The 288,358-nt window shown below is 36.4% G+C and overlaps 13 protein-coding genes and 2 long non-coding RNA genes across 27 annotated transcripts in view; 8 read left to right on the top strand and 7 right to left on the bottom strand.

Annotated features, from left to right (window-relative positions):
* Positions 1-64,534: 64,534 nt before the first annotated feature.
* Positions 64,535-65,179, bottom strand: LOC128219498 (homeobox-like protein HDP1). The gene has a single exon (XM_052927305.1). It carries the CDS (start codon positions 65,177-65,179, stop codon positions 64,535-64,537), a length of 645 nt encoding a protein of 214 aa, XP_052783265.1.
* A 919-nt stretch (positions 65,180-66,098) lies between these two features.
* LOC128220577 (BTB/POZ domain-containing protein KCTD12-like) lies at positions 66,099-73,473 on the top strand. Of its 2 annotated transcripts, none has more exons than XM_052929023.1 (2): positions 66,099-66,285; positions 72,042-73,473. In XM_052929023.1, the coding sequence occupies exons 1-2, from the start codon at positions 66,271-66,273 to the stop codon at positions 72,942-72,944; spliced, it is 918 nt and encodes a 305-aa protein (XP_052784983.1). In that variant the 5' UTR covers positions 66,099-66,270; the 3' UTR covers positions 72,945-73,473. The 2 variants fall into 2 exon arrangements, with proteins under 2 accessions (XP_052784983.1, XP_052784984.1); XM_052929024.1 differs by lacking the exon at positions 66,099-66,285 and adding an exon at positions 68,729-68,794.
* A 4,648-nt stretch (positions 73,474-78,121) lies between these two features.
* Positions 78,122-84,414, bottom strand: LOC128220379 (uncharacterized). 2 transcript variants are annotated; one of them, XR_008258765.1, is made up of 5 exons: positions 84,276-84,414; positions 83,101-83,177; positions 82,686-82,767; positions 81,777-81,907; positions 78,122-80,697 (listed from the first exon to the last, which is right to left on the bottom strand). It is a non-coding gene; the product is annotated as an uncharacterized LOC128220379 (long non-coding RNA). The 2 variants fall into 2 exon arrangements; XR_008258764.1 differs by having other exon boundaries at positions 84,269-84,405.
* Positions 84,415-84,458: 44 nt separating this feature from the next.
* LOC128220380 (uncharacterized) lies at positions 84,459-93,611 on the top strand. Its single transcript, XR_008258766.1, has 4 exons — positions 84,459-84,535; positions 90,954-91,036; positions 91,365-91,488; positions 93,078-93,611. It is a non-coding gene; the product is annotated as an uncharacterized LOC128220380 (long non-coding RNA).
* Positions 93,612-98,394: 4,783 nt separating this feature from the next.
* On the bottom strand, positions 98,395-124,493 carry LOC128219497 (mucin-2-like). The gene is made up of 20 exons (XM_052927304.1): positions 119,312-124,493; positions 116,976-117,218; positions 116,386-116,517; positions 115,765-115,899; positions 115,178-115,304; positions 114,662-114,788; positions 113,440-113,523; positions 112,476-112,841; positions 111,811-111,957; positions 110,910-111,104; positions 108,577-108,678; positions 108,317-108,462; positions 107,707-108,016; positions 101,876-102,049; positions 101,365-101,536; positions 100,720-100,907; positions 100,188-100,457; positions 99,936-100,044; positions 99,128-99,251; positions 98,395-98,783 (listed from the first exon to the last, which is right to left on the bottom strand). Exons 1-20 carry the CDS (start codon positions 124,491-124,493, stop codon positions 98,639-98,641), a joined length of 8,478 nt encoding a protein of 2,825 aa, XP_052783264.1. The 3' UTR covers positions 98,395-98,638.
* On the top strand, positions 102,645-106,183 carry LOC128219873 (uncharacterized). The gene is made up of 2 exons (XM_052928008.1): positions 102,645-102,825; positions 103,497-106,183. Exons 1-2 carry the CDS (start codon positions 102,811-102,813, stop codon positions 105,195-105,197), a joined length of 1,716 nt encoding a protein of 571 aa, XP_052783968.1. The 5' UTR covers positions 102,645-102,810; the 3' UTR covers positions 105,198-106,183.
* A 7,727-nt stretch (positions 124,494-132,220) lies between the features above and the next one.
* Positions 132,221-140,260, bottom strand: LOC128218824 (chromatin complexes subunit BAP18-like). 3 transcript variants are annotated; one of them, XM_052926542.1, is made up of 6 exons: positions 140,105-140,260; positions 139,336-139,430; positions 137,469-137,570; positions 135,726-135,889; positions 134,618-134,719; positions 132,221-133,612 (listed from the first exon to the last, which is right to left on the bottom strand). In XM_052926542.1, exons 1-6 carry the CDS (start codon positions 140,120-140,122, stop codon positions 133,590-133,592), a joined length of 504 nt encoding a protein of 167 aa, XP_052782502.1. In that variant the 5' UTR covers positions 140,123-140,260; the 3' UTR covers positions 132,221-133,589. The 3 variants fall into 3 exon arrangements, with proteins under 3 accessions (XP_052782502.1, XP_052782503.1, XP_052782505.1); XM_052926543.1 differs by having other exon boundaries at positions 134,624-134,719; XM_052926545.1 differs by lacking the exon at positions 137,469-137,570.
* Positions 140,261-142,739: 2,479 nt separating this feature from the next.
* LOC128219588 (transcriptional coactivator YAP1-like) lies at positions 142,740-180,821 on the bottom strand. 3 transcript variants are annotated; one of them, XM_052927416.1, is made up of 8 exons: positions 180,200-180,820; positions 171,735-171,870; positions 169,982-170,087; positions 169,372-169,574; positions 156,389-156,527; positions 154,669-154,755; positions 150,047-150,141; positions 142,740-149,198 (listed from the first exon to the last, which is right to left on the bottom strand). In XM_052927416.1, exons 1-8 carry the CDS (start codon positions 180,643-180,645, stop codon positions 149,112-149,114), a joined length of 1,299 nt encoding a protein of 432 aa, XP_052783376.1. In that variant the 5' UTR covers positions 180,646-180,820; the 3' UTR covers positions 142,740-149,111. The 3 variants fall into 3 exon arrangements, with proteins under 3 accessions (XP_052783376.1, XP_052783377.1, XP_052783378.1); XM_052927417.1 differs by having other exon boundaries at positions 169,387-169,574; positions 180,200-180,819; XM_052927418.1 differs by lacking the exon at positions 154,669-154,755 and having other exon boundaries at positions 180,200-180,821.
* A 4,379-nt stretch (positions 180,822-185,200) lies between these two features.
* Positions 185,201-237,726, bottom strand: LOC128219778 (protein ECT2-like). 5 transcript variants are annotated; one of them, XM_052927768.1, is made up of 22 exons: positions 237,648-237,703; positions 233,888-233,968; positions 230,928-231,001; positions 230,208-230,387; positions 228,247-228,336; positions 227,142-227,249; positions 210,837-210,938; positions 210,294-210,393; positions 209,580-209,692; positions 208,944-209,006; positions 207,352-207,577; positions 206,468-206,568; positions 205,133-205,321; positions 204,578-204,688; positions 204,133-204,229; positions 203,082-203,163; positions 202,672-202,750; positions 201,760-201,879; positions 191,715-192,005; positions 191,270-191,358; positions 190,148-190,313; positions 185,201-189,297 (listed from the first exon to the last, which is right to left on the bottom strand). In XM_052927768.1, exons 1-22 carry the CDS (start codon positions 237,685-237,687, stop codon positions 189,214-189,216), a joined length of 2,586 nt encoding a protein of 861 aa, XP_052783728.1. In that variant the 5' UTR covers positions 237,688-237,703; the 3' UTR covers positions 185,201-189,213. The 5 variants fall into 5 exon arrangements, with proteins under 5 accessions (XP_052783728.1, XP_052783729.1, XP_052783730.1 ...); XM_052927769.1 differs by lacking the exon at positions 233,888-233,968 and having other exon boundaries at positions 237,648-237,726; XM_052927770.1 differs by lacking the exons at positions 230,208-230,387; positions 230,928-231,001; positions 233,888-233,968; positions 237,648-237,703 and adding an exon at positions 229,529-229,638.
* Positions 193,255-197,047, top strand: LOC128219779 (uncharacterized). The gene is made up of 2 exons (XM_052927773.1): positions 193,255-193,390; positions 195,334-197,047. The coding sequence occupies exon 2, from the start codon at positions 195,345-195,347 to the stop codon at positions 195,948-195,950; it is 606 nt and encodes a 201-aa protein (XP_052783733.1). The 5' UTR covers positions 193,255-193,390; positions 195,334-195,344; the 3' UTR covers positions 195,951-197,047.
* Positions 237,727-237,877: 151 nt separating the features above from the next.
* On the top strand, positions 237,878-244,251 carry LOC128220626 (putative lipoyltransferase 2, mitochondrial). Of its 2 annotated transcripts, none has more exons than XM_052929101.1 (3): positions 237,878-238,013; positions 238,845-239,326; positions 239,696-244,251. In XM_052929101.1, the coding sequence occupies exons 2-3, from the start codon at positions 238,867-238,869 to the stop codon at positions 240,049-240,051; spliced, it is 816 nt and encodes a 271-aa protein (XP_052785061.1). In that variant the 5' UTR covers positions 237,878-238,013; positions 238,845-238,866; the 3' UTR covers positions 240,052-244,251. The 2 variants fall into 2 exon arrangements, with proteins under 2 accessions (XP_052785061.1, XP_052785062.1); XM_052929102.1 differs by lacking the exon at positions 237,878-238,013 and adding an exon at positions 238,176-238,270.
* A 4,190-nt stretch (positions 244,252-248,441) lies between these two features.
* On the bottom strand, positions 248,442-255,528 carry LOC128220341 (cilia- and flagella-associated protein 300-like). Its single transcript, XM_052928698.1, has 7 exons — positions 255,425-255,528; positions 253,966-254,047; positions 252,953-253,025; positions 251,358-251,521; positions 250,492-250,664; positions 249,794-249,860; positions 248,442-249,214 (listed from the first exon to the last, which is right to left on the bottom strand). Exons 1-7 carry the CDS (start codon positions 255,520-255,522, stop codon positions 249,083-249,085), a joined length of 789 nt encoding a protein of 262 aa, XP_052784658.1. The 5' UTR covers positions 255,523-255,528; the 3' UTR covers positions 248,442-249,082.
* A 1,210-nt stretch (positions 255,529-256,738) lies between these two features.
* LOC128220238 (monocarboxylate transporter 12-like) lies at positions 256,739-272,111 on the top strand. 2 transcript variants are annotated; one of them, XM_052928544.1, is made up of 9 exons: positions 256,739-256,756; positions 257,445-257,545; positions 267,046-267,122; positions 267,572-267,865; positions 268,264-268,407; positions 268,864-269,607; positions 270,903-271,124; positions 271,517-271,642; positions 271,880-272,111. In XM_052928544.1, the coding sequence occupies exons 4-9, from the start codon at positions 267,595-267,597 to the stop codon at positions 272,008-272,010; spliced, it is 1,638 nt and encodes a 545-aa protein (XP_052784504.1). In that variant the 5' UTR covers positions 256,739-256,756; positions 257,445-257,545; positions 267,046-267,122; positions 267,572-267,594; the 3' UTR covers positions 272,011-272,111. The 2 variants fall into 2 exon arrangements, with proteins under 2 accessions (XP_052784504.1, XP_052784505.1); XM_052928545.1 differs by lacking the exons at positions 256,739-256,756; positions 257,445-257,545 and adding an exon at positions 262,581-262,688.
* Positions 272,112-275,571: 3,460 nt separating this feature from the next.
* LOC128220239 (monocarboxylate transporter 12-B-like) lies at positions 275,572-282,695 on the top strand. The gene is made up of 7 exons (XM_052928546.1): positions 275,572-275,635; positions 277,347-277,640; positions 278,114-278,257; positions 278,723-279,463; positions 281,358-281,579; positions 281,912-282,037; positions 282,271-282,695. The coding sequence occupies exons 2-7, from the start codon at positions 277,370-277,372 to the stop codon at positions 282,393-282,395; spliced, it is 1,629 nt and encodes a 542-aa protein (XP_052784506.1). The 5' UTR covers positions 275,572-275,635; positions 277,347-277,369; the 3' UTR covers positions 282,396-282,695.
* A 3,927-nt stretch (positions 282,696-286,622) lies between these two features.
* LOC128219496 (monocarboxylate transporter 12-like) overlaps positions 286,623-288,358 on the top strand; it is a 9,334-nt gene continuing 7,598 nt past the window's right edge. The window contains exon 1 of the mRNA XM_052927303.1: positions 286,623-287,081. Coding sequence (XP_052783263.1) covers positions 286,623-287,081 — 459 coding nt within the window. The remainder of the gene's footprint in view (positions 287,082-288,358) is intronic.

Here is a 288,358-nt window from a genome sequence, read left to right as displayed (position 1 = left end):
ACGTACCAAAGAGTAGTGATAAGAACTATACGTACCAAAGAGTAGTTATAAGAACCATACGTACCAAAGAGTAGTGATAAGAACCATACGTACCAAAGAGTAGTTATAAGAACTATACGTACCAAAGAGTAGTGATAAGAACCATACGTACCAAAGAGTAGTGATAAGAACCATACGTACCAAAGAGTAGTTAAAAGAACCATACGTACCAAAGAGTAGTTAAAAGAACCATACGTACCAAAGAGTAGTTAAAAGAACCATTCGTACCAAAGAGTAGTTATAAGAACCATACGTACCAAAGAGTAGTTAAAAGAACCATACGTACCAAAGAGTAGTGATAAGAACTATACGTACCAAAGAGTAGTTAAAAGAACCATACGTACCAAAGAGTAGTGATAAGAACCATACGTACCAAAGAGTAGTTAAAAGAACCATACGTACCAAAGAGTAGTGATAAGAACTATACGTACCAAAGAGTAGTTATAAGAACCATACGTACCAAAGAGTAGTTAAAAGAACCATACGTACCAAAGAGTAGTGAAAAGAACCATACGTACCAAAGAGTAGTTATAAGAACCATACGTACCAAAGAGTAGTTTTAAGAACCATGCGTACCAAAGAGTAGTTAAAAGAACCATTCGTACCAAGTGTAGTTATAAGAACCATACGTACCAAAGAGTAGTTAAAAGAACCATACGTACCAAAGAGTAGTTATAAGAACCATACGTACCAAAGAGTAGTTATAAGAACTATACGTACCAAAGAGTAGTGATAAGAACCATACGTACCAAAGAGTAGTTATAAGAACCATACGTACCAAAGAGTAGTTAAAAGAACCATACGTACCAAAGAGAAGTTAAAAGAACCATACGTACCAAAGAGTAGTTATAAGAACCATACGTACCAAAGAGTAGTTAAAAGAACCATACGTACCAAAGAGTAGTGATAAGAACCATACGTACCAAAGAGTAGTGATAAGAACCATACGTACCAAAGAGTAGTTAAAAGAACCATACGTACCAAAGAGTAGTTATAAGAACCATACGTACCAAAGAGTAGTTATAAGAACCATACGTACCAAAGAGTAGTTAAAAGAACCATACGTACCAAAGAGTAGTTATAAGAACCATACGTACCAAAGAGTAGTTATAAGAACCATACGTACCAAAGAGTAGTTAAAAGAACCATACGTACCAAAGAGTAGTTATAAGAACCATGCGTACCAAAGAGTAGTTAAAAGAACCATACGAACCAAAGAGTAGTTATAAGAACTATACGTACCAAAGAGTAGTTATAAGAACCATACGTACCAAAGAGTAATGATAAGAACTATACGTACCAAAGAGTAGTGATAAGAACTATACGTACCAAAGAGTAGTGATAAGAACCATACGTACCAAAGAGTAGTGATAAGATCCATACGTACCAAAAAGTAGTGATAAGAACTATTCGTACCAAAGAGTAGTTATAAGAACTATACGTACCAAAGAGTAGTTTTAAGAACCATGCGTACCAAAGAGTAGTTAAAAGAACCATTCGTACCAAAGAGTAGTGATAAGAACTATACGTACCAAAGAGTAGTTATAAGAACCATACGTACCAAAGAGTAGTGATAAGAACTATACGTACCAAAGAGTAGTTATAAGAACCATACGTACCAAAGAGTAGTTATAAGAACCATACGTACCAAAGAGTAGTTATAAGAACCATACGTACCAAAGAGTAGTGATAAGAACCATACGTACCAAAGAGTAGTGATAAGAACTATACGTACCAAAGAGTAGTTATAAGAACCATACGTACCAAAGAGTAGTGATAAGAACCATACGTACCAAAGAGTAGTTATAAGAACTATACGTACCAAAGAGTAGTGATAAGAACCATACGTACCAAAGAGTAGTGATAAGAACCATACGTACCAAAGAGTAGTTAAAAGAACCATACGTACCAAAGAGTAGTTAAAAGAACCATACGTACCAAAGAGTAGTTAAAAGAACCATACGTACCAAAGAGTAGTTATAAGAACCATACGTACCAAAGAGTAGTTAAAAGAACCATACGTACCAAAGAGTAGTGATAAGAACTATACGTACCAAAGAGTAGTTAAAAGAACCATACGTACCAAAGAGTAGTGATAAGAACCATACGTACCAAAGAGTAGTTAAAAGAACCATACGTACCAAAGAGTAGTGATAAGAACTATACGTATCAAAGAGTAGTTATATGAACCATACGTACCAAAGAGTAGTTAAAAGAACCATACGTACCAAAGAGTAGTGAAAAGAACCATACGTACCAAAGAGTAGTTATAAGAACCATACGTACCAAAGAGTAGTTTTAAGAACCATGCGTACCAAAGAGTAGTTAAAAGAACCATTCGCACCAAGTGTAGTTATAAGAACCATACGTACCAAAGAGTAGTTAAAAGAACCATACGTACCAAAGAGTAGTTATAAGAACCATACGTACCAAAGAGTAGTTATAAGAACCATACGTACCAAAGAGTAGTGATAAGAACCATACGTACCAAAGAGTAGTTATAAGAACCATACGTACCAAAGAGTAGTTAAAAGAACCATACGTACCAAAGAGAAGTTAAAAGAACCATACGTACCAAAGAGTAGTTATAAGAACCATACGTACCAAAGAGTAGTTAAAAGAACCATACGTACCAAAGAGTAGTGATAAGAACCATACGTACCAAATAGTAGTGATAAGAACCATACGTACCAAAGAGTAGTTAAAAGAACCATACGTACCAAAGAGTAGTTATAAGAACCATACGTACCAAAGAGTAGTTATAAGAACCATACGTACCAAAGAGTAGTTAAAAGAACCATACGTACCAAAGAGTAGTTATAAGAACCATACGTACCAAAGAGTAGTTATAAGAACCATACGTACCAAAGAGTAGTTAAAAGAACCATACGTACCAAAGAGTAGTTATAAGAACCATGCGTACCAAAGAGTAGTTAAAAGAACCATACGAACCAAAGAGTAGTTATAAGAACCATACGTACCAAAGAGTAGTTATAAGAACCATACGTACCAAAGAGTAGTGATAAGAACTATACGTACCAAAGAGTAGTGATAAGAACTATACGTACCAAAGAGTAGTGATAAGAACCATACGTACCAAAGAGTAGTGATAAGAACCATACGTACCAAAAAGTAGTGATAAGAACTATACGTACCAAAGAGTAGTTATAAGAACTATACGTACCAAAGAGTAGTTTTAAGAACCATGCGTACCAAAGAGTAGTTAAAAGAACCATTCGTACCAAAGAGTAGTGATAAGAACCATACGTACCAAAGAGTAGTTATAAGAACCATACGTACCAAAGAGTAGTTATAAGAACCATACGTACCAAAGAGTAGTGATAAGAACCATACGTACCAAAGAGTAGTTATAAGAACCATACGTACCAAAGAGTAGTTAAAAGAACCATACGTACCAAAGAGTAGTGATAAGAACTATACGTATCAAAGAGTAGTTATAAGAACCATACGTACCAAAGAGTAGTTAAAAGAACCATACGTACCAAAGAGTAGTGAAAAGAACCATACGTACCAAAGAGTAGTTATAAGAACCATACCTACCAAAGAGTAGTTTTAAGAACCATGCGTACCAAAGAGTAGTTAAAAGAACCATTCGTACCAAGTGTAGTTATAAGAACCATACGTACCAAAGAGTAGTTAAAAGAACCATACGTACCAAAGAGTAGTTATAAGAACCATACGTACCAAAGAGTAGTTATAAGAACCATACGTACCAAAGAGTAGTGATAAGAACCATATGTACCAAAGAGTAGTTATAAGAACCATACGTACCAAAGAGTAGTTAAAAGAACCATACGTACCAAAGAGAAGTTAAAAGAACCATACGTACCAAAGAGTAGTTATAAGAACCATACGTACCAAAGAGTAGTTAAAAGAACCATACGTACCAAAGAGTAGTGATAAGAACCATACGTACCAAATAGTAGTGATAAGAACCATACGTACCAAAGAGTAGTTATAAGAACCATACGTACCAAAGAGTAGTTATAAGAACCATACGTACCAAATAGTAGTGATAAGAACTATACGTACCAAAGAGTAGTTATAAGAACCATACGTACCAAAGAGTAGTTATAAGAACCATACGTACCAAAGAGTAGTGATAAGAACCATACGTACCAAAGAGTAGTGATAAGAACCATACGTACCAAATAGTAGTGATAAGAACCATACGTACCAAAGAGTAGTTAAAAGAACCATACGTACCAAAGATTAGTTAAAAGAACCATACGTACCAAAGAGTAGTGATAAGAACTATACGTACCAAAGAGTAGTTATAAGAACCATACGTACCAAAGAGTAGTGATAAGAACCATACGTACCAAAGAGTAGTTATAAGAACCATACGTACCAAAGAGTAGTTATAAGAACCATACGTACCAAAGAGTAGTTATAAGAACCATACGTACCAAAGAGTAGTGATAAGAACCATACGTACCAAAGAGTAGTGATAAGAACTATACGTACCAAAGAGTAGTTATAAGAACCATACGTACCAAAGAGTAGTGATAAGAACCATACGTACCAAAGAGTAGTTATAAGAACTATACGTACCAAAGAGTAGTGATAAGAACCATACGTACCAAAGAGTAGTGATAAGAACCATACGTACCAAAGAGTAGTTAAAAGAACCATACGTACCAAAGAGTAGTTAAAAGAACCATACGTACCAAAGAGTAGTTAAAAGAACAATTCGTACCAAAGAGTAGTTATAAGAACCATACGTACCAAAGAGTAGTTAAAAGAACCATACGTACCAAAGAGTAGTGATAAGAACTATACGTACCAAAGAGTAGTTATAAGAACTATACGTACCAAAGAGTAGTGATAAGAATCATACGTACCAAAGAGTAGTTAAAAGAACCATTCGTACCAAAGAGTAGTTAAAAGAACCATACGTACCAAAGAGTAGTTATAAGAACCATACGTACCAAAGAGTAGTTATAAGAACCATACGTACCAAAGAGTAGTTAAAAGAACCATACGTACCAAAGAGTAGTCATAAGAACCATTCGTACCAAAGAGTAGTGATAATAACAATTCGTATCAAAGATTAGTTATTAGAACCATACGTACCAAAGAGTAGTTAAAAGAACCATACGTACCAAAGAGTAGTCATAAGAACCATTCGTACCAAAGAGTAGTGATAATAACAATTCGTATCAAAGAGTAGTTATAAGAACCATACGTACCAAAGAGTAGTTATAAGAACCATACGTACCAAAGAGTAGTGATAATAACAATTCGTATCAAAGAGTAGTTATAATAACAATTCGTATCAAAGAGTAGTTATAAGAACCATACGTACCAAAGAGTAGTGATAATAACAATTCGTATCAAAGAGTAGTTATAAGAACCATCCGTACCAAATAGTAGTTATAAGAACTATACGTTAGTAAGTAGATGTATGTACACTTTTATGAAAAGGTTGTCGACAATTCCACATTGGCAAAAGGCATCCTGGCTATAAATGTTTGCCAAGAAACTAAAAGTTAAAAGTGATACTATTATTCAAACTTTAAAATTATGTATAACAAACATTAATTTGACTGATAAACCTTTAAAAACTTACTAAAGAATGTGTTTATGGAAAATATTAATTACTGATAACAAGATTGTAACCGTGTATTTAATAGCAGAAATCGCAAAAATATTAAATGATTGGTGAATACTAAAAGGTTTACTGTGATCTACTATCGTCTCATAATGTAGAAATACCGTGTTTTATGCTCACATCTTTCAAATTAAACTCGGTATCCACTATTAGAACCATAGTTTTCGTCATTTATTCATCCTTTTTGGAATTTAAAACAATATTATTAATTGTGGTGAATCTTATTTGGGAGTAAGAGTACATCTTTAAATTACCAATAAAATAGAGCATGCCTGTGTTAGTCAAAGCTTTCAAATCATGTTACAACATGTGCATGGTCTTCCCCGGAAAAACATATTTCCAGCGCAAATGATGTTGGGATAGTTAGTGTTCAGGGGGTGTGGGTACTGGGGTGGGGGGTTACTGGGCGGGGGTGTGACTGGGGGTGCCCCAGTCACCGTTATGGGCATTTTAAGGCGTTGATACTGTTAATGGCGTGTTCTAGTGTTATCTAATTATTATTGTTATTAGTCCTAAATAATGAATTTTCACCCATTCATGTCGCATAATGTGAGTAAATAAACAACGATATTCAGAATTGGTATTTGTAATTTAGTACATATTGTGTTCATTTCTTTAAAAAGCCTCGTTGCTGTCAAATATGTATTCTTCTTTTCTCATTTCGTGTTATCAACAACTGATTTCTTTGAAGATAAATTTGGAAAAAAAACTATTTACCATTCGAACGAAATGTGGAAATCTTCATGATCCTAACATTCTCATCAAATTGCGTTCAGGAAACTTGGAAACGGAAAAGGAAAAGTATCTAGTATTTAATTAAGGTACCGGGTGCTTATTAGGAGCCGAGTTTTAAACCGCAGTTCATTAGTGGCATTGCTAATAGCCGGAACATCGCGGTACACCAACGAGAAAATTACACGTTACCATGGCTATACAAAGAGAAAAGTTGCATTGGTGTGTTATTTGCGGGTAATGAGGTAGGCCTAAATATTTTGTAAATATTTGAGAAAATGATAGAAATAAAACTAATGATGTTAATTTTCGCTTTTTGTCTGGATGAAACGCTTATTCAAAAATGAAAAGCGAAATACACAATCGTTTGCACCTAATTTTAAGATGTCCATTAAACAATTAAGTGGGTTTTTTTGCCTGGTGATCCCGTATTGTTTTTTGTATAATTTGGAAGGGATTGGTTTATAGAAACAATATGTTAAACGAATATAGAAAAAAAATTGTTACAGGCAAGCTTGATTAGTCTTCAAAGAATGCAACAACATTTCGCGTCCGAATTCAGTCGAAATCCAGAACAAGAACACAAACTGCAATAACTTTGTCTATGATGTTCTTTCGGACATATATCTTACATATTTGTTATCTTGAAGCAATACCCTTACGAAATTAACCAGAAACATAGGTCACCAGGCATAATATTTTAGCATTCTTATCAAAGACCTGATCATCTGAAAAGTTAAATTAAATGGTGTTTCTGCCTTTTGATGCTATGAATGTAGGTTTTTGAAAAATCCATTAATAATAGGCCCGCAAATAAAAAAATGCTGGTGCCATAAATTAATCACCCTGTCCGTCTGTCTTCTCGTCTGTCTGTTCGCCCATCAACATATGTATGTGTTTTGTTTTGTAAATTACTTGTGAGTCGTTCCGGATATCGAGTTCACTTTCTTAAATGTCTCACAGTAACAATCAGCCATGTTGTGACAAGTTATGCAAACAATGTTTAAATAGTGTTATTTATAGTTACAGCTCTTTGTATATTTCAAAAAAAAATAAAACATTTTCGTTAACAACTTAAACACCGTTGAAGATATTGAGTTCAAACTTTATTTGCTTGCCCAGAGTGATAAAACACTATTTTGTGACAAATTACCGTCCTTTGGTCTGTCTGTCCGTCCGTCTGTCTGTTTGTCCGTCCGTCCATATTTATCATAGTGATTTTGTTAATAACATTTTTATCATGTTGTTTTTGTTAATACCATATTTATCATGTTGATTTTGTTAATAACGTATTTATCATGTTGATTTTGTTAATACCATATTTATCATGTTGATTTTGTTAAAAACATATTCATCATGTTGATTTTGTTAATACCATATTTATCATGTTGATTTTGTTAATAACATAATTATCATGTTGATTTTGTTAAAAACACATTATCATGTTGATTTTGTTAATAACATATTTATCATGTTGATTTTGTTAAAAACACATTCATCATGTTGACTTTGTTAATAACATTTTTATCATGTTGTTTTTGTTAATACCATATTTATCATGTTGATTTTGTTAATAACGTATTTATCATGTTGATTTTGTTAATAACATATTTATCATGTTGATTTTGTTAAAAACATATTTATCATGTTGATTTTGTTAAAAACATATTTATCATGTTGATTTTGTTAATAACATATTTATCATGTTGATTTTGTTAATAACGTATTTATCATGTTGATTTTGTTAATAACGTATTTATCATGTTGATTTTGTTAATAACGTATTTATCATGTTGATTTTGTTAATAACACATTATCATGATGATTTTGTTAATAACATATTTATCATGTTGATTTTGTTAAAAACACATTATCATGATGATTTTGTTAATAACATATTTATCATGTTGATTTTGTTAAAAACACATTATCATGTTGATTTTGTTAATAACATATTTATCATGTTGATTTTGTTAATAACGTATCAACCCCGTTGTATGCTTAAAAATTATGAAAATGTTTTGTTTCGTTAATACTTTATAATCAGCTCAAGATATTAAGTTAATGCTTTCTTTACTTGCTCACAGTAATAATATGTTTTTTCGTTACAAGTTATATACCTTATGCTTAAATATTTTCCTATTTATGGCCCTTTGTATACTTTTTGGAAATTTTGAGATTTTTTATTGTTTTGTTTATAACTTGAATACCGTTCAAGATATTAGGTTCAGACTTTCTGTACTGGCTCACAGTAATAATATGCTTTTTGTGACATGTCATGTATTTCAGTAGTGTCAGATGTATGGCCCATGTTTACTTGAAAGCTGAACTGTAGATATTGGGTATATCATTCAAGTATGTGCCATCTCTACGTGAATTAAGGTAACATGAATACCTTCCTAAATGTACATGTTGATAACGATTGGCAGATAGATTCTTGGTTATTTACATCATAACTTGTCTTCAAAGTACATCCCCCCCCCCCTTCAAGTATGCTATTATTCGTGGCCCTTATCCACTGGCACCGGATTTTCAAACTCAAATTACTATTTTTTTTAAATAAAAAAATATTATAATTTCAAACTAAAAATTACAATGCCAGAAATGTGAAACATTACTGAAAATATATGTATTTCTCATAAATATGCATTATGTACTCTCTATATTTTTCAATATTTTTTCACATGTCTGGCATTGCAATTTTAAGTTTGAAATTATATTATTTATTTTATTTTTTTTAAAGAATAATTTGAGTTTGAAAATCCGGTGCTAGTAACCTTATCACTCCTATTTTGGTGTTAGTGTAGAAAAGAAATATATGACTTTTAACAAAACAAAAACAGAATATGTTTTATTTTGTTATTGACAAACAGTTATTTGTTCGATGCGAAATTGTGTGTATGGATTGTCCTGAAATTGTGCCATGGTTTGATGAAAAAACATCAAAATTGCGTTGTGAGTAAATTCAATGAAAATTTCATGGTTTTCATCATATTATTTCAATCAATGTATAAATTATACTCCATTTACCCCCAAAATATGTTATCCATGACTGTGAGGGCTTTTTTATATGGAAGATAAAAAAGATATGATTTATGCTATTAAATACCTGCTAACATTTCAATGGGATTGAACTTCACTTCGGGAAAGAATTAGGCATTTCACATCTCTGATATTCAGTCAAAGATAGATTTTCCGTCATCCTTTTGTCGCCCATTTCAAATAATTCAAAAGAAACCCGTTATAAAAATTAATATATTTCTCTGGCATTATGAATTAACTTCAATAGCCGAAGAACTTGGCGAAACGCTTTCATAAATGCGAAAATGTCATGTATTTATTGTCCTTTTTAAGACATCTATGAATAAAATACGGCGATTTGTGTTAGATAATGTGGCTTCTAAATCATTTTTATGGCAATTTGCATATTTCGATTAAAGACGTTATGCACATGTTAAGAACATAAATGGTACCCATGATAGCAATTTCGTTAAATGATTAAAGCAGATAGATATATAAAAAAAACAACAGTAGACATCGTGAAAACAAATTCATTTATACTTTTGCTTAATGCATATTTTTTCAATTTTTCACAAAAAACTATTTTTCTAAATTTTGCATGCGGTGTGATATTATGTTATCCAAAAACTATAAAAAAAAAACGCAGTTGGGCACATCTGATGTTTTTGAGTTTTAAGGGGGTTGGGGATTTAACACATAATAATCTTTAAGCTCTTATTTTACTGTTTGCCTATATTTTTGTCGCATTATTTCTAGCTTTTGTTGGCCAAGCTTGTTCAACTCTTAATCCTAAAGTAATCAGAAAATCAAGCAAAGTTAATACAACAAGGTTTGCTCATAAAAGCCTTTTAAGTGCTAGGTCATTTGCATTGAAGTGAGAATGCGGGGTCACATCCTAATCCAAAAACGTGAAGGAATTTTCACTTTAGGTCCCAATCGTCACTTTGGGTCAATTCTTGAAGCGTTCGGTCAAATTTGGTTATTGCCCAAAAGAAACCATATTAACCTAAAGTGGCGAAATGACCGACAAGTGGAGACAAGGTTAATATTAAGAGAGTTCGTTGACGTTAAAATAATGGAAAGTGATTTAATTGCATTTTGCATGCGAGCTTTTAATCAGCACGATTGGATGATTTCGAAACTCTGACAGCTTTATTTGTTACCCAAAACAACAACAACAACAACAATAATAATAATAATAATAATAATAATAATAATAATAATAATTATAATGATAATAAATAAATAATAATAATAATAATAATAATAATAATAATAAATATAATAATGGTAATAATAATCATGATCATAAATACTACTACTACTACTACTACTACTACTACTACTACTGCTGCTGCTGCTGCTGCTGCTGCTACTACTACTACTACTACTACTACTACTACTACTACTAATAATAATAATAATAATAATAAAGATAAAAATAATACGTCTCCAAATAATACGTAAAATATTTATCATAAGGTTATTCCTGTATGTACATTTATTTTGCATTTTATTATTTCAAATTAATATTAAGTTTCATTTTATTCAAGCCGGAACTTTTTGAGGATTCATTTTGTTACCGTTGACAACGGTTAAATACCAAAACACCCTAAAATTAAATTTTGAATTATTTACTTAAATTGCAATATATGTATAAGTATGTTTTATTAGTATGATAGCCACAGTGATAAACTATTTTGTGATTATCACCGAGTTTGTTTCGTGTTTTTTTACGTTTAAAGGCATACATGTACCTTCAATTTAAAATGAAACTACATGTATATTATGATTGCTTTATTTAATGTTTATGCATATTGACTCATACACATGTAATGTAAAACCAATTAAATGGTTCATATACATGCGGATCATAAAACTGTTTATGTATATATGTTTTCCTTAGTAACGGTGAAAAATGTCCTGAACAGAAACCAATTATAAGAAATTAAAAAAAAAATGGCGCATGATGGTTACCCAGTTCATAGTGATTAGTACAAATACATACATCGACGCTACTTTCAAAAAACATATTGCCGTATAAAAATGATACATGTCGCTGTTGTGCTATATTTCCTTTCGATTTCTATCTCGCAGTACAGTGTAGCCAGCTTTTAACATACACACACTAAAATAATCGTAAACTATTCTAGACTTCTGCAGATGATGGAATTACGCCTAACAAGTATGCTCGCCAGGGTACACGGTCTACATCAGAACTTTACCTGGCGTGTAACACACGTAAAACACTGAAACAACAGTTGCCCAAGAGCTCAGCGTTTTACAAGGTAGCATAAGTTGTTTGCCTTTACAAAATGTGTACAAATAGTGCCCCTGCTTTCAGTTTTCATCAGTTCTGAGCCTGGCGTGTAGCACACATAAACCACTTTAACACCAGTCGCTCAAGAGAGAAGCCTTTTGAAAGGTAGCATAAGCTGTGTGTCCTTTACAAATTGTCTTCAAATCGTACCCATGCGACCAGATTACATCAGAACTTAACATGGCGTCTAACACACGTAAAACGCTTAAACAACAGTAGCCCAATAGCCAAGCCTTTTGAAAGGTAGCATAGTGTGTTTGTTCTTTATAAAACGTGTTCAAATCGTGCCCCTGCGGTCAGATTCAGAGACTCATAGTTCACATACATTTATAATTCCATATAAATAAATCCCGTATCTCACATCACAGCCTCATCAGCTCCAACTCCCGACACTGATATACAACTATAAACATCACAAACATAAATGCCATTTCTATTTCTCCCTTTCTATGTTTCTATCTTACTTTCCCTCTTCAATGACATTTCAAATCCCTCCATTCTTTGAGACCGCGAGATTCAATGCTGTATTCTCCATTCTTCTTACAAAGCCTATTCTATAGCTAGAAATACCTTTAAACAAACTGCATGCAAAAGCCCTTTTCATGATGCAGTCACAGAAAAGGATTTCCCACAAAAGGTATTCAGTTAACTTTATAGAATTAAGCTTATTGAAACCTGCGTTTGAGCTTATTTTCATAGAAATATAATGAAAAAAGCAAATCTCGCCTTTGAAATCGTTGAATTGTTTGTTAACTATTCAGTTATCATTCTGGTTACTTTTGTAGGTGAATTATTGAAATGAGAATAACTGATTCTCATGATTTCAAGTATTCAATTAATGACATCCTATGCATACTACTTCATATTATATAAAATACACAATAACGGAGCTTATGGTATCAGAAAACAACACCTGGGGCTGTGATTACAAACAGTTTGAAAGTCTGAAAGTAGACTCAGAACTAGAAATGATGTAACAATATGGTAAAATATATAGAGGGTAATTGTTTCTTTCAGTGTGAGATCGTTATATATTCACCGGGAAAGCACCAAAATGTATAGTTATTATTTACTTTTGGTGTTAACGAAGTAAAATATATTACCATCTTACACTGGTGTTCCAGTTTATAGTGTGTATATTTAGCATGTGAAGGTCTCGTGATTAGTACAGATACATACAACGACGCTTTTTTAAAAAAAAATACTGGCATTTACATCGTAGAAAAACCCTGTAAATTTCGCATTGAATTTTTCTCAAAGATTGCGAAAGTTAATATGTTCTAAGCGATTCGATACATCAGTAAGTTAGATTCAATGCGTTGTCCACAACGTTATCAGTTTTAAGTTTTTAACAATTTTCTTTTTTTCATCTTTCTTTCTTGCAATGGTATCATCTGGTGTCTAGTACCTTTGAATTCAAATTAAAACTTTCAAAAAACATAAACCCCATTCCTAGACTGAACAATAAAGCCTTTTTTTTCGAAATAGATAGTGCAACTACTCAGCTATATTTATTTGAATAAGTACGATACGTGCTTTGATTAAATGGCCCCATACCTCGTATACACATTAATGTTTACATTTCTTGCTCTGCTTTACAGAAAGATACACTAATGCTTAGTTCCCAGGTCTAAACTCAGCCTTAAAACCGTTTTTTTTTAAAAAATGCGATTTCTTGTTAATTCATTTACTAACAAAATAATTTTAAATTATTCTGAGCTGCATGCTAATGTTATTATAGTTAACCGTAGTCACGACAGTATATTGAGTTGGAAATAATTTCTTTGAATCATGACCTCATCTGGACTGAATTTCGCTTACTGTGATCTGATCGCATGTATAACCTTTTATGTATATGTTGTATCTACAATGTATGTAATTGAGTATGACTGTTTTATTGCTTTCCACTCATGTTTGTTATTACTTTCTTCAATAAAGCCATTGAATTGAGAGAGAGAGAGCGAATGGGGGAGGGAGGGGGGGGGAGAGAGAGATTCAGCAATGGCTAGTGATATAAAAAACATATACATGTAAACAACGACAAAATTGAACTTCATAATGATTGAACTACATACATAGTCAGATAAAATATATGGATTGTAACAAATTCTTAAATTGATATTTTATTGAAAAATGCAGATATCTAAAAAGAAATTGCAACAGTCTGTGTTTTATGAATTTAATAAATTTAAGAGACTTATAGTATCTTGACCTTAGTTTAGTTTCTATAGCTTTTTTAACCAGCATGGACCAAAGTTATTGTGAAGAAAGTTTGTTTAACTTGTTTTTAGCAAACATTGCCTCAAATCAACGCATTTGATAAATAATTTTATATCAAGACATGTGCAAACTTAGAATAAATACATTTCAATCTGCATGATATCATAGCCCTGGCATTACGTTAGCAAATTATAATGCTACTCTCAAAACACATTATTGTAGGAAAAAAGGGTAAAGTCATGACATTTTCAGAGTATTTTCACCTCGCCACCCCGCCGTTTTTCCATTAAGCCTTTTCTAAATGGACTTATTCTTCTCCGCGATCGATTCTCAAAAGTGGGCGTAACACGGAAAACTCATCACCGCTCGGTTGTATTCTTACGCCGAAACGTTAATTGATATTTTGAAGTTCAATATATGTCTGCCATAAAGGAATATTGTTCCGAGCACGGGGAAAAAATCATCTTAAATTAATAATATTTCAACGCTCTATTGCTGTACTGGGTTTTAGGGCTCAGGGGTTAAGAGGTTGGATGAATGTACAGCCCATTTTGAAGGTTATTAGGGGAGTAATTAAAATTGCACAGAAAATATTGTACTGTCATCTTCAAGTTTAAATATTTTAGAAGAGTTTGTAATAGTTTTTTTTCGAATTTTTGCAGTGGAAAATTTGGGCCAACAGTGGCGTAATGTAGAAGCACGATTTTGAAGTGTTTTGAGTAGTCGGCCCAAATTTTTGAAGATGAGGAACCCACTAAAGAAAACAAAGTCGAGAAAAAACACTGCCGAGCAGTGTGTGCACCTGGATCGAAATCTTAAGTTGATATTAGAAGCATGTTCAAGTATTAATGCACACCATGTGCAACTTAACTTTTTTTATTCTTGCGTTTTTCGTTAGTAAAAAAACAATTATAGAGGTTATTCCTCACAGATTTGGACTTTTTATAACATATTTCTTACCTGTTTTATATCATAAAATTCATCAATTTGATTCATAATCAATATTGATTGATTAATTGATTGATTGATTGATTGATTGATTGATTGATTGATTGATTGATTGATTGATTGATTGATTGATTGATTGATTGAGTGAGTGATTGAGTGATTTATTTATTTTAGTAAGTGTTGTTATGGAATCCCCGACCCCATTCCACACATGTTACGGGGATGTCATTGACTTCAAAAAGAGCAAAAATATGCGCGTCCAACTTTCATCAATAAGTATTTTTTTGTTGTTATGTTTTTTTCCTATAGATGAAATAACTTTCGATGAAACAGATGACAGGCATAAAGCAGAAACAAACAAACAAATACAGGCAATATTCAGTCTCTGAAGTTCTCTCACGTACTTTTTGACTATTCACAAGAAGGCGTGAATGTGAAACTGTCTTTAGTCTGGACATAACTGCTCGTTAGATTTGCAATACGTAAACAATCGCGGCGATTTTTTTTAATTTCAGTAAATATCTATTTCCTTTATTTTTTTGCAAATCGCTGTACACAAAAGACTTAACTTCAAACAATCAAAAATTGTATTTACATAAAACTCTTTCGCCAAAAAATGGGGATGAATTGTTTACCTGAGGTACATCAAGGAAATAAATAGTTATTTATTTAAAATTTAAAATTGAAATAGTTTTCAAACATTTAAAATATACATCTAGCGTGTCAAGTCAATCCTGGGACAAAAGATTCTCACGAAAGTTGTCATTTAACTGACACAACATCAAACAACGATAATTACAGTACGTTTTGTTTGTATTTGACGTTTTGACAACATAAATTGGAACTGCAAACATCACACAAGCCCCCCAATCATCCCAGCCATTCATTTGGTTCCATTTCCTGTAAATGTAAAACCTATTGTGAATTTTTGTGGCCCACTAGCTGATCAAGGAGCCGCCCCCGCCCCCCCAAAAAAAAAAATCGTCCAAGTTTACTCCTTCTTTCAATGTAGGTGAACAAAAGAAATAAAATACACCAAAAATGCACCATATCGGACTAGAAATTGTTTACCCCCCCCCCCCCACGCCAACACTTTCAACCAAATAAATTTGGGTTCTGAGGGAAGGGCGCATGTCAAAAGGTTACGCCACTAACTTACACCCCCTCTAACGTCAAATCCTGGACCAGCCCCTGTGACGTACTGTTGCCCAACAGTCCGTCATGTTTTCATCATCTGTATATAATTGTCTCTATTTTCCTTTTCATATATACAATTTATCTTTCCTCATACGTATATAGTTGCATTTCGTTTGTCATAACTTTCTTCACTTATATCTATATAGGTAAGGTGACATCTATATAAAGGAACTTCTCTTTTGTTATATATATTTATAGCTTTCTAGGACCTCATTATTCCCCGATCATATTCTTTACTGGTCTGGGAAACATGGGATTCTATTCTTCACAGATTTAAACTGTGACAAATATGACCAAAATGGTGGTAAACAAGAGAATCACACTCTTCACAGACATTTCAGTTTGATAAATTTGATAATAAAAATGTAATATAAGAAAAGACATAACAAATATAAAAATAAAAAAATAATGAAAATAGTGTGATAAAGGTAATAATAAAATTAACAACAACAACAACAACAACAACAACAACAACAACAACAACAACATCAATGACAATAAGTAGTGGTGGTAGTAGTAGTATGAGGAGGATCAGCAGCTGGCGGTGGTGGTGGTGATGGTTATGGCAGCAGCAGCAGCAGCAATAGTATCAGTCGTAATAAAGGTAGTAGTATATCGGGCTGGTTCGAGAAAAGTTTGCTCCCCGAATATTGAAGTGAAATAATACACGACTAAACTGAGGTTAATATGCTGGTTGAAAAGAACATATTTTTTTAATATGTTTGTATTGTTACTTTCTTTTTCTCTGTTTCGAACATGAATATTCTAACAACAACACCACCACCAATTTTTAAAGCTATTTTCTTCTCTTTATTCATCTTGGTCGGATTGTTTCCCCGAGGGTGAATTGTTACGCTATCGTTAATACTCGACCATATCAGGCAAGCTTGGAGCGGAACTATCTTTAAGCCAAAGCTCTGCCGGCGCTGCGGCATCCTAGCACTAAATATAGCCGTTGAAAGCGTTGGAAATACTTTTTTCAGTACATCTGGCTGTGCCAACACAATTCATAACAACAACCACAATGCAATCTACCACTACTAGGCATACGCATACTATTACGGTGCCAACAATACTCAATCTTGTTCCTACTTATACCAGTTATATCCGTACAGCAACAACATTAAAATCAACAACAACATATTCAGAACAACTATCTCTACAGCAACCGCCAATACTCCTTCAACTGCAGCCAAATCGAGAACTAACAGCAGCAGCAACAACAAAACAACAACAACATCAACATAATCAACCAGTATATAGACGCATACATGTGTATCAACAAAATATATCTGCAAAACTGACAATAGCTATATATGACAAATGTGACTCAGTTGTAAAAAAACTTTTTTGTTAAATAAAATCGTGATTTTTACCCTGTTAGGAATGTGATTTCATGATATATAAAAAAAAACGATCACAAATTTCCCAATAGCTGTGACATATATGTTCGAATTGTGTGGCAAATGAATCTTATGTTTCCGCGCTGTGAGCAAAAGGATTCCATTTGCCCCAGGTATTGGTACATCTTTATTATTTTCTAGATATAGGTACCTCTCTTTTATTGTCTAGATATAGCTAACCCTCTATCATTTTCTAGATATAGTTAACGCTCTATTATTCTCTAGATATAGTTTTTTTCTATTATTGTCTAGATATGGTTAACTCTCTATTATTATCTAGATATAGTTAATTCTTTTTTTCTAGATATTGTTAACTCTTTATTATTGTTTTTTACACACAGTTAACTCTCTATTATTATCTAGATATAATTAACTCTCTATTATTGTATAGATATAGTTAACTCTCTATTATTTTCTAGATATAGTTAGCTCTATACTATTGTCTAGATAAAGCTAACTCTCTATAATTCCTAGATATAATTAACTCTCTTTTATTTTCTAGATATAATCAACTCTCTATTATTGTCTAAATATAGTTAACTCTCTATTATTGCCTAGATAAAGTTAACTCTTTATTATTGTCTAAATATAGTTAATTTTCTATCAATGTATAGATATTGTTAACTCTCTATTATTGTCCTAGATATAGTTAACTCTCTATATAAGTACCTCACTTTTGCTATCTCCATAAAGGTACCTAGCTTGCTTTGTCATCCATATATAAGTACCCCACTTTTGCTATCTCTATATAGGGACCTCTCTTTCCTTTGTCATCCATATATAAGTACCCCACTTTTGCTATCTCCATAAAGGAACCTCTCTTTCCTTTGTCATCCATATATAAGTACCCCACTTTTGCTATCTCTATATAGGGACCTCTCTTTCCTTTGTCATCCATATATAAGTACCCCACTTTTGCTATCTCTATATAGGGACCTCTCTTTCCTTTGTCATCCATATATAAGTACCCCACTTTTGCTATCTCTATATAGGAACCTCTCTTTCCTTTGTCATCCATATATAAGTACCCCACTTTTGCTATCTCTATATAGGGACCTCTCTTTCCTTTGTCATCCATATATAAGTACCCCACTTTTGCTATCTCTATATAGGGACCTCTCTTTCCTTTGTCATCCATATATAAGTACCCCACTTTTGCTATCTCTATAAAGGGACCTCTCTTTCCTTTGTCATCCATATATAAGTACCCCACTTTTGCTATCTCTATATAGGGACCTCTCTTTCCTTTGTCATCCATATATAAGTACCCCACTTTTGCTATCTCTATAAAGGAACCTCTCTTTCCTTTGTCATCCATATATAAATACCCCACTTTTGCTATCTCCATAAAGGAACCTCTCTTTCCTTTGTCATCCATATATAAGTACCCCACTTTTGCTATCTCTATAAAGGGACCTCTCTTTCCTTTGTCATCCATATATAAGTACCCCACTTTTGCTATCTCTATAAAGGAACCTCTCTTTCCTTTGTCATCCATATATAAGTACCCCACTTTTGCTATCTCTATAAAGGAACCTCTCTTTCCTTTGTCATCCATATATAAGTACCCCACTTTTGCTATCTCTATATAGGGACCTCTCTTTCCTTTGTCATCCATATATAAGTACCCCACTTTTGCTATCTCTATAAAGGAACCTCTCTTTCCTTTGTCATCCATATATAAGTACCCCACTTTTGCTATCTCTATAAAGGAACCTCTCTTTCCTTTGTCATCCATATATAAGTACCTCACTTTTGCTATCTCTATATAGGGACCTCTCTTTCCTTTGTCATCCATATATAAGTACTCCACTTTTGCTATCTCTATATAGGGACCTCTCTTTCCTTTGTCATCCATATATAAGTACCCCACTTTTGCTATCTCTATATAGGAACCTCTCTTTCCTTTGTCATCTATATATAAGTACCCCACTTTTGCTATCTCTATATAGGGACCTCTCTTTCCTTTGTCATCCATATATAAGTACTCCACTTTTGCTATCTCTATATAGGAACCTCTCTTTCCTTTGTCATCCATATATAAGTACCCCACCTTTGCTATCTCTATGTAGGAACCTCTCTTTCCTTTGTCATCCATATATAAGTACCCCACTTTTGCTATCTCTATAAAGGAACCTCTCTTTCCTTTGTCATCCATATATAAGTACCTCACTTTTGCTATCTCTATAAAGGAACCTCTCTTTCCTTTGTCATCCATATATAAGTACCTCACTTTTGCTATCTCTATATAGGGACCTCTCTTTCCTTTGTCATCCATATATAAGTACTCCACTTTTGCTATCTCTATATAGGGACCTCTCTTTCCTTTGTCATCCATATATAAGTACTCCACTTTTGCTATCTCTATATAGGAACCTCTCTTTCCTTTGTCATCCATATATAAGTACCCCACTTTTGCTATCTCTATAAAGGAACCTCTCTTTCCTTTGTCATCCATATATAAGTACCCCACTTTTGCTATCTCTATAAAGGAACCTCTCTTTCCTTTGTCATCCATATATAAGTACCTCACTTTTGCTATCTCTATATAGGGACCTCTCTTTCCTTTGTCATCCATATATAAGTACTCCACTTTTGCTATCTCTATATAGGGACCTCTCTTTCCTTTGTCATCCATATATAAGTACCCCACTTTTGCTATCTCTATATAGGGACCTCTCTTTCCTTTGTCATCCATATATAAGTACCCCACTTTTGCTATCTCTATAAAGGAACCTCTCTTTCCTTTGTCATCCATATATAAGTACCCCACTTTTGCTATCTCTATATAGGGACCTCTCTTTCCTTTGTCATCCATATATAAGTACCCCACTTTTGCTATCTCTATATAGGGACCTCTCTTTCCTTTGTCATCCATATATAAGTACCCCACTTTTGCTATCTCTATATAGGGACCTCTCTTTCCTTTGTCATCCATATATAAGTACTCCACTTTTGCTATCTCTATATAGGGACCTCTCTTTCCTTTGTCATCCATATATAAGTACTCCACTTTTGCTATCTCTATATAGGGACCTCTCTTTCCTTTGTCATCCATATATAAGTACCCCACTTTTGCTATCTCTATATAGGGACCTCTCTTTCCTTTGTCATCCATATATAGATATATCTGTTTTGTTATCTATATGTAGGTATCTTTTTGTCATATATGTATTTATAGGTACCTCTCTTTCTTTGATCATCCATATATAGGTTTATCTGTTTTTTGTGTCATGTATATATTGGCACCTCCCTTTTATATAAAGCTGGAGGTAAATTTTAACACCAACAACAATACTGTTTGGAAACAATATATTTTAAGAACCAAAAAGGCAATTGCAAAGAAGGCTATTAAAGCCATACTCACGTTTAAATTTAATTACTTATCATCTGCCAAGTTCGTTCATGTGGTTTATAGATATGAATGCCGGTCTTAGAAGTGCAATCACACTCATCTTCCGTTGAAACTATCATATGTTTAACCTTTCCGTGACTGTGAGAGTGGTCTAGTGGTAAGATACCCGCCTCTCAACCGAGTGGACGAAAGCTCGACCACAACCAAAGCAACATTTGGCTTCTCCAAAACGCTATACCCAGTAAACGGACTCGAATGTGGTTTCCATCTATACTATAGTTGTCTTCGTATTCCTGCGAATATAATATAGTATCAGCTAAGCAAACCTTACTGTGATCATTTTCAAAACTCGCTATGTCGAGCTCTGTTATCTCGATTTTCTGGTTAGGTCAAGTTCTTTCGAATGTGTTCGGTTTAATTAGCAATGCTTTGTATTTCGGTTATATCGAATGCTTGTTATCTCAAAGTATTTTCCGAGATCCCAACTACCTCGAAAAAAAGCGAGTTTAGACTGTATGAGTATGCTACAAAATGTGCTATTGAGTACCATGTCCACTACAGCCAGTTCCCCCAAGTTTTGTAAAAGGAGATTCATCCAATCGACGAGATATGTTTGCCTGAAGACGGTTGTAAGCTTGTGATGGGAGTAATTACTAGTTCCATCGTGGGCCAACAATGCCCGAGACAGGCAACACAACAGCTCCATTGAAACCTACACGATGTAATCTTGTTTGGGCCAAGTGATGGGGCTAAATTAGGCACCAACAAGATATGGGAGTAGATTCCAGGCACCGGGAAGAGGAACTCTCGATGCGGTATTATTAGAAGAAAACGTAAATAGTTGCCATTTTTCAAGTTACTCATTTTCAATGCTTCTCGTTGCTATGACAATTTATAAGAAAATACTTAGTGGCAACATATACTCTGCACTGTAAATATATGGTTGTAGTTATTGTTTTTTTCCTTCTATTATGTATATAAAAGAAATATATATTTACTTTCAAATGTATCATGATTTAAATGATTTTGACAAGTTTACTGTCAATTTGATATGAATTGTTGACTTTTAACCAGATAGCTCACATGAGTTGCAAAAGTATTAAATTGTGAACATTCTTCCAGGAAGATATATACAGAATTTATCATTCTAGCTGTCCAGTTTAGAGCAAAGGTTTTGCTATGTTACGTGTCGGTAAACTATCAACCATCTTAAACTATCATTAACATGAACAAACCTTAAAGATGCACTCTCACAGATTTACAGTTTTTACTCTTTTTTTAATTAATGTCTTTGGATCAGCTGATTTTGACAGCATTGCCTTCAATTGAGTCATATACGATAAATAGATAATAGAACATGACTCAATTATTTGGAAAAGTGCCGAAAAAAGTTTTTTTTTTGTCTTAAAGCGTACGTAAAGCTTTAAGCGAAAAAAAACATCAATTTTAGAATGTAAATATGAAAAACTGCTAGCCGATCTGTTGTGAGCGGTCTTATATCACTGGTTTCCAGATATCAACGGTCAATCTATGAGGATACAGCTCTAATACAGTTATCAAAGACAGAAAGGTATGACTGACTCCTGTTTAATTCTGAAAATGTTTGGCATACTTTTTGAAACGTGGTGGCTAGAAAACGCAATAAGTCTTGAAGCATTGGAACTATTTTTTATCACATAGTCCATGTCAATAAATACCAACCCGCAGATTTAGACCCCATCTGTGACGTCACTCGGTACAAGCGCGCAATAATTAATTTCACTTCCGCTCAAGTAGTTCCCGACTTCTGCTAAATTGAATTCATATTTAATATCGCCTTGATTTGAATGGAACTCATGCAGCGCTTGGATGGATAAGAATATAAAAAATCATAATCCTCCGTAGACCACCATAGACGGGTAGAGCGATTTGAATAGAAAGTGAAAACAGTTAATGAAAATTCACTGGACCAGTCCATATATTTGATTATGCTTTCTGTTGATTAATTCCAAGATTTGTTCTGCCAAGATGAGTTACATGTTCATACTTAAACACCCTCGACGGTCGGTCAGTCTTCCGCCAGGAGTCATGGATATAAGCTGCCTAATACACGTGAGAACTAGACTCTAACCCTAACTCCTGCATTAAGCCGCACCAAAGACCGAAAGGCACACAGCCTTAGTACTTTTAGCGCTGTACGTCTGTCCATCCGCCAGATCGTTGGTAGGCTTTTTAAGGAATTTCACGAAACATCGGTAAATCGTTCACGAAATCTAAAAATTAATGCCAGATTTTAATGTTTTGACTCATATCAATGTATGCCCTTATTTTCCCTTTGCCCAGTCTTAAATTGTTAAGCGTTGAAATGATTTTTTAATTATTTTTATACAGATAGCATCCAAGCTTTGCCCATGCTCTTCCAAATCTGGCCTTCATGCATCAGTTACTAGCTAAAACATAACGTCTCTCATTGGTATGGCGTATTTCATGCTCTCACTTGAAAGGCCTTAGCCAAGAGGTGCAGTCGAAACTCGCTATGTCGAATATGCTATCTCGATTTTCTGGTTATGTCGAACTTTCTTCGAATGTATTTGGTTAAGTTAGCCATGTTTTGTATTTCGGTTTTATCGAATTTTTGTTGTCTCGAAGTATTTCCCGAAGTCCCAACTACTTTGACATAGCGAGTTTTGACTGTAGTTGGAAATACATGTACAGGGGTTCTTACAGTTGGTAATTGTCAATCATGTTAAATAGCCGGGGTTCTGTATTGAATATAAGGGTTTCATGCCTAAAGCCGGGTAAAGGGGCTTTGATTCCCTTTGAAATTGTTTCCAAAGTATCTGATACTCACTTCAAGGAATTCTCTACTGTTTTTTTGTATGCAAATGTCCGAGCATAATCAAATAGTTACAACTGTACAATGGACTTTGAAGGTGTAAGCTCTCAATCCTGATGAAAGGATTAATCCAGAAATTTATGGAAATAACTTTATATTGACCAAAGTAAATTTGACGTAGTTCCCCTTTGTATTCTGGAAACGCATTCGACGTAGTTCCCCTTTGTATTCTGGATACGCATTTGACGTAGTTCCCCTTTGTATTCTGGATACGCATTTGACGTAGTTCCCCTTTGTATTCTGGATACGCATTTGACGTAGTTCCCCTTTGTATTCTGGATACACATTTGACGTAGTTCCCCTTTGTATTCTGGATACACATTTGACGTAGTTCCCCTTTGTATTCTGGATACACATTTGACGTAGTTCCCCTTTGTATTCTGGATACACATTTGACGTAGTTCCCCTTTGTATTCTGGAAACGCATTCGACGTAGTTCCCCTTTGTATTCTGGATACACATTTGACGTAGTTCCCCTTTGTATTCTGGATACGCATTTGACGTAGTTCCCCTTTGTATTCTGGATACACATTTGACGTAGTTCCCCTTTGTATTCTGGATACGCATTTGACGTAGTTCCCCTTTGTATTCTGGATACGCATTTGACGTAGTTCCCCTTTGTATTCTGGATACACATTTGACGTAGTTCCCCTTTGTATTCTGGATACGCATTTGACGTAGTTAGTTTAAACTTAATTCATTTTACAACGATTGGGAATAAGTTTTATTAACTTATACTACGTATATCTTGTTGGCACGATATTGTACGAGATTGTGGTCTTGTGCTGTTGGGAAAACCGGAGAACACTTGTCAGGCTTGGTGACCACCAACCAAACTCACATTAGTTATTTTTCAGCTATTTGAGATGACCTTTTAGTGTTTTAGCCTTTACATCATGCATATACATTAGATTGCATCCCACCTTTGTGTTCTGTATACACCGGTTGGTTCCAGGCGAGTAGTACAAAAAAAATCAGAACATGCCAGCCAAAGTTGCCGTATGCGTATTTGACGAAATACTCCTTAAAACTGTCCATTTTCTAGTACTGAATAAAGCACCTCAGAACGTCCAGAATGCACCAGATTGCAGCCTGGTTTTCAAAATTTTCCAAGGGGGCATGCTCCACCCCCACCCCCAGCACAATTATGAATCCAAATGAATAAAGGGTTAGCTACGCCCCTAGGTGTTGTTATCCATTGAATACATATGTTTATGAAGGTACCCTAATGTCTTCATGATATATGTCTTGATGCTGTTACCGTTTCTATTATGGGAACAGCTTTCGGTGTTGTGAGCCATTGCGTCCTTGACAAAGTTTTTGGTGTAGTTATCCTTTGTTTTATTGATACTTTTCGTATAAAGTAAGCCTTTCACATGTCTTCGCCATACAGTTAATATAAGGACAGTATATTATTTGAAAACAGTCTGCGGGAAGTATGATTATATCTCAATACGAAAAAAAGAATATACAATTACAGATTATAACAACATTGTGCGTTTTACGTCGGTTGTCGTCGCCAATTTCTTTGTAAGCACTAACAAGAACACTCCAATAATTTACCTTATTTACATAAACTTTGCTCAGAATGATGCCTTTTATCAATCTCGGACATTAGGTCAAATACTAGGAAAGGATAATTGATACTCTTGAATAATCTTGGTGAACGAGTTTTTCTCTTTTTGCTCAATTGCATATATGAAAATGAGTTTTAACGATTATAAAAACAAATTGTTTCAAGGTCAAATGTTCATGTGACCTGGTCAGGGGTTATTATCTATCTAATGTATGTTTAGTGCGTTAATCATTACGGGTCTTATGGTACGCAACTATGTAAAATATTAGAAACAAATCAATATTCAATGTTAGGGCCACATTTTCCAACTATTTTTAATCAAACTTAGTCGGAATGCGTCATCCAAATTGGTCGGAATGTGTTCTAACCCGCTAATCCTAGACCTAGACCCAGTTCTTTGGTAAGTAGCACCAGCTAGAAATCCTCTTCCGAATCGGTCCAAAGTATGCCCATGGTGTCGGAAAATGACACTCAGATAAATATAACGGGATTGAGAGTTTTTTTCACGGGGTTGTAAACAAACTGAGTGATATTTATATATAGGTTTCTTGAGAATATACTTCAAATTCATTTTCAACAAAACTGCATGGCTAATGCTTTAAATAGATTGCATAAAAATGTACTGTATGTCAACTACCCAACTGCACATTAGTGCGGGTGGTAGAACGATATTGTTGTCCGTCTCTAAAACCAAAGCAGCATGGTTTGAACCCCACCAAGGTCACTTTTTCCACGGTCTCTCTAAATGGACACCAGTTAAGATTTGTACCAACACGGACTCGAGAGTGATTCTGTCAGTTGCTATCACCTTTCGTGACGATCGAGCTAAAATAAAGCAGCGAAATTTTGTTTTTTGTCTGTTCAAAAATGTATTGCCTTTTTTGTTTTTTTTTTGTTTTTTTTTTCTGAAAATTGCTAAATTGGGGAAAAGTCAGGGTCCGTCGCGTGTACCGGCTACGACAAAGAAGAGTAGAAAAAGGTCCCGGCTATTACTGAAGCGAAAAATACTAGTTTACTACAACTTGTAAAAAAATAATTTTGTTAATCGAATATTCGATCGAAAGAATGACCGAATATTCGAATATCAATTTTGCATTTATTATTATTATTTATTATTATTGTTGTTGTTGCTGCTGCTGCTGCTGCTGGTGTTGCCGCTGGTGTTTTGTTGTTGTTGTAGAAGTAGTAAGGCACAACGTCTTCTTTGGTATTATAACATTTGCATTTCTTTTTCTGTCGGATAAAATGAACAAATATAGAAAATTTGCGGTTAAAGGGAGGCAATAACAATAAGACTAGAACTAGTCGGTGCTTCAAGGTTGTAAGAGTTATGAACCATTTCCGAAACGCTATTTAAAACTAGAAAATTCACTGTAATCAGATACTATAGTACTGCCTCTATTTGTGTTATCAAAACGGTTAATGTTTTTAGTGTAAAGTTTATTAAAGGGACACCATTCCGCCCCGAAAAGTGTAAAGGCGACGCGACTTCTTCATAACATATCTTATTGATATGCAAACGCTCTAAGAACATTTACACACTGACACTGACCTCTAAGTGTGACCTTTGAGATATGAGCACGAATAAGATGCAGGTCACACCTTCCCAAGTTTTATTGAAATCCCTTTATCAAAAACAAATTTTATACTGGGAAAAGGTTGAAACGAACGGATGCACGGACTTACGGACGAACGGATGCACGGGCACACGGACGGACGGACCTTGGGGAACATAAAACTATGCCCAAGATCGATTCGAAGACATTAGTAATCGATGTGATCAATCTTCAATGGCTATTTATTGTATTCACTGCGACCTATAAATTATGTATTACTGTTAATTATACTAAATAGTAAAATCACTTTTAGCATATAATAACTTCTCCTTAAAAATATCTTCAAAGAGCAAAACATACTGAGAATAAACTTGTCAAGCCTACTTGGATCAATTTGAACGTTTTTCCTACAAGCGTACACTGACTATGTCACCGTCTATAAAAATACGCATTGCAGTATCATTGTATCACAAGTATTCACCGAGTTCACAGTATGTCAATTTTACACATCACTCAACACCATGTCGCGGAAAGGCCTGACGACAAAATATAGGTATGTACAACATCAGGGCAGCAACTGCAACATCTCCTTCAGTCTTTGTCCACTCAGCAACGCACATGTCGTGAATGTCGTGCATGTTTAATTTAATAATAGTTTATTGCATGTATGTTGACAATGAAGCAATACAAAAAAATCATATATATATACCTTATTTAAAACAAATGAGTGATTATCTGACATGCAAAGGGATCGGGCCACGAGTTATACCAACATCAGTTACAGCCCTCTCCCAATGTCGTGCATGTTTTGCTCAGACCAAAAAGAACGTAACTTCGTTCCTTATACCCCCAGACGAAGACCATGAAGACCGCACTACGTCCTGGCAATTTCGACGAACGCAGCAAGGACGCGGTCAAATTTTTTTCGACTCAAGTCCATACTACGTACTTACTGCGTTCCTTCCAGGTATTCACTGCGTCTCACACGTCCTCATTACGATCTTATGACTAGAATTTATTTGTAAATGTGATGGAGATGGAATATCCGTGTTCTATTTATAACTGGCATATTTTTTATTCATATCTAGAGTTGGTAAAAAAATGAAGTTATAGGGGAGTTGAATCCCGTATTTATGCATGACTGTATAAGGACGTGGTAAGAACCTGATACAGACGTGTCTAAGACGTGTTAAGCACCGAAATAACGTATTAACAACCGAATGAGGTCTCCTACAACGTGGAAAGACATACCATAGTTGTAGTAACTCCATTGGCGTAGCAAGAACGCAATGACAAACTATTGTCAACGAGATGAGAACGCCATTCAATATTTCCCGTCCAGTACCACGCTTGCACTATTAAGTTCCTACTAGGTCACTACGTCCATGCCGTCGTTAATACGTTCTTATTAAGTTCTTTCTACGTCCTGATTCGACCACGTCCCCACTACGTTTTTCCAACATGTTCAATGACCGCTCACGTCCATGAAGACCATACCACGTCCATATCGGTGTCTACTGCGTTGTTTTTTTTACGTTGACCAAGTTCTGACTGCGTCCTGCCAGATTTTTGAGGTCGAAGAGGGAACGTGGCCAATTGTGATGGGGGCAATAGACTTAGCCCATTCGGTCCTCCGCCTTCGTACTTGAATGTGGTGAATGTCATGAATGTCGTTTATGTCACAAACGTCATGAATGTCATAAATGTGGTGAATGTCATTAATGTGGAGGGTTCATGAAATTTCGCGAATGTCATGAATGTAGTGAATGTGGCGAATGCCATGAATTTGGTGAATGTCGCGAATGTCATGAATGTGGCGAATGTCATGAATGTGGTAAATGTGATGAATGTCATTAATATGGCAAATGTCATGAATGTGGTGAATGTCGCGAATGTCATGAATTTCATCAATGTGGCTAATGTCATGAATGTGGTGAATGTCGCAAATGTCATGAATGTGGCGAATGTGGCGAATGCCATGAATTTGATGAATGTGGTGACTGCCACTAATGTCATGAATGTCACGAATGTCGTGAATGTCGCGAATGTCATGAGTGTCATGAACGTGGCGAATGTAGTGAATGTGGCGAATGCCATGAATTTGGTGAATGTGGTGACTGCCGCGAATGTCATGAATGTCACAAATGTCGTGAATGTCGCGAATGTCATGAGTGTCATGAATGTCATCAATGTCGCGAATGTAGTGAATGTGGCGAATGCCATGAATTTGGTGAATGTGGTGACTGCCGCGAATGTCATGAATGACACCAATGTCGTGAATGTCGCGAATGTCATAAATGTCATCAAGGTGGCGAATGTAGTGAATGTGGCGAATGCCATGAATTTGGTTAATGTGGTGACTGCCGAGAATGTCATGAATGTCACGTATGTCTTGAATGTCGCGAATGTCATGAATGTCATCAATGTGGCAAATGTGGCGAATGTAGTGAATGTGGCGAATGCCATGAATTTGGTGAATGTGGTGACTGCCGCGAATGTCATGAATGTCACAAATGTCGTGAATGTCGCGAATGTCATGAGTGTCATGAATGTCATCAATGTCGCGAATGTAGTGAATGTGGCGAATGCCATGAATTTGGTGAATGTGGTGACTGCCGCGAATGTCATGAATGTCACCAATGTCGTGAATGTCGCGAATGTCATGAGTGTCATGAATGTCATCAAGGTGGCGAATGTAGTGAATGTGGCGAATGCCATGAATTTGGTGAATGTGGTGACTGCCGCGAATGTCATGAATGTCACGTATGTCTTGAATGTCGCGAATGTCATGAATGTCATCAATGTGGCGAATGTAGTGAATGTGGCGAATGCCATGAATTTGGTGAATGTGGTGACTGCCGCGAATGTCATGAATGTCACGTATGTCGTGAATGTCGCGAATGTCATGAACGTTATAATGTCATCAATATGGTGAATGACAACAATGTCGCGAATGTCATAAATTTGGCGGATGTCATCAATGTAGCGAATGTCATCAATGTGGCGAATGTAGTGAATGTGGCGAATGTCATGAGTGTCATCAATGTCATCAATGTGGCGAATGTCAACAATGTCGCGAATGCCATTAATGTGGCGAATGTCATCAATGTGGCGAATGTAGTGAATGTGGCGAATGTCATGAAAGTCGCGAAGGTCATGAATGTCATCAATATGGCGAATGTAATGAATGTTGTGAATGTAGTGAATGTGGCGATTGTCATGAATGTGGCGAATGTCGTGAATGTCGCGAAGGTCATGAATGTCATCAATATGGCGAATGTAATGAATGTGGTGAATGTCATGAATGTTGCGAATGTAGTGAATGTCGCGAATGTCATGAAAGTCGCGAAGGTCATGAATGTCATCAATATGGCGAATGTAATGAATGTTGTGAATGTAGTGAATGTGGCGATTGTCATGAATGTGGCGAATGTCATGAATGTGGTGAATGTCGCGAATGTCATGAACGTCATCAATATGGCGAATGTAATGAATGTTGTGAATGTAGTGAATGTGGCGATTGTCATGAATGTGGCGAATGTCATGAATGTGGTGAATGTCGCGAATGTCATGAACGTCATCAATATGGCGAATGTAATGAATGTGGTGAATGTAGTGAATGTGGCGAATGTCATGAATGTGGTGAATGTCGCGAATGTCATGAACGTCATCAATATGGCGAATGTAATGAATGTGGTGAATGTCATGAATGTTGCGAATGTAGTGAATGTCGCGAATGTCATGAAAGTCGCGAAGGTCATGAATGTCATCAATATGGCGAATGTAATGAATGTTGTGAATGTAGTGAATGTGGCGAATGTCATGAATGTGGCGAATGTCATGAATGTCGTGAATGTCGCGAATGTCATGAACGTCATCAATATGGCGAATGTAATGAATGTGGCGAATGTCATGAATGTTGCGAATGTAGTGAATGTCGCGAATGTCATGAAAGTCGCGAATGTCATGAATGTCATCAATATGGCGAATGTAATGAATGTTGTGAATGTAGTGAATGTGGCGATTGTCATGAATGTGGCGAATGTCATGAATGTGGTGAATGTCGCGAATGTCATGAACGTCATCAATATGGCGAATGTAATGAATGTGGTGAATGTAGTGAATGTGGCGAATGTCATGAATGTTGCGAATGTAGTGAATGTGGCGAATGTCATGAATTTGGTGAATGTCATGAATGTGGTGACTGTCATGAATGTGGTGACTGTCGCGAATGTCGGGAATGTCACGAATGTGGTAAATGTTGCGAATGTCATGAATGCCATTGATGTTGTGAATGTCGTGAATGTCATCTTATGTCGTGAATGTCACTAATGTGGTGAATTTGGCGAATGTCGTGATTATGGTAAATGTCGCGAATGTCATGAATGTGATAAATGTCATGAATGTGGCGAATTTGGAGAGGTCATAAATGTGACAAATTTGGAGAGGTCATGAATGTGGTGAATTTCGGGAATGTCATGAATGTCATCAATGTGGCGAATGTAGTGAATGTGGCGAATGTCATTAATGTGGCGAATGTGGCGAATGTCATTAATGTGGCGAATGTCATAATGTGGTGAATGTCGCGAATGTCATGAATGTGATCAATTTGGCGAATGTGGTGAATGTAGTGAATATGGCGAATGTCATGAATGTGGCGAATGTAATGAATGTGGTGAATGTTATGAATGTCATCAATATGGCGAATGTAATGAATGTGGTGAATGTAGTGAATGTGGCGAATGTCATGAATGTGGCGAATGTAGTGAATGTGGCGAATGTCATGAATTTGGTGAATGTCATGAATATGGTGACTGTCATGAATTTGGTGACTGTCGCGAATGTTGTGAATGTCACGAATGTCATGAATGTTGCGAATGTAGTGAATGTGGCGAATGTCATGAGTGTCACGAATGTCATAAATGTCGCGAATGTGGTGAATTTGGCGAATGTCGTGGTTATGGTGAATGTCGCGAATGTTATAAATGTCATTAATGTGGTGAATTTGGAGAGGTCATGAATGTGGCGAATTTGGAGAGGTCATGAATGTTGCGATTTGGAGAGGTCATGAATGTGGTGAATTTCGGGAATGTCATGAATGTAATGAATGTTGCGAATGTCATAAATGTAGTGAATGTTGCGATATTCATAAATGTAGTGAATGTCACGAATGTCATGAATATAGTGAAGATCGCGAATGTCGTGAATGCTGCGAATGTCGCGAATGTTGCGAATGTTGCTTATGTCTTGATTGTCGTAAATGTGAAAAACTTGAATGTTTAGAATGTCGCGACTGCCACGGTTGTTGTGAATATCGCGAATGCACGGATCATATAAGTGTCGCGAATATCGTGAATGTTGTGAATATTGTGAATGTCGCTCAGAGTTTATTTAACGAATGTCGCGAATGTCGTTTTACCTGTATTTGAATGTTGAATTTCGAAAGTCGTCTGTTCAGCCATCTCAACACAGCTATACTATCATTTTTCTCAGATAGTATAATGATTAAAATGATACGACGGTTCAACCACAAAGAAATCGATCAATTTGATAATGAAATTAAATTAATAATACTGTTTAATGAATGTGTTTTATATATATATACATGATAAAGAGCATTGCATCTTTTTTGAGTTTGAATTGCAATAGTATATTTAAAAAACACTCTTTGTGCGTAGCTATTTCCATAAACTCAGGAAACTCTAAAGCATGAACGTGAAATTAGCGGACTAGCGGGTGAAGATAGCGGCCTAGCGACCTTGAGGCCTAGCGGCGTGAAATGAGCCGCCTAGCGGACTAGTGGCGTGAAGTTAGCGGCCTATCGGCGTGAAGTTGGTGGCCTGGCGGCTTAGCGGCCTAGCGGCCTAAAAATTATTATATTTCAAAGCATTTTTATGCGTTTTCTTGGAAAACCATAATAAATAAATGTTTTTTGTATGCACAACTTAACAACATAGTTAATACCGCCAGTGTTGCCGAGCATGCCCTGGTTCTGCTGGTTTACAACAGCAGTTCGCCGGGATATAACATGAAATGCAATTTTTGATTTTGTACACTATCATCCAGATACAGCAGAACTGCGATGCCTCGAGGACGCCGGGTCCGAGCTAAATCTCGAGGGAACCGATGTTTCGAACGACCCAAGTTTCACAGCCCCAGTCTGTTATGAAATTCTTTCAGTGTATTTAAAGTTTGAAGTCGTCAAACCGAATGTTTACTTCGACACCGATTATGTATTGCTTTGTGGAAAACGCTCATAAGTTCAAAGACTGTTACCAAATGTAAAAATGTAAAAGAAAAACCAATAAATGAATAAATATTAAAGATTATTTTTTTACAAAAAGCACATTTTCTATGTATTGGCTGTCAGTCTTAATTAACTGCTTAATCGTTTTTAATCGATTCAGGTTAGAGACTACTCAATAATTTTCCTATATATTCTATAGTTAATTGACCAGTTTGCAGTGGAAATTATACTAATTTCTAGAGTTTTTTTTACCCCAACACTATATAGGAAGAAAGTTCCACTTGTGCACTAAACGTTAAAGAACGTTTGAAAAAAAAATATATTTCTTATAAGAAAAATGAAATTGGTTGAACGTAACGTCTATGTATTCGAGAAAGTGACCACATCCGGCGCATGAGCACAGACAGTGCGGTGAAAATGTAAACAAAAAACAGTAGATCAAAACGATCCAGCATGATCAGCAAGTGTTTTTCGAAGTTGTCGAAGGGTAAGCCTACTTTATCCACTTATTTTTGTTCGCCTACTTTATCAATTCCTGAATAATTATTTGTTTCTATTTCTGTTGCTACCAAGGCAAGTACAACCGTTTCTGTTCACTTTTTAATATCATGTCGACATGAAACATGACTTATCTTTACTTAAAACATGTTTATGACGTCATCCAATGTTCTTTTTGTACTCTACAAGTCGAACCCCCGTTGGCTCGAACTCCCAGGGACCGGCGAAAATACCTCGAGCCTCGGAATATTCAAGCCAAGCGGGATTGTATAAAGAAATCGGTCATTTACATCTAGTTCAAACCAACGAGAAATTTGAACCAAGCGAGTTCGAGCCAACGGAGTTCGACTGTATAGGTTATTGGTCGAATGGACAGTCATTGTTCTAATAATGGACAGTCATTGTTCTAATAATGGATAGTCAGTAGAATGAGTAGTATGGTAGAATCAAGACGTGTGTTGACAAACTTGTTTGTTTTTTCTTGTATTGTGTAAAACTTTGCACTTATTTGAAGAAGGAAAACACTTTAAAACCCTTCTTTTATTAAGGTTCAATAAATAATTATAAAATGTTAATTTAAACAAAAAACTCCGATTTTTAAGTTGTAACAACGCAATGCCCAATGAAGATGTGAGGGATGTTTGCACAGCCGTAAAGGCAAAGGAAAATGTTTATTAGTTGTATGTCCCTTAAAGAGTAGAAAACAACAATCTAAAACTTATAAAGTGTTCGTATAAAGTGAATAAGGCAGATTCGAAACACAGTTTGCACTTGTTATATATATGTAGCAGTTGAATTTTAATTAATAGTAAGATGACATAAAATAAAATTTCCACTACGCTCTCTCCGCCCATTCTTAATCATAAGATTTTAATTCAGGTCATCCAACTGACTTACAATACAACCTCATTGGCTGACACATTTTCACAAATCTGACGCAGGGATCGTGTATCGGATAAGTGGCATTGGGCGGATCTTTAAACACCCGCAAAAGTTCTTAATGATTAACCCTAGCAAATTCATTGGCTGTACATATACTTATGTTATATTCTAAAAGTGATTGTTTTAAATAAAAAACAAAAAAGAACTTGCAATTTATATGTACATGTGAATGAGCACAAAATTATTTTGATTTGCCTGAGACATTTACATGTACATGATTAGTATCCTTTCAAATGTTGTGACAGTGTCCAATAAATTAACAATAGCGCCATGAAATTCATGATATGGGCCATGTTGTTTACATGTTATAAGTAAGTAAAACGCCTCAAACTGTCCATTATGTCAGCCCTTACATAATCAGATTTCCTGCAAAGTAATGTAGCTAACTACGAGGAATACGTCACTATTCAGTAAACACACATTTAGAAACATATGACCGTTAAAATTTGACACACTCATGATTACACATGAAACACACGAAAACTTGCCGGTGTAACGTTGTAAAGTGACCCCCATAGAATAATGACCCCCCGGTCATTATTTTATATAAAATAATGACCATTTTCTATAAAATACTGACTCCCCTTATAAAATAATGACCCCCCGATTTTATCTGTAAAATATTGACCCCCCCCCCCCCACTTAGCCTGTTACTAACATATCTATATCAATTCAAGTCACTGTCGTGTTTCTATGGCTTTTATATTTGTTGTTGTTGTTTTTGCTTCTGGAGCCGCTGCATGTTACTGCTGCAGAAGCTGCTGTGTCTACATCTATTGAAATGAAATATAAAATTGCTTCCATTTGAATTTCATTTAAATTATCATCAATGTAATACAATATACATAAGTCGCTTTAACGTAGCTGTATATGATTCAACTTCAAAGACAACATTGTTCTACTTCATCTGACGTTAGATAGCCTTTGTTCATACCGTGGAGGCATTGCTTAAAACGAATGTGTTAAAAATGCAAGGCTTTGAGGAGCTATTTAAGCAGTCACTGTTCGTGCCATGACTTACATCAAAGTCCATGATGTCACTGAGCGGTGTTTTTTATGTTTTATGCAGACTGCATCATTTCTAAAAATAGTTCCTTTGATTTACCTCAGAAAAGCCGCTCGTTCAACATCAAAGAAAACGACAGCGACACCGAAAGCAGTTCTACGTAAACGCGTGTATATATAAAGGTCTGTGGTAAGCAGTCAGTCCAACCTTGCAGCATGGACGAGAAAGATTACACAGATGTTGTAGAGTTTGTAAAAAATGGGAAGTATCCCGTTTCTGTAAAAGACAAGAACAAAAAGAGGAATTTTCGTAGAAAGTGCAAACCTTTTATTTTTGATGACGGGTTGTATTATAAGAAAACCAGCTCATCAAAACGTTTGCAAGTTGTTAAGAAAGGGAAGACAGATGACATCATTCAGAGCATGCATGCATCAGATCACGGAGGACATTTGGGAGTTTCAAAAACGTAAGTTTGATATAATGATTTCATTATCATGACCAAAAAGGAACTTGTGATTCCTGTGAGCCTGTGTTAGATATGACATTTAAGATTATTTAAATTAGTACGAAAGCTGAATAACAAAAGCGTCAAAACGTGACTGAACTCGTAATAACGAGATAAATATCTCGTAAAAACGACTAAGTATCTCGTTATAACGAGACAACTATCTTGTTATTAGACTTGTACGGATTATGACGGACACGGACACTGAGAGCGAACAACCGACAGGCAGGGGATACTCTCAAAGTTATTTCATGCTTTAAAACAGTCATGTATGTATAAATAAGGCGTATCAGATGAGTCGTTTTACAAACTAACATTAAGCTCTAGATCTTTGTATCAGTTATGATTAATTTTCGATTATAATAACTGTAAATATATTGTGAGAACAGTCCGAACGCAATATTTTGGTTTTCGCTGACAAAACCATTATACTGAAAAAGGTAAAGAATATATAACGGTACTTGATTTTAAAGTTTATAATATAGGTGAACAGGTCTTTGGATCATTCCATTATTAGATAAAACTGAAATAAAGTGTTTTGTCTATATATTGTCCGCTTTTCATGCCAATAGTAAATGATACTGGTTTATTTTGATATGCAGTGTGCAATATTAAAGTATAGTCCGTTTAAAAAAGCTGATTATGAGATACGAGTTTATTGTCAATAAATAGGGGTGTAATGATCGGATGACTCCAGGTAAATGTTATTGTTTTGATAAGTATTTTATTTACTTGATGCATTAGCATATTCACTTTAATTTAATTGTCCTCTAAAATGCTCTGTACTTAATGAAATTACAGATATTAATTTCTCATATAGAGTCGCTGGCCCAGTGGTATCGTTCAGATCTATGACGATAGCGGTTGTGGGTTCGAACCTCAAGTGAGGAAGTTTTTTTTATGCCCCCCCCCCCCCCCACAAAGTGGGAGGCATATAGTGATTGCACTGTCTGTCCGTTCGTCCGTTCGTTCGTTCGTCCGTCCGTCCGTCCCGTTTCGTGTCTTCGTCATAACTTCTTAACTGTTGAATGGATTCGAATCAAACTTCACAGAATTGTAAAGCACCATGAGAAGGTGTGTCGCGTCCAACTCTCAGTTCCCCAGGTCCAAGGTCAAGGTCACACTTAAAGGTCAAAGTTCAAATCTTTCGTGTCTTGGCCATAACTTCTTTACTATTGAATGGATTTGAATCAAACTTCACAGAATTGTAAAGCACCATGAGACGGTGTGTCGCATCCAACTCTCGGGTCCCCCAGGTCCAAGGTCAAGGTCACACTTAAAGGTCAAAGTTCAATTTTTTCGTGTCTCAGCCATAACTTCTTTACTATTGAATGGATTTGAATCAAACTTCACAGAATTGCAAATTTTGAGTTCAAACATTTCAAGGTCAAGGTCATCCTTCAAGGTCAAAGGTCAAATTAAGGTCAATGTGCTAGGGGGGCATTTGTCTCTTACAGTGACAGCTCTTGTTATTTCATTTTTGGAAAGAATTACATAGTTTGTATTTAGTAATGTTATGTAAAAATCTAAATCACGAGAACCTCACTTATCTCGATTTTGCATGTATAATTCAAATAAGGTCCGAGTACACATAATAAGTAGACAGTATCCTCCAAGTAAACTATAAGAATGCCAGGAAAGTATTTGAATTCCGCCGAAAAGGAAAAGGTTGTATCTGTGCACTTATGAGGATCGAACCCATGATCATAACATGTGTAGTGTTCCGCATTCTTCCATTATACCACTACGCCACAGTCATTGAAAGTTGCTTATGTAAACTCAAAACTAATTCTAATAATTCTATCGTCATTTAGAACATTTAGAACAACATGTATTGGATTTCAACTTGTCTCAGGTGCATCCATGGCTAGCTTTATTTTTAGTAATGATACTACAGTGAAACTTGTAATAGGTGACTTTCCGTGAGACCTTAACAAAAAGGTCACGTATGACTGGGAGTCTTTTAATTCAGGTCCACTAACGTCAAGTGTTTCAATTTATTATTTGTTCTTGTAAATCCTGATGCCTGTCTTTTTCTTGGATTATGGTATTTAAATTGATATAAGATATTCCCTATTTAGAATATGTATACGTATTTGCATTATTATTTGTCTAATTCCTTTTTACTTGTTTTGCAAGCCATTTTGTCTGCCGTGATATCATATTACTGCACATCGGTTGAGTTTTCAAATCCCGCGTTTATTCATCGGGTAATGGATAGGTTTATATGAGATTATATTTCCATCATATTTTATTATTGTTTGGTAATACTAAAAGGAGCAGGGATTTTGAAATTTCGAAATTTTAATTAGGTTGGTAGCTCCAATTCGATTTTCTCACAAGAAAAGTTGTTCGTACGGATTATATAAAATGAACTCGTGCATCCACAGATCGTCCAATTTTGGACATATTAGAAGTTATGGTTAAATTGACTTAACTCAGATAATAAAAGAGAAAAATAAACATTTTTGCCATAGCACACAGTAAAGTTAACACGCTGGTAAGAAATCCAAGATCCGAAGCGCTATATGTTAATGACTGAAAAATGCATGAAATTCGTTTAATTAAGCCATATTATCATCACGGGGTGCAAACATTACGGTCGTTTGTGGCGTCAGACAGGGAGTCTTTTAATTCAGTCAGTGACTTTATATAGATTTTTTTACGTCAGGCGGTCGTAAACAGGGTCGTATACGGCAGGAAGTTGTCTAAATCAGTGAGTCGCTAAGGCAAGGTTGACTGTATTTTGGTAACTTATCTGGACTAATAGTTATGTTTGCTTTGTTTCAGATGGGAAAAGATTTCGACTAGGTTTTACTGGAAAGGATGTTTCGAAGATGTACACACGTTTATACAGAACTGCGACAACTGTCAAAGAAAGGTGAACCTGAAGAAAGCAAAGAAGCCACTGCGACCTATCACAGTTCCCGCCGAGGCTTTCAAGCAAGTGGGCATGGACCTTATAGGTCCTCTAGAAACCTCTTATCAGGGTAAGTTTTGTCTGTCGGTTTGTTGGGCTGCTTTGGTAGACCCTGGTGACTTTGACTCGTAGACAATATATGTCGGGGCATTGTGGTGCCGCATAGCGGTGTTGCTGCATAAAGATGGTCAAACAAAATTATGCGGCGATTTTCAACGCATGCAGAGGGCATGTTTAGGCGGCAGAAAGGCCCCCTTTCGCCGCATAAAGAAACCCATTAAAACATAAACGATAATTACTAGTTACTTCTATGAAGTTTCAACCAGACCAGGATCTAGTTTTATGTACTCACTCTCTCTTCCTCTGAAAAAGTCTTAAGTTCCGAAGGTCATTCCATCTTAAGTGGGGGCATATTTTATTCACTATACATTATATAGGGAAAAAAATTGTGAACGCAACTTCTCCTACACCGCTTGGTGGATTTTGTTCAAACTTTCACAGATGATCAACCTTAATGTGTAGATGATCGTAAAGACAGGAATTTTGGCTGTGATTGGTTTTAGCAAAATTATGGCCTTTTGATGTTTTATTCACTATACATTATATATGGAAAAAAAATTGTGAACGCAACTCCTCCTACACCGCTTGGGGGATTTTGTTCAAACTTTCACAGATGATCAACCTTAATATGTTGATGATCGTACAGACAGGAATTTTTGCTGCGTTTAGTCTTAGCAGAATTATGGCCCTTTGTTGTTTTATTCACTATACATTATATAAGGAAATATTTGTGAAGTAATAATTTTGGTATTAATATACTTATTAATTTCATATTTGAACACAACAAAGCTTTGAACTGGACCTTCAAAAAATTAATATGAAGATAACCTTGGCCTCTGAATGACCTTGACCTTCAAATTTAAAGCCTCATAAGGCCTTTGTGTTTGGAGTGGCTGCCACTATTTTTGTGACTAAAGTATACTAAAGAAATTATATATTTTTCAAGTTAAATTATATAAGAAATAACTGTTTTCTTAAAGCTTTTTAACAGATTTGTATATCCAATAAGCATTATAAGGAAAACAAAATATTTTATTACCTCCCTTAATTCTTTTTACTATATGTTTACATGTAGGATAATTAAAAGTGAGTGTTTCTTTACGTTTTATTGTTGACATTCCCTATTTAGACAAATGTTAAACCCATTTTTAACATAAAAATAAAAGCCTTATGGGACTTTAAAGTTTGAAATTTCCCAAAAGTGACTAAAACTTTGCTATTTATTTATTAGTTTTCTTCATGCTTGAGCACAACAACCTTTTTAAGACAAACTTAATATGCGCTAAAGATCAAATGATATAACATGTTACTAAGCATCATGTAGGGGTGCACCAGTGTCCTATGGACACATATCTAGTTGTTTTATGCGTGGCATGTCGCCGCATAAAGGTGGTCACCCTCTATATGCGTTGAAAATCACCGCATAAACGAGTCCGACCACCTTTATGCGGCAACACCGCTATGCGGCACCACAGGGCATAATAATGTTATGACCCCCGTAATAATACTATGACTGGGGGTCATAATACTATGACCGGGGGTCATAATACTATGACCGGGGGTCATAATACTGTGACCGGGGGTCATAATACTATGACCGGGGGGTCATAATACTGTGACCGGGGGTCATAATATTACGACTCCTCCACACATAGGAAAATGAGTCTCACACAAACCACTATATGAGGGTTATTTTCTGTGTGAGGCAGAGTCATAATATTGTGCCCCCGGTCATAAACTGTGACTGGGGGTCATAATTTTACATCTCCCCTACACATAGAAAACGCCCTTCACATAGTACCAACGGTTGCACTGCTCATTTTTAGTCACTATTATGCATAAAAGTAATGATGCGACTCATATTTCTATAAGGATCAGTTTGCTAAGTTACAATATACTTATATTGATAAAATCACCATGTCCAGTCTTCACGTGGTTTGACGGTGAAGTTAATGCTAAATGATGGTGGAAAACAACCTACTGGGTATTTCACCTCTGTACCACCGTACTCATTTGAAACGTTGTAATACATTGTAGTCAGTTTAACTTGAGATTTTTAGTTACTGGAGCGGTAGAGACGTATCGGTAATGCACCTGTTGAGTGGTGGTAAACTGAAATAGATTTTACGCAGTTTACGATTAGTTACAAGCAAAGCGACCGCCCATGTGAAACAGGGCCATGTGCGAAAGCAACTGCATTTCTTTTTAAGCACTGTAAATATATGTCGTATTTTTACGGGAAAACCATAGTTTATTAAATTAAATTTTGATAGTTCTGTATTTTTACGGGAAAACCATAGTTTATTAAATTAAATTTTGATAGTTCTGTAACTTAAACGCCGTCGACGGTTGCCAGCTGATATGTCAATGTACCAGCTGTTTATGACCTGTCAGTCAAATATGATCAGGCTTATTAGTCCCCTACGAGGACTATAGGAATGCCCTCCGTCAGTCTGTCCGTCCGTCCGTCTGTCCGTCCGTCCGTCCGAAAATCTGGATCCCGCGATATCTTCAAAATACTTAAAAAAAATTCATGAAACTTGGAATAGTGATAAAGGGCAATATGGAGATTATGCACGTCTTTTTATTTATTTATTTTTTTCGTTTTTGCGTCCGTCTGTCTGTCTGCTTTAAAAAACATTCAACACATCTTTAACCTAACTGGATTCCACTATATCTCCAAAAGTACATTGAATTTTTTTATGGAACTCCCCTACCGGTGTAACCGAGATAGGATTGCCCTCCGTCCGTCTGTCCCGTCTGTCCGTCCGTCCAAATTTTGTTTCCGGGCTATTTCTTGAAGACTATTGGCCAGATTTCAATTATTTTTTTTAAGAGTTATAGCATTTGACTAGCAATTTGCAATTTTCAAGCGAAATGAATGGGGGATTTTTTTCTTAAAGTAGTTTGTATAGAACATATCAACTGTAAACTTGAGAAAGATATTATTAAGAAACAGAGTAGTGCTTTTTTATTTTCCTTCCATTTTTGTCGAGCCCACCTTCGGTGAACTCGACCCTTAGTCGCCAGGTTTTGATGTTCGCTATATGTGCGTGCATGTGTCCGTCCTGATTTTTACGGACCATAACTCCAATTTGAATGAAAATGGAGGAATTTCTGTAAAAACTTCACACAAGTGATCACCTCCATGAGTTCTAGTTCTGCGCGCATGAACTGGGTTTATGGGTCAAAGGTAAAGGTCTTCTTAGAGATCACTGATAAATGCTTGTGCAGGGCATATCTGGTAACTGCATGAAGAGATTTTTTTTACTATAACTTCACACAAATGTTAACTACCATGAGATCTAGTGTCGCACGCATCAACCAGGTCTCCAGTTAAAGGTAAAGATAACAGAGGTCATTAGAAGTGCTTTTCTAGAGGATATCCTATATGCATGAGGGAATTTTTATGCAACATCTTAAAACTGCGATGCTGGCCCGTAGACATGCAGAATGAAATTCTAGTTTCTATGCAAACTCAAACTTGAAAAGAAACATCTATCGGCTGGGGATATACTAGTATTGTCTTTGACAATGCATCGTTGATTAAAATAAGTATTGTAAAATGCTTACATTTATACATTTCAGGAAACAAGTACATTGTCGTTATAACAGAATATTTGACAAAATGGGTAGAGGCAGAAGGGATTCCAGACAAGTCATCTGAAACTGTACTATCAGTATTCACAAAGTTTGTCACGACACATGGTTGCCCCAGCGTATTAATAACGGATCAGGGGAGAGAATTCTGCAACGACTTGAATGAAAAGTTTTGCAAGCAGTTTGGGATAGAACATAGAATTGCATCAGCATATCACCCACAAACAGGAGGACATACTGAAAGATTTAACAGGACTTTGTGCGATATGCTTGTGCACAGTGTAGATTTGTCGCAGAAAAATTGGGACATTAAGTTACCATACGTACTGTTTGCCTATAGAACGTCTAAACATGAGTCGACGAAACAAACACCATTCTATCTTGTGTTTGGAAGGCACGCACGCTTACCAATAGAACTAGACTTAGCAATGCAATCGGATGATAACCAAGACTCTGAATTGTCACTAAAGGAAAGAATAGACTCGTTCATTAAACTGTCGTGCAACAGAAAAGAAGCATCGTCCAATATTAAAACGGCACAATCGAAGCAGAAGAAATATTACGATTCTTCACTACCTAAAGACGATACAGCAGGTTTTGAAGTCGGCGACCAAGTCCTTCTTCATAACACCAGAAAATTGACGAGAAAAGGAGGGAAATTGGGTCTAAAATGGAAAGGACCATTCAAAATAACAAAAGTAACTGGAAAAGGCACTTATTTCCTAGAAGGAATGAAAACAAGTGTAAGTGGGAACAGACTGAATCGCTATAGGCAGAGTAATGACGATGCTGCTACAGATAACACAGAAAAGCGACCAACTGAAGGTCCAAAAGATGACCACAGTCTAATAAACAAAGAAACAGGAACCCAAGCAAACGAGAAAGCGTTTGAAAGACCTGCAAAAAGAAACGATAAATCTGACGACTGCAATCTCCCTCCAAAAAAGAGAAGAGTATCGCGAGAAGATGTTGCAACACAACCTACCAATTCTACAGAATCTACTAATCAAGAACCCCAACCATTTCAATTCAGACCATCTAATCAAGAATGGCAGGAACAAATCTCGAGTGTATTTAAGTCGGCAGTCAAAAACACGTATGCATCCGGTCCAGACAAATATATACGACGAGACGCCAAACCTACTAAAACTGTAAACATGCGTGGGGATGGCAATTGTTTGTTTAGAACATTCAGTTATTTAGTTTTTGGCGTACAAACACACCATAGCTTGATAAGGCAAGCGATTGTTGACTTCATGAAAGAAAACGAAACTCTAATGAAAGGCATTACACGTGATTCGGTTTCCAGATATCTAGACACGTCAATGATGGCCTCCGAAAACACTTGGGGAACAGAAGTGGAGATATTTGCTTTTGCAACTCTCACCAGAAGCGTTGTGTATGTTTATTCACAGTATGGCAGTAAGGAACAGTGGCGTTGGTTAGAATACAAACCGTTAGGCCTCATTGGTGGTAATTTAAGGGGTCGAGCAGTGTACATTCAGAATTCCAGCGACCATTTTGTCCCGGTGCTAGAGGTAGATGGCGAAGAGTTCTCAAGAAAGCCATACAAACGAATTCGGAACCACATTCCAGAAAGATACCACGCCCTTATAAGTGATGACATATTAGATGCTGCTTTAGTGAATTGTTACGCAGACGAAGCCTTGCTATTAAAACTTGACAAAAGTGTAAAGACTGTATATGTGAAGGCTTTTACTAACACGCCTTACAATGTAGAAGGGCTGCGTGGGTTATCTGACGAGGTGGATGCAAATATTTTCAATATAGTATGTGACTGGAGCGATGTCGAAAACATACTTAATTGATAAGTGACACGTGCAAGAATAAATCAACAACTCAGTGGAGAACGATACAATTTATGCTAAATTTGGTTTAACATATTGCATCTGATGAGCATAACAATGCGTGCTAAATATACCTTGTGTGATTTACTAACTAAAATAATAGCTTAAGATATAAACATATGTGACATGTAGTTTTACCAAAGCACAGGTCAACACCCTGGGACGTTTTGTTGGATTCGCCTCTATATTCCATACAGTTTTAAATAAAAAGTCCTTTCGTTTATGAAATTGTCCTTATTATATACCGAACAACACTCCCGAACCACGGATATAGGATCTCACATGAGTTGTCATATGATATAAGATTTTATTAAACGAGCTCAAGAAAATGTTACATAGCGAGCCTCGGGCGAGCTTTATAACATTTTCTTGAACGAGTTTAATAAAATATTATATTTTTTGACAACGAATGTGAGATTCGTTTTATCACATGACTTAAAACATAAAAATAAAACATATAAAATAAACCCTTTTTAACGCTATGAGTACGCACGCTTTTCACGCCTTTTTTCTATATGGAATGTATTGGCGGAAATGAGTCACGTCAAAGTTATATTACACGTGTTAAATATAAAGAAATTCGTAATGATTATATTACATGAAAAACAAGCGATGTCATGTGATAAAATCAGATCTAGCAAATTCAACGATAATGCTACCAAGACCCGTATCTATATTCACACAAAAGTAAAAACACTCTAGAGGCCACATTTTTATATGAATCTTTATAAAATTTGGTCAGAATGCTAGTTAATTCGAGTGAGTTTAAAACTGAGTCATATTAGGTCAAAATTAGAAGTATGTCCGTCCGTCTGTCCGTTTGTCCGTCCGTCCGTCTGTCTGTCTGTCTTCCGGTAATGTCAAACACCCCCGGGGACGTAGACATGGTTGCGCGTCAAAATCGCAAGAAGGTTTAAAGAGTAGTTTAAAAAGATTTAAAAGAATGTTTAAAAGGGTTAACTAGAAATACATTCTGCATGCCCACGGGCAGATGTCGAGCCCGCTTTGTAGGTTTAAATTTTCACAGAAAGATTCATAATGGACATTTGTGAAGATGAAAGAATGATAATGACCTTGACCTTTGATATTGTGACCCCAAAAACAATAGGGGTCATTTACTCAATATGGGTGATCATCCTATCAGGTTTGGCAGCTGAAGGTTGAACAATAATTAAGTTATTGAGCGGAAACCGTTTTCAGTTTTAAGGTCTATGTAACCTTGAACTTGTTATTTGACATTTGACCTCTAAGTGTGACCTTGACCTTTGCCACAGAGACATAATTTTTTCGCGCGACACACCGCCTTGCCATGGAGAACATTTATGCCAAATTATATTAAAATCCCTCCATCCATATAGAAGTTATGCTCCGGACACGGATTTTGCGCCGACTCCAAGTGTGACCTTGACCTTTGACGAGCGGATCTGGGTGGTGTGCGCGACACGTCTTCTAATTAAGGTTAAAATATATCTCAAGTTAATGTTAAATTCCTTCAAAAAATGAGCGAGATATTTCGTCACGCAATCTGATTGGCACATACGAAATAAACAAGTCTCCGTGACGTCATATGGGCTGGCCACCGCTCTTCCGAATAACGGACGCGATCGTCGTGTTAATAAGATGCAATCGATTTTCTTAGAAGATAATCCAATAAATCGACTATTATTCTTTTGATATAAGTAGAAATAATATAAATGATAATATAAATATAAGAAATGAACGCCTTCTCGCTATAGTTCAACGGGTATATGAATACAACAAGTAGCGTGCATAGTTAACGTAAACCCCTTCGGGGTTTACGAACTATGCACGAGACTTGTTGTATTCATATAATCGTGAACCGACGCGAGAAGGCGTTCATTTCTTAAATATAGCTGCACTGAACTGCTCAGGGGTAGGGAGGAGGGCAACAGTAAGTGGTAGGTTGTTCCAATGGTACACAGTCCTGGGGAAGAAAGAACATTTATGATAATAAGAGGTTGCTGTAATTAACCTGTAACTCAGATCTTTTGCATGAATTGCTTATCCTTTTTGTGCTAAATGATTTCTAAAACCACTTTTCGAATGGTCATGAAAAGAAAAAAGGGATAATATTTTTAAGTCATTCATCATTGCTAGTTCCATTAATCTGTGTGGGACGTTTAATCACTATACAACTTTGATGACTACGAAAATGATTCAAATCACTAACAAACACTTGTCACTTACAGTGCACTTACAGTGATTCTGCTTGTATAATTAATAATTATTTAATTTCAATCGCAGAGAGGTTTATATAGTTGACTCCTAATCCAGTTGCACAGATTCGATTCTTAGGCGAGGAAGCTATCGAAGTATGTTACATCAGATCAGGATTAGACGAGTTCTGGTAAGAAGTCCAACGATACTAGATTGAAATCCAGCCACCCTCGCCCCCTGAAAACTAGCTAGTTCTGTGATTATAAATATTTTTGATTGTTGATATTCAAACAGGCCGTAAATTACAACAAGTAGTTGCGTATTTTGTTGATGGAACGTTCCTATGCAGTCCATCGCCTATGTTTTAAATGATAAACTGAGCAGCGCACAGTTTGTATGCCTGTCACCCATACACGACCCTGGTAGGCGTCGAACTCACAACGGTGAGGGGCAAGTGATTCTCGGTCGGAGACTTTAACCATTTTTTCTTTCCACACAAATAGGCATCGGTAGTGGTAATCCCTGAAGCTTGGATCAATTCCATCTAACTGCGGTCAAAAAAAAACGTGCAGTATGGACGCATGCACGGACGGGTGCCATCTCTCCTCCGATGTCTATGGATGAAGATAATTATGTTGTGCAAGTGTACCTTAGATAGGTTAGGTCAAGGTTTGGATTGGGGGGGGGGGTCCTTATTCTATAGGGGGTCACATTTCTACGTGAGGGGTCATTTTTCTACGTGTGAGGAGTCATAATATAATGACCCCCCAGTCATAATATAATGACCCCCCGGTCAATATTTTATATAAAATAATGACCGGGGGTCATTATTTTATATAAAATAATGACCGGGGGGTCATTATTCTATGGGGGTCACTTTACAACGTTACACCCGCTTTGTAGGTTTAAATTTTCACAGAAAGATTCATAATGGACATTTGTGAAGATGAAAGAATGATAATGACCTTGACCTTTGATATTGTGACCCCAAAAACAATAGGGGTCATTTACTCAATATGGGTGATCATCCTATCAGGTTTGGCAGCTGAAGGTTGAACAATAATTAAGTTATTGAGCGGAAACCGTTTTCAGTTTTAAGGTCTATGTAACCTTGAACTTGTTATTTGACATTTGACCTCTAAGTGTGACCTTGACCTTTGCCACAGAGACATAATTTTTTCGCGCGACACACCGCCTTGCCATGGAGAACATTTATGCCAAATTATATTAAAATCCCTCCATCCATATAGAAGTTATGCTCCGGACACGGATTTTGCGCCGACTCCAAGTGTGACCTTGACCTTTGACGAGCGGATCTGGGTGGTGTGCGCGACACGTCTTCTAATTAAGGTTAAAATATATCTCAAGTTAATGTTAAATTCCTTCAAAAAATGAGCGAGATATTTCGTCACGCAATCTGATTGGCACATACGAAATAAACAAGTCTCCGTGACGTCATATGGGCTGGCCACCGCTCTTCCGAATAACGGACGCGATCGTCGTGTTAATAAGATGCAATCGATTTTCTTAGAAGATAATCCAATAAATCGACTATTATTCTTTTGATATAAGTAGAAATAATATAAATGATAATATAAATATAAGAAATGAACGCCTTCTCGCTATAGTTCAACGGGTATATGAATACAACAAGTAGCGTGCATAGTTAACGTAAACCCCTTCGGGGTTTACGAACTATGCACGAGACTTGTTGTATTCATATAATCGTGAACCGACGCGAGAAGGCGTTCATTTCTTAAATATAGCTGCACTGAACTGCTCAGGGGTAGGGAGGAGGGCAACAGTAAGTGGTAGGTTGTTCCAATGGTACACAGTCCTGGGGAAGAAAGAACATTTATGATAATAAGAGGTTGCTGTAATTAACCTGTAACTCAGATCTTTTGCATGAATTGCTTATCCTTTTTGTGCTAAATGATTTCTAAAACCACTTTTCGAATGGTCATGAAAAGAAAAAAGGGATAATATTTTTAAGTCATTCATCATTGCTAGTTCCATTAATCTGTGTGGGACGTTTAATCACTATACAACTTTGATGACTACGAAAATGATTCAAATCACTAACAAACACTTGTCACTTACAGTGCACTTACAGTGATTCTGCTTGTATAATTAATAATTATTTAATTTCAATCGCAGAGAGGTTTATATAGTTGACTCCTAATCCAGTTGCACAGATTCGATTCTTAGGCGAGGAAGCTATCGAAGTATGTTACATCAGATCAGGATTAGACGAGTTCTGGTAAGAAGTCCAACGATACTAGATTGAAATCCAGCCACCCTCGCCCCCTGAAAACTAGCTAGTTCTGTGATTATAAATATTTTTGATTGTTGATATTCAAACAGGCCGTAAATTACAACAAGTAGTTGCGTATTTTGTTGATGGAACGTTCCTATGCAGTCCATCGCCTATGTTTTAAATGATAAACTGAGCAGCGCACAGTTTGTATGCCTGTCACCCATACACGACCCTGGTAGGCGTCGAACTCACAACGGTGAGGGGCAAGTGATTCTCGGTCGGAGACTTTAACCATTTTTTCTTTCCACACAAATAGGCATCGGTAGTGGTAATCCCTGAAGCTTGGATCAATTCCATCTAACTGCGGTCAAAAAAAAACGTGCAGTATGGACGCATGCACGGACGGGTGCCATCTCTCCTCCGATGTCTATGGATGAAGATAATTATGTTGTGCAAGTGTACCTTAGATAGGTTAGGTCAAGGTTTGGATTGGGGGGGGGTCCTTATTCTATAGGGGGTCACATTTCTACGTGAGGGGTCATTTTTCTACGTGTGAGGAGTCATAATATAATGACCCCCCAGTCATAATATAATGACCCCCCGGTCAATATTTTATATAAAATAATGACCGGGGGTCATTATTTTATATAAAATAATGACCGGGGGGTCATTATTCTATGGGGGTCACTTTACAACGTTACACCGGCGCTGAAATCGACTTTGCAGAAAGTACCAAAACAATAGTCACGTGATTGGCAGACGTGATATGATATTATCGGCAGTGTATTGATACAGATATGTAACGATTAAAATCTTACTAAGTTTTGACTGTGAACAATTCAGCGGATTATAGTATGGCACCAGAAAAGGTAAATTTACCGAGTAGTTATTTCAGTATTAGTGTATTTAATAGTATTTAAAAGATGTCTTCTACCATCCTCGTGTACTTCAAGTATTTGACATAGGATGATAGGTCGGAAAGATGTCCAAACCCGAGTTCAGGATTTGATAAGGTTTACCGATCTTCAACGAGGGCCAATGGCGGATGCTTAGGGTCATAGAAATTTCTCTGAGAACAAAAAAAAACATATTTAAAGAATATGTTACAACTTCATCCGTTGTACATGTTCATCCGTGTACTGGTCATAACTCACTGTTATAGAAGCAACCGTAACTTCAAAGTTTTTAAAAGTTTCTGTTGACTAGCATAATATGCCTTTTGCTTTATGTTTTATGCTGTGATGATGCAATTTATACCCAAAGGGCATCTACCCATGGCTCTGTATTGGCAAAGATCAATATCATTGAAAGGGCTATAACCGAGCCATGGACCTCACGTCTAAGGCATACGACTACGGCTGTGCGTTTTCAGTAGCATGTCTCACTTTTTACCTCGAATATTCGACGAATAAGGAGGGGTTTACTACTCTCGCCGGCGACTTGGTATTTTCACTTATAACTCCAATACCCTTCACTTAATTCTTTACACAGTAGTTCAGGGCCACCACTTAATGAGGTTAGATAACTCCATATTATCATTTATACATATTATGGCCCCTGATTGACTATGGAACTTATGTTAAAGTTTTAGGGCAGGTTTGGATATTTATAAATTACTTCTATTTCCTTCATTCGAATTACTTGATACTTCACACAATGTTTAGGACCATCACACAATGAGGTTACATAACTCCATTTTATCCTTAATTCAAGTTATGGTCCCTGCTTGACTTAGCTTAACGTTTTAGGATAGGTTAAAGTTTTAGGACCAGTTGGGTGTTTTACTTATAACTCCAATACCATTCATTCAATTCACTTAATACTTCACACAGTTTTAAGGGCCATCACGAAATGAGGTAAGATAACTTCATGTTATGTTATAACTTCATGTTATCCTTTGTACAAATTATGGCCCCTGGTTGACTTAGAAACTTATGTTAAAATTTTAGGGCTTGTTAAAGTTTTAGTTAGTTTGTATCGGAGTGTTCTCAGAAACATTGCAGACCTGAATGGTGTTCAATACACCGATCGAAAGATAAAACAATGCATTCTTTTTTGCGCTATATCGCTTTAATGAACTCTCGCGTATAACAAAAATATCGATAAGAATCTTACCTGGATTGACGATCAACCGGGTCAAAATACTACTGGCGTTTGCATTTGAGGTCACGTGACTTTTTTTGCTCATCACCGGTGATTCAATCGACTTAATTCTTCGAAGAACTATTGACGACCATCTTACAACAAGGTTACATAACTCCATTTATGTCTCTTGATTGACTTTTTTCATTTATTGATTTTCTTTTGACAGGCACATTTTTAGCTCGACTATTCGAAGAATAAGGAGAGCTATCCTAGTCACCCGAGCGTCGACGTCGGCGTCGGTTTCGGCGTCGGCGTAACCACTTATGTTAAAGTTTGCGTACCACCTCAAATATTTTCAAAGTCCATTGACATATGGCTTGCACACTTATTCACCATCATGCCCCCAACCTGTACACAGAAGGAAGTAACTCTGTCAAGCCTTTTGACAAAATAATACCCCTTTTTCTACTTAGAATTTATGTTAAAGTTTGCGTACCACCTCAAATATTTTCAAAGTCCATTGACATCTTGCTTTGAAACTTCGCACGCTTGTTCACCATCATGCCCCCAACCTGAACACAGGAGGAGGTAATTCTATCAAGCATTTTGACAAATTCATGCCCCTTTTACGACTGATAATTTACGATTAAGTTTGAGTACCAAGTTTCAAATATTTTCAAAGTCCATTGACATCGCGCTTTAAAACTTCGCACGCTTGTTCACCATCATGCCCCGACCTGAACACAGGAGGCGGTAATTGTATCAAGCTTTTTGACAGAATTATGCCCCTTTTTCGACTTAAAATTTACGTTTAAGTTTGAGTACCACCTCAAATATTTTTCAATTCAATTTATGTAAATATCTCAGCACATCATGTATTGCATTGAAAACTAATCTTACAGTGATCCATGCATGTTTCGCTAAAAAAATTCAATCCATACACTGAAAAGCGGCGGAAAAGTCGAGCGCGCTGTCTCTGTGACAGCTCTTGTTATATTCTAAGCCAGGTTTTCACAAAGAAAACTATCTATTAGAATGACTTGCGTCATTGTTCGGGCAGGCTGGTGTGGGAGCAGCGTCAAAGTCATCTTATGTATTGAATAATTATACCCCACTTCGAAGAAGAGATATAGTGACCAGATTTGGTATAACGGAAGAGTTTATGGAGACCTTCCATGGGATTGTGAACAGCCCCTAGGATCACGGTCAACGTAACTATTTATAGAAAACCGGTTAGTTTTAAATAACATATGTAAGGGTGGACATATTGCGACCAAAATTAGTATATATGAAGATTGTCCAGAAACCTTTCATGAATATGGTTTTTGGCACCAATAGTTTTTTCAGTTTCACTGTTGCTAAAAATGGAAAAATAGTTAGAACATAATAACTATATACATATAAAATGGTTGACATAGAATGACCAACCTTGGTATATAGTCACTGTTACTAAAATAGATCACCGGTAGGTACTCATCTTAAGTTATGGTTGACTTACTGTGACCGAACTTGATTTGTATGAAGACTTTATAGAGGACTTCCATGTGTTTGTGTTTGGGGTCCCATGTATCTGTTGCAAAAAAAAAGAAGAAGAAAGCAGTTAAAACTGAATCTCTTCTGCCAATCATTAAGAAGCCCGGGTTTTTGGTCTGGATTATTGTTTACTTCTTTATTTGATTTTGATTACTTTTGACAGGCACATATTACATCATTGATTTCACTAAGACAAAGCGGCGTAGTCGAGCGCGCTGTATTACAACAGCTCTTGTTTAATTTTCGGTTGTCTTTATTGTAATGAAGCCCAAAAATATATCCAAAATAATATTAACAAAACAAAAACAGGATTGCTCGTATTCTAAATAGGGCATACATCAGCTTAATCTTTTCAACAATTGTATTGGTCATTTATCGTTGTCGATGTCAAAAAATGTAACTAGTACTTAGATATAAAACAATGAATGACCATGCACGATATCACACCGCGTTACCCGTCCATAAAACCATGGATAACCATGCACGATATCACACCGCGTTACCCGTCCATAAAACCATGGATAACCATGCACGATATCACACCGCGTTACCCGTCCATAAAACCATGGATAACCATGCACGATATCACACCGCGTTACCCGTCCATAAAACCATGGATGACCATGCACGATATCACACCGCGTTACCCGTCCATAAAACCATGGATGACCATGCACGATATCACACCCCGTTACCCGTCCATAAAACCATGGATGACCTTGCACGATATCACACCGCGTTACCCGTCCATAAAACCATGGATGACCATGCACGATATCACACCGCGTTACCCGTCCATAAAACCATGGATGACCATGCACGATATCACACCGCGTTACCCGTCCATAAAACCATGGATGACCATGCACGATATCACACCGCGTTACCCGTCCATAAAACCATGGATGACCATGCACGATATCACACCGCGTTACCCGTCCATAAAACCATGGATGACCATGCACGATATCACACCGCGTTACCCGTCCATAAAACCATGGATGACCATGCACGATATCACACCGCGTTACCCGTCCATAAAACCATGGATGACCATGCACGATATCACACCGCGTTAGCCGTCCATAAAACCATGGATGACCATGCACGATATCACACCGCGTTAGCCGTCCATAAAACCATGGATGACCATGCACGATACCACACCGCGTTAGCCGTCCATAAAACCATGGATGACCATGCACGATATCACACCGCGTTACCCGTCCATAAAACCATGGATGACCATGCACGATATCACACCGCGTTACCCGTCCATAAAACCATGGATGACCATGCACGATATCACACCGCGTTACCCGTCCATAAAACCATGGATGACCATGCACGATATCACACCGCGTTACCCGTCCATAAAACCATGGATGACCATGCACGATATCACACCGCGTTACCCGTCCATAAAACCATGGATGACCATGCACGATATCACACCGCGTTACCCGTCCATAAAACCATGGATGACCATGCACGATATCACACCGCGTTACCCGTCCATAAAACCATGGATGACCATGCACGATATCACACCGCGTTACCCGTCCATAAAACCATGGATGACCATGCACGATATCACACCGCGTTAGCCGTCCATAAAACCATGGATAACAATGCACGATATCACACCGCGTTAGCCGTCCATAAAACCATGGATAACCATGCACGATATCACACCGCGTTACCCGTCCATAAAACCATGGATAACCATGCACGATATCACACCGCGTTACCCGTCCATAAAACCATGGATAACCATGCACGATATCACACCGCGTTACCCGTCCATAAAACCATGGATAACCATGCACGATATCACACCGCGTTACCCGTCCATAAAACCATGGATAACCATGCACGATATCACACCGCGTTACCCGTCCATAAAACCATGGATAACCATGCACGATATCACACCGCGTTACCTGCTGTAATACCATGAACAGGTATGCACGATATCACACCGCGTTACCTGTCCGTAAAACCATGAATATCCTTGCACGATATCACACCGCGTTATCTGTCCGTAATACCATGAACAGGTATTCACGATATCACACTGCGTTACCTGTCCGTAATACCATGAACAGGTATGCACGATATCACACTGCGTTACCTGTCCGTAATACCATGAACAGGTATGCACGATATCACACCGCGTTAGCCGTCCATAAAACCATGGATATCCATGCACGATATCACACCGCGTTAGCCGTCCATAAAACCATGGATATCCATGCACGATATCACACCGCGTTACCCGTCCATAAAACCATGGATAACCATGCACGATATCACACCGCGTTACCCGTCCATAAAACCATGGATAACCATGCACGATATCACACCGCGTTACCTGTCCGTAATACCATGAACAGGTATGCACGATATCACACCGCGTTACCTGTCCGTAAAACCATGAATATCCTTGCACGATATCACACCGCGTTATCTGTCCGTAATACCATGAACAGGTATTCACGATATCACACTGCGTTACCTGTCCGTAATACCATGAACAGGTATGCACGATATCACACTGCGTTACCTGTCCGTAATACCATGAACAGGTATGCACGATATCACACTGCGTTACCTGTCCGTAAAACCATGAATAACGATGCACGATATAACACTGCGTAACCCGTCCATAAAAACATGAATAGTCTTGCACGTTATCACACCCCGTTACCTGTCCGTAAAACCATGAATAACGATGCACGATATAACACTGCGTAACCCGTCCATAAAAACATGAATAGTCTTGCACGTTATCACACCCCGTTACCTGTCCGTAAAACCATGAATAACGATGCACGATATAACACTGCGTAACCCGTCCATAAAAACATGAATAGTCTTGCACGATATCACGCCCCGTTATCTGTCCGTAAAACCATGAACAACCATGCACGATATCACACTGCGTAACCTGTCCATAAAAACATGAATAGTCTTGCACGTTATCACACCCCGTTACCTGTCCGTAAAACCATGAACAGCCATGCACGATATAACACCCCGTTACCTGTCCGTAAAACCATGAATAACCATGCACGATATAACACCCCGTTACCTGTCCGTTAAATCATAAATGGCCTTGCACGATATAACACCCCGTTACCTGTCCGTAAAACCATGAACAGCCATGCACGATATAACACCCCGTTACCTGTCCGTAAAACCATGAATAACCATGCACGATATCACACTGCGTTACCTGTCCGTAAAACCATGAATAACCATGCACGATATCACACTGCGTTACCTGTCCGTAAAACCATGAACAACCATGCACGATATCACACTTCGTTACCTGTCCATAAAACCATGAATAGCCATTCACGATATAACACCGCGTTACCCGTCCATAAAACCATGAACAACCATACACGATATCACACCGCGTTATTCGTCCATAAAACCATGAACAACCATGCACGATATCACACTGCGTTACCTGTCCATAAAACCATGAACAACCATGCACGATATCACACTGCGTTACCCGTCCATAAAACCATGGACAACCATGCACGATATCACACTGCGTTACCTGTCCATAAAACCATGAACAACCATGCACGATATCACACTGCGTTACCCGTCCATAAAACCATGAACAACCATGCACGATATCACACTGCGTAACCCGTCCATAAAACCATGAACAACCATACACGATATCACACTGCGTTACCCGTCCATTAAACCATGAACAACCATGCACGATATCACACTGCGTTACCTGTCCATAAAACCATGAACCACCATGCACGATATCACACTGCGTTACCCGTCCATAAAACCATGAACAACCATGCACGATATCACACTGCGTTACCTGTCCATAAAACCATGAACAACCATGCACGATATCACACTGCGTTACCTGTCCATAAAACCATGAACAACCATGCACGATATCACACTGCGTTACCTGTCCATAAAACCATGAACAACCATGCACGATATCACACTGCGTTACCCGTCCATAAAACCATGAACAACCATGCACGATATCACACTGCGTTACCCGTCCATAAAACCATGGACAACCATGCACGATATCACACTGCGTTACCTGTCCATAAAACCATGAACAACCATGCACGATATCACACTGCGTTACCCGTCCATAAAACCATGAACAACCATGCACGATATCACACTGCGTTACCCGTCCATGAACCATGAACAACCATGCACGATATTACACTGCGTTACCCGTCCATGAACCATGAATATTCTTGCACGATATAACACCCTGTTACCTGTCCGTAAAACCATGAATAGCCATGTACGACATCACACTGCGTTACCTGTCAGTAAAACCATGAACAACCATGCACGATATAAACCATGAATAGCAATGAACGATATCACACCCCGTTACCCGTCAATAAAACCGTGAACGTTTTTTGTATATAAAACCATGATTGAACATGCGCAATATTTACCGTGTTACTTGTATATAAGACCATGAATATTAATGCGCGATATCACACCGCGTCACTTGTGTATAAGATCAAGAGTAATCATGCGCGATATCACACCGCGTCACTTGTGTATAAGATCAAGAGTAGTCATGCGCGATATCACACTGCGTTACTTGTTTATATAACTATGAGTAAAATGCGCGATATCAGACCGCTTTACTTGTATATGAGATCATGAATATTAATGCGAGATATCACACCGCGTTACTTAAATATCAAACCATGAGTCAACATGCGCGATATCACACCGCGTTACTTGAATATCAAACCATGAGTTAACATGTGCGATATCACACCACTTTATTTGTATATAAAGCCACGATTAAGCATGCGCTATATCACATCGTGTTTCTCAAATATAAAACCATGAGTTAACATGCGCGAAATCACACCCTGTTTCTTAAATATAAAACCATGAGTTAACATGCGCGATATCACAACGCGTTTCTTTTATATAAAACCTTGAGTAAACATGCGCGATATCACACCGCGTTACTTGAATATCAAACCATGAGTTAACATGCGCGATATCACACCGCGTTTCTTGTTTATAAAACTTTGAGTAAACATGCGCGATATCACACCGCGTTACTTCTCTATGAAAATATGAGTAAACATGCGCGATATCACACCGCGTTACTTCTCTATGAAACTATGAGTAAACATGCGCGATATCACACCGCGTTACTTGTATATAAAACCACGAACCATTCACGCCCCTGTGATATTCTCTGGTTATGCCCAAAATTGAATACTGAACTTATACAATGAGCCATACAATACCTTATCAGTCCCAAATTCCTCGAAACATCTTAAGGAGATGCACTCTTACTCCCAAATATGATTTACCGCAATTAATTATATTGTTTTAATATTCAAAAAAGGATGAATAAATGTCGAAAATAATTGTTCTTGTGAAGGATACCAATTTGAATTTGAAAGAAATGTGAATAAAACACGGTATGTACACGCCCGTGGGCAAGATAAGAATTTCTAGCATGGTTATATTATTGGATCTACTTAACTGAGGTGGGAGAAAACTCTATCTTGCATATAATGTCGATTTTGCCCCTATTTTTTACTTAGATATTCTGGTAAATGTTTTGCATGTACTCTTATTTCAAAGTGATCCATGCACGTTTCACCTTAAACTTTGCAATCCTTAAACTTAAAAGCGGCGGAATATCTGTGACAGCTCTTGTAATTATATAAAATCATATTTAAGTTATTTTCCTAAATGATATACATGTAGATACTTAAGTCCGGTACGTTTAAGATATTTGAGAAAGAAGAAGAAGACAACAGCAAAAACAAAAACAAGAAAAAAAGAGCAAGAAAAACAAGAGCAAGAACAACAACAACAGCAACAACAACAACACAACAACAACATACTATTTTTAAGTAGATTCACTTCTACTTAAATATTTATAAAATGAAAGAACTCCGTTGCCATTCTACGTCTCGTTTTACGTAGCTCAAAACCTATTATCAAATGATGATACTTTGTTACGTGAAGAGTGCACCGTAATTTAAACATGTCCTTATTGTTTTAGGATTAATTCTTTAAATGTCTTATCCTTGCTGTACTTTGTAACCCTCAGTGTCCTTTGTATTTTCAGTTCCCGGAAGTGATAGAGCTGAACGTTGGAGGGACCCACACATTTACCACGCTGCTGTCAACCCTCACCAAACACAAGGGCAGCCACCTGGCGGATATGTTCACTGGGCGCGCCGGCGTCCACAAGGACAAAGACGGCCGCTACTTCCTGGACGTAGATGGTACCACATTCGCTGTGATTCTGGACTACCTGAAGTTAAATTTAATCCCCGAAAAGCTTCCCGGTCTGAACCTTCGACCAGACGAGATAGTACGATTGTATGCAAGCACAGTATCGCTAGGACTGGAAGATCTTGCAAAGCATTTGGAAAAGGGGTTCCCTTTGCTAAGCGAAAACATGCATATCGTTAGACCTGCGAATCAAGAAAGTGAATGTGTAGGCGATCTAGCTACTGAAAAACACATCGGAGGATCAGGGCAGCCCAGTCAATTAGACGGGGGTCTGTCTGGTGCCCCGACCAGCACGACACACTATAAAGCGTCCTCTGGTAGCTCACAGTACCCACAGAAACCTATTGTTGGAAGCTCTGCGCCAAAGAAATCTGTCGTTGGACACAAATCCGCCGAAACATCACAATCCGTCCAAACTACTGCACATGGAAAAACACCGGTGGCAACATTTGATCAACCGAGTTCTCAAGAACAGATGATCGAGAAGTCGCTTGTGAAAAAAACAAAACAACAACTGAATCGGTGTAAACCAAAGCAACAACTGAATCGGTGTAAACCAAAACAACAACTTAATCGGTGTAAACCAAAGCAACAACTGAATCGGTGTAAATCAAAACAAGAACTGAATCGGTTTAATTTTGGAAATCCAGCCAATGTTAACAACACACCAGGGAATGTTCAAACCCCGGCTTCCGGTCCATCTAACCTGTTCAGTTCATCGGTGAACGGTGGTTCTGGGGTACCGACTTGTGCCAGTATGTGTCCACTTGAAACACCGGAAGTTTCTAATGAGCTGAATTCTAGCGATGGACCTCCAACCAATGTGTAAGCTGAATTGACATTCAGGTCAAGCTTTTAGTAAAGAATACTATATTTCAATTGGTATAAACCGTTTGCATTGACATATAAACTAGAAACAAGAGCTAGAACTGTTTTCATTCGTTCATGTTTGCAGAGATATACTCCGGTATTTGAGATACAAACTACGATTTAGGTTTTGTAAAGTCTTAATGAATATAAAGTTGAACGAAAGGTAAAACACAAAAAGGCAATACGCATCATATATAGCAATACACGATTCGTAAATGATAATGTAACTTTTTTCACAATGGATGTTGTTCAGTATGATTGATTTTTTTCATCTTTTAAGGAAACACGAGAGCTGTAGCAGAAACTGTTTAGACGGCCACGACAATACCAGTGACTGTTTGGACATCTATAACAACAACAGTGACTGTTTGGACAGCAACCACAGCAGAAGTCACTGTTTGGACAGCCACAGCAGCAACTGTAACTCTTTGAACAGCCACGACAACAACTGTTTAGACAGTCACAGCGACAGCAGTCACTGTTTGGATAGCCACGAAAACAGCAGCAGCCGTCAATGTTTGGACAGTCATAACAGCAACAACAGTCAAGGATATGTCAGCCTCAGCAGCAGCAGTCAGTGTCTGGAAATTCAAGAGCAGCAGAAGCAGCAACCACAACAGCAGCACCAGTCTCTGTCTGGGCAGCCAAAACAACAGCAGCTGTCTCTGTTTGGAAAGCCACAGCAGCAGCGGTCTCTGTTTGGAAAGCCACAACAGCAGAAGTCTCTGTTTGGAAAGCCACAACAAGAGAAGTCATTGTTTGAACAGCCACAAAAGAAGTCACTGTTTGGACAATCACAACATACGTCACTGTTTGGAGAGCCACAACAGCAGCAGAAGTCACTGTTCGGACAGCTACGACAGCAGAAGCAGCCACTGTTTGGACAGCCACGACAGCAGAAGCAGCCACTGTTTGAACAGCCACAACAGCAGCAGCAATCACTGTTTGGACAGCCACAACAAGAACAGTCACTGTTTGGACAGCCACAACAGCAGCAGCAGTCACTGTTTGGACAGCCACAACAGCAGCAGCAATCACTGTTTGGACAGCCACAACAAGAACAGTCACTGTTTGAACAGCCACAACAGCAGCAGCAGTCACTGTTTGGACAGCCACAACAAGAACAGTCACTGTTTGGACAGCCACAACAAGAGAAGTCACTGTTTGGACAGCCACAACAAGAACAGTCACTGTTTGGACAGCCACAACAAGAGCAGTCACTGTTTGGACAGCCACAACAACAGCAGTCTCTGTTTGGACAGCCACAACAAGAGCAGTCACTGTTTGGACAGCCACAACAACAGCAGTCACTGTTTGGACAGCCACAGCAGCATCAGTCACTGTTTGGACAGCCACAACAACAGCAGTCACTGTTTGAACAGCCACACCAGCAGTATTTAGTGATAAGAAAGCCACAACAGCAGCAGTCAATGTTTGTTCAACCACAAAAGCAGCAGTCATTGTTTGGACAGCCACAACAGCAGCAGTCACTGTTTGGACAGCCACAACAGCAGCAGCAGTTCCCATTTAAACTGCCACAACAGCAAAAGCACTCACTGTTTGGACATCCACAACAGCAGCAGTCGCTGTTTAAACAGCCACAAAAGCAGCAGTCACTGTTTGGACAGCCACAACAGCAGCAGCAGTTCCCATTTGAACTGCCACAACAGCAAAAGCAGTCACTGTTTGGACAGCCACAACTGCAGCAGCAGTCCCAATTTGAACAGCCACAACAGCAGCAGAAGTCACTGTTTGGACAGCCACAACTGCAGCAGCAGTCCCAATTTGAACAGCCACAACAGCAGCAGAAGTCACTCTGTGGACAGCCAGAACAGCAGCAGTCACTGTTTGGGTAGCCATAACTGCTGCAAAAGTCACTGCTTGGAGAGCCTCAACAGCAGCAACCACTGTTTGGAAAGCCACAGCAGCAGCAACCACTGTTTGGACAGCCTCAAAAGTAGCATTGACTGTTTGAACAACCACAGCAGCAGAAGTTATTGTTGCAACAGTCAAAGCAGCAGCAGTCACCGTTTCTACAGTCACAACAGCACCACAATAGCAACAGTCATTGTTTGAAAAGTCCCTGTTGCAACATGCGTCTAAATTTAGTTTTGGCATTTTATCAGGTACATATAGTACCCATGGATGTCTTCCAGACAGCAAGCTTCATTTTCTTTCGGCGTGTCTGCGCAGCTAGGTCAGTCGAATGCCACGACTAGCACAGCGCCACAGAAATCTGTTTTGGGGAGCTCGTCTCCGTTTTTTTTTTAATTCCCAACCGGAACCTAACTTTTCGGTCAATATTTAGCGTTAAGATCAGAGTTGACGTCACTATTTTGACATCAATCTCTAGAGTTTTGTAATTAAGATTATATCGTATACAAACGTCTTATTTCAATACTTTTTAAGTCAAACCGCTGGTGGTCATGTGTTTTTGTTTCTCTGTATAAAGCATGTACAGGGTGTGAACAACCACGTGATAAATTACGTCATAAATGCTACGTTGGAAAACAACATATTGCCTTGAATGGAAACTTTAAATGCATATAACTTCACGATTTCTTCACCATTTTAAATGAAACATTGCCCAGTCTACGCCGCTTACGGAGCCACGCCTTCTGTCTTTTACCCGAGTTTGAGAGTTTAGTTTCTTAAAACACTACGATAAACCTTTTCACAAAATGGCCACCTGACGGACAACTGTCAACACATTATTTTGGAAATAGTGTTTGATGAAAATGGTCACCATCAAACTCCGGTAATAAAACGAAAGCGGAGCTCTTTAAGCGACATAGACTACCCTTTGTTTCATTTAAAATGGTGAAGTAAAAGAAAAATAATCTTTGTTTTAAGTCTTCATTTTAAGAAAAATATTGCCTTCTGACGTAGCATATATATGACGTTATTTATCACGAGGTATACACACACTGATGTATAAAGTAATATACTTGAAGAAGCATCTTGTTTGAAAGAAGCCAAATTTAATCTTATATGTTTAGTTCGTTGAATTAGGTAGTTAACAACGTGTGTATAAACATGTCCCGGTGGACAGCATTGGCCCAAGCCCCAAGCCTTATTGTTTCTGGTCTACGTAAGAAATACAGAATTATTTTTTTCTTCTTTTTTTTTTGGTTTATAGCATATAAATTGTTTGATAGTCGTCCAACCATAGCTTTTGCCTGAATCAATGTTCATTTGTATCGTCCAACCATAGCTTTTGCCTGAATCAATGTTCATTTGTATCGTCCAACCATAGCTTTTGCCTGAATCGATGTTCATTTGTATATGACCTTCCCTTGCAAATAAACTCAACAATTTTGCCCTACATCAAGTGCTGTTGTTGTTGTTGATTTCCAAGCACGCCCCTGTTATCAGAAATGACACCGACCCTGGTCTTATTTCTCTGTTAGTCAAACTAGGACTCAGAAAACCCACATGTTGAATATACAGGATGTTGAGCAAGCGAAGCGTACATGCAGACATGATTTGAGAACCACGTTCAAGGTCAAGTTTACCCTATAGGGAGTGTGAGAGTGGCCTTCAGGTTTGAAGTATATAGCTGACCGCCGGGCGCTCGGTATTCGAGGTTAGTACTAGGAAATTTGGAGTATAAGCACTACGAGCAAAAAAGAAGCCGAAATGCAGCCGTACATAATTATGTGTCTGTGCATGAACCGCTGAAGGGAGTTTGAATTTCTACCAGTCCGACGCAAAGAACTAGGGATCACAGTCACACTCGACAGATTTTCATTTTAATCATGGGATTACGTGTGCCAATATTGGAAATTCACTTTTAATGGACTTCCGCAGTGCAAAAGTGGATGGGGCAGGCTTTAAATTAAAATGTTTCAAAAGTTCATGTTTTGAAGAACAATTTTGATAAAAAGTAAACAAACATTGTACATGCTTTGGTGTATCGAGCAAATATAACGAGAATGGGAGCATTTGTTTTTTTTTGGGGGGGGGGGGGCGAAAAGTCTATGAACATTGTGAATATGTTTTTGTGTCAAAATGCTCAATATTTCCCAAAGGTTGATTAAATGACGTGAATGTTACTAATGTTGAATATCGCGAAGGTTGTTTAAGTTTTGAATGGCGCAAATGTCGCCAACGTCACGAGTTTCGCGAGTTTTTATAAATGTCGTGAATGTTGGGATTGTTGTGAATGTCGCCAATGTTGGGAGTGTTGTGAATATCGTGAATGTTGTGAATGTTGGGATTATTGTGAATGTCGCCAATGTTGTGAATATCGTGAATGTCGCGATTGTTGTTAATGCCGTGAATGTTGGGATTGTTGTGAATGTTGGGATTGTTGCGAATGTCGTGAATGTTGGGATTGTTGGGAATATCGTGAATGTTGGGAATATCGCGAATGTTGGAAATATCGTGAATGTTGGGAATATCGTGAATGTTGCGAATGTTGGAAATATCGTGAATGTTGGGAATATCGTGAATGTTAGGAATGTTGGAGATATCGTGAATGTTGCGAATATCGTGAATGTCGTGAATGTTGGGAATGTTGTGAATATCGTGAATGTTGCAAATATCGTCAATGTTGCGAATGTTGGGAATATCGTGAATGTTGGGAATTTTGCGAATGTTGTAAATGTTGCGAATATCGTGAATGTTGCGAATATCGTGAATGGTGCCAATGTTGGGAATGTTTGTAATGTCGCCAATATTTGGAATGTCGTGAATGTTGCGAATACCGTGAATGTCGCCAATGTTGTGAATGTCGTGATTGTGGGGATTGTTGTGATTGTCGTGAATGTTGGGAATGTCCTAAATGCCAGGAATATTGGGAATAATGTGAATGTTTGGAATGTTATGAGTGTCGCCAATGTTGTGACTATCTAGAATGTTGGGAATATCGTGAATGGCGCCAATGTAGGGAATGTTGTGAATGTCGTAAATGTTAGGAATATCGTGAATGTCGCCAATGTTGGGAATGTCAGCAATGTTGGGAATATTGTGAATGTTGGAAATATCGTGAATATCGCCAATGTTGGGAATGCAGTGAATGTTATGAATGTCACCAATGATGTGAATGGTTGGAATGTTGTAAATGTCGTCAATGTTGTTAATGTTGGAAATGTCGTGAATGTTGGAAATGTCGTGAATGTTGGGAATATCGTGAATGTTGGGAATTTTGTGAATGTTGTGATTGTTGTGAATGTCGTAAATGTTGGAAATGTTAGGACTGTTGTGAATGTTGTAAATGTCGTGAATGTTGGGATTGTTGTGAATGTTGGAAATGTTGTGAATGTTGGGATTGTTGTGAATGTCGTAAATGTTGGAAATGTTAGGACTGTTGTGAATGTTGTAAATGTCGTGAATGTTGTGAATGTCGTAAATGTTTGAAATGTTGTGAATGGTAGGAATGTTGTGAATGTCGTGAATGTTGTAAATGTCGTGAATGTTGGGCATGTTGTGAATGCTGTAAATCTTGTGAGTTTTATGAATGTTGAGAATGTCGTGAATGTTTAGAATGTTGTAAATATTGTGAATGATGTGAATGTCTTGAATGTTGGAAATGTTGTGAATGCTGTAATTGTAGTGAATGTTGGGAATGTTAGGAATGCTGGGAATGATGTAAATGTTCTAATTTATGAATGTTGTGAATGTCGTGAATGTTGGGATTGTTGTGAATATCGTGAATGTTGTGAATGTCGTGAATGTTGGGATTGTTGTGAATGTTGGGATTGTTGTGAATGTTGGGATTGTTGTGAATGTTGGGAATGTAGGGAATGTCATCAATGTTTTGAATTGTTGTGAATATCACGAATGTCACGAATGTTTTGAATTATTGTGAATGTCGCAAATGTTTTGAATTGTTGTGAATGTTGGAATTGTTGTGAAGGTTATTTGACTCTGATGGTCAAAAACAAAAGGAAAACTTATGAATTGTGTACAGATTTAAAAATGGTCTGTACAATGTTGTTGTTTTTTTTGTAATTTATAGCTACCAGTTAAAAGCGCCAAAATATCGGTTATGTTATTATAACTAATAAATTTGTACAAAAGTCAGAACATGCTTGTTTAAGTTTGAATCATTAAAATCAACTGAGTTAAACATAATAATGCATTAAAAATTAATCAACCTTTAGTGAATGCCTTTAAGAGCAATGAATTGAGTATTGGTTTTGAAATAGCTCCTTCAATCGGAAAATGAGCCGGTATTATGTTTCAGTTGTGTATGGTGGCTGATTTCTGCCATCTTGTTTTGGCGTGTTGGTGTGCTGGCGAGTTGGCAAAGCCTTTAGTACAGCAGAACAACAAATACAGAACAACATGTATAGGCGCCCCGAAAACACACCGGACCGACAAAATAAATGCGTCAACGTGACCCCGCCAACGTGCAAAGAAACGTCAGAACAAGGTGGCAGAAATCAGCCACCATAGTTATGTCTATATAGTGTCAAAATGTTTTAAAGCTTTTCATTGTAAATAGATACGCAAGGATAAAACTATAATTGTATTTATATCTTTTGACAGTGAACTATTCAGCGGAAGAAATCATGGCATCAGAAGAGGTAAATTTACAGCATTTATTATAGTATTAGTGCATTATTTGGCATGTATATGCCCAAATTGCCTATGGGACAAACATATCCACATTGGCAAATTTGTCCATATTTTTGGACGCGTTTATATTTGAGTTAAGCAAAATGGATATTGTGGATAAAGTGTCAAAAGTTTGTGTTGAAAAGTACATTAAACATAATGCTAAAGCTATTAATAACATATGATAGAAATGTACGTACTTACATTGTACGATACGCGATATTATATTCAGTTAATTCGGTAAAATAATAAAGAGTCTGTGTGTCTTTTAAAATGATTATTGTCAAACTATGACAGAAAACATTTAAGCTGTACGAGTTCAAGTTTCACGAACTCATTGGGAGAAATCCAAGTGTTTTCAGAATGATTTCACTGCTTAATTCTAAAAGAAGAAACGAACTTAATAATCTTGCCACCTATATAAGAGATGCATATAGACTTAGAAAAAGCATAGAAAAACAACACTGTATGATCTTTTTTTCTTTGCATAATATACATGTATCCATAATGTGATGAATTATTATAATTTGTTCTCTTGTTTTCATCTTTATGAGTTCATGCATTGCTTGGTATTTAAGTATCACTTTGTTGATATGTCGCAACTCATACTCGTGTATTGCTTATTGTTCAACATTTGTATTTATCTATTTTGTATATCTTTATGATGAGAAATCGTAAGGGTTTAAATCGAATAAATTCTGTTCTGTTCTGCTCATTATCAAAACAATATTTGAACAAAGAATATGTTTATAGTTTATAACTTCAAAGTATCAGATGGAATAGACGTACGAAAGTTTTAAATAAAATGATTTTTAAAAGATAAGCACACCATTCTGATAGCACGCCTAAATGTATGTGTCTAAAAGAAAGACTAAATAGAAAACCCTGCCAAAACTCGCTATTTCGAAGGAGTTGGGACGTCGGGGGAAACTTCTAGATAGCGAACATTTGATATAACCTACACATGTCTAACTGAACTCAAAATATTTCAAAAAGTTCGACATAACCGGAACATCAACAGGGTTCGACATAGCGATTTTCGACTGCACACAAAATCAATTGGTGCTGTTTATATGACATGAAAAACTTAAGGGTACCAACAAAGCCAAAGCGGAAGTCAACAGTTTGTATGCGAACATATCGCAAAGTTTCACTTTTATAAACTTATATCCAGCCAAACCAATACTTAATCTTCTAAAATGAGTAAGTGGTAAAAGCAATCGTAACCTCAAAGTTTTCTGAAATTTCCACAACATATACCTTTTTGTTTAGTTCTGTTACCATGTTAAAGGGCAATACCCCGAGAACCATGAGTTTCATACACGGTATCACATCGTGCTACTTGTATAAAAAAATATATAATCATGATTAATCGTGCACTAGTTTACATGAGAGAGTTTACATTTTCCGAAGATAAGACGCTAGATCTTGCCTTCAAGTCTATATTAAGCAAATAAAACCCAAACCTACTTCAATGATCGATTTTCGTATGATATTTTTAAAGTATTGCCCGGCTACGGTGTATCGTTAAGGTCATTGTATATTCACTCTTACACGAAGAAGCGAAAACGCGAATGGATAGCGGCGAAGACACAAAAGTATGAAGGTAAATTAGCGAACCTACGGAAGCGAAGACGCAAATTCACTTAAGTGAAGACGTGAAAGTACGAAAGAACGAAGGCGAAGGAGTTAAGTTAACTTCGCTCCTTTGCCTTCGTGTATTCATGTCTTTGACTTCACCCCTTCGCTCCATCGTTTTCGTATCTTAGCGTCTTCGCCTTCACCCCTTCGCCACTCTATTCCCGAATTAATTAAAGTCATATTAATAGGAATCAATATTCTCAATAGCATTGAATAGTCAAAAAAAAATTCATTGCTAACATACGTTGGACATGTCGGTGCTAATTATTTGGAAGCTGACGGAAAATTCCGGATATCTCCGTTTAGGCCCCCCAAAAATAATTCTTTGTTTAGGGTAACCTATTTTTTTTATTTTTTTTTTCAAAATCTGTCGTAAGTTCTGAGTGTTTCCTTGCACATGGCAGTCTTTCCTACATTACTGTCATTGCCTGACTTTGTTTTATCATATAAACAATAATCCTGACCGTCCAATTCGCATTACCCGCCCTTCGTAACTCTCTATTCGCTAACGAATATTTTTTTGCTCAAAAACGGAAAAAAATAGTTAGTTAGGGTCGGCGCATTTTTATAGGTAGGGTCGGGTTACCCGAAACAGACATATTTTTTTAGGCCTTAACACCGATCGAAGAACTGGCGGAATTTCACGAAACGCACCGAACGCAGGATTGAAGATGAATCCTTACATGATATATTTCCATTGATACATGGTTTATTGTCCGGGTCACGTTTTTTTTAAATAAAAGTATTAACAGATACATAACGATAAATAACCATAAACATATTGTATACCTGTTGACAGTGCACATTTCACAGGAGTAAAATATGGCATCAGAAAAGGTAAATTAACCGAGAAGTTATAACATTTATATTATATGGTGATTTTTTACTTCGATTTTAAAGTTGAAGTATCTATTAAAGCTGCACTCTCACAGATTGAAAGTTTTGACAACTTTTTTAATTTTTGTCATGGGACGAGCCAAATTATGCAAAAAGGATTGGGACCATGTATATAAGACTGCTGACAAAAAAAAAGATCGCAGATTTTTATATTTAAGTTCAAAAATTGATGTTTTATGCATTTTTCTTAAACTGTTAGTAACGGTTTAAGCCATTAAACATTAATTTTCGAACGGAAATATGAAAATCTACGATCTGATCTTTTGTCAGCAATCTTTTATCATTGGTTTGCAGATATTTACGCAAATATTTGCTCTTTCCAAGACAAAAGATAAAAAAGTTGTAAAAACGGTGTATCTGAGAGTGCAGCTTTAAGGCGTAAAAAACAACAATAATCAGCGCTCATGGATACTTTTTGATCATTTTGACATTTCTTATGTAACCCGGTCTCGAGTCATCCAGATAGAAAAATCGTCAAAAGACGTTATGGAGTGAAAAAACAGATGTATCCCAACCCGGTTAATTAACGGAAACGAGGTTTACCGATCTTTCCCGGCGGCCAAAGGCGGATGCCCCTCCACCACGTGTCACCATTTAATAACTACATGATTTCGGGTATTGAGAAGTCGTATCAAGCCCATGTTTATTGCCAAATATTTTTTCAATAATTCTCTATCAACGTAAAATAACAAACAAAAGGTTGTGAATATCCATTCAAATACTTAAAATTCAAACTGCTGGAAAATTGCCTATTTAATCAGGGGCGGATCCATGTATTGACGTTAAAGGGGGCACCACCTTTTGACATTCACACCTCCGTCAGATTCGATATTGAGATGATTTTAAATGTTGTCAGGGGACTACATCGATACTATTGTGTAAACTACCCGCTAAGTGGGTCAGACAGTGTTTATATCTGTCGGTTTACCTGATATATTAAAGGCAATACAGGCTGACTGCTGATTTACTGAATTTAAATGTATTGGCAATTTTGAAGAATACAGCATTCTCATTGGACAAAAATATGTTCGATATTAAAGATATGATATAAATTAAACACACGCACGCACGCACGCACGCACGCACGCACGCACACACACACACACATTGGCCATATAGTACCCATATTAAGTGCACAAGCCGTTGAAAAAAAAAAGATGCAAAAACTCAATTAAAATAGTTACTAATTTGGTACAAGAATGGTACACTTTGACTAAAATTACAGTTTCAAGTCACGCAATTTTCTATTTTCACTTTGTAAACAAGCAGCCATTCAGCTTTTACTTTCAATAACCTTTCAAGGCCTCTAGAAACATAGGTTAAAAAAAAACGAGAGAAGCTTATACGTCTGGCCTCTGGGATATTACCATAAAGTGATATAAACTTACATATCAGGTCCAAATATCCTCCCAAAACACCAAAAATAGTTCACAACACGCCATTTTGTTCCGCATCTAACATTTCCCTCACTGAAATTGCCGCAAAAATAAAATGCGTTGGACCCCCTGTATACATTGAATCGAAAATGATAAAAAAAGGTTTTTAGCCATAATACTAGAACAGAAAGTAGTTAAATATCAATAATAGGTGCAGTAAACTGTATGAATTCATCAAATAGCTTTATAAAATGTCTTCTGGTTTTGTTTTTAATGGTAAAAAGTCACTTTTATAATGTGAAAAAAATGAACTGCCTGACTGTGGCATTGGGGGCTATAAATCAGGGGCTGGTCATCTACTGGTTACAATTACATTATAAATCGTCCCTTAATCTTAACATATGTTCATTATTTATGGTTATCATAGACTGAAGTGGCCTAATCTGGTCAGAACCTTGTCTTAATGTATTGTCTTTCCCTTGTCTTACCCTAGTGCTTCACTGGTGCACAAGAAGTGCACAAACGGTCAAGTTTAGTTTTAACAGGACTGTATAATCCCGTCATGTATGGGCGAATGTGGCTGGGAGCAGAGGTCTCATCAATAGGTAACTACTATCTAACTTGGATGCAAATCGGGTCAGAAACACATGCTCTTTTGTTTTCGCACGCTCCATGATATGTTGACAATTTCAAGGGCCATAATCCAGACACGCATTTGCAGATCTGGCTAGTTTTGTGTAGGAACCGAGCTCTCACGGATATCTAACTCATGTTTAACTTTATTTTAGATACAATGCAAACTGAATACTTGTTGCGTTTACAAGCAAAATTATACCCCCCCCCCCCCCTTAAATCGTCCAAGTTTACTTTTTATCAGTATAGAACTATTTCGGATTAAAAATTGGTAAAAAAATGGGGGGGGGGGGGGGGGTCCCCCAAATCCTTATGCCAACACTTTTAACTAAATAAATTTCGGATCTGAGAGAGGGGCGCAAGTTAAAATGTTACGCCCATAAATCCCCCCCCCTCAAACGTAATATCCTTGATCACCTCTGATCACGCCGTGCTACTTGTATATGAAGACATGTATGATAATGCACGATATCATAACGCGTTTTTTTTATATAAAATCTTGAATTATCTTTCACCAGATAACATGACATGATGACAGCTTTATCGACATTTTTCGAAAATAAATCATAAAATTGTTATCTTTAAGCGTGCAAACGACAAAACTATATTCTTTCTTTACAATGTCCTTGTCGTGTTTCAAAACATTTCACCATTAAACATGAACAAAAACGATGTACGATCCATTAAACGAATTTTATTCATTACCCGTTTCCCCCCCCCCCCCCCCCCCCATGTGCAACCATAGAGAACGCCCGCTTCAGCGGCACGCATACAGCAAGCCAACGTACCCACACGTACAATAACTTACTTAAATATGCTGAATGATTTTCAACATATATGTATGTAATAATAATAATATCTGTATCATTTACAGAAAGTATAACATATCACATATACATAGACCTGTTAACCAAAAATTACATAGCGCTTAATTGCATATCTCCTTTCTAGCATGGCCTTCATTAACACAACAATATAAAACGTTAAGTATACTTTTTATATATAAAATATGCATTCCACTTCCGTTTTAGAACAAACCACTGTTGTTATCAAATGTTGATATATCATTGTGAATTAAAAAAAAATGTCGTTTTACTAAATGTCCTTTTCAAAGATCTTCCTAAATGAGATAATATCCTTTTGGTAGCGTGTGTCTTGAATATCATTTATATTTCCAGTTCCCGGGAGTGATCGAGCTGAATGTTGGAGGGACCCACACGTTTACCACGCACCTGTCAACCCTCACCAAACACAAGGACAGCCGACTGGCGGATATGTTCACTGGGCGCGCCGACGTCCACAAGGACAAAGACGGCCGCTACTTCCTGGACGTAGATGGTTCCACATTCGCTGTGATTCTTGACTACATGAAATATGGTTTTACCCCCGACCAGAATCCTAATCAGGACTTCAAAACAGACGAGATTATGAGACTGTATGCGAGCACATTGTCTTTAGGACTGAAAGATCTTTCAAAGCATTTGGAAAATCATTTCCCTTTGCTAGTCGAAAACAAGCATATCTTTGGATCCGCCATGTTCCCAACGAGTGAATGTGTACGCGAACTTCACATCGGAGAACCAGGGCATCCTAGTCAGCCAGACGGTCGTCTGTTTGGTGCTCAGTCTCGCCCGATACCTCAGAGGACGAGTTTTGGTAGATCAGGGTATCCACAGAAAACTGTGTTTGGAAGCTATACACCACCGAAACCTGTATTTGGACAAAACGCCGCCGAAACACACAAGTTCGGTCAAAGTTCACCATTTAAACTAACACCGGCGTCAACATTTGGACAACCGAGTTCTCAAGGAGAAGTGAGAGAAAAATCGTTGGAGACAGAGAGTCTGGCATCACCAAAACAACAACAACAACAACAACCGCATAATTTTGGAAAGCTTCCCGAATTTTGCAGCCCATTTAGGCATATTGAAAGCCCGGCTCCCGGATCCTTGGGCCTGTTTGGTGAATCAGCGACCGGGGGTTCGGAGATGCCGACTTTGACCGATTTGGGTCAATACGGAGCACCGAAAGTTTCTAATGAGCTGAAATTTAGCGATGACGAAGGACCTCCAACCAAGTAGTTAGTGTCAAACTGTTGATAAAAAAAATACTGTATAAATACGTATAAACGAAACCGTTCTAATAGACATATAAACTAAAAGTAAGATCTAGAACGGTTACCTGTTGTGTATATACTTAGGTATGATGAACTTTTGTGAACTTCTTTTTGAACAAAAGGAAAACTACAAAAAGGCACTTCGTATCATTTGGTGCACACTTCATTGGCTGTATAAATTGAGAGCCACAACTTGTAAATGATAATGTTTCTTCTTTCAACACTGCATGGATGTCGTTTAGTATGATGGATTTTTTTTTCTGACAGTAGCTGTTTACTTGTACTAGTACTTGACAATTATTTTAATTGGAATTAAACTTTTATATATGTGTGTAAGTTTTAAGCTTTGTGATATTGCCATTTTTGATAATTTGCTATTTGTTTTATAAATAAGAAATATATTATAAAGTTTTAGTAATATTTTACTTTCGTGATTCCTTACATGTTATATATGTTGGTATCATATACAAAACTATATAAGTAGCATAAGCATATTAAACTAGTTATTCTATTCATGCCTTGTTCTGTTTTATAACAGTTTAAAAAACAAACAAACATATACATCGATTAGGTATTCTTTTCTAATAAAACTTAGGTGAAGAATCCAGCCTTTATTATTTGTTTTGATCATTTTAAACGTCCTATATGTATTTTTGCAACATCAAAACATCATGTGCTCGTCAAAGTAAAACAAAGCACGAACGTATCGCCACTTTGAACGGAAGAGACCGTCCATTTGTACCGCCTCGACGGCGACTACGGACAGTCAGTTTCAAACCTTCAGAACGAAACGTGTGTAACCGCGCGGTTCGTGCAAACTTAAATTAATTAGCCATTGGGAGCTAACCAATACAAAGTATGTGGTTACCTTGTGGGGTATAAGCCCGCCTAATTAGTAGAGTGGCGGATCCGTGGTCTTATGGTAACTCACTTGACTGTCAATCCAGGGGTCAAAGGTTCGATTCCCCGCCGCACCACTAAAAATACTAATTGTCTTCCGGGAGGGACGTTAAATGGGGGTCCCGTGTGACAGTGCTATACACTGGTGCACGTTAAAAAACCAGGGTAGCTCGTACCACGGTCACATTCTGACTGTGCACTTTGCTCCACAAAACATAAAATGACTAACAATCTTATCGGAGCAAGGCCCGAGTACGAGTATAAATAATCTTACACACCACTATTACACGCTCTGTTTACATGTTTAAATGATTCATTTATTCGTCGGAATTTTCATTGGAATCGGAAAATAGACGCCATTTTGGTACAATATAAATTTGTGAACAAAAATGGAAAAACATGGGGTCACCGCGTGACCAGTCCTGGGCCAATGGCATTGCGTCATTTATGTTGGAGGCTTGATATATACTTAAGGCCCGGTCACACCGCAAGAACTTTGCTGGAGCGTTCCTGGAGCGGTGAAAAAAATTCATCACCGCTCGTTACCGTTCACCAGAAGTTGGCCCCCGTTAAGGCAACGCCGTATACGCTCGGCCACCGCTTATGGTCCCTCCTACCGCTCCGAAGGTTTTGAGCTGCACAAAATATTGCGAGCGGTGAGGAGCGGGCAATTTTTCGCTCCTGCAGTGTTCACCACCGCTCCAACAACGCCCAGTCAAAGTTTGGCACCGCTAAACGCAAGTTCGTGGACGCTTGGGTCCGCTAGGCCAACGCAGAAATCTTGAACGCTGGACCACCGCTGCTTCACCAGCTTTGCCCGGGCGGTGATTAAACGTTGCACAAACTTTGGTGGAGCGGTTGTAAGCGTTTTACGAGCGGACACGGGATTGCTGGAACGGTGTCGGGCGTTGAAGCAGCGATCCATTGCGGTGATGAACTTTTGTTTGGCGTTGGTATGGAGGTGTCGGAGCGGGACCAGAATTTGGCTATAAATACGGGGAGAAATGGACCAGGAGCCCATTTGGAATCGAGCTACCGTTGAGTGCAGACCTCATTTACATAGAATTTGCTCAAAGTTACAGTAAAACTGTACTACCATGGATGCTGAGAGACTTGCTACAATTGGTGCACTAGTCCAGCAGCAGAATCAGAACCTCCTCAGATTGCAACAAGCTGTTGACATAAGGAGAAGAGAGAGAAGAAGGAGAGACAGAGTTGTGTGGGTCAGACAGTGGATACTGAAAAGGCCTGAACATGGACTGTATGACAAGCTGATGGTGGAGCTGAGGAATGAGGATCCACGAGCCTTCCAGCACTTCATGAGGATGCCACCAGCCATGTTTGATGAAGTTGTACAGAGGCTGACCCCCAGATTGACCAAGCAAGACACCAATTACCGAGCAAGCCTGGAACCTGGTCTCAAAGTGGCAATCACCCTACGGCACCTGGCCTCTGGTAACACCTACAGAAACATGCAATACGCCTGGAGGGTTCCCCACAACACCATCAGTGTGGTAGTCAGAGAAGTAATAAAGGTCATCATTGAGGAGTACAGCTCCGTTCAGCTCCGTAGTCAAAAGCGGTATGCCGCTAAACCAACTTTAAACCCCCGCCGAGCCAACGCCCGCATGCGCAGAACGCCGCTCTATCAACACTCGCGTCACCGCTAAACCAACGCTCGCTACCGCTAAACCAACGCTCGCTACCGTTAAACCAACGCTATAGCAACGCCGGCTTCAGCGGTGCACCGCTAAGGCAACGCCCGTATTTTCGATTTATTTCCCATTTTGTGCGCGGTGACGAGCGTTGTCGAAATTCGATCCCCTCTCCCAACCGTTCAAAGAACGCTCCAACAAAGTTCGGGCGGTGTGACCGGGCCTTTACATGAATACTCTAATGTCAGATTGAAAAAAATAGTCATGAAGACAAATACCCAAAACCCTTGTTAACATTTAGAAGCCACATCTTTGTTCCATTCTTCATTCAACTTGGACAAAATGTTTGTCTATATAATACAGGTCAACTCCTGTTATGGGTCATTCCGGATCGAAAAGTGAGTCACTAAATAAAACAGTCAACCTTGCTGAAAGTTTGCAAAACATATGAGTTACTATGCAATCTACGTTAAAATCGAATGTATGTAATATCCACTTGCCGAACAGTGAATTATTTGAATCTAGAAAAAAATATTAAATCTAGAATGCTTAGGCCAAGTTGAGATTGATATCTTATATCAACACAGTGCATAGACTCTATACACTATATGGATATGCACGATACACCGTGACAGTACATACACTGGTGTTATATTCTATACCAGTATATACTGTGCACGGTATATATTCTATTCATTCTCAGAGGTGTTGAAGCAGTGCTTCAACACCCCTGTTCTCTATACAATGTATACAGCCAGAGATTTTGAAGATTTACTTCAACTCCTCTGTTATAGTCTATATACATTGTGGAAGCGTGCACTATACTCTATTCATTGTCAAGAGGTGTTGAAGCAGTGCTTCAACACCCCTGTTCTCTATACAATGTATACAGCCAGAGATTTTGAAGATTTACTTCAACTCCTCTGTTATAGTCTATATACATTGTGGAAGCGTGCACTATACTCTATTCATTGTCAAGAGGTGTTGAAGCAGTGCTTCAACACCCCTGTTCTCTATACAATGTATACAGCCAGAGATTTTGAAGATTTACTTCAACTCCTCTGTTATAGTCTATATACATTGTGGAAGCGTGCACTATACTCTATTCATTCTTAGAGGTGTTGAAGCAGTGCTTCAACACCCCTGTTCTCTATGCAATGTATCAACCAGAAATTTTGAAACTTTACATCAATTCCTCTGTTATAGTCTATATACATTGTGGTGGCGTGCACTATTCTCTATCTGTAAATTTGAACCTGTGTTATAGTCTATATACATTGTGGTAGCGTGAACTATACTATACTCATTCTCAGAGGTGTTGAAGCAGTGCTTCAACACCTCTGTTCTCTATTCAATGTATACAAACGGATATTTTTGAACAAAAAATGAAGAAAACTGCACAAAAATGAATTTATGTCATATCAGGCAACATATTTAATATACTTAAATCATAGAACAATTATATGGCGCAAAAAATGATTTTTGGGGTAAAATGTTGGAAAAATTAAATGAAAATGACAATTTATGAATTTTGCCAATAACTCTGCCTTATTTTGCAATAAAAACACCAGAACTACTGCAGCTAATATATATCATTTAACATTATTATATATTATATAAAAAAACAGTTTTTTTTAAAAAATATGATTTCGGGGTAAAATGTATGAAAAATTAAATGGAAATGAGAATTTTTGGAATTTGCCAATAACTTTTTCAAATATTGCAATAGAATGACCAGAATTACTGTATTTCATAAATATTACAGTTTAATATATCAAAAGTAAAGAAACTATGTAATTTTGTGAAATGTGAATTTTGGGGAAAATGTTTGAAAAATTAAATAAAAATGAGAATTTCTGAAATTGCAAATTATTAGCACAAATTTTGCAATACAATGACCAGAAATTTTACTGTATTCAAAAGATACTATAATACAGTATAACAAACCTAAAGTGTAGAAACCATGTATTGTGTGAAGTGTGATTTCGGGGGTAAAATGAAATTAAATAAAAATCGACACACAGCAGTTATCAAACAACACAAATAAACAAAAATCATTTATGTGCATTTTTCTGAAATTGTCTCCTTAATTTTTGAAGCTCTGCATCAATCCTCTGTCAAATCAATTAACCTTGTTCTCTGTATTCATTTATGATGATCCCCTTTTAGTTAATAAATCTTTTGAAATCATTGAAAATTGACCTTTTTCTCTGTCACCTGTATGTCGATGAATTTTATAATGCAGATATTTGCCAGACTCGCAAAATTCATAACAAACCAAAAGCCCAAGGCATTTTTTCAAGAATATAATGCGACAGTCACTTGGGTGTGGAGCCTTGCCCAGCAACGTCTACATTTTTAAATTGTCATAGCCTAAAATTGTCATTTCCCGACATGCCAACATTTAGACATATCCAACATGATAACCCAAACTAAGGTCTCCCTAGGCTAAATACTTTTCCAGCTAGACACTAGAATTGGACCTACAATATCGAAGATGTCCATAAAACCCAATTCACATAACAGGACAGGAGACCAGGACAACCAAAAGACATGGTTGTCTATGTTATAAATAAACAAGACTATGCATTTACCATAACTGTATCTATTTTGAACATGAACAGAACATTAGTAAATTTAATCCTAAGAATCTGATGTCAATAATCCCGTACATGTATGTATATCTATGTCCATCAATATGATAAGAAATGGAAGTTTCTTCTAAAACATACACAGAAACAGCTATTGTTCATATAAACCATAACATAAGGTGTCTTATAATTATGTCAACAAGAGCTGTCTTTGGACAGCACGCTCAATTAAATGAGGCTTTGTCTTAAAAATGAATACAATAATGAGGTAATATGTGCCTGTCGAAAGCAATAAAAAGAGTCAAATTAAAAAGTTAACTAGAAATGCTGCAATGCAACAAGAACTTCAGCCTTTATTGTGAGATTCAGTTTTAAATGTATTAAAACTGAAGTTATTCAGTACCAAGCATTTTTCTATTTTAGTTACAGTGACCATGACCCTAGGGACCCAAATCAAATATAAAAATGAATGGAAATTTTGCCTTTAGACAGTTATTAAATGGTAAATAATATTTGACAGTTATCTATGTACATCTACATTTTAACTTTAAAAAGGTTTCCTTGACATTAAACAATCATTTGTTTTTATAAACAAAAAAATAACAAAACAATGTGGCGAACAGATCAAGAATCTAGGTTTAAGAAGTGACATTTCAAGAGGCTTACCATGTGCTCCAATATGTATGGAACTTAATAACCATGGTTTTATTGAATTTATACTGTCATATAGGGTAATGTGCAATATAGTTAACAGAACACTCAAAAGTACAATGAAACATTTAGGTTAGAAGTTAAAATATAATAAGACAATTAGCCATAATTGACCAAGTCAGTATGGAAATTAACAACAGAACAAGGTAACTAAAAAAATATAGATTAAAAATAATAATATATGATTTGCATTCATTTAATTCAAGTTTAAAACAAACTTTTAATAATGAGCTAGCTCAATTGTTACTAAGCAATGTGCTTTATTGCTCACCTCAGAACCAGACACATTATTTGTTTCAATAATATGTTCACAAGATTTTATTCACTAAAATATGTGCCTAATTATTAACTTTTTACATGTTATGCCTTATTTGTTGAAAAGTCTTGCTGGCTAAGTTGTGATTTATGATGAGGAAACAATACCTCTATGAATAGCAATTTTTAAGGTTTTTAATACTTGACTTAGTGACTCCTGTTTCATATTACCTACATTCATTCTTTAAGGAAAGCTTGGGAAGAGAATATGGCCTATAAAACTAGAACATAGTTTTTTTCTAAAACTTGACCAAATTTCATTCATATAAAGTGGAACTTGAGGCCACTCTAATCAAACACATTTTGACCATTAAACAAGTTTCACCTAATATTATTTAAATGTTGACGAGAATAAATACTGACAAATATCATGAAAAATTATATATATAGTTTCTGAAGCATTTACAGTTTATATTATTAGAACAAACAACCTACATGCTTTTTGTCCAACCTGAACAGTTATCAATCTCTACTAAGATTTTTTTGGTAAACATATTCTGGCCAGTATGAATAAAGACCAAAGAGACAAGAGCTGTCACAGAGACAGCGCTCTCGACTATTCCGCTGCTTTAAAGTGTAAGGATTGAAAAGTTTTGGCGAAACATGCATGGATCACTGTTAGATTAGATTTCAATGCAATACATGATGTGCGGAGATATCAACATATATGTGGTTACATGCAAAATTTTAACCAGAATTTTTATCTAACTTGATTATTCAATTAGGTTGGGTGGTTGTATAAAGTCTCAATGCAATTCATACAGTAGTTGCTGAGATATTAACCTATGTGTGCTTACATGCAAAACCTTAACCAGAATTTCTGAGTGAAATAATAAAGGCAAATATTTGCATTAAATGCAAACTAGAGTTATATAACTTGGAAAATTAAGTAGGTTTGATGGTTGAGTACCATTGTATCAAGTCTCAATGCAATACCTCAAGCAGTTGCTGAGATATTAACCTATGTGTGCTTGCATGCAAAACCTTAACCAGAATTTCTAAGTCAAATAATAAAGGCCTATTATTTACATTAAATGCAAACTAGAGTTATCTTACTTATTTAAATAAGTAGGTTGGATGGTTGAGTACCATTGTATAAAGTCTCAATGCAATACCTCAAGTAGTTGCTGAGATATTAACCTATGTGTGCTTGCACGCAAACCCTTAACCAAGGGGTGACGCCGACGCTGACGCTTGGGTGAGTAGTATAGCTCTCCATATTCTTCGAAAAGTTGAGCTAAAAATGAGTCCCCATACTAAAGTGTTAACACTGTATGAAACTGTTAATAAAAATGAAGGACAGACTATGATCAATCACAATAGTTCAACATGAGCACTTTGTACTGTGTTGAGGTAAATGCTAATCATCCAACTTATTTAAGGGTTATCTATTTTCAAATCTATAATGTATTTGTCTGTTAAAAGTTAAAATTGGTATATCATTCCAATTTTAGTGAATCTTTATGTGACGGATGTCTTGTCCATTAAGTTGCCTTCAATGAAGATTTTGAAGTCAGACTGTCTCTTGTTGGATCTGGGGAGTTTTCTGAAAGAAAAAGGAACATTAAGCAATACATAAACACAGTTCCTTTGTTGGCTTCAAATATTGAACTATTAAGGAGCTTTTCATTCATTTGTTCCATTGGCTTCAATGTTAAAATTTGATAGTTACCCCATATAAGTATCATTTGAAAGGGCTTTGCATACTGATTACTTATATGTAAAATCAATGACAAGAACATATTTTCACCTTGAAAAGTTATTGCTGGCATCCCAAAATCACATTATTGTTCATCAGATACATTAGGTTATTATCTATCTTGCAAAAGCTCTATGGTTGATTTTGAAATATGATAGTTCTTATACATATTATATCTTAATATTAAAAATTAGCCACACTTTTTGTGATATAGATTTTATATATATGCACATAAAAATATGTAACAAAAAATATACAAATAAATAAGAAACGATAAAAACACACAAATCTTAGTTTGTTTTACATTGATAGATAGTTCATATAAACTTTGCTAAACACAGAAAGAAAATAATTGTTTCTATTACAGGATTTGAACCTGGACAATTAATTTTAATGTGAATGAGCATATTTGAGCATGATCACAACTGTGCATTACAACAAAGGATAACATTGAAAACTAACAAAGGGCAACTACTACAAAAAAATCTTGAGTTATGGTTTCTGTGCACTACACTTCTGCTAAATGAGATCTATCTGTACATATTTGAAGTTTGAGATCAACACCTCAAAGACTTTTCAAGTTCTGCTGCAGACAAAAACTCAGTATGAAATATAACAAAGGGTTATTACAAAAAGAACTGTCAACAGAGTTATGGTCCCTTAACACTGCACTTCTTCTCAATAGGGATCTATCTGTATATGAAGTTTGAATTTAATACCTGGGGGATTTATGCTCAAGATTACATTCCATGCACACGCACACACACGTGCACAATTACATAATTACTGTATCCACTTTGCCTTTTGGCAAGGGATAATCAATAGATTAGTCCTCATCATCACGGTCTTAAACAAACATGATGAACATAATCATAGCATGCATAAAACAGTTTACAGTTGTATCAAATCTGGAATAAAAACTGTACCTAGATGAATTTGTAACAGGTGGCGATCAGTCATCACTTTCCTGTTTCCTGTTTCTCATTGTGTCATTCCTGTATCTCATTGTGTCTTAGTTGGTTTAGTACAACTCTGGCCTGGTCCACAATTGCAACAACTGAAAAACAACTGAACAATTAGCAAAAGAGAACTTATACCTTAAATGTACATAATATATTGCTACTAAAAAATGACTCATACTGTCAAACACTTGTTTCCATGAAAAACTACAGCTATCACCTATTGTAATAAGAGGTTTCACTGAGAGTGATGTTTGCTTTTAAGCATACAGTAACCAATTAGGCAATAATTTTAAAACTGCCAAGCACAAAATAAACATAAGAAAATAATCCTTAATATACCAAAAACAGAATAGTGTTTTGTTAAATTAAAGTAAAAAATGAAAAAAAGTTATGAAGAGAAGAAAAAAAAATAAAAAAAATATAAAGATAATAATCAAAGGTTTACAATTCTTTGACTACCATACACAATTTAATGATTCATATGCACAGCTATTTTTCTTATCACGTCCAATATGTGCATGAAGTTTGAAGTTAATACCTCAAAAACATAGAAAAGTGAAAGAAAAATAATCAAAGACCAATAACTCTAAAATACCATAAACAAAAACGTTTTTTGCACAGCACTTCTCCTCAACATATTTAATATGTGTTAGAAATCTCAGAAGCATTTGGAATTATGGATAAAAGAAGACTTGTCCAAATGAACCCTAACCATCAAGTGGTAGGAGTATAATAGCAGAGACAAATCATACATATGTCTTTATATTTAATATGTCAATGTATGTTTGAACAGAATAATTATGTTAATTCTCATTTCTTGGCTTACCTCATATTTATATTGTTATACATAGAATTAATCCAAAGAGAACTTACCATTCACTGACAAGATTTCCTCATTATACACAGGAGTATCTTCATACTTTTAGAATCTCTCCATTTTTCTTCTCCATGGGAACTGCAATGCATAACACATAAGAAAGGAAATCAAACAATTGCATTTTTTAAAACAATTTGTAGAGAAAAATAAAACATGACTTCAGACACATGCAGAATTATTTGCATTTATTTTAAGCAAGTTACAAGAGTAACTGTACCCTATGCCATCTGAGTAAAATCTGCATGCAACAAACATGTGCATGCAAAATTGTATGGACTTTCATTTATTTGCTTAACAGTTTCAATTAAACCTAACAACCTGACCAAATACTTGAAATATCTTATACTTGAATACATTATGTTATACTAGTAAATGACATTGAGTACATGTAAATATGTGTTAAAAATCTACCTTTCAAATCCAATGTTTTCTTTGCATCAAAACGTTTGTCTGTTTGCCCTTAAATTGGTCCCTCAAGAGTATCTGGTCTGAAATAAATATAAAATTCACCTTCTTTTAAGCTAAAATTAGCTATAATACTAACTTGGCTGATCTTAGGAAAAATGAGTCTTAAAGCTGCACTTTCACAGATTGACTGTTTTAACATTATTATTATCTCAGAGAATCAATGCCTTTAATTGCTAACAATAAAACAGATGTCATGTATTGAGAAATCTGCTTATTATTTCATTTTTCTGAAAGTGTTCAAATTTAAGTCACAGAACAACAATTATGAACGTACATATGAAAAACAGCTATCTGATATTTTTTCAGCAGTTTTAAATCATGGTTCGCGGACATAATTTATGCACTAACATTGCATGATTCATTCCATGATGAAAAAAAAAGTTGTCAGAATGGTAAATCTGTGAAAATGCAGCTTTAATAACAATCCCCAACAGTTCATCCCAAAGACTTGTTTAAAAGGGGCTGTAATCTGTTTAATGAAATAGCGGAAAAAAAGAAAATTGATGAAAACTGACATAAACTTGGTATCTATGTGTACAATGCATTAAAACTTACTAACTGAAGTACCACATAATTTACAATAAAAAAAATTCGCCAATATATTACAAGTTAGGTATATAGATTAAATATTCCAACTGTTTAGGATAAGCCTTCATAGCACAGTGGATACAACACTGGACTGCAATTTTGGCGACACCGGTTCCAACCCATTCTCTGACTTGATATTTTTTTTTACCTTTTGCATTTTGGTAAAAAAATTTTTACCATTATGATATCAAAGATCAAAAGAATTTTTGAATAATTGTCCTGAGATTCTTTACAGAATATTTTTTTTTTTTTTTTTTGGGGGGGGGGGATCCCACCCCCTTTCTGGATCCGCTAGTGTGGGTTACTCCCGTAAAATGAACTGAATTTAATTTGGTGCAAAGCTCTAATAAAAATTTGTGTATTCAATTAAATTCATAAAACTAATTAATGTAAACAAACCATTTGCAACTATCCCTGAATAACTTTTAAATGATAGTGATTATTTTCATTTGCATGATAACTAAGAAAATATAAAATAACACTTGAGTGTCCTGTATGGTATCCCGATATAGTCAATACTTACAACTTACATGTGCAGGAATCAGGAAGGAGTTCCATTCTACCAACTTAATACCATTCTTATTTGTCGTCTTCTTAACCGGATGCTTGAATTTTTGTAAACAAACCCAATGAACCCTGCATCGTTCCACTAGACTTTCTCGCTTAATATTTACGCTCGGTTGTGCCTGTATCGAAGAAAATGAAGACCAGTCCAAAACATTGCGTCATTTAGTATTTAGCACGCGCTAGAGTGATTCAAAACATCGAATTTGACCGACACTGAACAGAGGTAAATGGCTATTTTCTTTGAAAATATAACACTTTCTAGTTCAAAAGGTAATTGAATTTATGTAGATACGTAAACAATTGACAGTTTAACGAGTATATTTTATTGATGTAACGAAGTACTACTTAAAGTTGCACTCTCACATACATGTATTTTGACAACTTTGTTATTATTTATTTTTGTCTTGGAGTTTGAATGAGCCAGTTTCTGTGTAAATATATGCAAATAAGTGATATAAGCCTGCTGACAAAAGATCAGATCGCAGATTTACATATTCCGTTAAAAAAATTGTTTTATGGCTAAAAGTGCTACTAACAGTTGGAAGAAAAATACATAAAACATCATTTTCTTAAAGCTGCACTCTCACAGATTGAACATTTTGGCAACTTTTTTATGTTTTGTCTTGGAATGTACTAATTTTGGCGAAAATCCATGGAAAGCAGTTATATAAGACTGCTGACAAATATAGACCGCAGATTTTTATATATACCAGTTCAAAAATTTATGTTTTGTTCATTTTTCTAAAACGTTTATTAACGGTTTTAGCCATAAAACATTAATTTTCAAACGGAAATATGAAAATCTATGATCTGGTTTTTCGTAAGCAATCCTATATCATTGGTTTGCAGATATTTATACAAAAATTTGCTCTTTCCAAGACAAAAAATAAAAAAGTTGTAAAAATGGTATATCTGTGAGAGTGAAGCTTTAACTTAAATATATATGCAATCCAATGTTTTTTTAAGCAGTCTTGTGTCACTGTTTTTCTTGCACTTATGCATTAATTGGCTTGTATAAAGACAAAAAATAAAACAGTTGTCAAAACATTTAATCTGTTAAAGTGCAATGTTTATTTAAATATACTTGATGCTTGCCTCAATCATTGCCGCTGACAGATCATCAGATGACAGCACCAACATCCAACAATGCAGCGATATTTTTAAAGTCTCTTTCACATCATTCTGTATCCTAATATTTTAATTTATTTAAGATAGTTGCTTATCAAGATGTTGAATGCATATTTTACAGCCTTTTAGGCCACAATTAAAAAATTCTTTGTTTGCCCTTTACCGACCCTAAATTTTAGAGGTGGGTCGGTAGGTAGGAAAAATATTTTATTTTTTTCTAGAATTTGATCTTGAACACAAAAACTGGTGTTTGTATGTTTGACCTTTTTTATTTTTTCTGGTGGATGAACCATATTGTTGCAACCATTACATTAATATATGGGAATGCATTTTAATATTTAAATTATTATTAAATGATATATAGCTTTATATGCATGGTTCACCTCATTTCTGTATTTATCCACCTTGTCGTGTGTTGTAATATATATTTGTAAGCTTGACTGTACTTCAATATATAAATGTATGCTGTATTGATATGCTTTACTGTACATGCAGGACACTTTGCTTTGACCCCACCTTGCACTAACTTCTTGCATGATTGTAGATCTAGACACAAATGTGTAATATTGGCATTTCTGGATGTGGTTTTTCAATCTTTTCACTGCTAGTCATTTTACACCCCATACATTATCATACTAGAAGAGTGCAAGACAGTCCCAAGTCTGTAGAAAAGGGGGAGGGAGGCATGTTTTAACTATATATGCAAAATAAATTAATTTTGATAGAACTCGTGTTGTTACTTTTAAATGTTAAACTCTCTGTCAGATGGCAGAGTATTATTGCTTGATTTGGAATTCTGACCTTGACAACATTCTAAGAGTGACATGTATGACCAAACATGTTGCAGCAGTGTTTGTATAAATGGCAGTGTAATTATTGTGAGGTAGAAAGAAACTTCCGGTCTGATCATATAAATTTGGGGGAATATGTAAGAATTTCATATCAAGCATGGTCCATCAATGCATCACACCTGGAATATCTATACCATATTTACTTTAAAAAGCAAGGTTTAAATGTTATTTATTCACAAAGCTAACAACTTTACCATTTATTTATAGCAGAAAACTGATACACATGTATGGACAAGAATTGTGCACAGTTATAAAAATACTTGTGACATTCTTGGGACAATCCTTTAACAGATACAATTTCTTTAGTTACATGTGTAGAACACACAAAAATGTCTGACTAGAAGACTAGAAATGTCTGACTAGAAAACATACAGTGGCATAATTATCATGCTATTTACATCGAACTTGGTTTTGGAATGTTCACAACTCTTAAAAAAACAAGAACTGTATGGACAAGAATTGTGCACAATTTTTGGTTTTTTGCTGTTTTCCCCCTGCATCATCATGGTGAATACATTCGAGTGGGAAGCTTCGTCACCGTCAACATTGTTGTTCTGATCATTGATATCACTTTCTCTTTTTATATTGTAAGTAACATACTTCAACGAACAGTCAAAGGTATTGAGCACCGAAATACTTTCAGAAATGTCTGGATGGAAACTTTCGACATCGGTCCTGTTTTTGCAAACGGAAATTGTAACGGAATCCGTTTTTTGTAATGTTACGTTTGCCTTATTCATGAAGTCTGATAATACATCTTCCCATGTGTTAGTGGACTCGAAAGAACTTATTTTATTTTTCGCAATTTGATTTAATTTACCATCAATATTAATAAAAACACTAACAAACTGTTAATATGGACGCCATGATGATGAACTGTTTTCTAGACGCTTGCAAATCGTTCACAAAACGTACAACAAGCGCTTCTTTTGTCTTGATTGATTTAAAGAACCCAACGATTGAGCGGAAAGAAAATAAACTAAACTAACGGCGAAAAAACAGCGAAAACAAATCGTGACTGCAAAATTGAAAAAAAAAATATTCTCACGAATTTTGCAATAAAATATTTTGGGTCGGCGGCTTTTTTTCGGGTCGGTCGGTAAAGGGCAAACAAACTTAATTTTAATTTAGGCCTTAGGCTTAAGAGTGTATTCAATGTCATTTTCAGACAGAAATATCTTGATCGAAGCTAGGAACAAGCTCACAACTGGCATTAGTGAGTCATGCCTGTCAAAACTAATTTTGGGGTACATGCATGTGTCTTTTAAAGTAGAACAGTAGACATCAACTTTACAATGTACTAAATACATTGCATTCATACTTTAGTTATTTATGTATTCATGTACATTGTAAAGTTATTGTAGATGTAGATCGTGTCGATGAGAACCAGCCGTTCAGTTAGCTCAGTTGGTTACAGCGCCATGATAGTGTTCCAGCAGTTGTTGTTGGTTCAAGCTCCACACTGGGGCACTTCTACTCCCAGGTTTACTTAAATGGTGGCAGCAGTACATGGCAGGAGTGCCTCCGTCAGCTTTAAACTACAGTCGAAACTGGATGGCTCGATATTCTAGGGACCAGCCAAAATACTTCGAGCCTCGAGAATATCGAGCCAAGCGGGATTGCTTACAAAATGTTATTTTTTTATTATTCGTTACAAAAAGTCTTGTTTACCTCGTTTGTTATTGGCTTTGCTATCTCCGCAAGAGAAGAGTATTAATTGGACATAGTTACACGTCGTAAAGTTCGTAACATCACTTATTCGATACTTAGAAAATATTATTTGATTGTTTTTATTATGCCCCCTTTTGAAAAAAGTGGGGTATATTGTTTTGCACATGTCGGTCGGTCGGTCGGTCGGTCTGTCTGTCTGTCGGTCGGTCGGAATACCAAATGGTTTCCGATCAATAACTTGAGAACGCTTTGACCGAGGGACCTCATACTTGGTATGTGTATTGGTCATCACCAGCAGATGAACCCTATTGATTTTGAGGTCAGTGGGTCAAAGGTCAAGGTCAGTGTGACCTTTACATGAAAAACGGTTTCCGATCAATAACTTGAGAACGCTTTGACCCAGGAACCTCATACTTGGTAGGTGTATTGGTCATGACCAGCAGATGAACCCTATTGATTTTGAGGTCAGTGGGTCAAAGGTCAAGGTCAGTGTGACCTTAACATGAAAAACGGTTTCCGATCAATAACTTGAGAACGCTTTGACCCAGGGACCTCATACTAGGTAGGCTTATTGGTCATGACCAGCAGATGAACCCTATTGATTTTGAGGTCAGTGGGTCAAAGGTCAAGGTCAGTGTGACCTTTACATGAAAAACGGTTTCCGATCAATAACTTGAGAACGCTTTGACCCAGGGACCTCATACTTGGTAGGTGTATTGGTCATGACCAGCAGATGAACCCTATTGATTTTGAGGTCAGTGGGTCAAAGGTCAAGGTCAGTGTGACCTTTACATGAAAAACGGTTTCCGATCAATAACTTGAGAACGCTTTGACCCAGGGACCTCATACTTGGTAGGTGTATTGGTCATGACCAGCAGATGAACCCTATTGATTTTGAGGTCAGTGGGTCAAAGGTCAAGGTCAGTGTGACCTTAACATGAAAAACGGTTTCCGATCAATAACTTGAGAACGCTTTGACCCAGGGACCTCATACTAGGTAGGCTTATTGGTCATGACCAGCAGATGAACCCTATTGATTTTGAGGTCAGTGGGTCAAAGGTCAAGGTCAGTGTGACCTTTACATGAAAAACGGTTTCCGATCAATAACTTGAGAACGCTTTGACCCAGGGACCTCATACTTGGTAGGTGTATTGGTCATGACCAGCAGATGAACCCTATTGATTTTGAGGTCAGTGGGTCAAAGGTCAAGGTCAGTGTGACCTTTACATGAAAAACGGTTTCCGATCAATAACTTGAGAACGCTTTGACCCAGGGACCTCATACTAGGTAGGCTTATTGGTCATGACCAGCAGATGAACCCTATTGATTTTGAGGTCAGTGGGTCAAAGGTCAAGGTCAGTGTGACTGTAAGCTGAAAAAAGGTTTTCTGATTGTCCATATTTTTTTAATGCATGCACAGATGATTGGGATTGATGTATAAATGTTTGTATAGAAATGATTTTCTTTTATGTTACTATTTTAGTTGGGCATTTATTTGCCTTCTTAAGTTATCATAAGTAGATGACCTGCCTCATATGCATCCAATGACAAATCAGCTGTCATTTCAGTCCATGCATATTTCATTCAATTGTCCAAATATTTCTGGCAACTTGGCGCTCAGGGGGCATAATGTTTGACAAACATCTCTTGTTAATTATAAAAATTATGCGAAAACAACAAACAAGTAATTTTAAACAGTGGGTAACAAAAACATAGCTTATTAGTTATATCAGGATGCATTGAAATTTATACATGTATAACAATTAGGGAAAGAACTTAGATAAAGTGATGGCATGTTTATTCAAACTGTTAAGTCATTCAAATTTGATAATAATTATAATAAATTGAATTAATTTTTATCGATTAGCGCCGTGTGCTAAATGAAGCCAACAAAACAAATCAAGGTCTGAGGTTCTTACCTGAACCCGCGAAAATGACATCGACCCATGCAAACAAAATTGTGAAATTTTTACTTGGAACCGCGAAAATGACTTCGAGCGTGGAGAAATATCGACCCTGAGACAATATATTGAGCCATCCGATCAAATTTTATAAGAACAAAGAGAACAAAATCAGTTCTTTTAATCTGGTTCAAGCCAACGAGGATATCGAGCCATGAGATATCGAGCCAACAAGTTTCGACTGTAATATATATATATAAAGGGTTAATGGAGAGGAGTGGAGTGTATTGTGTGTCACTGTCAGTGTGTAAGAACCAGCCGCTCCGATGTGGAAATACTTGTACCATAAGTCATGGTTTTTAAGTTTATTGTTTAAAGTTCCATTTTCTAGTTGTTTTGACCTTAAAGGTGCACTCTCACAGATTGAACGTTTTGACAATTTTTTTGTCTTGGAATGAGGCAATTTTTGCGAAAATCCATGGAAACCAGTTATTTAAGACAGCTGACAAAAAATTAGATAGCAGATTTTTATATTTAAGTTTAAAAAGTAATGTTTTATGCATTTTTCTTAAACCATTAGTAACGGTTTAAGCCATAAAACATTAATTTTCGAACGGAAATATGGAAATCTACGATCTGATTTTTTGGCAGCAATCATATATCATTGGTATGCAGATATTTATGCAAAAATTTGCTCTTTCCAAGACAAAAAAAGTTGTAAAAATGGTATATCTGTGAGAGTGCAGCTTTAAATTTTATGATTTAATGACAACTGCCTTGAAATAGATACCTGATTTAAGCATTATGCCAATGTTTATAAATTTCTATTATATTTTACTGTGAAATAATGTAAATATATACATATAATTGTTTGTGTTAGTTTAAATTTGCTTGATTTATCATTAACCTAATTATATATTATTTCATTTTTTTTGTATTAACCCAATATTATGTCATATAATATATCTATGGGTATATAATACCAAGGTAAACACATGTATACAAATCACTTATTATTATGTATAGATAGTTTTTATTTCCATGTAACTCATTTGCCTACATACATTTTGGAAAATGTGGTCCATTGCAGATAAAACCCAGATGTATACATGGCCTGGATTTCCATATTATGCTGTCCAGAATAAAAGACGATGCAGTCCAGATAAAAACATTGTATGGCTTAATAATCTTTACCAAACTTGGTAAAAAAAAAACTTTGTCATATTATGAGAAATCCCTGTTTTTTTGTTAATTATGTACATTCACAGTATATGCAATTCACCAAGCAACACAAGACTTAATGTCCACTTGACACAATTCTAGTATATTTGGCTTGTACATAAACATCACTTTTTCATAAGAGAATAAATCTCATGTAGGACATTTAGATTGCTCTAGAAATAATTGCCAAGATGTTTTGCATTTGAATCATGTTTAAAGCATACCCAACATTATTTGCATTTATTGTGTTCATGATTGTGTTGTATTCTTCCTTTTTAAGATGCATCAGATGAAGTCTTTGACTATCTAGAAAGGGATTTTGTAAGCTAGTACTGGACATGAAGACAGTCACTTGGAAATGATGATTGTGCAACAGCGGTTAAACATATGCAATACATCATATGGTAATTTCTTTTCACCTCAATGAATATTTAAGTGACCTACCCACAAATAAAGTGATTCTCTAATAGTTCCAATTTCCACTTTGATTTTGTAATCTGGTATTCTTCATTACTACTACCCGTAACTGGTATCTAAAAATAACATTATAATATTCATCAATAATATCATAAGACCATTTGAATATTCAGTAATTTATATATGTAATCAATTTGTTTTTGTGTATGTGGTGTTTATATGTTGGAGTTTGTACCGTAGTTCATTGTCAGTGATTTTTTTATTGTGAAAAACTCCATTTTCCCCAAAATTAAAAAAAAATACATTACATTCCGGATTAAAATAGCAATGAATTTCTTGAAATATAAACAAAATCTTGACAAGTCTTACTCTTTCACAGCATAAGGTATGCATAAAAAAGTTAAAAATGTATATTTGCCATTATATAAGCAATTTTGGCCTGATTTTGTATTTTTCCCAAAGTTGACTTTTTACCGAATTTGCGAGGTACATTGTACAGGCAGTAAAAAGAATTCATAAAAAAATCACTGATTGTTTTTAAGTGTTTTTTTATGAATGTTGTTCAAGTTTCGTCCTTGGGGTCAAAGTTGTCCCAACCAGAGTTCCCCTGTTACTGATAGACTTCTAGAACAAAAATTGATACACATTCAAATCAGGCAATGACTTCTGCAGTAATGTATGAATTCCTTAGAAACTGATGTCTAAACTAAAAGGTATTTAGTTTCAAAGATTATGAAACAAGTTGTTACAACAATATAATAATCACCTTTTGGCAGGATGTTAAGCAAGGTTTTGCCTTGTTGAGGAAATCGTAGACCTAGTAGTACCCTTAAGGAACCCACTTGTCTGACTTAGTGACTACAATCCAAACTCACAATGTCTTCCTTAACAACCACTTTATAAGCAACCAATGATATCCTTATCAAATACTTCATTTACAGCAGCCAATGACTTCCATAAAAAATGATGACTTCCTAAACAATCCTTGGCTTCTTTATCAACCAATGATTGCCTTAGCAACTTCCTTCATACATAGCAACAATGAATTCCCATTCAACCAATGACGTCCTTAGCATCCAATTCCTTCCAACGCATCCATTAACTACCTTGATAGGCACCAATGCCTTATTTAGCAACCACTTTTTTCCTGAGCAACAGCCAACATCCATAGCAACCAATTACTTCCTTAGTAATCATTTACCTCCATAGCAACATTCTGGTTCATTACCGTAACATCCATTGACCATGGGAACAACCAGCTTACCATACTTCTCATTTCTGTTAACAAAGAGCAGCCTTCTTTGAGGAGTCCTTATCAACCATCAAATAACACAGCAACCACTAACCTGCTAAGCAAATAGCAACACCTTTCATAACCAGTTGTTACCTGACTGACTTGTTCATGGTCATTTTAATCAGGTGATCAATTAAGGGCCATGCTGGCCCTTTTGTTTTGAATGTACATTTCCTTAGCTTATTCGTTTAATTCAGCAAATGTATAAACATAGTGTACAATTCTGGATACTTTCAAGTTTTGTCATTATTACAAATTATCAATGTTTTAATTTTGAAACAGGTGACCAGACAGGGAGGAAACTAGGGAAATGGTTATCCATCAACAGCCCAAGTGCTTGGTTGATAAGAGGAGCCACAGCATTAAACATTACTGCACAAAGTGGTGTGCTTTGCTAACACTTATGATTGTGATTTGATAAAAAAGCAATGAATGAACGCTAATTATTCATAACTATAACTAAAACATTGATGTCAAAAGTTGTCAATTTCAACATATATAGTATTTGAGATCCTGATCTATAGTTGTGTGCAATGGATTATCAAAGAAAAACAAAAGAGTGGGCAACAAAATGAATAGCATGATGCACCAGTCAATTGTAACCACATCCCGCCCCCAGGTCCGGGGACTTTTGACTTTTGGTCCAGCCTACCCCAGGTTAAATTTCCTGAACTGATCCTGAACTAAAATCCCTGCCAAATTCCCCCATATCCAACATACCATAGGTAAGACAAAACCACCGCATTCACACCCAGTATACCCCCGGACGGGGGTGGTGGTGGTCACAATTGACATGTGCATTACCCACTACCCATCTAACCAGTAATTCATAATTATGCCCCCACAAAGTGGCGGCATATAGGGTTGCCCTTGTCCGTACGTACGTACGTACGTACGTCCCGAAGATTGTTTCCGATCTAATTCTTGAAAACTGTTTGTCCAATCCTCACCAAACTTTAAACACATGTTTGTGACCATAATATCTTGATCAAGTTTGATAGTCATGGAAATCGCTTTAGTCATTTAGGAGTTACGGCCCTTTTTTGCCAAAAATACTTCAAAAATATATGTTTCCAATCTAATTCTTGAAAAGTATGTGTCCAATCCTCACCAAACTTTACATACATGATTGTGACCATAATATCTTGATCAAGTTCGATAGCCATGGAAATCGCTTTTGTCATTTAGGAGTTACGGCCCTTTATTTGCAAAAAAAAGACTTGAAAAATACGTCCCGAAGATTGTTTCCGATCTAATTCTTGAAAACTGTTTGTCCAATCCTCACCAAACTTTAAACACATGTTTGTGACCATAATATCTTGATCAAGTTCGATAGTCATGGAAATCGCTTTAGTCATTTAGGAGTTACGGCCCTTTTTTGCCAAAAATACTTCAAAAATCATTATGGCTTATTTTCTGTGACAAAAAAACGAAGTGGGGGCATCCGTGTCCTATGGACACATTTCTAGTTATATTTGATAGACATGCCTCTTGTCAAAGGTTTTGAAGGGTATGAACGTCAGAACTACCTGCCTATGGCCTTTCAAGATTTTATAACATTGTTAAACTAAAGAAATTATTATTAAGTTTATACTAGATCTTTGTTAAGAGTGACCCCTTTGATAATTCTGGAGAAAAACTATTAGGATTAGGTTCTGTATTTGTCCATAATTTGTCGTATGACATGTAAGCAGGAGTTCATTCCTTCAAAGAATTGTGAATCTTATATAATTATGTATTTGACATCTTATGAATTTTATCACACTTTAACCTAGAGGCAGTTCAAATAAATACTGCTATGATTGAACCAATACTGAATAAGGGCAAGAATTCCAAACAAGACAGTATACATCTAGTATCATGTTTGTCTGATAATTTTGAAATCATAGTGATTAAATCTAAAAGGATGTTAAAGCTGCACTGTCACTGATTAAGAGTTTTCACATTTGCTTTGAAAAAAATAATTAAAATAGTCTGACTTTTGCATGAATGCCTTCAATCCAGTTATATAAGATAACTCTCAATGAAACAGAATTCAATTGTCTGAAAAACTGCCAAAATTTTCATTTCTTCTCAAGCATTACTAACCATTAAACATAGAGTTTTAAATGGTAATAGGAAAAACTGTGATTTTGTATGCAGTCTCATATAACTGCTATCAGACATGTGCACAAGTTTTTCATTCCAAGTTAAAAATAATAAAAATTCATATATCTGTGAGAGTGCAGCATTACCAATGATGGTATTTCCAACTGTGTATAATAATGCAACAACAATTTACCTTCTACTAGCACATTGAATTACAAGTTCTGCTTTTTCAAAGAAAACAGGCATATGGGAAGTACCATCACTTCCAGCGATATTTTTGTTGTAGCTTTTTTTATAAGAGACATTGGCAAAAACTGTTCATAGATTGTGTTTTAAGGTGTATGTTTTATAGACAGTACTCCAATTCTCTTTAATATATAATATATGTTTGTTTCATTTAAGGCTTTTGTGTGTTTTAGGGCTGTTTCAGACCATTCCTGATATCGTATTTTCATATAAACCCGGCAATCATAATTGCATACCTCTTTGCAAAAGAATAATAAACATTCACAGAAATTAAACAGTAACGTAATTTTTCGAATTTTTCTCAACATAAGAAGAGACTTTTGTATTTTGGCCCAGCTAATGTTATTATATTGTTGACTAACATAAGCTTACAAGCAAATTAACAGGCAGAATAGATAAAGAAAAGATGAGCATGTAGTCTTGTTTTGCATACAGAAGTAAGGGGTTTAGCTAGCCCTTTATATGTGGATTCATAATTGCTAGGTGGGTCTCGGGGCATGCCCCCTCAGAATATTTTGAAAAACATGGTGCATTCTGGGCGTTTTGAGGTGCTTTATTTTGTACTGGAAAATAAAAATGACATTTAAAGGATCATGTAGTCAAGTACGCATACTGCAACTTTGGCTGATTTTTTTATGTTTTTATCAGAATCATGTGGATTCATCCGCATACTAGTGTTATATGCAGCTTCACGCCTGGTATCTCATACAGACATTTTTAGGCTTATGTAGATGTTTGCAAGGCAAGGCTTGGCAAACCAAAGCGCCGGTCTCATTATATTGGTTACAAAGTGCTTTTGCATGTTGTTTGCAATTGTGCATTTTGCGCGACTGGTAAATATCTGCAATATAAAAACTTAAAATTCATTGATGCCTAGGTGACCAAATTTCAAAATTTTTCATTTCATTTGTCAAACATTGTGCCCCAAAAGCACATTTCACATAAGTATGTAGTTTCTTTACTTAAGGTCTATTATACTGTAATATAAAATATATTTAAAAACAGTAATTCTGGTAATTTTATTTTGCAAAATTTGACAAAGTAATTGGCAAAATGCAGAAATTTTCATTTTTTTTCTAACAAATTTACCTAAAAATCATATTTTACAAAATACATAGTTTGTATATTTCAAGTATCTTATATAATATCTGTTTTAAAAAGTTATTTTGGTAATTTTATTGCAAAATTTGGCAGAGTTGATGCTAAGTCCAGAAATTCTCATTTTCATTTAACTTTTAAAACATTTTGCCCAAAAATTATATTTTGTACAATGTGATTGTATTATACTTATAGTATATTAAATGTGGTGTCTGATATAACACAAAACCAACAAAAAAAAATCTAAGCATTTTTCTCCCATTTTTCATTTTCACTGGACAAAGAATAAATAGAGGTGATGAGGTGTTGAAACTCTGCTTCACCACCTCTCTATTCAAATTGAGAATAGTGCACGTCACCACCATGTATATAGACTATAACAGGGGTTCAAATCTACAGATAGAGAATAGTCCACGCTACCACAATGTATATAGACTATAACAAAGGAGTTGAAGTAAAGTTTCAAAATCTACATTGCATAGAGAACAGAGGTGTTGAAGCAGTGCTTCAACACCTCTGAGAATGAATAGAGTATAGCACACGCTACCACAATGTATATAGACTATAACAGAGGAGTTGAAGTAAATCTTCATAATCTCTGGCTGTATACATTGTATAGAGAACAGGGGTGTTGAAGCACTGCTTCAACACCTCTTGACAATGAATAGAGTATAGTGCACGCTTCCACAATGTATATAGACTATAACAGAGGAGTTGAAGTAAATCTTCAAAATCTCTGGCTGTATACATTGTATAGAGAACAGGGGTGTTGAAGCACTGCTTCAACACCTCTTGACAATGAATAGAGTATAGTGCACGCTTCCACAATGTATATAGACTATAACAGAGGAGTTGAAGTAAATCTTCAAAATCTCTGGCTGTATACATTGTATAGAGAACAGGGGTGTTGAAGCACTGCTTCAACACCTCTTGACAATGAATAGAGTATAGTGCACGCTTCCACAATGTATATAGACTATAACAGAGGAGTTGAAGTAAATCTTCAAAATCTCTGGCTGTATACATTGTATAGAGAACAGGTGTGTTGAAGCACTCAACACCTCTGAAAATGAATAGAATATAGTGCACAGTATATACTGGTATAGAATATAACGCCAATGTACGTACTGTCACGGTATATCGTCCATATCCATATAGTGTATAGGTCTATGCACTGCGTTGACATCTAAGATCTCAATCTCAACTTGGTCTAAGCATTCTAGATTTAATATTTTTTTCTAGATTCAAATAATTCACTGTTTTGGTCAAATATTCTATAGTTTTCACAATCATCAGATTGTTAGTCTCCGTTCAGGTTTTATCAGGGTTTATTACTGGACTCGACTAAGGTCACTAGTTCAAATATCAAAACGACTTTGTTAACACAAAGGATGCTACACTATCGACTCAATTTTTATGAAACTTGGTCATGATTACTGTCCATGTTAAAAAATTGGGAACACTCGTCTTACTTCGTTTATAACCCAATCCTCATGAAACTTTTTCACGAATCTGTATCCTATTTCAGAGACGCATTCCATTGAAAATACTACTAATACCTAATGAGTATTGTCTTACGCGGCTTTTTGCCAAGTTCAAGTTTGACCTTGACACTTATCACAGACATGGGTGGCAGTATCAGTAAGATATATCATATAAATATGATAATAACACACGCACACACGCACACGCGCACACACACCACGTGCACGCACGCACGCACGCACGCACGCACACACACACACACGCACGCACACACACACACACACACACACACACACACACCTTGTCACTACTCTTACTGATACTGCCACCTATGACCCTGAGTGCGTGTGTACGTGTGTGTACGTGCGTGCGTGCGTGCATGCGTGTGTGTAAGTGAGTGTATGATAAGAAGATTCCAAGACTGGTTTTCACCCTTGTTCAATAAACATGAAATGTTCAAGTAATGAGACAATTTTATGGACACATACATGCCTATCTTTGAAGAGCTAACATGCAAAATCACTTTGATCGTGTTTGAAAAATATTTAATGGTTTTAGAGAAACTGTTTATCTCAATTGTATCGTTTCAATTATTAATAAGCAGTTCATCTGCGTATTTATAAGTACATTTTACATGAGCAAATGTGATAAATATCTTTTAAAAAGATTCTTTTTACACATGTTGAAAAAATGCATATATTTATTTGATTCTCCATTTCATAGCGAGCAGATAAATTAAAAAGTATATATACATAGTATGAATCACATACGTCTGATAAACGTTATATAGCGTAGCCTGCAAAGCCTCCAAATAATCCACATTTACACTGTTTTATATATAGTACCACACCGGAGGTAATTCATGTGGACCACGCGCTCCACGCGCTCAACGCCCGCCAACCACATTGCCACGAAACGCGCTGTATCTAGAACCTCTCTTTCCTCGATGTGCTCTCCGGAAGTCCGTAATCCGGTGGAGGCGGAGCCTCAGCTCCCGACATACCATGCTTCGACAGCCAGCGCCTCTTAAACCGCGAGTTTTTGGGGATGGCAGGCAGGGGATCTACTTTCCTATGGGGAAAAAAAAGGTAAAAAAAATAACTTGGAAAGTGATTTCACAAAATGCTTGATCGCTAAAATTGAAATTTAATTATCAGAAAGACGTGCATCTGTGAAACAGCATTCATTTTTTTTTAAAGCACAGACTTCCATTTCTTCCTGTTGGCTTGGGCATTCGGCTTAAACAGTTTGTGTATACCACGTGATAAATTGCGTCATAAATGTTTGTTTCATTTAAAATGGTAAAATAAAAGAAAAGTTGCTGCATTCCGACGCAGTATTCATAACGTAATTTATCACGTGGTATACACACACTGACTAATCAGAATGTGAAATAAGATATAATAACCGCTTACTTTTTACCGAGTCCGTGGTGCAGGGCAATACATAAGATCGTGATGATAAGGAACAGACCGCCGATCACCGGAACTGTGACTAACAAAGCGAGGTTCGGGGAGCTGTCCGTCGGTGTCTCACATACTGTAAAGGAGGATAAAGTTGAAGCATTTTATTGATGATTTGGGAAATATAAAGGTGAGAGACCATGATTGCAAACAGTCACCACTCCGAGTCTGGACTCAGACTCAGAAAAGCACTTTAATCAAATCACAAAAAAAAATCATCTTAAATCCATTCGTTTTACAAGAATAAATGCAAATAATTGTTTAAATCAAATAGTAATGAAATTCAGCACATTTCATCATCAATACTTGAAGGAAAGTTACAATGAAATGAAAATGTGTAGTTTAGCCACTTAAGCCTGACCGCAGACTTGAGACTGTTCGTAATCATGTCTCCTGACGCGCCTATTGACTGCTTTATGGCTTGACCCCAAAAGTTATAAATTGGACTTCGTTAAAGGCAACGTATTTGCCATGTTAAGCCTAGCAGCTCAGTTAACCTTCCCATCCCTGCACGTAATAGCCTTGGAGTTTGTGTATAACACATGTTTATTGTATCTACACACAAGGCCTAAAAAATTACATGAGGCTCGGGTAACCCGACCTTACCTACGAAATAGGCGCCGACCCTACCCGTTTTATAGTCAGTTGGTAAAAATGACCTTAGCTGAACACCGTGGCATTGTTTTAGGACACTCGGCCGTTACTGACTGCGCTAACAATGTACCTAAACTTAAGATATGTTCGAAAAAGCAAGCTATACCATTGGTCCAAGAGAAGAGCGAGTCACTCGCGATGCACTGAGAACAGCTGTCGATTGCACTCGTTGCCGACTCGTTTACGCATGCGCCCTCAATGTAACAGAAACCGGCCTGGAATAGACATAGTATACAGTTACTTTCAACCTCAGACATCAGGCCAGTTTTCATTTATTGGCATTGCGCGGTCACATAGTAATATCTTAGTAAAAGATGTCCGAGTATATGTAAATGGTGAAAGAACGGTTAGCTCAGACCTTTAAAGCGACGATCGTGTTGCCATTAGAGTCAGTTGTCGTCTGCTGACATGTGGTATCCAGGACAACGACGGTAGAATAGGCACTAAAGTTGATTCCGTTGTTGCTAACGGCGACCTCGACCTTGGTGGCTATACTAGAAGCTAAGGACCTTTTGCGTCGCCGCGTATCGGAGGTGGGCGACAGCGGCGCACACACCTCATTGAAGTGCTCGTATTCACACGTGGTTCTAAACGAGCGAAGTAGTGAGAAAATGCCGCTGGTATCCGCCTAGATAAACAATAACGTGCATCATTGTGTGGAATATATTTACAAACAAAAATCATTGAGCGTGACAACCGTGTATTCTTCATGCTTGCCCTTTTTTAGTTTTTAAAAATGGGCATTAAGTTACAGCGTGCATTTATCTCCAAAATATTTCGAAGCAACTCTTGTCATGGCAACATAAACACAAACGGTATCTTTACAAAAGCACTTCGTGCCTCACTATTTAACACCCTGTCCTCAAATCCCTGTGGTTCACACTACTTACCTCATAGATTTTAACATCACACTTAGCGCCCTCTACGAAGCCTTCCCCGACCACGGTAATGCAGACACAGGCGCCCCCGTTCGCTATGTCACAAAGACCCGCGTCCCCCGCCTCCCCGACCAACGGAGAAGCTGCCATGTCAACCAGGCACAGGGCCGTTCCGAAACCGGGGAAACACTCACAGGATTCTGGAGTAAGAAAATATTAAAAGTATCTTCCATGGCCGAGAGTGTAAGATAGGTTCATCCCGACCCGAGCGTAGGGTGTTTTGCGGAAACGAGGTTTACCGAGCATTATTTCTTGAAAGGTGGGTAAAAACTTTTTTTTTGGTGACATTTAAAGCGAGAAATAATTAATTAGCATTCAAAATATTGCCACAAGACAAGATTTCTATGTGATGCTACAGACGACAGTCTTCAACAAGGGAGGTAATTAAAAAGGAGTTCCATACGGGTACTTGTTTTATCTTTGCCCTTGGGCAAGATAAGAATTTCTAGCATGGTTGAAATTTGGGATCTACTTCTCTGAGGTGGGAGAAAAACGTATATAATTATGGCCATGTTTTTTTTGCTTGGGGTTGACTGTATTACAATACATGCTGTGTTAAATTTTGAGAATCGAGATACTACTTTACATTGTAGTTACCGTTCACACAGACGCCGTTTCCACTGCAGTTAGCGGGGCAGCCGTTCTTGCGAACGGCGGTCACAAGCTCTGGGAAATCACGTGTCAAGTTCTCGTCACGTTCCGACTCAACGAGGAACGTCTGCACGTGCGCGTCACAATGAGGGGTCGTCCAATTACTCTGTCCCGTACTCTTTGAAATATAATAATGGTAGTTTTTGCTTCATACTAAATTGTGGGTTTTGAGGGACGAATGATCTTTAACTGTGAAAGCGTCATATATTGCATTTCATACGTGCCGGAACATCGCATTCTCGTTCACCAGAGTGATGATGCTATGCGTTAGATTTATCACGATCGAACCTCTGATGAATGAGAATGGAACATCGTGACACACTGCCAAATGTTGGTCAGCATTCAAAACAACTTTAAATATGCCAATGAGTTCAATTAATATAAAATAGATGTAGAAAGATCATAACAAGTAAACTGCTTTTCGTTTACAATAAAATTCTATAAACCGTTGTCCTACATTGAGGTCTTTGGCACAGTTCTCTATGGTGCTATTCATGTCAGCGGCGTCCACGGCCTTGGCGGCGCCGGCGGACGGGCATCCTTGCATAGCTTCCGTGCACGCATCCCGCGCCTCCTCAAGCGTGTACGTCTCCGTTGAGTTTCCGGACTCCGACCCCGGGACCGCCTGTCGCTATAGGAAGTATGATCAATATTAAGATTAGAACTTTGCAAAATTCTACCTCATATAAGTCATCCTTCCCAAGGCTTTGAGAACTACTCTTCTACTAGCATTCCCTGTTGTTATATTACAACACCAACACAAAAACAAGCACAACAACAACTACAACCAGAACGACAGCAAGAACAACTACTACTATAACTAATACTAACTGATTTACAAATGCTTTAAAAACAACACCAACAACATCATCAGTCAACAACTTGGCAATAACTGGGTATCAACAACAACTTTTACTAATACTGTTGCTTCTACCACTTATATCTAAACATCAACGACGACGACGACAACAACAACAACAACAACAACAACAACTTATAGATCTATTACTGCTGCTGCTGCTTATTCTACCACTACAATTCTTAATACAATTCATACTACATAATTATGAACAATACACTTATCTTCAGACAGGAATTGGGGGTCATTATTTCACAGCTGGGGAATCGTTTTACGCAATTTCCTGTACGCCGTTGTGCTTTTTTCTTGTTAATAAACGTACCGGTATCATATTGCCGTTTTGACTGTTTAAATGTTATTTCTTAAAATAGATTCATTGCGAAATGTAAACAAACGTACACACCTGTTTATGCTGTATGATATAATAAGGTTATCGCCAGACTACCAACATTAACAATTGAACAGCTACGCTACAAATATTATCATTCACATCTTTATGAAGTTTAACAGTGAGTGTTTCAGCGGAATAAAATATGGCATCAGAAGAGGTGCGTATCCTTCTACTTTCGATTTCGGTGAAGTTGTGTAATGTACTGTCACGTTTACCTGTTTTTAGCTTGACCATAAAGGGTTATAGAAGTCCTCTTACAAAAATAAGATATTTTGCATTTAAATAATATTTTACATGGTGTATCAGTTGTACAAACATCAAGGATTTTTCAGAAAAAAGTGGGAAACGGCATAATTATTGCAATTAGTACGTAACTTTTAGAAATCCAATAATTATGCCGCTTCCCACTCAATCGTAAATACAAATTAAGAACTTAAGAAGAAAAGAAATTAAATAAGCAGAACTTCCTGCAGATGAAAACTATTTGAAGTTACGTTTAAGGTTCTAAATATTAAAACGGCCACCAGGTTTTAAGACTACGAGAGTCTATCCTGGACTCCTGTCAGTCCTATAGATATCTATGTATACGTGTATGCCTTTGAAACTAAAAACCGAGGCTTGTCAAAATGTACTTGTAATGAGAAAATTTAAACATATGTTGATTAATATACATGAATAATCGAATGTAAATCTAATGCATGTAGGTTGTGTCTAAAGTTCCCGTGAATCATCGAGCTGATTGTTGGAGAGACCCACTTGTGTAATAAGAATAATAAACTAATGTTGATTAAATTATGTAAATCTAATGAATGTCTATTGTATCTGCAGTTCCCGGGAGTGATCGAGCTGAGTGTTGGAGGGACCCACACGTTTACCACGCTGCTGTCAACCCTCACCAAACATGAGGGCAGCCGCCTGGCCGACATGTTCTCCTGGCGTGCTGACGTCCACAAGGATAAAGACGGTCGCTACTTCATTGACGTGGATGGCTCCACATTTGATGCAATTCTGGACTATCTGAAGTTCGGAACTCTTCCTGCTATAAGTGTGTATAGCAATTATGGCAGTGGGCTATTCGGCGGCGGCTTTAACGCCAGACCGGGCCAGCTTACAAGTCTGAACTATAGACCTGACGAGATTAGGAGACTGCATGCGAGCACAGTTTCATTAGGATTGAAAGAACTTGCAAAGCATTTGGAGGAATGTTTTCCTGTTTTAGTCAGAAACAAGCTTGATTACTACAGGAATACAAAAGACACCTATGACGAGTGTTTGAAAAGTATTTTGGAAAGTATATCCCCGGAAGCTTTGTTACTGAAGGACCAATTCACTGTACGAGTCCGCCACCAATCTAGAAGCCCCGGGGAGCGATGCTGTGAGCATGAGTGTGTCTCGGCGCCACAACAGTCTTCCGGATTTGGAAATACCGGAACCACAGGGTTTGGGTTTAGTAACCGCTCCAGTCCGATCTACTCAGATATCATTAACACGGAAGTGAGTGTTCCGTTTGACGTGGATTGCACCCTGCTAGCGTGTCTCAGCCATGATTTGATTCAACGCGGGTTTAACGTCCAAGGACGGGAAACGTTCTGTGGTATCGAGTGCAAAAAACATCAGCGTAACCAGAGCAACCAGTCTTCCTTCGTGTTTAGAGGTATAGCATATTGTTGCCGCGAAACACTTTTTATCCTTCATTTTACATGGTCGCTTGATAGAAACATGCCTAACCAACAACAGCCGTTGTTTGGAAACCCCAAAAGTGCAACAAGCTTCGCGTTTGGTCAACAACAGACTCAGCAGGAACAACAACCACAGCAGCAGCAATCACTGTTTGGGCAGCAGCAACAGCAACAGAGGTCTGGATTTAATTTTGGTGCTAGTCCTAATGCCAGCGCCACACCAGCAAGCGGATCTTTCGGTGGTTTTGATTCCAGCCAACAAGCTACCGGATTTGGCGCCCTGAATAGTACGAAATCTCAGAAATCGCTGTTTGGAGGCCCACAATCTCCACAAAAATCTGTATTTGGAGGCGCTACGACAGGAACATCACCTTTCGGTCAAGCTTCAGCATTTGGACTAAAACCGGCTTCAACATTCGGTCAGCCTAGTCCACAAGGGCAGGTGGGGAGTAAATCGTTTGAGGAAGAGAGGATCGCAGTTGGCAAGGGGTCACCAAGCCAGCAGCAAAAGATGGGTGGATTTGGAAGTCCAGCGGCATTCTACAATCCGTTAGGGAATGCTCAAACCCCGACGTCCGTTTCACAGGTATCTTTCGGTGCACCGGTGACCGGGAATTTGGTCGCACCTTTGACAGGGGTATTCGGTGCACCGGTGACTGGGGGTTTGGGGACGCTAACTGGTGCCGGTGGAGGTCTATTTGGAGCACAAGGAGTTTCCGTTGAGCCGAAAACTAGCAATGGGGAAGATGTCAAGCCGATTATTAAGGACGGAGTAACAAAAGAGGAATCGCCGGCACATAAAGGACCCCCAACCAAAGGGTTAGGTGGGTTTTCGTTCGGTTCTGGCTAATGACGAATGATAAATTTTTCGCAATGAAGTATTTGAATGACCGTTGGATTGAAATGTTCTAAATTCTGGACTGTGGTGAAGTTTGCAAATTCTGTTTTGAATTCGTAGCTAAGTGTACGCTTTCTTGGCTGTGTTCACCTTGGAACATGACTTGAAACTTAACACTGGATTATGATTATGTATCCGGGATATTTTTTCCTGTATTGCTTAAGGAAATTGCTTATTGCTGTTATTGTTATTGATTATTTTATTTTTGTTTGTTTTCATGTTCTTTTGTTTTGGTATTTTGTTTTAATATCGCACACAATACTGTGTGGTACTTGTATAAACTATAAGAATAGTCATAAAACCTGTATCATTTTATATATAGTCATTAAACCTAAGACTCAGATCTATGGCCAGCCCCACAAACTGAACCACTTCGAAAAACGTGGCCACATCCACAAACGTGACCACTTCCACAAACATGACCACTTCCACAAACATGACTACAAACATGACTACTTCTACAAACGTGGCCACATCCACAAACGTGACTACTTCCACAAACATGACTACTTCCACAAACATGACTACATCCACTAACATGAGCATTTTTTCGGCAACGGTTGTGGAATAAATTGGCCACGTTCTAGGAGTTGGAAAAAGTTGAGGCTGGCCATATATTTGAGTCCAAAATATGCATAAGCAAAGGATATACATATTAAATTACTTCTTTAGTATTTTGTATTGAGTCCAAAATATGCATAAGAAAAGCATTTACATATTAAGTTACTTTTTTAGTATTTTGTATTGAGTCCAAAATATGCATAAGAAAAGCATTTACGTATTAAATTACTTCTTTTAATTTAGTATTTTGTATTGAGTCCAAAATATGCATAAGAAAAGCATTTACGTATTAAATTACTTCTTTTAATTTAGTATTTTGTATTGAGTCCAAAATATGCATAAGAAAAGCATTTACATATTAAATTACTTTTTTAGTATTTTGTATGCCTTGTTCTGTTTTATAACAGTGTATAAAACAACGAGAATTTTGCATGAAAATGATATTTAGTTAACACCTTTAAGCGTTCCTTATATGTTTTCTTTGCTTTTTTGAGATTACCAAGGTCTGCCTGCGCCCATTGGCTGCACTATGGCTTGACCCCGCCGTGACGCCATCACGACTTAAGCTTGTGTTTAAATGCCATAAGTTACATAGATAGAAGTGAAATCAGTTCGCAGTCAAATCCAGACATTGGAAGACTTGCAGAAACAGAGTGAGATACAAGCGATCCGGGTGCGATACCCTAGCCCTTTGCGGAGAGACAATTTGGTTCTTTAACGTGCTCGGTGTAAAGCACCGATACACGGGATACGACTTTAACCAGTACTGAGTACACCATTTTTCCAGTACTAATCTTTACATGCCGACCGATAGGCAAGGGAGTTTCCTTGTATGTAAAACTATCCATGTAATTTATATCCAATGGTTATTGTATCATTATTTATAACAGACTACAAAATTTTCCATGTGCATCTGGTGGGGATTAAACCCATGATATCTCGCTCTGGCAGCGCCTTGCCCGATCTGCTCATTCGGAACTCCTCGGCCATTTTCGTCGAAAACAACCTCGGTGGTATATGGACTGTTTACAGTGTCAGAAATGTTTATATTTAACTACGCTGCAGGTAGATCGCGTAGTAATTTTAATGAAGCAGTTAAACATTATGACTTTACTCTTTGGAATCTTAATTATTATTACTTCACTGGCAATCAATTTTAACTTCGTAATACAAAATACACGTTAAAACACTACAACTTAACACCATAATTTGACATTTTACGAACTACTTCTACTAATGTATCGGCATACACCTCACCTGAGGTTGTCTTCGATGGAAAATGGCCGAGGAGTTCCGAATGCGCCCTGCTCTCACAATACTGGGTTACATATGTATACGAGGGAGGGTTCAAAATAAACAGGACTGGCGTACTCATATCAATATAGAGTTGTAACAATATACAAATGTATATATACCGTTTTTACCCGCAATGTATTTCATATCGTTTTAAATAAATGCCGAACGTGTTTGTATTGCCGTTTTCTCAAAACGGCTCCTTTTAAGTCCATGATAATGCCGGCACACGACGCAGTACACACAGGGGCGGGTCCAGGATTTAACGTTAGAGGGGGCGTAGCTAAGGGGTGTGCCCTTTGGACTTGCGCCACTCCCCCAGAAAAGAAAATTTTAACAATTTCTAGTCCGAAATGGTGCATTTTGGGCGTATTTATTACTTTTCGTCTCATATATTGAAATAAAAAATAATCTTATATTTTAGGGGGGGGGGGGGGGGGGGGGGGGGCAGGCCTGAATCCGCTAGTGAATCATATATGTAATGCAACTGTAATTACGTCGTAAATAGTATGAGTCTCGCACATCTGTTCCAATTGTTTGAAAAGCTTAAAGGTTTTGAGCTACAAACAGTGGCCAAACTATTTTCATTAAAAAATTGTATGTTTACCTTTACTCGTTTTAAATTTTCCCGCCATTTCTTCATCATACGCGATATCCGCCCGTCTACATGATTAGACTGATCCTCGGCGCCCGGTTCCTCAGACGCATCGCGCTTGCGCCGGGACAACGTGTAAAGCTCGGTTCCCCGCCTATATACCGACGACTGACATGTGTCATCCTCGTGAATTGAACAATAAGATGTATAGTCTCCGGACGCGACGCTAGGACATACGCATAGTTTCTTATCACTGTCCCATGGGGCTGGGTTTGAGTAGACATCTTTATTCAGTAGGCTTTCTTCTTGTGTATTTGTTATGCTGAAAAACAGTACGCGTTATAACAGTTATGCCTTGGTGGGGATGATGAGGATGATGATGATGATGATGATGATGATGATGATGATGATGATGATGATGATGATGATGATGATGATGAGGAGGAGGAGGAGGAGGAGGATGTGCGAGACCTAAGACAAATATGCATAGAGACAATGAAAAACTACCGATGTCGAAAACGTTTTCGTTTTCGATAAATAAAAATACTTTATCAATTGGTTTGTTCTCAAAACATATTCGCTCTAAGTTATAAGTTTTAATTATAATGTCAAGGACACATACTCCCATGACATGGAGAACTCGTCTGGTCCGTATAACCAGCTCCACCACCAAGGGACGCCCTCCGGCACCTTCCACACCTCTCCCGTCCCCCGGATCTCGAAATCATCCGCCCCAACACCATTAAAGTTCCCGCATAAACCCTCTACCTAAAGTAATAAAGCGAAGGATCTGTATTATGCAGACGTTGGTTAATACGAAACAATTTATTAAAAAAGAACATAGTTCCCCGTTATTTTTAGCCGTTTTAAACTTTATCTTACCTGTCCAATATCGTTAGACGCCGGGAAGATCATGATGTTCATGGTGTAGTAGAAGCTGGGCATCACGTACACGTACACAACCAGTCCCGTGGGAAACACAATCTGACAAAAAATAAAATGGGAATCACGTACATAATCAGTCTCCTTGGAAACAAAATCTGAAAGAAAATAAAATGGGAATCATGTACACAATCAGTCTCCTTGGAAACACAATCTGACAGAAAATAAAATGGGAATCATGTACACAATCAGTCTATTTGGAAACACAATCTGACAGAAAATAAAATGGGAATCATGTACACAACCAGTCTCGTGGGAAACACAATCTGACAGAAAATACAATGGGAATCACGTACACAATTAGTCTCGTGGGAAACACAATCTGACAGAAAATAAAATGGGAATCACGTACACAACCAGTCTCGTGGGAAACACAATCTGACAGAAAATAAAACGGGAATCACGTACATAATCAGTCTCCTAGGAAACACAATCTGACAGAAAATAAAATGGGAATCATGTACACAATCAGTCTATTTGGAAACACAATCTGACAGAAAATACAATGGGAATCACGTACACAATTAGTCTCGTGGGAAACACAATCTGACAGAAAATACAATGGGAATCACGTACACAATTAGTCTCGTGGGAAACACAATCTGACAGAAAATAAAATGGGAATCACGTACACAACCAGTCTCGTGGGAAACACAATCTGACAGAAAATAAAATGGGAATCACGTATACAAACAGTCTCGTGGGAAACACAATCTGACAGAAAATAAAATGGGAATCACGTACATAATCAGTCTCCTTTGAAACACAATCTGACAGAAAATACAATGGGAATCACGTACACAACCAGTCTCGCGGGAAACACAATCTGACAGAAAATAAAATGGGAATCACGTATACAAACAGTCTCGTGGGAAACACAATCTGACAGAAAATAAAATGGGAATCACGTACATAATCAGTCTCCTTTGAAACACAATCTGACAAAAAATACAATGGGAATCACGTACATGTACACGATCGGTCTAGTGGAAACACAACCTGATAGAAAATAGCATGGGAGTCACATTACCATACACGATCAGCGCCGTGGGAAACACAATCTTATGGAAAATAGAATGGACATCACATACAAGTACACGATCAGCTCCGTGGGAAACACAATCTTAGGGGAAATAGAATTGTCATCACATACACGTACACGATCAGCTCCGTGGGAAACACAATCTGACCGAAATTTAAATGGGAATCACGTTCACAATCATTCGGGTGGGAAATACAATCTGATCTGACAGAAAATAAAATAGGAATCACGTTCACAATCAGTCTGGTGGAAAATACAATCTGATCTGACAGAAAATAAAATGGGAATCACGTTCACCATCAGTCCGGTGGGAATCACAATCTGACAGAAAAAAAAAAAAACAAGGCATCATTGACACAAACACAATCAGCCCCGTGGTAAACACGACCTGAGAAAGGAAACATGGACATCACGTACACATAATCCGAGGGAAAACAGCATGGACATCACATACACGTACACGGTTAACCCCGTGGTAAACACAATGAGGAAACAGGGAAAATAGCATGGACATAAAGAAGTCTAAAATAATAGACATGTTTCACGGGAGTCTTCCAAACCCAGAAGGATTAGCCATATCAAAAATCGTAAAAAATATCCGTCAACGTACAATTATCTGGACTAGGACATAAAGAACACCATCAACATCGTGGAAAACACAATCTGCGATAATGTAACATAGGCATCACGTACACGTTCATGACAAGTCTCGTAGAAAACGCAATCTCTGTGAGTTTTGTGATCTTTCAGATAATCATGACATACATTTGTCGACCAGGGCCATGGACAACACAATCTGGGGAGTAGCAACAAAGACACCGTTAACACGTTCACAATCATTCCCATGGGGACACAATTTGCAGATTATAACAGCAATAGTTACTACACTCACTACCCGAGTTATTGAAATTTCCCGAGTTATGTGTTCTTTCATTTAAGATTATTAGTTTTTTTTATATAAAATAACCATGCAACAGCATGACAAGGTGCATAAGCCAGACAAAGAGCTTACAATGAAAATATGGCGTAAGCTAACGCTTACTGTCACATTTTCCATTCCACGCCGTTCGCCGGTAGGTAGAACAAGTTATATGGTGTGCAAGTCTGATAAGCTTCGAAAAGCTATTGTGTGTGAAGACAAGCATTCCTATCATTAGATAACAAATCGCATCGTAAATCTTTAGTTTTTAAACATTTTTATATAACACACGGTTATGCTCTTAAAACTAACCTGAAAACTATTCGACCACGAAACATACACTTTCAGACTTCTGTCCTTCCTGGACAGATATTTGACCACATGACCATGACAGTGGTTGATAGTGAAAATATCGCCTCCTGCCTGCACCGTAACTGCGCATGCGCAAGTGGGTCCGTCAACCCTACCAAACCAGTCCGGCCAGCAACTCTTGGTAACCATGTGCACCTGAAACGGATTGCGTCTATCATTTTTATTTACAAAATATACCTATATTATACAGTTAACTTACACAACGATTTATTGTCCTTTGGAGAAGCCAAACACTAAAATAATTACGGCGGCACAGAGGTGACATCCGCAACACTTAATTTATAGTTTTGTCAGGTCGAAGTAACTTGTGGTCACACGTTGAAACGACTGTTTTGATTGGCTAAACGAAGTCGTGACCACAAGTTACTAAGTCGTGGCCACAAGTTACTACGCTGTGGCCACGATTTAATAAGTTGTGGTCACAAGTTGCTAACTTGTGGCCACATTATCAATATAAATAAAGTGTTGCGGATGTCACCATCTCTGGCATTGTAGATGATTGTCACGACAGCGATGCTAAATCTTTGGTCATAAGTAGTGCAATACGTTGTCAGATACATGAATATTATTCTATTTGCTGTCAATAAAATAATATTTAATCTTAATTGCTTAAAACAAGGCAATCATACGGTCATGTATTTCATGCACTCTGTTTCGTTTCTGATCCTACATGACTGAGTCGATTCATTCTTGGACCATGACGTCATACTTAATCTGAGCTACAACAACACACTTCAAATCCGTTATGTTTCATGTAATACAAAGTAAACGAAATGTATTTCTAGGGAGCGACAACCTATATACATACTATCAGAGATCAGACGGAACGGTGTACATTTACCTGTAGAGGGAGGGTCTTGTGGCGATATAAGATGAATTCTCCAACATTCTGATTTTCATACCACTTGAAGTCGAACGTACCCATATGAGGATCCACGAAGGAGTAGCATCTGCTGTACGACCGGAAGTAAACATCTGTCACGTGCACCTGAAAGATCGATAGAAGCATATTAACAAAATGGAGGATGCGGGATCGGGGTCACAATTTTAAATTCGTTGATGCTGCTGCTGCTGCTACTGCTGCTGCTGCTGCTGCTGTTTTTCAAGGAAAAAGAAGTCGAGTAGCCTTGGTGTCGATGTTGGCGTCGTTGCCGTGCCAACACGTTTACCTTGATCATGACGTCATTCAAGATTTTTACGCGAAATTAATTACACATGTTACCAGCCACACGACTCACGCGTATGTGCAGTAAAGCGCATACTAGTAACTCTGAATTTAACAATTGATGAGTTATGCCCCATGTCGAATAGAAAAACAGACAAGCGTTGACAACCCGTTACGGTTCGCTTATTGGTCAAAATAGAAAAGGCGTCATGTTAACGATAAACGTATAATTTCTATAATGTCTAATTACATTACCTTTTTTCTAAAAGTTCAATAACTAAGACATTTAAGTGTAATACTCTTCTTTAAATGGAAATGGGAAATAACTACAATTTCTATACCGTTAGTGTAGTGTTGAACTTATTCCAAATGGACTGCGTATTTCCTGAACGTGTTCTCAAAATCAAGGAAAACTCGCTCTTCAGGTTGTATTTATTATTGTTCTTGGTTGTTATGGTGATGTTGGTCACGTGCCCTACTGTAGTCGCATGACCGATGTTCTCATCAGTGACGCCCTCCAGCCGCCCGCCGCACGTGTCACCATGGACGACAGCGACGGTAGCATCCCGACATCCGTAGCCGTCGGCGGGGTCATAAACAATGTACTGTAGGTGACATGGCGCCGGGGAGCAGGCGAACGGTAATAGTGACGTCACTGAAAACGTTGCTGTCTCACCACGCGCAAATGATAGCTCCGTGGTAGATATCTGAAAGTGATCTTGTTCAATAAGATATGCATGCAATTGGATATTTAGACCCATAGTTCACATTTGCTGTACCGAACATCATAGTGGTTCAAACAAAATGTGCCATATTCTGAAGAACAACCCCAGGAAACTACGGACAACTGAAAATCTCCTGAACATCGAAATATAACCTATGTGGAACTACTAGGGACAATTCATTCAGCATAACATATATTTTATTTAAGTATTCCTAAATGTCATCAATGCCACCAAAAAGGCATTAAAGTATTTAGGAACAACACATAAAGGAACAACAGTAGGACCCCGTTTGCTCGAACTCCCAGGGACCGGCGAAAATACATCGAGCCACGGGAAATTCAAGCTAAGCGGGAATGCTTACATTCAGTATACAGAAAACGCTCCTTTACATCCAGTTTGAGCCAACGAGGAATTCGAGTCAAGTGAGATCGAGTCAACGGGGTTTGACTGTACAAGGAACAAGTCATGAAGCAATATATGTATTAGGTCTTAAATCAGGCAATGAAAAATCGCCTCATTAAGGACTACAGAAAAAATCATGTTCACATTAATAATCGTAATAAAAAATATATTAACATACCTCAAAAGCATGTAAAGACTGGCTGGTGGCCTCTTTCAGGAACTGATCACCGTTCTCGGTGTAAACCATCACAGAGCAGGAAAACTTGAAATATAAATCATGATTCTCTTCTGTCGCGACACAAAACGATTGTGTTCGTTAATTGAGGTTTTGAAAAGAAAAAAACATAATTGAAATGAGGTAATTCCAAAGCACAAAAAGACATTCAAAATATAACTAGGGGTGGAAACCTGTCACCAGATACGCTCGTTGAAATGATTTTTATTAAATTTGCAATTCAAGCAATTTAATGGCCATAGCTCTGATATGACAGGAGCTACATGGCTTGCTATCGAACGTGGAAGAAATATTCTGGCCATCGGACACAAACTCTACGAGGTATGGCGCAGACAACATAAGGTTTGTGTTATTTAAGCAATCTAAGCGCCATAACTCTGAAGTGACCAAACATGGCCAAAATATTCTGCTTGTTCTCATATTGTCCAAGTTTGGATATGATCGGACAAAAGCTCATCGTTAAATTAGTGGACGCAACGTTTGTGTAATTTAAGCAATTCAAGGGCCATAACTCGTCAAGGATATTCTGCCCGTTCTCCTATTGTCCAAGTTCGGTGATGAACGAACAAAAGCTCATCGACATACAGCACGGCTAACGTAGTGGACGCAATGTTTGTGTAATTTAAGCAATTCAAGGGCCATAACTCTTGCGTGATTGGGGCAACATGACTGATTGTCGAATTTGGTAGATATATATATGCCTTTACACATAATCCAAATTTGGTGATGATCGAACATAAGATTAATGAGTTACCAACCACGCACAAAACATAGTGTGAGGAATTCTAGGACAATAACTCTGAAATGCGGCATGGTTGATTATCGAAATTGCCCGGAAATTCTGTCAATAAACATATTGTCCAAGTTTGGTGATGAACAGACAACTAATGGGACAAACATTTGTGTAATATAAGCAATTCAAGGGCTATGACTCTGAATTGACTGGGGCGACATGGCTGGTTATCGTACTTGACCGAGATATTCTGCCCATACACATGTTGATCAAGTTTGGTGATGATCAGAGATTTAAGTGGACGTAAGTTTGTGTAATATAAGCAATTCAAGGGTCATAACCCAGCAGTGACTTAATTGGTAATCTGTTTTCAAAAACAATCTTAGTCATACGTCCAATAATTTCGAGGGTAATATCCGGTCAAATATTTACCTGGGAATCAAACGTGATTTCCTCGACCGGAAGTGACGCTATAGTAGCGTCACTGAGGACTGAGGCTGCTGACGCTTCGTCATTTGGCACGACACCAGAATTGTGAAGGGCTTGATTGTCTTTAAACCTGAATTCATTGGAAACTGTATGTAAATGCTCAATATTTGCAGAATAATATGGTGGTTAAGAATGAGATCAAAAAACGCTCTCCGTTAAAAAAAACTAGTACATCATAAAAGCACGGAAACTATCCGAAAAGGTTCCGAATGGAAACTCGGCCACTTTCTAAGCGTCGTTTGGCGTAAATACCCGAGCGGGTTCCGAATGGAAATCCGGTCACTTTCTAAGCGTCGTTTGGCGTAAATACCCGAGCGGGTTCCGAATGGAAACTCGGCCACTTTCTAAGCGTCGTTTGGCGTAAATACCCGAGCGGGTTCCGAATGGAAATCCGGTCACTTTCTAAGCGTCGTTTGACGGAAATAGTCTTGCGGATTCCGAAGGGAAACTTGTTAGTACCATGTGATTTTGTAGGAGAACCCCGCGTCATTGCTGAAGATACATCGGAACACTAGAGAGTACTGTCCTTTTTCTAGTAGTTGTTCAGCGGCCAGGATGGCACCATTAAACGTCAACGTGTAGTTCTCTGGAGAAATAAACAATGTCAGGAAATAATTAGTACGCATTTTTCATTCAATTCATATAGTGAACTTAACGGGGTTTTTCCCAAATCCAAAAAAGGATGCGTTATTCTAATTTCACCCCCTCGCATTTTAATACATTGCTACTCGTACGTGAACATGAGGTTGGGTTTTTTTGCAATTTCAAGTGGCGAGGGACAAGACAGCTATGTCTCTGACAGTATTCCATAAAATTGGCTTTCCAAATGTGAAAACGTATCAAGCGATGTGGACAGTTAGAGTTGTGGTACAGATGTCCGACTGTCAGCTGAAAGGTCAACAGCTCGGGCACAACGGGGGATATTTTTGTGCTAACTCTCATATTGGACACTCAGGTACCGGAACACAAACTCTAAGTCACCTTTAAGCATAACGCAGCGACCTTACACTCAAATATTATAAGCGTCCAATTACTTATTTACTTACGAACGCAAGAAGAGTTGTCCGCGTTCAGAATGAGGTTCCCAAGACAGACGCAGACGCCGCCATCCGTGCACGTGGCGTTAGTAACACAATCGACGTCAGACAGACAATCCGGCAACGTAACGTTCTGGTCTAACGCTAAATTGGTCGGAAAGTCAAATAAGTTATTTAAAAGTACGTGCACGTCATGAACAGGAAGGCAACGCTACAATAGTCTACTATTAATTGATCTGAGTATGAATGTTAATTTTTATAATATCAATACATGCCGACGGAAGTTAGCCACTTCTCGTCGGGTTGGCATTTGTATGCTCCAACTACATCACAACACCAACTTACAAATGAAAGTACGTTAAAGAACAAACAACTCTTCAATGAGTTTGCCATGGTTCAGTGTATTATTTTAGACATACATATACTTCATTGTGATCAAGTGTTCTAGATTTCATACAAATCCATCCAAATATGTTGAAGAAGTTCGGTCCAAAAACGTTTTGCAACTGACCTCCCGACCGAGAACACGATCGAGGTCTCAATCAGATGATGACTCCAATACACGCTCTTTAATTTTGTATGTGGAGTATACAGACAATATCTTTATATCGCTGTAGTACATATACTTACAAACGCACGTATCGACGTCCAGAACGTGTCCCTCTGTGCACGTACACGTCATGTTGACGTCATCACACATCAACGTTGTAAGGCAGTCAGTGTCCACCACGCATGGTTCACCGTAACCAACAGCACCTTCACCTGAATAGGTAACCAGTATTTTTTATTTATATAATAGTGCATCCTGTTTGAGGGTGTTTCCTTTGTTTTCGTCTATGCATTATCTCACATATCGACATGGTAACATGCAGGCGTAGCTTAGCCGTTCAGTAACGAACAATGCGTAAGTCGACCAAAGCTATTCACTTATATCGCGGGCTAGTAATTGAACGTTGCCCTTGAAAACATCAAACAAACAGTGGTTTCACCCGAATTCCGCGTGTCTGATATAATAAGTTCGCGCTGAAGCGCTCGTGTACAATTTCAATGAATCGCGTTATGGGTGCCCTAGTTATTACTAGTATACAATCCAAACATAATTCTTACTCGCGCATAAAACATGTAAACGTATATGTAACATACTCACTGTACATTAACTTATCACAAAATGCATCTGTTCTTTGTACCCGAATATAGTTGCAAAAAGTTCCACAACTTGCCTTTGATGCACGTGAAATTAGCTACGTGAAACCCTTCGACACACGTGCATCTTCCTGACGCAATGTCGCACGTGGCGTTTTGTAGGGGACAGTCCGCCTCAGAGAAGCATGGTGCAGTTATCACCTGTTCGCATGTGGCCCCCTCGTGCATGAATCCCACGACACACGTGCACACTTCAGCCGTGCACGTCATGTGTACATCAGGGCAGTCCGTGTCCCATATACAACCGTAGCCACTACCTGCTGAAAATGAAATTTATAAAAAAATACTTTTTTGAATATTGAATAATAATTATCAAGTATATGTTTTATATTAATTTATTCTTAAAAAGACCATACTTAAAGCCTGGCTTTCATTATATATCACATTTTTGGCAACGTTTGCTCACAGTTTAGAAGATCGGAGAGGTTCTTGACCAATCGTGACTTCTTTCGTAGCTTATCTTCATGACACTTAATTAGTAGTGGGTGATCCTGGTGAATCGGGAAACACCGCGACAGTTTTAAACTGTAGTAGTAGTAGTAGTAGTAGTAGTAGTAGTAGTAGTAGTAGTAGTAGTAGTAGTAGTTGTAGTGTAGTAGTAGTAGTAGTAGTAGTAGTAGTAGTAGTAGTAGTAGTAGTAGTAGTAGTAGTAGTAGTAGTAGTAGTAGTAGTAGTAGGAGTAGGAGTAGTAGGATCCTTATCGGCCAAGTATTTTAACAGCCAACATGGCTTGAATGAATTTGATAAAGGGTCACCTAAGAAACATTTTTTTGATATTTTTTTTAGAAATCTTCCCATTTGCTACTGAGGAAAAGATTCTCAAAGTTTTCAATATACTGTGAAATCATTAATGTTCGTGGGCATGAAATTTCGTGGTTTCCGTCTTCTACGTCAATCGGTTTATAACACTCGCTAATGTGGTACGACATGCCAATTAGTGCATATACCCATGTCACTTATCGATTTAATTGGGAATAAAGGTAATAAAAGAAGATGTACCCTGATCATAAATACAGATAGGGGAAGCCATTGAATGCCAATTAAGAATTTTGCAAACTGTGAAAACACCGAAAAGGTGCGTATATTGTCACGTTCGGTGCTTAGTAACCTTCAATATACTAGTAATCGATTAATTATTTTATTAAATAATAAAATCGAGTATGGACACTCATCACGTACATCTTGTAAACTTGGAGATTTTCATGAACAGCACACGTTTAAACACGTGCTTATAACTGTCATTTGCTGCATAAAACACATTTAATTGATTTGGTTCATTATTTGTTAAAGGCAGTTATAATATATAACAGAATAATGATCGTGAGTTATACAGTGAGACAGGTTTTAACACTGTATACTGCGACCTCTGTAAAGAATATACTAGAGTATGTACGTAACAAGGCAATTGAAAAAGTGAATAAAGGGTTTATTTTTCGTGGGATCTTGAATTCGTGGATCACCCAACCCACGAAAACCACGAACATTAATGCCCCAAGAACATTAATGATTTCACAGTAGTCATATAGTGAAAACTAGCACTGTCCCTTGTTGATCAGGTATTCTACTAACCAACATGGCTTGAAGCAATTTGAGAAAGGGCCACATTATGAACATTTCTGTGAAATTATATTGAAATGTAGCATGTGGTTACAAAGGTCCCTTTATAGGCATATAGTGAAAATAGCAGCGCAATTGTCGGCAGAGTTTTGAATGAATTAACATGGCTTGAAGGATTTTGTTACTGGCTACCTTATAAACATTCTGTGAAAATATTTTGAAATCTAGCCTGCGGTTTCTGAGGAGAAGATTTTCGAAGTTTTCAATGTGAAAACTAGCCCCTCCCCTTATCGGCCAAGTTATTTAAGAATCAACATGGCTTGAAGGACCGTGATGATAGAGGATCTCCTAGGGAACATGTCTGTAACACTTTTTTTAAATCTGGCCAGCAGTGTCTGACTAGTAGATATTCAGTTTTTAACAAACAATAAATTACGGTTTGAAGGAATTTGATGAATGACCACAGTAGGAAAATTTCTGTGAAATTATTTCAAAATTTGTCCAACAGTTTCTGAAGAAAAGATTTTCAAAGTGATTTCTATTGGTTGTCATGGCAAACAGAGTTCTTCATGGAACATTTATATGTTAAGGAATCTTGAAGAGGATTACCCAAGGAACATTCATGTTAAATTCGGTTGCAATTGGCTTAGTGGTTTAGGCGAAGTAGTTGATTGAGGTAAGATTTTGAGGACGGACAACGGACAGTCCCGTATCAAACCAGCTCACACTTGACAAAGAAAACAGATGCAGAAATATTTAAGATCAAAACTACAAAACGTTTTTGTAGTAAAATTACTTGTTGTTGTAGTAGGATTCTCTGTTGCACCAGGGCTTGTTGCTGTAGTAGAATTCGACGTTGGTAAAGGATCCGTTGTTTCAGAATAACCCGTTGTTTCAGAATAACCAGTTGTTTCAGTAGGACTCGTTGTTTCAGTAGGACCCGTTGTTTCAGTAGGACTCGTTGTTTCAGTAGGACTCGTTGTTTCAGTAGGACCCGTTGTTTCAGTAGGACTCGTTGTTTCAGTAGGACCCGTTGTTACAGTAGGACTCGTTGTTACAGTAGGACCCGTTGTTACAGTAGGACCCGTTGTTACAGTAGGACTCGTTGTTTCAGTAGGACTCGTTGTTACAGTAGGACCCGTTGTTTCAATAGGACCCATTGTTACAGTAGGACTCGTTGTTTCAGTAGGATCCGTTGCTACGGTAGTACCCGTTGTTGCAGTAGGACTCGTTGTTTCAGTAGGACCCGTTGTTACAGTAGGACCCGTTGTTTCAGTAGGACTCGTTGTTTCAGTAGGACTCGTTGTTACAGTAGGACTCGTTGTTACGGTAGGACCCGTTGTTACAGTAGGATCCGTTGTTTCAGTAGGACCCGTTGTTACAGTAGGACTCGTTGTTTCAGTAGGACCCGTTGTTTCAGTAGGACCCATTGTTTCAGTAGGACTCGTTGTTTCAATAGGACTCGTTGTTTCAGTAGGACTCGTTGTTTCAGTAGGACCCGTTGTTACAGTAGGACCCGTTGTTACAGTAGGACTCGTTGTTTCAATAGGACTCGTTGTTTCAGAAGGACCCGTTGTTGCAGTAGGACCCGTTGTTACAGTAGGACTCGTTGTTTCAGGAGGACCCGTTGTTTCAGTAGGACCCGTTGTTGTTTCAATATGACCCGTTGTTTCAATGGGACCCGTTGTTGTTTCAGTAAGACCCGTTGTTTCAATGGGACCCGTTGTTGTTTGAATAGGACCCGTTGTTGTTTCAATATGACCCGTTGTTTCAATAGGACCCGTTGTTGTTTCAATATGACCCGTTGTTTCATAAGGACCCGTTGTTGTTTCAATAGGACCAGTTGTTGTTTCAATATGACCCGTTGTTGTTTCAATATGACCCGTTGTTTCAATGGGACCCGTTGTTGTTTGAATAGGACCAGTTGTTGTTTCAATAGGACCCGTTGTTGTTTCAATATGAGCCGTTGTTTCAGAAGGACCCGTTGTTGTTTGAATAGGACCCGTTGTTGTTTCAATATGACCCGTTGTTGTTTCACTGGGACCCGTTGTTGTTTCAATATGAGCCGTTGTTTCAGGAGGACCCGTTGTTGTTTCAATAGGACCAGTTGTTGTTTCAATAGGACCCGTTGTTGTTTCAATATGACCCGTTGTTTCAATGGGACCCGTTGTTGTTTCAATATGACCCGTTGTTTCAGGTGGACCAGTTGTTGTTTCAATAGGACCCGTTGTTGTTTCAATATGAGCCGTTGTTTCAGGAGGAACCGTTGTTGTTTCAATATGAGCCGTTGTTACAGGAGGAACTGTTGTTGTTTCAATATGAGCCGTTGTTGTTTCAATGGGACCCGTTGTTGTTGCTATACGAGCCGTTGTTTCAGGAGGACCCGTTGTTGTTTCAATAGGACCAGTTGTTGTTTCAATATGACCCGTTGTTGTTTCAATATGACCCGTTGTTTCAATGGGACCCGTTGTTGTTTGAATAGGACCAGTTGTTGTTTCAATAGGACCCGTTGTTGTTTCAATAGGACCCGTTGTTGTTTCAATGGGACCCGTTGTTGTTTCAATATGAGCCGTTGTTTCAGAAGGACCCGTTGTTGTTTGAATAGGACCCGTTGTTGTTTCAATATGACCCGTTGTTGTTTCACTGGGACCCGTTGTTGTTTCAATATGAGCCGTTGTTTCAGGAGGACCCGTTGTTGTTTCAATAGGACCAGTTGTTGTTTCAATAGGACCCGTTGTTGTTTCAATATGACCCGTTGTTTCAATGGGACCCGTTGTTGTTTCAATATGACCCGTTGTTTCAGGTGGACCAGTTGTTGTTTCAATAGGACCCGTTGTTGTTTCAATATGAGCCGTTGTTTCAGGAGGAACCGTTGTTGTTTCAATATGAGCCGTTGTTACAGGAGGAACTGTTGTTGTTTCAATATGAGCCGTTGTTGTTTCAATGGGACCCGTTGTTGTTGCTATACGAGCCGTTGTTTCAGGAGGACCCGTTGTTGTTTCAATAGGACCAGTTGTTGTTTCAATAGGACCCGTTATTGTTTCAATATGACCAGTTATTTCAATGGGACCCGTTGTTGTTTCAATAGGACCTGTTGTTTCAGGTGGACCCGTTGTTGTTTCAATAGGACCCGTTGTTGTTTCAATATGAGCCGTTGTTTCAGGAGGAACCGTTGTTGTTTCAATATGAGCCGTTGTTTCAGGAGGACCAGCTGTTGTTTCAATAGGACCCGTTGTTGTTTTAATATGACCCGTTGTTTCAATGGGACCCGTTGATGTTTCAATATGAGCCGTTGTTTCAGGAGGACCCGTTGTTGTTTCAATAGGACCCGTTGTTGTTTCAATATGACCCGTTGTTTCAATGGGACCCGTTGTTGTTTCAATATGACTCGTTGTTTCAATAGGACCCGTTGTTGTTTCAATATGACCCGTTGTTTCAATGGGACCCGTTGTTGTTTCAATATGAGCCGTTGTTTCAGGAGGACCCGTTGTTGCTTGAATAGGACCCGTTGTTGTTTCAATATGACCCGTAGTTGTTCCACTGGGACCCGTTGTTGTTTCAATATGAGCCGTTGTTTCAGGAGGACCCGTTGTTGTTTCAATAGGACCAGTTGTTGTTTCAATAGGACCCGTTGTTGTTTCAATATGATCTGTTGTTTCAATGGGACCCGTTGTTGTTTCAATATGACCCGTTGTTTCAGGTGAACCCGTTGTTGTTTCAATAGGACCCGTTGTTGTTTCAATATGACCCGTTGTTGTTTCACTGGGACCCGTTGTTGTTTCAATATGAGCCGTTGTTTCAGGAGGACCCGTTGTTGTTTCAATAGGACCAGTTGTTGTTTCAATAGGACCCGTTGTTGTTTCAATATGACCCGTTGTTTCAATGGGACCCGTTGTTGTTTCAATATGACCCGTTGTTTCAGGTGGACCAGTTGTTGTTTCAATAGGACCCGTTGTTGTTTCAATATGAGCCGTTGTTTCAGGAGGAACCGTTGTTGTTTCAATATGAGCCGTTGTTACAGGAGGAACTGTTGTTGTTTCAATATGAGCCGTTGTTGTTTCAATGGGACCCGTTGTTGTTGCTATACGAGCCGTTGTTTCAGGAGGACCCGTTGTTGTTTCAATAGGACCAGTTGTTGTTTCAATAGGACCCGTTATTGTTTCAATATGACCAGTTATTTCAATGGGACCCGTTGTTGTTTCAATAGGACCTGTTGTTTCAGGTGGACCCGTTGTTGTTTCAATAGGACCCGTTGTTGTTTCAATATGAGCCGTTGTTTCAGGAGGAACCGTTGTTGTTTCAATATGAGCCGTTGTTTCAGGAGGACCAGCTGTTGTTTCAATAGGACCCGTTGTTGTTTCAATATGACCCGTTGTTTCAATGGGACCCGTTGATGTTTCAATATGAGCCGTTGTTTCAGGAGGACCCGTTGTTGTTTCAATAGGACCCGTTGTTGTTTCAATATGACCCGTTGTTTCAATGGGACCCGTTGTTGTTTCAATATGACTCGTTGTTTCAATAGGACCCGTTGTTGTTTCAATATGACCCGTTGTTTCAATGGGACCCGTTGTTGTTTCAATATGAGCCGTTGTTTCAGGAGGACCCGTTGTTGTTTCAATAGGACCCGTTGTTGTTTCAATATGACCCGTAGTTGTTTCACTGGGACCCGTTGTTGTTTCAATATGAGCCGTTGTTTCAGGAGGACCCGTTGTTGTTTCAATAGGACCAGTTGTTGTTTCAATAGGACCCGTTGTTGTTTCAATATGACCCGTTGTTTCAATGGGACCCGTTGTTGTTTCAATATGACCCGTTGTTTCAGGTGAACCCGTTGTTGTTTCAATAGGACCCGTTGTTGTTTCAATATGAGCCGTTGTTTCAGGAGGAACCGTTGTTGTTTCAATATGAGCCGTTGTTTCAGGAGGAAATGTTGTTGTTTCAATATGAGCCGTTGTTGTTTCAATGGGACCCGTTGTTGTTGCTATACGAGCCGTTGTTTCAGGAGGACCCGTTGTTGTTTCAATAGGACCAGTTGTTGTTTCAATAGGACCCGTTGTTGTTTCAATATGACCAGTTGTTTCAATGGGACCCGTTGTTGTTTCAATATGACCCGTTGTTTCAGGTGGACCCGTTGTTGTTTCAATAGGACCCGTTGTTGTTTCAATATGAGCCGTTGTTTCAGGAGGAACCGTTGTTGTTTCAATATGAGCCGTTGTTTCAGGAGGAACCGTTGTTGTTTCAATATGAGCCGTTGTTTCAGGAGGACCAGCTGTTGTTTCAATAGGACCCGTTGTTGTTTCAATATGACCCGTTGTTTCAATGGGACCCGTTGTTGTTTCAATATGAGCCGTTGTTTCAGGAGGACCCGTTGTTGTTTCAATAGGACCCGTTGTTGTTTCAATATGACCCGTTGTTTCAATAGGACCCGTTGTTGTTTCAATATGACCCGTTGTTTCAATGGGACCCGTTGTTGTTTCAATAGGACCCGTTGTTGTTTCAATAGGACCCGTTGTTTCAATGGGACCCGTTGTTGTTTCAATATGAGCCGTTGTTTCAGGAGGACCCGTTGTTGTTACAATAGGACCGATTGTTTCAATCGGAATCGTTGTTTCAATAGGACCCGTTGTTTCAGTAGGACTTGTTGTTTCAGTGGGACCCGTTGTTTCAGTAGGACTCGTCGTTTCAATAAGACCCGTTGTAACAGTAGGACCCGTTGTCACAGTAAGACTCGCTGTTGTCTTTGAACTCCAATCAGTAGTAGAACTCGCTGGTGTACTTGAACTCCAATCAGTAGTAGAACTCGCTGGTGTACTTGAACTCCAATCGGTTGTAAGACTCGCTGTTGTTCCATTCCAATCGGTTTTAGGACTAATTGTGGTGTAAGAACTCGTTATGGTGAAGGTATTCGTTGAAGAAGTAACTCCTGTATTCACTGTTATATTAGCATCAGAGTATTTTGTTCCATGTAAAACAAAGCACATGATAAACAATCGAAACAGAGAAAAGTAAATTTCCATTTTTTTCCTATCAAAATTAGCAATCAAGCACAAATGGGGCACAAATGAGGCACTATTTGACTCTCTTAACTCGTGTCTTAACCATGAGTGGCACACAATTTCTGAAAAAGGTTATCGAATTCAAATATTTTGGACGGATCAATGCAAATCTGAGAAGTAATGATACAGTTTTTATTACAAAAAGACAAATAAACCAATGCAATATCATCCGTGGTATCATTTTAAAGCGTGCGTGAATTTGCTCCAAAAAGCATAACATGGTAATTTAATTATCTAACTATTCTATAAGTTTATCGTTCACATTATGGGAGTGTTCATCTATGTTTGATATCGTGCGCGTTTTTCATAAATTTGCTCTAGCGATGCCTAAATGTAGAGATGGTCTTTTACACTTATGTTTTGAACATTAACTGATGTTTTGAACTGATGTTTTGAACATTAACTGATGGTTTGAACATTTACGATTCGTTTAACATTATCTGGTGTTTTGAACATACACTGATGTTTTGCACATTATAAATTGATGTTTTGAACATTTAACTGATGTTTGGAACATTAACTTATGTTTTAAACATTAACTGATGTTTTGAACATAAACTGATGTTTAGAATATAAACTGATGTTTTAGAACATTGCGTGATGTTTTTATAATTATCTGATGTTTTGAACATTAACGATGTTTTGAACATTAAGCGATGTTTTGATAATTAACTCGTGTTTTGAACATTAAGCGATTTTTTAAACATTAACTGATTTTGTTGTTTTTTCTTCTTTATTTTTAAGACCAAACAAATATTGAAATAACCGAGTAAAATTCATTTTCAAGACTGGCGTTGAGCGCGAATTTCATATAAGATTGATCGTACTATGCCGAAATATATTTATGGTATTTAACAATGATGTTTTTTAATGTATTATGTTCCCTTTGTTGTTAAAGACCAATTAATTATCAAAATAACAGAATATTCTGCTCTTAGAAATGTCTCTCAACTTGGAATGAAAATGTATAACAGCATGAACAAATTAGCAAAGAGAGTATTCGTGGTAATAATCAGTAGCGGATTGAGAGGGGACGAAAATTTAATACGTTGTTACTTTAATTCAATATAAAAAAAAACGAAATATTTAGAGCGGCAGACTAGACAGGGGCGCGCGAGTCTTTCCGCCTCGGGGTATAATTCATACATTTATTTTGCATCATAGTTTCCTTTAATCTGTGTAAAAGACATAGCCATAGAACAACAAAAGCGGACGGTTTCCAGCATGTCTGGTGGTGTGTAAGCTTAATTATGCTCGCACTCGGGCCTAGCCCATTCGGTAAGTGCTCCGAAAAGATTGTTAGTCATATTAGTTTTTGGAGCATAGTGCACAGTCAGAATGTAGCCCTGGTTAGAGCTACCCTGGTTCTTTAACGTGCACCAGTATCAGCCCTGTCACACGGGACCCCATTATCGTCTCTCCCGGAAGACGATTAGTTTTTTTTAGTGGTGCGGCGGGGAATCGAACATACGACCCCTGAATTGACAGTAAAGTGAGTAACCACTAGACCACGGATCCGCTACCAACATCTCTGTGTTATTGGAATGCTGCATGAGGGCAAGCGTCCAGCAAGCGCCACTGACACCGTTGAATGCAGCCAGGCTTTTTGCGAAACAATACGTAACAAGCTTAGTTGCCGCGGATCATGTAGCAGCTATATGGATCGATAACAAACCTTCATGCTTTACCTCTTTACAAATTTTCATATTCAAAGCCATAAATAAGAATCTTGTAAACTGCTCGTAAACAGATCTTTTTTTAAATATATCGGCATTTTTCAAAACAAGAGCGCCGGGAGCGGACGTCAACGATCGTCTGTTTTTGTTTTTGTTCTGTCGGAAAAGGGCATAACTCGACTGTTATTTAAGTCAGAGGTACGGGCCTTGCTTGACATGTGCGTCTTGCTTCTTGCATAATGTGTACCAAGTTTCATGTGAACGTCCTAAACGTTTCTTTAGTTATAGTTGTGGTTAAAGTTTTATCACTTCGGCGTCAGCGACATCCAATGCTATGAAAAAACACACGTGTCTGTCACATAGCTTAGACACTAAAATATGACCATTCAGTCCATTGATGTTGTTTAGATGTTTTTTATAATAAAAACATCAATAAATATTCCCGAGTTTAATTAAAAAAAATATTCCATATACATATATATTTACTGATTAAACTCTTATAATTTTATTGAAGTGTCATATAATGACTTTTTAAACAATATCAAAGGACTTACGGGCCATATTTCAGTTTTTATGTGACGGACACCTGTGGAAAATACCATGACTTTCTTCGAACAACAGACGAGCTAAAAAACATATTTGGCAGTACAATAGCAGATCTTCAGTTTCATAAAAACAGATATACCTTGAAAATGTCAATAACATATTGATTGATACCGTCCGGACTTCCAGGTAGTTCATAATAGTAATTGTTTTCAAAAAATGCAATACCGCCATCCCTGATATTATTAATAGCTATTTTGACAATGGCTGGCTGTCGGAATGCACTCAAACTTGGTTAGATACAAAGCGTCTTGTCAAGTTTCAATAACAATAATTATTATTCAATGCTTAACATGAGATTGATATCTCCATCATATCTTTACAAACATTTAAAATGTAACTCGACACTGCTGTTTTCAAAAAGGGCATGAATAATGTGATTAATAGCTGATTTTTATTGTAGTTATGCATTCAAACTCTTTAGCAAGCAGGGTCACGTCTATAAAAATCTAGACATGTCTGATCGGAGATTCAAATCAATAAACTATAAGTACTTTGTTTACTCTTTTTAAACAATGGGTATTAAATGATAGGAAATAAATGATTGTTTTATTATCAATGTCATTTTAACCCGGAAGTCTGGACCCAAAAATCAAAGGGGAATAACTCTTTCAAAAAAACACGGATTTTTAAAAAAGATACATATCCGAGTTCTTTAAAGCTGCACACTCACGGATTGAACGTTTTGACAACTTTATAAGTTTTGTCTTGAAACGAGCAAATTCATGCAAACATGCATAAAAAATCCTGTCATATAAGTCTGCCGACGAAAAATTACATCGCATATTTTTATATTTAAGTTTTTTAGTATTTTTGGTGCTTTATGCATTTTTCTTAAGCAGGTAGTGACGCTTTTAGCCATAGAACATTAATTTTTGGACGGAAATATGAAAATCTGCGATCTGATCTTTTGTCAGTAGTATTTTATCACTGGTTTGCAGGTTATTACGCAAACATGGTCTCATTCCAAGACAAACAATGAAAAATTGTCAACACGGTCAATCTGTGAGAGTGCAGCTTTAAAATACTATACACTATTCACTCGTAAAAATGTTTTACGTTGTAATTTCTACATGTACGGTACCCGATCCACAAACATGTATATACTGGATGCCAGGTGACCTCATATTATTTTGATATCATTTTAAAGGGACTCGTTCACAGATTTTACGTTGGCAACATTTTTATTTAAAGCTGTTGAAATTGACTTTACTTACTGTAATGAACGACGACCAAACAGCAACAGCCAGATTCTCATTTAAACCGAATTTAGCAAATCCGAGCATTAATTTATTCAATTAACGTTACTTATGTTCCAGTCAATTGTAACCACGCCCCCCCCCCTCAAGGTCCGGGGAATAGCGGGGACTTTGGCTTTCGGTCCAGCCAAACTCGAGTAAAATCGGGAACGAACTGCTGGTAAAATCCCCGCCAAATGCCCCCGCACCCCAGGGACTCTAAATAAGGCCCATTCTCCGCTAACGTTGGCGCGAGGACAAAACCACCGCAGTCACCCGGCACAGCTGGGCAACCTGGAAAGTACCATTTCCCGGGCTATCCCCGGTATACCCCCGGACCTGGGAGGGGGGGGCGTGGTTACAATTGACTGGTGCATTACGCTGCTTGGCAATATAGAGCGGAGCGAGTGATTAAGATTTCAGTTGAAACAAACCTATCGTCCGAAACGACGTTTGCTTCCCGACAGGATGCAAAATAGAGAAAGAAAGAGCAGATTTCCAAGTTGTTCTTTAATAGTTAATACTACAAGTTGTTTTATATATGGCACAAGGAGTTGGTTGTTGAAAGAATGGCGGATCCGTGGTCTAGTGGTAACACACTTAACTGTCAATCTATTGGTCGCAGGTTCAACTCCCCACTACAACAGTAAAATAATACTCATCGTTTTCCGGGAGGGACGTTAAATGTGGGTCCCGCGTGACAGTGCCAGACACTGGTGCACGTTAAAGAACCAGAGTAGCTCTAACCAGGGTATCATTCATTCTCTCTGTGTACTATGCTCCCAATACTTAAATGACTAACAATATTATCGGAGCACTCGCCGAATGGGCCTTGCCCGAGTGCGAGTATAAATAAGCTTACACACCACCTCCCTGTGGACAGAAACATCAGCATCAACACTTCCGTTCAATCCAATAATTTTTGTCAAGTGATGCTGAAATCATCCATATGATATCATTTGCTGAATGAAAGAGCAGACACAAATTTTTTTTAATAGAAGTGCAGTTCGGACAATAAACAGTCACAGACTGCCATATCCCCCGCTTTAATAAGTACGGAAGAATCTTAAGTGTATGAAACAAAAACAGGAGAAGTCATAAGAATGTGATCAAGACCAAGAAAATAAGGACCAAAATGAACAAAAATATGAAAATATGAAATTTGAAGTCGATAGCTCAAAGACTTTTGGAGTTATGCTCCGTAAAAAATAAGTAAAAATATGAACACAGTGCAAAAACTCTAAACATACCAAAGACAATGTTGGGGGTCTCGGTGCAATGCATTTTTTCTCAACAGGCACGTAGGAAGGAAATTGACATATGGGCCGCGGAAGGGGTGGGCTCGGAAGGGGTGTCCCCTCGCGTCGAGATTTTTTTTCAATTTTAAGCATTAAAAGACTCGATTTCCAGAGTTCATGTTTTATTTTCATGTTTTTATCTAAACCTTTTTCGGTTAAAATAGTTGATAGACATAAAACTATTATCGTTTTATAATAGTAACAATTTATTCACTATTACATTTATTTAATATTTATTTCATATTTTCTATTTCTGTACCAAATACAGTTATAAATTGTCACAGTAATTCAAACACATTAGATACATGAATATGCACACTTTGTTGAATAATCAAAGCACGATCATTCAGAACTTGCCGAAAATGGAAACTCGGTGTTCCATACCACTGACAAACTCATTTGCCACAGTCTTTAAGTTCATAATGTCAGTGGTCTCCTTGTGGACATGGAGGATCATCAAATGGGTCAGTCTTTCCTGGGTCGTGGTTGATCGCAGGTAGGTTTTTAACCGCCGAAGTGCCGAGAATGATTGTTCGCTGGTAGCATTCGTTGCTTACATCACAAGTACAAGCTTTAAAACAGTCACTACTTCCAAAAACAACAGCGGTGATGTAGGCTTCATGTCCTGAAAAACCTTCACAGTGTGACTGAATTGAGGTCGTGGTATCTGCGCTGTAGGAGAGTGCGGAGCGAATCTACATGGGCTCCAAACGCTACCTCGTTGATGTCGCCCTTGTATACTTCCATGACATGCTGGATGTCGTCAGCTGCGGTAGGGTCCTATATGATGCTCTTCAGAAGTGAGTCCTGTAGACGTCTATATAGCCGGAATCCTGGTTAGTCGAACCGATCTTGGATGCAGTTAATCGCCATGTCCAACGTACTATGTCAAAGTACTGCTGGCGATATAGGTCCTTTGGTGAATTCGGATACTCGTACTCGGCGTCGCCCGTTTCGTAACGTGTTGGCATTTTACGTCTCCGGGGTAGTGTTGGTTCGTTGACATCAACGTTGTCGAGTTTGGTGTCAATTGATCCCCAGATTTGATCATATGCGTCATCGGTGCGTAGTTTGCTTAATGTAGACACTGCCACATGGGCAAGATCGTGACCTTCATAAGCTGACATGTCTGTGTTAAAGAGCCTATTTAGGTTGTCGCTGTGCTTTAACAGTTCATGCCCAAGTGTCACACCATAGAGAAAGTCAAATGAGGCCATCTGACTCTTCACACCTACAATGCGCGCTCTGGTCTCAGTGTCTTTTGTGGTCTCATAGGTGGTATCCCACAATTTCTGGAGAACGGAATAATTGTCTAAGACACTTTTCAAACACTCCGCCCAAACAGTCCATCTAGTCGGGCACAGCACTCTAAATCCAGGTGTGTCGGGGCTCATCTCCTTACTCAATTCTTCAAACTGTCCGTGACGTTTGGGCGAGAAATCTCACGTACTGCGTCCAGTGAGTCCCGCATCACCTTACTGCCGCGTATTGTAGCACCAACAGTCAAGTTGAGAGCATGTCCATACCAGTGTGTATAGATGGCCCTTGGTTCTTTTGCGGTGATGTTTGCAGCGACCCCACGCTTTGCTCCTGACATATTACTAACTCCGTCGTAGTACTGCCCACGGCATTTTGATAGTTGCAGTCTCATGCGTAGTAGAGTGTCTTTAATTACATTGGTGATGGTCTACGCATCGATGGATGGCACAACATATAGTCCGATGAAATCTTCCTGCACATTTAGCTCACTGTCCACATGTCTCAGTACTAGCACAACTTGCTCTCGGTTGGATACGTCTGTGGTTTCATACACCATGATCGGGAAGAACGCATCTTCAAGCACGCTATTGGCGACCTTCCTGAGTAGCCCTCAGAAGTATATTTGTCAGATTTCTTCTCAATCCATGACAGGATGGTAGGGTCCGCTTGGCCGTGCAGTTTCAGTAGCTGCATGAAGTTGCCTTCATCTTCGTCGTGTCCGCGTAGCGCCAGAACTTGTCGTGAGAGGAAATGTTGCGCAGTATGGTCATGAGCTGTGCTCTGTTGTTTGCTTAAGTCAATAATATCTTTCAGTATATAAAGTTTGAAGTCACAAACTTTTGGAGTTATACTCGGACAAAAATTAAGTACAAAAAATGAGCAAAGGGCATCATTCTAAAAATACAAAAAACAGAGTTATGGTTTCTGTGCACTGCACTCCTCCCTAAGAACTTTCTTATATAACTATATTTAAAGTTTCTGCGTTCTGTAAAAGGGGTGATAACTAGACGGTTGTTTTGGTAATCAAACACTGATGTCTCCCCTATGCACACCGTCGCAATGTTGTATATAGTCATATGACCTTTGACCTCTACGTGTTACATAAAATTTGGTCATATGACCTTTGTGTGAAATAAAATAGTCATATGACCTTTGACCTCGTCTCAAAATGGTGAACATTTGTGGATAGTTATTTAAAAGTATGAAAATTAGCAAAAATAACACAATAAATACTGCAGCCCGAGTCATGGCTCATTTGCACAGCACTTCTCCTCAGTGAGAAATATCTGTATATGAAGATTATAAGTCAATATCTCGCAAGACTTCCAAGTTTTACTCAGGAAAACTTTTCAATTCAGAAAAGGGCAAAAACTTAAAAAAAATACTGGAGCCAGAGTTATGGTTCATGGGCACTGCACTTCTCCTAATGGAGTTCTATCTGTGTATGAAGTATGAAATCGAAACCTTGAAGACTTCAAGTTATGCTTCGGACAAGATAGCCCTGACACACACACACATGCTTACCATTACTATATCTCTTTCGCCTTTTGGTGGGGGATAGTAAAATTAGGACAGACTTTCAAATTCTTTAAGTATTTATTTACACTGTACACAAGAATACAAGCATGTTTGCCAATCATTAACATGATTAAAAAGGATAAAACTGGTCTTTATTTTTATGAAGTCATTCCTTGCAGCATTTATAAAATACAGCACAAAATACATCTTAAAAGCTTTAGCAACATTTTACCAGTTGACGCAAATAACAAGAGGAAAGAATAAGAAAAAATTGCCGGTTGAATCTATGATCGTTATGACAAAATACAACTCATTGTCGCTGACTTCAGGCCCAACCAATCAATTTTCGATTATAATCGGATCATCAAGACATCACTAGTTAAGTCGATGCAGATTTTTAATTGATTTATAATTATCAAGACACAATTGTTATCACTATCTTCCCAGGATACATCAAGAACACATTATTTTGTAAAGATTTGAAAAATCATTCTGAGATCATCAAAGAAAAGCACAAAGTGCCAATTTCCATTACTGCTTACTTCTAAACAATAAAACAAATGTATGAACAAGTATACACTAAATCTCAAGTATTCTTTAAATGACATATACACTGGTTTTACAATACATCTAAGTGAATGAAACAACACCAGTGCATCCACACACATCAAACATGTTTATTACAAAATAGAAATATAATGTTGATCACTAAAATCAGATCTGTCTCAACAAATTAGCTCACAAATTGAAAACATTTCAGACAATTTTAATCACTCTGTGATAGATGTTTATATTGCTGAGACTCTACTATGGCATCTACAGATGTCTCTTGGCAGTAGGGAAATGGGGACAGGGCCTTCCAAGGCTGAATTTCTTGCCCTTATAGAGCATGAATTTTGGCCCCATTCCCCTTCTGAAATAGTATACCCAGGTAAAAAAATCCCTGTAATTCTTGTTTTTAATATACTTTTGTAACACATTTAATTAAGATACTTAAAAGTTTTTTTAAGAAATAAGGGCCAGGCTGTAACCAAAATGATAGGATTTAACATAACTTACAAGACCGAACTTTAAGCATGTCCTTATTTTTTAATGGTAACCAACCACAGTCGTTTTTCCAAACTAGAAAACAAATGTATTGGTAGTAAAATTTCAAGAAATCTCTAAATGAATAAATCAACATCCATTCATATACTGATCACTTTATAAAAGTGCCATTAAATAAAACACAAGCTGCCCTTAAATAAAAGACACACTTTAATCACATCATAACTTTCATCCATGATAACGATAAGCTAACATGAATATGCCATGCTGACTTTGACAGTCACTGGCCGGCTAGCTGCTCGGAAGTATTGCACCAATCATCCCTACACAAGGTAAATGTTTAAGCTCCAAGTCCATTTCTCAGGATTATGTGTTCCTTATTCACAAAAGGCTGGAGTCCAGATCTGCAACAGAAGAATAAATATTGCACTAAAACATGTACAGAAAGTATACTGTTGCTTATAGAATTATTTACACTCTGATGTCCTTTAGCATAGCATGGATCTGATGATTGATTTTAACAGAAAATTGATAAAAAAGGTCATTAATGGCTATTTTCAATAGTGATTTTGCCCCACATTAGATTATTGGTAAAAGATCCAAGAGCCATTTTTGGACCATTTCAGTTCCATTTCTTCTTTCAAAATTAATAAAAACTCCTAGATACTTCAATTTTAAATGTATGTACCTACAATGCCATAATAATGTAAATAACATTACAGACAAGTCAGAAAATGCCTGAGAAATAGTTATAAAATAACAAGTCTAAAATGCGAATTCAATATGTTTGTCTATGATTAATTGAGTTTTATTTCATTTTAATAAATCACCAATCAGTTTTCATTCTTCAAAAATCAGTAGTAAAATTTGGTGTGATTCTCAACACCACTTTAGCATCAGTCAGTCAGCTTTATCAGGGTCAATACAGACCTACACTCCCCATCCTGAGTAGGTAGAATTCATGCTACAAACATGGATAAATGACTAAGGCCTCTGCTGAAATTGTTTTCATAGCCATTATATCTAGGTACCTTGTACTGTTTTTAATGCAGATGTCCAGCCAAGATTTTGTTTACAAAAGTTTATATATTAAAAGTCCTAAATTAAGATTTCAGAAATAATCCTTGACTTCACCATCACTGTTAATCCATCATTATGCTAGCATTTTATTAGTTTAAACATTATATATTTTACCACAATGGTGAAGAAAGCTTGGTGACCACTAACCAAACTCTCACACGCCCAGGCCAGGAAACAAACCCGTGTTACCTTGGTGAGAAGCGAGTGTGCTACCACTGCGCTAACCAGACAAGCTAATGCTAGCCTTTGGGTTTCATGATATGATGAAAATGCTATTTCTGACCACTAAGAAATGTCATAACAACATCCATAAACAAAGATGAACGTACATTCACCTGAATCGAAGTCAAGTTTCTTGGACGTGCCAGCGTCCCCGAGTCCTTCTATGTCCACATCACTTTCTGGTGCATTCAGGGCACTTAACGTTACCTCTGAAATAATAAAACAGTACTGAACAATAACGTACTTGAAGATTAAATAGTCAAGGTCCTGGACGTGGCAGAGTCTCTGAGTACTTATATAACATTAAACAACATCACTTTCTAGTTTAACCATTCTTTGAAACAAAAAAGCTGACTCACTAAATGCATTAGTGAAAGAATTTTGAAATCGCCAAATATCTGGCAAAGTAATGGAAATGTTAATCTCTTCAGGAATTGGCTATTTAAAGTGGACAAGAGTCATAACCTCATTTATATGTATTACCATATAGGGTAGTATGATTTCTCTTCACTATAGCAACATTTGTTTTTGATTCTCTGTGATGAAACCATTCCAAACACGGTCAAACAGTTATCTTCTGCTTGCAAACAAGTTTGTTGCTTAAGTTAAAATTTCCCACCTCATTAATATTTATGAATTATTATAAAAACCTTTAAACACCCATGATTACAAATGTACTTCCTCATTCGGAAATTCTTCCAGTTTAAGGTTAGTTCAAATATCTATTCAATTAAGGGATCAGATTATATCAGGATTGCAGTTTCCTTTAAGGACAAATATCATCACCCCTAAAATAAAAGATGAGAAATGAAAAAAACTTTAATAAAGAGGACTGATTTCTACTAAAATTATCTTTAATTGCTAAGCTGCATTTTTTGCAGTGGACTTCTTAGATTTCATAAACATTGACCTTTAACACTTTATCAATTATAACCTTTTTTACAGAATTGAGTTTTCTCCAAATCTTGCTTCAGCATTTTATGCAGAATTAATTATTTGAGAAAGCCTGCACTTATCTATTTACATTATTCGGGCAAAATTGAATATGGTCAAACATGCAATCAAAACACATTTATCAACAGAACTTAGAATATTGGTTTTGTACAACAATATGCAATACCCTGATCAACATACTGCATAAGTTTCAGTGCATTTCGTTTATGTTTGAAGAAACGAAGCCCTTTTTCTGTGTATCTTTTTAAACACCCCGTATACCTCTGATTTCCTGGTTTTTGGCAGCCTGTTGTTGCTGAACAACGACAGTTTGCTGCTGAGCCTGTTTCTGTTGAGTGCTCTGTTTCTTGGGGCTCTGTTCTGAGGGTGGCTGCAAGCCGGCATCCTCATATGCCTTACGCTTTAACTGGGTTCGGATCTGGGAGCTGGATTTATAAGGAAAACAATCATGACAATACTTTGGATACTCAAGAAGAATGGCGTTGTTAAGGAATGGTCTTTTACACTATAAAACAGTGTTGAGCCATCTTCCCCAAAGAAACTCTTATTTCACATTAAACAGTGTTATTTGAAACCATGCTGTTTTCCTTAGAAGTTACCTCCCCTTTAGGGTTTAACTAGGGATGCAAACGAATACTTAAATATTCAATCAAACGTTAAGTATTCGAATGTCAAAATCAGTATTCGAATATTCAATTTTTTGTTATTGAATAAATAGAATAATAAATATTTTGCCTACCACTCTGTTGCTGTGTTTCATGTTTGTTTGTCTTATTTTTAAAGCGATTTGCCCATAACAACAGAGGTGTGAATGTGATAACAATACACTATAGTCTATACAGGTGTCATATGTCACTAAGGGACATATCGTCGGGTACTATAAAAAGTCCCAATCATTTTACAACAACTGGCTATTAGACAAGTGACATAAAAAATTATATTTGTATTTTCTGTAAATTTAAATGCCAACACCAATGTGTTGTCTTTGTGGCTGTAAATTAAGCTGTGCAACATTGCTCAAATCGCCGTGATGATATAAATGACATGTGCTACAATAATGTAGTAAGTTACATACATGTACATCATGTTCTATTTACTGTTTTCCATGTTTTCAATATAATGTGCGTGTTTTGAAATGAAACTGTACATTATAGCGTTTGAAGACATATTTCCTCTGTTGATGTACAATGAGTCAAAATCCACATATGGTGCTATTTATTATTTCACTAGTTCCTGAGTTGGTTAAGTTTTTCCATAGTTATATTTAGTAGAGGTCTATTCCAGAACGAGGCTGCTCGTCCTACAGAAAGACCCTTCATTGGAACAGGAATCCTTCTAATTTCACATTGTTTACAAATATGAAGGCAGTGCAATTATTCAATTTTGGTTTTTGATTATTCATAATGTTTTTCTCTTTTTTTTTCTGAAAATGGGAAATTTCAGAGGCTCATTTTGGGAAAATCAGGGTCCGCCAAGCGTACTGGCTATGGCAAAGTAGTTTAAAATGCCCCGGCTATTACTTTAGCGAATAATGATAACAGTTTACTAAAACTTCTAAAAGATGTATTTTAATAATCGAATATTCGGTCGAAAGAATTACCCAAAAATTCGAATATCAATTTTGCCATTCGTTTGCATCCCTAGTTTTAACACACCAGAATAGTTTAAACACCCATTCCTCTATAATGAACATCATTTTTTTCAAAAAACACAAAAGCAAATGATTTTTCTGACATTTTCATTATAAAAAAACTGAAGAGCTGAACATCATAAAATCTGATATAAAATTTTCTCATAACTGTAATAATAGTAATTATACAATAATGAATTTTTAATAAATTAAATAATTAAATCTGTGGCATTGTAGCAATTGCTAAATGTCTAATTACCATAATCAGTTTATACTCATGAACTTACATAATCTGATCTCTGATCTTTGTTTATATTATAAAATAATCTCCAAGGAAGGCCCTAAATAGTTACACTTCTCACTCATCAACTTACGTTGTTCTTATTTTTATAACGTCACTGATCTTGTTCAGATCATCTCCGAATCTCTTCACAGAATTACGTAAGGCGTCAATTTCTTGTTCTGTCCACTTCCCACTAAAATACAAATATAAATGTAACTATGATAAAGGTGACTCGATGAAAACAAGTTTCTTTAAATAAAAACTATAATGGGAATATCAGGATATAATCAGTGTGCAAACATCAGTATTTATTCTACTACTGTCTGTATACTGTCACAGCTGAAAGTCAGTGACAATAGTCTTTTAAACTGATTTAAAAATAAAATAAAATTCTTTCAGAGTGTATGAATAACTGACTATTGTTTGTACACTTTAACAGCAGAGTAAGTGACAAAGGTATTCTTAATAGGTTAATAGGAGTTAATATGGCAAGTGAACAGAACATCTTTCAATGCATTGCCAGTACTGCTTGATATATTAATATATGACAACATATGGCAATGCGCGACCTGTATGTCCCTGTCTGTGTATTTAGTAGTATTTACACTGCATTTTTAGTCCCTCGTTAGAGTACTTCTTGAGGGTATTAGACAGAATTTAAGACTTGAAAGAATTTTCTTCCCTGTTTTCCCGACTATAAGGCGATCCACTTATAAGACGACCCCCCTACTTTGCCCATGAAATCTGGTGTTTTTGTCTTGACTCGTTTATAAGACGGGGTAGATTTTTAAAGCAAATCCAGCACTTGAAATTCTCCTGGTCTGTGATAATGTTCAAGCTTAACAGTCATATATCAACTAAATTTGTTCATTTGCTTGGGATTATTGATTTTTATTTTCCGATGGTATGGTATGTTTGAACCAGCCTAGACGCAATTTTGGAATTTAAGTGGGTTCATACGGTATTTGATTGACCTATTTAAATACAAACCATTGCAGTGCATCTTTGATCTTTTACACAGCTCGTGCTGTGACGTCACAAATTGTAGTTTGATCTGCATCCGACAAACAGAACAAATTCCATTACATGTGTTAATGAGTTATATTTTCGCAAGTATTTGTTTGGATTGCCTTTGATGGGACTTAAATTTTGAGTAATAAATAACCATTGATGATTGCGGATAAATCAATGTAACGATTAATGAAATATGTATTGAAATCTGCTAGTTACATGCATGTGCATGATATATGCAAAGCCTTATAGTAAGGAAAAAGTAAGTTTTATTTACGACATAGAAAAAATAACAATGCATTTTAAAAAAAAAGAATTGTCAAAATATTTTTATTTTAAAGGTAACAAAATATGTCTCCTGTGAAAAACAATGTGTTTGAACCAATAACATGTGTTATATTGAGTGTTCATCGTAGCGAAACAAAGCAGATATATGGTCGTCTTAATCCGATTGGTGTGATCGTGTCACTTTTATTGGGGTGTCATCCACAGACAATAAATCAGTCAGTTGAGTACCATATGTTGAATAATCCTGATTATTACTCTATTCTTTATGAAATTCTTATAGACTCGCCTATAAGACGGGCCCCCTACTTTAAGGTTCAAAATCAGGACCAAATTTCCCCGTCTTATAGTCGAGAAAATACGGTAATACACAATTATCACATCTCTCCATGCATTGATGGGTTAAGCTGAGGAATGAAGATGCATGGTTATGCACCAATCAATTGTAACCATGACCCCGCCACAGGTCCGGGGAATAACGGGGACTTTGACTTACAGTCCAGCCAAGCCTGGGCAAAATCTCTGCCCAGGGACCCTAGATAAGGCTAATTTCCCACTATATTTGGTGTGAAGACATTTCCCCGGCTATCCCCGAACCTGGGGGGGGGGGGGGGGCGTGGTTACAATTGACTGCGGTGAAAATTTTATTTGAAGTCTCTTACCTTGCATTTGTGGGTTCAGCGGAAGGATGAAGTTGCATGGTTAGCTCTCCCAGCTTACTGAATGCAGCACCAGCTGCAGTGAAGATTTCCCCAACCTGTACCCAAAATGTATTTCATTGTGGAAACAACACGTTAAGGTTACACAATAAGGTTAAACTGCTTTAAAGGCAAATCAAATGAATCAATGGTTTGATTAAAGCTGCACTCTCAGAGATTTACCGTTTTTACAACTTTTTATTTTTTGTCTTGGAATGAGCAAATGTTTGCTGATAACAGACTGCTGATTTAATATTAGATCACAGATTTCCATATTTCATTTCAAAAACTAATGTTTAATGGCTCAAAGCGTTACTAACGGTTTAAGAAAATGCTTAAAACATCAATTTTTGAACTTAAATAGAAAAATATGTGACTATTTTTTTTGTCAGCATTCTTGTATGAATAGTTTACATGCATTTGCGAATAAATTGGCTCTTCCAAGACAAAATATAGAAAAAGTTGTCAAAACCTGCAATCTGTGAAAGTGCAGCTTTAAATGGTAAGACATAGTCACTACTCATGCATGCTCCGAAGTTTCTTGTCATTAAGTGAAATAGATAGTGATTCTGATAAATATCTTTGCCTTGATTAAATAGCTGTTAATGTCTTATATAGTTATGTTTTCACTTTGCTTAGAGGACAAGCCTGTTCATCTTTTGATTATGAATTTGACTGATGTGGTACGAAATAGTTTGGGAGCGAATACCACAAAATAGCAAATCAAACGTACCTTGCTTGCTGAGCTCATAATTGCACTTTAGCGTCTTTGCTGCATTGGAAATCTAACGTTTTGTCTGAAACAGCGTCTTTTCTTTGTTTTAAAACCGTCTTCCCGCTTGCAAGTTTTTGCCGGAAGTCGTGAGATATGATTTGCTTGATTGTGCTATTTACACTAGTGATTTTGCTTGATTGTGCTATTTACACTAGTGATAATCGATTAAACAATTAAACCGGTTATATACAGAACCTTAGCAAGAACCTAACATACGCAGTTATCTCGCCTCATTACTGAAACGATACCAAGAAACATCTTTATTTTTTTACACTATTAAACACTGAAGTACAACAATAAACATCATAGTATGACTAGTATCATCATTGGTAAATATCTCATACACATGGATATTCCATTCAGTGGAAGGCCTTCACCTATAAGGATTCCAAAATGCTTTCCTAACTGAAGTCTCCTAAAATTAATCAAATTAAAAAACCCAAACAAAACGGTTTTCATTCAATACAATTGTTGGAATTGCATAGTATGCATTTTTTGTTTAACCTCAACCCCCATATTCTATTGACCTTACCCCAATACATTCATCAAGCTCAAAGAAGGCTGGACAGAACAGACATTACATTGAAACCAATACCAGGCCCCATTATCTCCAACAAGACGGACATGATGGCCCTATATCGCTCACCTGAGTAAAAGAGTTTAACCTTTGTAATCAATATAGCTTGATATTTGTTCTCAAAGAATATTGAAAAACATACTGGTCAAATATGTTGCCTGGATAATCACTGACAGGACTTGTCACAGTTACCTGCACACTGACAGGACTTGGTGATTGACTGCACACTGACAGGATTTTGTTCAGTTGCCTGCACACTCACAGGACTTGATGATTGACTGCACACTGACAGAATTTGACTCTCATACCTGCGTTCTGACAGGACTTTGTTTAGTTGCCTGCACACTGACAGTACTTGATAATTGACTGCACACTGACAGCACTTGGTACAGATACCTGCACACTGACATGACTTTTTTCAGTTGCCTGCACACTGACAGGACTTTGTTCAATTGCCTGCACACACAGGACTTCGTTCAATTGCCTACACACTGCCAAAACTATGTTAAATTGCTGGCACACTGAAAGAACTTTTAGTATAAATACACAAACAACAAACAGTGCACCATCCAAAAAATCAATAAACTGCCTTAAGCTCTAAAAATTAAACATCAAAACGCATTCAGCAGCTTCTACTAATATCATTGCTTCTTCCATCTAGGTCAACATCACCTTCCTTTCATGTTCAAGATCAATCTTGTCTTTAAATACATCCAGGCTTATTCATTTTCAACACAGAAGATAAGATTGTAGCTTAGAATAAGTTTACAATAATCTACATGAAGTTCAATGGAAAAGTCTGATTATAAAAATTATCATTAAGTAAAAATGAAATTTCTTCTAAAGAATAAAGTGTATAATAATTATTTGAATCTATGAACCTAAAAAGGAACAATAATTACCTTAGAAGTGACTATGTTGAAGACTTCATAAAATTTAAAATCTATTCCCTTGTTACCAAAAATAGAAAGTAATGGAATCCAACAAAATGGGAGACCATATAACAAGACTTGCTGCCCTTGCTTTAAGAGTAAACTTGACATAACTTCGTGCTCTGGTGAGCTAAAAAACTTACCAGCAAGTCAAATCTCAATCCCAGAATCAACTCCTTTTACCATACAGCATCAAAAGTTACTGAAAATATTATATTTATCTTTCTGATACCTTCAAAAACCGCATTATTTCATTAAATATGTTGATTAAAGCCTTTGGTCTAGATTCCATGGGAAAAAAATCTAGAGGCAAAAATGTATCCATTGCTTTTTCCAAATTAACCGTACTGCAGTATATTTTTGCACTAGAACAAGTTTTCTTTGAAACATTGACAATCTTATTATAAACACATTCTATGAGAAAGTACGCTTTCAAAAAGTACAAAAGCATGCATGATTTTGAATCAAACTATGCTTTTATCTGGTAAATTGAGTTGAGATTTCACTTAAGTACTTTTGTGATATAAGGGCCAGAGTTTAATTTTTTATTCAGTTTCCATGGTTATTCACAAAAGGCTGGAGTCCAGATCTGCAACAGAAGAAAAATAATGCAGTCATACTGTTGCTTATAGAATTATTTACATTCTGGTGTCCTTAAGCATAGCGTGGATCTGATGATTGATTATAATAGAAAATTGGTCAAAAAGGTGTTCAACAGTCATATTTGATAGTCAGGGCGTGACAGTAACGGTAGCCCGGTGACCCGAGACACCCAATTTTCTGACAGAATTACCACAGCCAATTTGCTAGGGAACCCTCTGGGTCACCAGATAAAAACACTTGGCCACTGTGGTAATATCATACATATATCAATTTTAAAAAACAAAAATAAATACAAAACTATGCTTTATCGATAAATAAACAATCTCTTCATGTATATAGCCGACGCGCACTGCCTGGTGCGACGTCATTGAATGTATTCCGTGTTGGGGTTCTGGTTCAGTTTCCATGGTAGAAACTTGGCAAACGTCGTTACATGGTTATAATTGCATGTTACATACAAAATATGACAAAACTCAATAATTTTTTCATTTTTTTTTTTATTTTTTATTCGTATTTACATTTTCATCCCACTTTGGGCTGACATAATGTGAAAAGTTTTGAGATCTAAATTCTCATAATTCCATAATCGAACCAAGAATGAAACTGCCATTTTGTGTATTTTCAGTTTCTGTGCTATATATAACAATGGCGTTAAGAACGTAAGAAATAATTTATTTTCCTTTAAATCTAGTAGGTATCTAGCATAAATACTGGCTGCCAGTTGAAGTCCGACCTGTTTAATAGATTGCAATATATCAAGGTAACATAGCCCATTCTCCTCATGTTCTTTCTAACTTATCCTTTCAGACATCAGTCTTGCAATTGTCTGCTAGATCTACCAAATAAGTGTGGAAAATAAATGATTTCTACAAGATGTGATTTGATTTTCGTCTTAAGGGTAAAAGACAGGCGTAATATATAGCAAACTAAATGGCATAATAGTATAGGGTTCTAACAATGAAAGAGAAAATGACAATTGTCTATAAGAATGGCAACATGAAAGCATATAGCTTCAAGAGTCAAGGGTTTGGTGATAAGATAAACTAAAATATAAAACATATATATACTTTTAGGGGTATTATAGTATTTATATCACAAACATAATATAAAATCACACAACATATGTTTTCTAGCACTTAATAATGAATAAAGAGACACTACACAGAAAAGTATATGAAATCTAGAAAGAATAGATGAAATAAATCGTTTAATAACAAAATGGTAATAACTGTACAGTTATAATTCATTTTTTTCTGATGTAACAAAATCACAATAACTGGTATCAACTGAAAAACTGAATGCTAAAGGAGCCTTAATAAAAAAATTCCAACACACGTTTACCTGTCTTAAACTGACTTATCTTTCTAATTTAAAAACCTGTAATATATACATAGATATGTAAAATCTATTTAAACTTTGAAATACTAACATTTTTTCTGAACTTTACGTTATATGGAATTCAAAAACATTACCCAAGACAATTGTGGTAACACAATAAATATTTCAGCCATGGTGTTAACAATTCTTGTTTTGTTGGTGTCCAATCGTTTAACACCAGGCCAGCATACTTGAGACCTAATATCTTTGAATTACATTTGTAAAACAGTCTTCCTTCAATTTTAACATTACATTTTGATATTATTATAATTATATATCTATTATATATATTTATTATAATTACAGCAACACTTCGTAATCTCTTAAATGGTATAATGGTTTTTGTTCATTCAAATCTGGTCATAATAGGTTGTTTCCTTGGCAGAAACATCCTAATATATCATCTTCAAATTAGTATGCAACATACACAATAATTGCCAGAATAAGGTTAATCTTAAAGAATTCCATATAAACATAACTCAAACATATCTTACATGACAATAATCCATCTTCTTCTATATTTTTCTATAACTCTTATATAATATACCAAATTTACTATTTAATTCTTTAACCATTAACATATTTTATACAGAATAAAGATTCTACATTATCCTTGGCTAGTAAATCCCCAGTACCAGTTACTTATGACATTTTAAAATAAATATTTTAATTTACTGTTGATAACATAATAGGATCTAAGCATTCATTTAACAGCTTTATTACTATTGAAACCCAGCAAAGAGCATTCATTTAAAACTTGATTTATTTAACAGCAATTAAGAAAAAAGTCATATTCACTTATTCTAAGTAACTCTCCTTGGCACAGTGGTCTTGTGTTGTGAGGAAAAATACAATTGTCGGCCATGGTAACCACCAACCAAACTCACATGTGCCAAGGCTGGGAATCGAACATGGGTTGCTTTGGTGAGTAGCGAGTGCACTAAACACTGCGCTAACCTGACCATCTAACTAAACTAATATTTAACATCTAAAGCACAAAGACTGGCAATTCTGAGACTAAACATGTCTTACACCAAGCAAACCATTGACACTAGCTATAACTCCTTTTAAACAGTGATCTAAACTTAAAAAAATGTAAATACTAAGCAGCTGGTACTGGGTAAATATAGACAAACATACTGTCACATCATGAGAAGCATTCCACCTCCAAAACTCAATGCAGTTGTTGAGTGCTACTCTTTACACAAAGCACTTGTGGAGTGCTACTCTTTACATAAAGCAGTTGTTGAGTGCCAAACATTGTTTAACTTGACAAACAACTCTCATGCTTTACTTGTTCATTCTCAAATCGTAAGGACAATTCAATATTTCCCATGATGCAACTCCCGTTATATGATAAGTAAGTGTAAAGTATGTAAAACTATCCAGTATGTGCATACAATTTTTCTTAATTATAACTTTTCTTCTTTTTATTGGCATTTTTCTTTAATATGTGTAAACTACTACAGGTGTAAACCACACAAAAATAATGCTACCATAGAAAATGTACAATTCAAGACATCGGGGGCTAACATATGCGTTAAAATATCCTTTTTCATTAACAGGAATGACAGCTTTAGAAGTTTAATGCAATTTTGCAATATGTACAATATGCCAATGATCTATCAGGGAACATACTGCAGATTCATGGTTTTAGCGGGAGATATTGAAGGGTTCTGCATCATGCTGTTTTTTGGTAAAGCACCCCTCTGCCTTTATGGAGACCAGCATATCCACCAGCCTTCTTCGAGTTGAATGCTTTAGATATTCAAATTTTGTTTAAAAGCTTATGACAATATTATAAATACAAACAAACTTAATACATTATGCAGTTGAAACTAAAAATTACTTCAATTAAAAGCATTTTTATTGCTTTTGTCAATTTCATAAGATTAATAAAATGTGCCTTAGACCCTGTCCCTTTTCTGCAGCCCCCTGCCCTTTTGAAAACCTGGCTATAACCCTACAGTACTTGTTCTCTATATGCAGTGAGTGTTAAAATGTAAGAAACACCTGAAAATGTTTAACAATAAAATGCTGTACTGCATTCATCACTCATTATCAAACAGTCCTCGTCTAGATCAATGTCATATCTTACATATAACCATTAAGCCTATTAGAAAACTTCTCTAAAGTCAAGGAAACCGGACTACCCTGAAGCCAGATGACACTGGAACAATACTATGCATGGAAACAGTGTCACCTGCCAAAATGTAGCTTTCTGCAAAAACGAAAGAAAGAAACACTACATTTGAAAGCTAGTCAAAAGCGGAAAAGTCACAGTAAAAATTTAAGTCAGCTCAATAAAAAAGTTGGGAAACACACAGTTTCCAGCAAGAATTCATTTGTGTTTCCCTTGATTAAATGTAAAAGAACTTTTACATTATGGACATGGGATGTAGACCTTATGTAATTTCCTTTAAGAAGAGCTCCATATACAATATGTGCTCTTCAATTGAAGAGTACCAAGGGAAAATACTCTTCAAAATAAGGTCAACATTTCAGTAACTCCTCTTTTCCATCAGAAACTAAAATTTCTGCAAATTCGAAAAATATAATTATGCATAAAATACAAACACACCACCTCTCAAAGGTGTCAATCAGGGAAATCAATACAAAATGAATTTAACAACGTACAAAAACATTTAAGAATAGAAAAATGACTTGTAATAAAAATAAAATTCTCTTTCTCCTGATCAAAGGTTCCGCTGACACGGATATGGGACTTTCATCTCTTGAATGTTTAAATAATTCATGAATTCATGTGTAGACTATTGGTCTAAATTTTTTGCTTTTCTTTTAAATTCTATCAATCATGACATTTTTTGGTCTCTAAAGTTGCCTATTTGAATAAGGCCTGGCTAATACTTGAAATTTTACATCAAAAATAGGCATCCACTGAATTTAAATACATTTAATTTGAGAAATTTCTCACAACGTAACAAGATTCGCAACAACTGTTTTCGTTTGTTTTGAAGTTGCATCTTTATGCGAAGATATCTCAAATACAGCTATGTAAATTGTAGAATCTTTCACTGGTCTTAATACATCATTCAATGATGCTTGAATTTCGCAATTGAAAGTTATTTCAACATTCAAGAGTAGAAAGTCCCTTTGGAATGATATGGTGGGTGACAATTGAGTCAATTAATTTCTTGAAAAAAATAGCAAATGTAGTACAAAAATAGACTTTTCTCTTCATCGTCGACAACATCAAAAAGGGGTTTTACAACATTCAGCAAAATGCATAGTCACATTTTAATATATAGTGATTCTTAATAATTAAGCATACAGAAAAAAAGCATACTGTAGTTTGTGAAAAGACATGATGAAATAATTGGTGTAAATCTGGACGTTTTTAACTTCAAGGCAAACAGCTTTCGTATTCGGACTAGTACAAAAAAAAATTACCTTGATGACCGTTGTCTTGCAAAAGGCACATATTTCATTAGTCTGGTTATTTATCAAAATTTACTTGTAAAAGACACAACACAATATTAAAATATGGCAACCATTACTGGGTTAACATTGAATGCATAGTAATAAACAAATAAAGTCTAATTTTTACGAGTTAAAATCTTATCAACCTCTTTAAGAAAAACATATGCTATAACCTGGTTTCATTCACAATTTATCAGTATACAAGGACAACCTGGTTATAAAAAGTGGCTTAAATGCATATTTTGAAAAGCAGATAAAATAAGTTTAGTGAAAAAGCAATAACTACACATAGCTCCGATACTATAAATGTTACGAAAAAAGCATTTTGTTTATAAAGCTATAGTATTTTAGTCCACTTAAATGTTTAATACCTTAGCAGCTAACATGTAAAACATGGTATTAAATTTTCAAAATCTTTGCTTTACTAACTCAAGAAAATTTTAATTCACTTTTTTTAGCGAAACAGTTCAAGTCTGATTCTTTATTGAACAAAGAGTTAGTGAAATAAGACATAAGAACAGCCATCGAAAGCGTAGAAAATTTATCACATAAATATTACATCAGTATGAAAAATGACATTGCACATGGCTCATGTTCAGACGAATATATCATCACTAAAGGCAATGACAGATATATTTCTTGTTATAGCCCATAATTTGAATAAAATTCCATTAATCAATATGAAAATATTTCATTTGTCAATTTGAATGAACTAACACAGTAACCTATTTAGTTTGATATTAATTTGCAATAACTTCTTTTATCAGAAGGTTACACACCACCTCAACAAATTCATTATGATATATGACTTCAACAAGAAATATATTTAACGTTTGATATAAAATATTTGTACAAAATTTACATACATAATAATATGCACTCATGAATAAAATGTCACATAATAAAATGAATATGAATGAATAAAATTTACATACATAATGAGCTTATGGTAGAATAGTAATCACATCTCTATATATAATGGTATTTGTATTTTTTTGTAATTTTCTTCTTTTCAATTACAAAATATACTCTGATGCACACAGTTTTATTATATTTATATATCATTATAATATGAGCTTCCCTGAACATACACAGTTTATATGATAATCTAAATTACATACTTCGAGTTACATAATTTTCTTTTACGAGGAGCGTAACATGGACAGTCTGTGTGGTTAAATGTGAATATAATTCCATAAGGGCGAAGAAGTTCTTACCTAATCCAAGAACTCTAAATATCTAGCTAATCCTTAGTAATTTTCACCTTTAAATACTTTGGTACAACAATACTTAGGTTATTATTACCAAATGTTTCTTACTTAATGCAAGAAAGCCTGAGTTTCTTTGCAAGGATGCGAAATTATTAGTCAGTTTCCAAGAAATTTTTTAATTATCTTTTGGATAAGGTTTATCTGTCCAAAAAAATAAAAATAAACCAAAGAGTATAAGAACTCCCTTATGGAATTTCAAAAGACCACACATTAACGCCAATCCAACTCAGTAGATTCTTTTCCGAAGTTGCTTGTATTCCGAGTTGATCAGCCTTCTTCATTTCCACCACTGTTTCACATACACAGTGGTCTGTTACAGTTTTATGGACGACAAACCATTTCACAGCAAGGTTTCAGCAACATTTTGTTCATACATGACATTTTCTATACATGTTGGCAAAACTTTGGCTACTGTGAAGTATTAATACTCATTAATGATAAATTCAGCCTTCATGCCCTTTAAAACTTCTACTATTCTTTCAATGCCAGAATTGTGATGAAATTTTTGATGTACAAAATCGAGGTCATACTAACTTGTAAAACTTTTCAAGAATGTTATTGTTTTTAACCTATCTGTACAAACTATCTTTATAATCTCAAAAAACAATCCTGATTTCCTCTCTGTACAATTTAAAATTCACAAAAACCTTCCATGTTTTATAACATGTTGCTATATAACATTATGTACACACTGGTTGCTAGGTGATGCACTGTAATGTCCGAGGTCATCCAAAGGTCCTGTTGCTATGGCAACAACCTTGACCTCACAACCAGGTGAGAAGGCTGTCGTCCATCTTGTTGTTGAGAACGGTCTCCACATCGTTCAGCAACTCATTGCTAATGTCGTCCGGCTGAAATAAAAATTAATTTTTTATAAACAAGCAATAGAAGGTGAAACCTTATAATATGTGGCCATTTTTCTTATTTGGTTAAGGGGTACAACCAGGGCTTCCATTAAGAATTTGAAACTGGAAGCCATCAATTTTAGAAGTTCTACTCTAAAAAGAGGAAATTAATGCTTTTTAAATATAAAAATTTCTTCACTACAGTCCAAAAATAAGTAATTTACAACTAGAACTTGCCAACTTCACAAAATTGTATTTAACAGTTCAGTTTACTTTCATTCTCATATGGCCGGCCATTAAAGAAACACTGACAGCAGGTTTTGTACTAAGCAATGTAAGTATCTTTTGACAGTGGTAAAAATCCCACATGTAGAACAGAACGGAGCTTGGTTCGATCACCGCTGCCAGCGCAACATTAATTTCTTGTTTTTTTTTTTTGGGGGGGGGGGGGGGGGGGGGGAATATTTTTATGTTGCAATTTATCACAATGATAAATGATATGATACCATATAATTCTTATTTATTTTCAGATCATTTTTATATATTTGATGACATCAAAATTGCAGCTCATGTGTCTTTAACAATTCAAGTTTGAGCCATACCGCCGCCAAAAAACATCACCATCACTATGTTATGACTACTAACGTCATGTGACCAGTAACCAGTCAGGTGACCACAGCAATGAAAACTACGAGGAAAGATATCTAGTGCTGACTATCCAATATCAATTGCATAAAACAAAATATGATAATGCATTACCATGCGATGTCAGATTGCCAAAGATTTCAGGTAAACAAATTGAGGTCTGAGATATTGAAATTGGTTCCCTTAAACAAAACTTCTCTAAGTCTGACCTGTAAGCTGGGTACAAGATCGTCACTGTCCATGTTGCTGTGTTCATTGTCGATACTTCCCATGTCCATATTGTTAAAGTCCCCTTGACGGTGGCCTGCCAAAGACAAGGATATTGTTAATCACTATTGAAGACAGAACATTTGTGATAAATAGAGATAGAAATCTGTCACTAAGAAATTGTAAAAACCGTTCTAGTTCTACTAAGCAAGTAGACAATTCCAAACATCTTACGAGCTATATGTTGCTGTTTTTTATATTACGATTATGATCGTGAATTTCTAACACAAAATAAATTTCCATAGTGATACATAAATATTAATATGAATTAATCAAGGACAGAAATACTTGGGTAGAAAAAACAGTTAAACTAATAACATTATTTTTGCATACAAAAAAAAACACACTGAAGAAACATGGTATCAAGGATTATTATGTAAATTGTATATAAAGAAATGATGAACAGCTGGCTCCAATTTCTTGAACAATCTGAAGATCCTTATACCAAATCAGACTTTAAAGCTCACAAATTCTGTTTTGGTATACATTGAAGATTTTTGCTTTTTTTTTTAAAGAGTTTTAAGACTTTTAAATAGAAATATTTGAAAGATCATAATGACAAACTACGTTTTGGTTTTAGAATCAAATCATGAAAAACAAGAGGCCCAAAAGGGCCTATGCTCTACTGGCATAGATGATTTGTATAAAGTTATTAGAAAATTGCTTTGGTAGTAACCCAGTTATGGCCTGGACATGGAATTGCTAACGTCCCCCCCCATGGTGATTCTAGTGTTTGAGGTATGGACCTGGAAATTGCGTGAGACACATCCTTTTAATGAAGTGATGATTTGTATAAAGTTATTTGAAAATCGCTTTATTAGTTACCAAGTTATGAACCGGACACGGAATTGCTAACGAACGGACAGACGGACAGACAGACGATGGAGGCCATAACATAATACGACCCTTCGGGCGTATAATAAACACTTAGTGTATCTTTCACCTTGGAGGTAGGGACATGGGTCTTGCACACGACACGTCGTCTTCATATGTGGAACACATGTATTAAGTGATTTTAAAATCTGTCCATACAAGGGAAAGTAACAGCCCTGACACGAAAACCTATACTCTATGTCCTTATATGCAGCACTCCATTGTGAATAAACACTATGTGTGACCTTGACCTTTGAGGCAGGGACACGGGTCTTGCACGCGACAAGTCGTCTTGGTATGTGGTACACATGTGGCAAGTTATTTTAAAATCTGTCCATACAAGAGAAAGTTACAGCCCGGATACAACAATCTATACTCTATGTCCTTATATGCAGCACTCCATTGTGAATAAACACTAAGTGTGACCTTGACCTTTGAGGTAGGGACACGGGTCTTGCAGGCGACACGTTGTCTTGGTATGTGGAACACATGTGGCAAGTTATTATAAAATCTGTCCATACAAGAGAAAGTTACAGCCCGGATACAACAATCTATACTCTATGTCCTTATATGCAGCACTCCATTGTGAATAAACACTAAGTGTGACCTTGACCTTTGAGGTAGGGACACGGGTCTTGCACGCGACACGTCGTCTTGGTATGTTGAACACATGTGGCAAGTTATTTTAAAATCTGTCCAAACAAGGGAAAGTTACAGCCCGGACACGACAACCTATACTCTATGTCCTTATATGCAGCACTTCATTGTGAATAAACACTAAGTGTGACCTTGACCTTTGAGGTAGGGAGACGGTTCTTGCACGTGACATGTCGTCTTGGTATGTGGTACACATGTGGCAAGTTATTTTAAAATCTGTCCATACAAGAGAAAGTTACAGCTTGGACACGACAACCTATACTCTATGTCCTTATATGACGCACTCACTTGTGAATAAACACTAAGTGTGACCTTGACCTTTGAGGTAGGGACACGAGTCTTGCACGCCACACGTCGTCTTGGTATGTGGAACACATGTGGCAAGTTATTTTAAAATCTGTCCATACAAGGGAAAGTGACAGAGCCGGACGGACGGTGCGATTTTAAGATGCCCACCTTCGGGGGCATAAAAAGTAAGTCAAAAGGGGTGAGGCCAGCTTTTGCCCAAAGGGCATTATTTCAAATGTTTTCAAATGCATCATATGATGCTCCACAACAAATATCAAAGGTATGGGCCTTGTGGTTTGAAACAAAAAGATTTTGAAAATATTTCTTAAATAAGTCTCAACATTTCCCAATTAAAGGTTTAAGGGGGGGGGGGGGGGGGGGGGGGGGGGTCTGAAGACTGTATCATGTTCACAAGCAATTGTTTACAGACAAACTGATCTTTTTATACTTTCAAGGCCCATAATCTAGGCATGCATGGGCGGATCTGGCTAGTTTTTTTAAAGGAACCGAGCTCTGTTTCATAGAGATACAATCAAAACCGAAGACTGTATTGTGTTCACAAGCTAGTGTTTACACAATAGCATTTTTTTATACTATCAAGGGCCATACTCTAGGCATGCATAGGCGGATCTGGCTGGTTTTCGAAAGGAACCGAGCTCTAATGGATATCTAGATACTGTACAAGTTTCATCGAGATACAATCAAAACTGAAGACTGTATCGTGTTTACAAGCAATTGTTTACAGACGCACGAACGCACATACTACATACACACTACCATCGCATAAGCTTTTCTGGCCTTTGGCCAGTAGAGCTAATGATTCTTTAACCTGTTGAGCAAAGATATTTCGAGAAACTGAGGCCTGTGGTCAGAATGAATGAATGCAATGTTAAATATGATAGCCATTGTGAACTGCATGCACTATTTTGTACAAGGGTGATGGTAAGACAGTAGTTCACAGCGTGAGTCAATATATGTTATAAAACTCTATAGCCGGCTAAAGTGACAAACACACATTTATTTTTACGAGAAATGGAAATATAAATTTTTGTTTTGTATAACAAAATATCGTTCTGCTATCTAAATATTTTGTTTTAACAGAAAGAAATATTTTGTTTTTAATAAAGTAACTGTCAACGTATTTAGTTTAAAAAAAGAAAAGTTTTTTTTTGTTTGACCAAATAAAACGGATTTAATATTTTGGTGTAACTGAAAGCGTATTTCGTTCCAACAAATATACTTTTTTTATCAAGAATAACATTGCAATACTCAACCCATTATAGCGCAATATACTTTCATTATAACATTTTTTGTAGCAGTTACTGAAAATAAATGTATGTATATGTTATTTCAGTGGCTAGGTGAATCTACATGTATTGGTTACAGCTACTATCTCAATAACTCTACATAGCTGAAGTGAAAAAAGCTTGTAGTACAATTATAAATTGTAAGTGTGTTATATTCATTAGCCAGTCTTTGACAGCACTATATAACCAAAGAAATGAATTTATATGGTGATTAGATATTGTTATTCAAACCAAAGTAATCCATTACAGGCTTCAAATAGTGAACATATGGCTGATCATGACAGCCTGCACAGGTATATGATTTTTAAATGAGTAGCACTCAACAGTTCTGCCTGAATTCAGGTGTCATTACATCACTATTACCTACATTGTGTTTAAATGAAACAAAACTGAACAAATGAGCCACTTTATTGAATGTGACATCACTGGAGGAAGAAAAAGGGCATGGACACACAAAGAAGACAAAACTACAGTAAAAGCAGTGCAATAATGATGCTCTGATACGAAGTTGTAAAAACATTGTCAATTTGTATCACAGTAATATAACACTAATGAACAGCAGGACAGGAAACCTGAGACTACCGCTGGTGCAACTATGATCAATAAATAATCAAGTAAGATAGTGAATCTACAACATGCAACTTCTAACATTGCCAGTCAAACAATATGGGGCAGTAAACTGTCATTGAAGCTACAACATGAAAGCTTTACACTGTCATTAAAACAACAACATAAAAGCTCTACATTGTCATCAAAACTACAACATGAAAGCTCTACCCTGTCAGAGAAACTACAACATGAAAGCTCTACCCTGTCATCAAAACTACAACATGAAAGCTCTACCCTGTCAGAGAAACTACAACATGAAAGCTCTACCCTGTCATCAAAACTACAACATGAAAGCTCTACATCATTATCAAAACTACATGAAAGCTCTACACAGTCATCTTAACTACAACACGAAAGCTCTACAATGTCAGTGATACTACAACATGAAAGCTCTCAGTGAGAATGCAAAATGAAAGATATATGGCAAGCAATGTAAAGAAGTAATTGGACAAGTACAACATGAAAGCTGTACATTGCCAGTGCCAATTGGAATGATCTGCAACAACTGAAACTGAGAGTGAAAAGCACTCTTCTGAGGTAAATTGCACACAATGAAAGCACCATGGCATGATAGTGAGTGTAATGGGAAGACAAAAGCAAAGACATGACATGTACAACATGAAAGCATGGATAACAACATGAAAGCATGGATAACAACATGAAAGCATGGATAACAACATGAAAGGATAACAACATGAAAGCATGGATAACAACATGAAAGGATGGATAACAACATGAAAGCATGGATAACAACATGAAAGGATAACAACATGAAAGCATGGATAACAACATGAAAGCATGGATAACAACATGAAAGCATGGATACATACTTCCATCTTGAGCCTCCATTTCGCTAACGTTACTCAGGAATTCTTCCGGAGTCCGCGACATGAAGCTGCTACCACTGCCCATGCCCCCTACAGCAGACAGAGACAAAAGTTACACGCCTCCCCGACTTGAGTAGTGTGCAATGTTACTGGACAGAACAAGAGCTTCAACTGTTACTTTATTTTTTTCTGTGTTTAGAATAGCTTATCGCAGACAATAAGATAGGTTTAGCCATTATGCATTTTAAACTCTAGTTTCATGATAGCATGAGATCTTACAGTATCATGAGAGCTGTAATGGTCCTTAATGATGCCCCTGCACATTTCTAATTACCTCACTGCACACTCATTATAAACCAAGAGCTTGTTGTTACTTATATTAGTTTTGTGTAACCTATCATAGAACAATAGGGTAAAGGGTTGTATAAATATGTCAGCATGTGTGCTAGGAAAAGTGTGGCCAACAAATGTTTACATCAAAATATGCCGTCTTTTCATGACTAAAGTTTACAAGGTTTTGAATTAAATATGTTCAACAAACAAACTCCCACCCACTCATTTTTATTAACAGGCCCCATAATACAATCAAGATTGTGTTATATACAAACTAGAACTGTCACAGGGGTGACAATTACGCCCACACAGCGCCTCGGCACAGAAATGGTAAACCGTTAGAAACTAGCATGCATGTTCGAAAGCTATCAAAACAGTCTTGCAATTAGTCCTCTAAAACTTTGGCTTCTTTGGCTAGTCGCTTTTTGTCTTAGATTTGGCTGCAATGCCAGAATTTATCTTCTATTGAGGCCATGAAAAAAATGGTGGTTTAATGGAACATTCAATTCAATGATATCAAGCCCGTATTTTTTTTACTGCCAACCAAAAAGTTTTTATTGTCTCAAAACTGAAGTCAGATTAAGTGAACTCAAGACTGTTCTGATTGCAATACATGCTCATCTTGTAATTTAAATTTTAGCTCCGATTGGGGGAATATTCAACACAAGTTTATATATCATTTGCAACAGCTGCAATAAATATATCAAGCAGGATAAATCTGTTTTAATAACATGGTAAGTAATGTGTACATTTAGGTAAATATTTTTAATAGCCGATTATCACTGGCAGATGCATCAACATCCTAGTTGTTTTAAATTTAGATTGACCATTCTGCTCTGGGCCATCAAATGATGAAAAATCTTGGGCTCGTGTCAAGAACTTTTTTTAGAAATAAATTTAATTTCAGTCAAACCCAGTTGGCTCGAACTTGCTTGGCTCGATTTTCTCAATTGCTCAAACTGAATGTCAAGGGCCAATTTCTTTGCACTGGAATGTAAGCATTCCTGTTTGGCTCAAATTTCCCGAGGCTTGAAGTTTTTTTGCCAGTCCCTGTCAGTTCAAGTCAACCGGGTTCGACTGTACCGATTAGATATTATATCACACAAATATGTAACAAAATAATAAAAATATGACACTATGGTAATTTAAAATTGACTAAGACAATAATTGTAATGGGCACCAGCTCTTATTTTCAAGTATAAAAAATATTGTATCAAAATTTGAGAAACAAAATAATCAGCTAGCTTTTATATTCACTAACTTTAATATTGCCAGTGACAATCTGAACCATTGTGTAATATAACTGTAACATTTAACAAATATACCCCAAACCAGATATTAATTTAGTAGCGAACACATGGAAAAAAACTTTCACCCGCACGGATAATACCTAGTCCGGAGTCTGTGCTGCCCTGTCGTACGTGCGGATCCCCTGTATTTTGCCCCAGGAATGGATCGCCAATCTGCGTAAGCTCGCTTGATGGATCAACTGATGGATTCATCACATTAGAGTTACGCAGCGCCATTTCCTGCAATGATATGGGTATAATCAGAATACATCAATGGCAGTGAAAGCTGAAACAAATTGACGAAAAATATGTTGCATTATTATTTTAATTGATCAGATGAATAGATTCAAACATTACTTTAAAGTCACTGTTTTTACTGTGAAATAGCCATGTATGTCATAATGCCTATAATGAATAAAAGAATGAGAATTTCAGGGATGTGATTGTGGTTTGGGGGTTGCTCGAGCAAAACTGGCTTTTTCGAAGCCCTTTTGAGAGCTTCTTGATTTCAAATTTGAAGCAAACTTTAAGTGTCAATTCAAAGAGCATATAAAATGACTACAGTGCTTTTTTTAACCATCCACGGTTATCTCGGAAAGTGAAGGCAGACCACATGCCTGTGTTTTCTGAGAATAAAGAGGAACTGTCATAATGACGTATTTCAGATACAATGAATCTTTTAGAAACCGAACAGACAAGAGAATGCTGCAACATTCAAAGAGATTTATCATTTATGAAATCATGAACAATTATTAATACAATTGCTAAACCAGGTACTTGCAAGCTACTGCTGACACTTGTCTGTTTTTCTCAGTGAGCTAAGGGGGATAACTCTTCAATAACTTAACACAGCGTTATGGGCACATATTATACACATATGCATAACATCAAAGAGAACATAACTCACGACTTTGTTCAAAGTTTAAAATTTAATAGAAAAAATCAAGGCAAAGGATTTTACAAAATTCTGGTTTCAACACCAAGGCAAAGACAAGACCTCAACTTTTCTTCTTTGGAAAAACAGACATTAGCTAAAACATTTTCATGGCAAATGATACATTAGTTTTTGTTCATGGAACTGAAACATAAACAGGGAAAACTCCCCATAAATCAAGGCCATATCTTGTGAAAATCATCTGAAATCAATATCCACCACAAGAATAACCTGCACTAGGAGCTGAAACGATGCAAGCCACGTGCACTTCGAAAACTTATGCCCATAGTTATCTAGAATGATATGCAACTGCCAATATAAATATCCAGCAAATGCCAAGTCAAGCATTCAGTGCACAAAAATGCCAAGCGCACATGGACTGGAAGACTGAATACAAAGGCTTTACCTTCGTATGTGCCATTATTTTATCAACAAATTCTATAAATGTGCATGTAAAGTAAGTTTCCAGGCCATATTTTTTTAAGCAGTTCATACATTTAAACAAAAACACCTAGGGAAATTGTATTGCCATTTATAAAATGACATTTGAAGCCGTTTACATTATATTCTGGAAATTGATATATTTGCCGCCCACGTAAAAGCAATGTTGGAATAAATAATGCAGTCCTGAATGCATCTCAGACCGATATAATATAAAATTATACATATGAAATAAATTCACAATGTTTGAAATTCATAATTATTTATATCTTAAAATGTCAATAATGCATTATACTGCATTTTATAGTATGGAATTTATTATAAAAAGAAATATGACAATCATTTTTTTTTTTTTTCCAAACTCATAACAATGAACATTTATTTTAACTTAAATCTGCAACAATGCACACGACATTTTTCTCATATTTAAAATATTTTAATCATTCTCGATAAATGGTGTTATCACATTATCTAAACCACAAATAAACAGAACATTGTCTAGTATACAAGCAAGATGTGAATACGTATTTTGAGGTGCACAAGTGAAGGTATTTTGCTAAAAGGTGTGTGCCTAATTAATTTGTTATTAACATGACATCGAGAAGTTAATCACTTACAATACTCTTTCACTAACTGTATGGTAGCATAAACCAGCTTTCAAATGACTCAAAACTGATAATAAGGGATGAAAGAAGGAGCGTTCAGAGCTACAGATAATTTAATAACTTTAGGGTATTGTTTGCACTTACTGCACTTCTGCAATTTTATCAACTGTAGTGAACACCTTGTGTGCATTCAAGGCCTTTGAAAAATACATTTGGTTTGAGTTACCCGACCCTACCTACAAAAAAGGCGCCACCCTACCTACAAAAAAAGGCGCCACCCTACCTACAAAAAAGGCGCCACCCTACCTACAAAAAAGGCGCCACCCTACCTACAAAAAAAGGCGCCAACCCTACCTACAAAATAGGCGCTGACCCTATCTACAAAATAGGCGCTGACCCTATCTACAAAATAGGCGCCAACCCTACCTACAAAATAGGCGCTGACCCTATCTACAAAATAGGCGCCACCCTATCTACAAAATAGGCGCCAACCCTACCTACAAAATAGGCGCCACCCTATCTACAAAATAGGTGCCAACCCTACCTACAAAATAGGCGCTGACCCTATCTACAAAATAGGCGCCGACCCTTCCTACAAAATAGACACCGACCCTATCTACAAAATAGACACCGACCCTATCTACAAAATAGGCGCTGACCCTATCTACAAAATAGGCGCCAACCCTACCTACAAAATAGGCGCCGACCCTTCCTACAAAATAGACACCGACCCTATCTACAAAACAGGCGCTGACCCTATCTACAAAATAGGTGCCAACCCTACCTACAAAATAGGTGCCAACCCTACCTACAAAATAGGCGCCGACCCTTCCTACAAAATAGACACCGACCCTATCTACAAAATAGGCGCTGACCCTATCTACAAAATAGGCGCCAACCCTACCTACAAAATAGGCGCTGACCCTATCTACAAAATAGGTGCCAACCCTACCTACAAAATAGACACCGACCCTACCTACAAAATAGACACCGACCCTATCTACAAAATAGGCGCCAACCCTACCTACAAAATAGGCGCCGACCCTTCCTACAAAATAGACACCGACCCTATCTACAAAACAGGCGCTGACCCTATCTACAAAATAGGTGCCAACCCTACCTACAAAATAGGTGCCAACCCTACCTACAAAATAGGCGCCGACCCTTCCTACAAAATAGACACCGACCCTATCTACAAAACAGGCGCTGACCCTATCTACAAAACAGGCGCTGACCCTATCTACAAAATAGGTGCCAACCCTACCTACAAAATAGGCGCCAACCCTACCTACAAAATAGGCGCCGACCCTTCCTACAAAATAGACACCGACCCTATCTACAAAATAGGCGCTGACCCTATCTACAAAATAGGTGCCAACCCTACCTACAAAATAGGCGCTGACCCTATCTACAAAATAGGTGCCAACCCTACCTACAAAATAGGCGCCACCCTATCTACAAAATAGGCGCTGACCCTACCTACAAAATAGGCGCCACCCTACCTACAAAATAGGCGCTGACCCTATCTACAAAATAGGCGCTGACCCTACCTACAAAATAGGCGCCACCCTACCTACAAAATAGGCGCTGACCCTACCTACAAAATAGGCGCCACCCTACCTACAAAATAGGCGCTGACCCTATCTACAAAATAGGCGCCACCCTACCTACAAAATAGGCGCCGACCCTATCTACAAAATAGGCGCCACCCTATCTACAAAATAGGCGCCACCCTACCTACAAAATAGGCGCTGACCCTATCTACAAAATAGGCGCTGACCCTACCTACAAAATAGGCGCTGACCCTACCTACAAAATAGGCGCTGACCCTACCTACAAAATAGGCGCTGACCCTATCTACAAAATAGGCGCCACCCTATCTACAAAATAGGCGCCACCCTACCTACAAAATAGGCGCCACCCTATCTACAAAATAGGCGCTGACCCTACCTACAAAATAGGCGCCACCCTACCTACAAAATAGGCGCTGACCCTACCTACAAAATAGGCGCTGACCCTATCTACAAAATAGGCGCCACCCTACCTACAAAATAGGCGCTGACCCTACCTACAAAACAGGCGCTGACCCTATCTACAAAATAGGCGCCAACCCTACCTACAAAATAGGCGCTGACCCTACCTACAAAATAGGCGCCACCCTACCTACAAAATAGGCGCCACCCTACCTACAAAATAGGCGCCACCCTATCTACAAAATAGGCGCTGACCCTATCTACAAAATAGGCGCCACCCTATCTACAAAATAGGCGCCAACCCTACCTACAAAATAGGCGCCAACCCTACCTACAAAATAGGCGCCGACCCTTCCTACAAAATAGACACCGACCCTATCTACAAAATAGGCGCTGACCCTATCTACAAAATAGGTGCCAACCCTACCTACAAAATAGGTGCCAACCCTACCTACAAAATAGGCGCTGACCCTATCTACAAAATAGGCGCTGACCCTACCTACAAAATAGGCGCCACCCTACCTACAAAATAGGCGCTGACCCTACCTACAAAATAGGCGCCACCCTATCTACAAAATAGGCGCTGACCCTACCTACAAAATAGGCGCCACCCTACCTACAAAATAGGCGCTGACCCTACCTACAAAATAGGCGCTGACCCTACCTACAAAATAGGCGCTGACCCTATCTACAAAATAGGCGCCACCCTACCTACAAAATAGGCGCTGACCCTATCTACAAAATAGGCGCCAACCCTACCTACAAAATAGGCGCTGACCCTACCTACAAAATAGGCGCCACCCTACCTACAAAATAGGCGCCACCCTACCTACAAAATAGGCGCCACCCTATCTACAAAATAGGCGCTGACCCTATCTACAAAATAGGCGCCACCCTATCTACAAAATAGGCGCCACCCTATCTACAAAATAGGCGCCACCCTACCTACAAAATAGGCGCCACCCTATCTACAAAATAGGCGCTGACCCTACCTACAAAATAGGCGCCACCCTACCTACAAAATAGGCGCTGACCCTATCTACAAAATAGGCGCTGACCCTACCTACAAAATAGGCGCCACCCTACCTACAAAATAGGCGCTGACCCTACCTACAAAATAGGCGCCAACCCTACCTACAAAATAGGCGCCACCCTATCTACAAAATAGGCGCCACCCTACCTACAAAATAGGCGCCACCCTATCTACAAAATAGGCGCCACCCTACCTACAAAATAGGCGCCACCCTATCTACAAAATAGGCGCTGACCCTACCTACAAAATAGGCGCCACCCTACCTACAAAATAGGCGCTGACCCTACCTACAAAATAGGCGCCACCCTATCTACAAAATAGGCGCCACCCTACCTACAAAATAGGCGCTGACCCTACCTACAAAATAGGCGCCAACCCTACCTACAAAATAGGCGCCACCCTATCTACAAAATAGGCGCCACCCTACCTACAAAATAGGCGCCACCCTATCTACAAAATAGGCGCCACCCTACCTACAAAATAGGCGCCACCCTATCTACAAAATAGGCGCTGACCCTACCTACAAAATAGGCGCCACCCTACCTACAAAATAGGCGCTGACCCTACCTACAAAATAGGCGCCACCCTATCTACAAAATAGGCGCCACCCTACCTACAAAATAGGCGCCACCCTATCTACAAAATAGGCGCCACCCTATCTACAAAACAGGCGCCACCCTATCTACAAAATAGGCGCTGACCCTACCTACAAAATAGGCGCCACCCTACCTACAAAATAGGCGCTGACCCTACCTACAAAATAGGCGCCAACCCTACCTACAAAATAGGTGCCAACCCTACCTACAAAATAGGCGCCACCATACCTACAAAATAGGCGCCACCCTACCTACAAAATAGGCGCTGACCCTACCTACAAAACAGGCGCCACCCTACCTACAAAATAGGCGCTGACCCTATCTACAAAATAGGTGCCACCCTACCTACAAAATAGGCGCTGACCCTACCTACAAAACAGGCGCCACCCTACCTACACAATAGGCGCTGACCCTATCTACAAAATAGGCGCTGACCCTACCTACAAAATAGGCGCCACCCTACCTACAAAATAGGCGCTGACCCTATCTACAAAATAGGCGCTGACCCTATCTACAAAATAGGCGCCACCCTACCTACAAAATAGGCGCTGACCCTATCTACAAAATAGGCGCCACCCTATCTACAAAATAGGCGCCACCCTATCTACAAATTAGGCGCTGACCCTATCTACAAAATAGGCGCTGACCCCTACCTACAAAATAGGCGCTGACCCTATCTACAAAATAGGCGCTGACCCTATCTACAAAATAGGCGCTGACCCTACCTACAAAATAGGCGCCACCCTATCTACAAAATAGGCGCCACCCTACCTACAAAATAGGCGCTGACCCTATCTACAAAATAGGCGCCACCCTATCTACAAAATAGGCGCCACCCTATCTACAAAATAGGCGCTGACCCTATCTACAAAATAGGCGCTGACCCTACCTACAAAATAGGCGCTGACCCTATCTACAAAATAGGCGCTGACCCTATCTACAAAATAGGCGCTGACCCTATCTACAAAATAGGCGCCACCCTATCTACAAAATAGGCGCCACCCTATCTACAAAATAGGCGCCACCCTACCTACAAAATAGGCGCTGACCCTATCTACAAAATAGGCGCCACCCTATCTACAAAATAGGCGCCACCCTATCTACAAAATAGGCGCTGACCCTATCTACAAAATAGGCGCTGACCCTACCTACAAAATAGGCGCTGACCCTATCTACAAAATAGGCGCTGACCCTATCTACAAAATAGGCGCTGACCCTATCTACAAAATAGGCGCCACCCTATCTACAAAATAGGCGCCACCCTATCTACAAAATAGGCGCCACCCTACCTACAAAATAGGCGCTGACCCTATCTACAAAATAGGCGCTGACCCTACCTACAAAATAGGCGCTGACCCTATCTACAAAATAGGCGCTGACCCTACCTACAAAATAGGCGCCACCCTACCTACAAAATAGGCGCTGACCCTACCTACAAAATAGGCGCCACCCTACCTACAAAATAGGCGCTGACCCTACCTACAAAACAGGCGCCACCCTACCTACAAAATAGGCGCTGACCCTATCTACAAAATAGGCGCCACCCTACCTACAAAATAGGCGCCAACCCTACCTACAAAATAGGCGCTGACCCTACCTACAAAATAGGCGCCACCCTACCTACAAAATAGGCGCCACCCTACCTACAAAATAGGCGCCAACCCTACCTACAAAATAGGCGCCACCCTATCTACAAAATAGGCGCCGACCCTTCCTACAAAATAGGCGCCACCCTATCTACAAAATAGGCGCTGACCCTACCTACAAAATAGGCGCCACCCTACCTACAAAATAGGCGCCACCCTACCTACAAAATAGGCGCTGACCCTACCTACAAAATAGGCGCCACCCTACCTACAAAATAGGCGCCAACCCTACCTACAAAATAGGCGCTGACCCTACCTACAAAATAGGCGCCGACCCTATCTACAAAATAGGCGCCAACCCTACCTACAAAATAGGTGCCAACCCTACCTACAAAATAGGTGCCAACCCTACCTACAAAATAGGCGCCACCCTATCTACAAAATAGGTGCCAACCCTACCTACAAAATAGGCGCCACCCTATCTACAAAATAGGCGCTGACCCTACCTACAAAATAGGCGCTGACCCTATCTACAAAACAGGCGCTGACCCTATCTACAAAATAGGCGCTGACCCTACCTACAAAATAGGCGCCACCCTACCTACAAAATAGGCGCCACCCTACCTACAAAATAGGCGCTGACCCTTCCTACAAAATAGGCGCTGACCCTATCTACAAAATAGACACCGACCCTATCTACAAAATAGGCGCCACCCTACCTACAAAATAGGCGCTGACCCTATCTACAAAATAGGTGCCAACCCTATCTACAAAATAGGTGCCAACCCTACCTACAAAATAGGCGCCGACCCTTCCTACAAAATAGACACCGACCCTATCTACAAAACAGGCGCTGACCCTATCTACAAAATAGGCGCTGACCCTACCTACAAAATAGGCGCCACCCTACCTACAAAATAGGCGCCACCCTACCTACAAAATAGGCGCTGACCCTACCTACAAAATAGGCGCCACCCTACCTACAAAATAGGCGCTGACCCTATCTACAAAATAGGTGCCAACCCTACCTACAAAATAGGCGCCACCCTACCTACAAAATAGGTGCCACCCTATCTACAAAATAGGCGCTGACCCTATCTACAAAATAGGTGCCACCCTATCTACAAAATAGGCGCTGACCCTATCTACAAAATAGGCGCCGACCCTTCCTACAAAATAGGCGCTGACCCTATCTACAAAATAGGCGCTGACCCTATCTACAAAATAGGCGCCGACCCTATCTACAAAATAGGCGCCACCCTACCTACAAAATAGGCGCCACCCTACCTACAAAATAGGCGCTGACCCTATCTACAAAATAGGCGCTGACCCTATCTACAAAATAGGTGCCGACCCTATCTACAAAATAGGCGCCACCCTATCTACAAAATAGGCGCTGACCCTACCTACAAAATAGGCGCCGACCCTATCTACAAAATAGGCGCCACCCTACCTACAAAATAGGCGCCACCCTACCTACAAAATAGGCGCCACCCTACCTACAAAATAGGCGCTGACCCTACCTACAAAATAGGCGCTGACCCTTCCTACAAAATAGGCGCCACCCTACCTACAAAATAGGCGCTGACCCTACCTACAAAATAGGCGCCACCCTACCTACAAAATAGGCGCTGACCCTACCTACAAAATAGGCGCCACCCTATCTACAAAATAGGTGCCAACCCTACCTACAAAATAGGTGCCAACCCTACCTACAAAATAGGCGCCACCCTATCTACAAAATAGGTGCCAACCCTACCTACAAAATAGGCGCTGACCCTACCTACAAAATAGGCGCCACCCTACCTACAAAATAGGCGCCACCCTACCTACAAAATAGGCGCCACCCTATCTACAAAATAGGTGCCAACCCTACCTACAAAATAGGCGCTGACCCTACCTACAAAATAGGCGCCACCCTATCTACAAAATAGGCGCCACCCTACCTACAAAATAGGCGCTGACCCTATCTACAAAATAGGCGCTGACCCTACCTACAAAATAGGCGCTGACCCTATCTACAAAATAGGCGCTGACCCTATCTACAAAATAGGTGCCAACCCTACCTACAAAATAGGCGCTGACCCTATCTACAAAATAGGCGCTGACCCTATCTACAAAACAGGCGCTGACCCTATCTACAAAATAGGCACCGACCCTACCTACAAAATAGGCGCTGACCCTATCTACAAAATAGGTGCCAACCCTACCTACAAAATAGGCGCCACCCTACCTACAAAATAGGCGCTGACCCTATCTACAAAATAGGCGCCACCCTATCTACAAAATAGGCGCTGACCCTACCTACAAAATAGGCGCCACCCTATCTACAAAATAGGTGCCAACCCTACCTACAAAATAGGCGCTGACCCTTCCTACAAAATAGGCGCCGACCCTACCTACAAAATAGGTGCCAACCCTACCTACAAAATAGGTGCCAACCCTACCTACAAAATAGGCGCTGACCCTACCTACAAAATAGGTGCCACCCTATCTACAAAATAGGTGCCAACCCTACCTACAAAATAGGCGCCACCCTATCTACAAAATAGGCGCTGACCCTATCTACAAAATAGGCGCCACCCTATCTACAAAATAGGCGCCACCCTATCTACAAAATAGGCGCTGACCCTATCTACAAAATAGGCGCCACCCTATCTACAAAATAGGCGCCAACCCTACCTACAAAATAGGCGCCACCCTATCTACAAAATAGGTGCCAACCCTACCTACAAAATAGGCGCTGACCCTATCTACAAAATAGGCGCCAACCCTACCTACAAAATAGGCGCCACCCTACCTACAAAATAGGCGCCACCCTACCTACAAAATAGGCGCTGACCCTACCTACAAAACAGGCGCCACCCTACCTACAAAATAGGTGCCAACCCTACCTACAAAATAGGCGCTGACCCTATCTACAAAATAGGTGCCAACCCTACCTACAAAATAGGCGCCACCCTATCTACAAAATAGGTGCCAACCCTACCTACAAAATAGGCGCTGACCCTATCTACAAAATAGGTGCCAACCCTACCTACAAAATAGGCGCTGACCCTTCCTACAAAATAGGCGCCGACCCTTCCTACAAAATAGGTGCCAACCCTACCTACAAAATAGGCGCTGACCCTATCTACAAAATAGGCGCCAACCCTACCTACAAAATAGGCGCTGACCCTATCTACAAAATAGGCGCCACCCTATCTACAAAATAGGCGCTGACCCTATCTACAAAATAGGTGCCAACCCTACCTACAAAATAGGCGCTGACCCTTCCTACAAAATAGGCGCCGACCCTTCCTACAAAATAGGTGCCAACCCTACCTACAAAATAGGCGCTGACCCTATCTACAAAATAGGCGCCAACCCTACCTACAAAATAGGCGCTGACCCTATCTACAAAATAGGCGCCAACCCTACCTACAAAATAGGTGCCAACCCTACCTACAAAATAGGCGCCACCCTACCTACAAAATAGGCGCTGACCCTATCTACAAAATAGGCGCCACCCTATCTACAAAATAGGCGCTGACCCTATCTACAAAATAGGCGCCACCCTATCTACAAAATAGGCGCCACCCTATCTACAAAATAGGCGCTGACCCTATCTACAAAAACAGGCGCCAACCCTATCTACAAAATAGGCGCTGACCCTATCTACAAAATAGATGCCGACCCTACTGTTTGGACTGTTTTAATAAATGTAGTTTAAAATCTTTAAAGCTTTATACAGAAAATTACTTGAACACCATTTTCCAATGATGAACATAACATTCTTACATAAAGCCTAATAAAAAAATAAAAAAAGCCTACCTACCCTACCTGTTTTTGAAAAAGATGTAACCCTAACCAAATCACTTTTATGGACCAATGAAAGTGTTATGGTGACCCTTATCTGTAGCTCTGGCGGTTTTAGCAAGTAGGGAAAAGAAGGGATTTAAGGTTAAAAGGTTAAAAAGTAGGAGTGGTATGGCTCTTGACTTACCTTAATGAAGCAAATTGATTATTTAACCTTTTCACCTTTTTAAATATACATGTTGTGCAGGATTCTTAACAAAGTTTTGTTGAACTGGCCCACATCTTAAGAGGGTTTGGGGGCATACTCCCTACCTCTCCCCCACCCCCCTCAGTTTTTTAAATTAAGCTTTTCCTTTAATCCATTCTGTGGGCATTTTAGAACACACTGTTATTCCTAGAGCTATTTTCACAAAAAAGTAGCCATAGTAGGGCTTTTCTAAGAAAAGTGTGAGCCTAACAAATAAGTATAGCAATGTTCAGCCCGCTAGAAAGCCTGCATAATGAACAGTAGTTTTAAGATGGAAAGAGTTTTTAATCAAAATGGCATTAGTTTCAGACAAATGACATGCAAATGAGAATCACACATTTAACAGATGTAATAATTATCAGGGATGTCAAAGTAAAAACAGATACATTTTCATAGTAGGTAACTGTTTGTTTCTTTACTTTTGTATCCAATACAATCAATCATGCCATATGTCCCAGCTAGACCAAAAATCCCTCTGAACTTTCGATACATCTACCACCCCAAGGGCCCCAAAAAATGTTTTTGTTGAAATGTAACTGAAAATCCCCATAGTTGAGGGAATATTCCACTGTTTTTTTTAGCAAAATCTCCTTTCAGAAATATGGCATGTATACTAATGTGCATTTTGTTTTTTTTAGTTAAGAGCAGATGGACAAATTCAAAAGTTGAACAATTCAGGCTTAGCTACGCATTTGTATATTTTAAGTTGCAAAGTGCATACTATTTTCATGAATATCTACAACATTTGTAGAGCTATGGTCAAAGGTTAAAGCTTTAACATGATTCCTCTGTTTAATACAAGCAATTCGAAAAACAGGTTTCATACGAAATTCTAAATTGCACTGAAAATTTAAATGAAGGTCCTTCTACACAATGGTAAACTTTGACATCTCTAATAATTATTCAATCTTATAATTGAAATGACGCTAAATCGGACTACTACCTCCCTTGCTTATTACCTACATTGTAAATAAGCAAAAGTATATACAGAATCTATGAGTAGGGGTCGAATTCAATATCCGACTTTGATTTCACTTAAATTTAAAAGCAGAAACGGAGTGTTTTGATTGGACAGTAAAAATAATTGACCAATACACTGAATTGAATCACTGAGGCGTGTCTTAGGGTAAGATTTATATTGAATATGGCCGCAGGTTTATTTGTTTGTCAAGTAGTCATATGACTCGTAAATCTCTCCATTGGATTAACAGTAATCAATATTTATATCAGGTTGGTTTTGCGTCATGTCAATTAAATGTTAAATGTAAGATGGTTAGTATATATATATGTGAGTATATACTACATGAATTAATAACTGACATGAAATGTAGAGATAACCTTTGATAATGCATGCATAAAATGCATTTTTAATTATAAAACTAGTATGCAGAAAACCAGTTCTTTGACCAATAGTAGGTGGAATTTGGTATGTTTTGTTTATACTCCAAATTACTTTCAAGCAACCGAGACTATGTATTACACGCAAATATATGCCTTTGAAGCCCCTGGTATATCTAGTGAGCGACAAAGTTTTTTTTATTTAAAATGCACACATGTTAATGAAAAAAACTACTTAAAATTCATTTTAATATGATCTTACTATCATTTTTTCGCAAATCAAGCTGGTTGCAAAATTAATACCTAGCATAATATGTGACTAACAGTTTGTTTCAGGTGATAAAATGGATTTGCAAAATAGAAACATCTTTATTAATATGCCTTAAAAAAAATGATAAAATGAAATGAAATAATAAAAAATCTTGTGACATACCAAACCCACATTTGCTACAGGTCAAATGCTCTACGATGATACGCAAAAAAATGAGCATAACACTAAGCCATAGAGAGAATGATGAAAAAATGATCCTCACATTTGTCTCCAGTACCTGTCTGTTCAGTTCCTCCTGTCGTTTCCGTAGCAACTCTTTTTCTTCTTGCAGTTTCTGGAGGGCGGTCTGTTGGATGTTTGGTGGCTGGCCAAGGTTGGGTGGACCCCCAGAGCGCACCTGACCCACTCCCATTGGTAGTCCCGGACTCCCTTGGGGTCGAACGTTCAAGCGCTGCATATGCATAGCTGGAAAAACAAAACATTCCTTACTTTAAGGACGAGAGAGAGTGTAAATTTATAACTAAATAACCAATTACAAACCTATTTAAATATAAGCAGTGAATTCTTTTCTCTTTCATCGTAAACTAACTAAATGGTGAATGCAGAAAAATGTGTTTTATCAAACTGTCATGAGTCCTTAACAGTGAAACGAAAAAAATATGACAGTCAGTGTTTCTTTACAGTCTCAATACATGATAAATACATTAAAGGTTCCTTCTGTCAGTTTTCTTCTGCCTAGTTTTTTAGGCCTCCATTGGTCTTTGTTAAACAGTAAGCACAAGATATTTTGCCATTTATACAAGCCACTACTTATACAAGCCAAACAACAGGTTCATGAAAAATAGCCCACAACACAAGCAAACCCTACTTACGTAATCTAGGGTCGAACCAACTTGTGGATCGGTCCATATGGTTGATGTAGTAAACCTCCCCCTCGGGCGTCACTGCTTGCTCCCAGCCCTCCGGCATTGGCAGGTTCTGTAACAACCGTAGAATCAGTGTGTACATATAATAGAAATATATTTGGAACTATTCAATAATCTGGTAGAAAATTATTTTAAATACCCTAATTGTCCTGATGTTGCAGGTAACCTTTCAATATGTGTGCAAACAGAGCACATGGATGAAATTCACTTGCTTAGCACAGAATGTGATTAACCTGGCAGCTGAGGGGCTATAACCATTTCGGTGATGGGTTATTTGGGCATTTAACGCCCCCCATGGCAGTCGAACAGGGCAAAATACCCTACCATAGAAGAAACACTTCAAATCTTAAGTAAACTGGAGTGACAGTACTAACAAAATATATTGTATCAACCATGAGCAACCAACTTTTTTAATCAGTTAAAAAAAACAACTTTTTTTTGGTTTCCATAGCCATTTAATTCCGTAAAGTCGGTGAATAGGAGGACAAATCACAACTGTGTTACCTTAGTGACCAAGAACCATTTAGAATTTTTTTAAACATATTTTTTGAATTGATAATTGTGTTCCGAATATAGTAACACCTAATGTTGGTATGATTTGATTTCAAGATTGGCCTTGACTAAATGCAGTATTTTAACACACCTAGTTTGAAGATATAACATGCATTTGTTGAGAAAGGAATGCATGTTAACACACAACGCATATGTGATACAAGGTGCCAGTATTTAAAACATTTTCTCACAAGATAACATTTCCTCAATTTTAATATGGTTGCAAAATTTACATGTAAGAACACACCCTGTTGACAGCAATGTTACTTGTATATATACGTTTTTCTAGGCGCGGTATCTCATTGTTTACTTGTCTGTGTATCCAATTTTATTTGAATATCATGAATGGTTCCCTTGGAAGAACTTACATTATTTTGAATGGACACAAAAAGCATGACATTTCCGCTTGACTTTTCCTCCAAAACAAAAATGGACTGATTTTGCTGATGAATGTTACAAATAGTGTACCTGAACCTACACATGGTTACATTGTACCTGAACCTACACATGGCAACTCTGTACCTGAACCTACTCATGGCAACACTGTACCTGAACCTACACATGGCTACATTGTACCTGAACCTACACATGGCTACATTGCTCCTGAATATACAAATGGCTACATTGTACCTAAACCTACACATGGTTACATTGTACCTGAACCTACACATGGCTACACTGTACCTGAACCTACACATGGTTACATTGTACCTGAACCTACTCATGGCTACATTGTACCTGAACCTACACATGGGTACATAGTACCTGAACCTACTCATGGCTATATTGTACCTGAACCTACTCATGGCTACATTGTACCTGAACCTACAAATGGCTACATTGTACCTGAATATACAAATGGCTACATTGTACCTGAACCTACAAATGGATACATTGTACCTGAACCTACAAATGGCTACATTGTACCTGAATATACAAATGGCTACATTGTACCTGAACCTACTCATGGCTACATTGTACCTGTACCTGAACCTACAAATGGCTACATTGTACCTGAATATACAAATGGCTACATTGTACCTGAACCTACAAATGGCTACATTGTACCCAAATACAAATGGCTACATTGTACCTCAACCTATACATGGCTATATTGTACTTGAATTTACACATGACTATATTGTACCTGTATCTGCTGCAAGTTCTGCATGGAAACATTTGGTGAAACCTGGGACTGGGGTGGCGTAGACCCTCCCATAGAGCCTGACAGATTGAAGCCCGCTTTTCTGGGGTCCTGCCATGTTGTCTTCTGAGTTGCATGGCTGAAATAGAGAGGACAGAATGTAAACATCAATTTTTGACATACTGGAGATGTATCTGCACCAGAACAGGTATCAACATCAAATCAGGAAAGAATGTAATAGCTTGACATTGAATGTAGATTAATAATTGGAAGACTAATATTTATATTTTGAAGATTCTGAATATTCAGAGGACCATTCAACAAAGTCATCTGAATATCAGCAACCAGTGTTTTAAAATTTCCAGACATCTAAATAATCTACCATAACAATTTCATCCCCATTCAAAATACATGTATACTCGGGTAAGGGCAATACATAATGAAATAAGTAACGAGCTAAATCCAACTTTGTAATGAGACTTAAAGAACTTGAACAATAACTACAGTTGGAATTAAAAGAGGAAAATGGCTGAAACAAACAGGGAAGATTAACAGAAAAAAAATCCCAATCCTAAAAAAATTAAGTTTGAGTTTGTTAAGGAGTCACGCCCAGAGCAGGATTCAAGGCCCTTGATGCCTTTAAATTATTTCCGAAGAAACTCCATACTTTTTAAATGCAAATGCCCAGCAGAAAAGAAACTTTACAACAGTTACTGTATGATTCATTGTCAGAAATTGAAAGCTCTCAATACAACAGGATTTATTCTGAACTTTATTATTCCTTCATGACTTTTTATGAATCAAACAAACACTATTTTGATATAATTGTACAACATGTTTAGCACCGAAACATGGTTCATTCTTCTGGCACACTTTCAAAAGATGGTTGATCTTGAAAACTTCAGACTATATTTGGAAACAAATGATATTTGCAATGTCCATAAAAATTGTTTTGCCCTAGTGACAAACAAGGATAAATGACTCATGTAAGCTTTTACAATTCAAAATGCTGAAAACATGACAGCACTGTGGAGCCTGACATTTAGAAGAAGACTAGTATAATCATGCCCTTAAGAGCGCCAGTGCCAAAAACTATATACAATATCATAGAATGCGCGGGACACCAAGATGGCTCATGTTGTGCTAGGGCCTATAAAAAATTCATTTGGTTCGGGTTACCCGACCCTACCTAAGGAATAGGCGCCGACCCTATCGTTTTTATAGTCAGTTTGAAAAAAAAATAATGAAAAAAAAATGCTTTTCTTTTTTTTTTTTGCTTTTCAATATGTAGTTTAAAACCTTAAATTCTTATACAGAAGATAACTTTAACATCATCATTCTCCAATGATGAAAATGACATTCTTATATAAAGCCTAATAAAAAAAATAAATAAAAAAAAGCCTACCTACCCTACCTATTTTTTTAAAAGGATGTAACCCTAACCAAACAATTTTTTTTTTAGGCCTAGGGCCTTTTTACCATTATGGGGAACTGATACCCTAGCCCTTTTTGTAGGGGAAAAAACACATATAGTTTTTGGTATCAAATTTGTCCGAGATACATGTATTATTATTATTAATTCAAAATACGTGACTGCTACAATATGAGAGTGTAGCAATGATGCCGCGGCCCTATAATGGCTATAGGCCGTAGATATTTCAGACCATTTGTCCGCAGTGGCAAATGTGAGTGAGGCACCACTATCCAGTGACTCGAGTGGTATGGCTGTTTATCGTACTTGTCTGAGATATTATGGCAATACACATTCTTACCAAACTTCGTGGTGACTGGACAAAGGCTCCTAAGTTATTGAGCAGACAAGACCAACTTTAGGTAGTTTCAACAATTAATAGGCCGTAAAACTATTGAGTGACAAGAGCGATATGGCTGGTTATTGAACATGTGTAAGATATTATGCCAAAACAAATTCTGGCCAAACTTGGTGATGATTTAAGACAGACTTTTAAAGTTATTGAGCAGACTGCATACTGGACTCTGCCCGCCTGCTCATCGCAGGTAAATCTATAATAAGTCCCATCTACACATGATACAGAAAAGTCAGCTAAGATTTATCCTGTTGTAAGTTGGATAAATTTGGGCCTTTTTTTTACATTCACAAATTACTTCTAAAACCACACAAAAAACGAGACATAATGTAGCGTCTAGGTCCTAATTGTGACCCCACGCAAAGGGATGGTATATGCTACAATAGCAGTGTTATGTGCAAACGACAGATTGCACCCTGAATATTGTATTTCAAACCGCAAAACTGCAGTAAGGAATGTTAGTCAACCACTGTATCAAATTACTTCATGATCGACATTAAAGATATTGTCATAGATAAAAGAAGGTTAAAATATTATAACTTTAAAGAATTAACATTTCTTGTTAAGGAAAATTAGAATAGCCAGCAGAGTTTAATGACCATCAATGTATCAATTACAACTGTCCAATTTCATGAAAAAATGTAAATGTTGATTTATCTGTACATTTGACGACCACCACTAACATTTCAGATGCAAGGAATACATCAAATTAAAAATGATGTACGAGCGTAGTAAAGGTAATCTAACGCCCCCTTTGGCTAGACAGCCATGGTTCACCTTAGGCCTTAAGAAAATATCTGACTTTAGGGCAACAGTCTCAAAATTGCTAAATAGGGAAGGGGCCAAGTGTGTGTTTTTTAAGTCCAGTCAAAACAGTGAATGCTTTAATAGATTGACATTGTGTAATAAATGAGTAATACTTAATACTTTAATTATAAAAAAACACATATAGTCAACAACAACTAAAATTCAGAATTGATCGGGGTTCGAAAAATCAATCTAGGGTTAAGGGAATTATTTTATTTTTTAATAACAATCAGCACAAAATTTAATGGTCAACAACAACTAAAAATAAAAAAATAAGAATTTATCTGGGGTTGAAATATAAATCTAAGGTCAAGGATTTCCTGGTAGGGTCTGGTTGCCCTAAACACAGGTATTTTTTCTTGGCCAGACTTTCAGTGTTCCTCAATGCCTAATTGATACCTTGAAGCTTTACAGTGGTTGACTTTACTGCATTTAATGATGGAAATTACAACTGCCATGAAACCTGACCTAAATAATTATAATGTTCATGATTCTTCCAACTGATCAGTAAGGGGAGTCCTGAGTCATGGTTGTACAGTGCTCCAGCCAGGATTTGAAAAGGGCAGGGTGCTGCATGTAGATACCCATTTAATGAGCCTTAATGGGCCAATGTTCAATTCTTACTGTGTATGTGTTGTAACTACTTCCAATACTAATAGTTTGTTATGTCTTTACTTAAGTGTCAAAATTATGCATATTTATCATTTTTATACTTATTTTTGAAAATAGACTATCAAACAAAAGGGCAGCAGGGTGCTAGAAAAGGGCAGCAGGGTGCCCCACCCTGCTATTTAGGCCTAGCTGGAGCATTTGTAGTATAGCTCAATGTATATTTCAGAAAATGGAGGGCTTAACCGAAGACTGTTCAGTGTTGTAAGGCCATCTATTTCTATAGTTGGTTACAACCGTCTTGCACTAGGCCCTTGAAATGTTAAAACTTATAGTAGTTAGAATACATCTGGGAAAAAGGTCATAGTATGGTACTTTGTGGTTTTCAAGGGTTTTGGAACTGTGAGAAAGACCAGACTTTTAGCAGTTACATTGTCATCATCAACAGTTATTCACTTTGTAGAAAATGTACTTAAAAGTTTTGATTTGGCATGCATAGACTTAGAAATGTATGAATTTCAAGCCGGTGTCTGACTGACATGTTATGTATTAAGCTCATAACAAGAATGACAGCATGGATCAGTTCTGTAAAAGCACAATTACTGACAAAAACATTCAAATCCAGTACTAGTCCCAGGCCAAAATTTCTCGAAACTCGTTAAGACAAACAGGCTTAAGTAGCTTATTTCAAATAGCCAAAATACATACTATAATTGAATTTTGATAAATGAACATCATAAAGATAATCCTATCTGAAGTATAAAAACTCGCTAAGAAGTAAATATTATGCAAATCATTGAAAACATAAGCTGAGCTTAATCCTGTTATAAGGGACATGTTCTGAGAAATTGGGGCCAGGTTTCAAACTGGCTTGCCACCAAGACCAGATTTCACACAGGACCCATCAAATCAGAACCTTGACCCTGACACATCACATGATGATCAATATGGTGAATGCATCGTTTACGTACAAAATAAACTGTCTGAAAATGGAAAAAGATCAAAGATTACAATTGGTGATCAGAACAAACAGCTGGGTTTCACTGGCCAGCACCAAACTACAAACCAAACAGACTGGCCGTGTTTCTGTCAATAACAAAGTGAAGGGTACATGTGTACATGTGTAGATAAAACAAAAACCTTCAAACAGAAAATGTGTTCATCAAACAACCCAGCCTGCATCTGCGTCTGTCTCACACCTGGCACTGCTTTAGCTGCAGACAAAACATGAATCATGGATGCAATGAAAAACTCCACTTCAGTATCGACTCCGATGATGAGCCAAGTTTATGGTGCATGAAAACAAATTTGATGAGCCAGTTTTACGATGCTGTACCCAATATAAAGGTACCCATATGTATCATGTTTACAGTGGTACTGATGTAAAAAACATTATTTTACACTACAATGCAGCGTAAACCCATTAAACATGTAAGGAATCTTTTTACGTTGTTACAATTATCATAAAAAACTGTCGTATATATAATATATACAGGAAGACTTAACTTGGATACAACATATAGCAGCATATGTATGGAACCTCCGCAGACAATTCAGTGTTGTTGTTTTTTCCATTTTTTAGGGAATGGGAGAAAAAATAGCAATGTTTTGGTAAAAAGGGGTAACATACTAACATGATTCATATCATGTCCAACTTGTTTCCAAACCTTTTATCCAACAAACATACTGACATGCTCATAAATGGCACTACATTTGCTAAATGTTATGGGGTCATTGCCTCTCTTATTTTTTTTTCAATTGGATTATTTACCAGGGTATGAGGGAAAATATGTACCTTATGTACCTTTTCAGGAGGGGAATGGGGCAAAATGTCCGGCCCCAAAAAGGACCGGAAAACAACAACACTGCAGCTTCTCCAACCATCATCAATTATCATACATACAAGGATCTGAATATAAAAATGTTATCATAAAGTCAGGATAAAACCACTATGATCCCCACTCAGATCTAATAGTAGCTCTCAAATGATAACACACCAACATCACTTTATGTGTGAAAAATGTGGACAGGAGGTATGGAGCACTCAAGCAGATTAAAATCCCAGTGCATAGTATTGTGACCTTGACCAATAGCAGACACACTCACACAGTTCCTACATTGGTTCTGCATTATGTTTTATATCAAATAAAGAACATTGTGACCCAATGTTTCATTCATATACTTCAGGAGAGTAGAAAGCATTAAAGGAAGGCTAAAAATATGGTCTCAGAATTGCGACCTTGATCTTAAAAGTATAATAGTTAATCCAAGTTCCACCACTATCATTAAAAAAGTCATGGAGATATGGTACGGGCATGAAATGCAAGGCTTACACCCTTGACCTAGTAATAGTATTGTGACCCTGATTTAACACTTGTTCTGCTGCTGAATGTGACCTTGACCTTGATCCAGCATATCTCACAATAACTCTGCTGTTGCATATGACCTTGACCTTGATCCAGCAGTTGTAACAAATGTTCTGCTATTGCATATATGACCTTGACCTCGATCCAGCAGATCTAACAATGGTGCTGCTGTTGCATATGACCAATTGTATGTATCAAGTGACAACAAACATCTTGCACTTCAATGGGCATGACTGATGGTAATCTGGACCTAAACCTGGTAAAGTGCTCTCATGACCTTCACAATAAGAAGGTGCAGTTTCAACAAGGTTTCTGCTTTTCACCATGCCAACCAAGTCAACATCCTAATGGAGATATAATTATTAAACACGTTCGTAATTTTCCCCTTTTAAAAAAGTTTTTACCCAAACTACTCTCTTTTTCCCTTTCAATTCCCTTTGAAAGTGGAAACAAACACTGGATTAATATTAGCTATGAGTAAGTGGTATAATGTTCATATAGATTTATAATCAAGGAATACATCAATAATATTATGTTAAAAAGACAGCTGAGCTAGCATGTGTCAATGCCCATCAGAATAATAATGGCTCATACACCAATTGTGCAGATGTAGGTGAAACAGAATGGTAGTTAGGAGTGATTGAATCATTCAAAAGTTCCAAACATTATGGAGATTATAATAATGCATCTTTCATCTTGTATTGTAGATGTACTCAAACAACAGAACTGCTTCCAGCATTGTATAACTGAGGAACTCCAAAGCAAATGGAAACTCTTCTACATTTATGAGCCCAAAACTTCTCCATGTTGTGTACCTTGCTACACAGAACAATGTTTGTACTTTTAAGTGAAATTCTTGACATTTAAACACTTTTCTTAAAGTTATGTCTTTCACATACAATACTTTGGCTCTCTTTTTCTTTGAGAGGATCATGCCACAGAACATCTGGAACTATGCTATATGATTTTTAATCAGACTAAAATGCAATAGGATAAAGCATTTACTTTTTAACCCAAATAAGACCTTTTCATACAGACAGTCCACTTCGTCTCATCAAAGAAAGTAGAATTGTGATCACAAAATTCCATCTGCATTATATCAACTTCATAATATCCCTGAAATATTTATTTTATTGTTTCAAATTTTAGAAGTCAGAGTATCAAAACACGAAAAGAAAGTATTGAAAGCTTATCAGCTTCAAAACATTACTTGTCTTCAAGTTTTCAGAAACTCACAAAACAAATAGTTCTTATTTAAATCCAAAATAACATTTGATTCTGGGTCACTTTCAAACAGCCTCAAAAACTTTGCAAACCTTCATTTCATTGTAACTTTCTTTCTAGTTGAGAATTTTGATGACATTTGCTGAATTTTATTTCAATATATTTAATTTTATTTCAACATATATTTAAAATTAAGAAACAAACATTTTTTTTATAAAACAAATGAAATAAAGATGACTCTTAGTTATTTAATGAAAGTGCATTTCTGACTAAAGACTTTAGATTGTATGTAATCTTGGCCACAATATAGGAGTCTCAGACTCCAGGACTCTCTTTATTGTCAAACCCTGGGCAAACTTATGTTGAGGGTGAGTGCTTGTGCTATATTTTTATATATTAAATAGGTATTAAAATATCAGGCTGTAAGGGCTATTTAAGATAAGGCCATCTTCTTGACAAAATTAATTACAATTATTTCCTGATGCACTTAAGAAACAATTGATAATCCTTAAAACAGAGGACTGAGCAATCTAACAGAGGCTAATAACACAGATATGGATTACCCTCCTCGACAATAGATACTTCATAAACTTGAAAGTTGAAACTGCAAATTTTTGATACAAGAGATAAAATAACAAACAGTGCCTTGATTGGAGGAAACATTAGCCATTGGCTGCTTAAAACTAAAAACAACAACATACCTTCAATAAACAAGGGAATATTGATTAGCAGCAAATGTTGTTGTCTAAATCCCAACCCAGGGAGCAAAACCCCTGGGGTAAAAGATGATCCAGGCATAAAACAAGAGCACCCCAACATCTGCTTTCCCCCCAAAGAGGAGGCATTACTACAAAGTTTCATGTGAATATCTTGGGCTATTGAGCTATACAATTATTACAAGTTCATTTAGGATTTTTCTTGGGCTATTCAGTTAAACCATTTAATTTCGTATTTCTTTTTCAGTCAATCAAGACGCAATCATTAATGCCAGATTTTAGGGCCTCGGTACACATGTGAGTATTCAGTCATGGCCCGCCAAGGCTCTAGTTTTTGCCATGACAATGACACCAAGGCTTTATGACAATCAGACTCAACTATTTTCCTTCACTAACACTGGAGGCATGTTAATACCAAATATTCAATAGTGCATAAGTTTAAGAAATAAATGAATTGTCAAAATAGAAAATGGTTAAAATGTTTGTAACATTTTACATTTTTTTTAAATTTGCTTGTTAAATTTATCTTTGCAACATGCACAACATATGTACTTATAAAGAGCTCCATTTACACCTGTGTACTATGTGTATGAACACACGTATAATGACTTCGTACCAAAACACCCTCGCTCAAACTGAATTGCCTATTCAATCAAATATATGTTCATAAAGAAAGCAAAAAACTATTTTGCAAGTGTGTTCACCATCTAAATATACTCTTTATTAATCATGACTTCTAATATTATGAAATAAAATTAATATTAATTCAATTGATACTGATAAGACATTTTGTCCCCGTTCAGTCTTTCACATATGATTTAATCTACACACAGCAAATTTGAGCAAGGATGTTTAATTCGAGACGAGTTCCCATATAATTTTTATCCTTTTAAAAGCACTTTCTGTTGAACAACACATACTTTAAAAAGTAAACTTGTCCTTGAGGAGTTTTGGCCATTTCCCATCCTGAGGGCAAGGGTTGCTCTTCTAAAATAAGATCACAGGAGCGCTGGCGTTGATGCTGCGGTGGGGGTAGTGCACTAAACTGTGTTGCCTGCAGCATTGCAGGCGAGGATTGAGTCCGTCCATGAATCACCGTGGGGGGCATACTAGTTCGAACCCCAGTGTGGTTTGAGTTTGTGTATCCTGTACTGTCAGCACTGCCCTCGCGACTATGAACAGCTTGTTTCTGTGGCTTTGGTGGCGTGAAAAACGACGGAGGCAAGTTTCTGTCCCGGAATGGAATGGTTGGAGTCACTTGTGAGTTGGGATTTAGTGCTAATTTAAACATTGCCTCAAGTTCATGGTCGCTGTTTTCGCGAACATGGACAACTTGGTGCCCCGTTCGTTCACTTCTCTCGCCCATTTTGGCGCTTCTGTACACGTCTTTCACTAATTCGAAAACAATATTACCTTGTGAAATACTTTACCCCCACCTATTATCACAAACTACACATGAAATCCCGAAAAAATCCTGAGTAACAAATTCATCATGTAGGACACCATTGATTCTTGTACGAAAATTGGTATTTTTTCGGAGAGCCTTTGAACACATTGCAGGTACTTTATGGAGGCGCAAGAAAATAGTTCAAATAAAAATCATAATGTTCATACAAACATATAACAAAGAACAAACTATAGATAACAAAATAAATGGAATGATTAATAATTAAAGTATCTTAAGAAAATTATGAAGTGTCTTTCATTCTAACAGATTTGATTTGCGGAAAAATAGTCCGTAATATACATGTAATTATGACGTCAAAAGTGAGTACCCAGTGCAAGTTCCGAATATGACCGAATGAAATAGCGTGTGAACTTTACAAATAAACAAATTTTAGTCGTAAATTGAAATGTCAATGTTGGTTGAACATTAAGGGTGTTCAGATTGTTCATATAAAGCGAATAAAATGCTTTAAACATGATGTTATAGCGGATATTCTTTTAAATCACTCTTGTAAGCAAAAACAGTAATTATAAGTGGGCCATTCAGAAAATTAGGACACGCCCATTTTGTCTGAGTTCCATATATGGAATTTTCCGTTTTCATTACGGAAACACTCGAATTCTCTTAAGCTTGTAAAAAAAGCTAAATAGCCCATTCAGTTAAAGTACGAAAGGGACTCGCTCATGTTTTTGTAAAATGCACTTTTTTGTATGACGAAATAAAGTGTTGCAAATCTTTAGTACAGTAGTGTCAAAACTAAGATACCAAAAGCTGGAACACAACAGGAAATGTTGATTTTTTCTCAAATATCGTCTTTGAGGTCCACAATTTTCATTTGCGTTCATAACGCGGGTCAAGTCACGTTTAAAAGGGCCTTGGACCACGGTGCAAACGTCGTTAGAAGGACCAAAACTAAAACTGTTTTAAAAAAAATATTTTATTTAGTTTTGAGGTTCAATATTAAGCAAGCATAATTCATATATCCGTTGCAATTTGTGAAGCTATAATTAGGAGTTGAGCAATTTATAAGATTTTATCGGATTTCCAATAAAAAATCATTTACAGTTTTGGAAAAATGTCTTAAAACAAATTGAATATGTGTTTGTGTCAAAATTGTCAGATCTACCCAATCAACAATGTCTTGAGGCTTTGTGGTGATTGCAGCTATTTAAAAAAAGAAGAAGATATTTGCATTTTTGTAACCAGGAAATTATTTTCATCCACTAGTTTTTATTTTATTGAATAACTTTCTTATTTGAAAAGGTATCAATAACTCTCAAGACATTGTTGATTACTCTGGTGCATTTTGAAAAAAAAACATAAGTTATAACGTTGACAGAATTTTCCGAAAAAATGTGAATGCTTTTTTATCCAAAATCTGATATTTTTTTCTTTTGTAAAACTTCGTCAACTCCTTACTTCACCAAAACAAATCACCAAGCACGTATGTTTTACTCCTCAATACGATCGTTCTTCAAAACAAAATAAAACATGAAATTTTGAAACGTTTTCATTTTTTACCTTACCGCCACCCACTTTTGCAATGTGGAAGGCCCTTAAGTTATTATGACTTTGTAGTTGCGTTATTGGTAGATTGACACTATCACGTGATGTTATCAATGTTTTGTAAAAAGGTTAAAATATCCATCACTTTTGTATAAGTCCTGATGGCCTTGTGGTGAAAGTGTCGTTTTTCAAAAAAATCAGGTCTTTACCCCACTTAAACCAAAATACTTTTTAAAAACTATAATCATATTTTTTTTTGACATTTCAAAAGCATAGAGTAAAATAATGTTAAAAGAAGTGTTTTCAGATGCTTTTCCAGGAAAACTCATATTTCGTCCAATAACTTGAGCGAGTCCCTTTAACGGAAGAGAAACGAATTTGAATATAACATCAGACCCACAGTTGTGGAAACTAGAACTGTAAGCCAAAGGCTAACGAATACCCCCCAACCCTTCCCTGTCTAGGTTGTTTGCCCTGGCCTTAGTTATGGTATCATTAGAAAGGCCACCAAAGCGAATATTACCCCACTCCCACCCACCTCAGGGGAGATAACAAACCTGTTTCTCTCATTTTCACCATAAAGGGGTCATGATGAAAAATGACAAAGGAGTAGGCCACCAAAGCGAATATTACCCCACTCCCACCCACCTCAGGGGAGATAACAAACCTGTTTCTCTCATTTTCACCATAAAGGGGTCATGACTCCTGACAGGATATTCCAAAATGAAGGTGGACGGGTGAATTTGACAGTCTGCCAACCCAATTTCTGTTTACCCACCCCCACCACCTCCCCCCCACACATGAGTACCAAGGAAATAATACAGGTGCACAAAATCACATATACAAAGGTTCACATCATGGTCATGGATAGCTGAAAGTTTGAGAAAAATATATTGAAAAATGACAAAGGAGTAGGCCACCAAAGCGAATATTGTAACAAATTTAAGGCCTGTATGCACCTAACTTCAGGACTTTTGATGGTCTTTTTAAGGACAAAATCAATTAAAGGTCTTTTTAAGGCCATGCAAACATTCTGATGAATACAGGTGCACCAAATCACATATTCAACAGTTCATATCATGGTCATTGACATCTGAAAGTTTGAAAAAGATTTATAGAAAAAATGAGAAAAAATGACCAAGGATTAGGCTAGACAAAGCTGTATAATTTTTGCCTATTTTAACTTATTCAGGGGCCATAATTGGAGACATGATCATGTGATTCCAACCACAATCACAGGGGCAAATGTTCTCACCATGGCTAAAAGTTTGAAAAAGATTCATTCAAAAATGACGACGGAGTAGGACGAACAAAACTAATTTTACCCAATTTAACTCATTAAGGGGCCACAACTCCACTCAGGATCATGTGACTCCCACCAAATTCATGGAGGCAAAGGTTTACATCATGGCCATTAATATTTGAAAGTTTGAAAAAGATTTGCTCAATAGCTTCAAAGAAGAATCCTGGACAAAGCTAATTTTGCCCAATTTAACTCATTAAGGGGCCACAACTCCACTCAGGATCATGCGACTCTGACCAAATCCACGGAGGCACAGGTTTACATCATGGTCATTAATATTTGAAAGTTTGAAAAAGATTTGTTCAATAACGACAAAGATGAATCCCGGACAAAAAAAAACGGACGGACAGACAGACAGACGGACAACCCGATTCCAGTATACCCCCCCCCAAACTTTGTTTTGGGGGGTATAACTATTAAATACAATTATACTGAGATTAGGTATACAAATAATCAGACAAGTACAGATGACATATGATATATGTGTGCTGATAAGAATGCCTATGTAAAACATTCTGAAATCCTTCAGTCAGTTCAAAGGTAATGGAGTCTCTTTGGAGCGACCATGACCTTGGATTAACATGCGCCATGTACACTTACTTGCTGTGGTGAACATTTGTGAAACGTATTGTAAAGATACAGAGCATATTAGCAGAGTTAAATTATAGAGGCGCCTGAAGTTTTGTATTTGGGAAGCTGGGTGGGTCCAGAATATGAGTCCTCAGAGGTGCACAAATTTTTTTAAAATCACATTGCTGAACAGCTTTTAATACATTTTTAGGACTCGCATCAATCATTTGAATCAGCTTTAAAATAATGATAACTGTAGGGTGCACCAATTTTTTCAACTACATGTACCATGAATATTTTTATTACATTAAAAAAAACATGTAGATATGTAACTTTTATTGTTTATTGAAACAATTTATTTCAATTTAGCCATCAGTATTTTATTTAAATTCAGTAAATGAACATTTAGTTTGATTTTGTTCATATAGTCTTTATACCTCATCATAGTGCAGCCAAGAATGTAATTGATTTACTGAGAATTGAATGACCTTGACACAGGGTTCTTTTTTTCCAAAAGAACGCTTAGGCAAATCAAACTTTCAAGGTTGATTAGGCTCTGACAAAGTCATCTGCTGGTCATGACCAACCTCCCTGCTAAGTTTGAGGACCGTATGACCAAGCATACTCTTCGTCTTCAATCAGACAAACCTTTTGTGTTCAAGTCACAATGACCATGACCTACTGACCTCAAAATCAATAGGGGTCATTTGCTGGTCATGACCATTCTCGCTACCAAGTTGAAGAACAGTAGGACCAAGCACACTCAAGTTATCAATGGGGCAAGCTTTTCATGTTCAGTCACCACGATCATGACTATGATTACTGACCTCAAAATTTATATGGGTCATCTGCTGGTCATTACCAAACTCAATACCAAGTTGGAGGAACTTAGACCCAAGCATACTCTAGTTTTTAATCAGACAAAATTTGGTGTACCGACCAACAGACATGTGCAAAGAAATATACTGCCACTTCTTAAAGGGGGCATCATAACTGTTCCTAATAAATGCATTGGAAACAATCTGGTTTCCTGGTAGTATTACATCCTCTGTGGAATCTATGCTTGTGGAAAAAACAACAACAAACACATTCAATCATATGGTGTTTATCATTTCCATTGAGTTTACATGTAATATGATAAAAATATGTTTTCAATAATTCACGACAATATCAAACTGGAAAGCTGGATAAACGATGAAAGGAAAAGATTTCTAAGATACCTTAAATCAGGGAGGTGATTGACATGGCAGCTGAAGGGCTGAAACCATGGGATTTGGGGGTGCTCAAGGCACCCTGCCAGAGGCAAAACTGGCTTTTAGAAACCCTTTTGAGGGCTTTCCTTCCTTCAAATTTGAAGCAAACTGAAGTGCAAATACTAACAAGTCTTGTTAGTAAAGTAAGAACAAAAAGCTACCATTTCACTTTTTCAAAGCATTTTTTTATTATTTGTATTGATCCCTTGAGCCATCAAATCACAACCCTGATTCTAAGAGACCTAAAAATGTAAACACACTTAGAACTTTTCGCTATCACCCTCGTCAAATGCTCTTACAAACATGGCACAGTGGTAAAACAGTGAATGTGTGCAGATTGTTGGTCCCTACATGACACATTTACAAATAACAGTATTTACATCACATGAAGAATTCTAGAGTACAGTAAAACTTTGTACATAGTAAAAATATTACACTAACATAAAAATGTTTTTTTTTATTATTCTGAAAATTAGCATGTTTGATTTCTTTAATTTGAACTAAATTCCAAGTCAAATAAAAGGAACTTTTAAATACAAAGAAACGAATAAATATCAGATCATTGAACTGTATATGGACATATTACAAAGAAAGGGGGGAAGCAAAAAGGTTCTTAGGCCTAACAAAAATTGTTTATTTTAGGTAACCCGACCCAACATTATAAAAGCTGCAGACCTTTGTATTTAAGAAAAAAAGGTCCTGCCACCATCAACACAATTTTGTTAAAACTTTCATTAGTTTTCCACAGAGAATAAAGCTCCATAACAACAGCAATATTTAAGTGACATTTGCAAGAAATAACGTTTGACAAAGTATATTTGGAAAAAAAAAAAAATCTATACCTATCCTACCTAATAATTTTGGGGATGTTACCTTAAACAAACCATTTTTAGGCCTTAGTTACATTTATTTAGGATGCAGATAGAACCTGTTCACTTTCACCCATCGATATGCTTCGACCAAAAGAATTAAACTGGAGAGATAAAAACAGTCAGAATACTTAAGGTTCATTTCTTAAAATGGCTTTATATACACAGAAAATAAGCCAATACAATAAAAGCACTATGAAGAAATCAAATATACATGTAAATGTCGATAACAATAAAAGTTATAAATACTGCACAGTATTTTGAATAGTTTGAGAATAATCTTTTTATGGGGATAATGCCAGAATATACCATATGATATTCAAATACAGACGGTTATGTTACTTTTTCTAAATTATACTGCTCATTCAACGCATTTCATAGAATTACACAATCGCGTCAGAGTGTCCATACTGTATGAACACGCGAAATATAAGGATCAATCGTTTAATTTACATTTGTTCCAGTCTGCTGTAAATGTTTCTAAGATATGACACCAAGCTTGTCCAATCACGGTGCAGCAAAGAAATAAGCAATGATGTCATAACCATGCTCGTTCATCTTAATTTCCATATAGAAAAAACTAGGGGAATGTAATAAAAAAAAGAAAAAAAAGGAATGTACTTTACTTTCTTGAATCAAGGTCTCAAGAATCATTTAATATAATGTATTTCATGAATATGGAGCAACTAGTACTAAAAATAATTGCAAATGTGAAATCATTCAAAATACTGTGCGTGAGTTGTAAAGAATACAGAAAGTATGTATGTGTTATACTGATATTATGGCATATAATATGAAGCGATAATGAATTGAAACATTAACTAAACCAATTGGGTGAATTTATGAATTAAAATTTAAAAAGTGATGGTCGAAACCTGTTGGCTCGATATTACGTGGCTCAATTTCCTGGTTGGCTCACATGTAAAGGACAGATTCAGTTTTACTCTTTGTAAACATTCCCGCATGGTTCGATATTTGCAAGGCTTGAAGAATTTTGGCTAATCCCTGGGATATCGAACCAATAGGTTTCAACTGTACTTTTCAATTCTATTTGAAAACTTTTAAAATATTTTTTGATTGACACTGTTTGTATTTTATAAAAAGTTTTTTGCTACTTTCAAATCTATATTCATAGATTTGTTTACAAAACCCTTTTTATTTTACAAACCATACTGGATATATAACATATCAAGTGAGTAATTAACAATGATAAACAGCTTATAATAAATGTTAAACTTAATTCCATATCAGAGAATCAATTTAAATACTACAGAAATCGAGTTAAGAAAAGAAAGGAAGTCAGAATGAAAGAAGAGCGGAAAATAGAATCACAACCAAGAAGTTCATAAATAATCAACATTCATATTTACAATCAATACCCGGTTTACGTTTAGTCAACTGTTTAGTCAAGTCAATTAACAAAGTTGTTAACATCATCATAATTGACTTTCAAATGGTTACTGTTCTGGAAAGTAATGTATACACTTGTGATCTGCTTTATTTTTAACATGATTTAAGAGAACTGTTTAAGCTCTACTTTCTTATATTTAAGTATGTGAGTGAGCGCATCATCAAATATTTCCCGTTTAAAAGTCAACAATGTTATAAATCATGTTGCTAATGGTAACAAAGTTCTGAACAATGGGCCAATTGCGTTTTACTGTAATGTAATGAAGTTTAGATTTATACTTTGTGTCATTCTCAAGCCCTTAGTCCTACCATACATGTATGTTTAGTAAAATGTTTTGATAACAACAATACTTTTCAAACACATATGTACAAACATACAATATGATTCTTTGTTTCACATGTAATGGTTTCATTATAAGCGGTGTTTACGATATCGATATTTCATTTGTTAGATTCAAAGCATATTTCCATTTATTTCGTTAACAGATGTTATATGACTTTATAGCCAGTGTATGGTTTATACCAGAAGAGGACTTCCCCTATTTTGAATGTAAAAATTCTCATTGAATCTATGTGAATTTCCAATGAATAACATTTAATAATATCCCAAAGAGCTAAAAAAAGCCCTTATAATTCTTAAAAAAGTATATGCTTGGATTAATCTTTCCAATTGAGTCATACAGAAAATAAGATCACATTCATTAAATGTTATAATTCCCTATTAAGAAATGTCAGAATTTTTCTATACAAACTTTGCAACTGTATTTCTTTTGTTCTACCAGGTTTTCTATAAGTTACATAACCACATGAACTTGAAATAATTGTCATAATATCACACCACGAAGCTTTCAATATCAACATCTACAGGCTTTCAAGTCTGACCATTAACAAATCAGTTGGGATGAATGAACATGCATTTTTTTCGAAAAAGTATTAGAAAAGGTACATTGTAGGGATTTGATGTCAAAATGTCTGGTGTTTCTAAAACACTTTTTTTAATTCTCTATTTTCTTTCAGCATAAAAGTAAGAAAGATAGGGCCCACTTGAAAGCCTGCATGTATGGTCTACAATAAAAACATCACTGCAAATCAACAACAAGAATCACATCTAAACTGACGACTCCATAATAACGTTCAGGCTGCGTATTCTTCGGAGTCTATTCCTCCACACAGAATGCCTCTCAACTAAAGTCTTCAACTTCAATTTTGTAGAGTCATTTGATAAATCATTCCCATTGTCAACTAATGTTTTAAGTTTATTCTTTGTCGATGTGTTCAAAGGATTTTTAACTCTGGATCCTGAAATGACTGGCAGCGTTTTGTTCGCCTTAAAACATTCATCTTCATATATAGTAGTTTTAACACTAGTACTATTTTCTGAAGATAAGGATTTGATATCAATGGATTTGACATCAACATTCCATCCGCCTCTTGTGTTTATTGGTCGTTCTTGAGATGATCTGTTCAGGTAATCAGTGACGTCACTACAGCTACTACGTCTACGGAAGCTAGGAAAGCTGGCTAATCTATGGCCCCTATTGGTCCTGGCGTATTTGATGGGCGGGGCCGCGGTTTGTCAATCATACGAGCCCTTCATGGAGAATGCCCCTAAACTGACCGTGTCATCGTCGTAGATGCCGCTCAAACTAATATTGTCGTCCTGAAAGTCAAAAACGGGTGATTTATTTCAAGGGAAAATGTAGATAGATTTGTGTGATTAGGGAAAAGTTATTGTATTAATGTAGCATGGTTAACTAAACTTTTATAGGCCTTTAAAGAAAAAAAACTAGGAGCAATTTTATACATAGAACAGATTTTCAAGACTGCAGTATTACTGTTGACAAAATATCAAAGCTAAGAAACGGCTTCCAGTTTTGTACGAAAAAGACATTGAGCCATCAATGTGTTATATTTTATTTAGCAAAAAATTTCAAGTATGGAAAAAGAAATTCTTACATGTTTACTTCATTGAATGAATTAGTGTCATAACAATGACTGTTTTGAAAAACAATGTACTAAACACAAAGATATTCCATACAACAGTTGTGACTCCTTGTATAGATTAAAAATGTATTTTTACCCTCAAAAAAGATTTACCACGATTAATTCAATTGTTTAAATATACCAAAAGGATGAATAAATGTAAAAAATAATGTTTCTTGTGAAGGATGCCGAATTTAAATTGAGAGGAAGGTGCAGAAAAAACTGTATTTTTGCCTTATGAAACGTTAGTAGATCACAGTAAATCACAGTAAATCTTTTAGCAATCCTTTAACTATTTTTGGGTTTTCAATTATTAAATACATGGTTACAATCTTTTAAATCGGTAATTAATATTTTCCATAAATGCATTATTAAGTAAATAGTTAAAAGTTTATCACTCAATATTTATGTTTGTTATACATGTGCATGTATTGATTATGAATAAGAGTGTCACTTTAACAAGCTGGTTGACACCTTTAAACGTATCCTACCTTTCATTACCTTCACCAAATAGTTCCTATACGTACATTTGTAAGATCTATACTGCTGGCAAGTCTTTTCCCCTTGAGATTTCCCGGGGTGAATTCACGCGGGTTGTCTTTCACAAATGGGCTGAACACGTGGGAGACAGCCCGCTTGATTCTCCGGGGCGTCTTATTGAAGGAGAATGCTCGACTCACACGCCTGCTAAACCTGGGGACAAGAGAGGTACACAATGTTGGTAAAACTAAGAACACGTCGGACAAAGCATGCTTGATTCTCAGGGTTGTCTTACTTAAAGAGAACACTTGGCTGACACGCCTGTTAAACCTGCAGACAGTGCAGAGACACATTAAGAGTGTAACAAATAACACATCAGATACAGCCCGCTTCATTCTCATGGGCATCTTGTTGAAGGTGAACATAAATTTCAAACACCAGCTAATCCCAGTAACACAATGTGGGAATGTGTGTTTCGTATTAAGAACATGAATAGTTGTCTTCAGTGAAATATGCAAAATATTACAACTTTTTGATAGACCTTTTTGCACAGAATGGGAGGACTTCTTAATGACATAATTATGATCAATAACTGCATTCAATAAGACAAATCCCACATTACATGGAAGCCGATAATCCACATTAGTATTCAAAAATAGTTTTGTCAATTTGGTCTGCATAGCTTGTGTTACTTTGTGAGTGTACCACCTTATAAATAAAATTTACTTGACTTTGATGGGAATATTTTTTCAGGATTGCCATACATTTATTCTGGCAAAGGCCAGTGAGTTGTTATCAACTTTTAAGCAGGTGTAAGTTTTTTTTAAAACAGCCAGGTCCAGTATATATTTTTTAACACCAAGCCAGTTAATGTTTGTCAATTGATATATAAAATGCAATTATCAATTTAAAATGGTCCAACAGCTGTTCCTGGCTTGATAAATGCATACCAACAAACACCTCTATACTAATAAAACCATAGATTGTTGCTAATTTCTGCCAGGCATTTTTCTATGCATTTCCAAATGAGAACCAGGAGATGACCAGCTTGATTCTCTTGGGCCTCTTGTTAAAGAAGAATGCTCGGCTCACATGAGCGTGAGGAAGGTTAAAAAAAGGCTTATAAGCATGTTCATTATTAGCTGTAATGAAAGACCGAGTCAAGTTACCTGCTAGCAGCCTTGGAGAGGGTCTGTCCAGAGAGGTCCTGGGTGCTCACAGAAAATTGGTTCCCCTCGACTGTGGATATCAGGTTCTCCTGGAACAATGGGTAAATATCTCTTATCTGTTATACGTTTACATTGCTATGAAACAGCAATGCAGATTTCTATTAAGAGAAATTTTCAAAGATTTGTAGGGAAAAGATAGTACTTAGAGAGTCACTGATTTTTTTCACGCTGCTTGTTCCTCATGGGGTCTGAAGACTTTCAAGATAGACCATAGACAGTTCTTACAAAGATTTAAACACAATTCCCCATTTAAAGTAAAGCTTGTCTCCTGATATTCAGAAAGATCCCAAAAACTTGAATATGAATGTTGCACACCAAACTTTTAAATCTAATTCTCAAGTTTCTCAGCAATACATATGAACCAAATCACCAACACCAGACTCACGTAATCTGTCCTGCAGAGCGTGTTTGCTATCGACTTAGCCACCGATGAGACCATTGAACTTTTCGTAACATCCTCAGAATCCATCATGAATGAATACAGCTTCTCCTTCATGTCCTCTGTGTTTTTAACGATGAGACCAAAGGCGTCCTTACACTCGTCTGTCTCGAGAATGTCAAGGACTTTCCTCACACACTGTAGAGGTAGGAACTCGAGGTGTTTGTAGCCCTTTTGTGGAGTTTTGGAGGCTGCTGGGCTCTTTGAGTGTAGCACTTTTGTTCTGCGTTTACATATCTGGAAAAAAAAACGAAAAAACTTACTTTTAATTTGTTTTTAACAAAAGTTGGGAAGTAAAAACTTTTGCAAAAGATTTAATCTCAATATTCAGCCTTGACCTTTGAGATAGGGTCTTGTGTATGACCCCTTGTTTAATACTTGTGCACTTTGAGGGGACTGTTAAAAAAATATACTTAAGAGAACCCCATGCTCCTAATATTATACATGCCTATGTGAGCTAATAATCAAGAGATATTTGTCACATTAAGCCCTAGAAACACCGCTTTGTCAGAATCATTTTGATAATTTAGTGAAGGTGTTTTATAAAAGTGAGAACCTAAAACCTTTGACCTAAAAACGTAAGGGGTCATCTAATAGTCAAGGACTACCTACCACTGAAGTTTCATGGTCCTAGTTCAAACAATTCTAGAGTTATTGTATGTATAAAGTTTTCCTATGAGTGTTGACCTTGACCTCACTGACCTCAATAAACAATAGGGGTCAGTAAGGTCAAGGCAACCTATCACTGAAGTTTTGTTGTCTAGATCAAACAATTTTCATGTTTATGAGCGGACAGGACCTGGTCTATTAACCAACAGACAGACAGACAGACAGACAGTTGCAAACATATATTCCCCCTTTCAAAAGAGGGCATAATAAAAAGTTATTTTCAGTTTGACTGATTTAACATCAGGGGGCCATTTCATCAAGAATTGCAGGAGCAGTTTTCAGGGTTCATAAAGCCAGACTTAAAAAAAATATCAAACGTTTAAAATGATACTTTCTAAATTGAACATTGTCCATGGTAATTACAGGACATTATTACTGATCTTTTCAGTTGTTTATTTTTATTCAAGATTTTCCAAAACAGTCAATGATCTATTATGAAGTAATCATATTCATAAAGAAGATATCATTTTCATAAAGAACGTTTTTTCATCATGCATTGATGAAAGAGTAACCGAAAAAGATATTATCATGTTACATATCGATTGTCATTATTCTGATTGTACTAACAACTCCGTCTTCATTCTTGTTTCTTCGGTTAAGTTACTGTAAACAAAGACCTTGTTCAGCAAAATGATATCGATGAACATGAATCCACTTATCAGTAAGTCATGGACACTTAAATTTCTTCAATTGCCCGCTTTTTATCTAAAAGTTCATAAACCTTTCACTTAATAGTAGAATTTAACCAATTTTCGTAAATACGGTTATGCTTATTAAATATGTAATTACCGGAAGCTTGCACACCGGCGATCATCGTGAAAAAGACGGGTCCCATTTATAAACTGACAGAAATTTTTTGTTTAAGTTAGTAACTTGTATCTTTAAACCTGTTTTTCATGTATGATGTTATGAAGAAATTACCAAATGTTTTAAATGCCATAAAAGACACAATGGTAAATAACAATAAAACATGTTATTTGGCTGTCATTCTCATTAGGATCCTAAAAGTGGGTGGGGTATAGAAAAAAAAATGAAGAAAATTCAGCTCTGATTAAGAAAAGAACTGGGGCCATTATAAGTTACAAACAATCAAAGTTTGAGTTCAGACTCAAGTGGCAAATACTCATTTCATTTTTACTTTCCGTTTAGTCTTGTATTGATGATGAAATTTGCTGACACATATTACTGTTTGAAATTTTGATCTTTTTTAATGTGTACATTTTGACAACTGAGTGTCATAACTCATATAAACTAATAAATTATCCAAGAAATTAAGAAGCAAAAAAACGTTTAACAAGTTTTCCTTCATACTTGATGAATAATACATAAAAAATTCTTTTTTGTAAAAAAAGAGATATTTATAATCTTCTTTTATAATTTCAAACACTCAAAAAATTGGTGCAAGAAACTATGTAAGTGCTGTAACAGTCATCAAGCAAGTATTGCCTTTGTTAAACAAAACAAGAGTAAATTAAGATCTTACTGCACACAAAAAAACAAAATGTTTTAAATTGTAATTATTGAGTGTTTTTTAAAATTTACAAGAAATTGTTTAGGCTTTTTTAAATAAAAAATTGAAACTTATATAAAAGTTAAAGAAACAAAATAATATTTTTTTTTTTTTTTTTTTTTGGCAATAAGTCAATAATATAAATAAACAGTAAATTACTTCATATATGACTTATAACACAAAAAGGCACATGTACTCATTTCAAAATAAATAAATACTAACAGTGACCATGAATATAATGGAACCTTTAAAAAACAATTTTAACCATTCTCAATTTCTTGAAAAAACTCTCATATCCTTATTGTTACATCTGCCCTGGGGATGGACTCTGGTACCCGCAGGCCAGGCATGTTTTGTCTGGCACTCGGGAATTTTAGAACCCAGTACCATACAATACAGCATTTACTCATACAATTCAGCAATAAGACATACAAAATAACTGTTTTTGAATAAATTTCATGTATATAAGGCAATTAAATTTGTCTTTTCACTTGACAATAGATAAAAAAGCTTCAAAACTGCACGTCATTATCTCTCTGACAACATGGTTACTTTGCTGTTTTTCAAAAGGGACGAAACTATGTATTAACTACTTCATGTAATGTTTAATTAGCAGCATGAAATGTATACATGGGAACCTGCATGTAATTGATGATCAGGTTATCGGGCTCAAAATATCTGCAGGTCCATGACCTACTTCAGCGGCAAATAGTCAAATTTACTAAACCTTATCAATGAAAACTATTTAAAATTAGCAGAAGCCTTCAAAACTGCCAGTAACTTAATTGAAATGTTAAGAATTCAAAGTGTGGTATAATGATCAATTTTCTAATTTTGTTGATCTAAAAATACATATGATATTTACATATTTTAATCTGATAGGTGATGCTTTACTCATAGTACAGACTCAAATAACCAAATTAATTAAAAAAAACTTCAAAATAAATAACATTTTGCAATTACGTGATTATAAATTCTAATTTTCATCAAATATCTACTATTAGAAATATGGCAGTAATGTCATTCTTGCCCTAAAAAAATGACAGTTACTTCTGTTTTTTGCATGTAAGTAGTTTCATCGAATAAAAATTAATGCAATTAAGAACTCATACTGTATTATAAGCATTAAAGAGAAGAAAAAAATAGCAGCTATTTAACTTTTAATTTAAGTTCTTTGAACAGAAACAAAATTTGGGATCGGAAATAATACAAAATTAATGGTTTTTACAGTAAATGTGTAATACGCAAATTATACCAAAAAAAGATCGTGTGAAGAAAAGTCAGTTACATGATTTATTTCACTCAGAATATGACATATACTCTCCAGTATACTATAGAGCCGCAATTTTCTAACTTGGTTTTAATTTCTGCCATATTATCTTCCAGAAACTACAAAAATGAGCCCGCATGGCCAGACCCAGAGGAATAATCCTCGAACGAAACAACAGGACAATGAAAATGTTGACAATGACGCCGAAAACAGGCCACCAAAGAAGCTGAAGAAAGCTAAAGGAGACAAATCAAAGCTTAAGAGGCCACTCATTACAAAGGCTAAACAAAAACTTTCACATGCTGAACGCCAAGAAGCAAGAAGGAAAAATGTACTGAAGATTGTCAAAACAACACGAGGATGCTATTTCATAGGTGTCGATGGCGAAGGTGTTACTTGGCTTAGGAACAGCAGTCTTCCACAAGCTAATGTTCAAGGCAGAAGGCAGCTGGAAGAAATTCCAGCACAGAATCTTGAGCATCTGATAATACTGGCTTCACTGCAGAACAACAGTCTGCCAGAAGCAAATCTTCAAAGCTTGAGAAGGCAGCTAGAACAAATGGCTCAACAGAATCTTCAGTCAGTGGGGCATCTGATTATACATGCTTCACTGCTGGGCGACAGGCTTCCAGAACCCAATATTCCGAGTGGGAGGAGGCAGCTAGAACAATTACCTCCACAGATGCTACAGCATTTGAGTATTCAAGTTTCTAGCTTGGCTTGGCCAAATTAGACTGTCAGGCATTAGACAGCAATATCAAAAAGTTATGATCTTAACATAGATATAGCCATGTTTTGGGTAAAGGGTTGTGAAACTGTCTCATAACGTCATTATTTTGCTTATACATTCACTTTGTGAAAAAAATGCTTTTCTTAACATATAGCTTGACTCTGGAGTCATAAATTAATTCTTGTATACAAATGTCATTTCATACAGACTATAAATTGGTGCTTCTAGGAAAAAAGAAATTTTACCCTCTGACAAGGATGTAATTTATATCTAGTTGGTAGTTGCCTCCAGATTCTTGAAAATGAGAGCTTATGGAATCTCAATATATCAGGGCTATACCAGTAAAACATATAACCCATGAGGGGAAGGCAATTATATTCTTAGTATATGGGTGGGTGTCTTTTTTCGCTAATTTGTCCCAAAAAGGGTAAATTTGCTTCTGTAGGGAGGTGGTATAATTTAAAAGTGCCTTACCCCCGGGGTTATATGTTTAAAAGGAATAGCCCTCCAGTAATTCAACTGCAATCTCATTACTACCGGTAGTCATTTATCAAAACATTAACCACTTACCTCAATTTACAACTCATTGGCACATAAACGGAAAACTGGCTAGACCAATTTCAACGCATAACTAAGTGCTCCAATGATTACCTACCATTTTATTGGTCAATGCATTTTTGAGGGCAATATTTTTTTAAACATATTTTTTTCATTGAAGCCAAACTTGTGGCCAAATTTTCTTTATGTGATATTATAATGGTTTTGTTTTGTTATAAATTCACAAATAATATTTTTAACTAATATCACTATTTCTAAATTTGCATTGTTTCATGTTGTTTTCATGTTTTTAGGATTTCATGTTATTTATATTTTGATACATTGGTTGGTTTGTTTCATTAAACACCATCATTATAAACATCTTGACCAAGTATAATTTGACAAGAAACAACGCAATATAACGAAATCAGGTTGTCAATGATTGACAGAACAACTTTGGTCTATGTTGTGAGAATTATAGCCAAGCTGCTTTGTTGTGTGTATAAGAACATGACAATTTGATCATGTATTTATGTATAAAATAATTAAAATTTTGTAATCAATTTTTATTGTGTTGTAAATAACCTATACAGCAAAGGCACCGCAACATAATTAAAAAAATACAACATACTGTGGTAAATTTTTTCTACAAGTTCTACTTAATAGCCAGATGAACACACATTTAGGTCAATATAACATTTCTATAGCCCTAGATTGGTTGGAATATCTTAAAATCTGACTAAGTTGAAAAACAAATTTCTATTTTACGAACAGTTATATACATTATACAAAGTTCAGTTATAACAAGAGATGTTTGTCAAACATTATGCCCCCCTTGAGCGTCATGTTGTCAGGATTATTTGGACATTTGAATGAAAAATGCATGGACCGAAATGACAGCTGATTTGTCATTGACATTGGATGCCTTTGAAGATTATGATCATTCAATGTGTGAGGAAAGAAGGTACAGTTTTTAATCATTTTCAGATGATGACTGATATTTGCAGATAAAATGTATCCCCTTAGCAGCAGGGAATACGTCACTATGACATGAATTTTAATGATGAATATTAGTTATGACCTTGACCCTTTACCACAAAATTAACGGGTCATCAACTGGTCACCCCCAACCTAAATGTCAAGATTCAGGGCCATGGGTGCAGGCATTGTCGAGTTATCACACAGACAAGCTTTTTTCGGTCAAGGTCACTGTGACCTTGACCTTTGACCCGATGACCCCCAAAATAAAAAAGGGTCATCTACTGGTCAGGCCCAACCCCAAAGTCAAGTTTGAGGGCATTGTCGAGTTATCACTAGAACCTTTTCGGATTCAAGGTCACTGTGAAATTGACCTTTGAAACGATGACTCCTAAAATCAATAGGGGTCATCTGCTAGTCATACCCAGACTCTATATCAAGTTTGATGATCATAGGTTCAGGTATTGTTGAGATATCACTGAAGAAGCTTTGTTAACCTTTTCGCGTTAAGGGGGGGGGGGGGGGGGGGGGGGCATAATAAATTAACTGTAATTTAAGATTTTCAGTTTCAACTGTTTTTTCTAATTTAAGTAACAGTGACCTTGGCCTAAAGGGCCCCTAAAGCAATCCCATAAATGGTCTCAATAAATTCTCCCTATAGGACAAGTTTGGTTACAATATGACATAACAAATTAAAGAAATTTCATTTCAACTGTTTTTCTATTTTAAGTGACAGTGACCTTGACCCTAGGAGCCACAAACCAGATTCTATGATAGGTCTTCATAAACTTTTCCTATATACCAAGTTTACTCAAAATATGTCAACCCTAACTAGTTATTCGGCTTCAACCATTTTTCTATTTAAAATAACAGTGACCTTGACCTTGACCCCAGGAGCCCCAAACGCAAGTGCTAGGAACATAAACCTCAATAACCCGCCAAAATTCCGGCTTTAGCCAATGATATGGTCATAAACCTCTATTTCTAGCTGAATAAGGTCTTAACCAAGTGCTATCGGCATAAACCTTAATTTCTAGCAGAATTAGGTCTTAAGCCAGTGCTATGGACATAAACCATCAACATCCACCACAATTCCGGCTTTAGCTGATGCTATGGGCATAAACCATCAACATCCACCACAATTCCGGCTTTAGCCGATGCTATGGGCATAAACCATCAACATCCACTATAATTTGGTCTTAAGCCGATGCTATGGGCATAAACCATCAACATCCACCACAATTCCGGCTATAGCCGATGCTATGGGCATAAACCATCAACATCCACCACAATTCCGGCTTTTGCCGATGCTATGGGCATAAACCATCAACATCCACCACAATTTGGTCTTAAGCTGATGCTATGGGCATAAACCATCAACATCCACCACAATTCCGGCTATAGCCGATGCTATGGGCATAGACCATCAACATCCTCTATAATTTGGTCTTAAGGCGATGCTATGGGCATAAACCATCAACATCCATATCACAATTCCAGCTTTAGCCGGCTTTAGCCGATGCTATGGGCATAAACCATCAACATCCACCACAATTCCGGCTTTAGCCGATGCTATGGGCATAAACCATCAACATCCACCACAATTCCGGCTATAGCCGATGCTATGGGCAAAAACCATCAACATCCACCACAATTTGGTCTTAAGCCGATGCTATGGGCATAAACCATCAACATCCTCTATAATTTGGTCTTAAGGCGATGCTATGGGCATAAACCATCAACATCCATATCACAATTCCAGCTTTAGCCGGCTTTAGCCGATGCTATGGGCATAAACCATCAACATCCACCACAATTCCGGCTATAGCCGATGCTATGGGCATAAACCATCAACATCCACCACAATTCCGGCTATAGCCGATGCTATGGGCATAAACCATCAACATCCACTATAATTTGGTCTTAAGGCGATGCTATGGGCATAAACCATCAACATCCATATCACAATTCCAGCTTAAGCCGGCTTTAGCCGATGCTATGGGCATAAACCATCAACATCCACCACAATTAGGTCTTAAGCCGATGCTATGGGCATAAACCATCAACATCCACCACAATTAGGTCTTAAGCCGATGCTATGGGCATAAACCATCAACATCCACCACAATTAGGTTTCAAGCCGATGCTATGGGCATAAACCATCAACATCCACCACAATTAGGTCTTAAGCCGATGCTATGGGCATAAACCATCAACATCCACCACAATTCCGGCTTTAGCCTATGCTATGGGCATAAACCATCAACATCCACCACAATTAGGTTTCAAGCCGATGCTATGGGCATAAACCATCAACATCCACCACAATTAGGTCTTAAGCCGATGCTATGGGCATAAACCATCAACATCCACCACAATTCCGGCTTTAGCCTATGCTATGGGCATAAACCATCAACATCCACCACAATTAGGTTTCAAGCCGATGCTATGGGCATAAACCATCAACATCCTGGCAGAATAAGGTCATGAGCTGGTACCCTCAACATCCTGCCAAATGCATTTATCAAGCAGACTCTTGTCTTGATCAGTCATCACGGCTTTATCCCAGAGGAGCGCATACAGTATCGGTATCTGTCACCTGTACTATGGTTTTAGCCAGATTGTAAAAATGACAGGGTGATGCAGAAAAGGGACAGGGTGCTAAAGGAGAAAAGGAAACATTGTGTCGGATTGTGAAGAATGAATTTTGCAAAAAATATAATGATTTGTGTTTAATTGATGTAATATTAGGTTTCCTTTGCCAAATATGTCAATTTTGTATGTATTTATAATCATACTTTGAGTTTGAATCAAAACATAAGAACTATTTTATTAACTTACGCATTTCATTGTATGAAGGCAGGTGGTGGGCTTCATGAGGGCAGATGGATGCTACCAAAAAAGGACAGGGTCCAGCTTGCTTCCATAACTCATTAGCTAAAAACCTACTGTATACATAGGTCTGCAAATTTACCTGCATGAAATGGACCTCCTGCCTCTTGTGCATAACATGTCACCTACATGCGGAGAGACTTTTGGCAAGATATCAAAATCCCACATTTATAAACATAATCATAAAACTTCTGGCCATAAGAAAGTGAAAAAACACCATAAAAACATGCAAAACACCATAACAACATGCTTTGACACTAAGCAGGATAAATACTTAATTTTTTTGACAGTTTCAATCAAAGAGTTTGATCCAGGGTTCGAATTTAACTAAGAGGAGCACTCGCAAAATTTTGCGAGTGCTTTTTGAAGCAACTTGCAAAATGAAAAATCAACTTGCAATTTTATTATTTGCTTTATTCCCTTATAATATTGTCTAATTACAGTAGAAATTTACACCTAAGACATATTATGAATATTAAAAAGTATCAATCTTGAGTGACTCAACTACTAGAACTTTAAGATGGCTTATTCTTTTTGGGGGGTACAGAAAGACTCATCAGATTCTAGCCACGTTTTGATAACAAAGCTGTCCAATAATTTGACATTGTTCACTTTGTATATTTACCCTTGCCAACATTTCATTAAGTCTATACATATTAAAAACAATAACATTATCAATTTAAAAGACATAAAAGCAACAGTAAATGTAGCGTGAATGCTTTGGACCATGAAATATATCGATAGTCTATTCACTTTGACAGTTGGGCTGAAATATATTCAAAGGTTGATGGGGTTTACATATAGTGCGCGAAAGCGCTAAATTTAGCCTATGATGGAGCTAGGTGATTATGTCATTTGTATTCACTATGTATTATGCACGCCTCGGAGCATCCCGGAAAGATTCGAGATAAAACTCGGCCTTTTCCGTATTTGTTCTATTTTTGAAAACTTACTAGAGCCTGACTCCGTACTGTCTTCTTTATACTGGTAGTGTAAACATGCCACTTATAGGCTGTTTACACTTGACTACGTAGCGGAGTTATGTTCATGTTTATTCTGCTTTCCTTCTTACATTTTGTGGTCTAAAAAAAGCCACTCGCAGAATTTTGTGAGCTTGAATAAAAGTCACTTGCAATTTGCAAATGTCGCTCGCATTTTGCAAGTATGCGAGTCTAAATTCAAACCCTGTGATCCTGCCCAAGCTGGTAGGGGAGGGGGCAAGGACACCAAACTACAATAATGACATAATGGTGTCCCCCCTCCCCACCCATGACTACAAATTCTAAAACTCTATAAAATATTTAGTCAAAATGACAATTTTTCCCTATTTGAAATTGTTCCAAAATGCTTTAAAAACACTGCAATACTACGCAATCTATGAGCAACATTTACTTAATGTACCTACCACAAGACAATCAGAAAACAGGAAGAGAGAAAGAGGGGCTCCACGATCAGACAGGCATGAGGATAGCTCAATTACATCCACACGAGATAAAAAGTTCCGGTGAGATGATAACAACGATGCCTGCAAATAAACAAGGACATTATACAAGTTGTTCAATATCTATACCAACTTGTAAACATAAAGATAAATATTAACTTAGGTAAAAAATATGGTTTGGTTGGGGTTACATCCTTTTCAAAACAGGTAGGGTAGGCAGGGCTTTTTCACCTTCTTTGCAAGGGGCCGAATTTCGGCTACTTCACAATTGCGGAAAATGTCATTTTTTCCCAATTTCCAGATATTTTTTTCACATTTTTTTTTTTTTTTTTTTTAAATTCAGTTGCATAAATGATATATGTAGTAAGCTAAGAATATCCCTGACCTCTTCCCAGCTTGATGCTCTCATGCGAATTAGTCCCATTAAGAGACAGCTAAGTGGCGAAGACTGATGAATTTGCCAATTTGGGCCGTTTACGCGCTTACATTTCCCCATTTGCAGGATTTCACATGCTAAAATTTCCCAAAATGAAAAGGCTAGGCCTCTTCCCAATGTTTGGTGAAAAAGCCCTGGTAGGTAAGCTTTTTATTTTTTTTATTATTCTTTTTATTAGGCTTTATATATGAACTTTATTTTCATCATTGGAGTATGGTGTTAGAGTCATCTTCTGTTTAAAGCATTAAAGGTTTTAAAATTAAAACAAACTTTATTTTTATAACAACTGACTTTAAAAATGGTAGGGTTGGCGCCTATTTCGTAGATAGGGTCAGGTAAACTGAACCAAATGTATTTTTTTAGGCCTTATCTCTTTTATTGAAACTTATTTCTGAGCAGAAATACGAAGTGAACTATTGTAGATGGTTGGAATTACTCACAGGGCAGTTTTCAATATCCTTCAGGATGTCAAACATTACCACCTGGCTCTCGGTCCGCCGCTTGTCCTCGTTGATATGCCTAAAACACATCGAAGAGATGGTTCACGTTTAGCTTAGTTGATATTGATTTCTTTAAGCTCAATCGTAACAGATTGTAATTATAACAGATATCTACATTCTAATAAATCCATCCATCTTACTCCTGATTTAGTTCTCAGTGGTCAAAAATAGCACAAGCCTGGAAGCCCTGCACTGATAAAATATCCTCCGGGCTTGCTCAAATTCTGGGTTTTATACAACAGGAATTGTTCAAAAATGTGATGCCAAGCAGTAGTATATGAAATACGGCTTGTTCATCCAATGACTAATTTCGATGACTGAACTTCTTCAGAATAAACAAAACCACTCACGTCATAACTTCTTTTAACACATTATTTGCCTTTTCCAACTGCACATAGTCAGGGTTCGTCTTGCTTGTACGCTTTATAATATCTGAAGGAAAGAGAAATCATTTGACAAGTCACGGTCGGTATGACAGAAGCATCTTAAGAAATTTTTAACATATTTTAACTTAATTGTAAAATATGGTATTCTTATATTTCTTTGAAAACTAGTACTTTAAAATGGAGTTTTTATTTTTTAATACTTAAGTGTCCATAATTTAACTGCAAAATATACACTAAGCATAACACTTTCTTCAAATGAAATAAATCAGTTATGGAAATTGTTGAATTTAGGAAAAGGTAAAATATTAACTCAAGATGTTTCTGTAATATGGCCCCAGAATATGTAAGGATTTTTGCATTTTGTAGTGTGTACATGCTAAATACTAAGAGCATGTTTGGAAATTATGGAAGAAGCCTATACACATATTTTGGTTAATAATCCTTATATTCACAATATTTAAAAAATCATTCATCAAGGTTAAATAAATTGTGAAATTTTCTGCAACTGAGTATGACAACATAAGCTTGTAAAAAATAAAAGCTGATGTTTGTAAATGTTGTATACCTGTACCATTGGTTAAATTACGTTGAGCTAATCAAATCAGAGCACAATATTGAAATAAAAAATGAAATCAAATAGCCTTGGTGGTGATACAAAATAAACATCAAGATTTCTTTACACAAAGACTAGTCCAATGTAAATATACCACTATGGAATAATGCATATGTTAAACAACTTGATTGATTTCCAATACTGATAAAAGATTTTTTCCGATATCAAACAAGTATTTCTTTTCTTCAAATATCTAATGATTATTTTGGAATAACCTTTATATTAAATTTGATAAGACTAAGATCACTTGAGATGCAACACCGATTCATTCCAAGTCAATTTTAATAAAGATAAGCTATGATTTTCGGGAAATACCATATGCTTTTGGCTCCCAAACTCATTTATCTGATCTGAACAACGAACTAATGTGGCACTTTTAGTTTGCATTAAATAAGCACACACCATTCAGAAGGAGTGTAATACTAGGCAGCCTTTGCACCGGCCTTATCAGCAGCTCCGTCAACGTCTGTCTCCCGCACTCCGGTTTTGTCTGACACACCTGGGAGGAATGAAGAAAACAGTGGAGTTTTGCTTATGGAAAGTATGGGGTATGGGCTGCAATTAAAGGAGCTGATCAGAAATTTAAACAACTAATTGGGTGGTAAGGCTGCTTACCAGGCAGTCAATAACACCAATATTACTACATCGTTGATTGTGTGAGTATTTAAACTAACTAGGTTTCGCAAATGAGTTTGAAAGTATTTCAAAACAACGCATATTTATCTTATTTCTGCATTCAAAGAGTATTTGATCCTTTATGGTTAGAAACCAGATAATTAAATCTACAAGTTTGCATTCATGGCTTATTTCTGTGACAAAATTTTACTCGGTAGTCTGTGGGTCTCACCTTCAGGAAGGCGTGGAACCTTGGTTGGGTTTTATCACAGTGTTTGATTCTCTCCTTGGTGTCCTCGAAGAAGTTCACAAATGGCGGGTACGCCTTCACCAACGCTTCAGCCTGCGAAATGTAAAGACAATATGATATTTAACATGGGAGTCAAACTTTCACAAGATAGTCTGTCAAAATTTTGATTGTTTTTTTAAGTTTGTGTAATTTAAGTAAATCAGGGGTCATAACTCTGAAGTCACTGTTCTTGGTGCAATTTACGTTACAAACAATATCTTAACAAGACACAGCTCCCAAAGTTTATTCATATTTTTTTTTATAAAACACCTGCAGCTGATTGTATAAAAAGTTGTTTACTTTTTGGTTTGGTCAAAGTTAGTCGTATATTCATTGATTGGTCAATATTTATCCCATTATATCTACTTACTAATTAAACCATATAAATGTGCAAACTAACCAAAAGATAATCTTTGGACAACTTAACCAAGTTTTAAACAATTGGCTACCCAACATTACCAGCCATACCAGAACACCAAGGAGGCAACCAGAACCTACATTTTCACTGATGACTTTGCCGACCAGCTTCTCTTCATGCCATGTGTCGACCATGTCAGCCAGCTCGTCTCGTATTGAACAGTGGATGTTGTAGATCGGGGGAATATTGCCGAATATCAGCTTAATGTCCTGGCTCAACAGGATTGCACCGTTGTACTGCTCCTGGGTCTCGATCTGGGCTTTAAATGTCTGTAATACATTGCTGCGTATTTAGAAATGGACAGCAGATTTTATGATCAGTGTATTGTTGCTAAAGATTGGCTTAATATCCTGGTTGGCTAGAATCGATACTTTATACTGCTGATGGGTCAGTATGTGTGTTTTGTAGTGTTGGGAATCGGTTGCAATTTTACTATCGATGATCGGTTCCACTCAAGTATTAAACCGATTATCGATAGTACAATCGGTTTTTAAAATACTAGATAGTTGTAGTTTTATTCATGTACAGTATTAAACTCTTAATCATTATATGCACATACCTTATGTCTATGATTGAAGTTATTAAGTGTTGTTGTATAAAAAATAGTTCATTTTCTTGCTCATTGTGGCTTTCATCAGCAATTTTGTTAAAGATAACATCTGAACACTTACAAATATTTTTTTTATTTTTTTTCGATAATCGATTATAACTTTTTTGAGTCAATTACAGGGCTTTGAATTTCTTAAATACATAGAGACAGAATAGAATGTTGTCAAAGATCAGAATAATGTCCTGAAAAGCTGGCCTTGACTTTTATCCTAAAAAAAATGAAGTGTGTAATGTTTTTGGAATCTAACAGTGGATGTTGCAGATAAAGAAATGTTGACAAAGATCAGCCTAACGCCTAGCTGGGTTTGCACCGTCCTCCTGGTCTTGAGTCTCCACCTGTGTCATTTATGTCTTGATAACAACCTCTCTATTATGGAACATTGTGTAAATTAAAGAAAAAGTTTGCGTTTTAAAATCACAGTAAATTGTTTAAAAGTAGGGTAATACAAGCAGTGTTTCATTTGCATATTGAAATTTTTTTAATACAAGGAAGTTTTCAACAAAGATGTTTACTAAATAAAATAAAGACACATAAAAATGTGCATAATGGGTATACAAGGTTAAGGAAGTTATCCTAAGGTTTCTATCCAGTATTGATTTCACGCTTAATATTGAAATCAAACATGGTAAGGTTTCCTCATTGATGTGATAGTGCAGATTATATGTAAATAATGTTGGCAAAGGTACTTACATGACTTCCTGCCAAACAGTTTTGACCAGGGCAAGGTTAAATACAGCCCCCCCCCCAAAGTTTGACCTGGGCTAGGGTAAATAAGCCCTCCCCCACCATGCGCTGAGGAACTTACATTTAGCAGGGTGTGTAGAATGCCGACATAGTTTTTCTCCGTCTGAAGGAACTCCTTAACAACTTGTAACCGTGGTGTCACCTTAACTTGTTCTTTCTCATCTAAAAGTATCATTTGTAAATGGTAAACTAGTGTCTCATAATAGCTAATTAAAAAGTTCATGTTAGTTGTACAATTTAAAACCACTTTATCAGTAAATACAATAACTTTCCTGATTTTGAGCAATTGTCAACTACTATCAACATCAATATGACTTTTTAACATACTCCATACTCTGAGGAACTGTGTAGCGTGGTGTAATGGATCTGGCCCCTCAATAAAAACAGAACACGTAACTGTTTTACTTACAGTATATAATTTAGTATCAGAACAAAGAACACTTCTCATGCAAACTTGAAAATATAACAAATAGAGCAAAGTCGGAATGAAGTTCAACAGTATGTTCCTTGTAAAAACAACTAGAATTTTTTTAACTTTAATCTAACATTGATCATACTTTCAGGTGTGACTTGCATACTCCCCAATGAGCAAGTTGATCCAACCTTTTCTACAATATTTGTATTTGTATAACCCTTTTAACAGTCTCTGCAGCCACTTGCATTTATACATATATATCAAAGTCCAATATAGTCAAAAATTTAAATCTATTAATTGAAAATATAAAATACTGAAAAACCAATACGTTTAATTTTGCTTTTTTAAGGAATTGCTGTCAGTTTTCTTTCTTTCAACATAGTATTTATTTTCAAGCTGCCACTTGTCAAAACTATGCTTCAAATGTTTCAAATTTCCTTCTGGTAAAAAACACAACAATATTGTGTTCAAAAATTTTCATTATAGTTATACAAATTCAATTATAACTTATAAGCCCAACTCAATCTTACTGAGGTTGATATCTGAGATATCTGGCGTGTTTGAAGCATCCAGGAAGGAGTTCGGACTAATAACCCCATCAAGGCCGCTGGACCGTCGCTTGTTGTACAGGGGTGATTCTAACTCCTCGTCCGACGCCAGATGGGCGATGTTCTCCTTGAGACGTTTACGTTTCCGTGATTTGGAGCCCGACATATTTGTGCTCGGAGTAAACAAGTTTTGTATGGGTTCTCCTGGCTGAAAAAATTAAGTTAATGCAATTATAATTTACTTTTTTCTCACAAGGTATAATCTTCTGATACCTGTATAATTATTATTATGCTTTGCTTCATTGAGAACCTCGCGACACTTTACTAGAAAGATCCTGCTATCATGAATAATTAATAAGGCAATTTCATTGGTGCTGAATGGGGATCTCTTCGGAATCTAAGCCAATGAAATTATGTTGTATTTTCTATATATGGAAACAAAACCTTGTATGGCATGGTTTAAAGTCAAAGAGTATTAAATTGTATCATCCGATTTCCTTGAATTCATTTTTTTCTGCCCTCCCTCATTAAATTTCCTGAAGACATGATTTTGCCAATCAAATTTCGCAAAATACTAATAAAATGTTTTGGGTTGCTGAAAAATGTCCTGGTTCAGGTTGCAGCATCACATGTTCATGCTTTTAAACAATAATGTATTGTCACAGCCTGGGGGGAAACAACTGAATAGCAGGACAAAGTTTAAACTGTATATACAAACATATATTAAATTAAATAATAACCATTGATTTTTGTGTGTGCAAATTCCAAAGTATATCTGATTGAATTATTGACTCAATAAATGACTCTTTAATTTATTGAAATATTTGACTGAAATCTAACATTGCTCTGCAAAACAACTCAGATGACAGGATATTGCTGGTGGTGGATTTTCAATTTGTCCTGTATAATTACATGCTATGCCAGACATAATTGCCTGGTGTGTCAATAACGTAAAACTTCTTTCAGCCAGTAAAATAAATACAAATTAGGAAAAAGACCCTCAACATTTTGGGAAAATTTGCATCGCAATATATGCTATTTAAAAAACAAATTCAAGAGTTTCTTTTCCCCTTTCAAACCTAAAATGTCAATCTATAAATCATGACAGTAATTATTGCATACTTATCTCTGAATGTGATAAAAATCAAACATCTCTGAATTCAACAATCCTCAAAACTTGACATCACACAATTCATTAGGATGTTGAATGTGCCATAACAGATAAAAAGACTTTCATAAAACTAAAAGAAAAAAAAGGAATAAAGTTTTTTTTTTTTTTATTATTATGATTTTTCTCCAGATTGGGAGTGGGAACTGTAGAAAAAGGCCTGGAAAGTCACTGTGACTTTTCTATAACTATTATTTTATTAAACTTGCACAGTTATTTTTAGGCACATAAGAAAGACTCATTGTTTGAAGGCCTAAAAAGATCTGTTGATCACTTTTTGGCATAAGCAAGTCCTGCATAAGCCACATTGACACCAAACAAAATGTCCTGTGTGCTTTTTGTGCATATATATTAAGAGAATTAAAAGATTTAAGCGAAATGAGTTTCCGGTATTTATATAACTCACCTTCTGAAATGTGTAAAGTTTTTCTGCCGCCCTCGCCTCCATCTGTATACATGCCCAAAACCACTGGAAGAGAGAAATGGAAATACAATAACGTGAACTAATAAATAACACTGATTTTTCAGGTCTTGACTGTAGCAAACCTTTATTGTATTTTTTTTGGGAAAAAAGATAATGTATTGGCATTGGTCAGAAGAAAAAAACTGAAAAATTAAGGTAGGATTTTTGCTTAAGGGTTATGGAAGGTTGCTGCATTATGTCCTTTTTCATGGAGACCAGGATGTGCACCCTCTTACCTTAAAAAATTGAATGCTTAAGATATCAAATATTTCTTTTGTTTTGATTAAAACTTGAAATATGATTATGAATTCAAACAAAAATTACATCTTTGGTAGTTGAAACCTAATATTACGTCAAATTTCTAACATTTTCTATGAAATTTATAATGCTTTAATTATTCGCTGCCCGATACAATGTGCCCTTTAGTCTCTCACCAACCTGTCCCTTTTCTGTAGCACCTTTTTAAAACCTGGCTAAAACCCTAGTTAAGAAAAAACAAGCTTGAGTGCCTAGCTTGAAAATTGTGTCAGGTACTCAGGTGTTCTTAGTCTGTGAAAACTCTGCATAGTGGGTCTTTACCTCTCCCTTGACAACATATCTAGGCGCCATGATGTCCTCTGGCATCTCCTTAACAGCCTCGTCCACGATCAGATGTGTACATTCATGGTCTCCCACACTCGCAAATGTTCCACCTGTAATACACATTACAAATAACAGAGCCCTAAAAGCAACTTGGATTGAACTTAAAATTAAGATTAGAAACTAAGTGTTTTGATTGGTCTGTATATTTAGCTGACCAATAGGCTAAATGGAATCACTGAGGCATGTCTAAGAATAAGGATAAGATCAATATTGACTACTGGCCCTGCAGGTCTGGTAAAATTTAATATCGAAAAAATGCTATTTTTATATCAGATGAAAAACAAAAATGATTGAAAACCTGTTTTTTGTTTGGAAAAGCTGCTAGTCTTTTGTGATGTCTGAATTTTTCAATTTAGAAAGCGTTTGCTCTTAAATGGAAAAGGCAATGGTGTACAACAAAGTCAGCAAAGGAGTATTTACATTGAAACACATGTTGACTTTTCTTGTTGGCAATGGTTAAGGGGCTGACATGTAAGTCGAAGAAATATATTTATTTCCTCTCCTCAGTCTTATGTCAACAGATAAGCTTATAAACGCAATCAAAATGTGAGTAAACAGTTTTTGTACAATCGCAATTACTGCAATTAACAGATTGAAACACTTGCATTTATAAGAGTATTGCTGGATACTATTGACCAGAGCAAAAGTTACCATTTTCTATGGTGATTTCCTCCATATGATTCTGTTCATCGTGTGTAAAGCCTAGGAAACTGAGACACTTCTTGTGGAACGGTGGAACCTTGTATTTCATCTGAAAGGATGAGCAGATTTACAGCAATGTTGAAAAAGAGATCTAAGCTCATGATAAAACTTTGTAGCATGATAGGGATCTGCAAGCCATGACCATCCTCACCACCAAGTTTGAGGTCCAAGCATTCTCTTAATATTGAACAGACAAAGTTTTAATGTTAAGTCACAGTGACCTTGACCTTTGACTTGCTTACCTCAAATTCAAAAAGGATCAGCTTCAGGTCATGATGAACATCACCACCAAGTTTAAGGTTCAAGCATTCTCTTTATATTGATCAGACAAACTTTTGTTGTTCAAGGTCCCTGTCACTGTAACCTTGACCTTTGACTTGCTAACCTAAAATTCAATAGGGGTCAGCTGCAGACTTTGACCAACCTCCCTACAAGTTTGGCAACATAAACCTGCTAATTATGTCCATAAGCTACTAAATTCAAGCTCCTTACCACACACTGATCATCTGCACGGAAGTCCACCTTGTCCCGCTCCGTCCAAACCCGATTCAGCCAGTCAGGTGACATGATTGGTTTGTCCAAGCCTACTGCGTACTGCAATATGAATTAGTTGTATTAAAAAACAAAAACAAAGAGCAACACGGAGCAAACACTTGTTTAAACAAGGGGAAACACTCTACCATTATTAAAGCCAGGGTTATGGGCACTGGTATACATGTGACTCAGGGCTCTTGCGAGGGGGCGACTTGGCGAAGTGGTCACCAAAAGTTTCCAGACTTCGCCCATTTGTATTATGAAACCGACATTGCGCCGACAATTTTTAGCACATTGTAAAATTTGTAAATCAAGAGTATTTGGCCACTGTCCCCCATCAGTCAAAACATTGCAATTAGCCATTTATAATTGGTAATCTCCTAATCCGATAATTGTGCCGTGTATAAGTTGATCAAGCCCAGAATTTTACCAGTGCAGAGCTTGCACTAATTTCCACCACTGCATTAAACCATATCTTAAAGCAAAACTGTTTATCACTGCCACTTCTTCAAGACATTCAGAGAAAAAGTCCCTTGTTACAATGTGTTTTGTTCTTATTTCTAATGTCATTTTGTTTGTATTCATGTACAATGTTAGCTAGCATACTTAAAACTTAAAGAACAGGATACCTCTTAAAACCACTTTCAAACCATCAAAGATTTAGATAAGTGAACATACTTGAATAATTAATAGCTGTATTAATTCAAGCTTATACATTAGTTTCCTGTTTTTCAGTTAAAGCATCCTGATATCATTCTCACCTCGTCTTCCTCCGCAATACCTTCCATTTCCATAGTTAGATTTCCCAAACTTACACAGGGTACTCTTCCTAATATTTTCCTGATTTTTCTTCTTTTAGGACAAGAATACACAATGTCCATACTAAACAACTATGGTTAATTGCCCTAACTGCGTCTTGATGTCACTTGTTCAGTCAAATATATTGCGTATTATTCTTTCACTCTAAGTATAACTTCAAAATATGTGATAATATTTATAATTATTTCCTTGTAAACACTTTTTAAGTTTCTTCACTTCACAGTATATCTTTGTATTCAATATAACTCTTTTACAAGAGTCTTGTTCATAATCACCTTACAATAAAAACATTTCAAAATAAAATATTTTCACAAATCGTTTTCATCAATTAACTTTAATAACTATAAACAAGGCCTTAGACACAAATTTGCTACAACGTTCTGCTGGCTAGTGAACACTATAATGACAGCGAACATGTAAAACTCTCAACTAATCTGTCTCGCTCCCCATCTTTTAAACTCATCACCATTATCTATATTGACACTGAAGCACCTGGGATTGACAATAGAGTCAACAAATGTTACATAACACTGCACAACTGTCCATATGTGGACCAACAATTACTTAGCTAATCCCTACAACTTCTGTCCAACACAATGACTTCCAGCATCACCTTATAGCTATCATAGCTGGCATAAACTGTGAAATATCTATAAGGTCACATCTGGTATGAACTTCTACAAGTGCCTACTTCCTTATGACATATTTGTAACAATATACATGAATATTAAACTCGAATATCAGCCAACAAAATGTGTAAGATATTCAACTATGTCGTACCATTAATAATCAGTCAATAGAAAACTAATGTATAAAACATCTCACTAATTAATGGTATGAATTTAAAATTGTTGCCTACCCTCATTTTTCTGATTTTTAAAAATAAATAAAGATTAAGTCCTTTCAAACACAAGTGCCACAAGTTACTTAAATATGTCACTGGTTATAACTATATTTCAACAAACAATGTGGATCTTTTTTTGTTTGAGACTTCAAGACAGATATCATGATTGTTCTTTGAATGGGTTTTCTGAGTGAAACACCAACTTGTGATAACTAAAGCCTTTTATTTTTACTAACAAGTCAATTATTACACAATGAATATCTTCCTGCTTTGTAGGAATTTTCAATTTCCACTTCTCATGATACTTGATACCAGACATCAGCCCATATATATTAGTAATTCTGAATCATAAAAACATGAATGAAAGTTCTTGACAGCAATTTCCCCCGTGTACTTAAATTTGATTGCATTTAATCTTTGAACAACAATGCATCAATTGATAAGCTAAGAACACAAATGAGAAAATCCCCAAGTTTGACTACAGATTATGTGCAGATTGGGGCCAATAATCCCTCAAGTCTTGAGTCAGATTAAAAAAAGCAAAATCTTCATTTCGTTTCAAAAAATGCAATTAAAAGAGCAAAGATGCTGACTGTTGTTCTAGATTTTTAGTAAAAAAACTTCTCTTGTTCAAGGTAGTTCCATTACAAATATTTTGAAACATTTAAAAGTGATACTCATATTTATAATCAATATAAATAACAATTTACCCAAAATAAATTTTGAGTGATAAACTTTTTACTACTTATTTAATCATGCATTTATGAAAAATATTAATTAATGATAACAAGACTGTAACTGTGTATTTAATAGCTGAAAACACACAAATATTAAATGACTGGTGGGTCCTAAAAGATTTACAATGATCAACGATCATTTCATAAGGTAGAAATACTGTGTATTCTGCACCTTTCTCTCAAATTAAACAAGGTATCCTTTATAAGAACCATTATTTTTGATATTTATTCAGACATTTCGGCAAATTAAAACAATTGAATTAATTGTGGTAGTGCCTATTGGGGAGTAAGAGTGCATTTTTAAATTTCAGTTTTATGAGCCTAAATCTCAGTCAAACAGCCAAAGTAAATATGGCCCCAATTGTTTAAAAGATCACAAACTTCTCAATTAGCGCTAGATGCATGTTGGCAATTTTCTCAAAAATAGAAAAAAAATTTTTTTTATTTTTTTATTTCCTTTTAAGTTTGAAGTTTTAAAGGGAGTCAATCACACATTTGGTTTAACCAGTTTTAATTTACACAAACACATTTACATGCAAGTGGGTACAAAAACATACAGTATAAAATCGAAAATATTACATTCACTTTCAATTTAGAAGTAATTATATAAAAAAAAATTAACAAGCCCTGCTATATAAAATTCAAAATTTGAGCAAGCCTGGAAGGCATTTAACCATTGCAGGGCTTGCGGGCTTGTGTTAAGTTTGACCACTGTTTCAGACGAAAAGAAAATTCTTCAATGTATGACCTTATCAAACATGTACGATGGTGAACCTCAATAACAATACTCTCACAATTAGGCTACTAATAATTAAACAAGATTACCCTACAGGTTGTTTTCTATTCTTCCATCATCATAACATGATAAAACAAGAGCTGTCACAGTATGTGACGAATGCCCCCGAATGTGACACCGACCTATGAACAAGGTCAGTACATGAAAAGTTGATCTTGCCTTTACGTGTCAAATACATATGGCAAGTAAATTTTAAATTGCCTCTGAACATAAAAAAATACCACCCATACTTGACAACGTACACTGTTATGTCCTTATATTCAGAATTCCCTTGTGAAAACTTAGTGTATCTTTCACCTTAGAGGTAGGGACATGGGTCTTGCACACGACATGTCGTCTTGGTATGTGGAACACATGTAGCAAGTTATTTTAAAATCTGTCCATACAAGGGAAAGTTACAGCCGGGACACGACAACCTATACTCTATGTCCTTATATGCAGCACTCCTGTCCATTGTAAATAAACACTAAGTGTGACCTTGACCTTTGAGGAAGGGACACGTGTCTTGCATGCGACACGTCATCTTGGTATGTGGAACACATGTGGCAAGTTATTTTAAAATCTGTCCATACAAGGGAAAGTTACAGCCCGGACACGACAACCTATACTCTTTGTCCTTATATGCAGCACTCCATTGTGAATAAACACTAAGTGTGACCTTGACCTTTGAGGCAGGGACACGGGTCTTGCACGCGACACGTCGTCTTGGTATGTGGAACACATGTGGCAAGTTATTTTAAAATCTGTCCATACAAGAGAAAGTTACAGCCCGGACATGACAACCTATACTCTATGTCCTTATATGCAGCACTCCTGTCCATTGTGAATAAACACTAAGTGTGACCTTGACCTTTGAGGCAGGGACACGGGTCTTGCACCCGACACGTCGTCTTGGTATGTGGAACACATGTGGCAAGTTATTTTAAAATCTGTCCATACAAGGGAAAGTTACAGCCGGGACACGACAACCTATACTCTATGTCCTTATATGCAGCACTCCATTGTAAATAAACACTAAGTGTGACCTTGAACTTTGAGGTAGGGACACGGGTCTTGCACACAACACATTGTCTTGGTATGTGAAACACATGTGGCAAGTTATTTTAAAATCTGTCCATACAAGAGAAAGTTACAGCCCGGACACGACAACCTATACTCTATGTCCTTATATGCAGCACTCCATTGTGAATAAACACTAAGTGTGACCTTGACCTTTGAGGTAGGTACACAAGTCTTGCACGCGACGCGTCGTCTTGGTATGTGGAACACATGTGGCAAGTTATTTTAAAATCTGTCCATACAAGGGAAAGTTACAGAGACGGCCGGACGGACGGTGCGATTTTAATATGCCCACCTTCGGGGGCATAAAAAGAAAGCGTTTCAAAGTATTCACCTTTCAGCAACAAACCCTATACCAGTTGGCGGTAGTAGATATCAGACATTTTTAAAGATTTTTTTCCAAGATACTTTTCAGGGGCTTGTTTAAAAAAGTTTTCGAAACTTAGTTTACACCCAAAATGGGGTTACACCTGGAAATTTACGAACTTCATTGAAATGGGGACCTGATCTGTTGAGATATCGGACATTTTTTTCTGAACAGTGAACTTCATATACAAAATTAACTGAAATAACATTTCATTTCCTTGTTTTAATTCGTTCCAAATATGGTATACAACTGTGGTCAAATCCTACTTAGCCCTCTTGAAATGACATCATCAAATATTTAATATTGTACGACAACACAGGGAAAGTCATTAATGCATGAATCAGCCAGCAAACAAGTACAAGCTTAAAGTGAAATGTTGAAGACAACTTTTAAACCCAACTACAACTTTATATGAATGTGTAGATACAAGTACAAGTCCCATTTAGCAACCTCTCTAATACCCAAATCTTGCATACAAACCTGCCTACAAGCATGCCAATGTAATGCAGGTGCCAAGCTACCGAAGCAGCCAAATCAACATGATTCTGACAAAACAAATCATCCATCTGCCGAGTTAATTTAGGGTTTATTTGTTGATATATGATTCTAAATCTGTCCATTTTCCAGTACTGATAAAGCACCACACAATGCCCAGAATGCACCATTGTTTTCCAAAATTAGGGGGGGGGGGGGGGGGGGGGGAGGGGGCTAGCTAAGCCCATGTAATGATTGGTATAAGGTATTGGAATCAGATTCACTGGAGTCAAATACATTGTGTGGATTTGTTTCGTCTTTTAGTTTTATTTAAGTGCAGTAGGAGGAGCAAGGAATAACATCATGATGAGATGGCGTCTTCAAAGGCCGTTGACCCTAAGTCACAGATAGATGGGTATTAACAATAACCGGTACTCATCCCATCCGCCTTTTTGAATAGTTTCATGAAAACTGCTAAAGTGGCATGGGAGCTTCACCTATACAAACTAGACATACTTTTGACTACATCTAACCATTATCATTTGATCCATATACAGATGGTGGTATAATAATGTAAGCCACCGATTATTGATTTCTACTCATATAAATTTAATGGTCAAATTTATATTTTGTCTAATAAGATGGCAGTATTCATACTTTATTTGGTATATCAGAAGTCAGCTGTTATTGATTTAAACCAGGTGAATGGGTCAATTTAAAAAAAAAGACTGGACCTGTATACACAATGTATCCTCTAATTAGCAAAAGGTTATTACATTAGTATGTATTTACCAAAATAAATTATAACGCAACTGTCTGAAATTTAACCCTTATTTTGGTTTATACATACTAAGGGCTATTCCAAGGGGGAGGGGGGGAGGCACTTTTAAATTATGCCACCTGCCTACAGAAGCAAATTTACTGTTATGAAGTCCAAATTAGCGAAAAAAGACACCTATTATACTAAATTATAACGCAACTGTCTGAAATTTAACCCTTATTTTGGTTTATACATACTAAGGGCTATTCCAAGGGGGAGGGAGGGAGGCACTTTTAAATTATGCCACCTGCCTACAGAAGCAAATTTACTGTTATGAAGTCCAAATTAGCGAAAAAAAGACACCTATCTATATATACTATGACAAGAAACGCCGCAATGCGACGAAAGCAGGTTTTTAATGATTGACAGAAGAACTTCACCCTGTGTCTGTTTTTCTATTTGTAGTAACAGTGACCTTGACCCTAGGGATCCCAAATGCAATCCATTGAAAGGTATCCATAAACTCTTCCTTTAATCCAAGTTTGGTCAACCCTAACTTAAGTTATTCAGTTTCAACCATTTTTCTATTTTTAGTAACAGTGACCTTGACCTTGAATCTAGGGACCCCAAACACATTCCCATGAAAGGTATCCATAAACTCTTCCCTTATACTTGGTTTGGTAAAGATATGTAGACCCTGTCTAAAATTATTCAGTTTCAACTGTTTTTCGATTTTTAGTAACAGTGACCTTGACCTTGAATCTAGGGACCCCAAACACATTCCCATGAAAGGTATCCATAAACTCTTCCCTTATACTTGGTTTGGTAAAGATATGTAGACCCTGTCTAAAATTATTCAGTTTCAACTGTTTTTCTATTTTTAGTAACAGTGACCTTGACCTTGAATCTAGGGACCCCAAAACGCAATCCCATGAAAGTATCCATAAACTCTCCCTATAGACCAAGTTTGGTCAAGATATGTCAACCCCAGGGCTTTTTCACCAAAAATTGTGAAGAGGCCTAGCCTTTTCATTTTGGGAAATTTACACGTGTGAAATTCTGCAAATTGGGAAATTTAAATGTGTAAACACCTCAAAATGGGAAATTCCACAAATGAGGATTGAAGACACCTTTAAACCCATGTCAAGGTATCCATATGAAACTAGGAACTAATGTTACAAAAAATCAGGCTCATATCTTTCATGTGAGTCTACTTCTAGCTGATTTTTTTCAATTATGACCTTTTTAATATGAAATGTGTACAAACACTCCACCGGGTCAAGCTTGAAAGGTCTAAAATGTATGGACTTCCAATTGATACACATGTAGATCTTATTGTGGGAGAAATCACGTTTTTGAATTCGCTTTTTAATATGACGCAATGAAGAGAGAGGGAGAGAGATTAGTTTAAATCTTCATAGAGTTGATTCTAAATCGAGGGAAAGAATTGATAACAATATATGGACTTATTGGTTCTCAAATAACGTTTAAATTATACAGCATTCTTCTTATGTTAACTTAAAAAATAAAAATAATAATTTGCTCAAACAAAATAAAATTTTATTGTAAATTTTGGAAGTAAGATCTTCTTTTTTGGGAAAAACATCTGGGAATTGTGAAAAAATATATCTGGAAATTGGGAAAATATGCAATTTTTCCCAATTGTGAAGTAGCCTAATTTAGGCCCCTAGCAAAGAAGGTGAAAAAGCCTTGAACCCTAACTAAAGATATTCATTATGAACCATTTTTCTATTTTTAGTAACAGGGACCTTGACCCCAAACGCAATCCCATGAAAGGTCTCCACAAACTCTTCCTATAGACCAAGTTTAGTCAAGATATGTCATCCCTAACTAAAGTTATTCAGTTTCAACCGTTTTTCTATTTTTAGTAACAGTGACCTTGACCCTAGGGACCCCAAACACAATCCCATGAAAGGTACCAATAAACTCTTTCTATAGACCAAGTTTGGTTAAGATATGTCAACCCTTACTTAAGTTATTCAGTTTCATAGGTGAGTTTGACGCCGCCTGTGAAAACCTGGTTAAAAATAATTGCATTTCCCCAGTCGGTACGTAACGAAACACATACCGTAATTCACCTAAGAGTTCGGACACCTTAAATTAATTATTTTTTTCGCTGTACGAAAACACAGAAAATTACCATTTTTACATGTTATTTACATGTTTGTTTAACCTGCCTTTTTTCTTCATGTTTGCATTGTACCACTTATTAATTTATCCGTAGTAATCAATGGTCATAAACTTATTTATTACGCCTATAAGTGTAAATCCTTCATCAAGTTAATTAAAACACCATTTTATACATGCATTGAACTGAATAAACACATTCTATCGGCTTTAGATCAAAGAGTCACACTGTGTGACGTCACATAACTTACAGTTATACCCACGAGGATCTCGTGGAGAGCATGGACATTGCTATGCAGGATTAATGTATAACTGTACGATTATTGATTCTTACAGTCTGTAAGTGTGGTACAAGTTTGAAAGTTTATTGGCAGATCATTTTATAAACATGTCATGTCTATGTTTTCTTAATCCCTTGATTGCCCTTGTTGTTTCTTTAATCCTCCAATAAATATATCACACTTCCTTTTCAACAGGCAATAAAATCATTTAGGATGGGTAGTAACTAATTAACTTGTCACAGTGGTGTATACGGTTAGGGAATCTAGCCAGGCATTGTAAAGATAAAAATCAATAATCTTCGTCTGTGAAACTTGGCAACTGTGAAAGTTATGATTGATGTCCTTTGGGTGTCCGAAAATTAGGTACGCAAAATAAATTATTTTGGAAAATAATTATGGGTGTCCGAATATTTAGAGTGTCCGAACTCTTAGGTGAATTACGGTACTATATAAACGAAAGTTTGACAGTTTATGACAACCTAGAAATTTGCTATAACTTCCAAAATGGGGTCATTGTAAGAACAAAGAGTTTAAACTACTTAACCTGGTGTCAAAGTAACATTTAAAGGCCTAATTGTCTATATGTCTTAAATTAAGTTAAAATGAACATTTTGAAAATGCACTAGAGTGGATTTGACAAGTTTTAGAATCAAATTATCTTAAATTTAGTCATAACAGTTGCACAATACTGGAGCAATGTTTCAGATTCTTGAACTTTAATATTTGGGAGAAAAGCTTGAAAGCAATGCAGGACATTATTTTTTACATAAACAGACTTTCAGGTGACATATAACTAAAACGAAAATAGATAAATAGAAAACAGTAGGGAATTTTCAGGGCAGCTAGTGGGGCTCTTTACTCACCTTTTCAAAGCAATTAACTTACTACAGAGCCTTTTCAGCAATTTTGATGTACATATTATTCAGCTTTCAAGAAAGGTTTTTGTTGAACTGGCCGAAATCTGAAAGTAACTGGCTCGCTAGAAGGGGTCATGGAAATTGAGTGCTGCGTTTCCTGCATTCTGAAGGAATTTCAGGGAATGATTATTTTTTTAACTATATTCAGAAAAAAGTAGGGATAGCAGGCCTTTTCCAGAAATAAGTAGGAAAAATTTAGTTTCTTTCATAAAACCTAGGGAAAAGTAATGCCTGTGTACTGTGTTTCCTCGACTTTAAGACGGGAAATTTGGTCCCAATTTTTAACCTTAAAGTAGGGGGCCCGTCTTATAGGGAGTCTATAAGAAATTCAGAAAGAATAGAGTCAGAATCAGGAATATTCAACATACGGTATCTGACTGACTGATTTATTGTCTGTTGATGACACCCCAATAAAAGTGACACAATCACACCCATCAGATTAAGACGACTATCTGCTTTGTTTCGCTACGATGAACTCCCTATATCCTTTCGAGTACCGCTACCGTACATCGACGCGCTACCGTAGCCGCCTAATGCAGACCAATTTTTCAAGGGTGCTGGTTACCGCTACTGTTTTACTGTAGGAATACTGTAGACAACTGAAACGTACCGAAAAAGTAGGAACGTCCAGTTCCACAGCCGCAAAATGCACATTTTCCACAAATTTGTGGTACGTTTTTCATTAAAATAAGAAGGATTGTGAACTTTAAAAACAGCATTAATATGCTATGGTACTTTGTCTTAGAAACAGTTACTACACTACGGAATTTCTTTCAAATATAATAACCATGCAAAAATAAGCAACGGTATTTCTTTAAAAAACGTCATTCAACATTATTCGCCTCTGGTATTTGTAAATTTGCTTTAATAAAACCGCATTCTTATGCTTTTCCTCTTGTATCAGAAGTACGCTGTGGTATCACTGTTAAATTTAAGAAATGAGCAAAACTGCGCAGTGGTATTACTGTGATATTTGTTTTACGGACTGTGTGTTAACTTCGATAAGGTAGACATTTCATGTTTGAATTAAACTAAATCAGTCACTTAAGTGCACTTTGGTAGCGTTCTTGAATCTTGAAGTATGCAAAACTACGCAGCGGTATTTCCTGTATTAACATAATACGTAATCAACATAACACAACCCATTTCAAAGGCGACGTTGCCTTTAAAGGTCATTTAACGCTAGTTACGCTTCCTTTTAAAACTGTTGACATATATGCTACAACTTTCTTATAAATCCAACCGGACATCTATTACGTGATCGCTTTAAAGTTATCATGGAAACCATAGTGACTGCAAATGTATCAACAGAACATCCATTACAAAATAGCTGTCACAGTTGCCATGAAAACCACTGCAATAGACAATAAACCAACCGGACAAATATCACAAGGTCGCATCAAGGTTGGAACCACAGTGACCCCTGTTATGAATGTTGTATGGGAAAGGAGCATTACTTAATACAACATGCATCAATACATATCTGTCGTTGAAACAATGATCAAATGTCACGGTCACCATTCAAGAATCGTTGGTGCTTCGTGTGTCATGGGGCATCTTAGGAATTACCAGGCGTACTTAAGTCGAAAGTTAGAAGTAGGGTTGACTCAAACAGTTGTAGAGAACTGAAGAGAAGATGATCATGTTGTATTTGCCGACAAGTTTAAAACATCAGTTCCTCTGGCGTTTGGAAAAAATCTATACTTTCGTGTCACGCATTAAACACCGGAAGGACATATTGGTCAATCGCAAAATCAGTCCACGAAAAGAGATGGCAAAGTTAGGATGCTCAGCAGAGGGGAACACATGGCATGAAATATTGCGGACCGGAAGCTTATGTCCACTGCATGGGAATAATCAAAACATGTGTGCAACCCGATGACATATTTCAATCCTATAATAAATAGCCGACAGAACAAGGTTTTGGCGGAAGAAGTAAATGCAAAAGGAAAGTGGGAAAAACATGCATCAAAGTTATTTTATAATTAAAAAAGAACATGCGTGTTGTAGACAGTGAACATTTACAGTGTACCAACACAAAGTGCTTATTTGTGGACCTAATGTGTGTGGTTTGCCGTGTACATCTCGCTTGTGATTCATCATGTATAAAGCTTCAACCCTCCGGCTACCTATAAGCTGTTTGAGAGAATGGTAATACTTTTTTACAGTATATTACAAACATGCTGTAGAATGTTAAATAGTAACCATAATCAGGTTTAATAACATATTGATCGTTGCATGTACCACCAAAATGAAACATGAATAACATCTTTTAAAATCAATCAGCTGTTTAGTGTTTTATGTTTCTGTTTTTAGGTTGCAGAACAACTTATCGGCGGGAATAGCACACGTATAAGGAAATCCAAACAAACAAGCGACATATTTTAACTTGACCTCTTTGGCAATGTGCAGTGCAGAGTCAGCTTGCATGAGTATAATTCTAATGTTTATAAAATAAAACTCAAATGAAATGTTCTTTTATTTAAGGGAATGTTTTATTTCGTATCGTGGCATTACCTCTAGGAAAGGCCGAATGGAGGTCAAGTCCAACAAGACTATGGCTCCAGAAACACAGAGGAATGGAAAACAACAACTCATGTATCCTAAACATTTTCAATAATATATGTTTTTTATATAATTGCAGTTTGAAATGACCCTTAAATCGAAACAATGAATGGCCTCTGAAGTTCATGAAAATGCATACATTAAATTATTTCTACTGTTTAATGGCACATCTTGAAATTCAGAGTCTAGTACAAGAAAGCGCCGTTTAGATCAATCATGTATTAAAATAAATTTTCAATATAGTATTGATGAAATAATCATAAGAAAATGTTGTTCAGGTGTCAACATTTTGTTCCTGAAGGGACGAATAATGTTTGTTTTAATGTTTTTTTTATAGAATTAAACATTTCAAGCTTAAAATGAGGACATATTTTTCGAAATTACACATATACAGTGCAATTGTCGCTAACAACGTGTCTTTATAACAAATATTCATCAATATGTGATTTCTTTTTACAGACCGATGGTATTGCATTGCACCAGAAACTCCACGAGACTCTGTTGCCGTTTCGTTAATCGCATGCTGTGATTATACTGGTGTTGTTTCCCGTGACAAATCTTGCGATATTTTTAGCAATATAATAGTTACAGCCAAATTCTTTGATTTATGTTTTGGTCTATGTTTTTCTATTATATAATTATGTACATGTGTTCTTTGTTGATTGGAGAAAAAGTATTTTCATTATTGATTTTCGTCGTGTTTAATTTTATCCCTATGTATTCCTCAAGTTCCTATGATGTATATAATTGATCTATACATTTTATAACCTTGATGTATGAATGAATTGTGAATCCGTATTTGGATTTTAGTCCTATAAGTATACATTTATATAGGAAATGAATGAACATGTTTGTAAAATATCATGATAGAGAATTGTTATTTTAATTCCTTTCTGATTTATTTGATGAAAAACATATTGTTTTGTAATCGCTCTATGCATGTATAAATACTAAAATAAACAAAAATATGTATAATATAATGAATACTACAGGGACAATTCCATTAATTGAACAGTAAAAATAGGCCCTGTTAAGGTGTACACGTCAAGGACCCAAACAACAATGAACTAGAGACACAAACATTGTTACACCACTTCTTAAATCATAATTTTCACTTTTTGTTTTATTACTGAATTTTACATAAAATGACACGTGCCTGGAAAACTGTGATAATGTGATGTGTGCATTAAAATTAAGCACAGCTAAAATAGCGCATTTATACATACATGGTTTAGCCACACATGGCATTCCAGAGAGTGTTTATGTGGATTTTTCAATTTACTCCGATTCAAGCACACACATGCATAATATGATTGAAATAATAAAAACATTTCGCAACGTTGCCTTACAAACATCTTTTTAAGCATTATACTTTTGAAATATTTTGGAAAACCTTTTTCTACAACTGTAGTACAAAATTGCTGTTTGAGAAATATCAAATAATAGCCGTAGTGTATTTATGAGGAAAACAACAGACATAAATATCGAGTTACTACAAAAGTTAAAACTGCCATAGTGTATCTATGCATGCACACGTGGTATAATTCCAAGACTGATCATAACATTAAACGTCTCCGGCAATTTTGAAATACATATACCTGAAATGTTTGTACTAGAACTACCAGAGTGTATTAATGCATAATATTATCCTTTATGTACTTAACAAATTGTTCAAAAAAGTAATTCCTATATACAAAACTCGCCTATAGTAGTTTTATAAACATTCAAAAGTAGCCAATACCGAAGATGAAAAATACCACAACCTACATATCACAGGATTACCATTGCGCTGTTTTGCATGTGCATTTACCTACTGATGATTGTCTTCAATCAAATTACTACAACACACGTCTACGGTTGTTCCTACATTTGTTCAAAATTCATCATATCCGTAGTGTATTAATGAGAGTTTTGTATTTTTCCGAAGTCAACCAGAGCGTAGTTATGCCGAAATGTCATATATATTAATAAGTGAATATTTTAATTGCCGTTACATAATAAAACCAATAAAATGCATTTTATTATATTAATGTGTCTATCAAAGGGTTTAAGTAAAAGGAAAAATGTACATTTTCACTAGAACATTACCTAACTAGAACTGTAAGCCATAGGCTAACGAATACCCCCCACCCCTCCATGTCTAGGTTGTTTGCCCTGGAGTTAGGCCGGACAAAGCTAATTTTGCCTACAAGGGGAGATAACTCCAGTCAGGGTCATGTGACCTGTACCAAATTCACAGAGGCGAAAGTTTACAACATGGCCATTAATTTCTGAAAGTTTGATAAAGATTTGTTGAATAATAACAAAGATGAATCCCGGACAGGGCTTATTTTGCCTACTTTAACACATCAAGGGGAGATAACTCCAGTCAGGGTCATGTGACCTGTACCAAATTCACAGAGGCGAAAGTTTACAACATGGCCATTAATTTCTGAAAGTTTGATAAAGATTTGTTGAATAATAACAAAGATGAATCCCGGACAGGGCTTATTTTGCCTACTTTAACACATCAAGGGGAGATAACTCTGGTCAGGGTCATGTGACCCGTACCAATTTCACAGAGGCGCAAGTTTACATCATGGCCATTAATATCTGAAAGTTTGAAAAAGATTTGTTCAATAACGACAAAGATGAATCCCGGACAAAAAAAAAACGGACGGACAGACGGACAGACAGACGGACAACCCAATTCCAGTATACTTTGTTTTGGGGGGTATAATAATTAGGGATAATGTATATGTCACTAATTCGTGAAATGCAAACTTGATTTATAAGGGTGTTATGTTATATAATTTTATGTACTATATATAATGTTTGTAATTAATTTCTTTAATTGTGTTATAAATTTATACTGTTTCGAAATTGATAAACATTTTACCTAATTGCTAACGCATTTTAATCGGGAGATTTAAGTCTCTGCTTTTAGCAAAACATGTACAAGATTATAAAAATAAGCGGTATTCCCACGCTGTACGATAGCGGTAATCAGAAGCCGAAAATTTGAGTACGGTTTACACTGCTGTGGTAGTTCGCCGGTGTATGATAGAGGTAATGGGGACACCCGAATTTTGGGTCTGCATTAGGCGGCTATGGTAGCGGAAAGGATATATATCTTCTAATTGGCAAACACTTGTTACCGGTCCAAACATGTTGTTTATCGCAGGAGACTCATTTTGCTGCCTTTATACCGTATTTTCTCGACTATAAGGCGATTCGCTTATAAGACGGCCCCCTAACTTTGCCTATGAAATCTGGTGCTTTTTGTTTCGACTCGCTTATAAGACGGGGTCAATTTTTAAGCAAATCTAAAATGCTAAAATTCTTCCTAATGTGTAAAAATGTTCAAGCTCAACGGACAATTATCGACTTTCGCGGCAACTGTTTTTGTTTTACTCAAAGAAAATGGCGGGCAACTGTGAGCTCTCTATTTGGAGGTAGGTTAAAAATGAGTACATACGTTTGCAGGACAGGTCGTTACTTATCGAAATTGTAATAATTAATTAATAACAACATATGTTTGTTTTAGTTTATTTTTTATTGAAGACACCAATGAAGTTCTTCGGCAAAATAAATGGCTTCAATAACATAACTGCGAAAAGCCGAGGCATGAATAGGTGTTTGTTTAGCAATAATGCTTTAGGCAATATTGTCCCTTGATTGGCGACGAACATAAAGGATTCATATTCGCATTGTCATTTGTTTGCTTAATCAAATTGACAGTTAGGTACCTACATCATATTAACATTCCAATTTATTGATTTGATATATCTGTCATACTAATTATACTGACACGCGCCATGAGAAAAAATGCAGATATAACGGTACACTGTGTGACGTCAGAGCACGCGCGGTGAAGAGATTTCGTGTTGTTGTTTACTTAATTGCCCCATACTTGTATCAGCAGACGATAGACTGGATAGACGAATACCCTATGTAAAATTTAACTGATTTTGACTTGAATCTTTTTTTTAATATTTTATCGACTCGCTTATAAGACGGGTCCCCTACTTTGGGGGTAAAAATCGGGACCCAATTTCCCCGTCTTATAGTCGAGAAAATACGGTAATTAAAATATTTGAATGAAAAAATTCACCCTTATGTATATGAGTTTACTACAAACATGAATGCACCTTTGGCTGTATGAAAAAATGATACTTAAAATGAATCCTTAACCGCGTAACCTTGTTCTATTATTAACCTGCCTCCACACTAGCGTTCACAGTAGACATTAAATCGGCCCTTTTCTTCAAGCAGATGAAGAAATTTAGTTGATAATTGACTGTTTAGCGTGAACATTATCACAGACTTGGTGAAATTCAAGTGCTGGATTTGCTTTAAAAATCGACCACGACTTATAAACGAGTCTAGACAAAATAGCAGATTTCATGGGAAAAGTTTGGAGTTTGTGTTATAAGCGGATCGCCTTATAGTCGGGGAAATTAGGTAAGCGACAAATGGCACTTTCATAAAAACTATATATAAACCTCGTCATTTACCTCATACTTCTCCCCGTCTGTGGAGTTTGCCACGAGGTGGGTGATGGTTGACTTGAAGTCACGTCGTACATTGCCTCCCATGTAGTGGACCAGATCCACATAGTGGCTCTACAAGGAGAGAGAGCAAGACATATACTAAGAAACTTGGGTTTATCTGGAACAAAATTCAGCTCCATTCTATGAATAGCTTCTGAAGAAAAAAAGCAAAGAAACAAGAAAAAAAGAAAAAGCAGACACATCTGATAGCAAAATGATTCAAAAAGTCAAACAAGTGCATGTTTTCTTGGTGCAATTTATTGCCATCTTAAGGTTGTTTCCCCTTGTGAAATAGCATGTTTTTCCCCAAAATTCACAACATTGTCCCAATTTGATAAATGCAGATTCCATGAATGAATAAAGAAGAAAAAAATTCTTGACAAATAAACAAGACTTTACAAGACCAGCTTATTTACAGCATAATGTATGGATAAAAAATTATAAACATTTTTATTTGCGATTTTATTAATAGCTATTTTGGTATGATTTTGTATTTTCCCCAAAGTAGATTATTTCTTAAATTTCGTTAAAAAAAAAGGCTAAAAATTGCTGCAGAGCATATGCTCATTTAAATGTATTAGGGATGCAAACGAATGGCAAAATCGATATTCGAATATTCGGTAATTCTTTCGATCGAATATTTAATTACCAAAATATGTTTCGCCATCGTAATAGCATGGGCCTTTTAACATTTTTTGTCGTAGCCGTTACACACGACAGTCCCTGATTTTCCCCCAAATTAGCCTCTGAATTCCCCCATTTACATTAAAAATCAATGTCATTAAAGAAAAATGAAAATAATTGAAATTCGTTAGCATCCCTTAAATGCATTAATGTATAAAGGAGGCTTTTTGCGATTGCCCATCTAGGTAAGTTATCCACACCAATTTGCTTGTCCATAAATATAATTCTCAGCATTGGACATAAAAGGCATCATTGGACATGAAAGGCATGTTTACATTTGTACACCCCTGTAAAATTACTAAATTACAATCTGCCAAAAATCGACAATTTCATTCATTGATATTGATTGGGAAATATTTTAAGTGTTAATGATAAATTGACCAACCAGATCTCCCTTCTCCTTGAAGCCGGTGAAGCAGACCTTGAGCCCCGTCATAGAACAGCAATACTGGGGTCGTGAGTTGTACGGGATTGCCTGCAACAGAAGATATTGTACATGAACAATGAAGTAGGGAGTGGGCTGAGGTAGGGTATTGGTCCAGGACTTACAATACCAGTACTGGGGCCTCAAATTGTAAGGGATTGCCTGCAACAGAAGATAGTGTACATGAACAATGAAGTAGGGAGTGGGCTGAGGTAGGGTATTGGTCCAGGACTTACAATACCAGTACTGGGGCCTCAAATTGTAAGGGATTGCCTGCAACAGAAGATAGTGTACATGAACAATGAAGTAGGGAGTGGGCTGAGGTAGGGTATTGGTCCAGGACTTACAATACCAGTACTGGGGCCTCAAATTGTAAGGGATTGCCTGCAACAGAAGATAGTGTACATGAACAATGAAGTAGGGAGTGGGCTGAGGTAGGGTATTGGTCCAGGACTTACAACACCTCAAATTGTAAGGGATTGCCTGCAACAGAAGATAGTGTACATGAACAATGAAGTAGGGAGTTGGCTAGGGTAGGTTAGTGGTCGTGAATCAGTACTGGGGCCTCAAGTTGTACAGAATTGCCTTCAACTCAAGATATTGTACATGAACAATGAAATAGGGAGTGGGCTGCGGTTGTGGTCATGGAGTTACAGCAGCAGTACTGGTGCTGCCAGTTGTACGGGATTGATTGAAATGTTAGATAATGTTAGATACTTTACATGGACAGTTGAATAACTTCTTTAATAAGGAGTGGGTTGGAGTAGGGTTTGAGGAGTTATAGCAGCAATACTAAGGCCACAAGATGTACAGGATAAGCAGCAACATGATATAGGGGAACAGTGAAATAGGGACTGGGTGGCAGTGGTGTGTTGGAGGGAAGTTGTTGGTGAGTTACAACAGTAGTTCTGGACCGCCAGTAGTTGGGATTGCCTGCCACATGTTTATAATATTGTATGTTAACAGTGAAATTGTCAATTTGAGTAGACTTTCTTTTTCTGAAGCGTCCAATATGGAAGGCAGGATAATCTACCGCCTTTCTTTACCCTTTCAGGTAATCAAATTATCTTTTTCAATGATTGTTAATTAATAATGATCCATCTGTTATCAAACCCATTCCATTGATTATTTTCAAGAGAACAAAATTCACACAATATAATTGTTAACGCAAATGATGTACTTGTACCAATGTAGCATATGTCCAGCACAGTTTTTTTTAAAACAAATTTTACCAATCACTTACCCATGAGTGTTGAATTACAATCATCCAAGGCCCTTGACTAGAATCATACCAAAGGAAACATTACAAAATCTGTTTAATAAATCATATTGGAGCTTGATGATGAGCATCCATTGTACCAACCATGTATGTTATCAAGTGTCTGAACATTTATTGATCCAAGCAGCTTCGAGCTGCAGAAAATTTACATCACAACTCGGCATAGATTTTCACTATATAAGTTTATCATAGATTTTAAATTACCCGTATTGTGTATATTGAAATAGAGGAATAAAGATTCATGCTTAGGGCTTGAATAAATTGGCAATTCAATCAAAATATTTAACTGTTTTGGAAGTAATATTAACTGGAATGGTAATATCACACCTGTAAAATTCTAATTTTAGTCCCACCAGTTTCTTTTTTGAACATACCTTCCACATATAGAGGCCTATCAACCTTTTCTCCACTGAATTATAGTAATTAATGCATATATGTGTGCAGAACTATCCTCAGTCATACCTTGCAAATTGCTTTTGATAAAATAAGCTCTTTTAACACATCATCCAATGAGGAAAAAATAGCTTACCCAATTTAAAAGCCTGAATACCCAATTACAAGAAAATTGAGTGAGTATTTCAATTCAATGAAGAATTTTATGTGGAGCACTGCATATATCATAATCTCGGTCTTCCAACCTTACCTGTTTTTCTTTAGCACATATTATAATGACTGGAGGTCCCACAATCCTGACATCGGCCTTCCGAAGATTTTCGAACGCCTCACCCTTAAAATCGGTCAAGACGAACACGCTGTCATATTCTACTGCATCAGCCACATATTCATTGCCGGTATCGGATGTCACTATCTCGTACTCCAGTTCCTGCAAAGGTATTCTATGATGAGAGACACGTCAAAAAGTTAAGGCATAAAATTTCCAATTCAACTAACCAATATCAGCGTTATATTCCACTCTGAGGGGAATGGTGGCCAGGCCCATTGATAGAGGAAAAATAGCGTTGCTTTAGAAAAGACGAAAAATACAAGCATGGTAACTGTTCATATGATGTTCAACTTCCAGACCTTATCTTCACAAAGAAACTGAATGCCGCAGTCAGTAACTTTCTAACAGTAGTAAACAAGGAGGCAGATCAGGTAATTATGTCTTACTAGCCAAAAGAAGCCACCTTTAGGAGAAAGCATTAGGCCATGAAAAAACCTTGAAAAGTCAAATATCAACCTTCAGTCCACCAAGAAAAATTAACTCATTTTCTGCGCATGGAAAAAATGGGAAAACGTCAAATAACATTTTATGTCAGCGTTTCCAAATATTCGCTACGTAAGACAAAAAGTGGAAAGTGTAACACAATTAATCAACAATATTAATTCCTTTGGAATATTCCTTCGATAATTAAGTTCAAACCTTTGTGGCATCATTGAGTTCCGTGTTTTGCTGGCAGTCCTCCCCGACCAATATAACACGCACCTCTTTGTCATCTGAAACACCAAATGAGACAACTTTGAACATTGCTCATCAAATAAGAATAGCACTGGTTATTTTCTGTACATGGCTTTTATTGCATTTATGCAAATTTATCAATAAAAGCAATCAATACAGGTATTATTTATTTCTCATGTTGTAAAACTACATTTAAGCTGAGTTAAAAATGAAAGTAGAGCCTTTTTTATCTTGAGTACTTTTTAAAAATTGGTTTCCTAAATTGCCTTGTTATAATAAAAAACATGATAATTTGATAACTGAATATTAAAGGAAAGGAATGAAGTTTAGATGACTGGCATGCTATGATGTGTATACACAATTTTGATGTCTTGAGTATACATTGAGTTCCAATCTCCACGTATTGTTGGGCAAACATCATACTATTAGTCCACAGCCATATATCATCCCCATACAGAATGTGTTCGTGATGTGAACAACCATCACCAGGTCACAAGCAGGAAGCTAGGGGTTAAGCTGAGGGTCAAAGGAGGTTTCTTAACCCTGCCCTCTTTTGGTAGCTAACCCATCTGCCCTCATGGAGACAAGCATGTGTACCCTTCAGCTTTAGATAATAAAATGTTTCCTTTTTTTTTTTTAAAGTTTACTATATATTTTTTATATTTATAAAGTATTAAAAAAATAAATACAATCTTATATATCTGGTAGATGAAACCTTAAACAACTTCAATTAAAAATGTTTCAATTTTTTTTGGTCAAAAGTTTTACTCCAGTTAACATCTTCACAGCTACACATGTAGATACAATGGGCCCTTTTTTCCGCTACCCACTTAAAAACATGGCTCAATCCCGAGAAACAAACAAAACCAAGAATATCTACACTTTTTGTCACTTCTACTGAAGTATTAAATCATGCATGATTCGTCTAGCAAGAAATTTAAGATTTGAACGTATTGCATCTTTTCATAAGTGGGAAGTAAATCAAGGGTTAGAATGGCTTTAAGCAAACATCCTGCAAATGAATGTAAGGAGTCCAGGGGGCCAAGTCAGGTCTATTTGCAGGTCCAGGGCACAGTGTCTTAGTGGGTTAAAGCTCATGGTTTGAAGTATTTTAAGAGCTTTTTAAAGCAAATGACAATGAAAAATGGTGCTATGCAGGTCCAGGGCACAGCGTCTTGGTGGCTTAAAGCTCATAGGTTTGAAGAATTTTACGAGGTTTTTTAAGCAAATGCCAATGACAAAATGTGCTATGCATAGGATATTAATTGATTGCTAACATTAATATGCAGGCCTCGAAAAAACACCCCTTCACCAAGGCGAGTAAGATTCTCCAGATTCAAATATTAAGCCTACTTATAAACCAAATCAAAATGAATTGAGAAACATTCCAATTAAAATACTAAATGTAAACAGTCAAGTATGACCTCATGATTGTGTAAAACATAATAATACTAAAACATACTAAAATATGGAATGTACACAGTCAAAATGAAATGGGAAATATGACCACATGATAGTCAAGTATATTTCTTTATCAAAGGCACATGGTCCTATGCTGAGACAGTTTGATCAATTTTATGTCGTAGATAGTTCCTAATTCATAATTATCAAATTAATTATTAGATTGTTTTTATCATTTGTAAGCAATTATAAGCCGTTAATAGAAGGTCTGATAATGTTAGGTGAGTAAATTTTGAGATCTGATATGAGAAGAATAAAACATAAATAATTTATCACCTTAACACAAGGAGTCAAAAACTGCTTCTATTTCTGTACTAGGGGGATGGAACTTTTTATTAAAGTATTATTAGTTTATAGCTGTTAAAGCAACTAAAGCAAGCTTACAGTCTGCAAAATTACCATAAAAACTTATACATCTGTTTAAACACAAACCCACATGTCCATATGAGAGACAAATTAGGCCATCGATAAAAAAATGTTGGTTTGCGGTGCTCCGACCTACTCACCGATATTAGCCCCAACCCAATCTTTTTTATCGCTACTGCTGCCTTTTTTTTCAATTTTTTTTTTTTTGCTCCCATTTCGTTTCTTTGGGCTGATTTCGCGTGTTAGTGTAAATATTATAAGCACTGGCGAAGAAAAGGTCGTTAAAAATGCCATACGGAAATTCAGAAAAACAGACACATGGTTTAATGTATTTGACATTACAACAGATGGGATATGTATTGATGAAAATGTTGTAGAAAACTTCGAAAAAAATGCCCAAGTCATTGTATCATCGAAACCAAGTGATTGTCAGGTTTTTAATGCATGATAAAGATACTAACAGACTTTGACAGTTCCTTAAAATAGGTTACAATAAATGTGAAGAAGCTGGCCCAGGTGAACCTATGTTGTGTGAACCAGCAAATGCATTTGACATTCTGATGGCAGGTTCACACGAAAGAAATTTAGTGCATGTTGCAGGCCTAAAGGATCTCTGCTGCTACTGCGGGGAACCTGGACCAGATCGGGATGTTGATGCTCTACAGACCCACCGTGTTGTACTGCCAATCTGCAAACCCTGCAAGGACTTTGGGAGACCCATTATTAATAGACTTCCTAGAAAGAATTAAAGTTTATCCATGTATCTGAAAAATTATAAAATGGTTCTGTCGTTGAATTCTCAGTGCTGTTATCTAAAATATGCATGCCCCTTACATCAGACTGAGGGTCATATAGATTTGCATTTGTGGTCTGAAAAAAAAAATCCCTACCTACCTATCCACCCCAAAAATTGTGGGTAGGAGCACCGCAAACCAACATTTTTTTAATGATGGCCTTAGTAAATTCATGTGCAATAGAAAACTCGCCTGTCTCAATCAGGTGTTTATTTTGCAGACTGATGTTACATGTGTACATTGTATATAATATAAGCTACATATACTATAAAATTCAGCAGGCTACATGAAGCGCTAACGTACCATAGTATTGACAGTTTGCACAACAACGTCGTGTATGCCGTGAATTGTTGGCCAAAGACCGAGTGGGAGAGTACAGATAATCTAAAAGACATTATGTATCAATAAAGATTATATCATTATGATTATTCTATTACCTCTATGCTGTCATGCTTGTTTACTTTATTACAGTAACACTGTAGTTTTCCTTAATTACATGTATACGTGTTCTTTTAAGATGACCATTTTGCAGAGTATGATTACATTTAAATTTCCGAATAATTAAAGGATCTGAACTCCTGATCAGGTCTTGTATGGTTAGCCTTGGAGAAAAAGTGTGCTCAGTGTGGGGCATGAACACACTACTGCCAGGACACTAGCACGGCACTCTATCCAACTAAGCTAACAAGGCAAATGGTTTGTTCTCCACACACATCACCCTCATTAACCTTTCAGGCTGATCCAGACTGTGAGACACTCTTTGACTTACTTCTGACAGCAGTAAGGTTAACCTGGGAGCTTCCCAGAAGGTGTGGGGTCGTAGCATAGTGCTTTAACCAGGTGGCAGGTTGTTACCTTACACACTACAGTTTTTACCAAAAATGACTTTTGGTGGTGTCAGTTTGACAAATTGCTTGGGAACGTTGGGGGACTTGCTACTGTTGTTAAGAACCATTAATAATTCCTGGTTGATAACCAATACTTATTACTTATACAATACAATAATCATTCAACAGAACTATACTGACTGGGCATCAAACATTGGACCCTGAGCAAAAGACTGGCTAACTGTTTTGATGGTACTGGCAATCCATTTAGGCAAGAACTTAGGACTATCTAATTCTTGAGTGCTAATTAAAATTTATACAAGTAATCCTGGGATTGGGAGGAAAGGTGTCCCTGGTGATGGGGTAGAAACCCATGACACAGGACCCAACACAAACGGTGACCAGAGACACCCAATTTTCTGACAAGATTACCACAGTCAATCTGCCAGGGATTTTTTTTGTCCAATGAAAAACGAAGAGTGGTTTCATTGAATGTACTCTTGAATCAATTTTCTTTGTACCATTTGTTTAATCAAGTACATACAGAGAAGTCAGTCTCCGTTAAAAATGCTGTAATTAAGGGATGTTTAAGATAATTGTCAGCCCATGATAGCTTTATAAATAATCGATGAATAATGACATTATTTTAAATAATGTTGAAACATAATACATACATGCCATATCTCCCGGAATTTCGGTCAATCCCCCTGTCTCCCGGCGGGAGATGCAAATCCCCCGGAATTTCCAAAAAAAAAAATGATTTTTTTTTTAAACCTCCGCTTACGAGCATGTTGTCACTGGTTTTATTACCAGAGATTTGATCCGCGTGTTTACGGTAAGGAATTTGATGCGCTGTATTTTACATCTGGCTTATCGATTGATGGTGTGTATACAGCCTTGCACAAACTGCCAATCAGTAGGGTACATGTTTTGATTGTTACACAGTGTGCCATAATAGCGCCTTTGATCTCTGCGTTATACGATCGAAAGGTCGCAATAAATTTGTATAGGTGCAGTGTTCGAAATTCGCGGTAGCCCGAATGCCCGAGGATACCAAATTTCAGCTGGGGCTACCGATTTTCCACAGAAACTAGCCCGACCGGGCTGCCGTTTTTTGCATGTGTGATTTAAAAAAAACACAAGTCATTTAATAAACATGTAACGCATCGTGTTATTTTATACGCAAAGCCTTATTATTTAAGAATGTGTCCTTCAAGGCGACTGGAGCGACTAAGTCGCCTTAACAACGGTGAAGTCGAATTTGCCGAAATTTTCGATGATAAAAATCTAATTGCTCGGCGATTCAGGGCTCAAGTCATATGCTGAATGTTGTTTATTTAATCAATGAATATAAACACATGTCAAAATTAATTAAAGCCCGAAGTGACAAGTAATTATCGATCAGTTTCTAACCAGTAGATGTGTCTGTAAGCAGCAGTCAAACTCTATGTCATCAATAACTCCGCCCATTATGTAAATGAACGGAAAACGTCAGCAGTTTTCGACAACTACGATGGCTATGAAAATCAACAATGCTAAAGTAGCAATATGAACATTGATATTTATTTTGTTTAAATATGTTTTATTCATTAGGTAAAATAAAAAGAAAGATATTTAAGTTTTTAATGCGGACAAAAATTTATCATTCTACAAAAGTTAAATGCGCAGGAAACAGGTGCCCGTTTACTTCCTGACAAATTTAATCAAAGTGAAAGAAGAACTGTTGGACAAAGTTAACTCGTTGTCAGTGTACGGTTCAGTAAGGTTCTATTTTACAACTTTGAATTGCTTTGCCATTTATTTTAAAGAACATATATAGGAATATTGGCAATATAAACATCGGATCATTTTGTTGTAACTTCCGAAACTTGAAAGTGAAACTGAAAGTTGAAAAGGGAAAAATGTCATTGCACAATTGCTAGTGGATATCAGATTTGACAAGGATGCATTGGATAACAGAACTTAAAGTACATGCATTATTCTTTCCTTTAAATAAATGATATGTTCAGAAAATATTTCTCTCTTTTTATTACCTTTTTGAAAACTATAGTTACTAACCTTTTGATAACTATACTATAATACGTTATTACTAAATTTTATTACTGACACATTGTTCAGATTAGGGAACATTTATTGAAACTGTATGAGCGTGCTTGATTAGATGATTGGAATCATTGCAGAATCGTAATCAAACTTTCAAACTATTCAGAACGTGTGATACTTTATAGTGTTTAAGTTTGGGCTAGTGAAATTGGGTTCGGGCTAGTAAAATTTCCTATCAGGTAGAATGGGCTACCTGGATTCCAATCCGAATTTCGTACACTGTAGGTGTCACTAATTGTTTGTTTGTTTTTAACCCTGTAAGGGTGTTGACATTAAATTATAAATGAAGATGTTAACACGCAACTATTGGACAATTTTCCGACGTGTGAAAATGTTACGGTATACTGTACTGTTTCTGATAATGATGAATTATTCTAAATTCATATCAGTACAGTCACCATGAAATGTAGTCGTTCATCGGACACTAAAATACAAAAAAATTATATTTCGTGAACTTAAGACTTTCGATATAAAATCCCCCTGAATACTTTCCAAATCCCCCTAAATTTTAAGCCTTTTGACCAAATCTCATGGAATGGTCTCCAAAAAATATGGCATGTATGATAATAGCAGACCGGTTTTATTTGTTGAAATTTAGAATGACCTGAGAATTCTGCCACACATAGCAAAGGCTTCAAAAAGACTATGGATTTATTCTGTGTTTATTTCAAAAGCATGTTGTTTTAGTGAAATTTTGCAGGAAACCGTGATTTTTTCCGATCACCTATTATCAGGTGAAGACCTGTGATCCTGCAGGTCACCTGGTTTAAAAGTAAGTGTCGCGCAGGAACACCACCATCGAGCTATTACCAACTGAGCCACTCGTCCATTAATATGTTTTCTACAGAAATTCAAGTAATTTACTAACTGAGTGACTTATCTCTGTACCTTACAATATTGCTAGAACATAAAATGCCTGACACACAGGATTTATTTGTGTATTTGCATGATTAGTGATCATTACATATTAGTTTTTTTAGTTCGAATCAAGTTGAGTGCGAATTTACAAGTAAACAAATGTATAAGTCTTATAGACGGAGCTTTTGTTCATACGAAGGAAGCTTTTTATAGATGAAATTAACTACATTCTCTAACTGATGAGAGGAGTAGTGCAATGACTGTATCTATCTTACCATCTTCATTGACAGCGTCTAGCGAGCGTGCCTCCGCCATATTTATGCTTTCAAAAATTGCGGCTGAAGTCTGTCTTGATCATATAGACGCTTGCATCTGTTACATCGAGTTTGATAAGAGCGGCTGAATAATTGAGACTAACTCGTATATTGCAAATTTCCGGTAATACTCGTTAGATGTTTCCATTCGCCAATTATTAATTGACGGAAATAGCCGAACGTATTACAAGATAGAAACGAATTTAACCGATCACACCCGTTTTGTCCCACAATGCAGTTCGGTAAACAAAGGTTGACATTTCAGCAAACGCTCAGCGTCACTTCTGGACGTTTCTGTTAAGTGCAACGGTATAATTCAAAAATAAGGTATGACATTTCTTTATTTAGTTAGAGAAATATGTGCGTGTCCTATTGGAATGCTATATTAGAAAGTTGCGATAATTTTGTAGACGATTTGAAGCGAATTTTATATGCACGTGCACGATTCTGCAACTGCAAGGATCAGCACCGTTTGTCAAGTATGACAGCTGACAGCAGTCACGTACACTGATGCATGTTAATTAAGTCTTATTTGGATATTGATAGGAATTCATGAGTAACAGCCATTGGCATCATACAAACAAGTAAGATTGCTCATTTTTTTAGAAATATAATCCTGAAACGTTTGTTAATTTTACAGATACTGTAAGGGTATTTTATTATGCAGCATTTCATCATCGTATATTAACCATTTCTTTAGGATACGGTGATGAAATTTAATATGATACTCATGCTCATGCATAAAGTAAACCGACAAGTGTAGTACATTATCGTTATAACCTAATTTACATGATGTGGCATGGTACTAAGAACATGTATATATTTAAATTATACTTATGTAACACTTTGAGAGTGTGGGTAAGAACCAGCCTAGCAGTTAGCCCCAGCAGTAGGGTGCCATGCAAGTGTTCCAGCAATTGTGGATTCTAGCCTCACTTTTCCCCCCACTGAGGTTTGCATTAATTGTAGATTTATCTAGATGTAATAGTTAGCTCCAGCGGTAGGGTGCAATGCAAGTGTTCCCCCAAGTGTGGATTCCAGCACCACTAGGGGCGCACTTTTCCTCCAAGTTTGCATTTATGCATGTTATTGTAGATCTATCTAGATGTTATTTCTAAACACAGCAACAATTTAATTTAAGGAAAACTCCTTTTTCAGATTTTCTTACTGAGGATAAAAGATGTTAGCTGCAAATCGATTGGTCCATGTGATCAATCTTCAGCGAATGGGATTTGTTAGTGCATATGATGTGCAGATGCGATATGCACGCTATCATCTAGATGAACTTGCCGGAAAACAGGGAGCTCAGGGATTCAATGTGATTCTGTTGGTTGAACATAACCCTGTTTACACCATTGGCCTGAGAGACAGATCTTACACCAAAAATGATGAAATTAAGTTAAGACAGACTGGGGCGGAATTCCATCGAACCAACAGAGGTGGTTTGATCACTTTCCATGGGCCAGGTCAGCTTGTTGCTTACCCGATTTTGAATCTGAAAGACTTTAAGATTGGCATGAGGGACTATGTTTGCAAACTTGAGAAAACCATGATTGGAACGTGTGAGTACTTTGGGCTCAAGGCAAGAACAACAGAGAATACTGGGGTCTGGATTGAAGACAGGAAAATTGGAGCCATAGGTTGGTACCATGATCAAAACATTATTTTACATTGCACTGGATACGATTAGTGTTTACAGAATAGGTAGTTAAATTGAATTGCGATGACTTGAATAATACTTTGAAAATCTTTGTGATTTGATCCTACATACCATTATAAAGCATTAAAGAAATGTCAGAAGTACACAATAAAAGTGATATAACTTGACTTGGCTGGCATCTTGTTAAATTTATCATTATCTTTTACATTGCCTTTTTGAGGATTGCTATTTTGTTCTTAATGTACTGAATACCCTTAATACAGATGGAAAGTCTTAAAATTCTAATTAGTCTTTATGAAATCATTTCATCATTCCAAAATAAGTTTTTAAAACTGTTCATCTTCTTCAGGAATCCATGGCAGTCGGTACATCACAACCCATGGGGTGTCACTTAACTGCAACACAGACCTGGCATGGTTCAAACACATCGTGCCATGTGGTATCGAGGGTAAAGGGGTCACCTCCCTTACCGAGGAGCTTCAAAAAGATGTCAACATCGCCAGTACCATACCTGTTTTCCTTGACACGTTTAGGCAGAAATTTGACTGTGAGATTGAAGAACAGTTTTTATCAAAGCAGGATTTTGATATCTTGCCGACTAAGGAAAATTTGCTCAAGATTGAGAAAGAGTATAGCAATTCCATAGATGATGTGGATGGTGATGTTGAAGATGAAAAGAACAGGGTTGGTCAGCAAAGGTGCTAAATTATAGTCAACTGTGACGTTATCTACTGAAGATTGGTTAATCACGAAATGATTTTTCACGAAACAATCAGCTAGGCAGCAGATTTAGAACCTAGTGCAATATCAGTTTAACAACATTTTCTTCAATGATTAAATATTACTTGCACCTCTTTCAAACCTCGCAAAATTGGCCCTGAGCAAAAAAAGACCCCGGGGAAAATGAAACAATATACAGTCAATTTAGAATGAAACTATAACGTGTCCCTAGGTTTACCATTGGGGTTTTGTTTCTAAGCCCTTGATTTTATGTTTCTAGATACTCAGTTCAATACTTGAATTATACATGTATGTAAATATGATTATCAAATTTGTGTGTTTTCCATTGAAACACATACACAACACCATAATTGTTGTTCTTTAACAGTTGTTTATATTGTTACATGTTAGTATTATTATTGATGATTCAAAAATACATGTTGATCCAAAAATCTACTTTATTCCAACTTTTTTTATGTTGTTCTATTGTAAGTGCTGTATATGATTTCATTATGCTTGTTAATGCCGTTATCATTGTGTTATTTTTTCATGATCATATATATCTTTGTTATTGACAGTACTAGATATAACTAAGCTTTAAAGGGACTCAATCGTAGATTTAAATTTGGCACATTTTTTCAAATTTTGTTGAAATTGAGTTATTTTTCCTACTTTTATGAACAAACACCAAATAGAAACTTGCAGATACTCTCTGAACAGAATTTCTTAATATAACCATGCTTCAAATTCCATCTTCAATAGCGTTACTAACACTATTTGATAACATAGAATTATAATTGTTAAAAACAAGGCACATTTAAATTTTGGTAATGTTTTATCATTGAATTAAGCATAATTATTACTTATTTTGTATATCTGATTCTATAAAATGTGAATGCCTCCATTAAAAGGGACTAGACACCAGATGATACATATGCAAGAAAAAAGAAAATGTCTAAAACTTACATAAAATTGACATCATTGTGTACAATCCTTTAAACATTACTTACTGATGTATCACAGCGCTTACGACACATGAATCTTTCACAGTTTTTGTGCATTTTTTCTATTCAAAATTTTCTGGGGTTGGGAAACACAGATGAGACAGCAACATGATTGTTGCGTTTATTATTTTGATCATGTGATATGATGAATTATCAGTCTCGCTCGCATTGACAATTCTATGCTTCTTTTGAGGAAATACTGTATTTGCTGCTTTTTAGACCATCTGGGTTGTAGTTACTTTAATATAAATGAGATATTATATTCATTGATGTAACAACTGTGGCCACCATTCATGCTTCTCCATATGTTGAAACAGATTTGCAATATGATTAAGATAATGCAAGGAAAATATGCGAAGACTTTATTGCTTGTAACATAAATATGTATCTAATATACATCAAATTAGTGTAAAAGGTTTGTCTTTAATTTAATGTGTCATCTGGCATGCAAATATTATTTTTTTGTGTTAATGACAGTTAAAAACTTAGTAACACATTTATTTACAAAAAGATAATATAAGCTTTAAAGTGGCACTCATATTTTAATTCAATACATACACATGTATAACAAATTTTGAGTGATAAACCTTTAACTACTTACTAAATAATGCATTTATAGAAAATATTAATTACTGATGACAAGATTGTAACTGTGTATATAATTGCAGGAAATGCACAAATATAAAATGACTGTGTCCTAAAAAATTTACAATCGTCAGATCAGTTATCGTCTCATAAGGTAGAAATACCATGTTATCTGCACCTTTCTTTTAATTTAAACACGGTATCCTTCTTAAGAACCATTGTTTTCGATATTCATTTAGCCTTTTTGGTAGATTAAACAATAATATTTATTTTGGTTCATCTTATTTTGGAGTAAGAGTGCATCTCTAAGTTTTATTAAAAAAGCATCTTTAAGATATAAGTTAGAAGAAAAGTAAGCAAAAGCATGGAGCCTTTTCATCAACTATCCTTGGAGGCATTTCACATCTAGGATAGATTTTCAACAGTAACGACTTTTGCATTGTTAAAAATCACCCCCATGTACAAATTGTTCCATGAACATTTGATGAAATGAAACTATTAGTCACAGTTTTCAAATAATAGACAATCTGTTACATATCTGTAATTTCCCCATGTCCTTTTTACAGTTATGTAATGAGCATGCATTTGTTATTGAGCTGTTATTTTTTATTATTATTTTTTTGTATCATATTGATACAAGTCTGTCATTATATTATTGAATATTCAAGTCAAGGTCCATATATTGTACATGTCAAGTTTTACATATTAGGTACGAGAGCCTAGAATCATGCTTGTACTGTTTGCACATGGAATCAGCTTTTCCAGATTTTAAAAACCCTGAATTGTGGCAATGTTGACCCCTAATCTTCTATTTCCTTCAAAATGAATAAAGTTTCGTAAACTTCAAAATGCCGTCAGTAATGGATGTTATGGTATCACTTGACAAAACCGCTTTATGTGAATTGCCAGACAGCTCTGAAATTTAAATTTATTGTGATTGGGTGTGTGTCACTAATATGACTGACAGCCAACAACAGGCAAAACTGTGAACCGGTGTGCAGTGTCTCTTTAGTCTTCAAAAGTAACTTCAAACCAGTTTGAAATGTTGGATGTGACTGTTCTAGTTTTGGTGGTGATTATTATAACCTTGTTCAGTTCTCAATTGCAATGTGAACATTCTTTTTAGCTGATTAACAAGCATGTTTCAATGCTTAATTTATTTTCAAACAGTAGTATCACGTTGACCTGTTTGAATCTTGCGCATTATTTAGTTTGTCTATGTTATTGCTGTGCTGATGAATATTGTATTTCTGTTACATTTAATGGTGAAAGAGGAATATCAATGTCTATTAAAGCTCCTTTTCACAACGCCATCCAGGGTTTCACTTTCATGCCTGTTCTCTCAAATTCTTGAGTAATTTTTCATCCAATCTTTACCAAACGCAGTCACAATGTTTATTGGCATGATACCTTACCTGGCTTTGATCATCAGTCAGAACGCTTTATTAAGTAAAGTGTATTGACCCTTGAATAGTCAAAATATGTCCAAATTCACTGAGCATTTCTTATCCAATCTTTTCCAAATTTGGTTACAATGTTTCTGAGCATAATTGTAAGTTTTATCAAAGCCCAGGTTACAATATTTGCTGTGGAGTTATAGCCCAAATTTACAAATTCCCTGTATATGCTCTCTTACTTGAGCATTTTTCATCCAATCTTTTCCTAATTTGGTCAAAATGTTTCTGAACATAATTCCTTGACTGAGATTGATCAATAGCCAGTTCACATTATTCACTTAGGAGCTTATAGCCCTTGATTAATCAAAATTTTACCAAGTTCACTCTTTCCTTGTTTATACCTGTAGAATATCTAAATATCCAATTGTTACCAAACTAGGTTACAATGTCAATCAGCATAATATCTCACTAGTTTTATCAACAGCCAGATCAAATTATTCACTCTAAAGTTATGGCCCTTGATGAGTTGAAGTGTCCAAAAAGTTGACCAAAATTCATGTTGACAAATAGCTAACATGAGCATTTGTTATCTTTACTATCCTGGGTTACAATACAATCAGATATATGAGGAATAGTAGCATTGTTTTAAAATAACATGTTACTTTTTTAGCCTTTGTTATAAAATGGTATTTTATTTGTATTGAAATATCTGCATTTACGTTGAATACGGATCTGGAGTAATTGTTGACAATCAAGCATGGGTTTTGTCCCCTGTTTTCATATTATTTATCAATAAGCTTTTTTTGCCATGTTTTAATGTAACTAAACAAATATCATTGGGAACAAACATGTGCTGTTGTCCTTATATATTATTTTGAGAAAATGTGTAACCGATTTGAATCTTAATGTTTGTCTAGTCCATGTTGTTAGATATTTGCCAATGTGGTAATGTAATACATCGATGAAATGTTCTCACAATTATGCATTGTCATGCTTGTCCTCTGTTTGCTACATAAAAAATACCCGCATACTTAATGTAGATATAAATTGGTTGTGCTCTTGTTAATAACAACGCATTTTCTTTCTGTTTATGACTAGGTTGTCCTTGTGCTAAAATATTCAAGTGCACACAAAGTCATTAAGATTGTTTGTTTATGTTTCAATATGTTTTTTTCAGTGCCCAATAAACATAAAGAGATTATATCTTATTGTTATTTTGTAACTTGTATCAAATACATACATGTGTTCTGATATGAAATGTTGAATTTTTTATTATAATTGTTTCAGCAATTTAGAAAGCATATTTGGGTTCCTCAGCATGTAAAATTGCAATTATACCAAAGGAAGGTTATTGTTGTTGTTAACATGGGCAATGACATTGAATAGACAGGCCTGTTCTTGACTTTAAAAAGAAAATCCTGTAAACGACATTAAAAAGTCTGTCCTTGTCATTGAAAATAATACCTGTCCTTGACAATTAAAAGGCAAGTCCGTCCTTGACATTAAAAAGGCAAGCCTGTCCTTGACATTGATAAGACATGCCTGTCCTTGACATTAAATTGAAAAGCCTGTCTTTGACATTGAAAAGAAAAAAATGCCATTGACATTGAAAAGAAAAGCCTGTCCTCCACATTGAAAAAACAAACAAGTATGTCCTTGAAATTAAAAGGCAAGCCTGTCCTTGACATTGAAAAACAAGCCCGTCATTGACATTGAAAAACAAGCCTGTCCTTAACATTGAAAAGAAAACAAAAACGCATTGACATTGAAAAGAAAAGCCTGGCCTTGAAAATTGAAAAGAAAAACATGTCCTTGAAATTAAAGACAAGCATGTCCTTGACATTTAGGCATGCTTGTGCTTGACATTAAAAAGAAAGGCTTGTCCTTGATATTGAAAAGACAGTCCTGTCTTAGATATTGAAAGGACTGGCCTGTCCTTGGCATAAAAAAAATGTCCATATAAATATAGCATTGACTTTTTATTCATTATAAAATGATGCACTCTAAAGAACACACCAGTCACTACTTTACTTGTCTTTTGTGACTTTAAGTAAATTCATTCCACAACCTTTTTAAGGCTATCCCATAGAAACTCCATAAAACAAAACCCTTCTAAGCTTTACAATCAAGAGAATTTCAGTGAACTTCTTTACAGAGTTTTATAAAGTGCCTTTTGATTTACCCTCAAAAAGGACAAGGAACATGGGAGTATTATAAGAAGCATTTTATATTGTTTTGCCGTAAACTTAATCAAGTAATTTCCTTAGTTATATGGGGCGGTGGGGTGAACCCAACCTTCAATTTTATCTTGAAGAGTACAGTTATGAAGGAACCATTTTCAAACCTTTCAAGCCAATTTCTTTTTTATTTTGAACATTAAAGCTCATCACATGCTGAAATTTATTTGTATGTCTTGCCATATTGGTGAATACCTATACATATCCTTGGAAAATACAGCATTTATAATGATTTAAATGGCTATATCTCTGAGCAACCAAAGGTATTACTTAAAGCTATATTTTATGTTCTTACAATAAGTATGTCTTTATGTGTGAGCTGCATTTTTCTATTCACCGATTTTCACTTTCATGTATGACGCCCTGTTAGCTTTTTAAGCCAGAATTATTTTTTTTATTAGTGCATGGAAAAAGTTATCTACCAATTTCGACTAGCAGACATTCTAACCCATTCTTCATAAAGTACAGGTATAATTAATCTTGAGCATTACATTTTTATCTTGAAAAAAACCCTGTTTTTTTAGCTCGACTATTCAAGGAATAAGGAGAGCTATACTACTCACTCAAGCGTCGGCATGGGCGTCACACCTTGGTTAAGGTTTTGCATGTAAGCACCTTTAAGTCATTATCTCAGTAAACACATCATTTATTGAATTGAAACTTTGGATATGTATTCCCAACTATCTATCCTACTAAATAAATGAAGTAAGATAACACTTATTTGAATTTAATGCAAATAATTGGCCTTTATTATTTGACTTAGAAATTCTGGTTAAGGATTTGCATGTAACCACATTTAAGTCAAAATCTCAGCAAATATATCTTGCCCCCAGTTAATCAGCTTTTTATACTGGTGGAGCTAACAGTACCCTGGGAAGAGAGATGTGAGGAGGCATACAAACTGAAGAAGGGAAAATACCAAGACTTGGTAGACACATGTAGAGAAAGGGGTTGGAAGACGTGGCTCTTCCCAGTGGAAGTTGAATGCAGAGGCTTTCCATCACAATCAGTGTGGAAAATGCTTGGAGCTGTGGGCATCAAGGGACGAGTCAGAAAGACCGCCGTCCACGCTCTTGGGAGAGCTGCAGAGAGGGTGTCCAGTTGGCTCTGGCTATGACGCAGTGAACCGACTTTGAAGCCAACATAGACGAGGTAGTGACTGATCACTACTACCTGCCCCGCCAATTAGAGGGTGTACCGAGATAAGAGGCGAAACACCCAGTGACAGATGGGCACTTGGCTGAGAACGTCTATGTTAAGCAGTACAGCTGTATCTTTACAACATTGTATTGCATTGAAACTTTAGAGATGTATTCCCAACTATCTAACCTACTAAATTAATGAAGTAAGATAACATTTTTTTGAAAACAAATGCTAATTATGGGTCTTTATTATTTGACTTAGAAATTCTGGTTAAGGTTTTGCATGTTAGCACACATAGGTTAATATCTCAGGAACTACTTGATGTATTGCATTGAGATTTGATACAATGATACTCAACCACCCAACCCAAATGCTAATAATGGCCCTTTATTATTGGACTTTGAAATTCTGGTTAAAATTTTGCATGTAATCACATTTATGTTAATATCCCAGCAAATACATCATGTATTGCATTGAAATCTAATTTTACAGTGATCCATGCATGTTTAGCCAAATCTTTTCAATCCTTACACTAAAAAGCGGCCGAATAGCCGAGTGCGCTGTCTCTGTGACAGCTCTTGTTTAACATACCCTCAGTCTTTACTAGCTTAAGTCTCTTTCCTAAATTAAGTTTATTTATTTAAGTATTTTGAATATGAAAATCATTACCTGCCCTGATCAGAACAAATATATAATTCTCATAAACATAATATAATATCCAGATTGGAATACTGAATTATAATCAAGCTGTTGCCTTATGATGTGAGCATTTGTTTAATCACTTAATTGTTCGTCAAAGATAATTGTATTCACACATATTCATTATATAAATTTGATCATGGGCCAATTGTTGGTTAAATCAAATTCGAAAGTTCAGGATTATATAGTTCATGCATTCAGACATGTCATTTTTAGCTAAAAATATCATTAAAGATGTTCAATAAATTTCATAATAAAATCTAGTGTAATTGAAATATACATTGAAATAACTTAGCTCTTAAATCCATGTCTTATCATATTAAAACAGATCAGTCTTTCACAATACCTGACATAAATGGTGAACAAATATTCCATAAAATTATTGAATTCTTTTAGCATTTGAAGAATACGCAAAAGGTTTGCATTGAATTGACTGGGGTTGAACATAAGCTCCGAGCGTTGGATTAATGTGGTGAACATTAATGCTAAGTTATTTCAAATAACTTGCAAATGTTTTAGAGCTTTGCAGCAGATAAATGGAAAGGCTAACTGATCATTGAGGTACCAAAGCTGGCATCACCCTTGAAGCAACATGGTGGGACCATGCTGAGGTCTGAGAGAGTGAGGTTATAAGTGATATTTTATGATCCTTTCATCTAACGATGTTCACCCATGTGGTGAATATTTGTTCGAGTTTAACTAATTTAAAAACCCTTTCTGTGATTGCCCAGTTATCGTACACCTTTCAATTCTAGGCCATGTGGGCGCATGCGAGTACAGATTATGGTCACAAAACTGAACAAGCAGAATTTTCCCCTGGGTACTCTGTTTTATCCCGAAACACAAGACCAGAATCTCACATAACATCCTGCCATTGAGAGTGATTAATATAATATTCACAAGCTTACATATAACAAAAAGTTTAAATTTGCATTTAACTGGTTCAAGAGTTTATGGAGCAAACACTAAAAGGAGGCAGACAGATGGACAAAGTGGTATCCATATGCTCATTCCTCTATTTACATAAACCATTTAGCATGAAACATTTCACCACAGGGACAGTGTCCAAAAAGCATATGTATACATTGATCTTAACCAGGCAATATCTAAGTGATTGTATTGGCCATCTAATCTTAATAGTCCAATCAAACAGCCAGGCTTAGTTTTTGTAATGTAATGTTATGTTTAATCACTTGCAAGCTGGAATCTTTGTTTTCATTGTAAAATTGGCCTTGAAAAGGACAATAACCTCCATCATAATACAAACATGCATGTATATAATATACATAAAACTTAAAAAACAAAAGAAGTTTGTATTTAAAGTTTATTACACAGAAAACTGAAGGCTTTAAAACATAGAGCCTCCTATGTTTGTTCCAACAGTAAAGAAGTCAACATCAACCAAACATAAAATATTAATACTAGGCCATTTTATAGCCAACTGCCGCTAGTATGTTTCTATTTTGAGTGGAAAAATGTAATAAAGTATTGTTATAAAGATTTTAAAATTAGAACAAGAAAGATCTTATAATCTATAAACAAAAAAAAACTATCTGCACCATTTATAAGTTGATTGTAATCACATAAAAATATCATCTCTCTAATCTCGTTAATCCTGTCTTGACACTTTCAGAGTCTTCTTGTTAAACTTTTATTGTTATTGTTCAATTATTGTTATTGTTCAATAAGAAACCCAACAAGGAAAAATGGGGTCTTAAAGTTAATATGATGTGAGCAGCTAAAATGATGTCATATCTTCCTACAAATAAAAATAGAATGGCGGCACCAAAAGTGTGACATCTTAGAAAGGTCATGGGTACACTTAAATATGATTTAACATTCAAATTCATTTCACAGGATGACAAAATCTGCCCATTTAGAACTAGAAATTTGAGACCTATTTCTGCTTTAAAGGGTTCATAAATAAATACATAGTATAGTTAATGGTATATCATGAAAATATGCCACCTCCAAACTGGTGGGATAACACAATCACATGGCGTTTTAATGGATCCACGACCAGGTATGAAAAGTTCTGAATATGAGATTTCGAACTCGGGTAAAACACATCGTCATCTTTGTCCTGAAATAGAGGAAGAAATCAATGTTAACATTAAATAATAAACATTTCATTATAATTATATTCTTAGTTGAAATGACCGTTGATTTTTATTCAAAAACATTGTCTTCCACAATACATTGACTTGAATTCAATATATCATTTTGATTACAAAGTAGGTATATAATTATTGATGGAAGTCGTAATCCGATTTAAAGTGGCATGTTAATTGCCTTTACCTTCTAAAATTTTAATGCAACCTTCATTTTGAGATAAGCAATCATTGTACAAAAACATAACTGTATCGACTAACTGTGCCAACTTGACCTTGAACTGTGGTTCTTATATTGTGACCTTGACCTTTTTCTCTCATAGTATGACCTTGTCCTTGAACTATTTCCCTAATGGTATTACAGCCTTGGGCAATAGTTCAGATGTCATCCTCTTCACCTTAGAACCACAGTTTTGATTGTTACCCACAAAACCATGTTCCCCAATATTGGGTGGACAATACATTAGTAAGTTAAGTATATGACTATATCTTTAATGATTTTTTTTGTCATGATTGATCAAAATTGATATATGTAAGATAACTTTACTCACTGAAGCCGTGATTTTGAACACACTGGATATAATGTTTAGTTCTTTTGTCTCAGCATTCTTTTGGACACTGAAAGAAAAATACACACACTGTGAAACATAGGACAAATACATGTTAGAAAGCAACAAGAAATACGTATATCATAACACCTTGAGTATCAGAAGCTTTATTAGAATTTAATTACTCTTGTGTTTTACTGCTTGTTCAAAGTCCTTGTGTTCTAAGAGTCTAACTTTAAATTAGAACTTAACAGTATTTTCCTAATTAAGTCACTGTAAAAGAAAATAAGTAATTATTTCAGTTTCTTGTATGATGACTTAATTAGGAAAATACCATTAAGTTCTACTTTAACTTTAAAATATATTGGTAGAAATTTGAGGTACATTCGAACCCCGATGACTCCAACTCCCTGGGACCAGCGAAAATACCTTGAGCCTCGAAAAATTTGAGCCAAGCCAAATTGTTTACCTTCAGTATAAATAAATCGGTCTAATTTCTAGTTTGAGCCAACCAGGAATTCGAGCCAAGCGACTTCGAACCAACGAGGTTCGACTGTACTTATAAGTCGTTGAACAGTGCCTTGTTGAGGTAGAATTTAATGGTCCTCGCCTGTTAATGTCCTTGTATAGGACTTGGTGATGTTGTCAAAGAACTTTACAGTAATTGCCTTATAAGGCCTAAGTGGTGTCAAATTGCTTGCCTGATTAAGTCCTTGTATAGGGCCTTGACGAGATTGAGGTAGGGCTCCAGGGTATCCTCATATTGGCAGATCTGTCCCCCAAGACACACGTGCATGAACAGGCGAAACAGGAACTCCTCCTTCTCCGTATCACTGTAAAGGTCGCAGTGGTCTGACTCTTCGCTCAAAAACATCTGCAGGGATAAAGATGTAGAAAAAATAGTAATATACCCGGAAAATTATAGATGAAATAGTTATAGACACTCATCAGTTCGTAGTGGTCCAACTCTTTGCTCAAAATACGTAGAGAGGTATAGATGAAATAATTATAGACACTGAACAGGTCCCTATGGTTTGACTCCTCATTCAATAACTTCTTGAAGGTAATTGGAAATGAAAATTGTTTTATACCAATTTAAAGAGAGGAAGTAAAAGTGACTGGGACACAAGGAGACACACTTGCAATACCCTAGCTCTTTAATAATATAATCTAATTTATAGTAAGACCTATGCTTACATCACCGATATATGGTAAGCAACTTTTCATGGTTCAACTAGAATAACGTACCGAGTTTCCCAGTATATACATAGCTCTAGGCAATGAAGACAAGATTTTCTAATTCTGTTTGGTATGACACAGTCAAGGTATAGAGGCTGTGATCTTCTGCATCCAAGGCAAACACTTAATCTATCATGGCTTTTACGATATTTGCTTGTTTTTAATGATAAAATAAAATTTAAAGTATCCTTAAACCTACATGGCTTGTACGAAACAGATATCATAAGTCTGAAGTCTTAATCACCTGATTAAATTTTTAATATGCAATTTGCCATTGTAAGGGCAAAAGCAAAAAACATGGTCTTTTTATTCTGTTAACTGATCATACCTTCCTAAGTTCATCAGAGATGGTGAAATCCTCAAAGAACTCATCAAAGCACTTTATGAGATGTCCGGAGTCGCGAACAATTGGCCCATACAATCGGTCAAAGAACGTCATGGACAATACCGAGCAGGGAACCGATTCTACAGAGACAGACTCAGGAGATGTGTCTGAAAAAAAAGAGATGAATGACGTATAGAGAGTGGTCTAGTGGTATTAGTGTCTGCATCTCAACCAAGAGGTTGTTGCTTTAATGACACCGGTTCTGGTTTCTACCCGGGATACAGATTCAGGAGTGAGCTTTAACCTGTCTTTACAATCTTAAACGAGCAAATTTGTTGAATTGATATCCCCCTCCTGATTAGGCAAAGTTCATGGATTGGAAATGAAAAGTAGGTGGAATATTCCTATATTAACATGTAATATGGGTGCAGAGAAATCAACCGTTATGAACTTTGGATATAAGTTTGGATTTGTTTGCAATTATTTGAAGAAAAAGACATAATCCGACCAATCTTTTCCATGAAATGGTTTCGGACAAGATTTTTGTAAGATTTGACCTAGTGACCTAATTTTTTATCACATGTCACCCAGTTTTCTATTTTTTTTATCACATGTCACCCAGTTTTAAACATGACAAAGAGTTCATCAAGGAGAACATTCTGATCACCTTTCATGAATATTAAACCATACATAATGCCTCTAATGTGTTCCAAAGATTTTTCTAAGATTTGAGCTAGTGACCTAGTTTTTGATCCCATGTGACCAACTTTTACAAGCGGTCCATATTTCATTAAGGGGTTCATCAAGACCAAGTTTAAACAAAATGTGACCAATCATAACCATGATATGGTTCCTGACAAGATTTTATTAAGATTTGACCTAGTGACCTAATTTTCGACCATATGTGACCCAGTTTTATATACGACCAAGAGTTCATCAAGGAAAACATTTTGATTAAGTTTCAGTAATATTTGACCATGTATAATGCCTCTAGTTTGTTCCAAAGATTTTTCTAAGATTTGACCTAGTGACCTAGTTTCTGACCCCATGTGACCCACTTTTACAAGTGGTCGAGATTTCATCAAGGGGAACATTCTGACCAAGTATGAACATGTTTTGATCAATGCCTACCAAGATATGGTTCCGGACAGATAAACGGAATGACGGACAGAATGACAGACAACGCCAAAACAATATCCCCCTCCCGAAACCTTCGATTCGGTGGGGGATAATAATTTAAAAACAGAGATGTAAACAAACACGAGGGGTCATATGAAACAAGTTTCAAATAGGATAACTAAAAAAAAAGTTAAATGTTCAGATATTTCTCGCAATGAGAAAATTTTCTTTCTACAACAATTATTTTTTTCAAAGTAATTAGAACATGTACATGTTGATCAGAGACATTTTGAACTTGTTTTCAAGCTGCAATTGAGGCTTATAAAAAGTCCTCAGTGAGTAACTGGTTAAAACAATCAAGCCCAAAATAATTTCAAACGTCTATATCTGTTTTAGTTTATAGTAAAGAAATCAGAAATGGGTGATTCTCACTTTGAATTATTTTTACATAATTACATGGAGTTGAAACAGGAACTTACTTAGCATCCTGGGTGTCCCATCTCTACTAGCGACGAGCAGCGTTGACAGCACATTTGGGTCTCTCATTAAATCCTGTCAATTAAAGAAAATCATTTTGTGTGTTCATAGTCACCAACATAACCTTTTTAAATATATTACTTTCTTTTGTGAAATTTTCATTATTTATTCTTGCCTCCATATTTATGAAAATTTAACAAGACCAGGGTCCATATTGAATTATTCTGTATGCATCTTAGATTGATCTTAATCTATGGAAAAAAATCTGGGAGGTCTAATTGGCCAAATTATTATATACTGTAATCCAATTTAAACAGGCAGACTTTACTTTTATGTTTAAATGGGGGACAATATAGTTTTACACTTAATTAATAGATGCACAAAAAAACATATTAATTTAAATGCATTTCTATAAACTCACATAAATTTATACCGGTATGTCTTTAGTACATCTATATCGTGTAAAACTATATTTTGCCCCTTTAGTGTCAATCTAAGCTGTTTATAAACTAGCGCCTCTGATGATACAAAGAAATTGATCATTACCTTCAATTGTTATCACTCAATATATATTTAAGTCAGAGTTATAGGAATTGGTACACACATGCCAACTCTTGTTGTTCTAAATCTCATGTGTAAAAAACATCTTCATCATTTTTCAAGTTATGCAGATTGCCCATCATTTAAATATTTGCAAAACGCTAAGGTCAACCCTAATGAGAACACAGATAATGACAACACCACAAATTGTTTCTCTACAAGTAACAGGCAATCCCAAAATATTAAACTTTCTATTTCACTTGAGAATCTTTAATGCAGGGTTTTGAAAGTACTAAACACATGAAAACTGTGTCCATGGTTTAGTAAAAAAACAAGGATATAGCCCTAGTGCATTAACTTAAAAAATGCGTATACCAGGGGTATGCAAATATTGAGTCTTACATTAAGGCAACAAGATGATGAAGTTAAACCATTTATATCATGTTTTATGGCAAGATGACTGGACTGGATTTACCAAGACAAACTCCTCCTTCTGGTACACTTGGAATGCCTGGTCAAAGGTGTACATCTGCGCTATCAGGTTTCCTTGCATCGACCTGAAAACAGATTTTTTTTATCATACATGCATTAAGTTGCTAATGTATATTCAAATATCGTTATAATTTATTCACAAGGTACTATTTGTACGGTAAGAGCTCTGTCTACAGAGAACCATTCTGATATGAAAATTAAATGCATAAACAAAAACAAAGAAATACACTCTATTGTTTGGAACAAGGATTGAGATTTGTTGTGATTGCATACATGTGATCTTGAACATAATGATCCGACTTGCAACATTTTGAAGCATGCTAGGTTAGGAGCTATCTATCAAATATATATAAAAAATTTTTTATACAGACTGTCCCATCCTTAATACACCTGGTCATTGGAGGGTAAATAAAGAATATTTTAAGTCTGGACCTAGCTGATGCTCACGATAGGGCATACTCTTTATACTGTAACAATTGGCATATCTTGTTCTCTGTGTGGACATTTAGGGTCAATATATATATATATAAGACCAGTCGACCCCTTCAGAGTTGAGCATGCTTTTCTCTGAAGGGATCTGTTGTGTCTTTGGTCTCGCACCTTACAAATAGTGGCAGTGGTGGGATGAAGACGTGCCAGATTGGAGTTGCCATATGTTGTGTTCTCAGTAGCCACTCTATATGTATGTGCATGTACTATGATACTGGGAGTTCCGGAAGATATACTATAATGAATAAAGCTAGTGAACGGTCATCTGTTGTTTCTAAGAATATCTAAACCCCAAACATATCACCTTACCCAAGAGTTTCCCAGACCAAGACAAGTCTTATCAGAGGCGAAAGTAATGTAATGTTCCGCTGTTGGCGGAAGTGCATTCATAGAGTAACCTTCCGCTGTAGGCCGAAGTGTGGTCATAGTATGTTGGTGTACTTAGTTGGTAATATGCAAATTGGCATATCCAGTTCTCTGTTTGGAGGTTTAGGGTCTATATATATATGACACCAGTGGACCCCTTCAGGGTTAATCTGTTGTGTCTTTGGTCTTGCACATTGCAATACTATCATTTGATTCAGGAATGAATCTGTAGGCGTGACCTAGTCCTAATAATTGTACGTGGACTGATTTTTTAAAGATTTTTGATATGGCAAATTAGAAGAATCATGTATTGATCATCTACTATTTAAGGATAGGAATTACTTATCCCATGCATTGATAGAGTTTCGTAGTTGCTTGCTACTCAGGTTTTCAATCAAGATTGTTAAATTGTTCATAATCACATGTACCGTCGACAGATTATACATAAAACATGTCTGCGGTAAGCATGACCAGAAACGTGTTGCAACAAGGTAAAGGAAAATGCGAAAAATACACATACAATTAACATTCAGAAGACGTTCTTTAATAGGGAAACACATTTCATAACGAAATATAAAGAAATTAACCATTTTTTCAGCAACTCTTTATTGTCTTTGTCTTCTAAAGTGCTAAACTTCTTGCCTTCAGACAGGCGAAATGTAAATTTCGGTTTCCTTTCCTCCATCTTGTAAACAACTTCGGATAGTTTTGGAGTTTTTCGATGAGGCCCGTCCGGTTGGTTACACACCACTATTTCTTTCTGATAGTCTGATCGGTAGTTGTGGGGTTAATAAAATTACACAGTTCGAAAGTTGGTTAAACACAATGCAGATAATGTGAAAGAGGATTTTATTAGAATTTGGCTTATATAAACCATTGGCATTTGAACTGCAACCAATATATATATAAACCATTGGCATTTGAACTGCAACCAATATATAAACAGAAACAGCTGGGAGTATGATAAATTATTGGTTTTAAGAACAATATAACACTACCAGGACTGGCTTTAGGTGCCAACATATCTGACACTTTCCAATCAACCATGACTTTTGGTGTTATGGTCCACTTTTGCTTCTAACTTAAGAAAAAAATATTTGCATTTTTGTTTAAAGAGCCTGAAGCGATGTTAAGTCACTTTTATCACATTTTTATATATAATATTTGCTAACTTGAAAATAAATAAACAAGAAGCCCCAATATATTGTTGATTGGATGGTCTGGAGTATATGGACGAAAACAAAAACAAATTCATAGTGTCAAATTACCTTTTCGGAAACATGCGAAACGGAATTTTAGCAAATCTCTGATACAACAATAATTAGTAAAGAGCTGTTCTCCTCCATATTACACCAACACTTTTAGCAAAGCCGATATATATATTACTCATGCAAAAGATTTTACCTCAAAACCTTTTAAAAAACTTTTGGCCTTCCCCACCAACTTTAATAGTTATTGTGAAAGGCCCATAATAATAGGATGAGAAAGAAGGAATGATATGTTTTATCTTTGTATGCATTTTTGTGTGTCCTATATGTATTTGTATCATGAAAATGTCATATAATCTTAAGTATTTGCATAGTCTTTTGTATAGATAAACTTGATCATCTGTGTTAATATTGTATAACCTGCAAGCTCCACATGAGATCATATGGCGTCATTAATTGTTTCCTTTGATTTTATTAATAATGCTACACATATGAACCCAGATTGGTACACATGCAAGTTTCCAAAGAAGCTCGAAGTTGCTACGAATTTGATCGGGCGCCCACCTTCTTTCATACAGCATACACGAAAAAATAGAACTAGTCTTGATATAACGGAATCGATATCCACGACGCGCCTCCCAATCTGTGAGTCTATAAATAACGCCGGGGAAAACCCATACCGATATACATGATGTAAAATCCACGATTAAGGTAAGATTCATTACTATATTAGCTTATGGAATGAGTTGTTTGATTATTGTTATGCTATTTATAACCACATCATTGTGCTCTAACTATTTATTAATAAGACTTATATGTACAATTATGAGGAGCGTAAAGCACCTGCTGCTATAAACTGCCTGCTTGAGTTGACTGGCTGGCCTTATCAAATATCGGGAGGAATTAATGAAGTTTATATTCATTGTAATATAGTGTTGCATCTCCCTTCCTTACAAACAAAACTAGTTATCATATATTGATCATTACATATATGATTTGATGACAGTGATCGCTGGTGCTTCTCATGTTGGATAATTCCTTGACATCAAAATACCTGCTGTCACTTAGTGTTTTTGCATGTGTAACCCAAGTGCTTTCAGCAGAACAGTCTTGTTTTCCCTGGTAAATAGATCAGTGCCTATAATTTGACAATGATAATCAGGAATAGCTATTTTGGGTTCGAGTTTCTGTCCTCTAAATAAACATGTGTTGCATTTTACACGACATTGGTAATATCAGCCGATGTTCCTGGCCAAAACATAACAGCTCGGGCCGTTCTTAGACATTTCTCATCTCCCTTGTGATCTGCTTGAATGATGTCAACCATATGAGACTGCATTCATTTGGGGATTATTATTTTTTTCCCTTTATGACTAAACACTCCTACCGTTTATTCCAGGTTATTTCTCGATTTTGGCCCATTGTGAACCAGCGATGGTAATTAACTCACCACGGAAGTTCCAAACGTGCAATATCTGGGACGGACACACTTTCCTAGAGGTTGGCCAACCTTGTTTCAACATTCTTAAAGTCTCATATTGACTGGGTTTGTCCTTCATTTCATTCAGTTTTCTGTCAGTTTCTTGTATAAAATGCGCCATACGTAGACATATGTACATGCCTGTCCCAATCTCATTAAAATCAGATCCCCAATACACGCTTCACGACGTTACGCTATGTGGATCGATCGTACATTTATAACGTAATGAAATGAAGTGAACGTCACGATATGATTTTAATGGGATTGATGCATGTCCATGCATTGTGACAAATCAGGGAACGTTTCATTTAGAAAGTTTCTGCTCAGTGTGTCTGCAACTGGTACTTGTTTAGATGAGTAATGTTTGGTGTCAAGATAATATTTCTGTAGCTGAAGTAGCATACGCTGCAATAGTGCAGGAGTTGTGTTGATATATGTTTTAAAAACAAATGGTCAGTTTGCACGTTGACCTTGCGACCCTAAACAAAATGATGGAACCACTTGCCAGACGAACAATACATAAAATGTATAGCAAACAAGTCCTTATCAATTAGTGTATAAATGACCTCAGTTTGTGTCAGTGATTTTGGTGTATATGCAAGTGGCTTCCTGTCTTGCATTATGGTTACTTTGAAACTTGCGGTGTTAATGGTTAGCTTCTGTCGTAATACTTTATAGGACAAAACCTGATCCGGGTATGTGGTGACTTGTTTCATTCTGTCAAATGCATTTCTTTGTGGAGCTTCCTCCCCAACAGAATTCAACATCTTTAGGCAGTAGTTGTCTCAAAGGGGCTGTTACATCTTCCAGGTTTGCGGCAAATATTGACAGATAATTTACCAGCCTTGACCTATTATGGTTTCAAGTTCTGATTTATTTTGGTAGCTTCATTTTCTGTATAGCCTATGTTTTTGAGGTTGAATTTTTCAAACCTTCTGACGTGAGAAGTTGAACAAAGTAGTCTTCTTCTGATACCCCTTCCTCAAGTTTGGTTTCGTTAAAACGAATTCCCTCATCATGAGACATGTTTAGAACTGAGTCATGTTCCTCTCGATGACCCATACACTAGTATATCATCCACGATGACAGCCACACCACTAAGACCCCCAAGACAAACAGGATCATCGCTTGACTGCAAACCAAAGCTCGGACAACACTACCCGACGGTGTGTGCGGTGTGTTTTATTGTACATATGCTCGTATATGGTATATTTTACTCTTTTGGCGTCATCTGTAGATCTGCTTGAGTATTTTGGTTCATCCACAGGCAGCAGAGCTTTGATCGGATCATTGTGCGTATATAGGTGTTCTGTTTACCGAACCGGCAAATGATACGCCGTAAGAGCCATTCTGTGACCATACCTCGAATACATCAACTGACAGAACTGTTACTCCACCTGAAATACAAGCCCTTTTAGGTCCACATCAGAACGACACGTCCACCAATGGCAATGTTTATACCAGTGAACAAACCAGTACTAATAAAGACAACAAGGGAAAAACTACATTAACACGTGCTTACTTATTCTTAGGGTATTTTGCCAGTATAAAGGAACATTCTGACTCTGGAACATTTAAACTCTTGCCTTTAAACATGTTCATCGTATCGTCATTCCGTTATATTTTTGGCTATTACGTTCCATCTATATGACACCGCCATCAAATTTGGTACGTTATATACAAAACACTTTTTTCATTTATCAAAAGGTTTAAAATGCTTCTTCATTGCTTCATATTTGCTTGGCAGTACATTTCTAATAGAATTTGTTTACAAAACAACTTATGGCCAATGTCAGCCGCTTGTCATTTCATAATACACAGGTAATATAGATGCATCTGAGGAATAAACTCTACTGAAAAATAAAACGCTAATAACAAGGTTGAGCCCAGTGTTTATTTTAGGGATGCAAACGAATATTCGAATATTCGATCGAACGTTTAATATTCGAATAGCAAAATTGGTATTCGAATATTCGATGCTTTTTGTTTGGTAAATATAATAATAAACCTTTTTCTTACATCTGTGCTGTTGTATATATTAGCATGTCTTGTTTTTACAACGATTGGCCCCTAAATGCCAGAGGCGTGACGTGATGACACTATACCGGTACACGCGTCATATGTTAATTAGGGACACATAGTCGGAGACTATAAACAGTACCCTTAATTTTACAAAAACTGGCTATAAGACAAGTGGCATCAAACAACTTTCAATTATTTTCGGTAAATTCTATAGACCATTATTGGATAATAAACGGAATCGGCAACCAAAGTGGTGTCATGGCTGTCAATTAAGCTGTGCAGTATTGCTCAAATCGCCGTAATGATATGGATGACATGTGCTAGTTATATGCTGTTTTCCATGTTTCGATATAACATTCGTGCTTTGAAATGTAACTGTATAGAATAGCAATTTAGGTCATTGTTATACAATAGATGGGTCAAAATTCAGGGTTATTTTCGTTTTATTATTTATCTAATTTCCGAGTAGGTTTGGTGTTTTCGTAGTTATATTTAGTAGATGTCAATCCCAGAACGAGGCCGCTCGTCCTACAGAACGACCCGTTGGTGCATCATGACATTCAACCAGGCATTTACGATCTTCGCCTTTTTCAGTGGCTATTGCTTTTGTTCGATATTTTTGTAAATGGGGAATTTCATTGCCAATGTTTGGAAAAATCAGGGTCTTTCGCGTATACCGGCTACAACGAAGAAGGGTTAAAATGCCCCGGCTATTACTAAAGCAAACAATAAAAGTTGTTTACTACATTTCTTATACATTCATATTGGTAATCGAATATTCGAATATTCGATCGAAAGAATTAACGAATATTCGAATATCAATTTTGCCATTCGTTTGCATCCCTAGTTTATTTTTAGTATATAAGCTTGTTTAATGGCAAACGTTTTTGTTAAAGCTTAATGTGAAGTTACCATTTATTGCTTTATAAACATGAAGAAATTGAGGATTATGAGATGTTTCACTGAATATCTTTTTTTTTATTTTGTCTTAACGGAAAAGGTGTTTTGTTTTCATGGCTTACACCCACTGAATAAGATGTGGTATTCAAGTACCAGAAAATGTTTTAGCGGGCATCTCGGATATGAATATTGATTCTCTAACCTAAATAACTAAGGTTAATGTTTATTTTTGGTTGTTTCAAATTTATATATCATTAACATCTATCGAACACATACACATACTTGTGTTATTTAGTCAGCAAGTTTCTATTAAGGTGTTACGATCAAGCATATTCAAATATCATTCTTAATCTGTGATAGGTGCTGATATTGTCAGGACGATGGCCGGGCAGAGATTCGGTTGACTGTAGTTAGGGATTGACCCAATCATAGGCGCAACAATGTCTTTGTATGCTACTGTTCCTGATAATGTCAGCAAAATCTAGTAATATTTAATATAATTTATACAACTAGAAACGGCCGTTGTAAGTACTTTTTCGAAATTTAAATCTTTTATATGATTTCATTTCTAGGTCACCAGTTCATTGTTATGTTTTGTTATGTTATGTATGTTTGATATCGATGTCGGAAAATAGCTCACTGAGCTAATGTTTCTCGTTATCATATACCCGACGCTAAATAAATAAAGATTCTTGTATCTTGTATCTTGTATCATACACTTTTAACTGTCATTGAGATATTGTTGATTCCTTGACAGTATCATCTTTGGTTCATAGTAATAAATGAGGTTAGCGTCCACTGTAAACATGTCTGGATTTTCAAACAAGGTCGCGTGACTTACATGCGGCTCCTTTAACCGGCGCTACTTAAACTTTATGATCACGAGCTTCCACGACTGGCGTCCGGGTTCTCCTAGATAGGACGTTTATTGAAATTACGAGCTATTACGACTGGCGTTACGGTTCTCCTAGATTTATAATATTTGTCATGATTTTTCGATCCGGAACGGACACACATGATATATATTTTTTCTAGCATACCTTGAATTACACTTTTTTTGTGAAAAATGTATAGAAAAGCGCAGTTTTGTAAATTTCATCAAAAAGCACGTGCGATGATGTAAGCTGACGTCATGACGCGCATTAATATTTATTCACTGCATACGTCAAGAACATCCTTCAGTATCACGTCTTTTAAGGGTTATTTTGTTTTGTTTTGTAGGTGTGTTTTTGTAAAGTTAATAGTTATGGAACTCATCCATTGAAATCTCATAATTATGGTTACATTAAATGTAAAATAAAAGAAATGAAAAGTATTACGTCACAGCGCGTGACTCATCTGGCATGGGGGGATGCCAGATGGAGTTTTCCAGCACGGCTGAATTCACCGGAAATGCATATCCGATGTGCTAGAAAGGACGTTTATTAAAATTACGAGCTGTTACGACTGGTGTCACGGTTATCCTAGATAGGACGTTTATTAAAATTACGAGCTGTTACGACTGGCGTCACGGTTCTCCTAGATAAAGTCGAGTCACATTCGACTAGTCGACTCCAGTCATATTGGAGTAATGTTTTCGTTAATCGATTACGTCACATGACCGATGCGTTATATCAAGTATAATGAATGAGACCAAAGGCAAAACATAATTATGTTAGAAGTCGTTCAGGTCACGGCTAAGGTTAATTTTATAGGGTACTACGCCATATACTAAGCTGATAACATACATGTAGTCGATATTGCATAACTGGTGCCCTAACATATTCTACGACCTTATTTATTGCATTTCCGGCTTTGAATATCTCATTCCGCCTTTAAAATGGTTCAGTACCTTGGTTTCATATATAAACATTCAAAACATAAACCGTCACAGTAAATGCTGATGATATGTAACAAGGTAAACTATATAATGAACGAGTGTTTAATAGCACGATCAATTCAAAAAGTGGGTTTTATGAGGACACTTTAAAATGATGAGATTTATGCTGAAAATGTACGGCTAGTATTGCAAACCTGGTTTTAAGTGTTCTCATATACAGCTGTAGGCGATAAGAAAAGGTTTTAGTTGCCATCATTTTAAATAAATGTTACGATGCGTCAGTGAAGTAAGTGAATCTGAGACAGTATTATAATGAAGGAATGGAATAAATTCAACTGTGTTTAAGACGCATACTATATAAAAAAGAAGTTTCTATGGAAACTACGAAAGACAACTACATAATTTGAAAGTAAAAACTTCCGGTAAGTTAATTTTACTAGTGTAAAAAACTAGTTACCGAGTTTTCTTTCATTCTCGTATTTTTTTTGCACTGATCCGTTTACCTAAGACTATTATTGGTTGTTAAATCAATACTTGCTAGCTTTCTTATTTTCATTAGGCCACTCCTTTTTTATTTTTTGGTTTACAAGAATTTTTGGAAAAAAGGTCCACCGGGTGGTCGAAAAAAAGAAAAGAAAAAGGTAAACAGTCACAACACATACTCTTAAAGGGTGAAAATCAGAGAACATCATAAAACATTGAAAATTTATATCACTTACTTAACATTTTTAATTTTTACTACTATTAATGCATGTTTTAATACACCCAAAGTTTCAAAGTTCTATTCAACACACAGTTTAAATCTTACATACTGTGCATATAAAACATCAATGAAATTGACTATAAAACATGTTTACATGTATAAATTATATAAGATACATTGAATATCACTCAGCAAGACATTTGTTTAGCTTTAAGGGTATGCTAAAGCAAAAGTGAATACAGAACACTTAAAAACTGACCAATATCAAATTGAAAAAAAAGAGAAGGCAAATTTTACGCATTAAAATACACAAAAATTGCACTGTTTTAAGACAATACATTACATTTTCTAAACATTGTTTCAGTTATTTCAATATTGGAAAATGTCAATAAAGTGAAATAATTACCAAATAAGGAAGTAACATTTTATGAAGACATTTGAGCTTTAATATTGTGAAAACAATTTTTGAAAAACTAAAAAACAAACTAAACCTAGATTTGTGTTTTAAAATCCCTTACCATGCGGGGTCCTAGTTGTGTGTAACCCGATCCATGCTAAGTCCGGATATTTTCGGACCGGGATATTTACCATGGGATGTTTACCAAATTCATTTCAAATTCAAATCTTGCAGCAAATTACCACATCAGTACATACAAATCAAAAAGCAAAGTAATACATCTAGCATGTGGCTTAACTCTTTGTACCAATGATAGCAAACTGACAGTGAAATCCATAATTATGTATCGGATTTTTTCTTCTTCTCTTAACTTCGCCATTGTGTGTATACATGCGTTCACAGGGCATCTATACTTCATGCTTGTTGTGTTTTTTCATTTTAAAGAGTATTCCTTGGTTACAACAACAAATCTCATTTATAGTGAAATATCAATTTTATTACAAATTGAAATGGACTAATTCAAAATATTTTTCCGTATTGTTTTATCTAAATGTTTTGCACACAACTCCCGGCATTAGTAAATGTCATTGACACATTTGTTCAACTCTTTCATTGTTTTTACTCTACTATTAACCCAAACTTGAATACACATGTAATCTAGAATAACCACAAGCTTTGCATTGACTCAATGGCAAGAATTTCCAAACCATTTTGTGATTTAAAATCCATAAACACCACCGACCGAGCTTGTGAAAGTAGGTCACCGGTGTTATCTTAGAAACTTTACTTTCGATTTCACCACTCACACTTAGTGCACTGTTTTTTTATATTTAACCATAAAATGCTATAAAATGTTTTTTCTCACACATAATTTACAGATATTTGTGTCTACTAATTCCATGGCAGCCGCTGACACTTTTTATTTTTTTTATCTATAAACAGCAATATTTTCATGAACTGAATCGGCAGGGGAAAACAACAATCACGTGAAAGTTATTGTTTGTGTCGGCTGTTAAATTTGCCAATGTATATTGCTATTGCTATTTTAACAACTCCTGCTTTTTTTAATTATTATGTCATACAAAGAATGACTGCTGTCGTAAATTCTGCCATTGCGAACGGCGCTGCCTCTACTGCATTCGTACTCTTATAAATTCTTTTTTTTTCGTTTCGCACCTAACTAAATACGGTCGGGAAAATAGTTTTGAAAATAAAGTGAAATTCATTTTTTATTTTTTTTGTACTTTTCGAAAATTTAGACACGCCGGTTTTGTAAACCAATTTATATAAAAGTAGTGACCTTATGGTAGTATTTGTTTCACCTTAGCCATTCACGGTACTCCTAAATAATAGGATTATTACTGGTTGTTAAAGCAATACTAGCTAGCTATCTTTATATTCGTTAAAGTAGTATTGGTTCATCTTAACCATTTACAGTACTCATGAATAATAAGACTATTATTGGTTATTAAATGAATACTTACTAGCTATTTTTATTTTCATTATAGTAGTATTGTTTCACCTAAGCCATTTACACTACTCATAAATACTAAAGTCTATTAATGAAATCACCATAGATTAAATTTACTTGTTAGAAAGGTATATATATCTAGATAGCAATAACACTGCCCAGCGCCAATTCCCGGCCAACTTAAATTCTTTTTAAGAGCTTTAAGGCCACTCCTTTTTTATTTTTTGGTTTACAAGAATTTTTGGAAAAAATGTCCACCGGGTGGTCGAAAAAAAAAAGAAAGAAAAAAGGAAAAAAGAATAATAATCTAGAATAAACACAAGCTTAACATTGACTCAATGACAAGTATTTCCAAACCATTTTGTGATTTAATCTCCATAAACACCATAAAATGTTATAAAATGTTTTTCTCACACATAATTTACAGATATTTGTGTCTACTCATTCGATGGCAGCCGCTGACACTTTTATTTTTTATCTATAAACAACAATATTTTCATGACCTAAATTGGCGGGGAAAAACAACAATCACGTGACAGTTATTGTTTGTGACGGCTGTTCAATTTACCAATGTTTATTACTATTGTTATTTTAACAACTCCTGCATATTTTAATTAATTATTTCATACAAAGAATGACTGCTATCGTCAATTCCGCCATTGCCACCGGCGCTGCCATAACAGTTGACTGGCTCACATGCTATTACTATAAATTGGCGAATACGGCTACGGAACAACAAACCAGTCGAGACTTACTGCATTCGTACTCTTATCTGTTCGTTTTTCTTTCGTTTCGGACCAAAATCAATACGGTCGGGAAAATAATAATAATAATAACTCCCGGCATAAGTAAATGTCATTGACACATTTGTTCAACTCTTTCATTGTTTTTACTCTACTATTAACCCAAACTTGAATACACATGTAATCTAGAATAACCACAAGCTTTGCATTGACTCAATGACAAGAATTTCCAAACCATTTTGTGATTTAAAATCCATAAACACCACCGACCGAGCTTGTGAAAGTAGGTCACCGGTGTTATCTTAGAAACTTTACTTTCGATTTCACCACTCACACTAAGTGCACTGTTTTGTTTTATATTTAACCATAAAATGCTATAAAATGTTTTTTCTCACACATAATTTACAGATATGTGTGTCTACTAATTCCATGGCAGCCGCTGTCACTTTTTATTTTTTTATCTATAAACAGCAATATTTTCATGAACTAAATCGGCAGGGGAAAACAACAATCACGTGAAAGTTATTGTTTGTGTCGGCTGTTAAATTTGCCAATGTATATTGCTATTGCTATTTTAACAACTCCTGCTTTTTTTTAATTATTATGTCATACAAAGAATGACTGCTGTCGTAAATTCTGCCATTGCGAACGGCGCTGCCTCTACTGCATTCGTAATCTTATAAAAAAATTTTTTTTCGTTTCGCACCTAACTAAATACGGTCGGGAAAATAATTTTGAAAAAAAAAGTGAAATTCATTTTTTTTTTTTTTGTACTTTTCGGAAAATTAGACGCGCCGGTTTTGTAAACCAATTTATATAAAAGTAGTGGCCTAACTGGCTATTATGGGAATCCCATTCCTAAAAATTGTATATTCTTTTCTTTTAGTGAAGTTATATTATTTTGGCTATCTAAACGTTGAGTGGCTTTGATGAAATAAAATATGAACTTGTAACAGGTTAACTCTTTCCTTCTTGCCACTGTTCAGTAATTCCAAAATAGTAGGCAATTGTAAAGGTTAGTTTTGATGAGCTCTATTTACCAATACATTATGTGATTCTTTAAAACTGAGGCTTATAAAGATGCACAGGGCAAAGTACATGAATTCGGAAGTGTCTACGCATTGTTGCATGTCTTATATTACGGTTATCCCCCTTGTTTATAAAGTTGCCACTATTGCATATTTTTTTTTACATACTAGATGTTTATTACTTCGTATCGCGGTTTTTATGTTTATTCGCACACTTAAATGACTTATTTACATTCACAGACAGTGTTACGTGTTAAATTATTTTGCAATAACAATATCTCTTTCCATCACTGATGATCAGTGATCCAGAAATAATTTGATTTGTTCGGTTGTACTTTAAATTGTTTTTTTTCTCGTTCGTTGGTTTGCTTGAATCGCTCAGTTGAAGTTCGTGCAGGAATCCTGGAATCATAGATCATCATTTCTTTTTATTTCAGTCCTATCCGTTGTCACTTACCGTTGGATCCGAAGAAGTCCGTGAATGATTTGTATTTAAGAAGCTACTCCACTGAAGGTATAGTACATATCTTTCGGCTTTCCAGCTTAAATGACACATGAACGCTTGTATGCCCAACAAACTTTCTGTGGTTTTTACACATCAGACCGAAAATATACAACGGTTTCGAGAGGGAATAAAGTGTAACAGGTACACTGAAGAAACATACGAGTCAACCGTTTAACTTTTCATTTTTCCTTTGAAATCTGGACAACTATCCAGGTATTTCACAAAAAAAAATCTGTTTAAATCCCTTGCTACGGTTGACCTCAGTATGGATTTCGACGTCCGGGAAGAATTGACCGGTGTCCGGAGGAGCCATTTGTAAGGGCTGGCGTTTGTTATTTCCTCCCAAATATGTTGTTCATTATATACCATACTATAAATGGCTAGCAAAATACCTATGTAGTCAAACGTACTATGAATCAGTCAAACTTTATTTATTGTTCTATTTTTATTTTAAATAGGTGGTCAAGATTAAACGTTTGTTATGACAATCAACAATGAAACCACGTCGAGAGATAGCGACTCCAAATTGCACACAGACGAGGCCATTTCTGGCATTGAGAAGACGCCAAAGGTACCTGACGGTGGATGGGGATGGGTCGTATGCGCAGCCTGTTTTCTCGTGCACTTACTGATAGATGGTCTATTTTACTCTTTTGGTGTCATATATGTAGAGCTGCTTGAATATTATGGTTCATCCAAAGGCAGCACAGCGTTGATTGGATCATTGTGTCCAGGTGTATTGTTTCTGATCGGTGAGTAAGATGTTTCGTTATCTGTGACAAATTTAAGGTTTGCTCTAATCTGTTAGCAAATTACAGAATCGCTCTTATTGAGACTTTAACGAGGTCAATTTCTTAAACAATAGTTTTCCATGAATATTCAAATGTCAACAGTGAATTTTTGGGTCATGAATAGAGTGGTCAAATTGTAAAGAAAACTCAAATCATGGTTTCCATCTTCTCGGCCATGTTAACCCGTAGAGTAATCAACTTATCCAAACTAAGAAATTTAATAAATACAGAAACAAGCATTTTTGTAAACAATCAACAGTACTTCATACAATTTATCAATCATCATTCTCGTAGTGTTTCTACGCGGACACTATTATAGTAAATTCCAAAGTAATATGCTAATGTTCACTATTTTTAAGGTCCGGTCGTGTCTATTTTGGCAAGGAAGTATGGCTGTAGACCGGTTGCCGTTACTGGTGCTCTGGTGGCGTTTGCTAGTCAGATTGCCAGCATCTTTGCTCCAAATATGCAGTTTCTCTACTTCTCACTTGGCGTCATGACAGGTTTATCTTTAACAACTTAACTTTGTAACGTAACTAATGCCAGTAGAATTTGTACTACAGAAATAATTATTCCTTGTGTCCGACTTTAAATTGATTTTACCACAAACCTTATGGATAAACGGTAATTCAATATAGTTTAGTATTTATTTACAAACACATAAAGGCAAAATACCCACGAGTACACATATATGCTGATGACAAACATATTTTAAAATGTAGCAAAGGTATAAGGGTAATACACTAATCTGTATGTATTGACATTAAGTGTTGTCTTATGTATTTCTTGTTAAATCGATGTCCGTTGATACATTTGTCATAAACAAGATCATAGGAAATGTTTGGCTGCTTTGCCAGCTGTTGGATTTCCTTATGGCAATATCATAACAGATTATAGGTCGTAAATATTACACCATAATAGACAAAAAGAATGAAATCAAGAATTGTATACTTTTTCAGGATTTGGATATGGGTTGATTTACCTTCCATCGATTGTGTGTGTTGTAAGTTACTTTGACAAACGTCGATCTCTTGCAATAGGAATTGGCGTCAGCGGGACTGGAATAGGAACGTTTATATTTAGCCCCATTACTAGTCTACTGGTTCAGGAATACGCCTGGCAAGGGGCAATTTTAATACATGCTGGACTGCTCCTAAATTGTGTAGCTTGTGGTCTGGTGTTTGTGCCACTTGAGGAACATGAACCGGTTTGTGAGAACAAGGACAGTGTTGCTTTTTATGCTGAAAAGGACGTCGCACTAAAGGTGCAAAATTGTCGAGTTGATTTAGAAAATTGCCATTTAGAAAAAAGGCAACGTCACCATGCAGAGTTTACCGAACCGCAAAATGATACCTCTTTAGAGATCATCTGTGGTCATACGTCGAAAGAATCCGTTCAAACAAGTGCTACCTCACCAGAAATCCAAGCCCTTTTAGCGCCCTATGACTACAACGACACTTCCGCCCATGACAATGTTCATACCAGTGACCTAACCAGTACAGATCACCCAAAGAACAACGCTGAGAAATCTACAATATCATGTGCTCTCTTATCCTCAGGATGTATAACAAGTTTAAAGGAACATTTTGACTTTAAAATATTTAAACTAGTGCCTTTCAACTTGTTTATGGTATCATCATTCTTGTACAGCCTCGGATATTATGTTCCATATATATACCTGCCTGACATGGCAATATATTGTGGTAAGTTTCATATTTACACGTATAATTATACATACAACATACTAGTTTTATTTATCGAACAGTTTAAAAACTTTAAAATAGGTCTCGTATATAGTATACCTTGCATCTAATGGATAGTATACATCTTAAGATTTAGATGGAAAAAACTACTTCATTCAAATAATACTTTATCATTATACAAAATGAGTAATGAGAACGTATGACTTTGCTGACATATTGCCAATTAAGCCAATATAATACAATGTTATTAATTAGGTGATTTCATTTTGGCCTAGTTATTTCCTTTCGGGCTCAGGCAAATTCAGCTAACCTCGGACAAATAACTGGGCCAATATGAAATTACCTAATTAATAAGTATTTTATTAATTAACTATTACCGTTTTGGTTAAAAACATTCTTATAACTTACCTTTAGTTCACATTGAAGCCGTATTTATCCCTTATTCATTCATGGTGTCTACTTTTCTAGACTTGACTTTGCTGATTTTGACATGCATCCTTTTAGTGACATTGCACATACTTATGAATAAAGCACTGTACATTGTAAAGAAGCATGTCTTTTCGTCTTATTTTGTAAATCGTTTGCCAAAACGTCAAATGTTTTACCTTCGTCGTCCATTTTATCGGCGTACACAATTATAATAGTCGTAAAATCCACCAACGGGTTAAATACAACTGTTATATCAAACCGTACAAAGTGGTTCAATCATTCAATAGGTTCAAGTATTCCAAATAAAGTTACACGAAGCACAATTTTTTTTTAAAAGTCGGTAAACGGAAAACAAAATGGCTACCTTTAAAAAGCAATTTCAAGCATATTTTTCATATTAGGCGAGTTTCGACAGCCAATGAAAATGGCCCATTTCTCAAATCCTATATTAGGCGAGTTTTGTAGCCAATCAGAACGGAGGAAACTCATATTAGGCGAGTTTTGTTGATATTGGCCGAGTTTGGTCGATATTGAGCAAATTCTGGCATATATTGTCTTCAATTGTCTGGTATTGATACCGCAGTTGTGTCTGTATCTCGTCAAATACGTAATAGTTGATTAATTAAGTATTCTATAACTGCGCATGATTGTAAACAATTTAATTGAAAGAAGTAATTGCTTTATATATGACCAATAGAAACAGTGCAATATTATGTTAAACATGCGGTATATAAAGAAAGATATATGAAACCGGAAACAATTTATAGTATGTGTTAAAACATACATACAATACGAGTTATAGCCAATGTTATTCACTTTAATAGTTCATAATAGGAAATTTTAATCATCTTTGTTGCTCCTTTCAGGTATCGACGAACTGGACGCTGCCTGGCTCCTCTCAGTTGTTGGTATTACAAACACCGCTGCACGTGTTCTGTTTGGCTTTCTCTCTGACCGGAAGTGGGTCAATCGGTCCTTATTATATAGTACGGCTTTAATCATTTGCGGCTGTTCGACAGTGGCAGCACCTTTTATGAAGTCATTCTGGTCTCTGGTCTTGTACTCGACCTTATTTGGAGTGTTTGGTGGTAAGAGTTTTCTCAGACATCAACGTGACAATTTAATATGTTTTCAGTGCAAAATGTTACTTTTCAGCGGAAATTTCTTTCCAATTATTACGTGTCATAATGACGCCTGAAGTAAACAACTACGCATGTGCTATTTGCTGACATTTATAAGAGCAGCATTAATAAAGTCGGGTTAAATTAATATTTTTTACGTTAAAGGTATACAAGAAAAATATCTGCCATGCATTTATATTCGGAGCGGAGGGGGAAAAGACGCTAAGTTTCCGAATATGCCGATGTTTTCGCCCAGCAAACATGTGCATTGTAAACGTATTCTATTTCAAATTTTATAAGTGCAGAACGCTATGGTTATCTTACACGGAGTATGATATTATTATGTTCCCATTTTCCAGGCGTAACTATATCGCTTACCTCAGTATTGCTGACAGACATTGTTGGCATAGAGAAGCTATCAGACGCTTTTGGAATGTATAGCTTTATCTCAGGGATATCTGTGTTCGCCGGTCCACCGATAGCAGGTTAGTATCACTGAAAAAATGAAATGGAAATTACAGGCACAAGCCCAGCATTTAACATTTTAAACACAAGTTTATGCTTGTTAAAAGGCACGATGATCACATCCAAACTCAAGAACACTTCTATACGTACAAACAGACACAGAAATCGGTACAAATTTATATATATATATAGTATCTTACGTTTGCTGTACATGTATTCAGTGAAAGTAATCTTATGTCACTGTTGTTGCTCCTCAGGTGTGTTGTACGACATCTCAGGAAGCTACATGGTCCCCTACGTTGGAGCAGGCGTTACTATAGCAGCGAGTGGAGCTATTCTTCTTCTTATCCCATTGTTGGATAAGAGGTCTAATTCAAAGAAGCAATAAATGAGATTATACTCTTTTATGATATCTCATGAAGTTACATTGTTTTCTACCTCGGAGTAAGCGTTACTATAGCAGAGAGTAACGCTATTCTTTTAATTCAATTGTTGGATGTGATATATATATCTAAATAGCAATAAATGTAAATATACTGTATTTTATGATATATCATGAAGTTACTTTGTTCTCTACGTCGGAGAAGGCGTTACTATAGCAGCCAATGGCGCTATTCTTCTTTAAATTCCATTGTTGGATAATAAATCTACATCAAAGCAGCAATATGTCAAATATGTTGCTAGTCTGCTTTTGATTTCATTGTTAGATATCGACATCAAAGTAGTAATGAATAATGAACATATACTGTATTTTATGATATCTCAGGAGATTCATTGGTTCTCAACGTTGGTTAGGATATCTACATGTTAAAGTAGCAATTAATCGGGGATATTATGACAGGACGCTTACCTGTCGTCCTTAAACACATCCAGCTCGGTGTGTCATCAATTCAGCACTAAATGAAAACATACCGAATGCACCTTTCTGGTCTTATTGTAGCATTTATAGACAATCATTATCACTGTATGACATCCATAAGTTTTTTTCAATGAGGAATAAGGCCATCCCGTTGAGCACTTTGTATAAACGAACGTAAATTCTGTTGCACGCTATAATGAAGCAAGTGATCGGACATAGAATTAAAGCCAGTGACGCCATTCCGTAAAAATAACGTTATTTACGTAATGAAGTTGCATTCGTATATGTTTTTATATGTTTTTAATGTAAAAATAACACCATTTAAGTAGTTAGTTTTTTTAAAGAGTTTTAAGGGATTTTTTTTATTTAGATCATATACTAAATGATGTAGAAAATCACATTAATACACGCTGATGATATCGATGTTTACCAAGTTTTATGAACTCAAAATATTCATCGAGACGAAGTGTAAATATTTGCATAATTGTAGGTTTTTATGAACTTATTGGAATCGTTACCCGGGTCAATATCCTCGTCTGTTGATAATAATTTGAATTTCCATATAGTATATTCGGCTATATCTTAAAACAAATTAAAACAATAAAATACTATCATAAACTTTTACACGAAACAATTTTTATAATATTAGTATGATAAGACGCTGCCGCATTACCCGCTTATGTGTTGAAACGGTAGGACAATGTATCGTATGTATATGGAGAACAACCCTGAATCATATCTGTCTAAGCCCTATATTTTAATGCATTTTCGTAATAACGTAGAATAAGTAGCAAAGTAATTTCATATTCATTTACATGTGCATCACTTTGGATTAACAAGCAATTCCATAAATCAGAAGTTTAACTTCATTTTTCCTTGTTGTCTCAACTGCCCTAATGTTTGTACGATATCTTACCAGAATATGTTCAAACACTTGTAGCATTTAGGACTGCTATTTCAATCTCAGATATGGAAACTGTGTAGATGTGCCATTTGTAAGAACAACTAAATAAGGGAAGAACTGTTTCCGCTTTGAGGCTAGATATGGAGCAGCCTCCCAAAGGATATACAGTGCCCTCGAAACTACCAAGGGCGTTTTTGTTGGTAATGAACGAGTTTTGGTTTTATATCGGTTTCACGAACTGTGCATTTGTTGTAACAGTTTCAAGTAAAATGAAAACTAGTTTATCGTTTGTTTTAAGAAAAACTAAAATGGTTTTTAAAACTATCGAAATCCCTCCAGATGCAGTTTCGTCGGTTTGTTCTATTCGAAACCTAGTTCACTTTGTAAAACAACAACATGGCGAATAGTGTTCCAACACGTGTGTTTTAACACCATTTAGTTCAAACAGGCAAACGGCCATTGAAACTATATTCATAACCATTCGTTTTTTACTTTAAACAAAACTTTCGAAATAGGTTTCCGGACCGCCGGAACCATTGAAACCATAACTGAAACTAGTTTGGAATCCACAAAAGCGCCTTTAGAAGGCTGATCTGCAATTGCACAAGTCCCTCTTGTAAATGCTCAATGTGCAAATAATCTTTTATTACTTCTTAATAAGAATACATTAGGGATTATTAGGTGTCGAACTGAAAGTTTTTGTCATAACGGAAAATAAATGTTGTTTTCAGTGTGATCGTTTACAGCCTGTGGACCAGATGTGGACCAGCGGGCATCTTGAATATAAATATTAATTTTCAAAATTAAATAACAAAGGCTAATGTTTATTTTTTGATTGTTTCAAATTTATTTATCATTAACATCTATCGAACACAGCAACACATAGCAAGTTTTTATTAAGGTGCTACGATCGGGTGTATTTAATTAACATTTTTACACAGTGGCAGTTGGTGATATTGTCAGGACGGTGGCCGGGGCAATATTTGGATGGTTCACTGTAGGTAGGGATGACCCAATTATAGTAGTAACCAAAAACCATCCAATCATTACTTTCTAAAGATCTTTTCTAGTAAACCTACGTAAACAAATATGTTATCAATAACATTTCTTTACCATCACACATAATTATACCATGCTGCAATTCCCATGTACGAAATGCTACTTACAACTTTGCTGTTTAAAAAAATATATATTATATTATCCTTAATTTGTTCCCTTGAAAGAACATTTTGTAGTGGTATGTCAACTAGTTCATATTAATGTTTGTAATTGTCTGAATGAATATAGTTAGAAACGGCTTCGGTAGATATTTTGTCCCAATATGTAACCAGATCACCAGTTCAATGTTATGTTTTCTTATGTATGTTTATTATTTATGTCGGAAAATAGGTCATTGAGCTAATGTTCTAGTAATCATATACCCGACTCTTATTTAAGATTCTTGTATCTTGTATCTTGTATCTTGTATCATATATCTTCAACTGTCATTGCGGTTTTGTCACTTCCTTGACAGTATCATCTTTGGTCCATAGTTCTAAATATGGTTAATGTCCACTGTTAACATATGATGTCTGATTTTCTAACAAGGTTGCGTGACTTACATGCGGCGCATTTAACTCAAACGTTAATTAAAATCATGAGCTGCTACGACTGGTGTCTAGGTACTCCTCGTCATATTCAAAAAGTCGTTCAGGTCACGGCTTAGTCTAATACTACGCCATAAACTAAGCTGATAACATAGTTGACATTACAAAACAATTTTGGTGTCCTCACATATCCCAAGACCTTAGATATTGCTTGTCCAGTTTTTGTAGTTTGCGATATGAGTATCACATTCCGCCTTTTGAAAGGGTTCGGTACATTGGTTAGATTAAACGGCACAGTGTATGCTTATCTAAACATGTTTTACCTATTTTGCGAGTGCTTAAGCGTATGACCAATCCAAAAAGCGGGATTTATGGGGATACTATGACATGATAATGTTCACGCTGAACATGAATAGCTAGCATTTCAAACGTGTTTATAAGTGGCCTCATATATAGCTTAAGCGATAAGATAAGGTTTAACATGCTACTATTTAGAATAGTTGTTACGATGTGTCAGTGAAAAAGGTGATTCTGAGACAGCACTATAATTAAGAAATAAAAGAATTAATACAATTTCAACTGTGTTAAAGATACTTGCTTTTATCAAGGAAGAAGTTTATATGGGAACTAGGATAGACAACTTCAGAACTTGAAAGCAATAACAGTAAGTATGTTTCTTGTGTATCGAATATTAGTAACTTATTATTTCACTGTGTCGTATTTTTGCACTAAGACGATTATTGGTTGTATTGATAAATCAATATTTGCTAGCTATTTGTGTTCAATATAGTGGTATTGCTTCGCCTTAACCATTCACAGTACTCATGCATCATAAAACTGTTATTGGTTGTTAAATCAATGCTAGCTAGCTATCGATATATTCATAATAGTGAATAATAAGACTATTATTGGTTGTAAATCAATGCTTTTTAGATATCTTAATATTTATCATAGTAATTTTGTTTTTACCTTAACCATTCACAGAACTCATGTTTACTATTAAAGAAGTCATCATTGATAAAATTTACTTGTCATATATGGAGCTTACTGGTTACTGATTTTAAACTTGGCTGAACATGCTGTGTCTACTTCATCTACTTTTTTGTTTACATTTTGAGTGCATTTTTGTACTCCTGCACAAGATATCGTCACTTTTCCGAATACACAGTGGTTACGTTTAACCAATTTTATCTTTCTTTTAAGAAACGCCACATGGTTTTTTAATGTTAAGTACACAAATAAATTAGTAAATCAGTGTAATATCGCATTAAATTGGTCAATTGACTATATTATATAGGAATTCTATGTAGTATCCTTTAGCCTATAGTTACTGCGGCCGAGGAGACTGATTATACGAACTCTGTTTTCACTTGCTAAGGGAGAGAAAAGTTAATTGACTAATTGATACAGCTGAACATATTGTTACTTTAGAAGTTTGAAGTGTTTGAAGAGTGTCAAACTAACAACCATTCATAAACAACACGTACCTTAATCATTTAACAACTAAGTAATAGTGCGGTCAGTGATTCTATAGTAGTATGACTTTAAGATATTCTATTCGGAACCCATTCATTCCGTTTTTAACGTATATATGTAAGTTTAACCACTTTAATGACTTATAAACATATACAGTCAGTATAACTTATTAAATAAATTACCAATAGAATTACTTCTTTCCATCAGTGATCCAGAGATAATTTGATTTGTTCGGAAGTGTTTAGATTTTTTTTTCGCTCATCGGTTTGGTTAAACCGCATGGTTCGTGCAGGAAATCTGAAACATCCTGCATTTTTGATTTCCGAAGAACGAAGTCCTATCACAGTATACCCGTTGTCACGTACCGTTTGCTCGGAAGTAGTCGTTATTGATTAGAATTTTTAATGGACTACTCCACTTAAGGTATAGTACATAACTTTCGGCCTTCTCATATAAAGCCCGTACTGGTGATACTGTGGGTGCCAGCTTAAATGCTACATATACACTCGTATGTCCATCAAAATTATGTGATTTTTACAAGACCGAAAAAAAAACGTTCCAGAAGGGGATAAAGTGTAACAATTACACTGAAGAAACATTCGACTAAACTGTTTATCTTTTCATTTTTCCTGTGTTATCAGGACAACAATTCTAGTATTTCACAATCCATGTTCAAATCCCTCGGTACGGTCGACCTCAATATGGAGTAAGTTGTTTCTGGGAAGAACTGAACGTTATCCGGAGGAGCCATTTGTAAGAGCTGGCGTATGTTATTTCTCTCAAAATTTGATGGTCATTATATACCATACTACAAAGGGCTAGCATTCGACCTATGTAGTCAAACGTACTATCAATGAGGCAGACGTTATTTACTGTTTTATATTTTAATTTTAAAAAAGGTGGGCAAGATTGAACGTCTATTATGAAGATGAACAACGAAACCACACCGAGAGATAGCGTCTCAAAATTGCACACAGACGACGCCATTTCTGGTATTGCGAAGATGCCACAAGTACCTGACGGAGGCTGGGGATGGGTCGTGTGCTCGGCCTGCTTTCTCGTGCATATGCTGATAGACGGTCTATTTTACTCTTTTGGTGTCATATATGTAGAGCTGCTTGAATATTATGGTTCATCCAAAGGCAGCACAGCATTGATTGGATCATTGTGTCCAGGTGTATTGTTTCTGATTGGTGAGTACGTTTTTTCGTTATCTGTGACTAATACAAGGTTTTCTTAAGGAAGTGCCGAATCGCCCTTGTTGAGCGTTTATGGATGTCACTTTAATTCAAAATGTAAAGCGTGTTAATTATCTACGACAAAAAAGAGCTTTCCCTAAACATTCGAATTCGTCAACAATGGAGTTTTGGGTCAAAATTGGACTGGCCGAATTGTTTTAGAAAACGCCAATTATGATTTCGATCTTCTCGGACTAGTAAACCCGTAGGGTAATGAACTGATCAAAACTAAAACACGGAATTAATACAGAAACACCTATAATAAACAATCAACAGCACTTTATACTACTGTATCGTCCTCATAGTGTATTTATGTGGACGCTATTATAGTAAATCGATAAATTCGTCACCCTATGTTGGTAGCATTAACATAAACAAAACAATAATATTATAACAACTATAATATGCTTATTTTCACTAATTTGAAGGGCCGGTAGTGTCTATGTTGGTGAGGAAGTTTGGTTGTAGAGCCGTTGCCGTTTCCGGTGCACTGGTGGCGTCTGCCAGTCAGATTGCTAGCATCTTTGCTCCAAATATGCAGTTTCTCTACTTCTCGCTTGGCATCATGACAGGTTTATCCTTAACAACTTTATTTCGCAACGTAACCAATGCCAATACATTTTGTTTGACAATTATACTACAATAATAATTATTCCTTGTGTCCGACTTCATACTGATTTTACCACAAACCTTATTGTTGAACGATAATTCAATAGAGTTTATTATTTATTTACAAATACATCAAGGCAAAATACCCACGAGTACACATATGCTGATGACAAACATATTTTAAAATATAACAAAGGTATAACGGTATAAACTAATTTATATCGACATTATTTGTGTGGTTATGTATATCTTGTTAATCGATGTCCGTTGATCCTTTTGCCATTAACAAGATCGTTGTAAACGTTTGGCTGCTCTACCAGCTGCTGGATTTCCTTATTGAATTATCATAAAAGAATATAGGTCGTATATATTACGCCATAACAGACATGATGTTTAAATATCAAATTAAGAATTGTATACCTTTTCAGGTGTTGGATATGGGTTGATTTATCTTCCATCGATTGTGTGTGTTGTAAGTTACTTTGACAAACGTCGATCTCTTGCCGCCGGAATAGGGGTCAGCGGAACTGGAATAGGAACGTTTATATTTAGCCCCATTACTAGTCTACTGGTTCAGGAATACGCCTGGCAAGGGGCAATTTTGGTACATGCTGGACTGCTCCTAAATTGCATCGCCTGTGGTCTTGTGTTCTTGCCTCTTGTGAAACAAGAACCTGTTGAGAACAAAGAGAGTTTTGCTTTTTATTCTGAAAAGGACGTCACAATAAAGGTTCAAAATGGTCGAGACGATTTTGAAAATAGCCATTTGGAAAATGGGCAACGATACTATGCAGAGTTTACCGAACTGCAAAATGATACCTCTTTAGAGATCATCTGTGGTCATACGTCGAATGAATCCGTTCACACAAGTGTTACCCCACCAGAAATCCAAGCCCTTTTATCGCCCTATGACAACAATGGCAATTCCGTCCATGGCAGTGTTCTTACCTGTGAACAAACCAGTTCAGACCACCAAATGGACGAAAATGCCAAATCTACATTTACACGTGCCTGCATATCATCAGGATGTTTTGCAAGTTTAAAGGGACATTTTGACTTTGAAATATTTAAACTTGTGCCTTTCAACTTGTTCATGGTATCATCATTCTTTTATAGTCTCGGATATTATGTTCCATATATATACCTTCCAGACACTGCAATAGACGTTGGTAAGTTGTATTATAAAATGTATAATTATACAGAAAATTTAAAAACTTGCAAATGAGTTTCTTGTATATTTTTTATTTGATGGATAGTATACATCTTACATTAAAGAGCTGTCACGAGTCATCAGATAATAAAAACTGTTATTCAACGATCTCAAGAAATATTGTAGTAAGCATGCCTTTAGCGAACTTAGAAACGTATTTATATATATACTGGACGAGTTGAGTAAAATTGTGTATTATGTGATGAAGAGTGTGAGATTCTTTTTATCAAATGCGTTTTCTGATAGCTAATAACCAAAAACTACCTGTTTCACCCGCGTTGCGGATAAGCCGAATATCTCAAAGCAATGACATTTCCAGCGCTGCATGTATTGCTCAAAATAAATTAGAACTTAAGAAATATCCAATCGTTTTAATTCCATTCATAATAAGATAAACTAAGATGATATCCAATATTAATTACAATATAAACACTACACGTAATGCGTTTTAGTTGACACCAAACTAGTTTCAGTTAAGTTTTGAAGGGTTTCGCTGGTTTGGAAACCTGTTTCGAGAGTTATGCTTGATGCTTCAAATGCATGGTTTTGTGTACAGCTTCAACAACATGATGAAGCTTCTGCATGTAGCTGTTATGTCTGAATTTCGTCAAAACAATGATATCGCAGATGGTCGTTTGCCTGTTTTAACTAAACTGTGTTTCAACACACGTGTTGGATCACTGTTCGCCATGTTGTTTATTTAAAGTGTATTAGTTTTCGGATGGAAAAAAAAACGACGTAATCATCTCCGGAGGGTTTTTCGATGCTTTCAGAATCAGTTTCGGTTTTCGTTAAACAAACGATACAACTGGTTTTCATTTATTTGAAACTGTTCAAATAGACAGTTTGTGAAACCAATATAAAACCAAAACCGGTTTGTTAATAACAAGGACCCCCGAGGTCATTAAATACAATTCTGCTTTCTATTAAATTGTGATGTCATATCCGGTAAGATGACATCAGAATTTCGTATATGTTCACGACGTAAATTTCTTACATACGTACGCCTAAATAACGAAATTAAGTGTATCATATTTTCCTCTTAAGATTTTGATTGAAAATAAACTACTTCATTCAATTAATTCTAAATCATAACTGAGAAATGAGAATTGAGAAAGTATGACTTACTGAAATATTGCCAATTAAGCATTATTTTTCCTGAATATTGATATTATTGAATTATTTGAACACACACGCACACACACGCACACACACGCACACAGACACACACATAGATATGATAATTTATACATATATATATATATATATATATATATATATATATATATATATATATATATATATATATATATATATATATATATATATATATATATATATGTATATATATATATATATATATATATGTATATATATGTATATATATATATATATATATATATATATATAGATAGATAGATAGATAGATAGATAGATAGATAGATAGATAGATAGATAGATAGATAGATAGATAGATAGATAGATAGATAGATAGATAGATAGATAGATAACCAATATGTATAAATATATATATATATATATAGATAGATAGATAACCAATAGAAATAATGCTATATTATGTTACACATGTGAAATACAAAGAAAGGTATATTACACCGGAAACATGAAAGCATGTGTTAAAATATACCTTCACTACGAGTTATAGCCAATGTCAGTCAATTTATTGTTTCAAAATAAAAAAAAATCGTAAATCTTTTGCATATACTGTTCTCTTCTGAATTACTTAAATATACTCGCAATTGTATGTAGAATGACGTCGTTGCACTAAACATTTAGTGGTTTCAACCCACAGTGCACATTTGAATTTAAATCAACTAGGTTGCTTCTTTCAGGTATCGACGATCTGGACGCTGCGTGGCTTCTCTCAGTTGTTGGTATTACCAACACCATTGCCCGTGTTCTGTTTGGTTTCCTTTCTGACCGGAAGTGGGTCAATCGGTTCTTATTATATAGCACGGCTCTAATCATTTGCGGCTGTTCGACAGTGGCAGCACCTTTTATGAAGTCATTCTGGTCTCTTGTATTGTACTCGACCTTATTTGGAGTGTTTAGTGGTAAGAGTTTTCTTAGACATTTACATGACAATTTTGAAAGATGTTACTGCTAACGTTGGAATATGATTTAGTGCAATATTACTTTTCAGCGGTAATTTATTTTCAAATAATTTCATGTCATGGTGAATGACATATGGTAAAATAAGTGCGCACGCGCTATTTCGTGAATTATATAAAATCAGCATTTGCAAAGTCGGGTTTTATTAATATTAAACGTTTAAGATTAACACGAACACTATCATGTATTTATATGCGGAGCGGATGGACAAAAACAGAGCGCTTGGATTATTTAAAATTTGGTAAATTATTATTATTATGTTCCCATATTCCAGGCGTAACGGTTTCGCTTACCTCTGTATTACTGACAGACATTGTTGGCATAGAGAAGCTGTCAGACGCTTTTGGAATGACTAGCTTTATCTCAGGAATATCTGTGTTCGCAGGTCCACCGATTGCAGGTTAGTATGACTGAAATAATGAAATGAAAGTTACAGGCACAAGCCCAGCGTTTAACATTTTAAACACAAATTTATGCTTGTTCAAAGGCACGATGGTCACATCCAAACTCAAGTACAATTCCATGCGTACAAATAGACACAGAAATTGGTAAAAAAATAAATATATTAGTTTTTATGATTGTCACACACGCATTCAGTGAAAGTAATCTTATGTCACGGTTGTTGCTTTCCAGGTTTGCTTTACGACATCTCAGGAAGTTACATGGTTCCCTACGTTGGAGCAGGTGTTACTATAGCAGCGAGTGGAGCTATTCTTCTTCTTATACCATTGTTGGATATGAGATCTAATTCAAAATAGCAAGAAATGAGAATATACTCTATTTTATGATATCTCATGAAGTTACATTGTTTTCTAACTCGGAGTAGGCGTTGCTATAGCAGCGTGTGACGCTATTCTTTTAATTCAATTGCTGCACAAGATATCTACAACAAATTAGCAATAAATGTAAATATACTGTATTTTATGATACCTCATGAAGTTACTTTGTTCTCTACGTCGGAGAACCGTAACTATAACAGCGAGTGACGCTATTTTTTATAACTCAATTGTTGGAGAATATATCCACATCAAATTAGCAATAAATGAGTATATGCTGTATTTTATGATATCTCATGAAGTTATTTTTTTCTCTACGTTGGAGCTAGTCGTTACTATAGCAGAGAGTGGCGCTTTTCTTTTAATTCCATTGTTAGATAGGATATCTTCATCAAATTAGCAATAAATAAGTAATTGATGTATTTTATGATATCCCAGGAAGTTGCCTTTTCCCTACGTTGGAGCAAGCGGTACTACAGCAGCGAGTGGCGCTATTCCTCTTTAAATTCTATTGTTGGATAAAAAATCTAGATCAAAGCAGCAATAAATAAATTTGGTTGTATTATATGATATCTCAGGAAGTAACTCTACGTTTGAACAGGCGTTACTCTAGCAGCGAATGCTGTTATTCTTCTTTTAAGTCCATTGTTAGATATCGACATAAAAGTAGCAATAAATAATGAAAATATAGTGTATTTAATTATATCACAGGAAGTTTCGTGGTGCCCCTCGTTGAAGCAGGAGTAACTATAACAGAGAATGCTGCTATTCTGCTTTTGATTGTTGGATAGGATATCAACATCAAACAAGCAATAAATAGGGGATATTATGACAGGACGCTTTTCCGTCGTCCTTTAACACAGCGAGTTCGGTGTGTCATCAAATCAGCACTGAATGAAAATATACCGAAAGTTTCCTTTTCAAAAATTGAAGTATTCCATTATTGCACCATTCCTGGTCAAATCGTAGCATTTATGGACAATTATTATCACTGTATGACAACCATCATTTATCCAATTGAGAATAATGCCATCCCGTCAAACACTTTGCATAACAGGACATGACGTCAATTATGTTGCATGTTATAATGAAATAAGTGATCGGACATAGAAGTCAGTGGAGCCATTTCGTAAAAATAACATTATTTACTAAAATAATTTCTTTTCGTAAAAATCACATTATTTACGTAATTATTATTTTTTAATGTTTAAATAACACCTTTCACACGCAGTTAGTTTTTTTAGAGAGTTTTAATGGATTTTTTTATTTAAATCATATACTAAATGATGTAGTAAATCACTTTAATACACGCTAATGATATCGGTGTTTACCCAGTTTTATGGACTCTTGATATTCATCGAGACGATGTGTAAATATTTGCATAATTGTCATTAACTTATATGAATCGTAACCCGGGTCAATATATGCGTCTGTTGATAATAATTTGAGTTTCCATATAGTATATTCAGCTATATCTTAAAACAAATTAAAACAAATTAAATACTATCATTAACTATATAGTATTAGTAGGATAAGGAGCTTGCTTATATGTTGAAACGGGTGGACAATGTATCGAACCTCTATAATCGTATACGTTCCTCTACACCAACCCGATAATAACGTAGAATAAGTAGCAAAGCAATTTCGTATTCATGTTCATGTGCATCACTTGGGATTAACAAGCTATTCCATAGATCAGGCTTCAATTTCTCGAAACTTCTTAAGCTTAACAGGCTTAAGTCGCTTATTTCAATTAGCTTAAATACATACTGAAAATGGATTTTGATAATTGAAAAATGGCTTACTGTTATTATCATATAGAATATTCCTACATTATTTTTAAAAACTCTTTAAGAAGTAAATAATACGCATTTTATAGAACAACAGCTTAATCCTGTTATAAGAGACATAAGAAGTTTCGAGAAATTTGGGCCAGAAATATTTGGGCATTTCTCCTTGTTGTCTCAACTGCACTAATGTTTGTACGGTATCTTACCAGAATATGTTCAAACCCTTGTAACATTAAGGACATGCTATTTCAATCTCAGATATGAAAACTGTGTAGATGTGCCATTTGTAAGAACAACTAAATAAGGGAAGAACTTTCCGCTTTGAGGCTTGATATGGAACAGCTTCACAAAGGATATACGGTGCTCTTGATAATACCTAGAATATATAAGGATGATCCGCACTTGTACGGGTCCCCCTTGTTTATGTTCAATGTGCGAATAATCTTAGACCTTCTTAATAAGAATGAATTGAGGATTATTTGGCGTTGAACTGATTATCGTCTTAGCGGAATATAACTGTTGTTTTCAGTGAGATCGTTTACACCCTCTGGACAAGATGTTGCATTCGCATACCAGCGAGCATCTTGAATATGAATATTAATTATAAAAATTAAATAACAATTATTTTTTATTGTTTCAAATTTATATACCATTAACATCTATCGAACACGTACAAATACCTGTGGGGGTTTTGTCAGAATTTATTTTTGGTGTTACGATCTGGTATATTCAATTAATATTCTTACGTAGTTGTGGGTGCTGATATTGTCAGGATCGTGGCCGGGGCAGTATTTGGATGGTTAACTATAGGTAGGGATGACTCAATTATAGGAGTAACCATGTCATTGTACACTAGTAGTATTTAACTTTCATGATAAATCAAATACCATCCAATCAATACTTTCCAATGATCTTTTCTAGTAAGCTTAAGTAAAACATACATAAATAATAACATTTTTTTTTTGCCATCAAACATAATTATACCATGCTGCAATTTGCTGTTTAAAATGAATTCTATTATTATCCTTGATTTGTACCCTTGAAAGAACTAACCAGTGGTATGTCAACTAATTTATCGAAATATGTGTAATTGTCTGCATGAATATAGTTAGAAACGGCTTCGGTAGATACTTTTTTCCAATATGTCTTTTTATATGCATTCATTTCTAGGTTACATGTTATGTTTTCTTATGTTATGTAATCATATACCCGCTTCACAATTAAGATTCTTGTATCTTGTATCTTGTATCATATATCTTTAACTGTCATTGAGACGGATTCTCCGTAGCCTAGTGGTGTAAGTGTCAGGAGTAAAATTTGTAGTGACCAGGCTGTCCGAGTTCAATTCCAGCTTTCGGCAGAATAATAATTCGACAGGAAAATATTAGTGTCTGTTGATTGTTTATTGATTTTGAGCAAATTAAAAATTCAGCAATATTAAGAATTTAATAACTGAAGTTGGTGATGGTACACTTGGATAAACATGTTGAAAAAATAAATGCACGGCGATTTATAAGGTTGAGCATAGACATGGGAAGTTATCGGTACCATATTTCTTTGAGGTTACATGATACCATAATTGATTACTTAAGCTGCATAGATGTGGTGTTGTTTGAGTCTTATGATATCATTTATGACATGTTATATGCATAACACTGTTTGATTTTATAAGATTGTGTTCTTATGTTGTGATCCAACTGTGTGTCATTTATGTATTTTGTGGTTTGTTATTACACTGTGTTTATGTGAATCTTTTGTTTGTTGTTTTTTGAAGTGATTACTGTTTAGTGAACTGTGACTTTGTATATGGAATGAAATAATTGATTATTTTGTTAAGAGACATCAAGATGGAAAAGATCGAGTCATAGCGTATGCGAGTCGATCCCTGAAACTAGGTGAGAAGAATTACCCGGCACATAAACTGCAATTTCTTGCGCTTAAATGGGCTGTTACGGAGAAGTATCACGACTTCCTATACGGCACAGAATTCGAGGTTATCACCGACAATAACCCTCTCACTAACGTGACTACTACGGTAAAGCTCGACGCAACCGGTCAACATGGGATAGATGCATTGGCGAATTAGAACTTGACTCCCCACTGGACTTGTTGACCACTGCACGTATACTCTGGGAGAGGTTTTTCGTTCACTATGGCTTTCCGGGGCGAATTCATAGCGACCAAGGTCCAAACTTTGTGTCCGATCTCATTGCCGAGTTATGTCGTATAGCAGGAATGGATCAATCGAAGACCACACCATATCATGTCATGGTTGAGCGATACAATCAAACGCTCATCCAGATGTTAGGGACTCTTGGCGAAGAGAAGAAGTCCGACTGGAAGGCGTATGTTGCACCCTTTTGCCATGCATACAACGTGACGATACACGGAATTACCGGATCTTTCGCCCTATTTCCTTATGTTTAATCGCCAAGCAAGATTTGCATTGGATGCTCTTCTTGGACTGCACTTTGACGATATTAGTGCTAAGTATCAGAGAGAATACTCAAGGAAGCTCCAGGAAAGACTGCAACATGCATACAAGAAGGCGAGGGGAACTGCGATGTATACTGCTACAAAACAAATGAATCTGTACGATCTGAAAGCACATGCATCGAAGCTTCAACCTGGTAATCTAGTGCTGGTCAGAAACGTCACCCAGAGAGGCAAGAGAAAGATTACCGACCGTTGGGAGGAGCAACAGTATGTGAAACTCTCCAAGCCAAATGAAGACATACCAGTGTTTGATGTCAGGCGAGATGTACCACACGCAAAGAAGATTCGTCGTCTTTATAGCAACTTGTTGCTTCCGTTGCGCTTTTCACGGGAAATAAAAACTGAAAGATGTGTCCGAAGAAACATCTCTGGAACCACCGAAGTACGTTATACCACAACGTCGACCTGGTTTCAACGCTGACTTACCTGTTGTTAGACGTTCACAGCAAGTATGACGCCCACCAAGAAGATTTAACTACTGCAGATGATTGATGATGATGATGATGATGATGATGATGATGATGATGATGATGATGATGATGATGATGAGATGGTGGTTGTGATGATGATGATGATGATGATGATGATGATGATGATGATGATGAATGCTCATGTTTGATTTTGTGTTTGTAAGATGATAAAGTTGGATATTAAGGTTGTTTGAATATTGTAATAATTATCCTGATTCAACTTCAGTGAGTTTTCACTATTTAAAATTGTGTATGATGTTGTTATAATTACCTAAAATTAATAGGGTGTAACTTTTATATTCCATAAAAGTGTTTTTTTTAATTTATTTTATCGTATATTGTCATTCTCAATTATTACTCCGCCCCGTATATTATCAGGTTTGGTAACTTATACATATAGCGTAGAGTAATTTGTAAGATATCGTGCAATACTGTCTGTTAACCTGAAACGAATACGTCAGTCATGCTGCTAGGCAATTAATGGATTAAACTGATCAATTAATCCATGTTCATGTTAGCTTTCTATCATAAACAATATTATGTATGCCATAACTCGCTGCTGTAATTCCCTTGTATTTCGTTTCGACAAGATTTCTGCACCCAAGCGGCGGATCACATATGACCTTACCATCATGGATGTCAAAAAGACTATTTTATTTGCATATAGAGTTAAAGCATTTTATTTATACTTAGATATGAAGCTATATCCTACGATATTTTTATAAATATTTTGACACCAATATGCTATAATTTTGATGATTTCATATCATTATTGTATATGTGTTCTCTGTCTATCAATGTTTGTATATTCTATGAATATCTCCAGCCATGGGGGAAATAATGATGTTGAGTTGAGTTGAGATGAGTGTATCTCATTCTGTCTTTTAAAAGGTTTCGAAACATTGGTTAAATTTAATTAACCGTAACAGTGTAAAACGGGTTTTTATGAGGATACTTTCAAAAAAATATGCTAAAAATGAACAGCTAGCATTGCAAATGTGGTTATAAGTGGTTTCATATACAGCTTTAGCGATACGATAAGATTTAATATGTTACCATTTAGAATAGTTGTTACGATGTGTCAGTGAAATAAGTGAATCTAAGACAGCATTATAATGATTGAATAGAATAATTTCAACTGTGTTCAAGACACATGCTTTTATAAAGAAAGAAGCTTCCATGGGAACTA

Source organism: Mya arenaria, chromosome 15 (genome assembly GCF_026914265.1).
Source record: "Mya arenaria isolate MELC-2E11 chromosome 15, ASM2691426v1".
In the NCBI taxonomy this organism is placed as follows: Eukaryota; Metazoa; Mollusca; class Bivalvia; order Myida; family Myidae; genus Mya; species Mya arenaria.
This window is presented reverse-complemented; position numbering and strand designations above follow the sequence as displayed.

What these genes read in the sequence shown, in the direction of transcription:
- LOC128219498 (XM_052927305.1), bottom strand. Translation starts at nt 65,179, where the DNA reads ATGCCCAACATTCACGACATTTACAACATTCACGACATTCACAACATT.
- LOC128219497 (XM_052927304.1), bottom strand. Translation starts at nt 124,493, where the DNA reads ATGTGCTTTGTTTTACATGGAACAAAATACTCTGATGCTAATATAACA. An exon ending in GGACAACTCTTCTTGCGTTC is followed by an intron (nt 115,305 to 115,764) that starts GTAAGTAAATAA and finishes TTATTTCTCCAG; the next exon opens with AGAACTACACGTTGACGTTT. An exon ending in AGTTCAACACTACACTAACG is followed by an intron (nt 111,958 to 112,475) that starts GTATAGAAATTG and finishes TCGATCTTTCAG; the next exon opens with GTGCACGTGACAGATGTTTA.
- LOC128218824 (XM_052926542.1), bottom strand. An exon ending in GCTGAACCCACAAATGCAAG is followed by an intron (nt 137,571 to 139,335) that starts GTAAGAGACTTC and finishes TTTGTATTTTAG; the next exon opens with TGGGAAGTGGACAGAACAAG. An exon ending in CAAAAACCAGGAAATCAGAG is followed by an intron (nt 134,720 to 135,725) that starts GTATACGGGGTG and finishes TTATTATTTCAG; the next exon opens with AGGTAACGTTAAGTGCCCTG.
- LOC128219588 (XM_052927416.1), bottom strand. Translation starts at nt 180,645, where the DNA reads ATGGGCGAGAGAAGTGAACGAACGGGGCACCAAGTTGTCCATGTTCGC. An exon ending in AATGGAGGCTCAAGATGGAA is followed by an intron (nt 150,142 to 154,668) that starts GTATGTATCCAT and finishes TGTCTTTGGCAG; the next exon opens with GCCACCGTCAAGGGGACTTT. An exon ending in ATCTTGTACCCAGCTTACAG is followed by an intron (nt 149,199 to 150,046) that starts GTCAGACTTAGA and finishes TTTTTATTTCAG; the next exon opens with CCGGACGACATTAGCAATGA.
- LOC128219779 (XM_052927773.1), top strand. Translation starts at nt 195,345, where the DNA reads ATGAGCCCGCATGGCCAGACCCAGAGGAATAATCCTCGAACGAAACAA.
- LOC128219778 (XM_052927768.1), bottom strand. Translation starts at nt 237,687, where the DNA reads ATGGCGGAGGCACGCTCGCTAGACGCTGTCAATGAAGATG. An exon ending in GATATGTTGTCAAGGGAGAG is followed by an intron (nt 209,007 to 209,579) that starts GTAAAGACCCAC and finishes TCTCTCTTCCAG; the next exon opens with TGGTTTTGGGCATGTATACA. An exon ending in GCAGTATAGATCTTACAAAT is followed by an intron (nt 189,298 to 190,147) that starts GTACGTATAGGA and finishes TTTGACTTTCAG; the next exon opens with GACGACAATATTAGTTTGAG.
- LOC128220626 (XM_052929101.1), top strand. Translation starts at nt 238,867, where the DNA reads ATGTTAGCTGCAAATCGATTGGTCCATGTGATCAATCTTCAGCGAATG. An exon ending in CAGGAAAATTGGAGCCATAG is followed by an intron (nt 239,327 to 239,695) that starts GTTGGTACCATG and finishes CATCTTCTTCAG; the next exon opens with GAATCCATGGCAGTCGGTAC.
- LOC128220341 (XM_052928698.1), bottom strand. Translation starts at nt 255,522, where the DNA reads ATGGAGGAAAGGAAACCGAAATTTACATTTCGCCTGTCTGAAGGCAAG. An exon ending in AAAGAGTTGCTGAAAAAATG is followed by an intron (nt 254,048 to 255,424) that starts GTTAATTTCTTT and finishes ATCTGTTTTCAG; the next exon opens with GTCGATGCAAGGAAACCTGA. An exon ending in TCTCTGATGAACTTAGGAAG is followed by an intron (nt 250,665 to 251,357) that starts GTATGATCAGTT and finishes TTATCCCTGCAG; the next exon opens with ATGTTTTTGAGCGAAGAGTC.
- LOC128220238 (XM_052928544.1), top strand. Translation starts at nt 267,595, where the DNA reads ATGACAATCAACAATGAAACCACGTCGAGAGATAGCGACTCCAAATTG. An exon ending in CTCACTTGGCGTCATGACAG is followed by an intron (nt 268,408 to 268,863) that starts GTTTATCTTTAA and finishes ATACTTTTTCAG; the next exon opens with GATTTGGATATGGGTTGATT. An exon ending in TGACATGGCAATATATTGTG is followed by an intron (nt 269,608 to 270,902) that starts GTAAGTTTCATA and finishes TGCTCCTTTCAG; the next exon opens with GTATCGACGAACTGGACGCT.
- LOC128220239 (XM_052928546.1), top strand. Translation starts at nt 277,370, where the DNA reads ATGAAGATGAACAACGAAACCACACCGAGAGATAGCGTCTCAAAATTG. An exon ending in CTCGCTTGGCATCATGACAG is followed by an intron (nt 278,258 to 278,722) that starts GTTTATCCTTAA and finishes ATACCTTTTCAG; the next exon opens with GTGTTGGATATGGGTTGATT. An exon ending in CTTATTTGGAGTGTTTAGTG is followed by an intron (nt 281,580 to 281,911) that starts GTAAGAGTTTTC and finishes CCCATATTCCAG; the next exon opens with GCGTAACGGTTTCGCTTACC.